Genomic DNA, 288,358 nt, shown 5'->3' on the forward strand with positions numbered 1-288,358 from the left:
TTTTATATATATTTCTTTTTCACTCTGAACTTACAGAGAAAAAGAAAATCTTTCGGTTTAATGTCAGCAGTATATTAACTTCATAAATTCTTCCATTACAATATGATGCACTTTGGAAGTGAAAACTGAATGTTAGTAAAAATCCTAAAAAACCCAGAGTATTTTTATGAAAACCTGGACTTAAATGCAAATAAAGCAACATGTGAAACACTTGTCCATCACCAGAGAGCATTTGTTGACATGGGCAAGCCTCTGTTTAATTTTGGTTGAAATAATATGGTGTGATTGACAACCTTTGATTAAAAGCAGCAACCATAAAATTGAATGTCTGTCATCTTCCAGTGCCACAGGTGAATCCTCAAGAGTAATGTAATATCTGCTGCAAAATTTGGAGTTATCCATTACCTATGACCACTTTCAGATTAGTCTAGTTTTCTCAGTCATCAGCATCTCCAATACATTTTGATGGACTCAGCAGTTGTTTAGTTTCATGTTGGCAGAGTTTGAGTTCACTTGAGTCGGTTTATGAGTGTAGAGATAATGGGCAGGATTAGGTTACTTCTGATTTACCCCAGGAAGTCACACCTAAAAAGTATGACACTTCTGTAGATAAAGATATGAAAATACACAAATCTCATTGTGTGCAATTTTTCCCACACATACGTGTGAAAAGGGAGAAAACATGTCTCTCCACATGGTGGACTAAATGCGTAGAAATATGCATAAAATGCAAGTTAGAAATAAAAACACCTGCACTGCACATACACTTTTTATTGTTCTGTCAGATGTCACATAAGAGTTGCAGCTATTGTGACCTCAAAAAAGAAAGAAACCTCAATGTGGTTTCAAAGTTTTCATCCTTGATTATGACACACAGAATGGGGACCTGAAGCTGTGGTGTGCTTCCTACTGAGCAGCAGCACACCACTTAGTAGTGCAAGTCTGTAGCATTAGTGGCATTGTGAAAGAAGTTAAATTATTATATATTAACATACCATATAGTAGTACATATTGTACTATAGGTACTGTTACTGTATACTTATGACTTACTATATTATTATTCTACACTCCTCTACAAGTAACTCACTGGAGAAACAATATGTTCTGTTGGCTTGACTGTAGCTTGTGGCTCACAGGAGATGCCTGTCCTCTCCGACGCTCCAAGCTGATAGAAAGTACACTCCCAGTATGTCCCTGCTCACCAGTGGGAATATCTGAAAGCATCATAAGTAATGTACAACATTAGCCTGGAAAGAGGCATCTGAACTGCTCTTACAACATTCCAGATAAGGTTCATATTCTCATTTTTCACAAGTATGTCATAGCTTTTTTAAAAAATATCTGTTGTTGTTAGTGGTAAGAGAGGTTTAAAAAAATGAGGATTATTGGTTGTATTTATCTGCAGCAGGTTTAAGCATTTTGGTTCAGCTTTAGACCTCATAGTGGTGTTCTTTTAGAGAAGAACTTTGACCTCTGGAATGAAATAGATATTTTACTGGAAAATATCAAGCATAATTAATGCTGTAGTTATAAATTTGTATTTCCTCTCTAGTCTACTCTGAGTTTCTATCCAGATGATGTGTGAAGTCAATTAACATGGCATAAAGTATATTCAAGTTACTCTAATGATCCCTGGGACACTTCTTTTATTTTCTATACAACTTTAAATAATACCCAAGCCCCAAAAGACTATTGGCATAAATTGCCTAGAAAATGGATGAAAATAATTTTTTTTAGTAATGTGCTTTTGCTATTTGAACATCTATTCAAGGTATTTTAATAGCTTTTGAAATTTATAGGATAGGTTTGAAATGCAACATATTTTTAATTCCTTCTGTGGACAGCAGGCTGTACAAAATTACTTTTAATATATTTGTAAAATTTCCAGTGTTTATCTTTATAAATGGTTTGGAATAAAAAAAATACTATTTTTTTGAGGACAAAGTAAGTGTTTTATACAAAAAAGAACAGCAAAGTAGAAAAAAGACAAATGTCTGATTATGTTTTTGTTAAGGGAACATTTCATAAGGATCTAGTAGGTCATAAATGAAATCTATTTTTGAGAAGAATTAATAAAAATAAGGAAGTGTCATTCACGTTTTCTATCAAGGTGAGAAAAAGCCATTTTCCAACAAATTCCAAACATTTCTAGATCTGAGAAAAAGAAAATACCTTTTGATCTTTGGAATCAAAGAGATAGATCTCAGCTAAACAGCAGGTAAATCTGTAAGTGCGGAACAGTTATTTCATCTGTTTCTTTCGTGTCTCAGCTGCACTGAGATACAGATTCATGTACTTATGTGCGCTCCCAGTAAGACAGAAAGTCGTATTTCAAATCTGTTTAGCATGAGTGAGACCAAACTGAAGTAATGCGTCCTGTCTGGGGCACAGCACTTGAAGAAGCACACGTACTTGTGGCCCGTTTGAAGCAAGCCACTAAGACAGCTTCAAAAGATATCAGAACATATCTTTTGAATAAAAAAAATAAATGAATTAAGGTTGTTTTGCCTAAGGGAAAGAACACTAAAACCAGGGCAGTTTTAGTTTTATTATTCAAAAACTGTTATTGTAAAAGAGTAGGTATATGTTATCCATTATGTCCATCATGGAGAGGATAAAAATAATGGGATTAATAAGCACAGCTTAGGTTAGATATAATGGGAGAAAATACTCTAATGGCTGGGTAGGCTATCACTAGAATAGAATGCCTGAGGAGGTTACAGAGACTCCAAATTTAGGAATAGTTTAGAGCAGAGTTGACAAGTACCTACTGGAAATGAGATAACTGTGGTTTCTTTGGGGAGATAGAAGAGGATTACTATATGTCTTGAGGTCCTATCCAGCCTCCTTTCCCCCCCCCCCCCCCCCCCTTAATTCTATGAATTCTGATTTTGTTCCCAGCACTACATGTCTCTTTTGACTGAAGAACAAAAAACGCCTTTCAGAGAAAAGAGGAATGAAATAGGAACCTATCTGTATCTCTTTTATTTATTTAAAAATTCTATCCACCAATGTTATAAGGCACATTTTGCAAGTAGCCTGTCTAACTTGAACACAGGTTTAGCTTACATTTTCCATAATTGATGGAATTATTATTGTTGTTGTTATTGTTACAGAAATCTATTTTAAAAAAATAATTAAACTATTCTGGAGTCCTGTTGAAATGGATTGTATAATCTCTTAGATGGTGTAGGAGCATGTCTACAATTAACAAACAACCCCATTGTGCTCTTCTAAACATCACAATCTTCAAAACTATTTATTGTTTAGCCAAGGTTTTTCCACAAACATATTACTTTTGTATTTCACAAATAACTTCTCCAGAGATATGGGAAAGGTTTACACAGAATGAGGCAATGGCGAGACTGAAATACCACTGCAGCTGAGCTAATGTGACAGTTCCTTCTTTGGGCAAGAAAGCGTCTACTTGTTCATGATGTAATGAAAAAATAACATATTCTGTTATTCAAAACCCTAGACAAAATCCAGCTGAGAATTTTGGACATGTCTTCCTCGGACAAAGTGGGACTGTTTTCCTATGACATTATTTAATTTTTGCAGACATCTGCAAGGTAACTGTATCACACCTAGTTTCAGGCAGAATGAAATTGGGTTTTATTAGTATGTATTTATCTTCAAACAGTATGGAAGGGTTTTTACACCTTTCTTCATGGACTGAGGAAATAGATCCTTAGCTTTTCACTATGGTGTATGGAAAACGGTGAGGCACAGTTTCTCAAACAGGAAGAGTGACTGAATTTAAATGCACCTTGCATCCTTCTCTTACTAATATTTGCATTACTTGAAAAAAAAAGTTTCACTTTAGCTATGACACAATGATTTGGCCAACTATTTCAGCATATCTGAATTAAAATGTTGAAAGAACAGTCTGGCTACTTTATGGAAATATGAAGAGCCAAATGGCAACAGCTCCTTATGCTACCATTCCTTATACAGCAGGTATTTTCATTTAAGAAATGAGATGGCTACAAACTCATTTCTCATTCAAGGGACATTTCTTGAATCAATTTACTTATATGACTATTGAGGTCAATGGGGACATCTGTTCTCAGGAGGCCTGAACTAGGTGAAAAGACATAGATTTTATGAATGTTATATCAGCCAGCACTGAGAATTCCTCAGTGCCGCTCTATGTTGATACTTGACTGCAATATCCCCTAGCACCCTCTGTTCACAGGGCAGCTAGTAGTCCTAGGGTTTGGCCTTGTGGGTTATGATGTTAGTATTGTTTTCCTGCATTTTTTTTTTTCACTGAGGACATGGATTTTTTCAGAGCTAACCCAAAAAGCCCAGGGTAGCATGGAAAATGTAGCTAGAACAATTAATCTGCTTGAAGGCTTGGGAAAGAGAGAAGGGAGAGAAATCCACAGCTGAATATCTGTGCAGCCAGAAAAATAAAAAGATCCATACCCTAGGATAAGGCATTGTAGCTACTGCTGCTCTTGTAACAAAATGAAAACTGATGGCGAGGGTGATGGAGTTCCTACTGGTTTTAGTTTTATAGGACACTTGATAATAAAAGATGCAGGTTATAGTTAGTTATGGTTTTTAATGAGGTCAGACCATGACCCTGCATTTGATTTTACTTTCTATTCTGGAGCATTCAGATGTCAAGTTTTGCTGCTCATCTTGTGGGCAGAGAATTCACAGTAAATGACTGTTTAATTCACTAATATTTTGAGATTACAGTCCTGTGAGCCTGCTTTATTAAACTGGCATATTGTGTTTCATAATTCGGTTGGAAAAATTGGCTTACATTTAAAACGTGCAATATACTATGCAAAGACTTAATTATTCCACTAGGGTTCTTATAGTAATTGTGGATATTCAGGTTTCTAGTTTAAAAGTATATCACTGTAAATAAATAATTGAAATAGATATTTGTTTCTTGCTTTTAATTCTGAGATTTTGGAGGGTGGAGAGGTCTTGCCATATTATGTATTCACCTAATAATCTGAATTTATAGCTATATGCACATTTTAATGAACAGTCAGAACGTGCTGCCTTTGTAATACAGTGAAAGAAATACTTGAAGCTTGATGTTATTCATAAAATATTGGATTTTAATTAATAACCATGTGGAACAGCTGTTCAGATAACAATACTACTTTTTCAAATCAAATAAATAAAATAAAGTACATTGTGTGACACAAAGACTTCCTCCTGGACTATGCAAGATAAATATTCATTAGTTAAGATCAACAGTTGCAAGAAGGTAAGTATTATCTGTATGGGAAGCTCTTTGTGATAAAGAAGAGCTGTTCTGGTGGCTTGATGTGACAACTTAAAGTACAGTCCTACTGTAAGGAATGACTGTACCAGATCAGTTCCCCAGATGGATTCAATTCTCTTTGCCTTCATTTATCATGAAGCTAAAAAATTGTATTTTGCTGCTGTTAATTCTGCAGAAGCCAGATAGCTCTGGAAGATGGACCAAGAGTTCTCTTCTGACTCACCTTATTAATGCAATGGCTAATGAAGTTCTACTCACAGAACAACGTTGTGCCCTCTCTTATCCCCCATCATCAGCAAAGTTTCAGTGATATGACTGAGAATGTTTGTTGTAGCTGTGGGATTATGTGAGAATAGCTCATGAAATATTTGCCAAGGAATCGACAAGAAGTAGACTTATTTGGGAGTAACATTTACAGGATCAGAGGAAGAGTTTGGATGTGGATCTGAATACTGAAATATGTACTTTTTTCCCCCTAGATCTCAAGGTAAGAAGTAATGATTTTTTTACCTATTAAATAATAGGAATAATATCAGAAAGAAGCAAAAACTTTCCCTTCCGAGGTTTCACCCATATTGTTCAGGCAGCAACAAATGTGGAAGGTAGCAATTAGGACTTTTTAATTTCTCATTTCTCTGCAGAGCCATACTACAGGATGAACCAAGGTCAGGTAATACCCTGATATAATACAGGTACACACCCACGCTCAGATAGATGGAGAATCTGAGGTACTATTTTAGCGTTTAAGTGTATCTCATTAAATGCAAGGGGAATTAACTATTGTACTGATCATTCATTCAAAACAGTAGGCACAAAGACAGCATTACACTATTCTTCATTTATATAAAGTTATCGTACGTTTTTAGTAGGTAAATTCAGACTCCAAGGACCAAAAATAAGATATTGGTTAGGATATCAGGTTTTCTACCAATTTAATTAATTGATATCTTTGACCTTAAATGCAAATGAGAAGAAAGGCAGGTGCCTCATATCATGTACAAACTTGCCACGTTCCTTCACTAATTACATCATTTCAGAGTAACTAAATCTTCTATTATTAAATCTATTCTTTATCTGGAGTTTCTCATCATAACATATCACTCTAGTAAAGTGATTACACCCTGTTCCATATTACAGTTCCTGATATGCAGTGTATAGGACAACTTATACTTAATTTGAATTAATTTCTTTAGCAAATGTGTAAGCCATTTTATCTCATTTCTGTCAATGCTTTGCTGAGTTCTTTGTCAAAAGGCCTCAAAGAATGAAGGCATGTAGAATGTATTTGATTTTATTTCCAACTTTTCTTCACGATTCCTTACCTTTCTGATGATAGGGTGGAACAGATGTCCTTGAAGGGATAGAAGGACTGTGATCTGTGGAAAAAAATATGGTTACAAGGGGCAGTTGCTGTAGAGGGGATGCAGTAAACTGCTGGTTGGACACTAAAGGGGATGGAAAAAGCCTCCTATGGACCGGAGAGGATTGAATTTGCTGCGGTTCAGATAGGTCTTGATTGCAAGCAACCCTGAAGCTGATGACATGCCTCCAAGGACACAGCAGTGGGAAGGGTTATGTTTGTTCTCTCTTCATTCTCTATTTTGAGTTTATTTCAAAATACTCTGGTTTTCTTATTTTATTAAACTGAGCGTTCAGGTGTAAAAGCTTTCTAGTTTCTTTGGGGAGGAGTGGGTCAGGATGGGTCTAGAATATCTTATTCAATGCTGTGGTGACTCAGATCCCATCATTGTATGTAAAATGTGTTCTTTTTATCTTTTATATTATTTTATTTACTTAGTTAGTTAGTTAGTTACTGTTTGGGACATGTTAATGTTGTCAAATTAGAGTTAAAGTGCGTACATCATTACAGTGCATTTTCCTTACACTGGAGAAATTTCCTGTAAAAAGGCTGTTATGAAACTCAAAGCTGGGATCTCCATCAAATGCAATTTAAAAATTAGTTTTAAGTACACTTCACATCAGTTCACTCATATTGAGAAATATTTATTTGGTTTTACACTGCTGGAAAAAGCAAAATGGACAGGGTATTCATTTATATGCCAAAAATTACCATGTATGTGAAACGGGCTTAACCTGAAGCTATGGTTGCATTTGCCATTAGTGATTCTTTCCTTATTAGTTGGAAATATAGAAATTCAACCTGTGTTTTCCAGAAGAATAGAACAGTATGTACAATGACAAGCAAAACCTTTTCTCACCTTCCTAAATTGGATCAGCAGATGTCTTTGGCAGGTATTTCACCTTTTAAGCTCATTTAAAATTATTTTAAGGGAAGACTTTAATAAATACATTGTACAATTTGAATAATGCTCTTCTGAAACTGTGTCTTCATATCCATGTGGTGAAGATGTGAATTCTACATGCTTGAGATTTAACATTGTATGGGTTATTCACACTGGCTGACTTGAGTAAAATGCTTATTTAAAAAAATACAGGCTCGCAGAATAGTTGGTGAGGAGCGGTAATCTCCCCTAGACAGCAAATCATGAGTATGTCTCCAATGGAAGTTTTTGTTCCTATTTTATGCACCTAAATTATGTGTCCAGGATTACATGAGATGACTGGTCTTCTTCAGAAACTGTTTAAAAAAGATTCTTCTGCGACTGGGAGGGAATGAGGGTCTGCAAAGGAAAACCTTGCATAAATTACCTCAGGTTAATAAAGAACGCTTTATGGTTATTTCAGCTTTCTGATTGTCATCAAAACATATTGAAAATTAATTATGAGATGAAATAGAAAATATTATTTTTGGGGTGCAGGACCTTGAAATGACATTCTGATAAACTTCCATAGTTTCAGAAAATGTTTTTATGGAAGAAGATTTTCCTTAAAAAAAATATGATAACTTCAAAGTTTCATGAGTTCGGTTTGTTGAAAACATTGAATTACATGTGAGAAATTATCTCCAAATAATATTTTAAGGACTTAGCAGGAAAAGATATTCAGAAAAATAAATAATTAAAAATAGTAACCAAATCCCAAAAAATAATTATTTAATATAAGATCAAGGTAAAATCAAAGAAGGAGCAAAGCCTAATTATGTATTTTTTAAAAAGTAGACTTAGATATAGAATTAGTTCTTTTTAAACTGGGGAAATTGAGTAATAGAATTATAAGGGGGAGGACTGATTTAACCAAAAACTTTCAGAAGCATATGAAAAGTTTTACAAGGTCAAGACTGATTTTTTTTATTATTTTTTAATTTTGGCTTAATTTTATTTATTTGTGATTGTGTTAAATATGTATAAGAATGATGGTGTTTGCTCTAAATTAACAAAATCCATCATAAGATGGTTGCTACTTTTAAATAAAAACATCCTTTAAAAGATTCTACATTAAAAGCAAAAAAAACCTAGGGATATTTATTGGAATCAGGCAAATAAAGCAAGAAGTTTTTTGGGGGTTTTTGCTTTTTTAAAATTGCATAACTCCACGTAATTATGCTCCATTTGCCTTGAACACAGTTTCTCTTGAAGGCAAGCAAAGATGGAATTTCTTATAAAAGATTACATCTGGTGGCTTCTGGTTTAAAAAAAAAAAAAAAATCAGTGCTAAAGGCTAAAAGGCTTTATTGAAATTCTAAAGAAGAAATCTGCAAAAGCTTGGTGCTTCAGGCTTGTTATCAGGTACCTGCATTTGGGCATCCTGACACTCTATAATTGAAATTCATTGTTCAACCTTTAGTCTATAAAAATGGTATGCTGTCATTAGCACTGACTGCTTGCTGTATGCTCTTGTCACTCCTTAGGCCAGCTTAAACCATCTCAGATGAAATAGCCTATTTCATGAGACCCCTGAGTTTGCCATTGTTAAAGTAGAAGGTGAATGCAATGTTTAGCAATGCACTGAAGTATAATATAATGGAATTGCTAGGAAAGAAGGTAAGTTTCCCTGTTATACCTCCCTTTTTCCTTTCTGATTTTGAAGTGGTTTTCAGGTTCTTCATTAAGAATCCCACACCAGAGCTAACATTTTTTAAATTAAATTTAATTTAGCCTTCTAATGTACCTAATGCACTTGAAGTAATTTGTTTTCTCCCCCACTCCTACTCCTACAGCAACAAGAGATGGCAGGATTATAATTCTTGGCACCTCCTGTACTGAAAACAAGAGCAAGGGTTCTGTCCACTTGCCACATTTGGATGAATTAGCAGATCTGTCTAAGCTGACATGTGAAAATTGGATTAATGTTTTCTCCTAAAATATAGACAGGATTGAACCTGCATTGAGGCAGCGTTCTTCCCCTTCCTTCCCTCATTGTCTCTATCCTGTTCTTTTTACCTGAGGAGGAAAAACATTTTTGGTCAGAACCACTTTGAGATTAAAAAAAACCAAAACCATCAGCCATTTATGACAGAAAGCATAGCAGGAGAATCTCCACTGTGAATATAGTCTCTTCAGCTACATGGAGATCATAGAAATTTAAAGGAGTGACAACACGCAAATAAATAAAAGGCTTATAAACTGCATGTATTAGATTTTTATCCTTAAATTTGACTCTGTCTGGGTCTGGCTGGGACCCTAAATCCAAAACTGTTTTACGGTCCATTTGCAAAAAGAGAAGTTTGCAGAAATTGGCAGAAATTTGTGAGAATACCCAACTTCCCACAAGATTTCTGACATTCAATTTGGATGATGTATTACAAGATCAATTGCTTTCTAACTTCATTTTTCCATTATTTGGAGCAGAAATGTTATTAGATATGGATTTAAGTAATGTGATTACCAGTGAGTGGTGATTTTGAAGTATCTATATAGGAACTGCTTGAGGAATTATTGCACTACTGAAATCAAAATGGGATTCAGATTTAAACCTAATCTTACCCTAAGCTATCCTGAATATTATCAGCACCTTTCCATCCCTTCTTAAACTAAATGGAGTGGTAAAATATTTTAAGTAATGGTATGTTTCCTATGTTATGTGTCCTGAGAAACTAAAACAATAAAATTAAAATTTTTATATTTACAAAAAAAGGAATCAAAACTTTCTATGCATTTTGAAGAAGTATAAAAAAAGGCTATTGATCAAAATTTGGGAACTATACTGGGTATAGTGGACAAGTTTTAGTTAATATTCTGAATAATATGTAACAGAGGAGTGTGGGGAGTATAGATCAGCTTTGTATTCCTTCTGTCCATCCTCTGAGGTGGTGCAGCACCCTGTTGCCTTCTGAACTGCTGCTGTTTTGAGATGACTGACTGAGCTGATGGTTTTAATGATTTTTTCTATGGTAAACATTTGAGTTTGCTTTTGGTTGCTATGCTGGTGATTTGTTGCATTTAACTGTGCCCTCTAATAGTTGCTAAACAACATTTTATTTAGGGTTCAATTGAGAAATTCACCCACGAGCTCACAGTGAGTTGATCTGTAAGAACAGCGAACCCCCAGCAAGGCAAACTCTGATGCACTTTAGATCTTTCACTGACAGGCAGTAAAGAGTTTCCAGACCACTGATCACTATGATCACTGGTTGCTTTCTCTTCTGTTCTTAGTGTTTTGGGTTTTGCCTGGTTTATTACCTCAATTGCTCCTAAAATGCCTGCAGCTGCCATCCTCTTTCTGTTACTGTCAGCATGAGTTTGCATTGTTCTATCTTTGGTGAGATTTGTGTCGTGTTCAGGAGACCTAGTATTTATTCAGTTTCCTCATCTGCTTGCAGTTCTGGGATTATACCCGAATCCCTCCGTCACCTCCCCCACAGCTGCCCTACATGGGGCACACCAGGGGTCTGTGTCCCTGTGGATCATGCTTGCTGTGTCACTAGCCCAGGGATGAGGGGACTAGGAGCAATGCAATGCTGTGAAATTTAAACATTGAGTCATCATTTCAGTATTTGCCTTCATTTATCTCTGGTGTCTGACCTTCTACTAGGACCCATGGGTTGGAATTCATGGTGCTGGCTGCTCCTCTTCCTGGAAATGTTGATAATTTTCTGCAACGCCAAGTTTCTCCTTCCTTCAAATCTTCCTTGGGTTGCTATTGCTCACTGCATTGTTAGAATTGGTCACAAAAATGAGCCTTTTTGGGGGAGAGATCTGTAATAGTTTTCTTGGCTTTTTTGTCCTTTGTGGAAATTTTGTGGAAAATTGTGGAAAATTTCCTTAGCTAATGTCAGATTTTTGCTGTCTTTCTAAGTGTAGTCAGACATCCAGCTGACAGTAGAAAACTTCTGTAACATCTGCATCAACACAGACATATCTCAAAAACATTCTTGTTTCAACATTCAGTAAATTCTCTTCAAATATAGAACAAATTGAAAGAGCCAAAATCTCTGCAGTCATTGCTTTCTGAAAAGGAACTTGAAAGCCTTCATACTTTTGTCATAGCTTCTAACAAATAAAAAAAATCATTTTTAGTTTTTTCAGCTGACAGACTTTGGAAGGTAACAGTACTGTGTTAATGTTTCAGGTTTCCTGTTAACATACATATATTTTAGTAGCAGAGTGATAATTGGTGTTTAGGCGTGCTTCAGCATCACATCTGGAGCACTTGAACACTACCTAGTGATAAATGTTAGATGATAATGAGCGGATAACTGAGTTTATAAATATGCTGCTGTACAATGTATCTACTGGGGGTTTGTAACTAATGAGTAAAGTAAGGAATGAAATCATAAAACATTTTGATTACTTGCATGTTTGGTTGGTTTTTGTTTTTGTTTTTTTTTTGTTTTTTTGTCGTGGTGATGGTGGGGGTTTTTTTAAATCTATAGCTTGAAAATTAGTTTTAAAAGAACAGAAATTGAGGGAGAGTTTGTGATCATGGGAATATATTTGCTCTTAAGTCATCTAAAAAACATTATAACTGTTTTATTTCAACAGTTTCATAGAAAACTGCAGAGCCATAGAGAAAAGCCCTGATATATGCTGTTCCAGAACAATCTGTAAAGGTTGGCTATTGTGGTCTTTTGCGGGGTTTTGGTTGTTTGGGGGTTTTTTATTTGTTTAAATATAACAGGTTTTTTCTACAATACTAGATTCTGATCTGCTACTTGCTGGAACACTTTGACAAACTTTAAAGTTCCTACATAAATGGTACAAAAACAGACTGATGAAAAAATTATTTGGAAGATGGGACTGGCTGTGATACTTTTGCTGTGATTCACAAGCTGAGAACACTCGTGTCTGATCTTGGCTCTGAGATAATTTGGGTGGAGCAGATTATCATCAGCTATCAGCAAGGATGGAAAGACTTGCAGTTCAGGTGATGTTCCCAAAAAATCTGCCACAACCTGTCAAGTCCTGATTCATTCCAGGGAAAAAAATATTCCAAAGTTGGTGTAGTCCTTCAACTACCGCATGAGCAAGGCAGTATTTAAAAACTGGGGGGAAAAAAAACTTGAAACTGTAGCCTTTCTGTGCTTCAGCTGTATGCGGGGATAGCAGTACCACCTTTCTGGCTGAGATCATTTCAATTGTAAAAATTATAAATATTATATTAACATGAGCCATCAAAACACTTGAGCTAGAAGTATTGAAATCACAATCATGCAAAAATATTAAAAAATATGTTCTGATGTGTATCTGCATGATGAAACGAGTGTTATTCCCAGCAGCCATGTAAACCTGCATGGGAAGAATATAATCTAAAATGCTGAAAGAAGGGGGACAGCATGGCAACCTGCTGTTAAATAAAAAAGTTTAATATCAAATGGTATATTTTTAAATAGTAACAGCTCTGTGCTACCTTGGGCTTCCATTTACTACTATTTCCAGTCAAAGTCCTGAGGGTGAGCTTTTAATTTAATGCTTTACATTAAAGATCTATTCTCATATAGCACATTTGCCTTCTAGCCTCTGCAAATAAATAACAAGTGTGCTATACATCATGGTCAAGTCAGTTCCACTGCCAAATGGATAAAACCGCCTAGACCAGTTTTTGTAGTACTGGAAGAGAAAACATTTGTTACATCCATTATAGACAGCAAAGTGATTTAAGAGCCAAAGAAGTGTCACGTATGGAATCATATAGAATCATAGAACAGTTTGGGTTGGAAGGGACCTTAAAGACCATCTGGTTCCAGCCCCCCTGCCATGGGCAGGGACACCTTCCACTAGTCCGGGTTGCTCCAAGCCCCATCCAGCCTGGCCTTGAGCACTGCCAGGGATGGGGCATCCACAGCTCCTCTGGGCAACCTGTGCCAGTGTCTGAACACCTTGACAGTGAAGGATTTCTTCCTAATACCTAATCTAAATCTGCCCTCTTTCAGCTGAAAGGCATTATCCCTAGCCCTATTGCTACAAGCCCTATTTAAAAGTCCCTCTCCAGCTGCCTTGTTAGCCCTTTTAGGTACTGGAAGCTGCTCTAAGGTCCCCTTGGAGCCTTCTCTTCCCCAGGCTGAACAACCCCAACTCTCTCAGCCTGTCTGCACAGGAGAGCTGCTCCAGCCCTCTGGTCATCTTTGTGGCCCTCCTCTGGACTCACTGCAACAGGTCCATGTCCTTCTTATGCTGGGGGCCCCAGAGCTGAATGTAATACTTCAGGCAGGGTCTCACAAAAACAGAGTAGAGAGGGAGAATCACCTCCCTCAACCTGCTGGTCACAATTCTTTTGACGCAACCCAGGATACAGTTGGCTTTCTGGGCTGCAAGCTCACCTTGCTGGGTCATGTTTATCTTCTTGTGCACCCATACCCCCGAGCCTTTCTCCTCAGGGTTGCTCACAAATTTCTCTTAACTCTGAGAAATAAAATAAGCATGGATCCAAACTGGCTCTGCGTTTATACTGCTACCCAACAAAACTGACATTGCTATAAACCTAGATTCACCTGGAGCTGAATTTTACAGCTAGATATTTCTACACTGTCTTGTTGCCTGACTTCAATATCCTCAAATTTTATGCTGTTTGAAGCACAAATATAGACAAAATTTCTTTTCTTGCACCTTCATTCTTTTAGAAATTAAACAGCCTTTGATAGTTGCAGAAAACTGTTCACTATATCACTGCAAAATTGTTTCAGAAATGATAACACTGATTAATTGACCATAGCTGCTTCAGTGCGCATTCATCGTTGTATCAGACACGTTGCTGCATGCATGCTGCTTTCTGTCCATGCTCGTGCTGATGCTAAAGAACATGCTCTAACGTATAAGCAAAGATGTATTACTAACAGTGCTCATTCTTCTGTTGTCATAGCATCAGTGTGATCTGGTCTTTCAACTGTGTGCTCTAGAGAGAAAGCCTCAGATAGTTAACTTTAAAACAAGAGATAACTGATAGAAATAAACGTTCCAAATGGTACAGTTTTCTGATAAGCACTTGGGAGACCAGTCTTGGAAGAAGACTGGAACTGAGGTTAGGCTGGAACAGAGATTACAGAGAAGAATGGGGAATAATTACTAAAAGCATTGGTGTATTTTCTCAATGTACTCGTACATCATCAGAGTTATAGGAAAAATTTTTGAATTGCATGCCTTGTGGATATTTGGTAGAAATCAACAAGTGATATTGTGGCGTTACACAAATCAGAAATAGATTTTTATTTTCTTTCACAGAGTCATTTAGAGTGATACCTGCTTCATTGCAAAGTATAAAGTCAGAAATCTTACCATGAACTGCTTCATGGTTTTTAATGTTGTTGCTTTTCACTTCAAATTTCACTGTAGTTTTAGAAAATTACATCCTATTCTTTGTTTGCTCTGTACAGGGGCCTGTTAAATCTCTGAATACAAGAAACTTGCTGAATTTCCCTGGGGCTGTTGATCTTATTACTTGCTATTCGTTGAATTAATCCTTTTGGGAACCATTTAATTTTTTTAGCCCTTAAAACTTTCAGACCTTCATATTATTATGAAAGGTTTAACTGAGCTGAAGTTGTTAGGACAGGGTTTAATTTTGCAGACCCTGTCTTTAGTGCCTCATGAGGCCATCTGTTTGCCCTCCAGTGCATAAAATTTGAGAGTCTGAAATGTACATCTGCCAAAACCCCACTTTTTAAAATATGGGAGGGGAATTGCATATCATCAGTATGTGAATCAATGCTTCAGAATATTCAGGTGTGTCAATTAACACCTCTTCCTCCTTACAGGTTGCATTATCTCTTCCCAAACTCCTTTCAAAGGATCACAGGATCATGCTTTAACCCCGTGATGGTTATATTCCACTTCTCAACAGTAATTGCCTCAGTCTTTGTCCTGCAGCTAGAACAGGATCCCTTTCTGCTCCTGGATGCATTCCTGGTTAGGGAGGAAGCGATTCTTTCCCATTGCCAAGTGGCATCTCTCATCTGCAGCTTGCTGCTTCATAAACCTGTGGTGTTTTTATTGTGATGGAGAAATTGGGCTTAATCCCCCTTGCCCTGTCACAATGGCTCCTCCTCTCAATCGCAGCAGAGATGCCTGTGTGGCAGCGCAGGACCTACAGCATAAATGGACAGTGCTCACAGGACATTCCTTCATGGCTGGTTAGTCACTCTAGAGATACTTTGCACAAAGCTGTCTTTATGCAGGGAAGAATCTGGGCTGTTTGGTGGGCTCTGCGTGCATTAATAGTACTGCCAAGGTGTAAATCAGATCAAGACAATTGACTTAACTGGGAGATTTGATAGAGTGAAGAATGAAAGCTCAGACTCTAAACAGAATAGTGTGTGTCTTTTGCATATTCAGAACTTTATCTCAAAATGTACCTACTCTGACACTGAATTTTAGTGTAAGGTATACAATATATCTCTGCCACATTAGAAGTCTATTTCTAATATTGACTTGGAATGTAGATTAATAACATACTCAATATAGATTTCTCTGTACATATATTATGCATCTCTTAATTTTCATTTCTGCAGTAATAGAAATCTCTCCCATATTCCAGCTCAAGGAAGATGACAGGACTCAGAAAAGCTAACTTTCTGGGTGCTGCACTTGCAGAGCATTCCTCCCTTCCAAAACCAAACCCAAGAACAACAAAAAATGCTAAAGGAATAACTATTAAATACATCCTTTTCACTGTTCAAAATTTTCAGGGATAGCATTTGTCATTCAGGTTTGATCTCTAGTCACTCAGTGAATATGCTTGTCCTGCAAATGCTCTTGTAAGTTGTACTTTAACCTTAGCAGGAATCTAAAAAATATTCCCAGTAAAGGACATAATGGATCACATTAGTTATTAGATTGAAATAACTTTTTATTTTCAAAATACATAGGGATTCTCCTACATTGTCCCATTTGCATGGTTCTGCTCTTTTCAGTCATAGTTTTAACTCGAGTGCATGCTTTTAAAATTTTGTGCATGATGTCTAAGACAATAAAGTGTGCATTGCTTTTTAGATCATCTGCCATCCTGCACATACAGACCTTTCCTCTATTGTACCTCTGCTGTTGTCTCTTTGATCTACTTCAAAATATGAAAAACAACTCTCTTGAGAAGATGGCTCAGAGCTAAATACTTTTTTTTTTTTTTTTTTTTAAGCTTTTCTTCATTAATATTGAAACCGGTGTGACTGATGCAGAGGTTTCTGGGCAATCTGGACAGGGGAAGACATGGATCAGCTGAATTTGCTGAAGCCAAATTTGTGGTATTGCGCTAGAACCCACTGGTACCCTCTGTTACTGTCAGCCCAGTGGGTGCTGTTGTCATCAGCACCTGGAGCCCTCTCAGACCTCAGCTCTCTGAAGCCTGTGATATGCTGAGCTGAATTTTAGTGTGTGGCTGGCAGAGTTATGATTTTGTACTGTTGTTGTATAGACTTGTGATCCTTAAGGCCCATATCTGTCTGCTCTGATGTGTTGTCCAACTTAGAATGCTTTGAAAAATATATTTTGGCTGTTGAAGTCAATAGAAAAGGCATCATTTTTATTCAGAAAATACCCGTGTGCTGAAGGGGATGCAAATGTAAGTTTTGGTAGTTAAATATTTGACCTGGAATCATTATTTCCTAGTCACTGAAGAACTGAATTCTGTCATTCATTTAGGTGAAATATTGTTTTTCTGATATATTCTAGAGCTATTGATAATCTGTCTTTACATATCAGATGAAAAGCTATAGACTATTCAAAATACAGCTTCAGATTTAAAGCAGATAAAAGGAACAACCTTTTCCACAGCATGTTGTTAAGTTGCAAAATTGATTTCTGTCAGAGACTGTGGAGATTGAAAGTATAAATGGGTTCCAAAAAGGGGGTTAGCTAAATCTGTTGGTTACGGCTAAACAGGACAGTCTACAAGCAAGCGCCAGCTCAGAGTTCATAAACTTGCCTGAGGGATATGCTGTGGAAGAACTGGTTTCTTGGGGTGGTAAGAAGGAAAGTGTCTCTTTATACAGAGACATTCCATAAACAGGTCTCATGTAGTGGGTTTTACTTGGCTGTGACAAGAACTGACTAGAACTCTATGTGTGATAGTAGTATAACACGAGTAGTAAAGCCTCATTCCTAAGGTAGTCCCATGGAAAGGGAAGCCATTTCATTTTTACCAAAGCAGTTTTACAAGCATTTACTTTTTTTATAAGTAATGGCAATAATATGTTAGGAGAACACATTGTAAGGGGAGTTGTTTCCTACATGATGCGACTGTCATGTGAGTACAACCATATCATGAGGCAGAGGTCAAGGGATAAATATTACTCCCTATGGCACATTTTTGCAAATCGAATCAATATCTTTCTTGGTTAACAGCAATTGCTTAATTGTTCAGCTACACAGGGGCGACATTGTGCAGCATACAGGGTAGCTGGGAAAAGTGCGATAGGAATGTTACCTGCTGCTGGTGAAAACTGATCTTTGCATCTTGACTGCTTTGAGGGCTTTAAATTCTGCCCAAACAGGATTTCTAAGGAGAAAAGGAGAATAAAACTCATACTTTTGGTAGCCCTTAGAGAAAAGAACTGGATAAATCAGAAGCACTGCTAGGGACCATGAGAGGCTGTCTGCTAGGGAGCTGACATTGTTCCTGCCATTCCTGAGGCAGAGACAAATAGTTTTTTGGACTAAAAGAAAATAATTCTGGTCTTTATAAAAGGATAAAGTGAACTCTCAACAATTTTTAATAAAATGACAAACAGCAGTATCACATTAGCTAATAAATTCACCAAGAATTTAGGGAATTTAATCCATTAAGCTTAAATCTCTGCATAGACAGGAAGTCATTGAGATAATGAGTCACCTGAGGCAATAAGATTCACTAGAAATCAAGCAGCTAATTTTTGTCTGTGCCTGTGAATATTTCTTTCAGGAATCCTGCCTCTTTCTCTTGAGAGAAGTATTATTAGCACCTTCTGCACTCCTTTCGTGCCAGAATGCTTGAGGAACCACGTCCAGGGCTGGGACTCTGTGCTCTTGCAGGCATTCATGTATTTTTTTGATGGTAATTCATGAAGAGCATTTGCTCATCGAAACATGTCAAACAAACATGCACTCTAAATTTGGCTATTTGTTTTTAATATTTATAATCTTCAACAATTTGAAACGTGTTTCTCTGTGCATTTGTAAACTGTGGACTTGGAATGTATTTTATTTTTAAGCAATCCTTTGTTCAAAGGACTTGTTACCCCACAGATTTTACTGGTTTAGTTCCCAGGTGTTGCTGAGCAAATTTGTGGATGTTTTCTTTATCTGCTTCCAGTAATGCTTTTCCCATTGAAAGAAACACCTAATTCTTCCACTTTTTTTCAGTCTGGTCTTAAAATAATTGCACCAAATACAGCTTCTTTTTCTCTTATCATACTTGGGGTTTGAATTTTCAGGTTCTACACAATAGCTTGGAACCAAATGACTAAAAGATGGTGTATCAGAGCGTGCGTGTGTATGTGTGGTGGGTGATATGGTGGAATTCAGGTATAGCAGCAGGGAAAAAATCAATGTTTATCATGATCTTTTCTCAGTGTGAAATGGACTGAGAAAGGATGTTATGTAGCATGAAATCATGTAGAATGACCTTGAAAGAATTTAGAAGGTAATCAGGAGCATTCTGTCTGAGCCTGCAGATTTATTATAGCACAAAGATGCTGTGAGTTCACCTATTATACTACTAAGCAAACAGAGGATTTATAATGGACATCTGTGTGATTAAAAGCTCCATCCCCAGAGAGTGGTGAACACCTCATAATTTACAAATAGAAAAACCATGACTGAGATGTTAAAGGCAGGCCTCATGCTTGGAATTAATTTCATATTGAGGGAGTTTAGAATGTGGCCTCTTTCTCAATGATGTAGGGAATGATTAAACCCTTTTAAAACCTATTGTATGTTTTTATTTATTTTTACATTCCGCTTCTGAGTGCATGTAAGCAATTATCCTGGAAGCTTTGCATGCAAAAGAGACTTAGTAAGGAGTCCTGCCATTTCACAGGGGCTATGTGGTCATTTATTCTGCGTTCAGCCACCACAGGACAAACGTCTATCCCTCAGTTATCCTCATTCTGGTCACAATTCCAACATCTCCTTAAATTCCATGCTATACCTCTGTTCGAGATAGATAGTATTTCTGAAAGATTCAATGGGAAGATAAAGTGTATCACTGCTAAATAAACTTAGGCTGAGCACGTAGGATACTTACATGTGGATGAAATTAATTTTGAAAAATATTCTTATAATAAGCTGGCTATGTTCATAATGATAGTACAGAGCAGTATGTCAAAATCCATTCCATTCTGGAATATTGTCAGATGCCTTGGAAAACTGCAGTTGACTGATACTACCTGATGTTTTAAAATATCTGAACATGCTATATACAAGGTTCTTCTGTATTTGAAAGAACTGAAAAATCTATTCTTGCTCTTTTCGTTAGTTAAAAATAATTTGCTCTAGAAGCACTTCTGCTTCTGTAGGTTCATTTCCCTGTCACTTAAGTTTTGTTATATTTTCATTAATCAGCATTAGTCTGATGATTTTCAGCTGCCATCATGCTCTCATCTGCCTACATGGCCTACTCTGCAAGTCTTTACTTAATGTTAATTTTTTATGTGATTCTTAATGCCCTCTACTTATCAAAAAATCAACGGCTCAATGGACAAATTAGTATGATGGGTGATGCACTGGTTTCTGACATTTTCATAATGCTCATAAATGGTAATTAACCCATGGTTCTTTAAAGGAATGCTAAGAATATCATGTAGCATTTTTGTCTGTATTTTCATAACCAAAAACTGCCTCAAAATGTCATTCTTTCTTGTCATCGTTCACCATTGACTCTCAGGAACTACAGACTATTGTATGAGTTGAAACAGATTTAGAGTAGATAACTTTCTTTTCAACAGAAACGTATCGGAAATATTTCATGTATTTCAAAAATCTGATAAATACTAAGACCACTTTCAAGGTACACACTTGAAATTGAAGCATTAAGAACATCAGGTAGCAGTGGTAAATCTTAATTTCTGATTCTGCAAGAATTGCAGATTCTTCTTTTTCTCTATCAGCTGTAATAGCTATACATGTGTATTAAGGAAAGTGTATTATTTTGTGTTGAATTGTGTAAGTCAGAATAGATTTCTCTCTTCTTGTTAAAGAATATTTTGGCTAATTTTCTTAGGCAATGCTGTAGTATTAGGGCTATGGAAAAGGTTTAGCTTTCAAATTTTTTTTTCCACACTAGGAAACTTTAAAATGATTTCTTTATTTTTTAAGCTGAGTGCTTTGCCTGCACATGCATTGCAGAAAAGTGTAAGAATGAAATTTCATTCCTTGCACCTGTCATAGGTGAACATTTTATAGCTGTGCTACACTGCAGTAATAGGAAAAAAATAATGGCTTACGTTTATCTGTAGGAAGACAATGTTTTCAGATATTAGCTTTGAAGAAGCCCGCATTGAGTCATCCAGACTACTTTTTTATGACCACCTACCTTGACGTACTGCACTTGAAAATACTTCAGTAAGTAGCCTGAAGTGGTAGAGGTCAAAATTATTGGACATTTCTGAAAAATTGTGCCTAAACATCCACTACAATGTCTAAGAAGGTTCATTCACAGCAGTTTCTTGTACAGAGTGTATAAATGGCAGCTGACTTAACTGTATGCTCAGTCAGAGGAGGACATGAAGTTCACAGTCATAAGGATCAACCCCTGAACAAAAGTCATCTTCCTAAGCAATTGCTTTCTCTATCATTAGATTAACTATGGAACCATTAACTTTTAGGACTAAATGCAAATATCTCTCCTTTTCTTCTCTAGTGACATGGTGTGATTCACACCTGTGTCTGGCTGCGTGTTTTCTCCTTTTCATTCTGGCTGTTCTGCATGGCAGAATTATGACATTTCCATTATATTACCTATCTTCTTCAGCCCCATGATTTCAGTTTAAGTGATTTAATTTTCCAAGTCATAAAGATACAGCACTATGCAGCTTTTATGCAGGTGAAATTTGCATTACCCATAAGCATCTCCAGTCAAAATTCCTCATAAAGTACACATTTCAATTAATGTTTCTGATTCCTGCTCATAAGAATGTAAAAAGTTTTATATTCTGAATTTGTGTGGAATGGCCAACAAGTAATTCTACTACAGCTCCATTATACTTTTAAAAATTACCTGCCCTCTGTTGTGACACAACTCCCACAGTACTGCAGCATAGACATATAAATAACTATCTTCTAAACTTTCTATGGATGAATATTGTTTTCTGTCATCACAATTGCACCATGAAATATGAAAGTTCAATTTCCTCTTCATTTCCTTTTAATAAAACTTCTGTTCATTTCATTTTTGAAAAGAGATTGGATCTAAATTACTTTGACTTCTTCTGGCCTAACTTTGGTGAATGTTTCGAAAGAGAATCTGAAACCCTTTTAAAACCCACCAAGGAGATTAAGGGCCTTATTCTAGGGGTTTTGTACTTACATTCTCTTCTTTCCTTCAATACAAGTCTTTTGCATTTAGAAATGACAGTATTGATTCCAGGACACTGTTACAAGAAGTATAAATATTGTGCCCACTGCTGTAGCTGCTGCTTAAAATGTAACATTTCCAAACAGCAATCTTTTGTTCATACAATAGGCGAGGGAGTCAACTGCAGAAGTAAATTTGCCAGATTATTTTTCAGCAAAAGCCATGTTTCTTTATGGTACGTATGTAGCCTTTCCCAGCTTGGACAAATAGCATTCACAGGGTTGGGAACTGTATGATCTTTCCCATTGTACCTATCAGCAGGCTATTAATGATGAAGTTAATGGAATTAAACCAAGAGAAAAAATAAATTGACTAAATCAAATGCAGATTTCACAGGCTGGCTCTCCATGCAAGTTATATCTTTTTTCTTTCAGTTTTCTTGGATATAACATGGAAGTTTTTTTCCTAAAATTACAGCCTTGACTCTCAGAATAAGCTCTGTTTATATATTAATAGCTTAGGCTTGTAGGTCATTGTATCTGTCCACTGAAGTTAGAGAATTCTGGGCTGAATAACATCTTCCAACACAACAGGTTAAAATACCAGCCATTCTCATGACACTGAATGTTTCATTTTGTTCATTCACTTCAGCTAACAGTAAAGTGCATGCTGAAAGCTGTGGAATTGATGGAATTTCTGCTTAAGCCTCTCTGACACAACTATAGTATTCCCAAGCATTTCAGAAAATGTATTGTGACTGTTAGAGGCATAAATACTAGCTGATGTTTCAGTGTGCATAACTTCATGCACATGTGCATCTGCAATATTGGTGGAATATACATACTCAGAAAAGACTTTTTTCAGCCTTTTTGTTGTGAGAGCAGTAAACAGTGTGATGCAAGCACTGAATGTCCCTGCCATTCTAGAAGTGATTTTTCATCAGCTGGGATTGCATGGTATGGCTGATAATGATTCTCTGTTCATAATTGCTCTTTGGGCAAATTGCAGTTCTCTAATATTTTGTGATGTATAAATCCAGGTAGGAGAAATGGTATTGTCTGTACAGAAGCTCAGTATCTGCAGTGCCAGCTTTTGTGTGTGCATCAAGGAGCACTGTCACTGGAGACCACAGATTCTTTTGAATTGCTTCAGAATGTGGAGCTAAGATTGATATTTTGTGAATGAACCTACCTCTGTGGGCCAATGAGGCTGCCTCTGAAACAAAAAATTTCTTTACTGCAGTCAATCCATCTACATTTACAATGATGCACTGCATAACATGTATAGAATTAATATTCCAATGTGGAGATATGAACACAAGATTTTGATATTGTCTCACATTCCCTCCACTGAATTGATGATGAGTTTGAATTCTGAAGATATCATGTAAGACAATATGTTGGCTCCACAACAATGTAATTATAGTTGTGTTAAACTATTCCAACAACTCTCTTGTGCACATGAAATCAAACAAGTTTGGAACAATATTTCATCTAATTTCCAATGTGTAATTGAGAAATGAGCTCTTAATTTTCTTTGTTCTTTGTTGGAAAAAAAAAATACAAAAAAACCCTTCACCTGACAGTCTTGGGCTGGTTGGGGGAGAAAAGAAAAGAAAAGCAGGACCTCAGACCTCAATTTCACTTATTATAATAAATCAATTTCATACTCATTTGTGTTTAATCTCCATTGGAAATTTACATTATCCAATCAGAACTGAACAAGTCCCTCAGGGGAGATCAAGTGTCACATAAAAATTCAACAGGAAATTCACGCAATAAATCAGTAAAAGTACAACTCATACATGGAGATTTTAAACCCATCTAAATTCTATTAAAAACCTCTAAATCCTATTTTAGACAGAACAAGAAGGAAGCCTGGGAACTGTAACATCCCTAAGAGGCCCCTCAAAGTGCACATACTAATATTTAATCATTTATAATTTTTGTATGTCCAAATTAAGTAGTTTAACTAAAGCAAGTATAGCTTTCATTTGTACTTTTTCTTCTGACAAGGAGTAGTTTATAGAGACAACATTATATCATCATAATCTTCAAATATTTAGCTGGTTAAAAATATATTCTGTGCAGTATATGTGATAGGAGAAGGGCTTACGTGATTTACAGTGGATCTAGACATTACTTCATGAGATTTGAATATGGGTATATGTCCTCTGAAAACCAGAGAAGCAGCACGAGAGATGAAAAAGGGAGGGGAAAGCAGACAAATGACAATGGAAAAAGCAAAATCCGCCTGCAGTGGATGAATTAGTAAATTCAATTTAATGGGCTCTACATTTTCTACCTTGAAATGAAAAAATATGTGAAGTAATGGTGGATTGCTTCCTGTTCAGCAGCAGTCAAAAAGGAATGCAGAACACTAAAACCAATTAGGCCTAGCAGGTTTATAAAATCTAGAGTTTATGAAGAAGCAGGAAGCAGTGAGATATCTGCAGTCCTATCCAGCTCCAGCTCAGAGGGACAACCTCTCTGATGCAATTGACTGTCCTAACTGCTGCTTTTTAACTTCTGCACTTCTAGGATGTTTCTTGTCTGGTGAAATAAGTCACACTGAAACAAAAGGCAGAAGTCTGGAATTTTTGTTTAATCTAAACAAGTAATGCTAGAAAAACTGGAATAAGAAAATAGTCTTCTGGGACATTTGAAACATTGTGTGTGCTTCACATTTACAGTCTTGGTCTGAATTCAGGATAGCTTCCCCACCTTCGAGTAATATGTCTGTAGTTGGCATCCATGATAAAGCTATACTTTAAAGCTCTATGTATGGTGTAGAAACATGGCAGCATAAACAAGTAACCCATTGTATCAAAATGATTGCATCTAAATATAATTTGGCTTAAAAATATTTTAAAACTCAAAATATGTATATATTTTGGAAAGTGAGAGCTAAAATTTAAAAGTACATCAGAAGAAAGATTTTTGGTTAAAACATGTTATTTGGACTAATTTGAACTAGTTTTGTTTGAACAAGATTGCAAGTGTAATTAACCTCTTGGTCTCTACATATCTGTATCCCTGAGTTTAAAAAACTGTGAATGAGTTTCATTTTCACTTAGAAAGTTGGTATAGGGAAGACTCATTGTAACTGACACATTGCTATTGCCCACATTTCTCTGTTATTTCCTCAAAATATGAATCACACACAGTCAGAATACTCAAGGTATCTTTATTACCTTTGGGTTGCTTTAGGGAAAGCAACAGATGGTGGTATTTAAGTTGTCCACATACAGAAAATATAGGCTTGCACCACCAGTCTATCTGTGCATCTTGCTTGCCTTTTTACAGACATAATTCAAAATAATTAGGCAAGTTATTTAAGTTCCTACTTACATATGAAAGTGGATTAGCAATATATGCTTGAAGTTATGCATCTGGTCGAGGCTTTCTGAAATCAACACCTGTATAGAGAAACCCTTATATTTTTGACACAAGACTCTTCTCTTCTGCATCTGTTTAAATCCTTATGCATTAAGCACCAGGCAGGACTAACATTTTGCTTATTTAAGGATGGAAATTTAAGCTTTTGGAAGTTCTACCCTGAGGAAATTAGAGCTGTCTAATTCTCATCTATACACTTCACATTTCTTTCTTTGTCTCTTATTGCTCTTATTTCCTCTTAAAAATTTTACGTTTTTCAGGAAAAAACCCAACAGACAGATATCCTTCTTGTTAAAGTAGTAAAACCTGTGCTGAATCTAACATTCTTGTTCTCAGGGAAGCTACAATTCTTGGCTGATAGAGAGTGCTTGTATTAATCAGATCTGTTATACAATATGGGGGTGTAGAGGCATGTAGAAATTAGATCTAAATTCTACTTTATTTTTATGTAGATTAATTGGAGCAAAACAGAAATAGTAAAGGAATACAAACTAATACTTCATTTGTATTGTACCATCTTTTTAACAAATAGCACAATAAAGAGTTATTTACAGTCTACTCATTTTTTAACTTGGCAATAGAATAAATAAAATTAAGGGAGTCAGTTAATATAAACCACAGTTTGAAACACTTATAGCTTCTTTTTTCTTAATCTCGTGCTGTGAATGAAACTCTGCCAACAGTGATAAGAAAGTTCTGTTCATCTGAACCTGTTGACATAGTGTTTTAAAAAAGTATAGCAGCTGAATAGGAGTCCTGGGAGTTTTGATTCAGTGCCAGTTATATTTCATACAAATAAATAATCTGTAATGGTATTTTAGCATTAATAAAATATTCATTTCTTAATAAAAAATGCTTTTTAATCTACAAAAATAGCGTTTGGTATGTACATATAGATTTGCACTGGGAGAAAATACAAAATGCACAGCTCACTAAGAATGCCTGTGTAATATCTTTTCAGTGTTTGTTGGCTTTTTAAGTCCTTTAAGAAATTACAAATTAATTTAATCATACTCCATAACTACATACTCTTGAAGGAATAAGGCTTTAGATTCAGACCATATCATACTTAAAAAAAAATGATGTTGTGTATCAGATAGACCAATGAAACTGTACACTGGCAATAAATTAATGGTCCTAAGGCTGCCAACAGTAATAAATAAAGAGTAGATGCTTATGACCAAGTATGCATTTTATTCGAAACTGAGAAATTTAATTTGACTGCAGCACACAGAGAAGTTAAATGGTGACTTTCTTTTCTGACTGGTTGAAACAAATGTGTTTTGAAATTTTATCATCACCAAAATTAACTAATTCAGGATTCACTTTTTAATTCCAGTAGATAAAAGCAATAAAACAAAATGTTCTAAGTCTTGATGCTTCAACACAATTCTGTTGCGCTTGGAGACTACCATGGAGTATTATGGTGTATTGCTTATTTGTATGGCTTTACCAGCCCAGAGCCCTGGTGTTGTCTCACGATAACAGTGCAGTGAATGTTTATTAACACAATGCATGAAGCAAACTAGATCAAAACTGATACTTGTTTGTTTGACTTACTCTTTAGAATCATTAACAGGCATTCTACTGTGAAATACTTGATCAGGATGGGATCTTCTTCTATAGCTATTGTTAGACTTTGAGTTACTTTCCAACCACCTGAGCTGGAAGAAATTAAAAGCAAAAGAACTTTTTTAGTGGAATGTTAACATTGGCCATCTTTTTACCTAAGAAAGCAAGGCATATATCCATCTTACCAAGTGTTTTCAAATTGATTCATTAGAAGGACAGGCTTTAATTAATTTAAAAGGTGTATTAGATATTTGCTTAGCTATTAAATCCTAGCTCTTCTGAAGGATGTTGGAAAATGCCCACTTAAAACTAAAATTAGGTTGCATCACTCTTTGTTCCATCTGTGTTCTATTTTACTGCTAGAGTGGGGGAAAAATAAAGATGGAAGGTTAGCAATGAAAGTATTTATAAAAGACAGTAATTATTAAACTTGGTGGTATGTCAACAGGATGTTCAGCTGCTACTGAGAAGAACCGAATGTTTGGAAAGGTCTTCAGTCCACCTACTGTCAGAGACTGCATATCTGACGGCCTTCTGACTGCTCCAAGCTATGCTGTTCACACATCAGGTTGGTGATCGCGATGTAAGCACCTCAGCAGAGTGGTGTCAGTATTCCTTCAAATATTATTTAATTGTGCTGCCTTCTGAGAACTCCTTTTGTGCCTGTTTTGCAGACTGCACTCTGATGAAAGCGATCTGCAGTGGGAATAAATGTCTTGACATTGCTTATTCTTTGAGCTTCTTGAAAGTGGCTATGTGACCTTAAATGTTCTAAAAACTATAGTTAAGCACATGCTGTCCAGTGCTTGTTAAGTGGTTTGAAGGCCAGGCTGTCAGGTATACCTCCGGAAGAGCTCTTCCATGCATTTTGCACTGTGAGAAGACATACTGTGTACACCATTACTCGGGTGCACCTTCTGGGCACAGAAATTACTGTTGCCACAGTATTGCCAAATTTTTTCTTCAACAAAAAAGAAAGGATTTATGATATTGCTTTGTATTTCTTCATAGGTATATGACATATATATATATCTATCTATAAAAAGTTTACCTAATTGCATACAAATCAGCATTCATTTTTCATTTACACTCTAAAGGAAATAAAATAGATTAAGGCCAGTCTCCTTTAATGCTGTTTCCTATTTAAGCTGGAATTTGTTTTGCAATAGATAGAATAACATATTTATAATTTAATAGTGTTGAATTTGGAGTTGAGCTAACTTTATTCTCAGTCTTAAAGCTTTTCTTCTGCTTTGCTAATTTGGACACATTCCTCATCATGCCTTATATCTAGGATGTAATCCCATTGCTCATCAGCTTTGATCTAACATAGTTCAAGTTGAGCACAGTCCAGGGTCTAGAGAACTGTCTGCTGTATCCTTAGTGTTCATGTCTTTAGCAAGCCTGACCTACCCAAAATCTCCATATCCCCTCTCTTACACACTATGTAAATTTGATTGACTACAGAACGCTTCAGACAAAGTTGTTTACAGGTAGTCGTAACCATTTCCCACAGCATTGCATTCTGTTTGATTTTTTTAGCAATAGGAAGAAGTGATACTAAAGCTGTCCATGCTTTGCTTCTTCCTTTGGACTACTGTTCTCTCAGAAATGAAGTTTATAGACTTTTTGTGTCTTTTTTTCTGGGGTTTTATTTGTGTGGGGTTTTTTATTATTATTATTATTATTATTGTTCACAGGAATAAGGAAAAGGTTTTGTTTGGAAACCAGCGCTGGAGGGCTGCTGGTGGAAGATCTGTGGCTGGAACTACAGTCCCAGTAAGCTGCAGGGGAGATTTCTCAGGAAAAGTTTATCCTCATACCCAAAAGATCAGGGAAGCTGGGTTGCCATAAAGCATTTATATGTGTTTTTACAGTAAACAGATGAGGGCTTTAGGGTGGCTTTAAGCTATAAAGTTGATGAGGTTCACTGACTCAGGAAAGGAGGCAATCAGCATGTTAAAGCTTTCTTCTGCTTTGCTAATTCCTACACATTCCTCATACCACGACTTGTCACAGAAAGTGGCTTCATTTCAACATTTGACTTTCCAGGTCTTGATAAATATATTCATATTTAAAGTGTTCATTATATTCATTACACGTTAATATACGTTATATTCTTTTTCTTTGAGGAATAAAGCAGGAAAGCATCCTGCCTTGCTTTTCTTGGCTTGGGATCACAAAAATGCTGTAAACGCTAATCTGAGCAGTGTTCATTTTTTTCCCATTCACATCAATGTGTATAATTGGAGAAAACAGGTTAAAGATAAATTTAGCATTCTCAAGGAAATTATTATGCTAAGCCTCTCTAGAAATGTATTACTTTGTTTGCTCTCATTTTAGATGAATATAAGAGCATATTAAAGACATTATTCATACGCATTCTTAAGGCATATGAAATTTATGTTTCTCCATTACATTGCATTCTGCTTCAATTTTTACCTCAAGGGTCTCTGTTATAATGGTGTGTTTAATTTCTAACATTGGTAATTTCAGTTGGCTTGATAATCTAATGCATTATATCATCAAATTTCTCTGATCTCTGATGCCTATTAAATATGAACTTGGGTGAGTGAAGAATATTATCTCAGATGATATCATTATCCAGGTACATACCAGCCATACTGATACAAAATATAACATTCATTGTGGAAAATATCAAAGAAATAGCTGTGGGCTGGAAAACTTTTTCTTCCTATTTCTGATAATTGTAAAGAAATATGATAAAGTGCAAGACCAACACATGAAAATATTTGAAGGGCCATAGTTCTTTATTGCTTTTTTCTTAGTTGGTATATTTTTGCTCCAAGCCTGTGTGGTGGTTCTTGCAGCAAATTACAGCCTGATATCTTGAATTATATACTAATTTACACATCAAATGAAATTCAGACAATACTATGTCTTTTTCATTAAATATTCCGCTACTTGAAGTTGGAGAGCTTTCCAGAATTAACCTCCTAAAAGACTTCTGTTTGTATTTAAAATACACTAAAACTGTACATTACCATACTCCAAGTGTTATTTAGATCTTAAGTTTACACATACACTTACTTTTTGTTTAGGTGCAGATTAAATTAAAGTACTTGGTCACTTTTCTTTTTGGTTCCTTGCGTGACTTCACTGCATAGGTAATTTGTATACCACAATGAAGCATTACAATCAGATTTAGTTCATAGAAAAGATTAAAAAAATATATACAAGGGGGAAAATCAAGTAGGAAAAGGGAGACTGGATGGTAAATGATGCAAAAGAGCAATGCAAAATAAAAAGGTGGAAGAGCAATGCATATTCCATCACTCTGGTATTTCAGGATGCATCTTTTTTCCAGTCTAACTGTTGAATGCTCCTCCTAAGTATTGCAACTTCTGCCTTTGCCCCTGGGGTACTATTTTGCAATCTAACTCTACTTTCAAAAAGATGTATTTCTCCCTGTGAAGCTTTTTCCCTATGGAACTTTTCATATTCTAGTAAAAAACCCTCTTGAAGGTTGTCTTAAGAGAAGTTGATCAGAATGCTTCTTTTTCTGTCCATGGTTGTCAAAAGAATAATTCATTAAGAATCTCTAAGTACAGCAATTTAAGTAAGAAAGCGCTTTATAAAATTTTGGAAAAAATGAAAAAAAAATAGAAAAATGAAATTTTGACATGTCTCATTTTGAAAAAGATTCTTTCCCAAATATGTATTTTGCCTTAATTTGTAATTCTGTATTCGCAACATACATATAAAATTGGTTTTTAGCAATACAAGGAAGTACTTTTGATATCAAAAAATAGATTTAGGTAGTAAAATCTGCGCTGATTTTTGTAAAACAATTTAAAAATCCTAATCTGTTGTGCCTATGATGGCATTGATATTTTGATATAAAATTTAGTATGAATGGATTTTCCTCACTGACTGTATTACAGAAGATTGGTGAATGTATCAGGGTGAATTAATTTTTTTCCCAAAAAACATCAAAACTTCCATCAAAATGCAAAATCTTTACTTTAACCAACCCTTCTCTTCAGTAGTCTCTCAACAGTATATTGTTTTTGTAGTCCTTTTAATGTGATTGACCACCTTTACTTTATGGGTAGGATAATTCAGTGATTAAAGCTTTTGAGTGTGACCTTAATCCAGTTCTTGACTGAATTAGAGTCTGTCATTGGAAAAGTCCGATAAACACAACCCTTATTCTGTAATCATCGTCCCTATTTACTGACTCAGTTGAAAGTATAAACCCATTCATTAACGAGTGATGAGTGTAGGTTATTCAAATAGTGTCAGCAGCACAAATAATTTTCCAGATATAAATCTGGAAGCAAATGTATAACATAAAAATATGAAGAAATATATTGTACTTATGCTTACATTTTCATTTAGGCAACAGGTCTCTCAGCTGTCAGAGGGATCTTGCTTTTAAGAGTATGGAGTTTGTTCTGCTCTTGGGGAAGTTTGAGACAACGGTATATACATGTAAGTGCCTACTTTTTATGATAAAAATACAGGCTCTAGGAATCTTACGTTTGTTAAGTATAGTTTAGTATGTCATGCTTAATCAATATTGCTGCTGGCAAAACCCTGAACTTCTTCACAGATACTGGGAAATAGGAAGGGAAAAGGAGAATGGAATGCAGTGGCTCTTTACCCACACTGTCTCTCTGTATTTTTGTCACCCTGTAATGGCAGGGTGATGTTGCCACAGTTGTGTCCAGCACAGCAGCCTCCTGCGTGGGGACGGAGCTGGTTTCCCTCAAGTGCAGCACCGCGGGTGGTGCCTGGCAATGAAGGAAGCAGAGTTCAGGGCTCCACAGGAACGCATTTGCTTTCTGTCCCACAAAGCAACTTTATCTCCAGAAGAAAAAGCTGACTTCATAAAAGGAAGCTCTCATTAAAGCAGAAAAATAGGGTGGGGAAGTGGTGGTGATTGGGAAAGCTGACTGCATGTTACATTCGTATTTGTTGAAATAGCTTTCTTTTAAGCTCATTCCAGAGGCATGCTGTGAATTTTATTTCAACTAGGTGTCGTCTGTGAAAAAAATCAGACGCATTCTGTGAAGGTGGTAAAGGGTCCGCTTGTTTTCAGGATAAAAGTTTCCTCTCTGTAGCATAGTTCCCTCAGTAACATGGGCCTTAATGGAGGTCGCAGGCTCTGTGCTAAACGCTTTGTGAAAGGAGAAAAAAGAAACCAGTGCAAGTCCCTGAAGAGTTACAAAAATGATCTTTTAGACAGGCACGTGAAGTCAGGAGGGTCCCAAATCTTTTTCTAGAGGTGTATAGCCGGGTTGGTAGGCTGGAACTGGGCTGGGGCCTCCCTCTCCCTGCTGGCTGGGGCCTCCAGCCTTTTGGCCACGCTGCCGGGGGAGTTTCCCTCAGAGCAGCTTGGGAAGCGGGAGAGCTGTGCACCTATATTAAAAGTCAGACTGTACAAGGGGGCATGAGGCAGGTTTGACTGGCTTTTTTAATATCAGATCACAGAAACTAAAAATGTCAGCGAGAAGAATTTCAGAGGAAGTGAATGAAAATAACAAGAGATCAAAAAGAGAAGCAGTTGGACAAGCAAGATACAGTGGAAGGAAATTAACACAGGCCTGGAAAATATCTCTACGGTCAGCCCAGTTTCCAGTGCTCGTGGGGGAGTTGAGATTAAAATGTCTAAAACAGAAACAGAATTTTCAGTTTATGATACAGAAACCACAGGCTGGAGCAAGCAGACCAGAACGCACCTTTTGTAAGTTAAATTCAAGGCATAGCTCCAGAACATTCTGGGATAGCCTGTAGATTTCTATAAAGTAACAGTTTTTTAATAGTTCTTTTGACATTGCATGAGGGATTGAAGGAATAGGATTGCAACCAAAACCTTTTTTAAAAGATTCTTAGAAATCCAGGAAAAGTGTTACAAGGTTTAACTCTTTGGTAGTTCAGATGCTAGGGGTGACAAGTAAAGAATGGTATCGCTAAGCATCTGGACATACAGGGTTTATGCTAATAAAATCTACCATGAAATGCAGTCATATGTAGTTTGGGTATATTAGAAAGACTTCTGAAATTATGAGACAGTGCCAGACCTAAGGATTCATGCTTGCTGAAGACTGCATGTAGAAGGAGGTGTTCATCTTTAATCTTCAACTGACCAATATGAAAGCTGAAAATTGTGATCAAAAGCTGACTAAAAATGTTTAGATGTATATATTACACACAATTCTGTGTCTGAGACACATGCAAAGAAATTAAAAGAAATGTGATAGCCTATACCATAGCTTGAGACAGAGAGTGAAGTCCTTCATAGGACAGAAAGGATTTTAAACATCTTTGTGTTTGTACATGAGACTGTCTGTGAAAAAAATCTGAATTTCTAAGAGCTAAAAAGTTCACCTGATGAGGTCTTTTGAGATGTCTCAAAATTAAATACAAAGAAGTTAAGACTGCCATTAAAGCAGTCATGAATTACATGTAAGTTACATGCATACCTAAAACCCATCTTGGGCAAACTGATGATTTATTTTTTAATAATTCTTCTGTTAAGTCATGCAGCCAGTACTTGCCAGGTATTGGCATGAGGCAATTATATTTCTGTTTCTGCTAATGTAATTAGGGTTTATTTGAACTCCTGTCTCCAAAGATATGACTAATAGATGTGTACATGTAGTCCTCAAAAAGATTGTTCTCAAAAGGCAGGTGATGATAGGCCAAGTATTTTAAAAATCCACATGAGTGATCGTAGGTAACTGAAGATAAAGGTGAGTATGGCACAGGCTTGGGCTTGTATTCTTACATCTACTGTGGCCTGCACTGAGAGGTTTTCTTTTTTTTCCCTTAAAAGTCTCCATATATTCTAATGCTAAACAACAAATGGATTCCTGTTCTTTTTCCTGTGTTGGAATTCAGTAGGCTCATATGTAGAATAAAATTAAGGTGCTGATACCTGTTTATCCTCGTAATACATTTAAAGTATACGTAAAATGTAAAATTCCTTTCTATGTACTGACAGCACATTTGGGGTAATGTATTCACATCTTAACTTGTAGCCAGATCTGCTGTTTTAAATGATTAAATGTTAAATCTGGTATTTACTCTTAGACTGTGCAAAAGTCAAAGGGAACAATTTGTCAGCTCATTCATATTTTGCTTCTGAAGCCAGTTAACTAATCAGTCTTACAGACAAAGAAGTAAGATAAATGGAGGCCATTCTGTTATGTAGAAAAGTGTACATGAAGATAAATTTTTCACATTTTGCTTCATTTCATCTGCAGTTATCACTGTTGTAATTGCTTCTGAACACTCAAGGTGCTCTTCATATTGCTTCTATGACATGAATGGTTTCAGCTATTTTGGTAGACTACTAGCTTGCAACACTGAAACTTCAGTATTCTTTTTTCTGTATTCTACTTTAGAAAAAAAAAAATCCTCTGCCTCTTTATATAAACGTGAATTTGCCAAATAAATGATAGAGTCAAGACCTGTGTAAGCTACCAAATTCTGCTAGAAACAAGCTTGCATATAGGAAATCCTGAGCAAACAAAATCATGTTACCATTGCTAGTATAGTTCCCATTAGTTTATATTAAAAATATGTGATAATCTAGGCTCAAACAGCTTGCATTAATTTCTTGTCCTGCCATGACTTCTATTGATTTAAGGAGTAACAAGGTCATCTCCTTTGCCTCATCTAAAACCTGCAAGAAGACTATCACCATTTTCAGTTCATGATTAGTCATCAGGTGTTTCTCATTTCAATTTCATGAACTAAATTATGATTTGAAAAACCCTAAAAACTATAGACTACTGTGTTAAAAATCTTATTATTTTTTTAAAAGGGAATAAAGAATAGTCTGTGCAAAATAGGATCTTGACCATTTTTATATTGCTGCATCATAGTATGTTTCTTTATTGAGAGCTCTTTAAAGCCTGAGGAGAGTGCCAGGATTTATAAAAGAGTCTTTTCCTCTGTTAACACATAATGGTTTTCTGACTAAATTAATTTTAATGGCATAGTTAGCCACATATGTAGAATTCTCATCAGGGTTTCTAATCTGATTCTGTGCAGTGTGATTTTATGATGGATAAGCATCTGAACAAATAAGTAGACCCAAGGTAGTTGTATTAAAATTTCTGTAAAAGGTATACTAGTTTTCTCAGTTACCTAGATTTCTGCGGTGGTAGACTGAGGGATTCTTAAATAGGCACACTTATTTTGGCACCCTGTGCACTTTAAAAAGAATCTCATTATAAAAACCCCTCAGCTTTGTGCCAAAGAAATACAGGAGTGGGACTGGATTTCTTTCTTTTACGGTTTATCAGAAATTTAATGTAGTTTTATTGCATTAAATTTTCAACTGCTCCAGCTGCTGTAGGAAATATATAGCTAAACAATAAGCTCAGAGAGGTAAATGCATGCATTATGTTCTTAAAATACTAATGCAAACTGGGCTTAGTTCAATTTCCAAACCCACATAATTTTCAGTTTTTAATGGTCTGTGGGCCTTTTTAAAAAACCCTACAAGTTTAAAACAATATATTCTACTGGCAGTAGAGTTTATGTTATTAGCCAAAAATCTGTGGGTCATCAAATACTTTTATAGCCACATAGTGAATGTAATTAATCATATATTATAAACATAAGATTTTTTCTTAACTAAAAATTTTAATTCAGATACCAGGAGTTTCATTCTCCTTTTCATACAGTAACTTTCAGCTTTCTCTCAAGTGTTTTGTTTGGGTTTTTTTTCCAAGAAATCCAACTTGGATTCTGCCATCTTGTCCTTTCTATTGATTTAATTACGATACTCAGTCAGAAGTATTCTTGTGAGAAGTTTTACAAGTTAATGAGAGCAGTTTTCATGGAAAATATTATGTGATTTACAGTTCTTGCTTCTGGACATTCACATGCTCCACAACATTGGTGTAAGTATCACCACAGATGTCTAATGGAAGGTCACACTTACAAAGTATTCCTGGATTCCAGCTTTACTTTTCTTCCAGCTTTTTCTCATTATTTTACCATAACAGTTTTTTCCTTGTTTGTACTGAAAAAAAAAAAAAAAAAAAAAAAAAGGAAAATGTTAGCTTTTCCTATCCATAGTTCATTTTGTGGGAGTGTTGCTCCTTTTCCTTGCCTTGATGGCAAACAGAAATCAATGCTTTTCTAATATTAATTTTGAAATTAATAGCCACTTCTGCTGAAGACTTTTAGAAGATTAAAAATAATGCATATGCAATGGCAATCAGAAGAATCTTTATAACTGATTTGACCCTACAAATTATATCAAACTGATCTTCTGTCTTTTGCATATTAAATATTTATACATAATATATCTGACATGCTTTCAAAAGCAGTTTGCTTTCTGAACTGACATCTTAACCTTGCAAAACACATCCCAATGATGCTGATACATTTGGACTTGTGTTCCTATAGGATGTAGCTGTTACTGGACTCCAGATTTCAACAACTGGTCTAGTGAATTGTCATTTATTGCCTGAGTTCAATAAATACAACAGTGTGTGAATACAGAGAAACTGTACAAACTTTTCCATTTTAACTGCTTTACACATGCAAAGTACTATTAAATTGATTACAACACATAAGTATGTACTACCTCTAGGAAAATTAAAAAAATTAAATAGGGGAATTTGCTTTCTCAGAGTTGAGAAATGCTGGCAAATATGGTCTGCTTTTCATTTCCCAAGAAATACAGTCTTTTTCAAATAAGTTACATTTTTCTTTTGTGTCCTTTAGCCTACCCCAAGTGGCTTGCAGTATTTATCAACTTTAATCAACATGACTGACAGGAAACCTGATAATAGAGAATAGCTGTCTCCACTGGTGGGGCAAAATCTTCTGAAATGTCAGTAGTGAATACACTGTATTTACATTTCTTTGGGACTCTCGCTTTTAAAAGATTTTAATATTTTACACTGGAGGGATGAAAGTAAAGGTTATTTAACTATACATCAGAAATTGTATCTGATGACAGTGTGACACAATATTTCTGCTTTCAGAAGTGCAGAATGCCTACCTCTCATCTCTGGTGCTGTTTCACTGATGTAGCAAGTTCATAGCTAGTATTTGTCCTCTAATATTGGAAGCTGTTCATCATCCAATTAATGACAGTCCTGGAGCTTTCTTTTCTAAATTTATTTTGGGTTTGGCCAGCACATCAGTTCTTTACAGAGATTTATAGTATATTAAATATAAACAATTAAAATTAATAATTAATTTCTTTTGGACTGTCATCAGGCACATTGCTTTGGCCATAGGCAGGGCTCTCTGTGAAAAAGGCTGAGTTGTCTGGTTGTACTAGGTCACAGGAGGCTTGGCCAGAAGTGCTTAAGAGAAAAAACATGTTAACAGCCATGCTGATCCCATTTGGTTTCAGTCTATGAAGTCTGAAAGTTTGGAAAACTTTGTCTTAGTGTTGCCTGTAATGACCAGTGAATTGATCTGGGCTGTAGCCAGCAGTTCCTGTCTTTCATGTCCTCTGTTCTGAGTGTAGTGCTGCTAAACCTGGGGCTTGTGGGCTTGTGGCTCAGCTAACTGCAGCAGTTACTGGGTCTTCTGGACATTCCCTTTCCTGAGCATCGCTCTGGGGCAGAGCTCCTGATTCTCTGTCTCTGCATGCACTCAATTTTATGTTGGACATAACTGCTCAGGAAGCTAAACTTCCAAATGCAAGAACTTCTAGTTTTATCATACTAAACAATTGAGAGGAGTACCTAGTAAGCTTTCAAAAAACAACATTCTGTTTTCTGGTGTTTTCTATCTCTGCACTTCTTTTGTATTCTACTTTGTGCTTCCATTGCATTAAATTCCTTTTAGATATTAAGAAATGTCAGATTTTCAGCTGTAATTATGCTAGCTTCAGAAGGTTTTAGAAGAAAAAAAGTCTGCATAAAGAAAAAACTGAAACCAAGAAGAATAGCTGGAAGTAGCTTGTTTCTCAGTGAAAAGAGGTTTCCTGATCTCTGCAGGTCCCTTTTGATGACTCCATTATCCTAGAGAGCTACTGACTTCCTCATAGAAAGATTTCCGCTAGCATTTCATAATTCAGAAACTGTTTTCATTTTAAACTCAAAATATAGATAATTTTACTTTTGACTACAATTATTAAGGTATGGGTAAAGAAAAGATTTTTAAATTATTTTGGAAAAAAATCTGTAAAAATTTTCAGAAAAATTGTATTTTAATGTTAAAAATGTTTTAAAAAAGACCTGAGAAATTTCCAAAATATTTCTCCAGGAGAAAGTTCATTTTCTCTGGCTTCTTTGTGCTTCACACATTGTAACTTTTTTTAATGAAGAAAAATCACAATAACCTTAACAGGAGAGCAATTAAGCTGTAGAATCCCATCAAGGCAAACCAACTTTTACTTTTAGGAACATGGAACAGCTAGAAATGCCACAGGGTACCTACAACTAACCAATAATGTATTTTTCCCCTTTTTCCTTTATCCAATATATTAGTTTCAGATGGATGTCCTGCACCCAGTACTGTGCCCAGAAGCAAAGTTACCAAGGCTGACGCATCTATCTGCTGCCAATCTGAGCAGTGCCTGGAGACAGCAGGCACAGGAGACATGAAGCATCTTTCAGTTGCTGCTGAGATTGTCCCACCAGCAGCATGGGGCAGCTGAGAGATGGCTGAAGGGCACCGAGGGTCTGCAGGGATGAACCCTGAGCATATCCAATAAATGACAGCTACTGCCACAGCTCAGGCTGAAGGGGAAACAAAGGTAGGGAGTGCGCTTTCGCTAAAAACATTTCTCTGGGTTTGTTGCGACAAATGCCTTTGTGCCTTGTAAGTACGCAAAGTCTGTCTCTTGCTTCCTTATGTATCATCATACCTTCACTTTCTTTAAGACAAACTGGATTCAATCAACCCCCCAGCATTTGTGTGAAAAGCCTCCCATGTCCAAGATCTGCTCTGCTCCTTAAAGTGTACTTAACTGCTTCAGGAGAGAAAGCAGGCCCTCGAACAAGAATTAATGAGAGATGATTCATTAGGGAAAGGAAAGGAATGTGCGTTTGCAGCATGGCAAGAAGAATGTGACCCCTCAGCTGCTCTGCAAGAAGCAATTTGGAGTCTTGCAGTGAAGGGGAATAGCTGCCCTGGTTGTGTAAACCAGCAACAAGAAGATTTAGCATCTCCAAAGTTGCTGCACAGAGTTAGCTCTATTCCCTTTAATCTTCATCAGTGCTTCTGTTTTCCACCATATCTTGCAACACATTCAACAAAAAAAAAACCCTGCACATAAGTAAGTAATTCTCAATAATTTATTATTATTATTATTATTAAGCAGATTTCCTACTGAAACATTTTAAACTAGAGCATTCAGGTATGCTGGGATTATTGTATTTTCATGTGTGCCACTCACACCTCTGAAAGCTCTCAGCATCTAAAAGTACCAGTACTCCAAAAGAAGTACCTAGACGACCTCTGCACAATAAAAGACAGAAAAAGACTATTGCAATAATATAAAAAACTGGAACAAGGAGGCATGCGCTTGCTCATAACTACATGAATGTGTATCCTGTGCTGCTGCTGAATGGCATTTTACTGATAACCCAGGGATTAGATACACGTAAATACAGTAAATGGCCTGTCAAGTTGCTACAGTGAATTATCTAACTGTAGTTGAATGTACTTTCTCACTGAGCAGTCAGAACTACTCTTATTTGTAGCCCTGATTTACTTTTGTTTTAATCCTTCACCCTGTGAAGTGCTCTCTGACTACTGCCCTTTGTCTTTCTTCTGAAGAATATGACAATACATATTCAGGTGATGAAAAAGAGAGAAATGTGCTACTTATTTTAAAGTGGATTTTAGGAGTGGTGTTTGATCTACAAATAAGGCAAGCATTCCCTTACAGAAGAGCATATAAATTCCCAAGGAATTATCTTTGGTTGAAGAAGCAAATATTATAAAAAAAAAAAAAATATATATAGTTCAGGAAGGAGTTAAAAGGAATGTCAGAAAGCACAGCATTAGGGACATTTTTGTTTACTTTATAATTTACTGACCTAAATTTGCCAATGACACAGAATTGGGAAAGGAGGATAAAGTAAATACAGAGGAACAGAGCAAATAAAATCTGGATAGATTCAGCTTAGAGGCTGGATAAGTAGCTTATTCAGCTCAGTTGTACAGAAGTGTGAAGTAATAAGATTAAGAACTAAAAATAATCAGAAAGGATAGAGCCAAAAAGAAAATACAACAAATAACACAATCCCAGAAGAAGAGTAGACTAAGTACTTTTCTCTGTTTGTGGAGGAGAAAATATGACTTGCTGTCAGGCAGAGCACAGGGGACTTTGCCAGCCCTGGTGTGGGCACAGGGAGATGTGCCTCCACGGACTGACAGAACCATGCAGGAGCAGCTGTCTGCAGGAATGCACACTCCTGTGGGCAGAGGGATCACACCCTGGGGAGCAGCACATCCGTCCACGGAGCTGCACTCGTGAGGGAAAAGAAATGGACAAATTGCAGACTGATTGAATTTAATAATTCAATATATATCTGGCAACAATACCAGTTGGTCAACTGGGACTTAATGGTGCAGGGCACATGTACCAGTTTGGCAGTCTTGCCCCAAATTGTTTTCAAGTGACATAGTGTTTTTATTCTCATTCCAATTCAAATGTTTGGTGCTTTTTTTTTTTTCCTCCACACCATATTTTGTTGCTTAAATCACTGTGATCAGTGCATACAAATAAAATTTTATGAGTTATCTATTAACTAGACCTGTGATAATTATCCATTTTGCCTTAGAGAATTAAAAAAGGGTCGTCTTAAAACTGAGACTTGAGAAAGACAATGCTAATGTATTTTTTCTTAAACAGACTTTATTTTACCCTCACACAGTTAGAAAACTGAACCAATAAAACTATTGAAGAATACCACAAAGTCATTGATAACTTTTCTTTAAATCACCAATGATCCTCTACCAAATAATTAAAGACACTATTAGCAGCCATCTTTTGTTCAAAGTCAGGTTACTACTTTTTCTTTAAGAGGTACTTTTATTATTTTGGAGAAATTATACTGGGTATTCTTTGAACTAGCAAAATAACTGCATAATTGGATTTGTTCAGAGTAATGATAACAAGATTTAAAACACAGCTGCAACACAGGAAAACTTAGTGTAAAAGGACTATTCTGTGTCTTCAGCTGTCAACTAAAAGTATATTGAATTTTGCAGAGCAAATTCAAATAAAAGTGTTGAGATTAAAAGTGATAAAGCAGCAACAGTGAGATCAGAATCCCTCCAAAAATTAGATTAAATCCCTCTCAGGACCATAAAAACTTTATTATCTTGACATGACTAGATCAATCATTGCAAGACAATTATCTTAACAAGTTAAAGTTGCTTTGATACAGGAATTTTATACTGTTGGGTTTTTTTCTTCTCCTTGGTATGAAAATAGACTGTGTATGGTCCAGGCATTCCTGAGCAGAAACTGAGACAGACACATCTAGGCTCTCATGGTGACAAATAAGCCATAAAGCCTATCTGTAAACATCAATAAAGTCCTCCTTTAAGCAAAAAAATCTTACATTATATCGAACTTTGAAACAGAACAACACTAAATCTTGACATTATATAGTTTATTGACTTTAGTATGAACTTACTAAACATTGTTTTTGTCTCTTCACTTCCAAAGCAGTTCTTGTAGCAGGAATATTGTCTTGCATTTCCACTGGGCCTATTATCAGAAAGCTCATGTGCTATGTCTTGGAAATTAATGCTTATACCATAGCTCTGAAGATGACTAGTGCTGTTATTGATAAATGTAGAACTGAAGACTTATGCAAGAGTAGTTACACAATAATCAGTGCCAGAGCCAAAAAAGAGGGGATCCCATGCCCCACTAAAGACAGAAGCAGGACTTCAGTCTGGTCAGGAAGATTATCTGTATTCAAAGAGAAAAAAATACAGTGCTGATAGAACAGGGTTTCTTCAACCATCTTTGAACCTTTTTGTTCCCATTTTTATTTGGGAATTTCACGTTCCTTTACTGTTTCTGCTAGAATATTGTAAGTGTATTTTGTCTGCATTTCATTACTGTACAACAGTTTTGTGGGCATTCATGTTACTTTGGAGTGTCATTGACTGGGCTTTGGATTCAAACCTTGCTCACTGCCTACAGATTTAATTCTAAGGCAAATCAATATGGTTCTGTGTCAGAGAATGTGGCAAACACAGGCTTTTACTTCAGATTGCAAAAGATCTTGCTGTAATTTTAAACAGTGAGTGCTTTAAATTCTTCCCAAATAAAACCTGTAATTTTTATTTTGCAGAAGTTGCATCTTCTGAAAGGTATATTAAATCAAGATTTACTTTTTAAAATATATTTTTTGCTTGCAAATTTTAGAAATAATTGCCTATTGAATGCACTTTCAGTAAGAAGCATCTCTTAAAAATGATGGTATAGTGTGGAACCAGTACAAAAAGTGGTTCTAAATGTTTCTCACAATGTAGAAGCTAATTATGACTCCAAATGCACAAAGCAATTCCTTTGCAGTATAAATGAATTATCTACAGGTGAGCACTAAGGCAAAGAAGCTATTTTATTAAATGTATATTATAATGCAAATGAAGACCGGTTCATGTTTTATGAAAACATTTTTTTTATCAAATATGATAGAAAAATTATACCTACTTTGCAATATTATAATATATTTTAAAATATTTTCATCTGAGAGAGTTCATAATACAAATTATACATTTCTAAAAATTAGAGTTTTATACATTTGAACTACTTAACAATAGTGGTAGAAGAGGCAATCCTGAAATAAACAGCTTCATAGATCCATGAAGGACAATTCATATCAGATAGCCTTACATAAACAGTAAGTTTAACATTCCATACTAGTTTTAACTCCCACACAGTTTTTCAAGTTCTATTAACCCAGGCAACACATAATAATTATGATAAACAGACATTGCCATCAAAAATCAGCAGAAATTTTATAAGATTAAGTACAATGCAGTACATCTTCCTTGCTCACAGAGTCTGTATAATAAATTGCTCCTAGGCTTCAGAATGAGGCATTCTATAATTGAGCAAAACAGATCAATTTTTAAGGATGCTTATTTAAATGCAAAACAGACTTTTTGAGAATGGTAAACTCGATTAAAATCCCTCTTTAAGTGCAAATCACAAACAACAATATCTAATACTCACAGGGCATAACCATCCCATTAATAAGACAATTTATTGTTCAGATATAATTGTAAGGTCTTAAAGATGTGGCAGCTGTAATCTACTTTAAAAATTAGAAACTATGAACTCCACAGTCTTCTAATATGGCTGAAATACGCACAATGGCTGAGTAACATGTATCTGGTTACTGAAATACGCTGCATCAGATTAAATGATCAGGCTTTGGGTGTTTGTCACACACAATTTTCCCCATCTTTAATGGTGTGTTCTATAAATTCTACTATTTCTGTTATTGTGTAGATATTAAAATCAGATCCAGAAATTACTGAATAGGAATTTAGCCATCTGAGTCCTAAATACTTTTAAAATTGGTTCAATCTTCACATGCTGCCAATACTAATTCTTTTATTATTTTTTGTAAAACTTCCTGGATAGTTATGCTTTTGCATAGCAGACTTGAGATGTCTGGACAGGCTATGACTATCTCATACTCTAAGCAAAAATGAATTTAAAAAACCTGGTCATTCCAACTTAACTTTCAATAAGGGACTGATTCAAATAATAATTTTTGGCAATCACATGCCATAGTCGTGTAAAACAGAGCTCTTCAGTGAAAGCAGTGTTCTTTAGAGGCATGAGAGGGGTTACAGCTCCTTCTCCTCTCACACCTTTACACTGTCATCCTTTTTGCACCATTGGCACAGGATTAGTACTCACCTTCTAATTATGCATTTAGGTTCCTTTTTCAAAGGTTTGTTTGTATGTGATTGTATGTTTGTTGAATCACATGAGTGTCAGTACTCTTGAGAGGGAGCTGAATCAGAGTCCCACATGTCCTAGGTACTCTAATGCTCCGTTATTATATACGTATACATACTTATGAAAAGATAGCAGTGACTTGTCTTCATAAGTGGAAAAATACTTTTATGCTTATAGTTGCCCTGCGTTTCCAAAGCCCATGATTTGGGAAGGCAAAATTCCACTCAATGTATAGCTGAAACTTGTGTGTTCATCTTATTTTATTTTCAGAGAGTCCCAGAACTGGACAACAGAATAACTTCCCAAAGAGAAAGAAGTGAAAGCTCTTTACTTTTGGTTACAGATTTGCCATCAGCATTCATCATCTTTTTTTACTTCATCCCTGTATCAAACTCTGACAATAACAAAGATTCTGCTCAGAGAACAAACAACTTTCCACCAAAATCCCTTTATGTTGTAACAGTGGGCTGCAGAAGGAGGCATATGATCTTTGAAAGAGTCTCAAACTTCAGTGAGACACAAGCATTGTGAGATATTTATTACTCTAATAATATCTATCTATGACTGCCAATTTTAAATGACCAATGAACTACTTAGTAGCTCTATGACTGTACAGTTGAATTATGAAAGAATGAGTTTTGAGTTTGCCATTTTAATGTAGTTTATGTTCCTGCATATGTAAACCAAGTTTGGAAGTCACAATATTTTCACTCCAAGTTATCTCGGTCTCTTCTGAAAGTCTTGAAAATAGTCAGTCTATCATTTATTACAGTCTTTGCAGCACAAAACAAAACTTTCTGTGTGTTTTAAATGTTTCCATGGGTTTGGAGTCTGTTTCACTGAAAGTGAGAGTATTCCAGGAAATAGGACCAAGTCTAACCTGCTTTGTTCACTGACAGGCATGGAGCAGCGGTGGCTTCCAGCTCCCTGCTCCAGTGCTCATCCTGCACTGCTTCAGGGCTGGCTGCAGGCTGGCTCACACAGCTCTGCTCCTTCACTGTGAAGAAGGCTGAAGCCAGCTTTAGCAAAAATAGAAATTCAGCTTCTGGCTATTACAGGAAAAGTGGATTGACAAATTCCGCAAGCTAAGTGGTCTGACAAATTCTGTTTTGCAGCTCTATTACAGGATTGGCAACCTCATCTAGGGGGTGGGACACTGTGTGAGAAAAGGACAATAGTTTAGCAAATTTAGTAACTTTTTAGCCTTGTGGTTTAATGATTGTACATCATCGCACTTGAGCACACAAAAGCTTTTCCTCTGTTCTGGAAGTACGGCCTTTAACTTGCATCTTCATCTTTCTCTCTGTCACTGACGTCTCCCCTTGCCACATGTCCTGTTTTATTCTGCATAGCATTGGACAGTGATGGCAATAATGAAAGTAATTTATTAGCTTACCTAGATGAAATTAACGTGAATCCAAACAGTGTCTCAAACACTGCTGAAGAAACAAAAGGCTAGAATTTAAAAAGCAAGTCATCAAGCTCTCTGCTTCATATTTTGCTTCCACAGTCCATGTATTTTCATACATTAAAGCTGATCACTACAGAGAAATGTCAGATAGCTCAGTTATTAATAGGTAAATCAATTCTATCTACATCAGTATGTTGCTTCATCACAAACAATTCTGTTGAGCTAACAATGCATCTCCTTGGAAGTGCTCTAAATGGCCTGCTGATTCCTATCTTGGATAAATGTGAATCAGAGACTGTTATCCTATAATTCCATACAGCAGGATTCTCAATAACCTGTCATATGAGGCTATCCAATTGTCTGTGCTTTTCTAAGTATGAAATGTCTGTGTGTATGCATGTACACATGCAACATACAATATTTTGTATGGTGTTTCAATGTTTTTCTAGTATGTGTTCAGCTTGATGGAGAGACAGCCATTTGAAAACGCTATGAAAAGTCATTTTGCTGTAAGTGTTTGCTGAATCAATGAATCATTCTGTTTTACAGTAGCACCTAAAATGTGTTTGGCAACATCCAATAAATCCTGATGTTTGCAGTCTAGAAATAAAAGGAGAGGAGCTGAATAAAATGTCACCTATATTTCAAAGTTTTTATATTGGCTGTATTGGAGAGAAACTTAGAGGAACAGAAACTAACCAATTTCATGCAGCTGACTCGGTGTACCAAGAAGTTATACAAACGAAAAAATAAATGAGAAGAGTTGAAGCTGGGAACAGATCTGATTTTGAAATTAGAAGAGGCAGAAAACGTAAGTAGCAAGGTGCAAATTTATGAAGATTGCTAAGGAAAGAACTGTAATTTTTACTTTGATAAGGTAGAAAGGAGATATCCAGCATCTCAGGTACCACAGTCAGATAATGTGCAATTTTGCAACCATGTTTTTTATATGAGACAAAGATATATGTGAGAATGCTGGAAAGGCTAGAGAAAAGGAATTTAAAACGTTCAATGTATGAGATCCCTGATGAAATATTTTGGTTAAAATTTCATTAAAAATAAATTTAATTTCATGCAGATCAGAGGATTGCTTTCTAATTTAGGAAGTAACATCATTGCATACTGGAGTGTATAGTCCACTGCTCTGAGCCTGTAAGCTGCTATTAACAGAGCAAGTAATTAAAATATTTAGATTAGTGTCAGACAGGGATTACAATAGGAAACTTTAAACTAGGACTAACTTTGACAGTTAAGTGAAGGTTTATTAATTTTTTTGAGAACTTGAGGGTGACTTCAGTTTCCAGTATGGTTTGTCTCGTGTAAGGTTCAAGGTGGAAATCAAAATAAGTAATGTTATCACTCAATGTTTTAATATACAATGAAATTTTGCACCCAGACCTGAAACTGCAAATAAAAGCAAAACCAGAAAACATATATGTATATGTGCAGTTAATTTCTAGTGTACATGTGTTTATGTAATACTTCATGCTGAATCTGGCTTACCTGACTGTCATAAAGTGTGTCAATCTAAACATTTGCCACAACAGTTTTGGCCTTGGCTGTCTAGGATGTTACCTTTATGATTGTAACCCATTTTCTCTAAAACATCCTTTATGCTACTCACTATATGCAAAACACCAATACTGAAGCATAATCTAAGCAATGTTTTTCTTTCTATTTTTTCTTTAACATAAATTTCTATTTTATTCCCACTATTTTAGTGAGAAATACTCAGTTCAAGAGATTGTTCTTAAAATATTATGGGAAAAATAAATGTATTTGTGCACTCTGATGAATTGCATTTTGAAGGAAATGCAACACCAAAAGCTACATTTAGGTAATATGGTTCATTACGCTTCTAAAAACAGAGACTTGAAATTTCAAAATTAATGCGGGAAGCCATATAAAGAATGACTTGTCATATTTCATTTAGGTTTTTAAGGCCATTCTTTGAGTTAGAACTTTAATATCTTGCATATGAATATATGGCTTATATTTCATTCCATTTGTAATTTCCATTAAAGGATGTAATTAATTCAGTTTAAAAAAAATCTCTGTGGATTATGTATAGACGTACTTGGGTTTGGTTAAATTTGTACTACATTCTCCTATGTTTACAAATTGCAGGTTTAGATATATTGTTAGTATGTGAATGAGATGTATTAGCTATTCCTTCTGATGATACATGAGCATAACTCTGAACAGAATATTTTCCTTGTGCACAGTATATTAAATAACAAGTTATGTAAACCAAATATTTAGGTTCACTAATTTGAAGCAGTGTAGTTTTACTAAGTATATTTTTATTCTGAAAGTAGTGTTATGATTAGAAGCATTATGTACTCTGTTCTCACTGTTTAATAGTTCATGAGTAGTAGATCAAACATAACCACATATAAAAGTGATTGCAGATTTCTCGTTTATTGATCCAGTCTCAAAACACATGTCAGGTGAGTGTGACATAATGAAACATATTGGGTCTGCACCAGTGTTAGCCAGGGCCACGTCTTTATGAGGTCCTTTTCTGGCTAGCCAGCAAATGTGATGGAGATACCTCTAGAGATAAAACCTGCTTTAAGATACAACTCTAAATTTTGCCTAGGAGGAGGGCTACAATGAGGGCTAGAATTCCTGATCAGAAATGTTGGCCATTTGGAATGAAACTGAAATGGAGGCTGTGTGGACACTGTAGCTGATCTTCAGCTCCAGACTGGGACCATCACCACGGGCAAACACAGCTTTACAGCAGTGCACCTCTACCCTGAATCTCCTACGTTATGGGTAAAGATGAGGAGTCCCTATTTTTGGCTTGCAGTATTTATTCTCTGTTAGGGCTTGCTGTTTTGTGTTTGCTGGGTTGGTGGCCATGTACCTTATAGCCAGTGTTCTGTCGATGCTATTCCTTGGGTCAACCCTCCCTGCCATGCTGGGAGCAGGCGGCCATCTGGGGACTGAGGGTGCCGGTGCTGTGCAACCCCTTTCCGTGCTTCTGGGCTGCCCCACTCGTCTGGGTCTGGCTCAAGCATCCCTGCAGAGTCCCCATCTTGGCAGGTCACCAGAGAGTGTGCATGAGGTTGCTCAGCCACACGCTCCAGCTTGTTCTCAATAACTATGTCATGAGACTTCTTCAGAGGAATATAAACGAGAATGAAATTCAGACTAGCATATACAAGAGAACCTTACATCCCAAAACACCTTGCTGGATTTCATATCACTGTTTATAAGAACTGAGGGTTTCTTGTCAAAGTATTGACAACTGTGAGGCCTGCTCTGGATGATTAATTTCTAACACCTAATTGGCTTTTAAAAGAAAAAGGCACTGCCTTGTTAAATTGTATGGAACTTACACAAGAAAAACTGAAGCGAGAAAAAAGGCCGGTGACATAGAAATGTGATATCCACAAAAAGTGCTTAATTACAAGCAGGTTAGCCTGAGAAATGGCCAAGCTAAACAACTACATACATTGTTGGGGTTGCCTAAGGGCTAAGCTGGCAGCAGCTCTGTTTGAAATATGGCAGTATTAGGTAGCTGTTAGCATCCTCCTGCTTTTCTTAGATCAGCTATTTTGCTGGGTTTGTTCTTACTTTTTTTTTCTTCTTTTTTTTTTTTTTTTTAATGGACTGAACATTATCTATACATTTCCCTTTCCATTTTCTATAGGAAGTTAAGTGGATAAAAAGCCTTTGTGGGCTCCTGAAACCCTGAGGTTTCTAGATTACTTTCTTTGGAGTGTGATACAAGAGACTGACCTTGTCAGTCAGTAATGTGCTCTTGATAGACACAAGAAATGCTGACAAGAAGCACCTAAATAAATAAAATGGATACAAAACATCATAACTTCAGCAAAGGTGCAAAATACTCATTTCGTAGCCTAAATCTGGGCTTTCAGGTTGGTGATCTCAGGCAGAGCAGAGCATAGATGGGTGCATACACCAGCTTTTACACCCTCTTCGTGCTGCAAAACTTGCTGAGAGGCAGCTACTGACTCAGACTTAGCGGTTCACTCAACATCAGCTAGATGTCACAGCTGGTTTGGGGTCAGACCTCAAGCAGAGAATGATTATTATAAGTTTAGGTTAGACACTGATTTCATACTTGTCACTTCCTTCAAAGCAGATGTGGGGAAGAAAAGCTTGTGATACTTGAGAAAATCATGACCCAAATCCATTCAAAAAGACTGTAGTTATTCACTGTAGAGCTGTGGTTGACTGATACCTGCTCCATTCCAACATCAGTGGATTTGCTTCTTATTTATTTACTAAAATAAATTATGATTTCACCATGTGTCTCCCTATAGACTCTCACAAGAAGTCAGCACCACAACCCAAGGAAAAGCTAACACTGCCCAGTAGTCCTCGCACGGAGGGGATCCCCACCAGCTAAAAAATGTTACAGCCTCCAACCGAGCAGCCACTTTATTAGCTTTGCTGTGCAATATGCACCGATAGCACAAAGGTTAGGGAACTGTAATTGTTGGAATAAACTGACCAGATTCCCTCTTAACTGAACTTCTGAGTTCCCCTATTTTTCTTGTAACTTAGGGAATGTATCAGTAAGAAATAGTTACATTGACCACTCATAAAATCCTGCTGTTTGCTTTCCATGAAAAAACATTGTAGTACTGAGAATACTGAAAATACTGTGGTATTCTCTTTTATCAACCTGCTACAATTTGTGGAGTTTGAAGAATGTTCGCTCTTACAGAAAATATTCTATACTATGTACCTATGCATGCAATGGTGGTATTGCTGTTACATTCATGTACTACCTTGAATGACTCACAATCCTCATTTCCTTGTTTTTTGTAGCAACAGCAAACTGCCTAACACTGGTAACATAGCACTTGATCCCATTTCTGCTTACTTCGGTGTTCTCTAATTTTTGCACTTTGCTGGAAGTATGAAAACAAAATTCTTAAGCATTCACTTAGCACATAGACAGCTAACTAACAGTCTTTATCAATGTCACAAATTATGAATTTCATTTTTTCTGTATAATGATTTTGCATATTATATGACCATTTTTTTAAATTAAAAATAAATATGTGAAGATGCTACTTGAAAGTGAGCAAAAGAGAAATCAACTCCTCCTCCCTCATTAGCTGAAACCTAGTTTAATGTACTTACGTTGCAAGTATTTTAGAAAGTCACTTTTGTTTCAGTCATCCTACACCCTATAAGAAAAGCATTGCTTATGCTCCTTCAGTGAGTTGGTTTTCCAGTAAGTTGTCCAAATCTCATTTCATTTGGATAGAGTTGTGTGAACTGTGGATGGTAGCATCGTGTCCTTTACTTATTTTGAAGGTCTTGAAAACTTTTTAATATTGACATAAGGTATTCACTTGCATATCCCATAACTGCTGTTAATTGTTTTTTTGCTTTAGCTAGTGGCAAAAATGTTCTGTGTAAAGGGGACTAATAAGAACATTGGCACAATATTTATTAATTACAATTTTAATTGGTAATTACTCACTTTTTCAGGTTACTTTTCTCTTGTATCCTGGAAATGTAGTGACTACTTGAAACAAGACTCCATCTTGGTAGTTATAGCCCATCCTTGTCTATTAGCCATGTCATCTCCAAAACTTTGTACAAGAATATGTGTACTACTGGGGTTTAATTAGTTGATATGATTTGCATGAAAAGTCATTAAAATTCAACCCTATACATAACTGTTGTCAACCACCTTATTTTTTAAACAAGCAATTGGTAATAAATCCTAGAATCCTTATTATATGTGAAGCTTGCCTTCTACTGGATTTAGTTGCTCCAAGTATTGTAGGAGAAAATAAAAATTTAGTGATTAATTATTCAAATATAGGATATTGATCTTTTATGCTTTTATCTTACTTGAATACTAGTGACTAAACGAAATCAGATTAAAGGAGGAATGTTTGCCTCTTATTCCTTAGACTTGCTGAAATCTGGGCTTATCTGCTAAGTGTCAGCTATATTTGTGCTTCAAAATCCAAACATCTGTTTTCAGGCAGTGTTTTCCTTTTTTATTAACCCCCATCACAGCCCAGCATCTGTGCAGTAATTCTGTATCAGAATTCTAAAGATTTTAAAATACAACATATGACAGAGATCTAATCGCAAGGTTGTGTGGTCAACTGAATATGAAGGGGAAAACCAGACAAAGCATGGCTTAGTGCAAAATTCAGCTCTGTTCCCTTTTATTTCCCTGCAGGCTCTTTCATTTCTAGTGGAAACTTGTCCTTCTGACATCTTCATGAGAAATTGTGGATGCATCATCATGGTACCATGCACATTCAAACAATTTTTATTTAAAAACAGTAAGTCACAGTAATTCAGGTGAGCATGAAATGATAGAGTCTTATACTACGCTATTCCACAGGGGCAAATACTAACAGTAAAAACAAATTTAATTTTTGTGACTTTGTAATATTTATTTCTGAAGGAGAAGACAGTGATGTCAAAAACATAAACCAAAGCAGACAGTGTTGTTTACCTGAATTAACTGGATTTGAAATACAACCAACATTGAAGCTGAAGTAAAGTTTGTAAGTTTATCCTGTATGGCAGTAATACATAGAATAAATGCTTGCTTTGTTTACCTACTTAATATTTTGCTCAAAAAAACCCCTTAACTTTCTGCAGATTAATTATGAGCATTTATTAATAATATTTTTTAAAAAAGGAAATTTTATTTCAAATTAGAATAATGAATACCTCTATGAGCTCTTCCTTCTTAGTATTTAAAAGAAATATTTTAAAAACCCTCACAATATTATGCAAAACTAGCTTCTTTAATTGCTTGTAGTGTTCAGGATGCCCTTTGCATGTTTGCTGCTGGTTACAATGTTAGTAAAATTAAGCCCAGTACTTTGCAGCTGTTGCAACAGTGTTTATAAATGGCTTCACAGTATGATGCCAGTATTTTCAGTGTGGGTTTCCAGTTCAGAGAAAACATAAGTATCTTTTCAAAAATTCAGACATGCCACTGACTTTTGTGGTCAGATCCATATTTAGGCAACCATTGTAATCATCTGTACAATTAAATGTTTATCATGAAAATCTCTCATGGATTTAGGTGTCAGGCTTCTTTGACTACTGAATGGCACTCCTAGTGATCAACTACCTTTTTCATGAAAAGTTATAAACTCCGAATATTAGTCCTGGACATTCTATTTGTTACCTGAGTATATAGGGGGGGGGGGGGGGGGGGGGGGGGGGAAAGAAAAAAAGAAAAAAAAAATATCCACAAACTAAACTGAGCAAAATCTGAATTAGGTTTTTAATTTAGCTAGGTAAAAAAAAAACCTCCAACCCTCTTCAACTGATCTGTTGGGGTTTTTTGCATTGCATTGTGCGTACTAGACCAGAAAATCTCCAACTGATGTCCCTTGGTGACCCACGGCCATTTAACTTATTGAATGCTATTGGCCAGTTCTCTTGTTTCAAGGAATTAGATCAAAGAAAGACTGGGCCATTCATGTTCTTTTGAATTCTGCACAAGTAAATAAAAAAAACCCAAAAAGGTATTCTATACCTATATGGTGCTAACATGCAAAACACTATCCATTTTCTTGATGCATTTTGAAATAATGTAGTTAAAGCCAAGAATCTTTTATATAAAAACCATACATCCCTGTTATAAACTAGAGACTTTTACCCAGGTTTATTTCTTCATATGGTTTAGCAAACTACATGCAGGTGTAATGAAATCCCGTTAGCAGTGTTAGTATCGTTTCCCTGTCCATTGCTGGTAGCAGGACTTTGAAACGTTTGTGGTGGGATTGGGGTGTTTTTCAGATGCTTAAGAACTACCTGTAAATCAGCAAAGGACACCCACATCCCTAAATTCTTAAATGCTTTAGAGGATGCCCTGTATCTCTAAAAGTGCTTGAACAATGCAACCAGAAATGGCTACTGTGATCACTGCAGCTCTAGGCAGCTTTATACTGCAATTTTCAAAAATGCCTAAGAATTTAATTTCTAATTAACATCTTGCCATATAGTATACCTGAATGAAGGCAATATTTTGGTATAGTTTGACATGACTTGCTGAAGAGAACAATTGTGACAAAGATTTTGAAGCCTTTCTCTCCTAAGCCTCTCCTCTGCACCAAGAGCCCTGGGAATCCCCCCCTTCCTGTACCAGCAGATATTGTGTTTCTATTGCTCGCACAGCTCTGGTCTAAACAAGCTGCCTCGGATTCCTAGAGGGAACACAAGCTTTATTTGGGGGGAGGACATGCCACTGTTGCCTCTGCTGCTGTCTGAATTGAAAGAGGATTTATTTTGTTCATTGGTGCCAGTGTGCATGAAAACACTTCAGTATGAAGCAACTGAGGATAATCTTTACAAAAGATATGTGACTGCTTATCCAGCAGATACAAACACCTGTGTGCTAGATCTCCACAGTTGTGGTCAAGACTGACTGAAGTGCTGCTTGTGTGCACATTGTACCATACATCAGTGATGTTATTACAGGAGGGATATAGTAAAGGAAAAGAGAATAAAATACTTGTTGTGGTTTTTTTTTTCTTTACATGTTGCATAACTTTTTGCTACTTGCTTTTTATTATTTTGCTTCAATTCTACTAAAAATGGGTGAGATAATGATCTGCATCACTCCACCCAGCACTTCAAATAAACTTTGTTCTGGTATTCATGGGCCAAAAATATATCTTGTACATAAGCTAGCACAGTTATAACATGCACCAGCATGTGAAGTTTACGTAAGCAAGTCTTCACTTGAATTCATTCACAAAAAATTGTCAACATTATGATCTTGGCTTCCTTGGCTGGCAAAATTTCACCTCAGTGATAACTAATGTGCATAAAATGACCCTTCAATGTGATGCATCCTGCTGTATTAGCTAAAGAGCATAGTTATTTGACAGGATTAATTTAAAGGCATGAGTGCTTTACTTTTAAAATTCAGGCAATGCATTTATTTTGAGTGGTATTAGAGTGGAGTAATGTATTTTTCTGTTTCATGCTTGTTTAAATAAATATCTGAAGAAAAGTCAAACATTTCAATTGATATATGTGGGTGGAAGTTTTTTAGAATGTTTTCATTTGTTTAGATCCTCAGTGTGGTTTCAAAAGTACTCCAATAATTTCTGTGGTGTTTAGCTAGTGGTGCTTCTGGCAAACTAATACCCATTGCACACAGTACTTCAGCCTTCAGGTAGCAGCAAATAGCAGTGTTTTATGGGTAATTTCTTACTTCTACCTGCTGTTACCAAAATGATCCTTTTATTTAAAGCTGAAGTCACATCAGACGGTACTGTGTTCACACTCCGTTATTTCATCGCACTCAGTGACAAGTCACCCACTGGAATATGACAGCCATGCTGTAATGACAGGAACCCCACACTACGTTTCTAACCACATGTGAAATTGCACAAAGGGTGATATCTCTGCTACCTGTAGGTGAGTACAGAGAACAGTTCTGAAAAAGCACAACATATTTTCCAAGCAGAGTAAGATTATTGCATAACTTTTGCATTAAAGGAAGTGGTTTCTGACATTTTTATGCCATATGAGACCTGAAGTCCATGGAACAACTTGCACTGGACGTTAATTCTTGTTATATAAGGTTAGAAGAGTATTAACCTGAAAGCACGTTTTTACTGTCTTTACACATACCAATAGTTGTACATTGTCCCTGGAACTGGGGAAACACATTAGGGGAATTGAAACCTATGCTATCTGTCTAAACCAGCAAGAGCAAAGCATGTCTGTGTAAAGGTGCCCAGTGAATAGGGCATGTGTACCTTGAAAGAGTTGAGGAACAACATACTTAATTACAGAGGTCCCACACAGAGTTACTATAGCAGCAAATGCATAACTAAGGAGCCCGTGGTTACCTGTGGTGAGAGTATTGCTGCAGTCCTCTTACAGCAGTGAGATCAGAAAAGCATCTAATCTCTACGCTCAGGAAGTGGTACAGAAAACTAGCTCAAATGCAAGCATCATTTCATACGTGCACAAAATTTTATTCCTTTTATTTAGGGGAAGCTGATGTTATTGAGGATGCAGATGAATGGTTTAACTACAAACCATTACTACTGACAACATCTCTGGCAAATGCCTCTCATTCCCTCCTTTGTCCTCTGTCCCTCCAGGCAAGCACACAGGTGATTATTTTTTCAGCAACAATTATATGGTTTGCAAAATGAAGTCAAACCTCTGAAAGGTTTGGCCATAGGAAAAACTGTCTTCAGACTGTTTAGCAGAAATCTGAAGCAATGAAGCAATATCCGAGACCAGTCTATATATTGGCTAATCTATGGTATATTTGCTTTTTAATCTCTTTTCAAAATAATGGCATTATTTATAAAAAGAGAGAAAGATTTGACCCCCAGCACCATAAAACTTTGAACCACTGTAAAAAAAGGAAAAAGTGATAAAGAAAATTGGAAATTTTAAGAGAAGTTATGAAAGGAGAAAATTTTACATTTTAATATGAAAATCATACAGGAGACATTTTATTCTGCTGAATATTGTCTACAGTAACTTTCATTACTGCTATCCAGCATCCAATTTGTCACCTCTAATCAGGCATCTTTATTGTATATTTTTTGCATGCTCAATAACCTTTCAAATTACTCTCACTAGATGAAGAATGTCATGCACTTTAAGACACTTTTCTTATTTGGAGAAGAACAACTCCTCAAGCAAGTTTTCCAAAATTGTGAAAGCCTCCTGATAGCAGTAATTTTAAAGAATGACATTATAGGTGGAATATTCCTGTCTTTTTTCATTTCTTTTTAGCCATGTGTTATATAATGTCTTTGTATTATATTTGAATCTTTCATTTTTGAAACTAACTGCACATGAAATCCTAGGCTTCTCAAGCTACTTCTGCCATTTAGGCTCAAAGCAAAGCAATTTTTCCTGCATCATTTCTCCTTTGTTATCTTGTCTTTCTATCAGATTCTCCATTAGCTCAATTATAGGACTGCTATGATTTTTACTGCTACTATTATGTATGGACTATTAAATCATTTACTATTCTCCAAAACATATTTGTGTATAAAGGTCTAATTTTGAAAGGTTGAAAACTCATCTCAGCATTATCACACTGGTAATCAAAAAAGTAATTGCACGAAATAATCCAGAATAAGATGCACAGTAATTCAGCTTCAGGGATGTAATCTATTTGCGGTTATAAAAGATAATATTTGTTTATATGGTGGGTTATTTTTTTTCCTGTAATTACCTTGAGATTTTTCAATGTGGAAATAAAGAGAACTCATAGCATAATATGAAACACTGCTGTAAAACTCACATCATATTGGGCATCCAGTAATTTAAGTGATATGTTTTAATAAATTGTATATTGGCTAAATGATGACTATTTAAGCTGTGCACCAATGTGTTTGACACAGCCTGTTGCTTAGTCCACAGGGTAGTACTAAATGAGTAACCATTGCAAACGTATCCCTAAGCAGAATGGACTGGACTCAGGGCGGATTCAGGAGACCACTCTTCCCTCCTAGCCACAGCACTCTTGCAGATGTCTGCAAGGAATCAATGGAGATTTGAATTTCTTCAGCTTAACCTTTTCTGTCCCATCTGTTGCAGTGCAGAGAATTCCTAGTCAGTGTTTACTGCCAAAATCTATCAGGTGTTGCAGGCTTTGCAAAAGGCTTTGTGTAAACAATGGGGTATGTCATTATCACATGAATGTTAATTGCTCTGTTGTGGTAAAAATACAGTGCTATTGACTTTTTTGCTCTTCCAATGAAGACATGAAGTGGGTGGAATTAACTGTTTGTAAGCAGAAAAGCTCCCAATGAGGTCAAAATTTCTTAAACTAAAGAGTATGACAGTTATGAAATAAGTTTGATGATCAAACTGATGTATGGAAAGAGTGATTCCAGTTATACTCTGCAAGTGAAATATATTAAACTTACACCCATCAAGCTTGCATAGTGTATGAATAATTGTATAATTGAGTATAATGTAGTTGGGGATTTGCATGATTTAGACCATATTAATTATAAACAGTATGTATGTTTCTCTGACGAATTGGCTTATTTTATTCTTTTTCAGTTCGTAAGTGTCCAGCAGAACATAGCCAAATCGTAATCTGATGCTCAGATTTCATTCATGCACTTCAGGTAAAAAGAATGTTTACCTTTAATGGGCACATTCCTGTCTGCTTCAAGGGCAGCAAAGAGCAGAGTTATTGCAGTTCAGAAGCTAATACCTTGTAACACTCTGAAAATTAAAAAAAAATAGACTTTAATGGAATATAAACATTGTCCATAATATAGGATAAGATATAACGTATTGCATTATACTAAGCTGTTAAGTATAATTCATAGTAATAAATCTTTAGCTATAAGAGATTGTTTAGACTTATTACATCTAACAAATAAAGGAGCTCTGTCAACCAGTGTATGTTGGCTTAACGGCTTGTAAATGTTCTACTTCAATCAATCAGTAAAGTAAAAGACAAGCTATTATGACTTTTATACATGGGGAAGAAAACTTTACTTGTTTTTTCTATATCTTTGCAGAGCAATGTGCCCCAACTGCTCAAGTGCACACTGTTTCAGAAATGATTGGGCCCTAAATCTACAAGATGCTTATATGTTGAAATTTTACCATTTTTAAGTTAGACAAATAGTTTCCTTGAAGAAATTCTTCTACTTCAATTTTAGAATTAAACACTTTGCAATGTTGTTCTTGTGTTTATAAAAGGCACAGACAATTTTTTCATAGGTAAAAACTGTGTAAAACATGGTCAAGTTCTGCTTTTGGATGTCTATACATTTTTACTTTCTATCGGTGAAAGTAGTGTGGAAAGGGTACAAATGTCATCAGAGCCTCTGGGAAATACACTGAAGTCATAGGCGTAGGGTCAGTCAAAAATGATCAAAAATAGCCGCTAGGGTGTTAATGTATTTGTCAGGTTAAAATATAAATGCAGTTCCACTGCTTACAAACCTGCAGGTGTGGCAATCTCGTATTGCCTAATCTTGAATCCATATTTCAAGGATGAAAATCTGTCCTTTATGCCATTGATTTCCATGGGCTTGTAGTTTCTCCAAAGACCAATAATGTTGGAACAAAATAGTGATGTTAAGCAGCAAGGTGTCATCACTAAGAGGGTTTGCTCATAAAGGTCAGATAAGAATGTGTCACCCCTCTTTGATTAATAGTCCATGGTGTTAGTAGATATTGATTACATTTAAGAGCCTGTGGGTAATAGGCAATTTAAATTATCTTCCAGCAACCATATAAGAAATAAGATTTATTTGAAAGTAGATACTAACAGGTGCCATTGTTGTGAATCCAGTTTAAGGAAGAAGGGATAGAAGAGATTTACTTATTTGGTAGAAACTGATTGTAAGCATTGGTGGAGGTATCGTGAAGAAGATAGTTGCCTACCATCTGCTCTACTCTGCCTGTGGTATCAATTACAGCAGTGTAACTATCCAGCATTTTTCTGTTTTACCACCCAAATTCAAATCAGAGGGTGGTCCTCACCTTTTGACATCTGAGTGAATGATACTCTCGCTCCAAGTACTGTAAGAAAAAATCAGAATGCTCACACCACCCTATCAAATGCTTTTTCAAAGCCCTTTAGGCAATTAATCACTACTTTATGTTTTATTTTTGGTAATCAAAATTTATCATTCTGGAGTTGATGTACAATAATGATCTGCACTCAGATTTTGTGTTGCTCATTTAACTGTATCATTTTCAAATTTAGGGATTTATTTGTGTAAGGTTTACAGATGTTTTGCAAATATCATATAGCATAATTGAGTAGGGAAACCCTGAAACTTTTTTTTTTTTTTTTTTTAATAGAAGGCAAAGCTGTGCTGTTAAAACTGTGGTGAAATATTGCCTCCCCATTCTAACAATCTATATTTGCAATTCCATGCTAATAAGTATTTAACTCAAGGGAAAAGCTATTTTTGTCCAGATTGCATAGTGGGAAAGTCTTGTGCACTTTTAAGGCTTACTTCTATTTACAGAGAGTCATTTAAAATCTTCTGCTGTTCTGTCAATATAGAGAGATCTGCTGTTTCTAAAGTAGTTGTATACATCATGTTAAGCTCATAATTCTTTTTTAATGAAGGTATGCATTTTTCAATGTTTATTTCCATTAAGAATCAAACATAGCCTGTACCATTAAAATTTTTGAAAGCAAACTCTTGCAGTCTTTCTGTTATATAACCTCATGGTATTTCACAACTACAGGACTGCTGTATTGGGCATTACTGTTTGGAAGTTGTTAAAAAAATAAACAAACTTGCATGGAGACGAAATACAGAGTTGCCTGAATGGGAAGAGCAGTATGTGAACACGGTCCGTGGGCAGGCCACCTATGGGCTTGCACAGGGGATCTGAAACTCCCCAGACATGTCCCATTCATACGCATATGACACTTCTCATATATGCATGTAATTATATGGTAGCACTGTTTCTTATTATTAAGCATATTAAAAGGGAGCTTTTATGCCAGTAATGCCATCTTTGTGGTCATAATCAGCTTATTTAATTAGCTTCAGTTCTCCCACTCCAAAACAATAATTCACATGAGCAGAAGTAGTAAGTTTTTATGCTTTTCTGAGTAAAGAACTTAGCCTGGGTGGTAAAACTTTTAATGTTATTTTGAAGATTACTTCTGATATTTTGGAGCTATGAATCTTTGTATGCAGATGCCAGTTCTTTGATATGTTAAAATAATATTTGAGAAAGGAAATCATGCTATGCATCTTCAATAATAAATTCTATATCTCATTTAGAGTTCCTCCATGACTAAAACTGTACCCTGTAAATTGATTTTGCAGCAATAAGTTTAGTGCAAACAGCACTATGAAAGCTTTTCAGTACTATATAGTTTATTGTTTCACTGTAACAGTTGAATTCATATTCAGTTTTCTCAAATACATCAATCAGTAACTGTCCACACACAAAAAGTCCTTTAATAAGGCAGCAACTGGTTATATTTGGGTTTTTTTATTTGTTCTATGAATAAAATACAAATGTGTCCACACACAAGGTAAACACAGGGATGTACATACAATTTTTCCTCAGTGCAGCTCAGTAATATTTTTTAGAATGAACAATAGAGCATTGGTTGGAAAACCAGCACCTTTTTGAAATATTCATATTAATAACACAAAACAAATGGCAGACAGCTTGAAAGTGCAACCATATTCTTATGCCTTCAAAAAAAGTACAAACTCATGAATTATTTTGTGTATTATCTCTTTTAAATATTCCCTGAATCTAGCTGAGACAGTGACTCACAGCAATAATATGATGACATTGAATTTCTATTAATTAGTAAAACTATTTTGTGCATTTGTCTCATGAATTAAGCGTTTTTACTTAGATTCTGATTATTTTTCCACCATTCATTACTAATGTAGTATCAAATCATTCTCAAAAAAAGCAAGTGATAAACATTTAGCATCAAGAAGGTGTATTTATTTATGATTTTTCAGAGCATAAAAGTAATGAGAGTACTGAAAATTTTCATGTTTTATGGACAAGTTACTTTGAATTCAGAATATACAAGTACTTATAACAACAGTTTACTCCAAAGTGTTTTGGCATACTGTTGTGGTTTAACTCCAGCCAGCAACTAAGTACCATGGAGCTGCTTGCTCCCTCCACCCAACCCCACAGTGGGATAGGGAGGAGAATTAGGAAAAAAGGTAATACTTGTGTGTTGAGAAAACAATGTCATAATTAAAATAAAATAGCAACAAACAGCAATTGTAATTAAATGGAAAGAGAAGGAGAGAGGAATAAAATCCAAAAGGAAGGAAACCAGGTGATGCACTGATGCCCAGCCAGTCCCCTGACCACTGATCACCCCTGGCCAATTCCTCAGTTTATATACTGAGCATGATGTCCATGGTATGGAATATCCCTTTGGCCAGCTCTGTCCTGGCTGCTCCCTCCCAGCTCCTTGTGTACCTGCTTACAGCAGAGCATGCGAAACTTGAAAGGTCCTTGATTTAGACTAAGCACTACTTAGCAACAGCTAAAACGTCAGTGTGTTACCAACATTACTCTCATACTAAATCCAAAACACAGCTCTGTACCAGCTACTAGGAAGAAAATTAACTCTATCCCAGTTGAAACCAGGACATACGCCAAAGAAAAATGAATCGTGTGTAAGTATTGATAAAGTTTCTGATCTGTCAGTTCTCTATTATTTGCTGCTCCAGTGATTTAAGTTGGGATAGCTTGGATTTGTTTTAATTTTTAAGTATTTCCTTTGAAGTAATGAATCACATCCACAGGTACCACTACCTATTCACATGCTGTAATCAAAGGTGATACACTGAGCTACCTGATCTAGTTGAAGATGTTGCTGCACATTGCGGGGGGGGCTGGACTAGATGATCTTTTGAGGTCCCTTCCAACCCAAAATAGTCTATGATTCTATAGCGTATCACATAATAGAAGTCTTGCAGTGATATTCACCTAAGGATACCTTAATAGAGAATGGTAGATTTTCTTTTTCACATCCATTAACAAAAAGGCTGCAAATGTGCTATGCAGTTTTAATGTAGGTCCTAAATCAGCAGGTTTTCCCATGCCATACTTCTGCCTGATATATTTCGTGATTAGGAGATGATGGTGATGATTTTCTCATCAAATACAGTTTGTTCATTAAATATTATCCTGTAATCACACAGAAAAAATGTGTAAATGTCAACAAAATTATAATTCATTATTATTATTATTATTAATAGAAACCAGATTAATTCCATTGGGAAGAGATGAAAATGAGGCTTTTTTTTTTCTTTTTTTGCATGTAAGTCACTTAAGAGAATAATTCAGAAGTTTCTTACAAAAGATCATTCCACTTAAGCTGCTGAATGAGCCAGAAGGATGGTATACTTTATACTGAAGGATAATTAGACATTTCACACAAGAAAATTAGTATTGCAAAGCACAGAATAACACAGTAGATGGCAAGGCAACTGGAATTTGTTTGAGTCACTTAATAGAGCTGGATATACATTTCTGGATGTCTTACATTGCAGAATTTTGCAATATGCCAGAAGTTTTATTGGTTCACCATCCACTGTTATAGATATTAAACATTCAGGAAATTATTACTATTAATGTAAAGTGTGAATATTCTTCTGACAGTGAGTGGTGTTTGATTACCTCTGTTTCATGGTGATTTTCTCTAAATATGACTGAAGCAAGTCTTACTTGGAAAATGCTTTGTTACATGATATGTTTTGGCAATGTGGGATAGTCTCTGCAGAGGAAAGGCACATCAGGTGGCACAAGCAAGAGGGCAATGAAATGGGAAATGATTGGATATTAAATATAAGAATTTGTATAGCCCTTGTCCAGGTTGGTAGGTCAACTCAATATTCCAACTCTACTTACACTGTGAATAATAATGGAAAATAATGGGTAATGTTTTGGGGGGGTCCACAGTGAGGGAAAGATCCTGAATTCAAAAGAATTGTGGATTTTTCTTTTATTAATTATACCTCCTCTCCATCTACCCCCTAATAGAAGGTACTGTACAAAACTATCTTTTTCCATCTGTGCAGTGTTACAATTATGCTCCAGGCTCACTTTCTCCAAAGGAAGCAAAAGTTTATTGCACAAGATTAGCAACCTTGCCTACTGATGATTATTTATATTGCATGTAGTCACAGATGATGTTTAATGGTAACTATGTTATGAGCCACTTTTGATTTTAATCTTAAACTAGAAAAGTTCATAGAGGAAACAATTCTGATTTGTTCTCCACAGATGAAGGCCTTCAGTTCTCAGAAAGTGCCATGGGGCTTTGGGGAGATGCTGGCATAGAGGTGGGAGTTGTTTCAGCTGCCTCTTGTCTGTAGGTGGGGTATATTTCAAAAGCAATCCCTGTGATACTAAAAAAGTACAATTAGCTGATGGTAATTTTGCATCTCAATGCACACACAAAGATTCAGCTCCTAAGCAACAACCACAATTTCTAAACCTGCAAAGCTGATACAAATCTGAAGGATGGGAGATTAAACTTCAGCATGAGTAGTTTTTTTTCTTGTTATTTGTCTTTGCTATGAATTGCGCCTAAAGAAAGCAGTTTGGGGAGAAGATGTATCCCATCTGCAAACAGGTCCTGATGTATCAATTAGAGAAATGTGTATGGTACTATACCTAACAGTGTATTTATGATGTGAATTTGTTAGATTTAGTTTGTTTCTAGACATATCATAATACTCCAATAAGTGTAAATTACCATATTAGGATTGTAGACAACCCATTGCTATCTATTTCCAAACTTTCTTCCAAAAGTGTTTATTTCCTTGCTGTTTTATACTATCCCTCAAACGGTGTAGAATTTTCTGTTTCTAAATTCTAATTTTGTCTCCTTTCAATGTCACCTTCTGAAAGTTTTTTTTTTTTCTATTTCTGTTAAGCACAAGGTTAACAGTAGCTTTGATGTGTATATTCTAAGTCATCTTGTATGAAGACAGTCTGCCAGCAATATTTAAGGATGACAGTGTTTCATTACAAGGCCTTTGAAGTAGCAGAGGTACCACAAATGGCTGTTATTGAAAATTTTCCTTGATTATTATTTTTACTGCCAGACTTTTAAACCATACAATATCAGCTTTCTTTCGACTTTGCCTCTTAGTTCCTTTTATGGTAAAGCTTAATATGGTGAACATATGGAACAGCTGAAAGGATGCCAAAGGTTTAAATGACAAGGTTATAAATATAGAGAAGGAATGTTTCCCCCCCCCCCCCCCCCCCCTTAATGTATAGTCCTGTTGGTTTCAGCCAAAGCAGACCATAAATCAGAATGTATAATTTGTTTTGCCACTAACTTTATAGATTTATAACATGTAGAATGTAACCTAGTCTAGTAAAAAGAAATAGTCAGACAAAGTTTATGTAACTGTGAGGGAATGCTAAGCTAATTTCCACAGAGGTCATCTATGGTATTCAAAGAAAAAGTTAATGCTTTTTCAGTTTTGCTTGACAAAAAGTTCCTAACAAAACTCAGTGACTAGGGACATCCCTTCTTCCTCTCACTGTGGTCCTCAGCCACAGGTTATCCTCCTTCACCAGGTGCTTTGGGTGGAAAGGATCTGCCTTCTGCTTTGCCTCTTTTTCTGCAAGTGAGAAAGTCGCTCTGTGTGCCTGAAGTTAAAGCACCACTATGCCTTGTGCTTTCTTCTGAGCAGCCAGTCCCTCCTTGCTCTAGTCTGGTGTTCTACTGCAGCTATTGTTATTTTCCTATAGCACATGAGGAGACATGACTGGTATCTGTTGTGCCGCTTGGACATTCAAACATTTTGCTTTGGTAGGAATTAAATTGTTGTTCATGTGAGTGTTAGAGGAAGCAAAGCAGTGCAAGGTGCCTTTCATGTGGAGGGAAAGGGACACTTCTTATGAAAGCCATTTTTCTTTTGCAGTAATTCCAGTCAGGGATATTTAAAACTTAGAAAGCAAAAGCTTCTGCATACTAATATTCTGTGTGTGTTATCTGCACCTTTGCTCTCTTACTGCACTGTTATTTTTTGTTTTCCAAATTTTGTGGTTATGTTTAATAAGAAACTTGTGAATGTAAAGCTCTTGTATTTTACCAGCAGGATGCATTAGAATTTATATAAAGTTTTGTGTTTCTGTGGTCTACCAGAAGCAAATGCTTTTTCTCAGCCATCCACTTCTAGAAGAGAGTTACCCTACACCAGAAATATAGCTATGACAGAATCAGCACTCCTAAAAATAATAATTTGGATTATTTGCAAACAGATGGCTAGAAACACAAACACTTTATCTTACAATCATCACTTATCCCTTTGGCTGCCGATACTCTACTGCACATGTCTTTGTTGCTATATGCTAATAATATCAATTGAAAGGACTTGGAATGTCAGCCCCTACCTGCTGCACTCAGCAAACGAAGTGCCAGCTGGACTATTTGAGGAAAAAAGAATAGCTTTGCGGTTCAAGCATTTGGTTTGGGCTCTGGAGACTTGTGTTCGAACCAGGGTTCTGCCATAGATTTCCTGGGTGACCTTGAACAAATAACACTCTCATAATCTCAGCTGCCCATCTGTTAACATAGGAATGGTAATTACGATGGCAATGAATTTTGCTTTGTAACAGTTCTTAAGGTTGCAGACCCTTGATCAGAAGTGTAGCTCAAACTGTAGCCCTGAAGACAGGTTCCATCTGAGAACTGGTAGTGGAGGACAAAGTGATTTCCGTGCTGTGGTCCTCTCACTTCCATTGATTGCTGTGTAGTGATAGGAACATAGTAACCTTAAGGCTGAGCTCATTTTTCAAAAGTCCCACACCCAGCATCTCTGTTCTGTCTCTTGGCATGGTCATTGTACTGCTGCTTCCCTCTGGAGACCCAGTATTCCTTTTTCTTCAGTAAGTTCATCCCAGCTCAGGCTCTGGGATTTCTCTTGCAGAGAGTGCTATTACCTTCGCTCTTTCCTCTAGCTTTTCCTTGCTCTCTGGGTGTTTGTGAGGATTGCTGATTTCTATAGTTACAGCTGTTTACATCATAAAATGAACTTTTTTTAGCTGTTTAATGCATCTGAGTACTTTTGGGTGATGTGCAATATCTGACACAAGAGCTGCTGCTTCATGGGATCAAGAGGACCATGGGGGACAGAGCAAAGGTCACCAGGAATCATTGCCAAGATACAGCAAAACACAGCCTGTAAGCTATTAATCACACTGGTGATTCACACACCCACCTGCTAATTTGCCTGCATTGAACAGTCACTGGCCCAGATGTCCTCTGTGGTGGGAGACACAGACTGTCGACTGATGGGTGTCCCCCGCCTCTTCCCAACGTGAGTACTCTCTTCTATAGTATTAGTACTGTGCTGCTTATGTGTTAACTTTCATTAGCTTCTACATGCATGTGGTTAGTGCATCCTTGGCTTATCAGGCTACATAAAACTGGCAAGACACAGTGAAACCATCCTAGTTTCAAGTAATCTCTTTCCAGTTTCCTATGAAAGGCTTTCCTTATAAACATTAGTTTTGTTTTCTAAGGAGGGCTTTGGCAGCATTACAGCATTTTTGTCTGTGCTTATAGCTGAGGTATCACCATGGAAGTCATGGGTCTGGCAGCCAAGAGCATTATGTCCCTTACATAAGAATTCTTTGAAACTGAGTCATCTCAGAAAAACACAAGAAATGGAGATAGACAGTGCAGTGATTCTGGGCATGTTCTGGTTTTCAGAAGCAACCCACAGATGAAATCACGGCTTGTAGAGTTGTTCAAGGAGATTAAGCAACACCCTCTATCAAAGTGTATTGTATGGAGTACAGAGACTTTCTCATTGTTCTCTAAATGTACTTTTGTGCGGTTGGATGCTGTACCACCATTTTATCTTCCTTTTATGTGTGCAAGTCAATAAAAAATTGTTCTGAGCTAAGTGTTTGCCTGCCGGATTTTAAATAGACTGGAGTTCAATTGGGTTTTGGTTCACAAGTCAGTTAGCACTTCGGGGGAAGCTGTCTGCATATGTTTGCATCTCCTGAGTTTTGCTTAGAGTTTCAGTTTCAAACAAAATTGAAAGCTCAAAGGAGAACCCAGCTTGAACTGCCAGCATAGTCTGACTTGGGTTGGAGCTATGCAAAATCTCTATATTTAGTTTGGTTTCAAATAGCTGCCATAAATCCTTATATAGATCCCAGGAGGTGCTTTAAAGTTCACTCAGTACTTACCCCAAGTTCCCTTGAAATATTTGGTAATTTCAAAGTTTTCTATACTAGCTGCCAAAATCTTCAGTTTATAAGAAAACCCTGATATAAGCATATCTCCCTCTCTTTCTCCCCCCCGCTCCCGCCTCCACACCACTCTCCCCAGCACCCAAATCATTCCACTCAAGCAATACACAAAGAGCTAAAGCCCACTGTGAGTTGTATCTTTCTTTTGAAGAAAAACATGGAGTGAAACCCTGAGAAGCTGCTGCCACAGTTCCTCTTCCCACTCCTACACCAGTTCTCACCAATCTCAACAATATTTTTATAAGTACTAACTGGCTCTGACCTTGGCACATAGTCCTTTGCAAGCTTTTGTCTGGATTTCTTTACAGAATAGTCTGTGATGTGAATAACCATGGAATGTTTTTCTTGAGCTAGGCCTACCACATACAGAGCTATAGCAAGACACATACATTACTAAAAATAATAGCCTAAAACTATTTTGGTGTCATTTGGTCATTATTAAGTCTATTACCTCTGAAATGAGGCTGCAGTACTCAGTCCTTTCTTGTTCTGCGCCAAGCAATTTATTAATGGTCCTTTTGTTTAAGAAGGATGATACAGGGAGCTGAGCGGAAGACTTGAAGCTGCTTAGCAGCTATGAAGCAGCTACTAGGTACTGTTTAATATCTTAAATGACTCCATGCCCATAAATCAGCCAGCTGGAAATTATGTTTAATGCTGAAAAATAACCACCAACCAAACAGATCTTTAACCTGTAAATGTTAATTCTCTTTGTTAATACTCAGTGGCTCCAGCAGTGCTCTGAGGCTACACAAGTTATTATTCATTTTGACTCCGCTCCAGCCCTTTTCAGAAGAGCCTCTGCAGGATCTTCCTAAAAATGGGAGTTACTGTGAGATACCCACCATCAAGCAGAAGAACTGAGGGAATGGTACAGTCAGAAATTCAGTTCATACTTCTACTGTCCAAGACACTGTACCATGGAAGCCCTGGAAGGTGTAGGAATGGGGCAGTTCACATCCTAGAAGAAATATTAGATGGAAGCTGAATTAGAGCTAACCCTCTGCTTGAGCTGCCCACTGTGGGATGACTTTGCAGATGCTCGGCCCGATGATACAGCAGCTACGCTCCCAGAGCAAGACAAGCCGGCTCAGGTGACTGTGCTGCACCGCCATGTGCACCATCATCCTGCCTGCAGTGCTGACCACTTGTGGGAAGGGGTTGGGAGGGTCATACCTGCACTTGTGGGTGCCCTGAAGTGGAAAGGATACAATTTCAGACTGAAAGGAGAAGGTTTACTCAAAACCTTCTTTGTTTCATTTAAGCTCAGCTCTATGTCCTGTCTCCTCCCCCCTCTTCCTGTGCACTGACTGTACCTAGCGATCCATACAGCTACAAAACCCCAACATTTTATTTATTTTTGGCTTTGTGAGAAATGAGTTAATTTTCCTTTATATCAATGACAAAATTTTACTCACCCTAGGGTGGATGTAGGAAAGGACTCTCGACTACAGGGTGGAGACAGAGGCAGGGAAGAGCAGAATAGTCCTGTCGGGAAGTCAGCTGCATTTAATGTGTGACTAGATGCTACTCTGCTTTGGTGATTGTCCTGGCTTCAGCTGGGATAGAGTTAATTTTCTTCCTAGTAGCTGGTACAGAGCTGTGTTTTGGATTTAGTATGAGAGTAATGTTGATAACACACTGACGTTTTAGTTGTTGCTAAGTAGTGCTTACCCTAAGCCAAGGACTTTTCAAGCTTCCCATGCTCTGCCAGCGAGCAGGTGCACAAGGAGCTGGGAGGGAGCAGCCAGGACAGCTGCCCCGAGCTGGCCAAAGCGATATTCCATACCATGGACGTCGTGCTCGGTATATAAACTGGGGGGAGTTGGCTGGGGCTGATGGCTGTTCAGGGATGGGATGGGCATCAGTCAGCGGGTGCTGAGGAACTGTGTTGTGCATCACTTGATTTTCTTTTTATTTCTCTCTCCGTTATCTTCCTTTTTGTTACATTCAGTACTAGTAGCCATCGTAGTACTAGTATGTTTTACTTTATTTAAATTATTAAAATGTTCTTCTCTCAACCCACGGGTTTTACCTTTTTTCCTGATTCTCCTCCCACGGTGGTGCTTTGTTGCCGTCTGAGTTAAACCCCAACAGTGATGTACTAATTGTTCTGTGAATCAAATACTATACATCTGATGCTCATTTAAATGCTTCATTTTTATTTAAGTCAGTGAGATTGGATGATTCAAAAACTTCAAGCGCATATTATTTGGTGTCTATTTACCTTCAAAAGTCTACTATTGAAATCCTTAATCTGTATGGTCCATAATACTTTCCACTTCCAACTCTGCCTGTTGAAATCACTCTCTCCTTGAATAAAAATAATTCTTGCTGTGAATCCTGGCTTTCTTTGATCTTTCTAGGCAATATGAAAATCAAAGTGTTTATAATGTGAAATGATTTTGTACATTAGTAAACCAGCTGGACACTAAATCTATTTTGCATTTGATTAAATTTTATCATTTTGTCCCTGCGTTTCACTAAGTATAAACGTTTGGAAATGAATATAGTTAATAGATGGTAAAAATCTGTTGGAATGGGTAGTAAACTTTGTAGTTAAGTATTTTATCCATATTTGAAAAAAATTACAAACAGTTGCTAATTCTGCATGTATGTGGGTGTGTGCACCCTTTATGCTGGTAAAGCACCACTGCCTTGGGGGAACACTCTTACCTACTTCTTCACTGGCGATTAGCAACAGGTCTCAACGATGAAGCTGAGGTTTGTCCCTTGTTTAGCTGTAAACTCTATTATCTATACACTCTCTTATTCAGTCTGATTTTATTTGTGACCAAAATTGATGCTATATATGAACTAAAGGAGGCATTTTAATTCTGGAAGTTGAAATATTTATGTTAAAAAGAGATTTATCAGTACAGTTACATTTCATTATGTAAGCTAAAATGATGTTGAAGTAAATATTGACCTTGATCTAAGCTGCTGTCCTGCAACAACAAAAACATATTCACATCTCACTTTTCTAAAAATATGGTTGTTCAAACAATAACACAGCAGAAGGAATAATACAGAAACTGGGCAGACAAAATGTAAGTGGGAAACAAATGTTAACATTCTACTTATCAAGCTCTTACAAGCAGAAGAGAGCATGTAGAATGGTAATTAACACCCACTCATCACATTCTTCTAGAAGATTAAAGAACAGGTCCTAGCCTCAGTACTTACCTTTGCAAATATAATCTCATCAATTAATCTAATTCGGAAGAGAATGAGGTTTCTATTTAAGCTCACTTAGCCAGGTTTTCTTCTCATTAGACTGTTTTTACCACACAAGAATCATTTACCACACAAGAATCAGTAACTCACTTAAAGGTGAAAATTCCTTGACCTTTAAATGCATTCAGTTATGTCTTTACAAAAATAGATGAAATATCACAGATGTAGGAATTATGAGAACAGGGTTTACGACATATGATAAAGCTGATTTTTAGCTCCCACAGAAACGTGTTAGTTGCATACAAAAAGTCTAACCATGGAAAAAAAGCTTTCTATTTTAGGCCCAGGGTGCCACATATCTACATTGCTAATAGTGCTTAGCATAGATCAATAGCTGTTTTCATTGAAAGACCACAACTTGATCTCCCCCTTCTTACGAAAATGTCATGTGGCATTGTTTATCACTCAAATCACTAAAAATCTCTATCTAATTAGTTTTTCAAAATGCATTAGTTACCTAATTGATGAGAAGTTACTTGCACCACCAGCAGATAAATGTAGATTAAAGTTTTTTCTGTGTATATGTAAAAAGAGGATGCATGTACTTTAGGCTGTAAGAATATAAAAAATTATCCTAAAGAAAAGCCCTTACTAGTTTTAATATTTTTTTTATTATTATTTTTGTTTTCCAAGCAGACTTCAGGTCTGGTGATTTATGTTATGCTCTGAGACTTTATAATGTAACTGGTTTTATTAGCTGGGGAATCACATTCCTTTAATATACAGTTAATTTACATCTGGCAGCATCTTTCCCTGCAAGCATCCTCTCAGTCATGAACTTTTTCTCAGTGTTATCATGCAAATATTTCCATGCACTACCTTCCTGAGACTTTAGCAGATGCGGATATTGTGGTTTGGTTTTCAAATATTTTATAAATGGAGCTGAAATATGCCTTCCTTGTAAGTTGGGTAGTAAAAACATCTTAGTAAATCTACTTTGAACTGGAATTGCTCATTCTTGGCCAGGAGGTATTAGTTGAGCACTGGTAGAAGCAGATGTAACAAGGCAATGAAGGTGATCATTAATGATATTATATACATTTGCTGGAGCAAAAATGAAAATTTCAATTTCCACACCATTAGGAGCCTGAAGAAGTATAAAAATGCATTTTGCAATCTTCACTCAGATAAATGATTGCTGCTCTCAAACCCTGGAATAGTTTTAACAAATGATTACTGGTTAGATTCCACTTTTGGACCGTAGCTTCAAAAAAACCTGAATGCATAAACATGGACTGTTAATGAAACCATTCTCTATATCCCTTCCACAATTCCTGGTAGAAAACGTTTAGTTGAATATGACTGGAAAATTGAACTTGTACCAAGGTTCTCTAATCTTTCTGTTCTGTTGAATTTATAGATGTACTCATGTTGATTTATTATTGAAATTTCTTTTCGTAAAAGAAATGGTATCATGGAGCTAGAATGACACATGAAATGTAGTCCAAGGTAAATTAAAGTACTTAAACTCAGTAGTTATCATCTCATTATAACTAAGTACTTTAGACAGCTCAGTATCCTTGCAAACACTTAATATATTAAGATGATCAGTCATCAGCACAGTTCTTTTCATCTTGCCGCTATTATGAAGCACTTTTACAAGAAATGATCTCTTGGTTTTTATCTAGGTAGGGAGAGGAAAAAAAAAAAAAAGGAATAGTCAGTGCAGTTATACGAATACACCTATTGTTTTATTTCCTCACTGAATGGGTATTTACTTCAATAACGTGCAATAATGAAGCTTTAATGTGACCATTGTGAATTTAAGTGCGGACATAGACACCTGTAACAAATAGTAGGGAAATACCGCATCTCCAGTTTGAAAATTACATTAACTGTCAGCTGCACGCACAAAAATTTCTTTCTGTTCCTGTCAGAAAGAATGAAAATCTGGTTCATGATCAAATGGTAAGACAGCAGGACATATCTGATCTTAAAGGAGTAAAACCACGTTTGTATTGTATTGTAAACACCAATCCATGCAAGCATCTGGTACCAAAAAACAGTAGAGAAACTTCCTAGAAACATACCAGTTCCTGTGCCTTCCAATACTGTCCATTAAACACAGCTATAGTTATTTGGTTTCCAAATCTACAAATTCCAGAAAGCAGCAAAGAGAAAAAGCAAAAAAATATTGTAATAACAAAACACATCTTCAGAAACTTCATAAGCTGTAGTTTGAACTGATCTGATGCCACTCAGAGAGGTTTTGTACTTCCTGAACTTTTCAAAAGACAGGACAGTAGACTGGGAACTTCTAGTTTGTTGCTGAAATTCCAAGGTTCGTGCCATTTATTGCAATAAAGTTTTGTATGCTTTAGAATATCAGAAAAGACTAAGTCATCAGGGTTCATTTCTTTTATCCACAGCTTCATTTTTAGCAGCTGAAGGACAGATTTTCTTCTTGGTCTACATTTATCTGAGGTACAGCACAGCCATCATAAATGTTTAAAATAATATTATAATGCACTGGAAAATTAAGAATGAGGGAGGAGAGACCTAAAGGGCATAAAATTGAACGTGGATTCTGAAAATACTTAACATTAAGAACAGCATAGTATTGCAGATACCTTGGAAGCAACAGAGAAACTAAGAAAATGTCATTCACCATATAAAACCCTTTCAATTTTATATTCTGGAATGACAATTCTAAGAAAGAAACAAGACCCTACCTCTCAGAAAATATAGACTAGAGGTGAAACAAGTATAGACCAAGGAATTTTTTGTATCAAAATCTTGTTTGCACTGACCAGTGCTGTACTACCAGTATTACTTGCCTGAAGGGTGCCTAGGAAGCTCCTAACGGTGCGGGCTGTGCTGAGCATCCTCACTGCCACAGCCTATTCAGCCTGTTCTGAACTCAGAGCTCAAAGCTGAGTCATGGCTGCATCGTAGCATATAGCATATGTGTCCTTTAAATGAATGTGCTCTTTGTTCAGATCGTTATTCTCTTCTGTGTTTTCTCAGGGGTTAAGTACAGGCTAGGGGCACAGGAAGAAAAAGTTTTCTGTTCTTCCACAGCACATTTTTACAGTGTCACAATAATTGACTGGGCTGCATTCAAGGTTGCTAAAGAGGCGCAATTATCACATCGCAAACAACGTGCCTGATATGCCAAATCAGCAAAACATTGGAATTTTTGTTCAACACGAACCACATAAATAATACTGTGCCTATTCATAAAATACATAAACATATTTTCATAAAATACATAACCTGATTGAAGTAGAACCAAAACTGAACCATTCTCTACAAATGAACGTGAAGTATTGGTGTTGGTTACTCCTTGTCAGAGAAGCGATGTAAGTACCTTGTGTTAGGAGTTAAGGCAGTGTCCTGCCATAGCTTGCCTTGCAGGAAGAAAATTCTCTCTCTCTCTTTCTCAATGTGTTTGAATAATATTTCTGTTCTGGGATGGAGATGTATTTGGTACAAGGTGACATATTTTGTAATTCACTATTTACACTGTAGTTTACTTTTGATTAAATTAATCCTTTAATGTTTGCTCTTGTTTTTGTTTTGTTTTGTTTTTAAATAAAGTTCAATAGCAAGTGTATTTCTTATATGTACTTAATTATTATTTTAGACTATGGACAGGAGTTGTTGGTTGCGAAGCAGAAAAGACTGTGTATTCTGTGCCAGGAACAGAATTCTTCTAGTTTTACAAAAACTTTACTTTCCTTATTGATAATTTATCACAGATAAACCTAACTGGTATTACAATTCGATATTGCAGAAATATACCTAGCCTCCTTTGGCTTCTGAGAAGCAAAGACTCAATAAGAGAGCCATCAGAAAACCTCAAAAAGTAAGTTGGGTTTGCAAGACACAACAGTATGTTTACAAGTCTGTTATCAATAATTTAAGCCTACCTTGTCAGAACAGAGGATGGATATGTATGCCGTTGTGCATTTTCCTTATGTATTCCGTTTGCTAATCCACCACCAGTCTGCCAAACAGATTTAAAAGGTATTTCCATTTCTGAAGGAAAGTTGCCTCAAACTTTCAAGGTCCAAAGATTTTGTGAATTTGTTGGTGTTAATTTATGCTGAATAGCACACTAATAAAGACACTAAAATGTTCCTTGTTTGTCAGTGGCTACAATAGGCTCCATTGTTTTCCTGCTGGCTGGAAGCACCTGGGAATAGACAAAAATGAATCTGTTGCAGTGAGTGCTCTCCCTGTACTGTTTAATCTGTCTGACGTTGGAGAATGCTTGTAGGAAAAGTTCTCTGCAGGCTGCTTTTGAGCTCTGCATCCTTTTTGAGCTAATTCCAATGAAAGCGTTTTGTTAAGAAAATTCTAAGGGGGATGTGTTGCAGTAGTTCTGTACATAGAAATGAAATTATGTGAGTCAAAGGTGATGTGTCTGTCAAATCCATAGGTAGGGCACACACTACTGCAAAAGCAGCAGTTTAGTCTGGATGGCTGTGTAAAGAATGAAGGGAGAAATTTCAGAAGGTGTGTTTTAAGGCAATATTTTCAAGGAATAAAGGGTATGCAAATGAAATTCCTGCTCCCAGATGTGTACTGATGTCTCATCCAAAGGGACTGCACAACTGGAAATTACCACAGCTCTATCCACATGTCTGCAGTGCCCAGTACTATACCCAGCATACTTATTTCTACTTTTAAGTCAATAATAATTGATTTTAACTGTTACTTTCCCTTATTACAGGGGAGGGAAATCATTCTAATGACAATCTCAGTAGGTGTTACCGTCCTTGATACTGAAGACTCCAGGAAATCAGTGTGTTGTGGGGGACATGGTATTTATTTTTTTTTTTGGGGGGGGGGGGGTGTATCGCCTCCTTACATCTGGCAAGGAAAGAAAAAGTAGAGGGATCAAGAGGTCACCCTCTGACTTACGCACTTGACCCAGTAATGGTTTAGGATAGGGAGTTTAGAGTGGCTACAAGTGTTAGCTGTGCGGACAGCTGCACGGGCAGTCTCAGCTTCCTTCTCTCTCTCACACTCCAAGTGTGCTCTGTGCATTTCCAGGCTGTGGCAACCATTCGGTTTTATCATCAAGCAAAAAACACATACTGCAAGCTCCTGCTTTTTTTTTTTTTTTTTTTTTTTTTTCCAAAACTGAGTAGACTGCTTATACCTGACAAGGCTCACAGGTAATCCATGACTGGGATGTGCCGTTGTTCCTCACTGAGAAACAACCAACCTTTATTCCCATGTCCCAGGGGCATAAGGGCAAGAGTCGCAAGATCTGAATAGAGGCAGCATCAGCACACAGCTGATGTGGTGAGGGCAGAGCAATGTGCACACTCTTCCTTACCATCACTTTTTTCCCAGGGAGCAGCTCTGTGTCCGGGTCAGGCAGATCTCTTGTAATTTACAGATCCCTCTGTCCTAGGTTTGACCCTTTCTTTGAATGGTTGAAGATGAACATTAATTGTCCAAATGACTACAAGCTAGGAACATCAAACGAATTCAAGCAGTCAGCCATCCGACAAAGAGATTTTCATCAATATTCACAGTACTTAGAGTGCAACAGAGCAGATATGCAGTGTGGTACCGATCTTATTCTGGCAAAGATGAGCACTCACACTTTTAGAAGAGAGGACTCTTCACACCAACCATGCTTTATGTCTCAGGGTAAGGGTGTACGTGCTGATGCACAGCCTAACTGTAGTAAGGTTGTAAACAGTTGTTAAATATCGTTTTCTATGGGAGGTGGAAAGATAAAGGATTTTCTGAGTTGGTGACTGTCATTTTGAAGGAATGTCTTTTGCATGTCTGAATTTGCTCAGTAAATTAAAAGGTAAAAGAAAATCATAAAGCCAAGACAAAAGCTTTATTATTGAATAATGTTATGTCTTTTTAACCCTTAGGCTATTAGAGAGGTCTTCTTTCAAGAAGATATTGATGGAGTAGACTGTGTAAAGAAGAAATCAAATAACGATCGACTGAGCATTGAAAATCAAATGTCATGAACAAAAAAAAAAAAATGCAGCCAGTCTTCTTGTACCTGCCACAGATCAACACATCTCAGTAAATCTCCATTACTTGGCAAGTCAACAAAAAAATTAATCCGGTAAGGATAGTTGGTAATATTTACTTTGTTTTGCCTCATAATTTAAATATTCAAAACTCTTTTGTGTTTGTATTGCTTTATGTTTGGACCCCGTTGCAAAGCTGACACCATTTCTACTAAGAAAGAGGCAAGTTTCCAGATTGTTTGATGGTCCTTAGGTGGATTTCTCTAAGATGTAACATACTTACTGGTGTTCTCAAGCGAGCCTTCAGTAGATCTGAATCATTTAAAGGTTCACCCTTATCTAGTTAAAAATCAGTGTTTGAATATCTATCAGTATGCAAAACATTCATTTGCTACTAGAGTTAGAGCTCCTTATTATACCAGGAAGAATTTAAGTTTTAATTAGCATTTCCTCTGGTGTACTAAATCCACTGAGATTACTACACTTAGTAAAATTTAATTAACTTGACAAAAGATCCTAATTGTTTTCATGCCACTAGTCCTTAGTGGGACTAAAAATAATACCCTTCAAATTAAGTGTCTAGAACCAACCTTCCTTTTGGTTGTCCTATATACGTAAAATGTGTTGGCCTACATATAATTATAGTTGGTAGAAAGTCTTGCCCAATATGGAATCAAGATTATTTGCTCCAAGATGAAAAATTTATGGTAATGCATAACAATAAAAACTTATTAGTCAAAAACCTCAGCTAACATGAATTCTTCCCACTAACCTCTTAACTTTTGCAATGGGAGGTTTACTAATTTTTCTAGGTGTACAGAGTAATGAACGAGATATAGTATTCATTTAAATCAATACAGTAACATAATACTGTCAAGAAAAAAGAAAGATAAAGGTGTCAATAATGTAACTATGATAAAGAATATACATCTATATCAAGTGTAGCATAACTAGGAGAAAATTGGAATTAAAATAAAAATGCTGCTTGTTCAAGACACTTGTATCCTTCCTTTTTTCTCAAATAGAACTGCTCACATAATGCCAAGGCTTTATTCACTTTGAGACACTCATCTTGAAAGAAATATGAGTGTGGAAAGTATTGGTGCGCACAGTTTAAAGAGTATTGGGGACATCTTTCAGCTCAAGAGATTTGTTACAGAAATTTATATGCAGTACATAAGTACTAGAGTCCAGAATTTTTTTTTTGGCTCTGGATGTCTAAAGAAGAGATTTTAAGGAGAAGGGATCAAGGAAAAATACCTAAGCTCTTTTGCCAAGGCTGGGATTTCATTGCTCACATCCTCACATTACAGGGATCAGATATGTTTGCCTAATTATTATCTCCATAATTTAAGGCATGAAACCGTTTATCATCCTAAGAAATCAAATCAATCACTTGTTATTCCTGTACTGAGCTTTGTTTGGCCTGAATATCTCTGATGTGCTTAGAAATTACTGCTAATACAGATTTGGTTTTGGCAACTTGAACCATTATGTGGATGCTTTTATCTGAAGAAGCCGTGTCTTTGGTAAGGCTTAAACTCCATCCCCTCCTGAAATAACACAGTTCAGACTGAGGCTTTACCATTGAGAATGCGAGAGAGTATTAACTATATGCATTGTGAGGTCCCTATAGCACTGGGAAAGAAAAAACCCGCTGTAAATCTCTCTGCATCTAGAATCTTCAGCTTCTCTTTCTGCCCAAACATCTGGCTGCTTTATAACATTTGAATACTAAGAAGATTATCTTGGCTGATGATCCATCCAGACTGGCTGTTAAACACCTCTTTCTGCTTTCCTTGCCAAGTTCCTTCTTTGCCTCCTTCCCTCTCAATTTGAACCAATTTGAAAAAGGGGCTCTTACAGGCTTCAATCTCCATCAAGATTTCTTGATGTAAGTTCAAGATATTCATCTATTTTAGTTAGATTATTAGAATCTTCTGAATAGATGTAAACAAAATAGTTTTAATGAACAACCCCACAGGGTTCATACTGATCACTTTTGCCCTAATAGAACCTTTATGATAAGCCTTTTTCTCAAAACCACTGTGTGTGTGTTTGATGTAGAGAAATATTTAAAATTACACTCCTATTAACTTTTCTCTGCATATATAAAATAGTTAACTCTGAAGAGTTGTCAAAGGTTTAAGTTTCATGTGTAAAAAATCAAAGCAAGCCAGGTATACAGTTGATAAAATGGAGACAACGGGAAAAGCAATCCACAAAAGGCTCGCTATAGAAGACACTAAGCATTTGGAAGAAGTTCCTGTTTCTAAGAAAATGGAAATAACTGTTCATCTTTGTTCCTGTTGAGAATATATTTAGACTATAAAGTCTTAAGTAAACTGTTGTACCTCTTGCCATCTCTGCCTTTAATTTTTTTTTTGCTTCGTATGACTAATGAATTATTGGCAACATTAGATAAAACATAGGATAAAAAATCTCTTGTTTTAACTGTGAATAGCAGCCTGGAATACTCTCGCATTCTCATCATCACTTATTAGAATCCATTAACTTTTAAAAAGACTGTTTTCAGCAGTTTTTCATGACCTTACCTACTGTTCACCTCAAGTATTTAGACACTTAATATCTATAATGAAAAAAGGTATTTTATAAAACAATTAATTATGTGATACAATTTTCTGATCCAGCATTTTTACACACACCTTTGGAGTTTTACATTATACCATAACAATTTATGCATTTAGAAAATTGAAGCGTAATTGAACATTATAATGTGTAAAAGCAGTTCTGATTAACATAACGTAGAGGCATGTAATAGGAATGTTAAAGACTCAAGAAAGAAAATAAGGTGTTTCAAGCCTCTGAAGTTGTAAGTCTCTACACAGAATATAAGCCATCAATAACAGAATGATTACTGGGAATGTTGAGAACATTTACAAAATCATCTCATTATCTTTCCTAGAGAACACTGGTAATTTCATTTGGATCTAGTCTTCCTCTATTCTAATAGTCTTTCTTTATTATGTACATCCTTTTTTTAATGGTGTAGTTTTAATATTTTATTTTAAAATTACTTTCAAATTTTAATGGAAAAATAGGTCCTCAAAGCAACTAGTAGTAGCTTCAGAATGGTTCTTTTGGAAGAAATCCTTTGAAAAGAGAATGGATGCTCAATTTTAAATGAATCTGAGTGTTCTTAAGTATACTACAGTTTCTACTTTTCTGTTGCAAATTTAAGGCTTGACTCTGTCTGACTCAAGCAAAAGAATAATCCATCATAGAGTAGTTTATCAGAATTTTTCTTTTTTTTGGCTGCCAATAGCTGATGAAGAATATGTCTAGTACAGTTCCCCTAAATAAGTGGAGAAGAGAACAGTGACAGAAAAATCTGAGGTTTGGTTTGGGGCTGGATTTTTAGGGAGGTAAAAAGAAATGTTGTGATGAATCTCTGATATTTGTCCATGAGAAGATTTTGTATAAGATGCTCTTACCCAATTTTAAATGTCAGTATCATGAATATTCATCTCCTGCTGCTTACAACAAAAGCATTTTCAAGAAAAACCTGAAGAAGGTAAAGCCTTAGTGAACATTAACATCTCTCTTGAAATCAGTTGAGCTATGCTGATTTGTATCACTTGAGGTCTAAAACACAAAAATCATGTGTTTTTTGAAAGAAAACCAGCTTAATCTTTCTTTAACTATCAAATTACTTAGGAATTCTACAGTGACAGATTTTTCTGGGAATGAAACATAGCATCAGGCTGGAAGAACATAGGTGCCATGAGGAAAGAATAGCTATTTCATAAAGTTTTACCAGCCATAAGCATTACATACAAGACTGAAAAGACAAGTTAATATTTTCTTAGGAAAAATCCCAAACTGATGGAAAAACATCTGCTCCATTTAAAAACTAATGGAAAATATCAGTGCAATAAAAAGAAATAGTGCAATTAAAAGAAAGGAAAATGCTGAGGGAAGGTAATTTGTGGAAAATGTTCATCAGCTTTGCACATCTATTGAGGATTGCTTAGGCACTTCTCTCCAATCAACAGAAATCCAAATAATGTTACAGTATATGCAAACAAACTGTGTGATTTCTAAAGAAGCTCTACAAACTCAACCAAGTTAACCTTAAGTCATAGCAAATGTTACAGCTATAGTGTTATTGTACTGTTCGTCTTGGATTTTTCAGTAAGTAGACAGACTATAAATTTATGGGAGCATATTGTTCTTTTCCAATGAAGTATCTTAGCATTCTCTGTACCTAAAAAAGTAATAATAATTTGGCTTTATATTATAGCAACACCTATGAAGCTTTGATACTTTCTTACTACAGTGGCCAGAATTGCAGGATTCTCTTCCAGACGTTGTAGAATTCAGCAAGTTCTGTGTGCATGCAGTCTCGTTTTAGTTACAGTGTGATATAGGACTGAAGAGAACTCATTCTACTCATGACTGTATTACTTTCTATACAACTATAACTCCAAAGACTTCATGTAACTGTACTTGTAACAGTGCTGTAATATAAAAATGAACTGAGGAAAAGCCATTTAGAAATTTCTCTGATTATTAACCACAAGTTAGCTATAATTAGATTGGAAGTCAAAGCTGATAGCAGAGGATTAAGGCTGCTTTTCATCTCCCTGTCTTCTTTCAGAGGTTGGAAGTCCTGAAGACTTTGATAATTTGGTGATCTAAGCCCAACGTTGCTCTTGATTCCATGATGGGACCACACCACTTGCCTCTCTGGACTGAACCACCCAGCTTCTGATTTATGACGCACAGTGAGGATCAAAACTTTCAACCACAGCTTGATATACAGCTTGGTATTCTTAGTAAACATGTAGGCCTAAATCCAGAACAACTTAATTCCCACTGGTTTAAACCTACTTGACTTGTTTCCAGTCCCTAGTCAGTGATGAGAGTCACCGTTTCTGACACTAACTAGTTCAAAGCAGGGCTTGAAAATCAGCTGCAGAAGTTATTGAAATACCCTTAATCTAAACTCTAATTAGGTTTCATAAGAAATCTTGAGAACAGAAAAGCAGAATTTTCTAATAGACATAATATGCTTAACCTATCGGAATTTATGAATACTGTAGTAAATATCTAAATATTTTGATAATGACAATACTGTGTGAGAATAAAGTATAGTTTTTGTATATTTTAACCTGTGGGGAAAGCTTTAGATAATAATTTTTTCTAAATTAATGTGACATCAGATGTCCTATTCAAACCTCTAATTGCACTAGATAAGCATATTAATTAAAATTTCTGATGCAAGATCTTTCTTATTTAGCAATGTATTCTTTTATTTCTAAGACCTGATTAGATTTCAATATTAACACCCGATCACTGCAAATCAGAAAATCTCTGATGTATGTTCATACATTTATTTTGGTCTTGGTTTTGCGCAAAAAAATTCTCCATGGCAGGAGCAGAGGAGGAGACTCACACTGAGATCACATACACTGAGGCTTTTTTTGTAACTGTCACTAGTGAGTAAAAGCTTTGTGTTATCTGTTGTTTTAAGCTAATACCTTCAAGGCACAAAATGCCTACACACCAACTCAAATGTAATTGGTGAGGAGAGAGGAAAAATTGTTTGTAGTAGGAAATAGCAAAAAAACATATTGTACCTGGAGAGGAAATTTTAGTGTTTTTTTTCTCATTGTTTTAGTGTGTTTCTACAGAGCTTACAGTGTTACCAGAGAGATATGTCAGAAGTCTGGCTTCTTCATGTCAGTGCCTTGTGTCAGATGTTTCCTAGAGAATATCTTCTTCCATCGTCATTCCACACATGAAATTGTCAGAAGTTCCTGATCAACAGACTAAACAAGATTTTCCATATTATTTTCTTCTACTCTGCTTTTCCACCTCTTTCCCATGGCATTGAACTGCAACGATAAAAACCTTTGAAAGACCTGTATGCATGCAGTGGGCACATGCTGACCATCCTGAAACACTGATTCAGAAATGCTGAGACCTATAGATCTCGGCACAGATATTAACATGACTCAATAAACAGGAGCATTAAAGATATACGCAACCTGAATAAATACTATAATAGAACGTACATGCAGGATGTAGGAGCCCAAGTTTTTGTCCTGTCCTTTCTTGTCACCTGATGGTATTCACCTTATTGACATCTCTTTGGACCTCAGTATTCCTAAACCAGTCAGAAAGTTCTGCTTTCCATCCTGTCTCCTTTTTACTCTGGTCTTACTAGCTCTGAAAATTGGTTTGTTTGTCGATCTGATTGATCCCTCAACCAGACACAAGAGGATTGTCTGACTCCTGGCATTCGGTTTCTAGGGCGTGGTGGCTCAGCATTCTCTAGTTGCCCAGGACCCAGGCCCATAAAACAATTAGACATGATGCTTACTGCCGTTCCAGTTTTAAATGCCTTGCTGAAAGACTGAATATGGAACCTAACTCTGTTCACATGAAGATAAAACTGTGCCTGCTCTCTTTGTTACAGCCTTGCTATCAGGCTCTCTATCTGCATGTATTAAAACCAGACTTCCCTGGTGGAATGCTGAAGTTAAAAACCGAGCTCACCAAAGTCAGGAAAAACACAGATAATGTTCCGCTTTACTCATCACAGTCTAAGCTGAAGCTACTGTTTGCCATTCCTTAAAAGATACGGATCTCACAAGGAGCTGTTGTTGATGCCAGATGGGCAGATCTTTCTCTGTAGATAAGTGGGTGCTGGAAGCCTTCTGCCAAAATAATGTCTGGAATGTTGGAAAAGTAGAGCTCCACATTGACTGGGAATTAGACCCAGCAGGGGCTGCAGGGCCATTGGAGCTGCAGAGCTCGCTCAGAATTGCAAAATCTCTTGATCATCCAGAAAGCCTGTTCTAAATTCTTTTATGAGAAGATCAAATATTGTGGTGGGAAATGCAGTTTGACCAAAATAGAAGGGAGTGTGCTATGTTCAAATCAATGACGCTTTCAACTGAGGATGCCTTAGTTTATGGCTTAGTTGTACATCTCACTTTCAGAGATTCCAGAAAGCCATGGGATGTCATCAGGCCTCAGCTCAGACTCTGGTGTTTTGTTTCCTGGATTTGTTTTTGTTTAAGTTTAATGACAGATCAAGGAAGAGGTGGGCAAGAAATTTAATGATACCTCTGGAAGCAATTAGTTCCTACAGTTGGTATTTTGTGTCGAAATTCATAATTCTAGGTGAAATCAGCCTTTCTGAAGAGCTGCCCAGAACATTTATGTAGGGCACAGACTTTATGCTGGCCTGCACAGAAAAAAAATCTTATATTCAATAGTGTTTCTCTGTTTGGTTTATGTAGACCATGTAGCCAAATACTTTGTATTTTTAGCTGACATGAAAAGACATTCTCAGTACAATGTGGTTTAGAAAAATCCATTCAGTCAGGAAAAAGGTTGTGATGACCCATTAAGGAAACATTTCTTAAAACCCAGCAGTTTAATTTAAAAATGTCTTGTTTCTTCAGTCTGTTAATCCTAAACAAGCCCTGGACATTTTTGAACTATGCAACTAATCCTGAGAATGCTCACTTATGCAAATTGTTGCTCAGAATGGGAATAAAAGATTAGGCTGTCAGGCTTCATATCTAGAATATGTAGGACTTCATATTTTATATTATAGAAATGTCACTACTCTTCTGGGGTAATGAAACATACTTTAACCTTGCACAAGTACTGCTTTACTATCATTAAGATCAATAGAATGAATAAGAATAGTAGTATTTGGGCTGTTTAGGATGGAAGGCAGCATCTATACCAAAATGCAGCTCATAAAACTGAAAAAAATCCTTCAAGTGTATTATCTATGAAGAGCTCATGGGATTTTTTAAAAGGCATGAGGCTAAAGCTTCCTCCAGCATGTTCGACATTTGCATGAGTAGAGGATGCCTTGGATTGATTTGGTAATAGAAGTTTCTCTGTTGCTTCTGCCTCTGTATCTGTGGGTCTTCCAGCCATAAGCTGTCAGACACGGTGGGTATACATTCCTTGTAGGAAGAGGAGGAGAGAGTGAGATCATAGCCCTAGATGATATGGTCATAGTAAATTATTCATTATTGTGATGTATATATAGCATCTGCCTTAAGTGGTATTTCAGCAACATGAAACATGACAGGTTGTTTCTTTGTTTCTAATGGTTAAATAGACAAAAAGCCTGAGACAGCTTCTTTCTCGTATCTCACATGTTTGTGTTTTTTTCTCTTCCTTTAACTTCATGAACATGTGCTTTATATGAAAGAATATGACAAAAGAATGAAGATGGCATTTATGGCAGGACAGAACTCCTTTTCCAACCCACTGTATGTAAAGTATCTTACATGCATTGACATTACTTCTCTCATATAAATTTAAAATATGTATTTCAAAACTTTCCCATGCTTCTAAACCATAAATATTTAATTGTTAGTATTATCATCAATCAGGTTAGATGATCTATGAAAGATATTGGTGGTAAAAGCTTCTTGCGCTGTTTGCTATAGACCTCCAAAAGCACTCCAGGTTCACCGAGAGCTTCTAAGGAGCTGATGGCAGAGGGGGGCTGTTGATTAATGGCTCCCTGGGACACTCTGACACCTCTGCCTGGATCAGAGACAGCTGGAGTCTGCCTGAGAGCAGTGCTTTGTACAAGCGAGGCAAAGGTTAGCAGCATGGAGGAATTCCTGCAAGAAACGTGAGGTACACAGCTTCCTCTGGGGCAGGATAATGGTCTGCAAAGGGGAGTAATAGAGTGAAGGATCGTTTTGTACTACTCAAGCGAAAACAAGAGACAAGACAGATGATGTTAAAGGGTTAGAATAAAAGCAAGAATAAGAGTCCATGGAGAAATGAAGCTTAAAGTATGTCAAGTTTTGTTGTGGTTGTTTTTTTTGAAGTATAGTTGAATTTATCATCCATAACCAAGAGTTTTTGTTATGAGGGTTTTGTTTATTCATTCTTTCATATCATAATTTACCATGCTAAACAAAGTGCACTTCTCCATTGCGGAAGGAGTATCACTAATACCCCTAACAGCACCATCCTTATTTAGTTAAAACAATGCTGACATTATAATGGTGCAAGGAAAATTCAGACGGATTGGTTAGAGTTCTTTCATCTGCAAATCTGTGTTATTTGTGATAATTGGCACAGAAAAACCCTATTGTAACAAGGCAGTTTCCATGACCCTAGAACATTGCTAGCATTTCCTCCATGTAAAATAAAATGGAATGCAGGAATCTGCAATGCTTAATCATTCATTTATCCCAGCACTGTGCCTTTGGAAGTGTCCAGAATCACGTGCTTCACAAGAAAATACACTCACTGTATTTTAGGTTCATTTTACCTTCTCCCCAGCCTGTGCTTAGAATTCCTAGTACAAAACAACTAGTCTTGTAATCAGTTTCCTCTTGAAGTCATTGAAATATTTTTATTGTGTAAAATGTTATCACATAGGTTGCATTTCTGACCAAGCTTTGTCATTTACAGATCTAACTATTAGTAAATGCCATGCATGGAAATAAAGGTGGCTCTAAACTTTGCAAATGTCGTTTGCAGAGAAAGGCACAAGACCGCCTTGGGAGAATTCTGTAAACAGGGTTTGATTCAGAGAACCTGGGAATCATTAGAGGGAAAAAATAATTTGGCTTTAATGAGCTTTGACTTAGTATTCAAAGTAGGAACTTTTGACGCATTTGGGAGTACTTTGCATTAACACAAATGAGCCAGGAGCACAAATCCTTGGAATGGGAACTACTTCAAAATTATTGTAGACTGACATCACTGACTGGGTTTAACTGTGTCCTTTTCAGTGGGAGAGGTAAGAGGGAAAGGTCCATCAGTGCATGACAGTATAAACTTGTGTTTGGCATGGAGTCTGAAAAGGACAAACAACTACAGCATCTCCCAGACATGGGTGGGCAAAGCCCAGAAACAGTAATTAGAAGCTCCTAATCCCATGGATGCTCTGTTACACAGTGAAGTGCATTAACTGGTGGCCTCAGACAAAGACCTGCAGGTGGAAAAGGCAAAACGTCAGGTATATACTGCTTGGCATGGAGGTATGTACATAAATGAAAATCACCTACAGGAACTCAAGAAAAAGTGTTTCTTTGGGCCAAGAAAGAGGATTTAGAAAGCTGCTCAAAGCACTTTTATCAGAGGATTCATTTGGAGAGACATTTTGAGACTACAAGGATGCATCTCTTAATTACATCAAGTGCATTACTTGTAAGAGATCACATGCAACCCACATGTGCCACACTCATTTTCAAAATGCAACAGGACAGCAACAAAACATAAACTTAGAAAACAATCTAGTTTCATGTAGAGTCGATCTTTCAAGAACAGCAGAGGATTAGTAAATGTCATTTTATGGAGACAAATCTTGAAGCAGCAAAAATAAAAATATTACATTCTATCACTAAAAGCAAAGAATTTTTTTAACACTGTTGTCATTACTGTAACCAGGCAGAATGGCCAGAGGGTACTCTAAGCAAAGGTCTTACATGCTACATGGCATAACTGCAATCAATGACAGCCTGAATGCTTACTTGCTTTCCTACACTGGCTCTGAGATGCATCACTATAATACAAAGGCACGAGATTTTTAAAAAGGAATTTAAGAAACATTTGGTTTTAATACAAATGAGCATCTAGTGGAATTCTGTTGCCTTTAATTATCTTTAAAAAGCCCACCAGATACACCACAGGAGTGAAATAGCTGAAGAAATAGTGGTTGTAATTCCTTAAGTTGTCAAGGGCCTCTTCTTCTTTCCCAGGTCTGTGAGATGTTGACCATGACTTTCTAACGGCCTTAGGCCTTTAATGTCAAGGTTGCTACAACTGAAAAGCAAATTTGTGAGAGGAGTTTTGCTACTTTAAAATATTAAAAGTACAGTCTCACTAGGGAGAAAGGTTTGGAAATAAAGGGATAAGCTAATTATTTATAATTAGGTCAGACTGGGTAGGCTGATTGCCATAATTAACATTGCCTAATGACTGTCCTCAGGGATTTTACATGGATATACCAGGTGAAATCTGGTAAGGGTGGGTATCTCTTGTGCTTTTCTGGTGCACGAGAGCATTTGTAGCTCCAGACCAGAGCAGATGTGTGAGCAGGGATGCACGTGGGAGGCCGGGAGCGCTGCAGGTGAGCACGCGGCGCGGGCGGAGAGCACCAGGGAGATGTAGGTTAGTGTGCTGGGAGGCCGAGCTGGCTGCGCTCCGGGAGGGAAGCGTGTGTGGGCTGGGGAAACGCTCCCGAGCTAGCGGTGAGGGAGCTGGGTGAAGCTTAGAAGTAGTTAGAGATCTGTGCATCAAAGCAAACGGCAGCTTTTCTTAATTGAAAAGGGATCTCTAGAAAATAGAGGAGGAGTATTCATGTGGCTCAAATAGCTAGGGGGACTTCTTACAGACTGAGTTAACCAGAGGTACGCAGACGGTGCATGTAAATATTTCACACAGTAATAATGAGTCATGAACATTTCCCTTCTTACAGCCTCTTTCAGGACAAATTCAGACAAAATCCTGTGGGATTCTGTACTGAGTCTGTGCAAGCCTGACTGTGCAACGTTCGCCTACAGCACAGCGCTTTCCTAACTGCTTTTGTCTCACCGTAGGAACACTTCCTTCCTTCGGCCCAGCTGCATTAATCCTCTCTCTGACACATCTAAAATGAAGCTAAATAATAGCCAAATGGACTCAAGAAATAATTAATGGCAAAGAGGACAGAAAAGCACCAGAGTCTGCATTACTTCAAGCCCACTTAGGAAGAGCACCATACACACCTTGAGAGGCAGCCAGAGTGAGCAAAACCCCTGCCATTGCCCTCGTGCAGCTTTCCATCTGGGTTTTCCAAATTTCAGGAGACATCCAAGCCTTGGCCTTCGCAAGTAGTATCATGCCAGCAGCCCTCATTTGTACCTCAGGGGAACACTAGCTCAAGTGTTTTGTTGAGCACATGGTAGCTGCCTGACAAGGAATGAGAAGGTATAAAAATGACCGGTACAAATCATTTAGTCCATAATAGCAGACAAGACAATTTCTTCATAGAGAGACTGACAGGCGGATGGCAGAGGCTGATTGGTGTTACTCAGTTTTTAATAACATGTGTAGCTCAACATAAAAAACGGCTTTTCCCTCTCCATCGACCTCAGGCTCAAATGCTTTTAAGAAGGCCTGCAGGTCTTCCATAGGTATTCAGTGGTATGGTGAGGGCAAGTAAATACACCCAGCTGCATTTCTCTGATTTAAGCTATATTGATGCCTCTCTACTGCCTCTTGGGGAAATGTGACTGAGTTTGGGGTTCTTTATTCAGAGTTTAAAGTGGCTGTCTGAGGTAACAAAACGGTGACATGATAGACAAGTCCCACAGCTATCAAGGTGTACAACCAAAAGACAGACTATTACTAGAACTGTGTGAAAAATGCAGACACTTGATATCAATATGTATTTTCAAATCACGTATTGCTTTCATTGAAATTTTTGTGCCCCCCAAAAAACAAACACAAAACTTTACAAAAATCAAAATCTTTAGTTTCCAGAGATTTTAAACACATCTCTCTGTTTCCATTTGCATTAGTTCTTATTTGCAAGTTTATTTCAAATTTATGTAAACGTTCCCTCTGAAAGGTGTTCTTAAAATACTGAAATCCAAAAGGAGGTGTTCGTTGCAGATCAAAGGAAATGTTTCGTTCTCTAGTAAGCCTTTAATCTACTCCTGTTCCCCCCAAAACGTTAAGAACATTGTTCTGACAAATCTATCAATTTCTTCAATTAAAAAAAACCAAAAAAACAAACAGCCAGCCACTTAATTTGGATGCAACATGGGCAGCGTCCTGATCAAACACAGCCAGATGCTCATGGTGCCACAAGCTCATATGGGTGTCTAACGGAAGAGCGACTGTTAAAAATGACCTTTATATTGCAAATTTGGGTAATCAACAACTTCAGCTAGGCACTTGGAGGGCTTTTTTATCTCTTGCTTCCCTGATGGTTACTCTCCACATGTTACCATCAGTCTCACCCATACGTTTTTAGAAGTCTTTGAGGACCTGTCTCAGTTAGCCTCATTTTGCCTCCCACCTGTGTTAAACATTCCTGTTCCTGTTACCTTCTTGCAGGAGAGGACCGCTGTGGTGCAGAGTTTGAATTACGATGCTGGAAAGCACATTGCCCTCGACCCAGTGAAAACCAACACGCCATTGTCATAGAATTACAGAGTGTTTCAAAGCGGCTCATTGTAAGTCTGCAGTTCGCAGGTACGGCTGTCAGCTGGGAAATCCCACGCTGACGCCAAGGGGTATGCAGCAGCCACCGGAGGAACTGTGAACTAAATGAATGAGTTCCTTTGAAACTGATGCTAAATGAAAAGACTCATGCACTCTTAACCAGCACAAGATTGTTCATTATATATATATATATATATATATATATATATATATAAAAGTACCTCCACATTTTAAACTAATGATGACTTTTAGGCATGGTGTAATTATAGCACCATTGGGAAGCCATATGTCACCGAACTTTCAAATGTAAAGGTTGTGCCTACAAAATGAAGCCATATATTCCCATTAATTGAAGCAGTTGATTTCCAGTTACACAATATTAGTTTTAATGGTGAGACTATTAGAAAGTCTATGAATTTCTTTTTGCTATTGATCTGTAGTGTGAAGGTGGCACACTTTAAACTGATCAAAGTTGGTAAGAGAGTGACGTTTGTGCCAGCAAAGTTATAAATATAAGTGACTCTTAGAGTTGTCGCCTGTAAGTTAGCATTAGAATAACCTTGGAGGAATGGTAGTTTTGTGCTGTCAGCACAGCCGGCACAGCTAGAGCATAAAGGATTAGCAACAGAAATTTTGATGAGGGTATTTACTACTAATGACTGCCTTCAAAATTGCCTTTTATCTACAGCTTTTAAAGGCATTTTCCATTCATTAAGCCTTATAAAACCTTTGTAAAATTGGTAGAAGATATAGAAATGCAGATAACTTTGTGCCAAAACACACAGTAACACTTTGACAGAAAAGGGCAGCAGTACACACTAAACATTATTTAAAATAGGAATTGCACAAAAAAAGTGATGCTATCACTTTGTTAATTAGAGTTTGACCAGAACAGGGGAACAGTCTTGCTCTTAAGAAAAATGGTGTGGAATAATGGGCAAATAATGCTCATGGCTTCTGGCTTGTGTTGTAGCAGCAAGACAGATGTATGTTATGCAGTGATATATATATATATAAAAAAAAAAAAAAAAAAAAAAAAGAGAGTTAAGTATATGAATGGCACCTGTTCTTTTATTGTAACGAAATCTGCTTCCCCAACTGCCAACCCCAAGAGATCAAAAGCAGTGAGTCAGGCCTACTAAACTGATGAGCTGAAAACCCTGAGATTTAAAAAAATAATAAATGTAGGGGGTTTGGGGTGTGGGGTTTTTTTGAGGTCTTTTGAGCCTTTAGAGTTGGATTTCTGTTCTTCTGCAGCCACAAGGAATAGAAAAGCAGGCAAGAGAGCACTGAAGGCACATCTGTAGAGATGTTTGGTCTAGTGGTGTACAAGAGATGTCAGAACCCCACGTCATGAAGCTGCTCTAGAACACAAGAGGTGGGAAACCAGGCTTAGGCTGATGCTATTACTGGGTTGCAGTGGGTGAGGACGAGTTCAACCTGGCTGCCTTAGCTGTACCTCAAGCATGCAGACAGCCACATTTTTTAAGAGAAATTAGTAAAGAACAACATATGGACCAGAAGCAAAACCAGTGGCTACACAGCATGCTGCCCAGCAATGCAGGAGCAAGCTCTGATGGCACCAGTATGGGACTTCTTACATTGCTTTTAATTTGGGCAGCTCCAGGGTGGTTTACACCTTCATTAATGACCTGGGTGCTGGGACCAGCCACACCCTCAACCTGCAGGTGACATGAAAGTGAGAGGAGGAGCTGATACATCACATGGGTGTGCTGCCTGTTTAAGGGGGGCTGTGGCAGGTTGGAGAAATTGGAATTTGAAGACTGTTATGGCAGAGTTGTGAAGTATAAAGCTTTAGGTGTGGGATTTTTTTTGGTAAGTCTTTTCCTTTCTTTTTAACTACGCTAGTTATTACTGTTTAATAATGGGTTAAGTATCAATGTTGCTGTTTAAATTTCTGGTTACTTGAAGCACCTCAAAATTTTGCAGTTGCTATAGGAATGATGTCTAAGGGCTATCAATACAATTAGTCAGTTCTGTAAAAACACAAGTGACTTAATAACGTGTAACTGAAGGCTGCCAAAATATACAGTAATCTGTTGAAAATGTGAAGTTATATGCACATGTGTCAGCGTGAGTCAATGAGCGATATGTGCATTTAAAAAAAAAAAAAAAGTAGAAACACATTTTTACTTAAAAATTACTTGTGGAACAAGCTTTGCAGTATCCCTGAATATTTTTAGAAGGAAAGATGTATAAGATAATACACAGGATGACTTGCAGAATCAGCCATGCAGTGTTCAAAAGGCTACCGGAATTTTTTGCATCAGTAAGTGATAGTACCTCCCTGCAGTGATCAGAGGACTTGGTAACAGTGAAGGGTCTTCGTCACAGTGAGTAAAAGGTTGCATCCCATTTGGGTGGCTTCCAGGAATTTTTGTTATTTAGTTAGTTTTCTTATTGCTTTATCATTTTAGCTCATTAAACCAGACAGAATTTAACTCAATTTAAGAAAAAAATAAAAATATTCCTACCAGTTAAATGGCATAGAAGGATGGATGGGCACCAGAAACGGCACATTGAGAGTGTGTGGGAGCAGCAAGAGGGTGCAAGAAGGCTCTTTACAGCTCCTCCCATAATTTACCTAATAGCTTGTAGAGGGAACCTATGGAAATTTGCTCTTTAATTTTTGTTGGGTGTGAAAATTAAAATCCCCACTAATGTACTATAAAGGCCTAATCATGTCAATAATGGTTATAATAAGGTTGTTATAAAAACTAAATTAAGTGTTTTATAGGTAACTTGGCTTTTATGTACTTGGGGGGGGTGGGTGTTGTTTCTTAAGGCTGTAAAGTTGTTGATTAAGGATTCGCTTGTTTGGTGAGAAGAAGCACTCTCATTGCTGCATGTAGTACAGCAAGCTAGATTTCAGTTTGAAGTGGTCAGGCTGGTAAAATATTCCCATTCTGCAGTGTTAATCTATTCTTTAATAGCCTGGGTCTGGCCATTGAAATCCACTGTAGGATTTTTTTCTTTCCCACCCGGTTTGATTCACAGCATTTTCAATTATTTAGGTAGGAAACAAACAAACAGGCAAAGAATAAAATTGCTTAGTTCCACAAGGAGATGAAAACTTTCAAATAGGTTCATAGAGCACAAATCCTTTTACAAGGAGGATCTCTGGAAATGCTTTGAAAAAAAAAAAAAAAAAAAGACACTTCAGATTTAGGGTTTTTTTGAAGCCCACACTAGGCATCAACAGAGCTTTGAAGTCTTTTAAATGATTCTTTTATATAAAATTGGCACACAGCTCAGTTAAAACACTGAGCTAATTTTTTTATCAGATATATGAAAAAGCATAGAATAAGCATGTGGATTTCTTTTATAAAGCTTGATGGTTATTGGAGTACCGCTGAAAAAAGGCAGTTAGTTTCAGTGCTTAATGCGACTGTAATAACTGCAAGGCCACAAACCATTAGGTTCTTCATCTGATAGGTGATTAATTTCCAGGGAATATATGCTAAGAGAATAACATATTTCCCCAGACCTCTTCCCCAAAAGTTCTCACAAAGCAATGCCAGTGTATTTACTGACAGAGAAATAAGGAGGGGAAAAAAAAAAAAAAAAAAGGTTTAAAAAATTGTTCCAGCAAAACTAGTTGTGGTGTTTTGGTCACTACAAGGGAAAACAAGCATTATTACAATTTCTGGAGAGATGTGTAAAGTAATACAGTGGTCATTAGGAAAAGATGGTTGCGACTGACTTACTATGAGCATTGAAGGTATTGTAGCTGTTCCCTGACTTTTGAAACTGGTAATGCGGGTTTAAAAAATGACTATAGTTTCTTAAGAAAAGAAAACTTATTTGAACTCCTTTAGAATAAACAGAATTGTCATTATTTTGACCCCTCCCACATCCTGTTTTAATGGCAGCTCAGTGCTCAAGCTTGTCTGGGGGGAGCTGGTGCTGAGCCTGGGGAGGGCAAGGAGAGGGTTGGAAAAAATTCTGCCCAGACTCTCTAGAGAATTTAGCTGCCAAGTAATAATAGGTCTTCACTGACCATCTGCAAACTGTTTTATTTTATTGTTGTTGTTTTTTTCCCCTCTGAAGCTTATACATTTTCTACATTTGGATGGGTTTTCTTAGGGAGAGCTAAGTGGAGATCAGGGATGACATGATTATCCTCCTGCCAGTTTCCACATCCCAGTTCTAAATCTTAGCAATGCTGAAATTTCATGACAAAAACAGTTGTCAGGATTCTTTTAATCTTAGCTCTCAACATTTTCACAGAAACTTTTCACCTACTCTGTTCCTCCAAAAACTTGACTTGTTTTTAAGCTAGTTCAGGGGGGAAATGAGTCTAAATACTTTCTATTTGACAGTTTATGAGTGTGTGTCCGTCCGTGTCCATCCAGGGTGGATGTCATACTGTGAAGTTACGGTACTGTCTACAGTGTTATTATGTAAGAACATGTCAACAGGGCTTTCAAGTGTGTCTTGTGTCAATGCAAATGTTTGAAAAATACTGAACAATTAAATCTGTCTTTCAAACTCCCTATTTATTGTGCAAGATTTCAACATATGGACTTAAATATCAGTAGTGAAGTCATCTATTTCACCTGTCTTATTACAGAAGTATATGTAACTGTTAGAAGAATATAAGGGTTACATAAAATTATATCCACTATTTATGTATTATTGTATCCAACACATATGTCCTTTCCATATGGGATGTTCTCACTGTACAGAACATGGTCGGTTCCAAGTATAACTCAACAGAAGCATTCAACCTTTGATTTTAAAACTGTTATCATCTCCACTTCAACAACCCACATTGAAAGGAAATTCCAGATTGTGGGGGGGAAATGGCTGCCAATCTGAATGAGGAGGAACATCGTCAGATGGCAGGGAAGTATTTGTACTAGTTGTATTAACAGAAGCAATGACCTTTACACACTCCAAAACAAGCCATATGGGCCTTGGATCACAGCAACCGTTTGTCAAGCAAAACTCCTGACTCACTTCAAACAGTGTTCAAACACAGGCGTAAGAAGCCTGAACACAAAACGCTCTTCTAAAATGCGTCTCGGAAAGAGGGGCGATGTACCAGATTTTGAGGTAACTGCTATTTAAACCTTCGAATCCTAGAGCAAAATTTTTTTGCATAAATTTTGGTCTCTCCATTGTTGGGAATGGAAAACAGATGGGCTGCGGTTTAGCATTGCAGCAAGAATCCAAATTCAATTCTCTGGCTTGTTCTTAGGAGAGCTAATGAAAGTTGAATAATATGCACTGGCAGTGCCTAAAACCCTCTGTGTTTTTCTTTCTCTTTTCTTTGGCAGGGTGAGACTATTCTACATTAAATTTGCATATGGCCACCTTTCTCCCTAGCATAACCCTAGTGATTCCTCTGACCTTATTTGTGATTAATATGGGCCCTAAACTTTACAAACTGCCCTTATTGCTTAGGCAATATCTGTGCTCCTTGTAGCCTCTGCAAGTGAACCAGAAGGACCTGTGGAAGTGAGCAATGAATTAGTATTCACCCTATTTATTCATTAAACTGACCAGAGTGATATTCTGCTCCTCCATGGCAACACCGATCTTTAACTGAAATCATCCCTAAATTTTCTTGACGGAGAGTAATACACTGAGTTCTGGATGCTTGTGGCAAGGATATTAATAGAGTACTCAGGGTGGCAAGCAGAACACGTTTTAAATGTACTCTAAATAATATCAAGAAAGAAAACAACAACAAAAACCAGACGCCAAATCGAGCATGTAGTCTTCCCTGTGAGTAGCAGGAATAGAGTAAAACAAGCGTGCTGAAGTGTGCTTGGAGAAACCTCAAGGAAAGGAGTTCATGTGTCAGAAATCAGGTCTAATAAAGCAATGCAAACAATGAAGTCTTCTGACTTTAAATGATGATGTGATTTGAAATGACAGACAATGACTAATTCTGAATTTTCTGAGAAAGCAACAGAGGCTCTTTGGCAGATAAATAACTCTTAGTTTGGCCCATTAAGTGCAGTAGCCTTGTACTTGCTGGACACCCTGCTTCACTGCTGTTCAGCTGTGAAGAAGGAAGCTTTGGTGAGCGGAGCACTTAAAGGCTATCCCGTGCTTCGCAGCAATGTTCTGCTCTGACTCCCTCAGCACTATGACAGTGGAGATGTACTAACCCAACAGGGGATTCCCAGAACGTGATGTGATGCTAAAGCGACCCAGCAGAGAACAGATGAAAGTTTTCTAGGGGTCTGTCACTATTCTTAAAGATCAATGGGGTTATGAGAGAAAGTGATTTAAGAGCTGCAGGGTTATGTTTGATGTCAGTAGTGATCTTTTTTCTTTAAAAAGTTGCACCCCCAACAGATCTGCAGGGCATCGGAGCAGCCCTATTCCTACTAGCACAGAAGCAAACTTGTTGCCTGCATTGATTTGTCTTCCCTGTCCATGCTTCGGTGTCAGACCTCCGTCAGGGCAATGCAACCAAAGTGCTGGCTGGGGAATGGGGGCTGAGGAGAGAATTGAGAACCGAATCCCTTTTACACCTTCGTTCATGCTCAGATTATCTTGCCTGTCTTGTAGACTTCTGTTTCTCTCCCTATGTGACGTTTTACCAATCAGCCGCAAAATAGTTTGCTTGAATCTTTTCCCACTCTTCCCTGAAATGGTTTTCAAGACAGATAGTGAAGGAAGCACAGGGGGGCCAGGATGGTTGAAGGTGAACCTCCTCCTCCCCCTGCTGCCTCTGCTTCAGCCCCTCTGCTGCTGCCCGGCCTTTGCATACAGGCAGTGTTCCTGGAAATGCTTCTCTTCAGCTGTTTCCTGACTCCCCAAAATGGAAAGTGTTTTCCTAGCCACGGGGGTGGTGGGTTTTGATGGTTTGGTCACAGTGCATTGTTCTCCTGGCAGATGCATCTCTGCCGCTGGCACACCTACGCTGCTCCCAGGACAGCCTGGGTGCCCCGGCGCTGGGCAGTGAGCCCTGAATTCCCCCTCCATCAGTGACTATTCCAGCTTGTGACTCCCGGGAATAGCTCATAAATTTTGCCCTTAGACTTTGCAGCCAACATAAATTGGTAGCAAAGAATGATAACGCCTGAGGCTTGTGAGGGAGGTCACAAGAAAGGACGCAGTCCAGGCTCTTGGAGACAGGTTTTTGCAGTCACCTGTGTGGTGCCAAGTAAACAGAAGAGCTGACTGCTGAAATCTGGCTCACCTCGGGCGTGCGTGATGGGAAGAGGCCGTTCTGCAGTGAATTGCCAGCACGTGGCTTCATGTACAGCACTGGAAGGGTTAGTTTGGGTTCTGAATTTTATAGGTGCAGTGGGAGTCTAATGCACTTTCATTAGCACAACTCCATACTGACCTCTGGACTAAAAAAAGCAGGGACTTTCATATCATCTCATAATCCACCAAGGGCGAATAAACATTCAGAAATTCTAGTCATTCTTTTTTCCCCAGCTCTCATTAAAACTCTGGTCTCTGTTAGTATCATGCAGACATTTTGCACTAGCTTTTTATTACAGTCAAGTACAGATGCCCTCTTTATTTTCTAGCAGAGTTAATAGCAAAGCTTTTTTGCTAAAGTTTCTGATTATCCGCTATGGCTGAGAGCAGTTTACCAGCAATAGTCTCCTTGGAATATTCAGGGTTATGCACAGCTTTTAATTCTTTAAAGAGTCTGGTGATAAATAGCTTGTTTATACTGTGATCTCACTTGAAAAGCAGCCAGCAGATTTCTGAATGTACTTGTCCACTTCTACCGGGCTGCTGGGCCAGCATCAGAAGCATGAAGATGGTAGTGCAAAAGCCATGCCATGTATCTACGAATCGATCCAGTTAGTATTAAGTGATTTTACAGTGCACCATTGGGCACATATAAAAAATCCAAACATAAAAAAAAACCACAACAAACCACAAAAACAACAGCAACAACAACAACAAAAAAAAAAAACACAACAAACCCAAACAGATGAAATGCCTCTGATCTGTGTTCTGGGTGCTGGTGTGGTGGTGTGTTCAGTAAGGTGGCTTCTGACCTTGCATCATCTCCGCACTTGGAGAAAGTTTAGTTTTGTGAGTAAGACGGGAAAGGGGAGGAGGGGACAGCAAGGAAGACAGACTTCGATTTTGATCTATGTGTTATAGTGGCTCAATAGTAGGTGCTGACCTGGCTGGTGATTTATAGTATCTCTCAATACAATGAATTCCTGCTGTTGTCTTCTTGCTTTCTCAGAACGTTTTAAAGGAAGTCCTATGGCTTTATTTACTTTTGTCTTCTATATTTTTTCCTTTACTACAGTTGCATATTATTACTTACATGAATGAAACATACAATCAGTTCTCTTTGGGTGGCCATGACAAAAAAAAATGCCATTTTAGTGATTCTTAGTGGGATGCTTACGTGTTATTGGAGGATTTTTTCTTCATGAAAGGAATTTTACATGACACCCAGCACTTCAGAGTAGTCTGCAGTGGAGTAGCAGTATGTGTAGGCATATAAAGTGTTCATATTCTTTCATTTAACGATGTTTCAACACAGTGAGAGACACTAGCTTCCAGTAGTGTGGGATCACTTAGATTACAGTAGTGTTACCACATTATACTTACTATTATGTGTGCTACTATTTATTCACAGTAATAAACATTGTCAACGTGCTAAATAGTAAGTGTATACAAGATCTAGGCTTTAGAAAATAATACAATTCTGAGTACTGAGCCATCTTAAGAGATTGTGTTTAGTGAAAAGCATTTGCTGGACCATTTTGTAAAGCCACAGGAATAGGCAGTGCTCAGCTGTCAGAAACCTTTCCCTTTTGAATTTTATAATTATTTTCCCCAGAAAGAATTCTGAAAGAAATTAAATGTCTGAGCTTAAATATGATTCATTAGCGACCAAAATTGCAGAAGCTAGGGCAGTCAGCCATTCTGTCTTTGACCTCGTCTGAGACTGTTAGCAAGGGTGATAGATGGTTGGATGATGACAGTTTTTGAAGTGTAGATTTCTGCTAAATCAATGGACAAGATATGTCAAATTTCTAGTAATTTCCAAAAGCTTCTGCCAGACCCCCACAAATAGCTACTTTTTCATTCACTATTGTAATGTCCTAGAGCCACATAAATTAACATGGGTGAAAATGATGTTCTGTGAGTTTTTACAGTTTAAAGCATCCAACTTTCCATTTTAGAAAGCAAAGAACATAAACAACAGTTTTGCTTATATGTCTTGATAAGGTACAACAGCTCCATAATCAATAATAGAAAATGTTACTGAAAGGCCCAATAGACCTCAAAGAGATAATGTGAATCGGCCATTAACAGTAAGTCATTATAGAACTTATTAAGTGAAGCCTTGGGGCTGTCATAGAGCCTAAAGGTTGACATAAATTTTTCATACACATTGAACTTTGCTAAATGTGCTTGCATTTGATTAATGATGACTTTCTTCAGTGTGCTAATAAGAAGGAAAATATGAGCTCAGGCTGCAGCAGGGAGAATAGTCTCCTGGAAAGAAGGCCATCTTTGGCGACAGAGGAACAATGGAGCTTTCCAAAGACACCCTGCCAAGTATGAGGGAGTATATTACTCCCTGAAAAATTGCTCCTTACCACCCAGAGATAGGGCAATGAGCACAGCGTGCAAGCATGGAAAAGCAATTTTATAGTCGTGAAAGTGAAAGCATTACAGCTCCAAAACAAACAAAAAAAAGCCACACACACTCCTGGGCCCCTTAAGACCTCCATATATCATAAAGAACAATACAGAAGTGCTTCATATTTATAAAGCAGCTTTGTGAGTGGAGTGGTATGTCTGCAAGGCCTGCTGGTGCTAGAGCTGGAGGAAATTTGCCTTGGCAGCCAAAGTAATGAGTCATGGATTCGTGGAATCGTTTAGGTTGGAAAAGAAGACAACAACAACAAAATAAACCCTTCACTTGCAAAAAGGCCTGGAGAACAGCATATGGATTTGGTCAATAAAAAAAAGTGAAAACCATATTTAATTTTAAAAAAAGGAAAGCAGTCAGTAACTTCAGTCCAAAGCAGTCACAAAGTTTAAGTCTCTTTCACTAACCACCAAAAATGTTAGGCATGTTTTAAAATTTGGGGATAGCTTTAAAAGTCTTTTAAAATCTTTTTTTTTTCTTTCTAGTTTTTAAAATATTAAGCTTTTCTCTTTCTTTTAAAAGAGCATCCCTACAATGAAGAGCCTAACCAACAGCCCTAGCCAAGAGGACTCAAGATAAACCAGACGTCTTCTCCTAGACTTAGAAAGGTAAGTAATTACATATCTGTCCTGATTTTATAAACATAAAAAGAAATGCAGCAAATGACAGATGTGTTTACTCCTTCTCACCTCCTGGCAGTGTGGTTTAGCAGATGATGTTTTACTCCCCATCCATACCAGCTATGAATTTGTCACTCCAAAGCAGCTTCCCCTGCCCCAGCCATGGAGTGCTTTGCCCATCAGCCTGGCTGGTGCTTCGGCTGGTTTTTGATGCAGTTATAAGCAACCACAAATGGATTAAACAAGTACAACTTAAAATAGAAAATATAAATCAGTTTTTGAGTTTGGCAGTTAGAGCCCTCACAAGGACTTTGATAATCTCAGGTTCAATTCCCCTCCCCATTTAACATTTAATTATTTATAGAATGCAAATTCCAACAGAAAGTCTGAAAGACTCTTGAAAAGGGCACTTCTCTGACCTGGGAAGAGGTCTTTGTAAAGCCACACACAGTCCAAGCAGGTCTCCCCCTCTTTGGGCATATGTGTTTTCTTTCTTTCCATGGAGAAACCTGAAATGCTCCATGTACCCTGCAGAAACCCCTACATGTGTAAACACTTGCCCCTGTTATGCACAGCCACCACCTCTGCCCAGGAGGTAGGAGGTCTTGGATGTACTTCTCATGTACATCCAATGTACAATGGGCAACAACCAGTGTGTGTATGCACATGTGAAGTTACGGTGTCATATGTGCAAAGCCGCTATCTGTGCGTCAGGTTGCAGCTTCCGTGCTCCCTCTGCTGTGAGAAGGCATGAGACCTAATCTGGGAAACAGTTTGCAGTTACTAAGGGAGGGAGCAACAAATACTGAGCTAAAGCTGGTGTGCAGGCAAGGCCCAGGTCGTTGTATGGAGCTACAAGCAGCATGATTTTCAAATGACTATGAATCTACAAATCAGGGTTGGTGAAAATTGTTCTGTTTGTGACTTGGGTATTCATAGTCAACCCAGCCTGGTCAGTCAAGGATTTGAAACAGCCTTCCTTATTGAATGCTGAGATTAGTGATATTAAATAATGGAAAACTTTATTCACTAGCCTGCCTGGTCCAGTTCACTGACCTGGAACTGGGTCAAACCTGTTGATCTCCAGTCTCAGCCCAAATTAGTGAAAGCAATAGCAAACCTCCAGAGACTGGCATCTAACTAATTCTGACAAGCTCATGCATTACTGCACAAGCCATTCTTTTTTACTCTCTTTCTCTCTCCCTTCTGCTCTCTCTCTTTTTAAAAATATGGTTCGGGTGCTGATTGTTCAGCTTTTCAGTAGCTCAGTGCCTTGATCAGCCACCAAAGTGGAAGCCTGCACAGAGCCTACCTCGATTGTTTGTTATTGAGGTACTCAATGAGAATGTGGAGTTCTGAGAATTCTGCTGGGTGGGGAAGACATAAAAGTATTCCAGGCTTTTGGTTCCCATAAAGCTAAGGCTGCCTCTTTGTGAGCCTGATTTAAATTCTTATTCTTCGCTGCTTCTGCAAGCTTATCAGCTCCAACATGGTAAAATTCAGCATTTTATTTTGTCAGTCAGTCAATGATATGGAGCCAAGAAAACATGCAAATTACTTAGATGTTCTCATCTGTGGTCGTATCAGTTTCTGAGGCGTGATCTCGCACAGGATTACCTAAATGTTGGTGGCAAGCTTGTACCCCTTGACATGGTATCAAAAACCGCTTGACATAATGGCAAGAACATGACAGGGGCAATCTAAAATATCCCAAACAAACCCTCTTCTTCCATATCAATGTAAGTTTTGAGAGTTCCCTTAGCAACCAGCACTGAACTTGCATACCTAATTGCTTCTTGCCGGTGATGAGAGGAATTGTGTACAAACGCATGGTGGATATACGTGAGACGGGGAGCGTGTCAGATGCAAATGCTCCTGGTAATAAGCAGCTAGACAAGGAGCTCTGTGTTTTTGCCAACAGGAGCACATGCATGTGCTCAGTTCGCAGAACAAACATCACTTCTGGTAGTGTCACACTGCCTGTTACTGAGGGTATTTGGGGGGGTTTTGTGTCCCCCTGCCAAATGATGCCTCAGGCAGGATTCACAAGAAGGAAAGGAGAGGCCAAAACATCACCTGCACTTGCTTCTGTCCCTTACCTACCTGGCTCACTCATAACAATCCTCCTTTTAATTAGGGTTTCTCTCCAAACCCACTGAAGTTGTAATTAATCTTTCCGTTGCCTTCCATGGACACGAGGCTTGGTCCTTCCCTGAGCTCAGTCGGGAAGAGTGCGAGCGCCTGTGCTAAAGTAATTCAGGCAAGTAAATCCCATCTCAGGCTGCTCAGATCCCTGGGATCACCGCAAGGAACTACAGCCCCAGCCCACAGTCCTTTCTGATTTGTGTCAGGGACTAACCCAGCGCTGCTGGGCTGGTTTTTACGCTCTCAGATTATAAGCCTGAGACTCCGGTGACCACTGCTGTGAAGTTTAACACAAATAAATGTCCTGTTGTGGTGCCAAAACACGCTGTTCATTTGGGGTGTTGCAGATGATACGTAATGAGTATAATTCCCAGCATTTCAGCGGTAGTGTTGGCTGAGATTAGCAAGACTAACTTAATAAAGCAGTATGATAATTGCATAGTCACTGGGAAGGGGAAAAATAATCAAATGAAAAAGGACAAAACCAGCAGGGAAAGAAAATTTATTTCCAAGCATCTATGAGAGTGCTACAAACAATAGAGACTAAAACTCAAAGCATTTAAAACTATTAAAAAATGTAGTCGACAATGTCCTTCTTAAAAATTAAACATAAAAATGTAGAAAATGCAGTTATTAATGCTAAAACTTGCTCAAAAGTGAAATAAACCCAGATAGCATCAATGAGGATGGAGTCCTACAAATGGCTTTTTTAACTTTATTTCAATCTGTTAATTTGTAAATTGATACTCGTTTCATTTTTTAATGTTTATTTAAATTTATAATGGAGAAATGTGCAAATCTAGCAAAATATTCTTTGGATTATAAACAGAGAAAAATCAACAACCAAAGAAATTTGAACCAAGTTAATAATAAACTATAGAATTATATAGAATGCATACAGCTATAATAAGGTGAAATATTACAATAAACATCGTAGAGCAAATCTGCTGATTTAGCAAACTCTGCCTTATAAAACATAGGGATATAATGGGACAAGTGAATATGTTATGAATATAGAGCTGAAACATCATTCATAATTTTAACAAGTTAAATTTTAATCTAACTACATATATGGGGGGTCTTCAGAAAAGCAATACACCAACAGACCAGATTTCCTCTCAGATCGAGCAGTTTGGTATCTGACTGCAAAAGAAGGACAGGGTCTGTAAAATGAACGGTAGAAAAATGTGTATCATTTCTATTTATTGCCTCTTCCCATATTGCAGCTGCTGATCTCTGACCCTAAACAGCAAACTATATTAAATTTAGCAGAAGTACAGCTGTACACAGCTGCTGAAAATGTTGATGCGCAGAACATATTCCAATCCCTTGCTCATTCTGAACTAATATAAAAAGTTATAGATCATTTTTCGATTAAAAACATACATTACAAAGAACAACTCTGAAAGCACTCTGTATTTCTGCCATCACAAATTAAAATGCCTTCCTATCAGTAGACGATGCTATTCTACTGCAGTAAATGGAAAAAAAAAAATCAAAAGGAAAAAAAAAAAAGTGCCAGAATCTTAATTACTACTCAGGTAAGGTAATTGTCAGGTAGAATAATCTTTAGGGAACTTATAGCTAAACTGGGTCAGATTTAAGTCTCTAGAACCCGCAGAAGCTTAGCACAGATATGGAAATTCACAAGCCTGGAGTAAATTGTAAGTACAGAATACTCCTGTCCACTTACAAAGTCATTTCTGAAACCTCTGGAATTTCTAAGATATAAGATAAATGCATATTACATGGGAAATACTGAAAAGTGTTACACTTAATTTTATCCAGAAAACACAGTAGTATTATATGCAGATTATTACTGTGTTCTGGGAGCAGCCACAAGCTGTAGATAGAGGGTACAAAATGTTCACCAGACATTACATTTTTTTTAATCTAAAAAACATTTGTAAAATGTACTTGATTTTTAAATAATCACTTAACAAGGCAACAAACCAACTACAAACACATAATAAATAAGGCTATTAAAAGGTCACAATTGTAGTAAATTAGTCAGAACTATAAATGGGACATTAGAAACACTATGTTTTTCCTTATATGCTTAATAACCAGAACAAGAATTAAAAAAGGATCAGTTTATTTCAAAGTCTGCTTCTTATATTGAAGCACATATTAAAGCAACAGTACAATGTTCATAAAATATAAGTGTGATGTTGTAACATTTCTTACATGTCAGAATACTGATATTTGTATGTATACTAAAATAAGAATTTTAAAATTGTACAAATAGATACATTAAAAATGACATAGAAATAGGGCGCCTCCCACCGCAACAAGACAGAGTTTTTATATCTGGCACGTATTAGTTCAAGATGAAAGTATAAGCAAAAAGATTTACAAGAATCAGCAGTAACAAGTTTGATGCTCAAGAGACATAATAATTGTACATTGTACTGTACATACATCATATGGGTTTAAGCTGGCTGAATATTATATATTTCAAGTTTAAAAATGCACTACCATATAGAGTGTCCATAGTTTAAGGCGAAATTACAGCTCAGAACTGTTATCTTTTCTAATTTGTGGAAGCTTCTTTGACATAAAAGATTTAGATGTTCACAATACATAAAAGATTTCCCTTATTTGTAGGTTCACGTTTAGCATTTTCCTTCATTTAAATATTTTGTATTTCTTAAGTGGGTTTTTTCCTTTAGTGAAGTTGGCAGCCAACTTCTATATTTGCCTTTTGTAGGAAAAGGTACTTCACAGTATTTACCACTTCTATGTCCTTTTTTATCAAAGGAATCCTCTCTGTCAAACTTAAATGTTTAAATGAGATTTTTCTTGATTTTTAAAAAAATACCTGCTTACATTTCTTCTGGATTCTTCAGAACATTGGACACAGTTCTTAAGGCCAAATCTTAAACTTTATTGTTAAGAATCATCATCGAAAGTGTCTTTGGAGCCATACAAGTCTGCAAGTTTCTTAAATCGAGGTCCCCAATTTTGTAGATAGTCGTAGTCCAAATCAGAATCTGTTGTTGCTGACTCTAAGGAGCTAAGTGAACCAGCCACTGAGCCTCTTCCTTCATAGCCATAGATCTGAATAGAGTCATAAGGAGGAGCAGTCGGATCATTATCAGCCTCTTGTATTCGGGTGTTGATGAAATCATCAACATCAACACTATTAGGAGCTGGCCGAAGCCCTGGTCTTGGCATATACTGATACTCGGGTTTTATGTCTTTACGAGGAATAAATCCATTGATGCCATCAGGGTTCTGCAACGTAGCTATGTCAAAAGCTTCAGTATCTTCTTCTCCTCCACCTTCGTCGTCATAAGTAATAATGTTCTCTCGGACATCTTCTTCTTCGAAAACAATCAGAGGTTCTTTTTTCTGCCTTTTCAGTGTTACAAACAACACTACAATAACTACAGGGGGAAAAAAAGCAAGTTAGACTGCACTCTCAGACAGTAGCTCCTTTATAAACAGCTTATCGCATTCACTGAAACCTCAGCTTTTGTGCTGTGCTTCATCATGTGTTTTTGCAAACATCTGCATTTTTAGCATACCTAGCCAGGTAAAAGCACTGGTGTTTGTACGTGGAACTGAACATACAGATTTGGAGGTTTCTATTTGGGCTGAATACCATCGCTCTTACTAATTGCTCATTATTGCAAGACTAATTCAACAAAAGCATTTGTGGGCCCCCAGCGCTGCATGAACACTATGACACTGCCTTTGGGCAGCCCAGTCATGTGTATATCTGCAACAAAACAAAGATGAAACTTTATTCTCTCTTGTACGCTCAAAGCTTAACTCTAATTCTATGTCTCATTTCCACAAAAACGGAATTTTTCTTCAGCAACCTCAAAACAGATGTCTTTGTTGCTGTGTTCCTTCTCATTTCAAATTTCTATAAAATAACTTTAAAATACATAAGAAAAGAAAGACTATAAATTCCTATGGGCAAAATAAAACATTTTGTGTATTTTCAAATAATCAGCAAATGCTTTACAGCACTTTCTTAAAAGCCAGTCTTTAGAGCCAATCATTTGTCCTCAACACAAGAGGAGTCAGAGGGAAATAGCTGGTAGGAGCCGTTAATCCTGGCTGACCTCAATAAGGAACTTGTCATCCAGGGAAGATCACAAAACTTAAAACTCTGTGTCACGACCTCCTTTAAACAGTGTCCCTGATTAACTGATATTAGGCCACAAAAGGACATTCTCTGAGCACACCTAGACAAATTCATTGGTGTCTGCTATTGCAGTTATCACATACTGCATTTCAGCTAGGCAGATTAGTAACTCCTATAAAAATAAAAGCTAAGGAATTAAGATTTGCTTCTCCATCTTGGAGCCAAAGGCAAGGTTAATTTTTTTTAAACACAAACAAGTACAGAAAAGTAATGAGTAAAGAACTTTCTTACCTAACAAAATCACAATGCAAGCAAGGATGGCAATTAAAGCTCCGGTGCTTAATCCAGCATTGAGGATGTAGGCTTCTGCATTGCAGGAGAGCAAGGAGCCATTGCTGTCACAGGCACAGACCCGAATGGTGAGGGTGTTGGTGCTGCTCATAGGGGGGACTCCACCATCGCTTATTACAATAGGAAGAAGGTATAAATCTTGCTTTTGGCGACTAAATCCTTCACGTCTAACAAGAACGCTTGCTGTGTTATCTGTTTAAAGAGAGACAGTCTTCATTATTTTTTCCGCAAAGTCATCCTCTTATTAAACATATATATAAAAAAATCTATCTTGCTGCAACAGCTCTGGATTTTCAGATGCCTTAGCATTATTTGTATAATGGAGCAGTACAAAGTATCACCTTCCCAATGACCCCAGAGCAATCACAGTATAGCCTTTCATTCATATAGTACCACGCTCAACTTTAATTATTTTAGGGTGATCAGGGCAACACAAGGAACACAACATTTCTCTGTTAGTACCTCCTTCTGGCACTCCAGTAACTTTCTGGGAAACTCAAAAGATTCATCAACTACCATCATGACTTAGCCTTGGTGTTGCTCTTTGGGCTGGTTCTAGTCTTTTTCCAAAATTAAAGCCTTCAGTGGAGGGAAAAAAAACCAACAACTCTCTCTGATTTATAGTTCGTGGTGTCAGACCCACAGGAATGGCAGGCAGAAATCTGTACAAAAATGGTCTGTGTTAGCAAGACTCCCACCCAAATGAAGCCAACATTTGCTGTGTATTAGCAGATCTGAGCCTCAGTGTCGACCTCTTTCTGTAACGCTAACATAAGCAGTATTTTATCAGACCCTGTGTTACTCAGAAAGCTCGATCGTGCAGGCACAGCGTGTCTGGGCACGTTTTGAGCTGTGTGGAGGGAGGAAGGGCTGCAGTGTTGCTCCATCCCAGCGGTGGTCTGCCATGGGCCTCCTGGGGCAGGTGGGAGCCCAGCTGCTGCCTAGCCACGGGGGGGTTGTTTCGGAGGGTCCTTCACACCTCCTGGGGCACAAGCATTTGAAAGGGAACGTGTGACATGAAAGGCTGGGATGAGACAGCCAGTGCTTCCTGCTCCTGGCCGCACCGGACACAGGCTAGGATAGACGGACAGCGTTTCGTTATTGTGCTCTTTGTTTCTCAGTTCTCACACTGAACCAAAGTTTATAAAATTGTAAACATCCTGAAGTAAATAAAATGAAACAATCATATCTGTGGCTTTCAGACCTTCAAAAACTATTTTAGGATGAGGATTTACTTCGCACAACCTTTTCTGTTTTGCTGTGCTCTTTATTTTTCACTATATAACAGACAGGAAAAAAATAAAAGAATGGTTCTTTTATCTACTAAGGGAGGGCTAATTCACCTCCGATGGTACCCATTTTACTATTGCCTCAGGATACTGCAGAAGATTAATCATTTTGCTGTTGAAGAGTCAGCATAAATTCCAGAATTTAATAATGCAAATCATAAAACCTCTCTTAATGATCTAATCACTGCTATTTCCATGAAAGTTTGTGAATAAATTATACCAAAAGAGAAGTATTCTTGCTTTATACTAACCAGCCTTGCAGGCAGTACCCCTGATGGAGGACAAGATCTGAAACCGTCCCCAGATTTTTGTGGACAGGGGTCAATTTATGGAATAAGAAGGATGTTTGCACTAGGACCCTGCTTATCTGACTCTCCCACTAATAACTTCTACCAGAAAGGATGAAATTTTTGTAGGACTGTCCTAGATCAGATCTGTTTGTTACATGCCAGATTAATTCATCTCCCCATATCTACACCTCTCCTTCCAGGGCCACCACACCTGATGCCCAGCACAGTTACCTCGGTGTGACAGAACCGTAGTCCTTCTGATACTGAAGTCTCACAAAAAATGTCTGGATAGAAAACAGCTTGTTAACTTCTCCTTTACAGGATGGTCGCGTTTGCTAAGGACAGAGAAGCTGATAAAGATCTGATAGGTTATTACTTTTAGGTTTTGGAGGTGCCCTTCATCTCTTTTCAGTCTTTCTAACCTCCTAAATGTTTACATGCGACATTTGCCCAGCTAGGCTTTGTAGCACAAATTTTTAAAGGACTTTAGTGATATCAGTGTCTGTGTGATAGGACTCTTATTTTAGGACTTTAAATTAATGGACTTATAACAATTTGGTATAAATAGATATGTAACATCTAATACCTATTAACCTATCAAGTAATACTTGAACCAAAATATATTGATATAGAATAAAACTACTCCACAGAGTTCTCTAAAATTCATTTAATAATTCATTTCCTCAATATGAGAACAAAGATCTGCTCTGTTAAATAAAAGATTGCAATAGGACAGATTATTCTTGTAGCAAAAAAGTATGAGCATTAGTAGTGGGCTGAGATACAACTGCCTAGAGGCTGCAAAGGCAATATGGAAGGAAAAACAGGTATTATCATATATTAATATATTTAGTCTGCTGTCTATGTGTATTATGTTATGTTGTATTATGTTATATCACGTCACATCATGTCATATTTTTCTTAAATTTTGGCAGCTTAAATAGTATTCCTAACTAGAAATAAGAAAAAGAATAGCATATTATTCATTTATACAGACTGGCCAATTCCACTGCAGTCAATTACGTTACACTAAGGCTCAATTTGATCCAATGGTTGATTTATCTGGTTTAACTTGCAGTCATTTCTATTTTAACATTTTTTAAAAAGAAAAATCTAATCAACATGCCTGGCTAAACTTTACAAAGGACTAGCATATATCAACTCTAAAAGGTCATTTTTAAAAGTTTTTTTTGTTTGTTTATGTTCACTTCTCACATTTAGAAGAAACAAAATATCTGTAAGAGGAAAAAAAAAACAACCTCTTTTACCTAGATAAAAGATAATATATAATCCAAGCTAATATTCTCATTCTTGCTTTTTCATTATTTCCAAGTCCCAGGAGTTTAACTATAATCCAGGTATAATGGCATTTTTTAAGCCAAGAAACAGAAGTTAAATGTCAATACCAGCTTAAAACTACTACTTAACACGTATGGGAGCCACTTGACTGACAGTCTTAACAAACACATTGGGGGTTAACACCAGACAGAAGGAAGAAAACAGCCATCTCAACACCATCCGGAAAAATACACTCTCATTTTCCAGCTATTATTGTCTGGGATATCCAATATCCAACACTATTGTAAGTGAAGATTACCTATACTCTCCATGAAATCTTCACAATTAGAAGTTAAAATTGCATGACTTCGTGGTGATCTTTAGAGTGATCTTCCTGACCTTTGATTTTCATCTTTATCTCTGGTGATCTTCTTGAGAGTTTTCCAATTTTTTTCCTTTACATACAGGCAAATGTAGCTTAGCTTTTGGAGCTTGTTAGCATATATATTGTGTAAGGAGGCTTCTAGATTTAAGCAGCTGACTGTAGTGTGAACATTACCACCTATATCAGAATGTGAGTGCTGATTCAGCAGGAAACTTAAGCAATTTCAGGGGTCCAACTCTCTAAAATCATTACCCAGCAGTAGCAATTGCTGTGGCTAATCCATGGCAAAATCCCGTAACTTTCTTGTACATATGTTTCAAAATGTCTTGATTACGAAGGTCTGAAATTGAGAGCCAGAGGACTTGTTTCTATTAAAACAAAGTGGATTTTAGTCACTGATTTTAGGGGACTCACAAATTTAATTTCAGTCTTTGTAAAGCACTATGCTGTGGATTTGGGAACACGGCTACACCCAGCCTTTGCCACTGAGGTGTAACTCGTCCTCGTGCAGCACGGTAAAGCAAGGTGGCTGCAACCCTTCCAGCAACGCTGGCTGTGTGCCAGGCCTCCACACAAGGTGAGCCAAGCCGAGTCAAGGGCGTTTCAGTTTAGGACACAGCAGGATTAAAAGCAGGAAACCCACTTGCTGAAAATCCATCTCTTTACTGTGAAGTGCCATGAACCTCCACCACTCTTTTGAAGCTCTGACTTCAATGGGAGTAAAATTGAACAGGGCCTGGGCAAACACAGTGCTGTTTATTTATGTGGTATAATGTAAGTAAACAGTGCAAAAGTAATTCAGTGTTTTATCACAGCATGTGATAAGCCATTATCTCATGTTTTCTATGGAAGTATGGAAGATAGTCTCAGCTGAAAAACTTGGTAACACAGTAGGCTATTAATAGGATGTAGAATGTGATTACATTTTTTGGATTACTGCAATATGTGATTACTTTTAGGAGTTGGTAGAAAGAAACTCTATTAAATGATAATTATGGATTGTATTCACTTTAAAGTTCTGTAATAGACCCAAACATTGGAGTTTTCATTAACTGTTCTCCACAGTAAATAAGGCTGTTTTTCTTTGAAACTAGCAATTCCCTCTGAAAGCGGTGGCCTGGTATATAGACTACTTGGATTTATAACTGAGAAAAAAAAAATTCAAATAGTCATGTAAATTATTTGACTTGCAGATGGTAACACACTCTCTCCAAGAAGTTTGGTTGGGGTTTGTTTTTTTTTTGTTTGTTTGTTTTTTTGTATGGAAGTATATAGAACTTTAACTTTTTTTAATTTGCTCTCTACCATAACTTACTTTAAAACACCCCACAGAAATAGTTAAATTAACAACATGACTGCACTGAAGACTGTACAAAAATGAGGGACAGACAGGATGAAAATGGATGGATTTCATTACATTATTAATTTCCCAAACACTAAACTATGAGAGAAGATTAGATCCTTAAATAGCGTCTTGTTGAAATAACCTTTTGCAGTATTGTCAGGTACAATCACTGCATTCAACTGACATCATCATTTCAATTACAAAACATTTTTTCCTGGGCTAACTTTTTTATTGGAAAAAAAAAAAAAAAAAAAAAAAGAATTTGCTGGATATGGAAATGAAAGATTAGTGGAATTGGCTGGAGTCAGAAACCATAACAGCATTTGCCTGCAGCTGTATCAGAACGTCTCAATTCTGACCTATGCTTCCTCTGTTAGATTATAAAACCTAATTCATCTTCAGTTTGATATGGCGACCATAAAACATCTTTTAAAGAGAAACTTGCCCTCAAGGTCTCAGGCAAAGAATACATTTTTATTTACTTTCCTCTAAAAATATATTCATCAGTTTTTCAAAAATTGTGGTTTACTACTTTAAAGAGAATAAATATATCCCCTCCACTGGATCTGTTACGAATTGCTTATGTATGTACAAGTGTCAAGCACTAGGCAACAGTATTACTTTGACCCTTCAAGAATAACAGAAATTTTGTTTGGGGACTCTGATGATAATTGCCCTCACTTCAGATGCTGACAGAGATATACAGTATGCCACAACATAATACTTGAGAAAAAGAAGTTTTTACTGAAATCATGCATCTGGATTATGTTGCCTTTTGTACTTCTGGCAATCTAGAAGAAATATTTTGGATTTGTTATTTAAACCAGTTCTACTTTTCTGAAAACAGTCAAGTTTCTTTCAAACATTAAAGCTTGCTAATTAAAACCAATTTCTTAGAAGCTGAAGCAGTTTTTTTCCCCATACAGGAAAATAGCAAATGAACATTGAATGACAATATCCTACTGATTATCATTAAATAAATAGAATAAATATGTATAACGGCAGACCTGTCTTTTTTCCATTTACGCCCTTCTGCCTTCCTCAACAAGTTAGGTTCGCTGATGATTTTATGTTAGATGATCAAATAAATTTTGACACTCCCCTATGCCTGGACTTTTCCCCACAAATTTCTTATATCTTAACGTCAATCTGAACGCAAGACTTATACTATATTTCATGGATAGAAAATTGGCAAAGGAATCAGGATACCCGTCCTGAGATACACCCAATGTGGGTATGTTTCACAACAAAAATCCAAATTTGTATTTCCTACGAAAGGTTAGCATGGCAGTGATTTTATTCCATTAGGAATCTAGTCCACATCTCACATGATCCATAATTTACAAAAAAAAGCAAGCAGAGTAAAGTGAACAAATACAAGCAACCTAACAATTTTGGCTTAGCAAGTACGTTTTCTCTAAATCGAGGTGATTTGCCAATTATATTTAGTGAAAGTTTTTGTCATTGTTTTTCACCCTCTTCCAGGAAGATAAAATGGCAGTGGATTCTTCATGCAGGGTATTATTATGTAATTTTTAAAATGTATTCAAGAAAATGAAAGCGAGTTAACAAGTATCACATTATTCCAAGAACATCCTTGTATTTCAGCTGTATGTTTTCTGCCTTCCTCCCCTAAATCTCTGGAAAACAGACACTCTGTCCAAGTTAATGAAAATGCTGTTGCATAACATTATGTTGGCCATTAGTTTTACTTTGTCATTTCTTTGGACTCTAGTATACAGGGAATCTTCACACAAACCTCTGTTGTCTCTGAGTGTAAAATTTGGATTATGAATAATTTCAGGTGGTAAAGTGAAGATAAATCTTGGTCCATTGGCCGAGTCATCCTTGTCATCAGCACTAATTGTAATAAATTGCTGTAAAAGAAAAGTACTCTGTAAACAAACAGCTCCTTCTCTGGATACATCACATATAGACAGCATTCTGAGAAATCTCTTGAGTACAAAAAAAAAGGGCAGAGCCCCCCTACATGCCTGAAAAGTGTCTGCAGTTATAAACATAGAGCAGACTCAAACCTAGAACAAGCAATCTTTATTTACTATTATATTTAACCAATGGAGAATTAAAGATGTAACAGTATATAGTCTTATATACAAATATGTGTAAATGTTAACTAAATAAAATTCCGCATAAAATTCAGCAGTTCAGAGAGAGGTAGCACAACATTGTTTTCAAACTGCTACACTACATGCAGAAGTGCAGATATCATGTAGGGCCGTATTTCTCTGTGGTACTCACCCCTCTTCCTCACAGACTGTTCAAGGATAAACCTGCAGGCTAAGCTCTACGAGCACTGTACTGTGATTCTTCCCAGGAGGGACTGAGTATTTTTGTAATATCCGAAACAGGCTCACAAATGGGGAAGCTGCTCCCAGCCCACTTTGTTGCCCATGGGATGGTGGATACTCACACTCAACATCAGTCACCTTCAGCGCACAAAGCACTGTATCTATAACTGTTGATAGCAGTTCAAAATAAAAACACAGGAAAGTGCCTTTCTGTGTGCTTTGGGGTATTTGGGCCAAAATTTCAAAATAAACATTTGTTTACTACCCCTTATTTGAGCTGCTGACACAAAACTGGGCTAACACCCTGAAGAAAGCAGTCCGTGCGCAGGGAAGGTGGTGGGCACAGGCATACCTGATTGCTTCTAGCATTCTCACAAACAAACGCTTCATAGGCTGCTGCAAATTTTGGAGCATTATCGTTGACATCGATGACCTTAATTGCAACTGGAACTTTGGCTTCCTGGTGTTGTTTGTCTATAAGAATAAGCAAACCCAAAATGAAACAGAAGCAGGAAAACTCCTCAAAACAAACAAAATCCCAGCAGTATCCAGGGGAAAATGGAATAGGCTGAAGCATTTCTACTGGGATTTTTCACAGCTTGTCAAACTGAGACAATTAGAAGACTACAGAATTTATATCATTGATTATAAAATACCTCAGTGAAATACTTACGGACTTCAACTGCAAAGACAGAGATATTATGCCAAGCAATTTCTTCCCTATCCAAAGCTTTTATTGTCTTGATATTGCCATCCTCTGCATTAATAATAAAATATCTTTCAAGGTCAGTGTGACGATCAATTGAATATCTAAAGCAGATTGAAAGTCAGTAATTAGATGGAAGGACTTATTTTCATGCATGCAAATTTGTTCTATATTGTTATTATTTTTAAATAATTCTTAGTACACTTATTGTTACCCTTAATATCATTGTCAAAGGGGTGATATGTGCTCTTTTAAAAGGAGATTCACCTGGTTGGTGTCTACATTTAGAAAAAATATTACATCACAATGTTTATAGTAAGTGAAAACTGTTGTTCTTTGAAGTCTCCATTAAAGCCCCAAAATACTCTTCATTTTCCTCTCTTATAAAACATGATAAAAGTATCTACTGAGATATTTATGTTTTCTTCTGTTTCATGTAAATCATTAAGATCTTTTAAGTCTTCTGATCTTTGGATTACTCAGAATTTTAATTGATTATACCAGATTAATAAATATTACCCATTATCTACACATTCATACAGCTCCGGTTTTCCTATCTTTACCTTGCAATTCTTTGAATTTTCAACTATACCCACAAACCAAGAGTTTCATAATTTAAGTTACATGGAGAATATAATAAACAAAAATAAACAAAAAGAAAACTATCCAATGTAACAGTGGAAAGTAGGGGTATGTGTATTTGTACATTAGCAATTAATATTTAACAATTACCCAACATAATCTCTAATCTACTGTGTAGACTTGTATCTTTTGAGAAAGAAAAAAAATCTGTGATATTTTATAGAAAATGTAATTTAGAATAGAGCCCAACACAGATGTCCTATTTTAATTAGACATAGCTTTGGTACCACTTGCTTAGTGATATAGGCTTTGAGAAGCTAGTAGCTTATGGAACAACTCATTAAAAACAATGCTATATGGTTAAATTTATTAACATCCTGGGTGAATGTAGAATATTACTGTGCTAGATCTATCGCACTATCTTAATAACTTGCATAACAATTCTAAAAGCTAATGCTTAGAAAGAAACAGCTTGCTCTGATGAAGCATACCTTATAGCACTGTTTGCAGCATCAGGGTCTTTGGCATGCACTTTTCCAACCACAGTACCAGATGCTGCATTTTCTTGTACTTCAAAAACATAACTTGGCTTTAAAAATACAGGTGGCTCATCGGCATCTTCCACTGATATCTTCACTGTTACTGTGTCCTTGAATGGCCCATTACTGATGAACTTAGGGTCAATATGTACATTGGCTGCCTCTACCTTCAGACTGTAGGACTTTTTGGTTTCAAAATCTAAGAGCTGTGAGAAATAAGACAACACGTACCACAGTTAGGAGAACTAGAGTGTAAAAGCAGTAAGCAGTCCCCTAGTATTCAATGACATAAAACAAATGTGAGCATCTGTCAACAAGCTTAGACTGAAATGTGTGTATTTAAAAACATCAAGACTCAAATGGAAGGAGCTACATTCTATGTATGGAGCAGCATAGGAAGGCGCTCAAGATGTCACGACACGGTCCTTGTCTTGCTCTTTGCTTGCTGTATCACTCAGGAGACCATCATTATTGGGAAAATTAACCTTTTCTTCATACAGCCTCCCATGTAACACAAAACAGCAATGGATAGGAAAGGGGTTCCCACAATATGCCAGCATTGGCCTATCCCAAGCTGGCATGTGTTCCTTTAGAGATATGGATGTGGCTTGAACTGGGAGCATCGTGAGAAGTTAAATTATGGACCCAGAGAAGTTAAATTATTTAAGTAGTAGGGAAAATGTGGAGATGCTTTGCAGTGCTTTCATTTCTGTCAGTCTTTCAATCCATAGATCTCGGAGCACTTTACAATGGGGAGGTGAAATAATGCCCCATGAGGTAAGTCCTTTTGGGAGGCTGGGAAAAGCCACAGCACACCTGCGTTGTCAGTAACATGGCATGGCCGCAGCGTTGCAGCACTGGGAACCTCAAAATGATCATGCAGGTGCCAACCACAAGTCACAGTCTGCTAACACCATAGACTAGTGGTGTGACAGTTCCACCTGCATTGTAAAACACACAAATAACACACTCCCACCTCTACAACAGAGAGAGTAATTGAACCACAGCAGAGTTTTGACCAGAGGAGACCTCTGGGTGTCTTTCTGCGAGACCATCCCAATGTGCAAGGTAGGGCTAACTTTCACATTAAATTGCCCAGGCCTTCTCCTTTCAGTTTTGGTTATCTCCAGGACAGATTAATAGCTATAAAGACACAAAGGGCAAAATAATAATGCTGAAATAATGAATAAGATTTATGATTTATCATTTGTAATTTAAAATTCATTTAGTAACACTTTTAAAGAGCATGCTGATGGATTGTATCCGAGATCACCTCCGTATTTTTGCTGCTTTTCTCATAGCCTGTGACTCCTTCAGAACAATATTGTGGACAATGCACAGTTGAAGAATTCAAACTATAGGGCATGAGGCTATTCAGACCGAACATAAAGCAACAGTGAATGTGTGCTACTTATCAGCACTAGGCAAAACTTCATTAACAATGAAGCTGATGGCATTGTATTTTACCGTGACGTTTTATTATGAATTCATTTAGTTTGTGCAATTTATCCACTGTACAGTATTTATGTAACTCTTCTGGGTTATTTTCTTCCATTCCAATTCAGCTAATGGGGAAATGGAATATTAAGAGTTAATCACAGCTCTAGAAACAAATTAAGTGAAATTGCATTTACTGATATTTGATCTTAGGTGCTAATCCATTATTACCAAATCTTCTGTCAACAACAAAGAATGCTACACATTGGTAGGTAATACTCACCTTCTTAAGCTTTACAACACCTTCCTGAGTCTCGTAATCTGTTGTAATTTCAAACATATCCATGCCATCTCCGTCAATGATGCTGTAAGCTACTAAGCCATTTTCCCCAATGTCTGGATCTTTGGCCTTCACTCTTCCTACTTCCTCTCCTGGAACAGCTGCTTCCGACACTGACATCTGGTACACACCTGGTGGAAGGAAAAAAGGCATCTGCCTTAAGTATGCAGTCTGCTCTCCAGTTGTGTGTTTACTAGTTTAACTTGTAAGTTCCAAATAAACACAGTAATTTTTTACATTTTCAAATCCCCTGAAGGAATGTTACATTATAAAGAGCTCTGAGAAGCAAGTCAGTTGTGAAATCTTGAAGCACATTGTTAATCTATGTAACATTACCTCCCTACTGATGTTTTACAACACATCTGTGTATCTCTCTGTTCAGGGTAGGGTTAAAAAGACAACCAATTATTCCAAATGCAGAAATTGTTGTAACATCAAGGTTATCATTCATATAAGAAACATTATTACAAAAAAGGAAGGAAAACTCTCTTTCATACGACTCATAGTATGACCTTCAAGTCTCTAGAGTCCAGAAGCATTTCTGCCCATTCATTCAGGAGCCATAAATTTTATACAACAAATTGGATAAGACCTCTCTGCTGTGCTGGCTAAAGAATAGATCAGTTGCTTTCTATGGCTTAAATTTGGAGGGTGAACGTACAGTAGCAATGACGCTTAAAATTCAACACAACAGAGAATACATACCAATTTGTGTGGCATTCCATATCAAACAGAAAACAGCTTTCCTTCATCAAACTCCAGCAGGAAAACCATCCCCAAACATCCCATAGATGTGTTGCCATACAGTTTTTCCCTTGTGTATTCAGGGGCACCAGAGGAGAGCATTACTGTTCCTGGATAGATCTCTCTCCAACAGTTGTCCTTTAGGCAGCATTGATTTCACAACCTTCCCAACCCACTCCACAGTTTGGATAACATAACCTGATCCTAAATGTACAAATCTATAAATCTATGTAAGCATTTTCTGCTACTTCATCAGCACATCAGCATTAATGAGTTGGGGGGGGGGGGGGAAGCATAATAAAATAAAATAATCTAATTTATCCTCCACTCCATAATTGCTCTTTGTCACTACACGAGCACCCTAGGAACATCAGGAGACTTACACCAGGCAGGGACTTGGCTCATTACCCATAAAAACAATTGGCACATGTCATTGGAATAGGTCATTAACTCCAGTCACAAAGAACCCAAAATGTAAGCACATAACTCATTAAGTGCTTGAGCAATGAACAACAACAACAACAAAAAAAGAACAAGATGAAATAAAATAATAAAAAAATCAATCATTTGAATGTCTATATGAACAGGCCAAACCTGTTTCTGAGATACAAAGCATTCCAAATTAAGGTTTTAAGTTGGCGTTAGATGATTAAGTTTAGTAACTGCTATTTAACATTTCTGATAATTTTAAATATTTTCCCAAAATACTCAGTAAAGTGGCTGGAATTTCTAGAGAAAAATCCATCACTTGATGGAATTAATTAACAAAATACCATGTACTGGGGTTCCAGGTTATGATTTGAGTGAAAAGGTATGTTTGTGAGCTATGTAAAACCTGACATTTTTAGGATTTAATACTTTCCTATTAGAATGGTAGAAAATGCTGACATAGATTTTTACATTTAGGGACTGGCTATGAAATTTAAACTCTTGCATGAGGGTCCAGGAAGCTGCAACATCGGAAGAAGAGCTGTTAGAGAGATGGTCATATCCAGGGTGTATCAGTGTCATACCAGTTGCTCAGAGGAGAAACAGGCTGGGCTGGGCTGGGCTGGTGTGTGCACTCCAAAAAAACCCAACAGAAACCCATGCAGAGATAAGCTGCAGAACAGATGTGTGGGTCCACTAATGTACTTCCACCCAACTGTGAAGACTGAATCTGTTAATGTCAGTCCTGATTAATTTTATATGTGAAAAATAAATAGCACAGGTATAAAAAATTGCTTTGTTTGACCACCAGCAATACACTTCAACCATCAATTTAGAAATGTAATTGTACTAAATTTAGCTTGTACTGTCATGGTAAATATAAGTCTTGAGGAATATCCAGTCTTAACCTTTATTCTTATGGACATTCGCCATCCACAGAGTGTTTAGAGAAGTAAAGGATAAAGCATCAACACTTAAAATGAAAGGCTATGTGAAATAAAAAATGATGCTCACTCGCTTGAAGGTCTGTCAAAGACCTGAAAGGGCATAATCAGGAGCCATTAATAGATTGTACAACACTTTCATCAAGGGCCAAAAAAAGCAAGAGACTTCAAACCTGAGAAATACAGCTTTAAGAACATAACGTAGATCTTTTCTTTATTCATCTTCATCAAAAATCAAAGTGGATTTGTTCCTTGAAAATGACTACCATAACTATGCTTGCAAATAGCTATGAACTTGGAGTACTGAAAGGCATGACACGAAGCCACTTGGAGACTTCTTTCAAATGCTGTCAGTCTAATTGGAGAGATTTCTGCCGTGATTTTTTGTTTTAACCTCCTATTTCCCTGCAATGATTTCTAAAAGTTCTTGTGGTCTGAGCAGAGTAATGAATGCTACTCGCTTTTTTATAGTGTCTTTCACCATCCACAGCAGAATTATGAAAAAGGGAAAAAAGGTAAACCAGCTAATCCAGCACTGCTGCAGGGCAGGTACATTTTCTAGTATTCTTGACCAATTTGATTTAACACACAAGATGGCCCTCAAGAAATAGGGCTTCTTTGTCCACTAACAGAAAAGTCCACACTATGTCTCCCTGGTCATACCATAGGTATATTTCTAATATAACATGATCCAGTGGTTTAAAAAATGAACTGTAGGGTTAGGAATCCTTCTAATGTAATCTTAACCTTAAAAAGCATCTCACTTTGCAACACAAAGGAAATAATCCAGATTCTAAGGCTCTGTATTTTACTAGCAGTATGTAATATTTATCTATTCACATGTGTGCTGTGATAATCCATCAGTTACTGCTTTTTGAATAGATCTGATAGTATACAAATACAGGTACTGGTAGTAAATAAGTTGTTACTTACTCTGTGGGAACTTTGGTGGGTTGTCATTGACATCTGTAAGTGTAATTGTCACTTTGGTTGTCCCTGAGAGGCCTCCCATGTGTCCTCCCATATCTTTTGCCTGTATTACAACATGATACTCTTCCTTAGCTTCTCTATCCATATTTGGAAGGGCAGTTCGGATAATTCCTATAAATACAAAAAAAATATGGCACATACAAATTTTCATATGTTCACATCAGGAGAAATTGGACACTGCATTTTTAGCTTGCATTAAAACACAGCAATACTTGCAGTGTTGGTGCAGATTCTGTTTTCCCTACACTGTGCATCATGCTATGCAAGGAAAGTAGCCGAAATATTCAACACAGCTGAACACAGAACAACCCTGGAAGAACTACAGTTCAGTGTTGAAACTGCCATTTTTATCATATCATATCATATATCATATATCATATCATACCACAAAAGAAACAGCATCATCGCTCTAGTGTAGTGTAACCAGAAGCTCTATTGAATACCAGGGGACCAGCCAGCAAAAAAGCTTAGCTGGAATCGAGAGAGAATGAAGGAAGCTTTGCACAGACACATCAGTAGATATATCCAACTGTACTGCCTCAGTCAATATACTTAGTTCTTCATTTTAATGTATTCCAGTTATGAGGTCCTACTCAAATAAACTGCTCAATAATACCTGTTTGAGCTTCCACCGAGAAGTACGGCTGACCTTCAAGAATACTGTAAACCAATTTGGCACTGTTCCCATAGGTAGGATCATCAGCATCTGAAGCTGTTACCTGAATAACTGATGTACCTAAAAGTGGAAAGCAAACACAGAAGGAATACAGTCAAAGCAAATGTGTCTGTAAGAAGCATGCGGATGCTTTCAGTCATACAGCATAACTATTTCTTAACTTTTTCCCAGATTCGGTAAATGAAAAAGAAATGTACTTGGCCATTTATATACGACAAAATAGACTTGTACGATCCAAAAAGATTTGTCATCGGCTGTGATGTGGATTCGTGTTCTAAACACTGAATATATAGAAGCCAGCAGTCACTCTGTACCAGTATAGTTTTTTCCCTCGGTAGTTTAAGCCTTAGATTGTTTTTGTCATTAGCCAAACAATAGTTTTCTGTTTACATTTTCCTCAGTAAGCTGCAGAGAAATCTTTCCTACAGAAATCTCTGAGATAGACAGAAGCTTAAACAGAAGACGAAAATGGAATAGATAGTGTGGCAGTAACTCCTTAGCTTTGTTATGCAGCTCTGCCAAAGGAATGATGATGTTTACCCCAGAGGATTCACACCCCATAAATTCCAGGGGACACTCACATTCCTTCCTAGAAGGAAACAGTCCTGTTCTAGGAAACCTCTAGAGACACTTCAATCGTGACAGCTAGTAGCTGTGCAGGGTTTGATTTGGTCAGCAAAGTAAGACAAATTGACTGAGTCACTGGCTGAGCATGAAGTAAATTTTACTTCCCAATAAGAAATAAAGCCATGATGTACTGACAATGCAACATCTTCCATAGGGCCAGGAGCTGAAGCGCATTTACAAGTACTTACCTACATTTGATCTCTCTGGCACATTGGCATGGTAGTTTTCATGAAGAAACTCAGGCGGGTTGTCATTTATATCTTGAACTTTAACAATGAATTCAGAAGGTGGTTCCAAAGGTCTGTTAGTGTTCCTGTCTACAGCTTGTGCTGTCAGAGTGTACTGAGCTCTCTCCTCCCGGTCCAGTGTCTTTGTTGCATGGATGTTCCCTGATTTGTCATCAATAACAAAAATGATTCCTGCTCCTTCACCTGAGAGAATGTATTTAATGTTTCCATCTCCAGAATCAATATCTGAATGAAGCTACAAAACGAGAAACAGACACACCTTAACAAGACGGTATACTTGTTATATATGCATTTATGAATGCATACATATGCATTTATGAAAGAAAAAAGTTCAGGAAATATTATCATTTCATAGTTATCAAAAATCTTGTCTTACATCAGGTGATAATCCGTATGCAGGCACACGCTGTGAACACATCTGCCCTGCGCTCAGAGAAGCTGCCTGCGCAGACTTGCATGCTACCGCATGTAGTGTGCTACTGAGACCCAAGCTTTAAGATTTAAGGTTTAAGATTTAAGGAAGAGAATGCATGAGAAGATATTTAGAAAAGGTTCTTTTTTCAAATGAGGTTGGAAGGAAGAGTCACTTTTACAAAGATTTTGTACCCTACTTACTAATGTATGTAAAAAGCTGTTAAGTGACAAACGGGATGTGACGAATGAGCCAATCGGTGATTGCCAACAAGTTTTTAATTACAACCTCTTCATTGTAAAGGAAGTAACAAAACCTTACATTCTTATTTTCACAACCATGTATTTATATTTATGTATTTATATTCTGTTTGTGTTAGACACTAACAGAATAAAATATTAGTCCAGGATGCGTGTACATAGATATATATCTTCCTCTACACATAGCCTTCATATATTTAGTTTTACTGATAACATAAAATTAAAGAAATTAAGAGATACCTACAGAGCAGTACACTTTTACTGAGCTGCTGGGTTAAGGCATTACATTTTAATGACCGTTTTTAAAGACCCAAGGATGATACCAGATATTCTTGATGCATATTGTTGCTCAAGTGTTTGCTGTGGTTCTTGCTGTCGTGTTAGATAACAGCTTGTACCCCTTCATTCAAAGACTGTTGAGGTCAATGGAAAAGTCTGTATTGACTTAGGTAGTATATTGCTTAAGACCTTAATTGAGCTACAATAGAACGATTAATTCTTAGGTGAATCAGGCAGCTGCTGAAGAAGCAACTAATACAACAGAAAAGCAATGGCAAGGAAAGAAAGCAACTCACAAAAACAATAACATAAATTAATAAAATTAATTCAAGAATGAAAACCAAATTCTTTCTTACCCTTCCTACCAGTACAGGATCTGGTCCTGTATACTCTTCTATAACAAAGAACTGATTCCACACCCAGCCTCTTTTTGAACGATGCAGAACTTGTCCTTCTTTTCCCTTTTCATGGTGACCATGAAGTGATGGCCTTGCGTGGTTCAGTTTGTCTGTAGTTACGGCATGGCTGTAATACAGCACACCCAGGCAGATAAGAGCGGCATGTAAACAATTGTCCTCCTTCATTTTTGGTTATTTTGTAGGCACAGGAGTATCCAAGAATCTACCCCTTCCACCTTGGAAGTCAAGAAGTTTGGGGCTACTGAAAAGTTTCAGATAAAATGTTCTGCACATAGGATGCCACCACACATTAAACACATCACCTTAATGCTCTGTAGCTTCCCAACTTAATTCCTGAAAGAAAAAAAAAAAATGGAGAAGATGGTTTTGTTATGTCTTTGAGGTGCAATTCTCTTTTATTAAGAAAATAAAACTAGGACTGCCTTGGGAAATGTCAAGATAATAAGAAGATTAAAATATATTCATAATTATTAATACTGAGTAATGAGTATATTTGGTGTTTTGTTACATGTACCTGCCACCTTGTAAAATCTCCTGACTTGCTTGTTAGGGCCCTCATTTGGAAGTTGAAAGATAGAGAATCATATTCTCTCATGATTCTTCCGAATGGATTTAGCCCAAGATGCAAGGTAGCTATAGAAACACCTAATTTATATCGACGCCCTCTTTGGAGCTTAGATACAAACCTTAGATCCAAGCTGTTAAGCCATAGGTTTAGATGTAAGATAGATACCAAGATACTTGCTTATGGACTATTTCTACACATGCCTTTTCATGACCAACAGACTTTCATGTTGAAAATAACTACCTATGTTTTCCTAGGCAGGAGCAGCGGCTGACAGAACTCCAAGGACCTACATTTTGGATTTAGACCCTTGAAGTAGCCCTTCTGCCTCCCTCTGAGGATCAAGTTGTCAAAGCAGAGAAGCAGCACTGATTGCCAATTCGGCTGCCTTTGTGCTGGTGATGACAAATGCTACAAACCAATAAAAACATATTCCGGTACCTTTGATAATATAACAATTGATTTGGCTATTTGTTCCTACTTTCCCTGTGATTTAAATTACCAGAATGATATTGATTTCTTACTTTCTAATAATTCTTAAAACACTAGATCAGAATTAATATTTGAAGCAAAAATTGCGAAATACAGTGAAAACTGAACTGAGGTCTATACCTCCAGCAGCTAACAATCCATCAAAAAGGCCACTTTCACCTACCCATGGGGTTTCCAACACATAGTACTCCAATCTCTACAGAACAGCCAAGTTTTACAAGGTCCCTACGATGTTTGGTTTAGCTTTCAGTGTAATTCACTTTACTCTTCTGCAAGATAGTAATAAAACATTCAAAGTTATATTCATACAGGCATGTGTATAAAGATATGCTACCACCTTCTTTAAAACAGCATGACTTTTTAAATGAGAAATAAGGAGATCTTAACACAGTATCTGTGGCGGAGAAAATATGAATATAGGGAAACGCTTGAACGTATATCAAATTCTATAACTCCAGAAACAGATAAACATCTCACTAGCAGCCTTTGCACAGCTACAGGAAAATACACACCCAATATTGACAGACAGGGGTTTATAAATAAGTAATTCATAATTAAGGAATGAAATATTTGGGTTTGTTTCCTCAAAAAAATGATGTTTTTCTTTTTATTTTGTTGAAAACTGAAATCATGTCAATTACACCACCACAATGGCTCCAGCATAATGAATTAAACGAAAGTCACACGTATAGATGCAAATATAACCTGGCTTTCCTAAGCATACTTATTAAGTACATTTGGTGTATCCATTTAATTTTTTACTGTTGTTGTATGATGTCACATTACAGATGACTCATACCAGCATGGAAGACATGAAAAAGAAAACAATATTAATTTGGTCAGAAAAATGCTTTCATTCTGATACAATATAAGCGTGTGAAGTGTGGAGCATTAGGTCTGTGGTGGAAGTGGCTTAAATATGAAAAGCCCTTCAACACTAGTTATCATAGTGCATTCATATGATAATAGCTACTCCTAAAAAGAAAGGACACTTCTTTTACCCCCCAGTTTGGCACAGAAAAAATAAAGTTGAACCCCTTAATATGCAACATTTACTTACTAAGTTTCCGTATCATTTAACTTTACTAAACAATAGTAAGTCTTCTTAAATATAAGCCATCAAATTCTCTACTAATCCCACAGCTGTAAAATTAGTTATTCTGTCCTGTTTAGTAAACACCTCTGGGTTTACATCCTTGTGCCAGGTGTAAATTTAACACCACAGCAAGCAGGCTGTGAGGTCACCTCTTTTGGCTGCTTTGTCTACAGAAATTTATGGATGCAACCAAATTCTACGTATTAAGGCCAGTTCAGTCTGCTTCATAATCGCCTTCAGTTAACCAACGATACTGCTGTCTGAGATGTAGTGTGGTATGGAGTCTCCTTTGAGCCAAATGGTCTTCAGTGCCATGCACAGGATACCTAATTACGCTGGGCAAGTACAATTGCTATAGGGATCTATAGCATGAATAATATGCTCCAAGCTGAAATGAAATAGGAAGGTATGCTTAGGCAGCTGTGCATTGTTAAACCTGCTGTGGAAAAAAAAAAAAAAACCAAAACAAACAAACAAACAAACAAACAAACAAAAAACCCCAAAACTGCTTGCATTAATAGATTTTGGATGCACTCGAAAATTAAATTCACTGATAATTATTCATCATTAACATCACATAATGATCTCAATGATGAAAATAAGTAAATAAATATGACCATTATTCCCAAACTTCTCGATACTGTTATGTAAATCAGTAAACACTTTATAAAGATACTTACTTAACAATAATGGAAGAGCCAAGCTGATACATAAGCTGCTTATTATCAGCTATTCAAGAGTGAAGTGCTGGAAACAAAATCGTAATCACACAACCATGCTTAATTTACTAATAAGTATTTAAAGCAAAAACTGTTTGGTACCTTTTGTTTTATCCTCTGCATATAAATGTACAGAGAGGAAGCCACAAGGCTAACATGTCTTCAAGATAATAAAAATATCTCTCATCCACTACTTGGGCTAAAAAGAAATCACTAAGTCTCTTTACGGTAATTGCTTCTGTTTTGAGTTATAATGTGAAAGGACTCCATGCAAGTCATACCGGGTTGGCTCTTTAGTAAGTGACCTACTGCTCGATAGGCTGCAATTAAGCTAGAGCTGCAGGCAGTGTGTCTCCCTGGCTTCCCTGTGCCCCTCTCGCCTTCTCCCTTCCTGAAGTTCACAGTCTCTGTCCAGTTACACAGCGGCTGCCACAGCAGTGAGCCCTCCAACTCCCATCGGCACAAGAAGAGCCAACAGAATAAATGAACAGGGTTCCGCTGAACTTTATGAAATTACTTACATTCAAAACCACTACAATTTGGCTTTTTATAAACTATATTCCTCCTAAAAGGAAAGGTGCAGAAGACACTCTTAAAAAGTTAAAGCTAAAATAAACTTAATTAAAAGCCAAAGCAGTATTATTAACAACAACAAAGCCGTCTTCTATCTTCTTTTTTTTTCCCCAAATAATCTACTTAAACCCTTTCAAACATTTTAACATCAACTTGGCTGCTGAAAGCCTACAGTTTCCTACTTCTTCAAGCTGAAAATATGGAAAAACTGTTAAAGAACTTATAAAGAAATTCCTTTTCTCTTGTGGAAAAATACCTCATAGCCCTGTACCAGTGGAATACGGATCTGAAGACATCAGCTGCCGCAGCTGCCAGGACCGCTGCTCTGGTAAGCGTCCGCAAATTCTGTGTGCAGCACTTCTACCCAGGCACTGCACAACACTACACAGATAGCGAACTGTCAGAATCATTTGCTGTGGATGTTTCTCGTCTTTTCACAAAATCAGTCTTGCAACTATCCTCAACATTATTGTTATTTCTGCACATGGATTATATTCCTCAATGACAGCAAAGCCATCTCCGTGGGCAATTGGCCAAACTGCAACATCCTGATTTTTTCCATTGTTGTCTAGAATTGCACAACATTTAATTTTGAAATCCTGTTTTCCTAAGAAATCTGTAAAAAATCTGCTTCCCACTTCCTTAAATGTAGTGGATGCCAGGTTTGAACTAAGATGGACTTTTTCTTATAAGGAAGAATTCCATTAACATATTTTAACTGCATACAAGCAAATGTTGGCAATTTTGGTACTGAATAATAGCTCTGCAGGGATAAAGGGAAAAAAGACTTAAGTAGCCACCACACAAGGTCAAATCACATCAGAAAGGCACATGAATGCAATAAGATTCCCAAATGTTGTCCGTGTAAGTTGATCAGTTGAGGTATGCAGGACTGAGAAATGTTAAAACAGCGTCTAGTCACATACATGGTGAGGCGTATACACAGAATGTTCAGATGTAAGGAAAGATCTCTCTAAATAATTGCGAGAGCATGCTTTCAGGGCACTTGTACCTACATAGATGGTATGTCTATGTTTCACACTTGCAGTTGTTACTGAATTCTGGAAACGAAAAGCCAGCAAGTTTCAATTTTAACCTAAGTCTGTTCTTCTGCTGTTAGAAAATAAAATTCATCAATATTCCTAAAGAAGGTATGCTAGTCAACTAATTCAGAACACATCTGTCATCAATTTGAAAAACTGTATAACCATGCCCACAGACTATGGCACGGAGTAGAGCCAGGGTCTTGACTCCTCCAACACATCGCCTCCGCTGCCCTTGCCCTGAGACCGCAGAGCTCCCAACGCGCAGCACAGCCCAGCAGAGGTGGTGCGACAGGCTTACCCCTGCTCTGACAGGCTAAGCTAAAATGTCAGTCTGCTCTACAAAACTTCACGCACAAATCTGAATGACTGTTCACGGATGACTAATAGATAAAACTAAAGAGCCAGCAAACACTGTTCTAATGACAAGACCAGTCGCGGAAGTGAAGTCTAGCCAATTTTAAATTTCTTTCATCATATTTATAGCAAAAATAATCCCAAACAATCATGATGACTTCCTGTGGGCTATTAAATGACCATATGCCAAATTACAATAGACTAAACAATTTTTCTGATTTGTCTAGGCCATAACTTCTGGATGATACATTAAAATAGCAATTGTTCTCAGGAATACACTTGGCAGAAAGCAGTCAAGAGCACAGCGTAGCAATATAATAATGGATGATTATGTTCTGAAATGTTTTGCAAAAGTATCAAGTAAATATAGTAAACTCCCAGTCCAAATGAGATTTTAGCTGTAATTAGAATTAGCTGAAAAGATGAATGATCTATTTTACAATAATTTTATCATCAGACAAGGAAATGAATAGTTTTTTAATGACAGAATAAATATTGTATCATATTAGTTCTGGAGTTAAGAGTGCCTGAGATTTGGGCATAAGAACGGAGAGGTGGGCACAGCTGGCTGAGCCCCCGGTGCCCGTGGAGGGAGAGACCCGCTGCGGCCAGGCAATGCCCCCAGCCCTGCAGGGGCCCTCCTCCCTGTAATCAGGCATAGCAAAACTAACAAGAATCTGGGCATTTTTGTGCTTTTGGGATAGGGCTGTTCTGAGCAGCCTCAGGGCTCATACTCCTGGTTTAACTTAAATGGTTAGCTAAAAGTCTCTTTCTTCCTTGAATACTGTAATTGAGGTCATGAAAAATAAGCAGTTCACATGGAAAGAAGGTAGGAAAAAGATTTCCAGATCAAATAATCAGTCGAGTCCCACTGAGCCCATACTGGTCAATCTTCAGGGTGTCTAATGAATTTAACTACTTCGGGAGTTTTTAGTAACGTACATGAATTGAGGGATGTGGAATAGTTTTGTGCACAACTGTTTCATTACTCGTGCATTGGTGAACATATGCATAGCAGTGTAAAAGCAGAAGTTCAGTCTAGCAGGTATTTTTATCCTCTTGTACACTGCTGCATTCAAAATACCTGATGCCCAAGTATTTTCAAGAAATACATACAAATTAATATAAAAATGTTTTTTAAGGATCCTAGTTCTTGCTGCAGAAAGCTATTCAGCCCTAACCAATTTAGTTTCACACATCTCGATAACCTAACATTTGGGTTTAATTTTTTTTCCCCTGTTTAACAAACTTTGTTCTCTTCCCTTGACTCATTTCAAGAAAACAGTACATAAAGGTAAACAAATAGCCTGGTCCCTTTTGTTTATGAAACAAGATAAAATAAGAACGAGTATCTTCCACATTTAAAATTAAATTAAGTTATTCCCTTAATTACTTTTTGATTTTAAACTGTTCTGCATTATCAGATCAATCTCTGAATACTTCTTAGCTTAAACTCACTATACAATATACTTGTGGAAAGGAAAGGATCTCATTTTATTTACATGAAATAAAATTATGCAACACATCAAGATCTGCTATACAACACGTCTAGTTTCCATGACACATATAGCAAAGCCAGTTCTTAAAATAAATCCTTTAGTCCTGAAAAATGCCAAGCTTTCTGTGAGATACCCTATATCTGGACAAAACTGGAATTAGGATTATTGCATTTTTCCACTGGAACTAGAGTATGCCTGATTTTTCCTTGACAGAGCTACTTACACGATACGCAGAATTGAGAGAGGTACAACACTGGTGTATCATCATTTGCAAGGTCTACTTTAAATGGAATGAGGCAACGTCAGCTTTTTTAACTTTCAGCTGCACCCCAGCTGTTAAGGGCTTTCTGCATGTCTTTTCAGTCAGGAAATCAGCCCATTAGGAGATGGAGTTCTGTTTCTCCAAACGAACCACTTATCCCAGGACAGCACTGGGACATAGAGATCTATTCATACACCAGCAGAGCTCCCTCCCAAAGTACCAGGACCGTGGCCCTTACCCATCACATACAAAAGAGGAAAATTAAAAACGAAAGGACTTAATATATAGCAAACTGACTTTATGAATATGACTAACCCCATGAGACTAGTCATGTATATATGTATCTACTGGGAATCAAGCATTAAAGGCCCATATGCAGTAGCCTAATGTAAAACATTTTGTTTAAATGACAAGAGCTCTGATTTCTGATACAGGAAAAGATTTTCATGCTGTGTAAGTAACTGGTAAATCTCATTCTTCCCAATGTGCAATTCTAAAACAGACCGCCAGAAACTAACACCCCGTGAGCCCTTCCGAAACACTGAATCTCTCTTCTTGCTGAAGCATATTTCAGGTCTCACTGGAGTGAACAGCAAACAACCCTCATCTGAATGCAAATTGATATAAAGTCTTTTGTGTCATTCACAAAATATAATTAGCCTTATGAGACAGAAGTGTTTAGTCAAGAAAAGGAAATTTTTCATATTTAAAGATACTTGGGAAAAAAAGTCTTTTAGTTATTCCACTGAATACTGAGAACCTTATACTCCCCCAGTTCATACTCTGCTGTTTTGCACAGGAACACAATGCAATTGTAAAGGATTATAAGCAGAGGCTGCAGTTCTGCAAAGTATATATATATAACTTTATATATGGTGTGCAAACAGCCAAGGTACTAGGGGTATCCCACTACAGAGGGATTCTAGGTCATGGCAAGATTTGTATGTACTAAATACATAAATAAAATCTTTGCAGAACTGGTGATTCTCATCTTTAGCAATAGAAGTTGCTTAAAAAATGCTAAGTTTTGTAGAATCCTATTCTGAGTTCTGTAGAATCCTATGAAAGGAAATCTTAATCCTTTGCATTTTTAAATTATGTTTTATAGCACTGTATTGGATTACTGAGATGTTTAAAGCCAATAATCCCCAGCTGCTCCAAACAATAGGTTTTGAAATGTAGCCATATTTTCCTGTAGCAGCTTTGAGATTCAGTATTAGGAAGCCATAGACAAAATCATAAAATGATGCCTCTCTGAAAATAGAAGTCATTTTGCAGGGAAGAGGAAGAAAAATAACCTCCTGACTAATATGATGCGATATATCCTTCAGTATCCACCTCTGAAATCATCATGGAAGGAAAGTATTTTCATCAGGCTTTGATTTAATTTGTGCTCATTCAAGATGACTGAAATTGCTGTTTGGTGTACTTCATACAAAGCAGTAGAAAGTAGGAAGACAACTTCGTACATTATGAAGTGAATGACATAGAAATAAGCCTGAGAGAGTGATATTAAAAGGCTTGGGAAATGAAAAATGGCTGTAAACAGAGTTTTACATTTACTTGCTGCCCTGGGGAGATCCACTTAAGATAAATGTGACAGAGGCTGTCTGTTTTTAAGCATAAACTCTACGGGAAAACAACTAGCACAAGAAAGGTAGTCTTATTAAAGAACGTGGTGATTGATAGAGTCATTTAAAGTAATGACTAAGCTCTTGGTAGAGTTTATTTTAAATAGTAATTGTGTTCTTGTGCATCTCAGACAAAGTGGAATTCTCATAATTTCCTGTATACTCAAAGGCCAATATAGCCACAGCCTACGTCCATGCTAGTTTCAATATAGTTTGCTATTATTTAAGTGGCTATAAGTGACACCCTGAGGAAGAAATAAAGGACAACTAAAGTCACCTTACATCCAACTACTAATGCTGTACTTACATGCTAAGCCAACCTTAAATATATTTTTTTCTTTAAGAATTTATACTTTCGAATAGCTAAATACCACTTGTGCTGTGACTGACAGTCTTTTTGGTTTATGCCAAAAGCAAGACAGAAAGTCACAATTAAACAGTGATAACTGAAAACCTATCAAAAGCTAATGACTACAGCCAGGCCTCAATCTGTGGTGCTGTACTTACAGCTTCATTTCTAGAGGCAGCTTCAGCAGTGCTGCTGAAATTCCCAACTATTATAAGCATCTTGTGTGGTCTTTATATGACTAGTGTCTTCCTCTACAAAACATTTTTCCACTTTGAATATAATTCTACTAGACTACTCGACCTGCCAGTCCCTTTCAATTTGGTCTCCCTCAAGTAGGAAAGCTTCTGATAAAAGATTGCCACTTCGGAAGCACATGCAAACCACCCTGAAGCAGTTTGTTTAAGGCTAGTAACCATTGTGACTCTCATTTAGAGAGGTTCACATAATTAGATTCTCTATAACACTTATCTTTATAAAACTTGACAAGTTAGTGAATTACGAAGAGTCTCTTTTTCAAATAAATTTGCTAGAGAAAGAAAGGTGAGAGCTACATTTCTAATCAAAGAGCCTTCTCCTTTTCTCAGTTTTCTTGGAGCTGCAGAGGGAAGAGTTCAGATCCTTCAGCCATGAACATGTAAGGTTCTTTTTGATGGTTTGCTCAATTGTTCCAGTTTAGTGCAAATTTCTTCCATAAAGAGCATAAAAGCCACTTTGAGATTTTCTGAATGAAAAACTGAATCAATAATTAATTTTTTCATAGGCAGAGATTGTCTGTGAAGAGACCTATTTTGGCTCAATAGCATGAAATAGTAACATCAGAATACTCAAACACATTCTTAATACAGTGTCAGTAGCTCTAATAAAGGAGACCACCACTGTTTAAGTACCTAATGGGAGGCTACAGCTGAAAGGACCAAAACTGCAACTTTAAATTATTATCTACAATCCAGTAAATCACAAGATTGTAATTCAAACAATATTTGCATAAGTATCATCTGAGATGTCTGGTTGTAAGCAGTCACCATAGAATATTTCCATTAAACTTAAAAAACAAACACAAAGAAAACACCACCTTCACTAGACACAACCTTCCCTCTGGCTTCCTGTGCAGCCTGACCTGCTTCGACTACTAATCAGAGAAACTATGCATTTTCAGTGTTCCAAAGCTATAAGGACTAAGACATAATTCCCAGTATTATGCAAAATAATGCATTATCCCAGAAACGCAACAAGAGGTGCTAAGGTGATGCAATTAGATGCTAAGCGTATAAATAGCACAAAAAGATAGGCTTGTCAGCTTGCAATTAAAATTTGTTTTTCATGCAAATGATACATTTGCAGAAAAGGGCAAATGGTTCAGCATATTTTGCATGAACGTAACTCATTGTGAGTTAAACCTGTTCATTACATACCTCTAACTGATCATATGAAACACTAATACATACCAGAGATCATGGATCGGTGCTATTTCTGACCTGTAAACAGAGATACTGCAACAAAACACTTCATTTCTGTTCTTCTTCTGATAGAAGCCATTAACAACAGCAGCTTTAAGGCAATGCCTTCCGACAGTAGGAACAATGTCTGGCACCATGAAATCATGCAGTAGGGGCAAAATTCAAATACCTCAAACCTATAGCTGCTCTTGCACAAAAGCTCTAGTTTCAGAAAATGATGTTCCACAGAAAGCCGGTCATAGGAAATTGGCAAAAATATACATTTGTTTAATTAGATTAATGTTACTCATAGCTGAATCCAAGGATCAGCTGGAATCAGATGTATCCTGGAAGTGCATTGTATGGTTTGGAGATACAAATACCCTAACTTTTGCCACCATTTCCCTGATGTCAAGGGTAAGTCTTGACCTTAAGAGCACAATAATCAGGACTTGTAGCATATATCTGCACCTTAGATCACCAACACCTTTTTTAACAGGACAGTATAAAAGCACTTGAGCGTGAATGAACATGTGTGTGCAGTCAGGTAAAGCTTTAACTTCCAAATCAATAACGGATAGTTTTCTCCCTAATTAAGACCAATTAAATGTTACTTAAAAATGAGCTTGTGAAAGAGGAAAACCACCTGACACTTGGTAGAACTGTTGGATTGAAAACAGTCTATTTCTTGGATGGAATGACCTTAATATGAGACAAATACAGGGGAAGGGATTTATATTCGTAGGAGAAAAACAGAGGCCAGTAACAATAATAAAAACAATTAACACACATGAATATATATATATATTCACACACACACACACATATATAAAAAGACTGAAATCTTTGGTCGAAAGTATAGGATTAGGCATTTTTTTCCCATTAAATATACCCTTACATTCAGCAATATTTCCTACCAAAATGCTCTTTTCAAAAAGTTGCCAGGGTGATATCACTATTTCAATCCAACCAATTTCCTTTGAAGTCTCCCATAATGGTAATGAAATAAATTGCTCTTGCAGTAATTACGTTTTTTCTGGAAAGGGAACTATTAGGGTGAAGAGAGAGATGAGAGTCTGTCACCAAACATATTCTTTCTAAATACATTGGTACTTGTTACACTTACTGGAAGAAGAATGGAATACTTAGAAACTTTGGACCTCTCCAGTTTTTGTAAAGGAAATGTCAACTTCACAGTTGAAGTAAGAAACAAACTAAAATCACTGCTGACAGTCCTGGGAGTGCATAGAGAAAGAAAATGGAAGTTGTGTCAATAGAAAGCTTTTAAAGACCATATGTGTTAAGCCCAAGAGAGCTAGCGTGAGCTAGGAGCCCAAATTATACGTTGAAGCAAGTAGCTGGTGGACAAGTTGAAGGTGACTGAAAGCCCAAGACTAATGAGCGAGTGTATTGTATAAAATGGCACTCTCCATGCGAGCACAAATACATCATGCTTGCAAGAGCACGAGGCTTTGGAGACCAGGTTACTATAGTTCTGTTAAGAACATTCTGTGTATGGCAATTCGTCAGATCAAATACCTCTCATCTCTGTGAATTTTATCATCTTTGATAGAGAGAAATGAGGCTTTCACAGTTCCAAGTAGTTTCAAATTACATAACTTTATGTTTCATCTGTACTTTTCCTCTTGTTTACAAATCAGGCTAAAATCATTAGTTGCAGTGTGTTGAGTGTACCAGGAGGTTTTTTTATGTTTTTTCCTCACTTTGCTCTCCCTGTCATTTGTTGAAAATTGCCATATACTTGCCAAGCAACCTGTAGCATCCACTGATTTAACCATCAGAACAGGTGCCATAAGCCTCTACCTTGTTCTTCAGTCTAGCCTGATATCTCAGACTTCACAGAATTTATATTGTACTTTATATACAGTATTATATAATACTGATGCTCGCTGATTTTGTTCACATTACAAAGAATCTGGAGTTTTTCAATTAAAAACCTATACAAAACTTCATTTCTTTGTGTATAATAATAGAATACTTTGCTTATTTCTTTGCATATAATGCTGAACACTTCCATCTTCCTTTTTCCTTCAAATCACTTTGGTAAATAACATAAGGTTACATAAGACTAACCCATACAGATTAGTATTTGAATTTCTTTATGGAATCTTTACAGCATCACATCCAAGGATAGTGATACAGTGCTCTTCTACAATGCTAACCCTATATTTTCTTGCCACTCCAAAGACCAAAAGACAGTGTTTTCAACTTAAAAACTCACAAGAGTGAGCAAAAGGAAAAGGAATGATTTGGTACTACTTGTACTTCACCTACAATCAAAAATAGCTTCCTGGAAATGCAGTGGTCAGAGAGAATAAAGCACCAGACAGGCACCAGCTGGAGAAACTGGATCTGGGGATTCATCCAAGAACTGGGAACACATCTTTCTGAACAGACAGGCATGTTACTTGTTCAAATGTAATGGCTGTCAGGGTAAACACTGCCTTAAAAAAACTTAACATGTTTTGTTGTTTTTTCTAAAACTTTTTGTGCCAATTTTGTGGACACCTTCTGGCTTAAGCTTCAGTGAGTGAGCCTAACCCAAAGGATGATAAATACATATTATAAGCAGGGAGAACTCATCATGAAGGTCATAGGCAGGCACTTATGCTATGCTATTTGTAAACACAGCTATAACTAAACCCAACTATAATATGTAACACGAGTGATTATGTAAGAATAAGACTGCCAATATGAATGTTTAGTAAATGCATATTTAATAATAGAATTTAATTAAACAGCATAAAAGTAATTTTCCGTACGCAAGATGAAATCGATAAAATTTCAGAGATTTGCCAGCCAGTAAAAGTGTTGCCATCGTTTACAACATGGCAAGGGCTGCTTGTGAAGCTGACAGCACAGGCGTTAGGACTCGTTCGTTAGGCTTCATGGGGACTTGTTCCAGCCTGCCTGGGGCTTGGGCTTAGTTAACTTACGTGGCTGTAACAGGTTATCTAGGGACTAGGTGACTACTGCCTGATTTGTTTTAGCTTTTTGCTTAGCTTTAGGTGGCTGTGTGTTGTAATGCAGTTGGTTAATGTATATGGAGCTTCAAGCACCCTGTACTAGTGGCAGCTGTCCCTGCCCATGGCAGGGGGGTTGGAACTGGACAATCTTTAAGGTCCCTTCCAACCCAAACTGTTCTGTGATTCTATGATATGTATTGTAATGAACAGATAACAATTCACTATTCCATATAGAACGCAGTACCTATGACCCCTGAATAAAATGCAGCATAGATACAGACATGGGATGATATAAGGAGATTTGAAAGCCCAGGTACAAGAGGATAGTGGAGGCCCTAGGGCTGTAAACTGCTCACCAGGGGTCAGCTACTGGCTATTAAAGAAAGCAACCTTGGAAGCTGCACAAAACCAGGTTTAGAGATAACACAGAGAACAAAGGACAATATTCAATATACGTAAAAACACACCATTGACAGTAAAACTGGATGTAACGCGGAACTACAGACCAAGGAAGAACATGCACGGTGTGGAGATGTGGAGCATAATGTAACAAAAATTACTCCAGGTGGGTATCAGAGCGAGGAGGAAGAAGGAACCATCATTGTATTGCTCTGGGATGCAAAGGTCCTGCATCCCCATCCCTGCCTGAAGATGTCTGCCTGAGAGGCAGTGACATGTGACACCTGTGAAAGGGTAGATACTAGAAAGTTTCTGTATATCACTTTTCACTGTACGTAACTTGTATAAGAGCTCAACATGGATGAACTAATAATTCTTTGGTTAGACTGTTAAGACTTTACAGTGCATTCTTGGCTTTACATATACATTTCATTCCTTTGGCCTAAACAAGCTCCACAAGCTGTAGCGTAATAAACTGATGGAGACTTCAAGCAATGTAGTCTGAAACCTGGATGCAGCACACCAGTAACTGCTCACAGGCAAAGTATTTCAGTCTAGCAAAAGACAATGTTGTCAAACGTGTGAGCAAGCTCACATTAGAGAAAATGGAGTTTCTGCTGAAAGGAGGTAACAACATGTGGGGAGCAGAAGTAACCTGGATAAATGACTGGGCCAACGGAACATCAAAGTCTGCTTAGGAAAGCTGGTTTTGACAGTCATTAAAAAAAGCCATTATAATTCTAGCCTTTGCTGGGAAGTTTTCCCACTTAAACATTTAATTGGTCTTTGCATTTGTTAAATGAAAACACTCTTTAAGCAAATCAAATAATTACAGATCTACAGGGAAAAAAAGGTCATTCCATTTGATGCAAGATTTCTTGAATACACAACTATCATATTATTCTGTTTATCCTGCAAGCAGCAAAGTAGCAGTAACCACTGGGTCACTAGCTTTACTGTGAAACAGCACAACACAGCCTTTGTTGAGCTTTCCTTGGGGTGAGTCATTGTGACTGGCTGAAAGCGTATTCCCTGGGATGGGGCTGTTTTCCCCTGTGTCTTACGCAGGGCAGAGAGGGAGAGAAGATGGAAGCGGTACCTTTGGACATGTAACCAGAAGAACATGGCAGTGAAGTTTGCAGTTAGTACCTAGTCTTGAAATAAACAGCTCATTAGTGAGTGCTAAATGTTCATGCAAACACATTCCCTTTAAAAACTAAGAGAAATATTCTTCTCTCAAACATGCTGCAACTCATAGATGTAGCCCACAGTGAAAGTACGAAAACAGCTCAAGAGGTCAAGGAAGAGCCTTTTGGTTGGTTGGTTATTTTTGCTTCAGTGCAGCCTTGGTTCACAGAATAGCTTATAGCATGAAATTCAGCCAAGATAGCTGGGAGGCCTCTGAGTGACTAGACAGTGGAGCTTAAGTTATCTGTTTTTCTGTTTTCGGGGGACAGAAGGGAGAATGGAAGGCCGAGTACCCAAGTTCAGTTGCAAATGCAGGTATAAAATTTTAAAAGTACAAGGGAATCAGATCCCAGAACCATGACTTTTCAGTATTTTAGGCTGTTCTTTCTAAAAGAAGATCATGTTCATAAACAAAACCAGAGAATACCCTGGAGGGTCAGTCCTGTATTTGATTCCAAACATTATATTGGCTCAGACTACCCTTTTTCTGGCCTCTCCTGTTATGCCATTGAATTCATTAGTTTGTGGCTACCGGCCAAAAAAAATGGTTAATGCATCCCAGAGCCCATATTCTTTGAAATATCTTCTGAGACAGGAATTTATAGCATTGCTATAATAAAACTCAGATTTCAACATTAAAGTATAAGTCTGTGTACTTGCCACACATACCAGAATTGTACAGAAAATTTGAACCATGAAACCCTGAGGAAATTAGGAAAATATGCAGCAACATCTAGAAAGAGGCAATTAGGGCTTGGTTACACCTTTAGGAACAACCTTAAGCAAGAGATAAATCACACATGATGTTACACAGGTAGTGGCAATAGACCTAAAAGAAATGCCACTGAATCACAAATACTCCACTTTTGGCACACCTAAGCATAGCAATTTTACACTGGTCTAGAGCAGTTACTACCTTTGGTAAGAAAAGACTGGACTGAGTCCTGATCCTGCACTCGCTTTGCCCCTCCATGCCTCTGTCCAGCTCTGAGAAGTTTGGTTTTTTGCTTTGATGTGGCTGTTCAGTATGTTCTAGTCTATTCTCTTTTATATTATGTCTGTTATTATGCATTGAAAGTTTATTAAATATGTGCTTTCCATCCCAAAAGAGTACATATCAATCTTCTTCAGGCATTAAAACGTATTGCTTTTATAGACAAGAAACTGTACAGCTTTTTCCTGTACAGGAATAGAAGTATAGACTGCCTAAAACCTTGGAACAAACCTTCATTTATGAGACAAGGGAATCATTTTTATTCCACTACATGAATTCAGTGGGCTGCCACAGGCCAGTCATAATCTGTTATTGTTTCCCTGCAACCTTGTACTATTAATTTTTCTTTTTAATGAACTGTCCAGTCTAGTTTAGCTATGGGAACTATGATGGAGCTGCAATATAAATGGTTTATGTCATGCCTTTGTCAAAAGGCTTTCCCCTTCAGCACTAGAATGTAATTGAAAAGCCATTTTAAAATAAAGTAACTGAATGGTTGCAAATGCAGGTTGTCAGGAATAAAGTGGGAAAATCCTTTGCATTACATGAGATTTTACCAATCACAACTTGTGTGACTTTATTAGTGTTTATATAGATTAGTAAAGCCACATAAATTGCATATGTTTGCATGGTTATACTAGCAAGTATTCCTGAAAGACATTGAAGCCATTTTTGAGAAGTTTTTCTTCAACTGTGACTAACAATGCAGTAATTGGATTGATTAAATACCTTAAAAAATTAAATACACTAATTTTTTTTTTTTTATTATTTAATAGGGTACAAATATGTCCACATTTGAGATGGCAAACGAGCTTCTGAGTAGAATTCAAGACAGTTTTTGTTGCATATGAAACCTTGAATGGCTGAGTGCAGTTATCTTTTTATATATAATATAGATGTGCAAGACACAGTTTATTTTTCTGTGATGTTTATTTTTCTAGCCCTGAATGTGTGTGTGTGTTCTTGGAGGCATGATGGTGTATGTTTTAATATATGCTATTACCATCATCACCATAATTATTATTAAAGCTCAAAGACAGCAACTATAGAGAGCATTTATAGTTATAGCTGAACACATTTTTCTCAATAAATTCCCATCAAAATTGTTTCTGAAAGACTTTGATTTAGCTTTTGGCTTATAGGTCTCACTTTTAGATTAACTGGAAATTTTGTCAGAAATTTTATCAGAACACATATTTCACAACTATTTGAAGTTGGTTTGACTTGCAAACTGGATTTTTGGTGAGTTTTTTAGACAACGTATCAATCTTTTAATGCCTTTTTCTCCTCTTATGACCCATCTCTGCAGTTTGTGCAGTGCAGTCTCTCCTTTGCTTAGGTAAATCTCACCCCTTGGGAGAACCTCAGGAGTTTCCCGTGACTCAGCCCAGCCAGGCTGCTCCAGCCCCAGGGCAGAGCACACTACAGGGCTGGGATTCCCCAGAAGGCTGGAATGACCCAGAGATAAGAGGTGACTCAGTTGTCTCAGCATTTGAGCTGAAAAACAAACTTTTTGTCACTGAGAGCTGAATTTCAGTTCAGGTACCACTTAGTTGTTTCCAACAACAGAAGATACATTTCAGAACACTCAAGATTCTTTCAAGGCAACAGCACTTCATAGAAATAATTTTCTATTAAAAAGCAGATAGGAAAATCTAAAATGTTCATATTACAAGGTATTGAGATTATAAAAGGACAGGAAATATATTTCCCCGCTGGATAACTTTTAGAAGTCTTTGTAATTTCTAAGAAAATAATAATTCCTCTTTGGTATCTGTTTGACCAGGATATGTCTCATAATTATAATATACATAATTACAATAATTCCAACAATATCTCCAAAAGTGTTTTAGCTCAAGCAAGTCTTGAAGAGCTCTAACAAAGCAGATGTAACAAATTCAGACTCCATCTCATTACACAGACTATGTGAGATGAGACTGACACAAGCAGATTACTCTTAACATTTCATACTCAGGCCTTACTATAAGAAGAACCTAAGGATTCAATGTATTTTGGAGAGTTGTCCTACTAAAATCAAAGCTTTTGCCCTCACATATATGAGCCTATTTCATTTGGACTACTAATATCCATCCAAAAATATATGTAATAAACTAATCCTGCAGATATATTAGGTGTTTGTTCTGTGTTGTAGTCCTGTGGGTTGAAGTTGAGAATTCAAAAATTCAGGTCTTAAAACCTATATAAATGGCTACTTGCATAGAAGCCAAGTGAGACACGTAATACAGAATAATGCAGGCAACAGGAGACATCACCTTTTCTGTTTAGATACGTGGGCCTCGTTACATGTGTTAGCACTGTAATAAGACAGGGTGATTGTAACTAACTAAAAATTAATTTTCTTCCTACATGCTATTTGTGCAGAAACAAAACTGTACAGCAATTTCCTTCCAAGATCTACTTTGTATGTCAGGAATGTTTTCCCCATTGTAGTCTAGGCTTACTATGTGAGAATTAAAAACAAATAGTAAAAATGTTAGATATGAAAGAGGCAAAGTATACATTACAAAAGACTGATTCATATATTTAGCATATGAACCTAAGTTTCTCACCCTATATGAGAAGGAATTTTAGATATGGCAGTATTCTTTCTTGGGTGTCCTGTGGACTTTTTATTCATATAAAATGCTTTGTAGAATAATATAACTGAGAAGAAATTTACCTGTTGTGCCTACTCTCACTCCCTCTAAAACTTCAGTATAGAGAATCCAAGCAGTATAGGAAGGGTCTCTCTAGTCAGGATAGGCCCAAGTAAGGAAGCCACTGGCCATCTTCTTGTATGACTGTGTAGCCAAGTCTGTGTTTTAGCTCCAGATGAGCCTTTCCATCCGCCTTCTTGTCCTTTGTTCCACTAACAATAGGTAAACATGAATATTTTACCTTCTTAACTGTTTGATTATCTAGATACTATAAAAGGAAATTTGCATTCCTGAACAGGAACATCTGGAGACCATTTACAAAAGGTCCTTTAACAGAAGAGAAGTGAATTTAAGAAGAATATGGATGTCCAGGTTTACATGATAATCAACAAAAGCCATTCCTTTTCCTCCTCTTTTGCAGGGAGGCACTTCACACTCTAGCCAGAGGGAACATCCCACAGTCACTCTGCAGGAAGCTTTCCTTCACAAGTTATTTGCTTGAACTCTGAAATGTTTAAAAGTCTATGAAAACAGACACAGTTTCTCAGGTAAGACATGAAAAAAACTTGAGTAGGGACCCTACTTGTTAAATTAACTTATCTCATACACTAGTGAGAGTGATGGGCCTTCCAGTTTTCCCTTCCAGTTATTCCTCACAGTCCTTTAATTTATAAAAATTAAATCTATTTGGAAGTCAAACTCTAAAGTCAAGAACAAGGAGACTAGAAAGATGCCTGAACTAAACCTTGAACTGAGATATAAGAAAATGCCAGAAAAAGCGAACTGAAACAGTGGTGAGAAAATGCACATAACTGTGCATGGAGGGGAGACTCAGAGAAACTGAACACGTAACTCATTTAAGATATTTTTGCTATGCCTTCTTGATACCCACATATGAATTTGAAACCTAGACAGGAAGCCTTCAGCCAAACCGAACTGGTTTTAACTGCATTCTACTGAAAAGCTGTATCTGAACAAGAACCAAGCATTGGTTGCAACATTTGGCCCTTGTGTTTATGGAATGACAACACAAGAATCTGATGTGCTGAGGTACAGGCCTTCCTGAGAAGCAAAGGAGCTTACACATCTCCCACCTAAATTAAATTGAATACTGTTGGTATCACTGTCAAATGTGCTCTGTTTCAGCCTGATATTAATTGCTGCAGTCTACCTTAACAAGTCGGTGGATAGCATGAACACATATCCGATATAGCTGCTCACAAGGAAGTATATGGCCCATTTGGCTGCCAGAAATAAGATTATCGCTATTCAAGGACATTTCCACAGAAACGAAGCGTCTGTCAAGCAGGACTTGAGTGCATTGAATATAAAAACTGTGAATAAGTCAGGTAGACAAAGAGCTTTAATATCCTGGCTTTGTACTCTTTGTCCTAGACAAATCAGATGGGTTCATACCTTTGACTATGTAAAAACGGTAGCATTTACATATTTATTATCTATTACATTTAATCTGCTTCTGTGTTAATTTTAGAAAAGCATGGATACTCCTGTAAGCAGACAGTTCCTACCTCTTTGGAAACACTGGTTTAAGTAATAACACAACCGAAAGTCACAGAGGATATGAAAAATTAAAGGCATCAGAGTAGTGGATATAACTATTTTTAAGTCTAGGGTTTCCCATACTGCTCTATTTCCACAACCACCTTCTCTGAAGCCTAAGGGTCACCACCAAATCCTTTTTCTAACCCAGGTCTGAGCAGTTACATTAAGCTCAGTGGTATGGCCCAAAATACCAGAGAAATACACCGAATATGGAATTAATCACTCAGTAGGCCTAGAATAAGAAAAGTGTGAATCTTTTTGAGTGATAAAATCAAGTTGGAAAGCTAAATAGTTAAAAATGCCTTACGTTTCTGCTCTTCAGTGCTGCATTGTTGAATTTTTAACAGGTTTTCTGATGTTTTAAACAAGAAACTAAACAAATGTGATCCAAAAATTACACCTTATCAAACCATGTTTTTCAGACATAGAAGGATGGTCGGCGTCCTACAGCATCAGCTTCCCTGAATGACAGTCAAGACCAGTGAATAAACTCTATGATGCATGAGAAAAACTGGTTGCCAGCACACATCAAGCGAGGGATTACTCACTGAAGATGTGTTCCCTATATTGCACAGATACTGTAGACACTACAGAAACAAGAGGCGAGCTATGCATATCTGACATCACTAAGAAGATCACACATTTGGATGTGCTACTTACCTTCACCCACTGGAAACTTGTTGCCAATTTATGTAGCATATTCCACACATTTGAAATGCCACTTAATGAGACTATGATGACAACGGAGATGTAGGTTTTCTGCTGTCACTTATCCAGACCTTCAGCTCTGGCTGCAAAGAATGAAAAAGTTCATTTAAAATCCAATGAAATGTTGGCACCATAATAAAAGAAAACATAGGTCTACCCTATAAACTATCACAGTAGCCTAAAGAGAGTTTAAAAACTAGCAATTAAATAATACTTATAATTCCAAGGAGAAAATTAATAAATAGCTTTTACCTTAACAGACTTACTATTGCAAGAACATTCCCATAACTAAAATGCTGGAGGCCATATCAAAATTCCTTCACATCTTTTTTGTTAACTCCTGAAAAAACAGAGTTCTATGGAAAAATCTGCTCTGGGAACATTATCCAATACAAGACACACTGTAGGGAAAAAAAGTAACAGCTGCAGATACCATTAGCCAACAAGATGTGCTGTGAACATTTCTAAGTGCTCTAAAGGCATATCAGAAAATTAGTATTTTTGCCATCATGATGGAGAAGGAAGTAGATTATTTTGGTAAGTAGAACTACCACTACAGTAGGGAAAAGACATCTAGGATAAAAAGAAACCAGCTGAATAATTTCTTATGAGGCGAGGTAAGTCTTTCTTCAATTTAAATTAGTAAGTTACACTTACTTCCTAGACAGTGAATTTTGCCAAGGTAAGCTCTCTGAAGTAAGGTATGCTTTGGTGTGATGACCAAGTCACTAATATATAAAGAACTTGGTTTATAAAAATACTCTACACATGCAACATATTTATGCAATTTGCTGTGAAGTACATATGGTATTTTAAAATATGTTCATTTTGCAAGCAAATGTTTGGGTTTTTTTTTCATAGAGAAATCTTTTCAATTAATTCACAATTCATATGAAGGAATGAAAAGAGACTAAAACTGAATAAACTTTCTCATTTTGATAATCTGTTCAACATCTTTGCACATGACAACATCTCTACAAAGGCAGCTCAAGCCTCCTTTTTGCCCGAGACATTTAAGTTGCTTAGGTAAGTATTTCTCAAACTATAGTCTTACTTTAGCCCTATGGTCTAATTTTTTATTGAAATCAGCTTTTGCTTTTAAAAGTAGCAAATAGTTGATAATAGATACTACCAGTCTTCAGCCTGACCTGCCACATTATTAAGCTTTTTCCTGTGTATACGCCTGACCACCAGTGAAGTGCCCATGTACATAATAATTTAACTGCCAAGTAAAGGCTCCATTTTCCAGTTACACCTCACTTAAGCAGACATCAGAGGTTACAATTTTTTTTTTTTGGTAGGACTAATAATTATTTGAAGCAAATAAACCTTCATACTAATATCAAGCAAAAAGAAACTCTTCCATATATCAATTTTCATGAAAAACATGGTTTAAGACTGCTGAATGATTTCCATCATCACTACAGCACAAGAAAAGTTTAGCTGATTGATGCATCGATACCAGATACTACTTTTACTACAAATTATGTTTTCATTTTCTTATTTTCTGCTGTAGTTAAATAAGGCTTCAACAGGAAGGTTCTACTAACTCTATAACCCTTACAAAAGGGAGACAAGCCAAAAGAAAAACAACTGCTGTATTTACAGAAGGCTGTTTCAAAGTCCAATTATAATTACAAAAAAAACTCCAAAAAGCATCCATTAAACAGATCCAATGCTCCAAATAGATTTGACACAGTGGCACTTTAAATCAAATCTCCCAAGAAGGTTGTTTTTTTACTTTTTTTTAAATAAGCTGTGGCTTCAGAGCTGGTTTATACAAAGTGACAACTTGAACAATTTTGAAATGTTGCTGGTTAGAGGGAGGGGGGGAACCCCCAAACCCATTGTCACTATGGTAATTATTTCACAATGCCTGATGTTAAATGGGCAGTCCTGTGGCCTAAGAAGCAGCTGAATCCTGCATTGTCCTTGCATGATAAAAAGATTTGAAAGTCTGAAAAGCAGAGGAACGGAATCTCACAGCTTCTTAGACTTTGCTCTGAAAGGGCCATTGTAACATCATCATAAATCCTGGGCTCCCCAGGCACTTGACAACTAAAGCAGTGGACAATAGAATTCTTGTATTGAACAAAACAGTCCTTGTCTGCCAAAGGGCTTATCTGCTTCATTTACAAATGTCTTTCATTGTACCAAAATAATTCCCTATTAGAAAAACTATTAGGAACAGAACTAAATAAATATTCACAGCCTTGTGGTCTGTTTGGCAGAATGAATAAACTAATACAATCAAGGAGCATGCAAAATATAAGATTTAAATCAAGGAAATCCAAACCAACCCCAAACTTCTATTTATTTTCCTCTCTTCGTTTTCAGTTTTCCTGATTGCAGGAAATTACACTGAATGCACAATTGTCTCTGTAAAAAAGACCTAGGTATGTTACGCTCACTAGAAGGGATGAAAAATATTAGAAATCTGCAAAGATCTCAGATTGGAGCAAAATTGCATCCAACATGCTTTTAAATCTAAGTATTTCCAGAAAAGCAATTACAGAAATAATAAAAAACATATCTGAGAGTTTAATGACATAGAGACAAAATACTTATAATCATAAAAGGATTTGAACTGTGGATTTATAACTACATATGTTTAGGTCCTTGTTACTGAGAGATATAAAGGCATTAGGGATCAGTTTCTGAAATGAAATGGTTGCCAGATTATTGCAACTTTTTTCAAGCCTAATAAAAATTCAGGCAGCTATCACAGGAAAGAGTGAAAGGGACTAAAATATTCCAATTTCAAAGAGCATTTCTAACATAGTCAGAATTCCATTGCATCAGGCTTCCACATAAACAGTTATTTGATAACAATTTACTAGAAAAGTGCTTATGGAAAGACAATTTACCCCATACGCAATTATTAAGGAAACACCCGACCAATCTAAAGTATCGCTCAAGCAAACAGCATGACCACATTCAATCAAAATGGCAGAGTAATCTCTACTGCTGAATGGAAACCTGAAGTAGTTGAAACTTCTTGGCTGAATTATTCATCATAAACTACTTATTCAAATCCGATACCACAATGTTTTTACACAACCCAGGCAAACGGGCTGAGGGGCTGAATAGTTTTCTCTTCCCGTGTCGAATTATTACAAGCCTACTAAACATATAAATATTTCTAACCTTCATATTAAACAGATATTTAAGTGGGAAAATGAAGTATTTAGAACAGCAATACCGTTAAGATGCAAAAGAGTCTTAAGAACATTTAACATAAAAGTAACAGAGGTTTAATCTCACAATCACCAGGCAGAACCCAAGACTTAGCAACACGTGAGGTTTACATGCTTCTACCATGACCTTGCAGTCTGACCCTACCACGCACCACTTAACCTTGGAGCCGTTTCTAAAAGTGAACAAAGGCACTGTAAAACGTTTCACCTATGAAAAATGTACTAATCAGTATAAAAATCAGAGGGAAAAGGCCTGAATTCAGACCTCCCACATGCCAGCTGAGCATCTCTACCATTTGGGTGCAGGGCTTCACCATTTTTTCTCTCACCTTCTCTTCCTCAGTGAATAATTGACTGTTCTAAAGGTATAGGTATAAGTTCTGATTCCACATAAAGTTTAAACTTGGCTTCTTGTATACTAATTTTAATGTTTGCTATTCTATGCTACACATTGCCCAAAGTCCCCTCCCTCTTGAAGCTGGATCATCTGTATAAATATAATTTGTATAATTTTATTCTGATCATTTAGGCAATTCACAATTCAGGAATATGTCTTCAACAAAATCTGTTTCCTGCCAGCTCTCATAATTTTATTCTAGTCCCTACTACATGACACACAACCACACCATATTTTTATATAGTCAGCAGTCTCTGTTTAAGTATAAAAAAATGGATCTGCACTGAAGTTTAAGTCTCTTGGAGCAAAACTGGCATTTAACCCTGCTAGAGAATATATATCTGGGTGCCTTGACTAGGAGGGTAGTGTCCTTGACTAAATATAAATTGCTCCTGCAAGCTATTATCTTAGGATCTAAATAAGCTTATGCTTGGAATCACCTTCCAGGAGAATCTATCTTTTTCCACTTACTACAGGCAGATAAGTCAAGTAATGTGAATCCCCACAGGCAGCAACCAAGATAGCAATATAGCATCCTCGAATAATTTAGGTGGGAAGGGACCTCTGGAGGTCATCTGGTCCAACTCCACCACTGAAAGCAACACCAATTTCAAAGTTAACTTTAGGTTATTAAGGCTGTCACTTCATTAATGTTAATAGCTGAAATTAGCAGCATGACCAAGGTGTCTCTGTGTGGACACCAACGCTTTAAGGGCTTACCATCTTATGCTGAAAGACAGCCACGTGAAAACCAATAGAACAGAACAAAGGGCAGGAATTGCATCAGAAAGAATAAAAAAGCAATCTTGTATAATCTGCCTTATAAATACCTACATATGCAATTACAGGGTCTATTGGCAGGTCAGGGCCAACGACTGATGGCTGACCACATTTCAGAGTCTGGGGGAGGCTTGCAGGGCTCTGTGTGTGCTCCTGAGCACCCAGAGCGCCCGCAGCAGACCTCAGGTATACCCCATGCTGAGCAGCAGTGATGGAGGAGCACACATTTCCTGTTTCTGTCTTTCACCACCACAATACTTGAACACTTCAGATTTGTTTTATTACCTCCTGGTTCTGAGGTAGGAAAGTGTTAATATCTGTATTCCACAGCACAGAGTTCAGTCCTGGGGGAGGTAGGTTTTCAACCCATGGTTTCCATACGCAGCCTGTCATAAAATGAGGCTTGAAAACAGATTTTGAACTAAACAGTTGTACCACCCTGTAGCTTCCTCCAGAAGGAAAGAAAGACCTTGCCACCCAGGGGTGATGCCTTCTGGAAGGCAGGACACGTGTGAAAGGCAGGACACGCAAGAAAAGGCCAAAACCCAGGAGCTGCAGAGGAGGTTTCACAGAAACAAGATTCTGTTCAAAGCAGGCAGACAGGCTGTTTCTCTGTCTTATGAACTATTCTGATTTTACATTATAGTCTACCAAAATATCGTCCCTCGGTGTTCCCATGCCGTCACCATGCTGTTGAGTGCTGACCAATATTCTGCAGGTTGCAATACCACAAGCAGGGAACCAGTGAGACGGACTGCTTCCAATTACCATGCATTGAAAAGTAGTCAACTGTCCTGAATGCTAAGCTGTTAGATGTGAAGGCCACGAATAATGTCAGAAATTAAGACACTGAAAAGCAGAATAGACCTATGCTCCCATGAGAGACAAAAATATATATCTTAACACTTTTTAGAATATTAACAACTGTGGACTAAAGCCCAAAATCTCTTCTGTCCAAGGCCAAACGAAATAGCTATAAGAGAAAAGGTTCATGTGGGCTCACAAGGAACAAATTGGTCACCCTCAAAAAAACTCTTTACAGATCACATGAGTGCCCAGGCCCTGTGCTCACCCAATAGAATATGACTTTATCAGGGTTTTTTCCTTGCTTTTGGGTCACAAGTGCCTGAAGGTAGACAACAGGCCCTTGAGGATAAAGTCTGTATTAATTAGCTTCATGCTGCTCCAGTCCCATCCTATCCAGGTACTAAGAATACAAGTGGGTTGGGAGGCCTGAAGGCAGGTATGTTCTGTCATTTTAAATATCATAAATCAAGCCCACCATTTCAATGCTTCCAACTTCTCTGAGTTTCTTCCAAAACCTAAATTTGTAAGAAGAGGATCCACAGCAACTAGATACATACTTTTTATACATACACGCCTATACAGAAACATAAGCAAGTAAATAAGTCAAATTATTTTTTGCAACTTTTTATGCATAAACAAATATTTTAGTGTACCACACTGTATATAATTTGAATTCTCTGCACTCAGAAAAAGTCTTTATTTGCCCACTAAAAGCTTGGTATTTACATTTGTTAACAGACTAATTTAAATGTACGTTCTTGAACCACCACCAGTAAAATGCTCACATATATTCTCTCTTGAAAAAAAAAATTACACATACAAAGCATACAAAATCAGTTACTACTATTGCAAGAGGCATACAGAATTGCTCTAATGCATTCTAAGTCATGCTGGAACACAGCTTTCACTGGCAGCAGATGTCAGAGACTACTCATTAGAGTGGGATCATGGCAATATTTTTATGGCCAATTTTCCCTGCAGATTTTTTTTTCTTGTTTGTTTCCTGCCCTTGCCATTTTCATACTCCTGTTCTTTGGAGCTTTTCTTCCACTAAACACAAATGGCCAGATCCTTCCTCTACAGCAAAACTGTAGCAAAGACTGTCTTCACTAGCATTTGGCACATTTTGTCTTTCTCTTCTGCTGCCAATTTCAGTAGGCTGTTCTCTATTTCTTTCCTCTAGCTTTCTTCTGCTTTCTTTTATCAACCTCTTCTAGTGACCTGAAAAGAAAAACTAAAAATTGAGAGCCACTGAAGTATATGCTGAATGCCCCTATTAGTTAAGCTGTAGGGGACACTCAGCACAGTAAAAAAATTCAACTATCCTTTCAAAAAATCTTTATATAAATGTTCTACAAAATCATCCTGCTGGTTCCAGGTCCACTGGAGACGCCCAAGAAAGAATAATTCAGAGATACCATAAAGGAGAATAGCTCAGAATTCATCCAAGAGGCTCAAGAGAGACAGAGTTCTTTGGTCTTAGGGACATTTTTTTCCTACCTTCTCCCTTTCATTAATAAATAAAGAAAAGAGGAGTTGTTCAAAGTCACTACAGAGATCTGATGTTCCTGTATTCCTGTGTGCCTTATTCAACTCTGAATATCTCTGTCATCCCAGGAAGATACACAATTCATTCTCGGAAGCCTATTGCAAACCCAGCAATACTCTTCAAAGGTTTGTAAAGCTTTTTTACAATGTTTAATTCAGCCTTATTTCTGGACTGAATACACCTCTTTCCCTATTCCCTCCCATCCTCCTCCCAAACTCCCATGGGTCATAGCTTGTCTAGATCTACAGAGAGTGGAAGGAAGGGAAAACGGATAGTAAACTCATTTTAGGTCAACCAAAAGGCATTCAGTGTCTGTCTTTCCTAGTCGTCTTTTCCTCATTTCCTTTTGTGTTTTCTCAAAGGACATTACACGGTTGGCTTCTCAATCAAGGACAAGGCAGTGTCAAACACATTAATTTGTCCATGAAACACTCTTTAAGTGTTGACAAAAGAAAGCTTGAAAAATGAAGACAGACAAACTAAACATTACTGATTCCAAAGACCAAGCCTCTAAAGAATACACTTCAGTTTTCAGGACTGAACAGTACTGATCAGCTGATGTTTTGATACCATCCTCAAGAGTATATAATTTTTAAGAAATAGTAATTAAACGTATAGCAAAATACCAATGAGTAAGTATAGAACTTGGAAGATGTGCAAGCACTAAGAGTACTTCATGGTGCCTGGTATGCAGTTTCTACTCACAACTAATACACCTTTCCAGGATTTCAGTGCTGTTTATAGCCAGGATGATACGATTTTCCACCACATATCATTTCAGGATATTCCACTCCAGAAATTACAACATATTTCTATTTTTTATGGAGTTACTTTGTTATTTAGTAACATGCCTACCTACCTGTTCTTGGGAGTTGAAACACAAACACAGATTTGCATTTCGGCTGAATCATGTAATGAAGTGCTCGTAACACTGACGTTCACAGTCAAAATTAACCAGAATACTTGACAACATTAATATTTAACATTTGTCTGCTATTCATTATGCCTCCCAAATACCATCAAGACTTTAATTTTCTGTAGTGTAATTATTATAAGCTATGAGCAAGTGTATTATGAGCTTTCTTCAAAACAATTATTGTGAAATAGAAATATGCATAACCAAATAATAACAGAGCAAGTGCTCTGCATATTCGGATGAAACCACATAATTAGGAAAGAATTTCTACTGATATTGAAGGGAGTTTTGCCTGATGGAGATAGTCTTAGGTGCTATGAAGGCATTTGCTTTAAATAACAATAAATAAGCTCCAGAGAACTATACCATCTAGCAATCATCTAGTAAACTTATACTCAACCAACCAACAAGATCTATTTATGAAATAATAAGGACAATAAAAAAGTTTTTTTTTAAAAAAACACCAAAACAAAAAACCTCTAGTTGGCTGAACGCTGAGAACCTATCTCCACTATCTTAAAATATTTCAGAATTGCAGCTACTCTATAATTCAGTTGCTTTCTTTTGGGACTCAGCCAGGAGCGTCCAATGTTAATACAACTAGACAAAAAGATAGACTGCGTATGGAAATAACCTAATGCCTAATAAAAAAGAAAGATATCTTTATAACAATGAAAGAAGTCACTGCCAACTGTGCAGAAATGTGACTTTCCAGCAAAAGCATGGAAAGGTCTATTTGCCAAAAGCTTATCTAAAAACATACAAGTGGAATAATTTTTTGTACAGAAGTAACTTCTTTCCTTTCAACTGACTTGGACAGGGATGGAAGAATATTCCACGCCATGACTTAAGTCTCTTGGGTGGCTTTGGACAGATTTGCTGGGAGTATCTACGTAGTATACTGCTGGCAGATGTGAGCTTTTCCTGCCCAAGTTCCAAGCTGAGTTGAAGCCGAATAAATGTGGTTAGCACAGCACGTTGTGCCCAACCCACCAAGTCCTACTGTGAACCGAGGCATACGAGCTTGTGATCAGACCTGCTAATTCAGATTTGGCACTGTGATAAGCATGTTTGTGTAGCTCCGGTGGGCTGAGGTTCTGCCTGCCAACAATGGACTCTGTCAACATGCCTTCTGCTCCTCAGTTCCATCACTAAACTGGAAATAATAATTAACACCTGTATCTGAAAATGGTATTGTGAAGGTAAGTTAATTTACCCTTGCAGAGAACGTTAAGATGCTCTCAAACTAGAATCATATAGCCGTATAGTTATTACTTAAGGGAGTAAACCTTTTTCTGCATGTAAGCTATGGAACTGAGCCAAAATAAGACTATATACATAATTAACGTTCCATTTGCTGAGCTCTCCATTCAGATAATATAAAATGATCGTCATGTCTTTGGTATTATCTTCAGGTTTGTAAGACTTATCAGTATTTGACAACTCCATGTATCTAAACAAACCTGTTATTTTGTTTTCAAAAAAGCATCAACCTAAGTGAGTTATATGGAAACAAGTCACCTAGTAAGTTTACCTAAGAGAGTGAACAACTTTGCTTCAACACCTTGCTGATTCTCAAGTCACAGCAATTGTAATTATAATGTAGTCTTTTTTTAACAGACAGCATTCTGCATGCTAAATTATGGCTGAATGCTTCAGAAAATTCATTTGAGAAGTTTCAAATGACAATAATTAGCTTCCCCACTCCCCTTTTAAAAAGAAAGCTAATTATTAATTCTGTCAAACTCATGCAAAATGTTCATGTTTTTTACATTATTGTTTACTTATTACTGTAAGTAACTGTAGTGCATGGAGAAAGAGAGAGGATGAGGAATAAACCACAGAAACTTCACTAAACATTGGATTTGTCCTTTTATATTTTGTACTTTATGTGCTTGTTTTATGCTTTTATTTTTCAGGGCACATGAACTTCCCCAACCACATTTGAGAAAATAAACTTCAACAATCCCCCACATCAGGACAGTATAATTTTATGAGCGGTTACATAAATTATCCCCCAAAATACTTTGTGAAGAAATATCTTGTGGTATTGAGAAATACACAATGCTGTAACTCAAAAGGTCAAGATCTCATGGTCTAGAGCACTGCACATCCACAATTATGGTACGATAGACAAAATTGACCAAAAGAAAGTTACAAGTTTCAGAGCACAATCCTGTGTGGCATCAAACAGATAAATTTAGGTGACAGTGAAGAAGCCTGCACATCTGCCCACATCAGGGAAAACCACCTTTTCGTAATGCACAGTAGGGTTCCCCCCACACCCGTACTGGCGCACTGCGTAACCGAGCCAAGCGCAGTCACACACTGCTCTCCTCTCCTCTTGGCTCATTTAGCCAAGCTTGCATGGCACAGGCATGGCCTGTACAGCCTCTGGAAAGCCATAAACCTGCAAAACTGTACTTCGTGCTACACAGATATTAGTAAGTACCTTAGAAACAGGTAGTAAAATTGCATATCAGAAATATGAAACATGGACAGTTGGAAATGGAGTTGTTGAGCTGTACTTTTCCCCTATTGATTTCTTTGTGCCCTGAGTTTCCAGTACTAAAGTTACCTTATTCCAGCACCGAAATATTTCAATTAATTAAAAATAACACTTGCAGGAAAAGATACTTACAGAGAAGAAAAAAAACACCAAAGCATCAAAAAGATTTAGGAATATATATTCTATTGATAGTTTTAAGTTTTCAGATGATTAAATCACATTGACTTTGTAAAACCTTGTGATCATGTGCATTTGAAGATCTTCCCCCATAACAGCAAACTCAAACCTCATAGTTAAATGCAATAAACCCACATTTGCAATGAAACTTAAGTGCAAGTGTTCAGTACCTTTCAGCATATGTAATTTATTTTAATTTCCAAAGTCAGAGCCAGCATTAGGTCGGTGCTCTAAAGACTGTACTTTCCTAGAAACTTCCAGGTAGGGAGGAGATTGCTGTCTGAGCTCTTGTACGTACAGGGTGAATGACTGTCCAAAGATACTTCAGGGATACACCAAGGTCAGGAGCAGTCTCAAGGGACACCGCATCGCACTGTACCTGTGTTTACCAATCTGCCACCTCTAGGAACAGACGTGCCTGCTCCCCCATAGCAGGCTGGGGGCCGTGCAGGACCCCAGGCTTGCTAAACTCGGCTCGGAGTAGAACAGAGCAACTTGTGAAATAGAAAGACAAGTTTAGCTGTCTTGAGAAAAAAAAGCTGGGGCGGGGAAGGGAGGGAGCCTTAAGAATGAAGCCAGCAAGCTTTGAAGAGCCAGCAGGCTCCCATGTTAGCCATATGCCTTCATATGTCTGTTCTGTGGGAGTGTTACAGCTCCTGCTGTTCCATTCTTCACTTTTTAAAGAAAATGTTACAAGGCCACAAGGACTCACAAACATTTGTTGACATTTCTTCTGGGTCAGCCTTAGGAGGCCTGCAAGAATTTAAACATATGGCAGTATTTAGTTGCATAAGGGAATGGGTTGTTTCAGAGAAAAGCAGTATTTAGTCGCAAAACAGTTTAATCCACCATAAAGGTTTTAATTTTTTTGGCCAAAATCCAAGTTTTTCTGATTATGTTTTTCACATTATCTTTTTAAAGCAACAGCAGCTTATCAGTTGAACTGGTATTATGAAATATTTCACAATAATTTCTACTGTCTTCCACACAAATAATACCTTGATCTGGGGTTCCACATCAAACAATTGATGTGTGTTTAGATTTGAAAAGGGGAAAGAAAGAAGACACCAATTGACTACTGAAATGAAGGTGGTTTCCCAAACCTGTCAAAGGACACAGAACCGTTGCTATTTTGAACCACAAGGTTACTGAAATTGGGTTCTCAATATGTTTTAGTAGCAGTACATATGCATTTGCAAAGCAGAAAAATGGGTTTTCCAAGGCTTTACCTTGTTATCCAGATAATATTGTTCTAAGTCAGTTGCTAGTAAACACACAAGAGCTCACTTGCTGGCATTCTTTATACCTTGCCGTTAAAAAAATATAGTAATAATACATTGCACACAAAGATCTGAGCTGAGGTTTCTCTTAAGCCATGAATAAAGGGCAGCCCAATGTTAAACTTACTTAAAAGCACACTGGGAACACACCTGATACAGCTATACTGACTGAGCTGCAGCGTCAGGTGTGGACCAGAGCAACCTACCTCACAAGGAAAGATAAAAGCCCTGTGAGGACTCTTTTTTTTCTTCAGTGCTTATTTCCTTCAGTATCACAGCCCAGTAACACAGAGGTCCTGACACACTCTTCCCTTCTATGCTATTAAATAGGCTACAATATTGTGTATTGATTGTATAGGACAGTATTTAAAATTTGTATTTTAAGCAATTGAAACGGAAGGTCTTGCATGGGAAACAAGAATACGAGAACCGTTCTCTGCCAAAAAAAATACGATTTTTTCAAAACTACACAACATGGTTTTTAAAAGGTAGACCTGGCCCAGAAATTTTTTTTACTAAAATGTTCTGTTAACTAATATCCAATCTAACACACTAACTAATATGAACCAGAAGTTGTCAAACAAGTAAGTTCTTGCAAGCAGCCACAGGCATCAGGAGTACTCACGCGTGTCCGTGCACCCGTCCTTTCCTGCGTGGCAGAGGCAGAGCCACGTCCTGCACCACGCAGGGACAGGAAAGCAGGGGAGGGCTGTCTGGGGGCACCACAGCTGCCTCTGGGGTGGCAAAGGGGTTGCCCCAGCAGATAGCACATTTAAAGCTAATATCGAGGAGACCATGGATCTTGGTAGGGTTTCTATGCAAGAAAACATGCTGCAGAATTTTGAAACAATACTGTTTAGCAAACTCATCTAGTTTCCATCAACATTTTGAAACCTAAAAAGAAACCCAAGATTATTTTGGTGAAAACAATTGTAAGAAATTAATTTATAAATGACTGAGATGGATTTTTTAGAAGACATTTTTTAGAAACTGTAGGGAAAAGCAAGGTTGTCTGATTTTAACAAGTCTATTGCACAAATAAATGAAACATCTGGATGAGGCAGTTTAAAAGACAGAGATAGTAAACTTTTAGTATGCACTTTCTTGGGAGTTTATTAGCTGGTAGCAGGCAGGGTCAGGTGCATTATCTGTGTTGTTAAGCCAGATGAATGAAAGTTGCATGTATGTGTTATTTTAAACCAATTATAGAATGGAAAATCATCAAACAGTCTGAAATTTAAAATGAGTCAGAGGACAAAATTTAGTTATTAACAGCTGTGTGGACATATAAACGATGTGATTAAAATTTCAAGGTCAAGTTACTTTGATCTAACTTTCATACTCTCAAAACTATCATCCAAATTTGGTTAGCAAGATAACTATCTAAAATGTTGTGAACTTTGCAGTCCTTAAGAAATAGAGCACGTTACATCTCATAAAGCTTTGCAAAAATAAGTTTTTATAATCTTGCTAAAATTAATTTGACATTTCCTGAAAGTTACCCACCTACATTTAACCTTTATCCAAAATTACCTTTTATTCTAGTAATAATTTTCAGCAATAAACTGCATGAGGCATTCTGATATTAACAGAAGGTAAAAATGGATTTTCAGAATCCAACTATCAGCAATGATCACAACCAGGTAAACAAAAATTACTACGAGTAAGAACCAGTAACTTCAGAGGAAACAGTAAATCAAACAAGTATTGATTGTCAGTTACCACGTAACAAATCCTGATGACTTAGGGATGGGAAGATTTGTGCTCAAAGGCTGAATATGGCCATGATTGAAGGTCCTGACTGTATGGAAGACATGTAGCACAGTATGAAGAAACTAGCATCCTCGATGGAAATCAGGTGCAAAGATTTTAGTCAAATGCACATTTGAAGTAGGAAATAAAAATTAGTAGTTGAAAACAAACAGTCTGACACTGTAGTGCCCAACTTTGCGGCTGAATTCAGAGCTTGAGTATGTGAGCCAGATGGATCAAATGATATATCAGCAGAATAGGAAAAATAAAATAACAATTAATAAAAGGGACTGTATGACTCATCCAAAAGTCAGTAAGAAAATGGCATCGGAAAGCTGAAGCCATCAGCTTGTAATAATAACCAAAAGATTAAAAATGCTTTATGTATTCAAAGAGTGGCAGGAAGACTTAACTGCAAAATTTTTGTTGCCTTCAATGGCAAGGCCGTAAAGCAATTAAAGCTGGGAATTGTCAAGAAATTTTTATAATGAAATTTTTATACAAGCACTTGGCATTAAATTCACATTCTTGCCAACGTTATGATAGAAGGCAAGACACATAAGTCCATTTTTATCTTTGAGTAAGGCAAACAATGGAAATATTTTAAGTACCCCAGCGTGAGATTAAAAAGGAAAGTTACATTCTTGAGTGTAAAAAAAGATGACATTTTGTAAGAAAAATTAAAAAAAAAAAAAAAAGATTGCATTCTGCATCTGGACAGAATGTAAATAGATGTAAAAGTAACAGCATGCAGTATGGAAGAACAGGGCTGCAATGAGCAGGGAGATCCTGCAGGAGTGACAATTTCTTGTAGGATGCTGGTGGTATACTAAGGATTTTCTCAAACATTTTGGTTCAGAGCAGTGTGCAGCGCAACGCCTGGGTGGGCAGGCTGCTGCAGGGAGCCAGAGAAACTGCTCTGCACCAGCACAACAGTCTGCCTCATGCTGTACTGCAGAACCAGTGCTATTTATCACAAGTCTTTGTCTTACAAAGACAACCAGTTGTGATTTGGACTCTTGGATAAAACTTTAGCTATCCATTGTATTGAGGAGAATCTGATTCCAATTATCGGAAAGCAGAGAAGAGTTTGTTTCTCTGTTTAGCTACTTACCCCCATCTAAAATTCACTTCTCTTCTGCATGATAAGAAATCAAAGATACTCTGATACATCCATGAGCAATTATAAAAGCTATGCAAATATTAGCAATGTATCTATAAATATTCATTTCATATTAAATCTTTTCTATCAGATTCACACACTTTCAGATTCTATTTCTGCAAACATTTCCCTAAATTCAGATTATCAAGTATGTTTGCTGAAACAGCATCTTTTAAATAAGTATTCACAGCAGACTTTCAACTTGTAATTGCTAATATTCGTGTCAGAAACCTAACTCAAAGACCTTCACATTCATTTAGGAAACTGAAGGTTATCATATTACTGGTACCTCCCATCAACACAGCTCACAATGAATCAAATGGCTCAAAAAAACCTTACCAGAATAAAATACAATTATGCTAACAATGCATGTTAGCGACCTTGTGCAAGCAGTTTACTGAGATGAGGAAAGCCGATGACTTACACAACTGTTTACTGAATATTTTGCTGAAAATAACTAATTTTCAATGAACAGATTATGTATCTATTGCATGAACATACTGCAAATAGAAAAGCAAGATGACCCTCATTTAATGAATTCTGTTACAAATTAACTACCCTCCTATAAAAATAATCTTTAAAATCTAACTATATGTACACAAAATGTTTCTACATTAAAAGGATTCATAATGCTTTATTAAAAGATACAATACTAGAATAAACAACTGAAAATTGGAGTCAATATGGTTTAATATTGTTCTGGGTAGATCCGACATACCTCTGGCTGAAATCAATGCAAGCCAGTTAAATAAATGCTTTTGGCAGATACTTGCTGGTGCCTTAACATATTAGCCATTCTTTTGATGAAATCAATAGTTATTAATGATTTTTTTTTTTTCACTTTTAGAACACTGCAACTGTTTCTGAAAGTCACCAAATGTACACTGTCTTCTCTGCAAACAATGTAGGAAAAAAATATCAAAAAACTATCAAGTTCATAGTTAAAACACATCAACTCATTTTCAACTCCTACACTTCTATATTATTCTTTGGTCAATATTTGTATTCCTTTGCCGGCTCAGCATGAGACAGTGCTTCAGCTACTTGTAGAGACTCCCATCCAGCAAAGGTACCTTTGAGGCAGCATTTGCTCTTACTGTTTTGTTTTCTTAATATAACCCATTCAGCTGAACATGCTTCCATACTCCATTAACACAGCCATTACAAATCTAAAATTTCAGAAAGAGTTGTACTGCGTCTAGTCATATATTTCATTTATATGAAGGGTTATGGAACATAAAAAGGCCTAGCTAATATTAGATCGTTGTAAAACTTCCTCAGCTGTCTGTTTTCATTTCAACCATTTGTAACAAACATCCCAAGTTTTTTTTTTTAAAATCTCTTGGTAGCACAATACCTGCTAGCTTATGCTTCAACCTTTCATACCATGGCCAATATATGCTGTGACCCAGATACCATGGAGATATACAGCTATTGAGAAAAAAATGTAAAGCTCTGTCACATGTGAGATTAAATGTTACATCCATTTGTTTAATTTTAAGTTATATAGTCTGAGTATAGGAAAATATGTGATCATGGAAAATCAGGAGCATCTGTTAGGATAAACAGTTATAATCACAGTTAGGAATTCTCATTATCTATGTCCAGTTGAAAGCCCAACACTTCTGTTGTCAAATCTAAACAAACTGCAGCTCAATCTTAAGCTACAATTAGCAAACTTGATGGCTGTTTCAATCAAAAACATCAGAAGTGAGGTTTTGTAATTCCCTCCATTTGGGCTGAAATACAGATTTGGTCAAGATAATTTCCATTAATACAAAACCCAATAAAATATATCAGCTCAAGCAACCATTATTATTATCCAACAATATAAATGGCTTTGCTGCACTGAAACAACAAACATGATGACAGCCATTCAGGCAACATCTGATTTATATTCAAAATTTAGTCCCACACAATTAGGAAAAAGTAGGTAAGCCAAGCACAAGTTTAGCTCACTACTAGAGTTTTTAAGAGGTCAAGCCATCCTGACATATTACCAGCACTACTCTGTAATCCTTGCAAGATACTTGCAGAAGCTCAGTTTGATGCCTGTAGTCTTGTTAGGAGCATCTCCACAGTATTTAGGAAGTGCTTCATTACCATTTAGTACAATCCCAAATAAACTGCATAGTTCAAGAATAAATTCTTCCTGCTCTTGGAAAGGAAGGACTCCAATAAATATATATTAAATTTTTTACTGTCTTCATTAAAGACTACTAAGTTTTCAGTAACAGTTGCAGTTCAGATTTTTCTCAGGTACTTTTTTGCTGGAAATAAACCATCTTCTAACTGCTATGTGTTTAACAAGAGCTAAGGATTAACCAGCTTCGGCTGGAAGGCAGGCAAGATGAAGCTGACTGTGTCTTTAAGAAGAGCACAACTTTTTTCTGGATGGCCAAAATGCCATTGCTAGAATCTCTTCAGTGTAGCCACTGTGCCAGTATGTCACCCTCCTTTCATCCCAAGCTAAGCTAGTTTTACGTGCTTTAAAATTTACATGTCTTTTGATTTGTCATTTTCACCACCTTAGGTATCTTTCTAGGATCTGTGTTGGTCATTCTATTCTTTTTTTGGCCTAACTCATCATCTTATTCCTAAATTCCGAAAGCAAAGAACATGTTTTTTCCCATAATTCACAGGATTTTTGTATGTTGAAAAGGTGACAAAATATAAAATTCATAGCAGTCTATTAAATACAGAGCAGTTACAAAAATATGGAACATACAAAATTCAGTCAGAACCCTGTCACATACACGCAAAGGAAAAAAACATCTCTGTGCCCTATTTTCATTACATCTAATTTTTGGAGTAAGAACAACAACAAAAGAACAAGAAATCATTCTAAAGGACAATGCTACCAAAAAGAATGTGTTTGCAGAAAAATGAAGCTGGGTTAATTATCATTGATAACATACAGCTGTGGGCTGGCTTCAGGGGCAGTGGGTTGGCCGATGTAGACAAGGTGCAGCTGTGGCTGGTTCTGGAAAGGGGTTGGGCAGCCAAGGAAGAGAGGGAGGAAGAAGCAGAGAGAACACATGCCCTGGAACAGAAGAGCCGAGGAGAAGGCAGCAGAGGGGCTGGCATGAAAAGTATGCTGGTATGAGATGGTAAAACACCTTGTTGCAGCTGGCTAGTTTTGAGCACTGCGACATTTGTCCAGCACTTTTCTCATCCTACCGGCAAAGAGAGTATCTAGTGTCAGCTGATTCTCACTCTCTGTATTTAATTTCGATTTGCATTAAATTCCCATAGTATAAACTCACAGATGCATTGCACGTAAACCAACAACAGTGAAGAGGAAATAAACACACAAAAGCTCCCATAGAAAGGAATGCTCCCAATATTTGTATCTCATGTCACTTGCCTATTTTCTGTATTTGAACGTCTTCCTTGGTGTCTTATTCCTGCTTAGCAGCTCTAGCACATCTTAACCCAAGACATCCATAACCTGGGACACCTCCGGACTAGAGAAATACTAACCAGCTGATCTCAAAAGAATGAGAACCTGGCATTGATAGTTTCTCAGTTACCAGCAATAAAGAAACGCTTTCTGCACAGCAGAAAAATGCTAGAGTGCCGTGTGTGCTGCAGTAATACCAGCTTTCTTGGTGGGCAAGAAGCAAAAAAGGTGTACTGATTGAGCAGTTTTATCCTCACGTAACTGCTATTGACATACCCAAAGACTGATCTATAACAAAGAGTTTGAGAGGTTTTTTACTTATCCTTTTGTCCTGCCTCTCCTTTAAACAACCATCCTTCAGACACAGACAAAGCAAAGCACCCCTGGATGTTTTACGCTTAAAACCTTATACACAGAAGAATGGAAAATGATGCTTAACCGTGAGTACTATGGATTGTATCACACTGCATATGAATGATGCGTATGTTCCACCTGCAAACTATTAGTGACATTTCCAAGCAAAGCAGTGCTTAATTTTGACAATTTAATGTTGATGTGTGTAGTTAACTAAAACTCGTTCTGCAGGTTCTGAACTGAAGGCCACTGCTGGCCATATTCAGTTGCACTCAAGCAGTTACAGCCATGGGTTTTTAGTCTCCTGCACAAAGCTTTTATGTAAAAAAACCTTCAGACATTTTATATTACTTAATTGGAAATTATTCCTGATTTGACAGTGGTACCTATTTCCCTAAAGGCTCTTGATTTCTAAAACCATGTGCAAACATATTACGAGAGACGGCCACAGCCATCTGGGAAGGTGTAAAGAGACGAATGACCTGAATAAAGTCCATAAAGCAAGTCATTAAAAGAATCCACAATGGTAGGAGAAGAACCCACATTTTTTTACCAAGATCCCTCTAGATTAGAAAATGTGACATTAACCCATATACTCCAACAATTTTTTTTGTTGGTTTTTACAGGATCTTAAATCCCTCTTCATTAATAACTTTTTTCTGTTGGTGAGATCAGTTTTTCATTAAAAAATTGTGACTTTATAAATATTTTTTTTAAAAACCAGAAACTTTCGAGACATGTAAATTAGTAATGTCTCACTTCCTCTGGCATCCTGAAAATATGGGTCGAGCCTACGTCAGAGATGTATGGTTTCAGCCCCTCCTCGCTGACAACGGTGTAAGACAAAAACCTGAGAATGGAAATATTTCAGTTGGTAAAGACGAGCCCTTTCTGCTATATGAGTTTTATTCATGAGCTGATAAAAGCATTCCTTTGCCAACACATGCTGTGCTTAAAATAAGGATTGCTACCAATATAGATATCCTGGCATAACTATATTAGCAAACACTTGCTACCACAGAACAAGACCAAAAACATATAATCTTCACTAGAATTATTTTTTTAAGATTCAAACCACAAAAAACTTTAAACTTGGAGCAGAAGGTTTGAAGAGAGTTAATGTCTTTAAAACGTAACGTGTTTTACTTTTGAAGCAAATTTTGTTTTCTGCCCCTGTCCTGACCTAAAACTAATTTAAAAAACTAATCTGAAAAAAAGGAGTCATTTCAGACATCTTACCTGTAATGACCACCTCTATATTCTGTAGCTCCATGAGTCTAATCTAGTGGACTTTCCCTGTTCTCATTATGCTGAACAAAACCAGCTACTACGATGTTACACAAAACAGAAGTCTCCCACTAACTGTAGGTACATATGTATACATATGTCTTCCAATATATCCACATATTCTGCCCTATGAAGAAACAAGAGGCAGACAAAGAAATACATTTGGAAACTAGTTTCAGTTGAGTCGAACTGACAGAATGTGGGAGCTAACAATTCCTCTTAAGTTCAATCTTTTATCTTACCAAAAGAAAGATTTGCTAATGACTTTGAAAACAATTACATGAGTCATTTGGTAAGAATACTAAAGGATGGAACTAATTTTCCTCTGAATTAAAAATTTCAGATTTTTTTTTTTTATTCCTGGAAATAACTATCTAAAAATCACAGCAAATCTGTAGAGCTTTATGATTTTTGCCTATTTTATCATGAGAAATAATAGCGTCAAGGTGGTAAATGCTTTTAATTTCTGCATAAAGAATTGTAACTATTTGGCCTATGAGTGTAACAGAAACTTGGTAACATTACAGTTTGTTATATGTTAGAGACGTATAACATATGAGAGACATAATCAAGACAGAGAAAATAGCAACAGGTCAAGAACAAGGGAAAAAAAAATCTATTGAAATTCTATATAATAACATCTGGAGAAAATACTTGGAAGAAATTATTAGCCCGTATTGATTTAATGTTGTTTCTTTTTAAAACCCTACCAGTTCCTTGGGAGACTATTACAGACAGATTTATCTGAATTTTGTCTCATTCTGTGGTACCCTCACACCTCCTTGAGGAACAGTTTGTTGCAGAAATAAAATATTTACATTTCCTCCATTTAAAAGTCTAAGGAAAAAAATAATCAGAGCTGAATTTAGTGGTACTGAACTTCTTGAAAAAAAAAAAAATAATGGAAAAGAGCAAACAAAATGCAGGGAACATCTTGTGATCTGATATACTCTAAAGGATTTTCACAAAATTTACTTTTCAATGGTAAGAATAAGACTATGGATCTCAATAGAGGTCAGTTAATCAAATACATGTCCCTTGGTTTTCTCAGATTCTGTGACAATACAACAAACACGAAATTTAATTAATTCAAAAATTTAACTCGAAAAAGCACAAGAGTTATTCTATACAGAAAAAACACTGAAAATAGAAGTCATCTTCTCTGAGCTGAAAGATGTCAAATAAATCTGAGAAGGATAATTGTAACAAACAAATTTTACTCTTTATTTTCTTATTAACAGAATCTTTTAAGAAAAATGTTGGTGTTCCCTTGCTTAAAGATCCCTCTTCCAATAGTGTTTCTTCCAACTGACTTCAGAAGCAACAACTGACACCAGGATGCCATTGGGGGTAAGTAATTTAATGACTGTAGTTCAGAAGAACCAGACAGATTTAGTGGGTTCAGTCCAGGTTGAGGTAATTAAAGCTTGTACAGCTGAATGAATTGGAAGGACTGTAGCTGCTTTGTCTTGATCATTCAACAGGAGAAACTCTCGTAACAACCATTTAGGCTCAACGCCATGTAAATATTCTGGCATAAGTAATCCAGTCCTCCTCACTCAGTTTCCTTGCAGCTATCTATGGCCTATTCAAAAGACTTCTAATACTGTTTGTTTCTGAGGATGATAAGATGCATATGATCTGCCTGTTTTAGTATTTTGCGGATCATTTAGTACTCCCAAAATTCTGAAGTACATAATTATACTTGAAATAATTAGAATCCCAGTTTAAACAAAAATCAACAACAACAAACACGGGGCGGGGGGTGGGGAATGGAAAGAAGGAAGAAAAAAAGGGGGTTCCCTGTAGTAAGTGTGCTGGAAAATTTGATAGTAAGTGTGCTGGAAAATTTGAATTGAGTTTGGGAAGCCACCATAAGGCACTCTGAACACTTAGACCTGACCCATTAAAGTTCAGCAGTAAAAATCTCAATGAGTTCAAGCAGTTCAAGAATGTGGAAAGGGAATCTGTAGTATTAGGATATTTAAAAACAGGCAATAGAGACATAGATTAAAAGAAGTATCCAGGCACTAAAAAGATCAAAGACTAAGCAATATGGTGGTAAAAAGTCAAGAATAAGAATGCATTTTATCTCTGCCTTTAATTCAAGAGGAATAAAAATAAATTTTATTTGACAAAGTGCATATGGAGCAAAGAAAATCCATGTTCTTCTCGGTTCTGGCACTTACTGGCTTACTCCATCTTTTATTTCAGCTCTCACGATGGGAACCCATAAACATAGCTTGCTGCAGAATAAAACTTCATATCAAACACAAAGTTTAAGTACAACACCTCCACGATCTTTCCCTAGGCCTATATTCAAGCATAGTAATCAATCCTCAAAAGTACTGATGGCTGCCACACAAATATGTGTTAAGGTTGCTTTGATATCCAAGAATATATAAAGCTGCTTATCATCCTCTATCACAATGCTATACCCTGCCCAAAATTCACCAACAGCACTTCAGAAAGGAGGAACCAAGAAAGTGATGTCAGTAATACCCCTGCTTTAATCACATTTGGAGTCAAGGGTCCCTTTCCCCACAAACACTTAGAAATTATAGTTTCAGAGATAAATTCTTTGGAAATTTCTTGAAGGAGCACTGATGCATGTTCTGTATTCAGTGACATAAAGCAAAGCTGAGAGATAATTATCCTGTGAGCATGGAGTCAGTGCAGTGTAAAAAAAAGGTGCCAAAAATTCCAGTGCTGTCATTAACTGCTGCTGGCTGCTTGTCATCTAAGAGTGGAGGACAGCCCATCAGCCTGTACTGGTAGATGGGAAGATGAGAACATACCTGTACACAGTAGGATATTTATAAAATCTAATCATGCAAGGAAAAAAAAACCCACAAATTGCCTCACCGAGAGTTGTAGCACTTATTTCAGTTACATGACATTTCATTTTTCCTTTAGAGCCAGCAATGTCATATTGCTGATCTTTCCCTGATTTAAAACTAAGTTTCCAAAAACCTATTAAATACTGAAATTTTGTATAGTCCCTGGATCAAAACAAGATCAAGGAGAGAAAGAACTAAATTAGTGGAATATTTTGTCTATTTGTAGCTGATACATCTCCTTTGAAAGCTGTCAACATTTATATTTTTAACTTTTTTTCAAAGTACCCTCTAAATGTTAGCACTTAAAACAAGGGACTTCTGCTCTGGCTTCTGTGTTACCAGGCAAATAAGCAAAGAAATTGTCTCTATGCAAAGGGTGTTGTACTAATAAATAAAAAAGAAGAGGGGAACTATACATTTGTAGTCTCTGAGTCCAGCCACCTCAGGCAGGCAAAGCAAAAGTACTTTAGACAGGTGCATCCACTCAAAAGCATGATCTTACGTATGTAGCATATAGGTTTCAATGCATGCTATAGTAAACCTAAGACATGCAATACCAGAGCAAAAATGTAAATGTATAATGCACTATAAGAAAAGAGTTTGAGAAATCAAAAGGTTTCACCACTGGCGTAGGTCCTGGAAGAGGAACAGGTTTGTTATATAAAAGCCCCACATGATACTATTAAAAAAATCATATTCTATGTTACAGAAGAAGAAAAGTACAATTTGAAAAATTGTAAGTCCTCTAAGTCCAAACTGAGCTTGCCTAAGTTCTGCCCAATCTGCAACATCTAAGAGCAAGGTAAACCATTCCCTTGTTCTCTTGCCTGGGTGCCAAACTGTCCTTCAGGAGGTTGGAAAGGAAGTGCTGCTGTTGCTGTTGGTCTTTTAATTACCATAATCTTAGGCATTTCTCTAACTGGATTAGCCACAGCTTTTTCAAACAAAGACAAGTTATGAGTTGATAGCAAAACTATTTTGGTTTGCAGAAAAAAAATCCTGTTTATCTGTAGCATCACAGTATTTATAATCAAGATCCTAATCTGCTGTTAATGTACATTTTATTTTATTTTACTGGCTGGCCAAGTTCTGTAGCTGTTTCAAGAGACAACTTACTAAACTTCTAAAGCATTTTAAACTATTTGATTTCTCTTTCATCTCTCACATTGAGTTTTAAAACACGTATTTCTTACAAAAATTGCCACAAACAGATTTCAGCTGAAGTCTGATCTAGATGACAGCTGCTGAAGCCATGGACAAGGAATACTATATATCAAGTTGAATGAAGCGGAGCATAAACAATAGCACCTTCAGTAGCAGGTGCATTGCTGAACATTGCTTCAGCAGAGCTGGTTGAGATACTTTGCTTTGGCTATTCTGTTTTATTCTCGTGGCAATAGCAGTTTAGGTGTACTTCTGCTTAGACTTCAGCAGGTCTTATTCTCCTAGAAAGCTCACAGCAGCAGGACTAAGCCAACTCTGGGGTGAGAGCCTAAAGTGAAATTTCCCAAACTGAACTCAGTAGCTTAAATCATCTGTGTTAGACGTAAACATAGAGCTTCACTTGGTTCAATTAACGTCCAGGTGCAATTCCCCAGAGAGCACATATCCTCAGATGGTCTGAACTGGCATTACACATAACTATTCATATATTTCCACCCTTCCACTTTTCTTCTTGGGCTTTCAGGAACATCCATTCTCTCCTACGCAGGCAGGCAGGCTCCCCCCAGATGGCCAGGAGGAGCTCTAACGAAGAGCTTTGGTGACATTTCCAACTGGCATTTTTTCAGCTGATGCTTAATCAACAGCAAGATGTGCTGATGCTTGGGAACATCAGAGTCCAAAACCAGGTGCAGTTCAAACGAGATTTCAATTTGACAAGAATATTCTGCAAAGCTCACAAAATCAGTTTTGGGGTTCATACAGCTGTCACACACTGCGGATATAAAGGAAGTCTTTTAAAACACGTAGCACATTCCCTCACCCCCTGTTCTACAGCTCATACAATCAGAGTGGGTCCACTACAAGAGCATGAATACTGAGCATAGATGTTGTTTATCGCTGGGAATATACTGGGCAAAGAGACAACCAATACGATATTACTTGCCCTTGCTACATGCCTCTATCTGTAAACCGACCCCTGTTGATAGTTCCTTGCAAATTTTTAAACAATTTTCAATGGATGTGGAAAAATGGTAGGAAAATAGTTAAGGAAGAAAAAAGATGGAAGGTAGGCAAAACAGTCCTTGTCAGAGGAGCTTGAGAGCAGAATGAGATGGCATTTTCAAGTACTGTGCAGCACACACAGCAACCTCTGTGAAAAGTTGAAAAACAAAAAAATCGGCCACGGTTAGTGCTTCACAATCACTTTAACAGGCCCTTTTGTTGCTGAGTTCACTTGCAAAATGACTCTCCCCTTTCCTTGGATTCTCTCTGTCTCTCAAAGGTCTTTTGCACCTCTCTCAACCTACTGAACATAATCTGACTATCTATTAATCTTGAAATTTTAGTAATGTGAACTTAGTTACAGTGTTCACTCCTGTTTTATGTACACAGCCGTTGCACCTACATTGACATAACACTGTTTAGAAGCATTTTGGCACAAGTAGGATGTTAACAGTTACTTAAACCGAAGTTCCATTCTGATTTCATACAGAAATTGAAATATTCACAAATGTCAGATTTGTGTCTGTTCTGTACTTATATAACTTGAAAATACAAGTCATCATGTATGTAATACACCCACACACCCTTTTCTTAGCACGGATTAAAATGTAATTCAAATACAATACAGTATGATGGTTTTAAAGTCAACATCAGATTAGGGATTCAGCTATGTATTAATAAAATTATGCGTATGAATGTTTCGGTAGAGGACTGAAGCACCTGTCCAGATAACCTCTTACTAGAAGTATAACTGTCAACATCTAAATATATTCTGCACTTCTGTTAAGAGGTTCTACAGAGATCAAAGGTAGATAAATCTCGTACTACTTTGAATCTCTGTACACACTAGAACATAGAATATACTTGTTTATACTGTTGCATTAGAAGATAGTGTGATATAATAAAAATAAATATGTTCTCCTGCATTTTAGTCTGAATATCCTTACTCGGGCAGCAAAAGGAAAGGGAACTGTCTGATACATACCACATATAAAATTCAGTAATTCAAAGTTCTAAATGATAAATCTTATGATATGGTAGCTCTGTGACACTCTGTACAGGACCTGTGCATCAAAACCAATGGATGCATTATCTTCCTCATTTAGATAATACTTTTAGCTGCTACAAATGATTTCAAAATTCTCTACTTTTCCCTCTATTTACTAAAATATAATAATTTCCTACAAAAATGTCTTGTTAAGCACTTTTATTTTCATAAAGCAAATATGTTGTTTTAGCAGGCAACAATCAATGATGGAGGTTTACGTTTATAGCACCTTAATTTCTTAAGTGCTTTTTAGTTTCTAACTTAGTTTTGAAAGTTTTCATTGAACAGATTCTATACAGTAACTGCAACTAAATTCACAGAAAGGTACCTTTCCATTCAATCTGTGAATGATTGCCTTTGGTATACAGCAATAGCAGACACCGCAGTGGTTTTATACCAGCTTTCTCCTGAAATCAGGAAACACGCTCCAGTTGTCAATGCTTTCCTTTAGCACTTCTCATCTTTCAGTATGACATTTTATCTACTTACTTATTTTTAAAAGGATACTTCTCCCTAAAAAGTGTTCTATGGAACTCAAAAGCTTTTGTAATTGAATTAACAAGTTTATAGAAAATAAGTTATAGCCAAAATTGCAAAGGTGGTCATGGGGAAGGAAGGAATATTTCAGCAAGATGCAGCCTATTATGCAAATTTGTCACCACATGCCATACATAATGAATAAACCTTGTGCTCTTAACACTTTGATTATAGACTATACAGACAATGCAAATTAAAATTCCTGCTGCTCTATAAACGCAATGAGAGGAAATTATGTAAATTTTAACACATTAGATTGATTTGGTTGAAATGAAACCTGTTCCACTTGATGTTTTAGGGGAAGAGCCACAATTACAATGATTGAGAAAGTGCAGTGTTAATGAAGTGTGTTATTGCTAATCAATTCCTCCTCCTCTGGTAATGGCACAGGCATGTGCACTGTCACTACATCATTCACTGGCAAATGTAACCACTCGCACCACCACGTAGTTTATATGGCAGAAATTAAGGCTTCCATAAATTGATGTGTATGGTCCTGTTTAATATCAGTGATTTCACAGTAAAACTATGACAGACATTCAGGAAAGGTGTGTGTTCTCATGTGTATGTATACACATGTGCACAGAAAACATATGTGTGTGTGTAAAACTTTTTGGCAATACTGCCTGGGTGACTATGATACTGCTGTCTTGAACGCTACTGTAGATTTTGGTATGACATCAACCAAGTAACTTCACTTTCAGGGAAATAATCACCTTTCTAATTGCTGATCTCTTGGAAAACGTGGAATGAGATTATCACATGGTAATAATTTAAATGTGCTTAGTTAATTGAAATGAAAATCAAGGTCTTTCAAGCTTAAAAGAAAGTTTTCTGTCTAAATCAAAGAAACAGAAAAATCTGACTCGGTGGTTTCAAAGGTTTCACACAAAAAATGTCTTCTTCCGATAACTGAGTTATCTGGGCTTTGTGGCAGGAATTAGAAATGTCTTTACTACTGAGTAGAGTTGTTTTCATTCTGTAATGTTATTGTAAGGAACTGCAGCATGCATAGCTGACAGAGTTCTACAGTTAGCCAATGTGTGAAGTAGATCATACCTTCTTTTTCATGAAGCAGAGGAGCATGGCTCTCCAAGCATTATGTCACCATTTCAAACAAAATGCTTTGCAGAGCTCAAAAGCATGACAATGAATTCCAGAATACTGCATTGTTATATTGTCTTGATTATTTACTGTTTTATATGAGATAATTAAACAGACTTTTTATGAGAATTTTGTAGTCCTTTTGTTTTATAAAAAATTACATGGTATTTTTAAAGAACAATTTTCATTTGCAAAAGGATCTGCTGAACTACATATGTGTGGCACTTGTTATTTCACAGGTAAATATGAGAGGGTGGGATGAGCCAACCCATTTTATTTTCTATCTATTTATATAACTTCTATATTATTCTTGGAAACATATAGTGCCTGCACTTGTTTCCTGTCTCTACTGACTTGTCTCCCACTAATTTATTTCTGTTCCTGCTAAGACATAAGGAAGTACTCTGCACAGAGACATCTCCCTGGTTTCAATAGCAGTTTGACACACAGGATTGTTGCAAGTCATGAATATAACACATACAAAATCATGATGACACAGGCAACAAGACAGCTTTTATGCAGAAATGGCATAGCAGATAAACATACAACACACACACACACACTAAGAGCAGCACTTACCATAATAAATTTTAGTCTATTATGTTTGGTCCATGAACACAGAAAAAAGAGGGGTCGGGCCCCAGCTGTGAAAGGAAATCTGCCAGACCAAAAGAAGAAAATGTAAAAATAACAGGGAAAGATACACAGGAATTAATCTTTCCTAGAAATAGTGACACTTACTTTTGCAGGCTGAAAATCTATCTTGTAATCAGCATGCACATTTCTGCTATGTTTAGGGTTTAAAAAACGCCAACCAATTTTTGCTTCACTAATCCTGAACTAACGTGACTGCCACCGATGGTGAGAAGCGCTTGGGACTGAGCACTGTTCTTTCAGACCATGGGCTTCTCTCACCACCCTAAATTTGTTCTGACTTTTGACTGGGCTGCTGGAGGAATCAGCTTTGAACTCTCTCCTCTGCATTAGGGTGCACAGTCTACATTAAACTCTGCTAATTAGAATCTCAAAGCATGATGTGGTCAAAGAGCCACTTAGAGCTCGGCAAACAGAGATTTGCAAAACAAAATATGAAAAAATCACATAAAATTGAATAACTGGGAAAACAACATCAAGTGAACTTACAGGAAGAGTAGGAGCTAAGCATTTCAGTTTGCAAGATTTGGTACAGATGTTTAGTTATATAAAACAAACACAAAGATTCACAGTGGTAAATATCTCACCCCACAGGAATCAGCTTAATTTCCAGCTCACAAAGATCCTAGAAAACTGAAGCTCTCCACACCAGCTTTTGCTTGAATTCTTTGAATTCAGACTGCTTTGTTTATAGGAAAAAGATCCCTTTGATGTTGGAATATTAGAAGGAGTGAAACAATAAATTTCCTATATTCTAATATCCAGACATCCTGAGCTTGTTCAAGGACCCCTTGATTCATGAAGGCAAATAATTAAATTACCTGAGCTTTGATCAAGGACTTGCTGCAGTCCCTTTTTGATGTAGAATATGGCTTTTTGAAGCTCCAGACAGATAACTAGCCCATATGTTTTTTAACCCTTTTGTTACTAGCAGCAGATTTTATGCAATAGTCTGGCATTTTAAAGTGAGCACCACAATATCATTTGGGGATGCTGCTCCAATAGGAGTACAGTAGGTCCAATAGAATCCATACACCACAGGCTTGATGGGATGTTTATTGAAAGGCTGAACCTTCCCCTCATAAACAAGCTGAAATTCTTTTTCAGTCAAGTTATCTCACCTTAATATGCTTTGGAAGCTGCTCTTTGGATGGCATGCCACTGAGACACACAGAAACACTCCTGAGAAGCAAGGGGTTTGCCTTTGCAATACAAGAGTTTTCATCATGTTCCATGCTTTTCAACTATTTCCCCCAAAAGAAATGTGAGTGGGCACACACTCATCTAGTCAGGTGAAAGAACAGTCTTAAAATAGGAAAAACAGAGAGATAGATTTTGGCTTTTCATTCTTCCCTGTCCTCAAAAGCAAGCACCTGGATGAAGTCATCTTTGCCATTAACAAGTCAAAGTCCTAGCCATGCTGCCTGCAAAACAGAACAGAAACTAGAGTCAATACAGATGCTGTCCTCTCAGCTCATTTGTAATTTTGAATACGATTACTGAAAGAACTCCTCTCCACAAATGAGGAATTATGCTCCTCTTCATTCATTCTAGGATTCTTTTGGGACATGAGGAGGTTACTAAAAGGGAATAATTAGAAGGCATAATTAATGTATAGGGATCTCTTACTCGGTTCCCTATACAGCTTCAACAGAACCATGTATGTGTATGTACATACCCCTAATTTTAGAAGCAGTTCCATGTATTATGGAAATGACCTCACTAGACTACTGAAAAGCAGGGAAAAGCAGTTTTGCAACACAACTTTTTCTGGTACCATTCATGGTAGAAAGGCATCTGTCCTTCAAGGCACAGCTGTGGAAAGGATTCATGTCATCCACACTGACATCTCGATTCACAAGGATACAGGCTTAAGAAAGCATGATGAATATGTCTGGCTTACTACAGATAACAGACGTTATTTTGGAGCAGAGGATGTAGACAGACATTCATGTCTTTATATTTAAAACACTTGATATGTTATTAAAAAGTTGGCATGTTTCTAATTTTTTGGAAAATAAAACTTGGGGGCCTATATAAAGCCCAAAGGGGAAATGTGTATAATCAATTGGTAAGAATGAGAAAGGAATTTAACGTGTATACAGTTTTATCTTTTTCCTGTTAAGTCACAGGAGCTGCATATATAACTAACATATGAAAGAGGAAATCACTGTATTTGAGTGATTCAAAATACTCCTTGTAACATTATTGAAAAGCATGAAAGAAGGAGATGCTGATCTCATATTCCAGAAACAATTAGCATCAATTCAATGAAAGTAATAAATTGCCCAAGGCATTTATGGGTTAAAAATAGTGTATTTTTAAGCACATGGAAACAGTTAAAACACAAGCTTTTCTACAGTTTATTTTGAATTATTTCATTTCTAGTAAAAATGGATTGAACTTCCAGATGGGGTATACCTCTAGGCAAAAACATTCTTCTTGTCTCCTCCAGTAGGCAAAATGATTTAATACAGAAAAGTCTTTTGTACACATTATTAATTCCATTTAAATTACTTTTTTTTCTTAATAAAGTATCAATGACCTTCTGTAAATTTTTTGGAAAAAATAAATAAAAGTTTTAAAAGTCTCATTTTTGGTAGCTCTCACATTATGCACAGCTTTCAAGAAATAACTTGCTAATCATTCATTTTTGAAGGGAAATATCATAAAAGCTAAATCGTTCCACAGACTGTGTATGGTGACAGAAACAGGATTTAACCCTTACGAGAACGAAATACAGATTTGCACCCAGTTCATCAGTAATCTGATACACGTACACAAGCTGGTTCAAGTCTGCTGCAGAGGATGGCCTACAGAATCTTACAAAGGCAGTAATTACAGCTAGCGTGCTTTCTGACCTCTAGCTTGTCATAAAAAAAGCCAAGGTCACAACAACGAGCAACTGTCAAATCTTGGTAAGTATCAGAGCTGGCACTTTCTCTATAGACTCGATTGTTTCAGCCAAACTCATTTCTTGTTTAATTTGATTGGATAATTAAACAAGTATTAGTGCAATTTCTTACATATGGTGGTGTACTGATAGCGTTCCTAATGTTAGTAGGACTAAAAACTGCCTTAACCCTGAAATGCACACCTCCGTGTACTCTGTTTAAAAACATGAGTTAACGTAATTGCCAAAACTACTTTAAATTTCCATATCAAGGATGTTCAATAATACTAATGTCAATTGAATAACCCCATGGACTCCAATAAGGTTACACTGTTTTATATCAGGTTGACCAGACAGAATTTTAACCAGTAAAGTGCAAATGTCAGATAGTTTAAATTTGCCTGCTCACAGAAGCATTTAAAAAAGCCTGATAACAACAATAAAAAAATTCTAAGCGTATACTAAGCAAAGTGAACTTTTCCCTAGCCTTCTAAATGTACAAATACATACTGAAGGCCTTAGAGATCTCACTAAGGTGGAACTCAATGTCAACTCAATGTCATTAAAAAAATACATAAATTAGACTTTTGTAATATGACTTTTGGTTGTTGTCATGCATTTTGGCTTCTTTAAAACCCAGGCCAGCAGCCACTTATTAATTTGTGATGCTATAGAAGCACAGCACATCACTGTAGCATGGAGTAAATCTTCACGTTACTTTTTTCAATGGAGTTCATCACGTCCTAGTTATATAGGCTATCTGCATATTGCAAATAAACGGTCTAATGCAGCAGTGAGGCTTGTTTCTATTTCCTTTTTCATGAGATTGCTTGAGTGTTTCCAGGTCACTCTAATGCCACCTTATTTAAATGTGAAGTTTTCTTTGTTATGAAGTAAATATATAGGAAGTGATTGAACATACTGAGAACTAGTTTTTTTCAAATCTAACTGCTCCCACCAGTTTGACATATACCTAGCCAAACACAAAGAAAGTAAGACTTCTGGTTATAGATCCAAAAAGCTAAGTAATATGTGCAGAAGACAACTGGACATTGCTAACTACAAGACTGTAGTAAGGGGTAGGGTTACATAGCAGCCTAGGAATGGGAAGGCCTTGTTTAGTTCAGATAGAAGTAATAGACAAAGGAGAAGGCAAGTGTTGAATTAGCGTGACCCAATCAATCACAGAACAATGCTTCTACATTTGAGGATAAGTGGTGGTGGCTGAATAAAGCAGAAATATGAAAATAAAAAGGAAGGCTAGAAGAGCCCACTATACCTGATAAAAAAGGAGGTTATGGGAGGGCAGAGCAAAGTCTGTATTGGAAAGTGGGAAACTTTGAAGGTGAAAAGTTCACTGGATATTAGATTCTGTGCTGTAGAGGGGGAGCAGACGCTAATAAACTGCACAAGAAATATCATCTAAACATAAGCAAGTTCAGTGACCTCAAGTTGATGACGATGCAGGAACCTGAGAAACCACGCCTGGGAGCACAGGCTATGCTATGTACCAAGGGCGTATAGAGTTACCTTACCCAGACCACGCAGATACCCCAATGAGCTCCAAAGTCTCCAAATCAACTTTCTTTGTACAGATCAGTGGACTGCGAACTGCAGTGCAGGACTGGGAATCCTTGAGGAAGGGATCATCTTAAAGTAGCTTCACTACAAAGGTATAGTCAAAGACTGCACCATAGATAACCACATACTAGACATCTCTAAAAGGACTGTTAAGTTTAGTGACTACATATTCATAGTTTATTAACTTTTTTTTTTCATATAACTATTGCAAAATTCACAATTTTAAGGACAGAAAGAACTATAATGACCGTCCTAAGTCTGACTTACTGTCACTTGTATTGCTACCTAATCAGCCCTTTTGTATGTAAATGATAAATTGTTTGTATGTAAATGCCAATGCCTACTATGTTTTTTTCTTGCTTTAGAAACAGAAATGCTATGTAAATTGCCACCGTGCTAAAAAGAATTGAAATGCATACTAATCAGTTGTATTCTCTGAGCTACACCAGCTATAGCTGGAATGGTAACAAATAGAAAGGCAACAATCAGTGGTAGATAAAATTCTCGATTTGAATCAGAGCCCCAAGTAAAATTATTATTCAACTGCTTTTCAAAATTTTGGAACCTCTTATGTCTGGAGAAATTGGGTTTGAAACCGTGAATGAACAGTAACTTTCACTAAAGTGAAATACTGAAGATCTTCACTGGAATTTCAATTGCAAGGAAAATATGCTGAAAGAGAATATGAAGGAGACATTATCTTTAAAAATATCTGTTCACTGTGTGCACTGAATAAATGTTTGAGTGCTTCTTCAGTTACATCAGCTTGGTAATCTCTGTGGTTAAATAATGATGGTTACATGCAATATGAAACTGGAGGTTTTGATCGCTGCACTGTACATATTGAACTAACCTGGCAGCGTTCAACTGTTTTAATACTGGCCATTCCTCAGAAGAAGTTTACAATCATTTCTGCCCTGACCATAAAGCTCTCTGTAATGAAGAAATGCACTAAAATCTTGCCTTGAATGGTGATCTAAAATGAACTGATACTTAGATATACCTAACTGCATCAATACATGGTCTAGTTTGCTGAAAGGGAGGACTGCCTGTTGGAAGCACTGCTCTGAAAAGGACAAGATTTAATCCTAAAATTTCAAGTGTGTTTTCTAGTGCTAATGAGACCATTTTTTTACTTTGTAAATTCAAAGTCCTGTGTTTACCTCAGGATTTTCCTCAGATAAAATTAAATCATTTCCAAAAACTACGTATAAACTTTTTGAATGTAAATTTTCTCAAATAATTTATAGGTTGCATTTTTTACCTGTTGCTTCAATAAAAATTTTCTAGTAACAAACAAAAAATTATTTTAACTATATAAATGAAAATATACTTAAATGTGCACAAAGTACACATAAGATGCAGGCAGGTACATGATGTTATATGACTCTAAAAAGGTCTGAGAATCCTTGTCCAAGGGCTGGTATAGCTGCAGGTATTCTGCTCTGGGTAATGAAAATACTTTTAGTTTTGGTTCAAATTCCAGCCAGCTTTGCACAAACTCTGTTTCTTTTGTTTGCCTTATAATGTTCACGTGCAAAAAAATAGTTTAAAAATTAGTTGATAAAAGATGAAAGGTGTAATGCAGTTATTCATTCAGCAGCCAAGATCTTTGAGATAATTACTTTAAATCAAGAAGGGACAGACCATTTAAATTTATGACTTAATGCCGACACACGCATGTATTAATAAAACAGTTAGCATTAATGGAAATGGGGTTTAGTCTCCTGATTCAAATAGAGCTATCATTTCTAGTTTATACTGAACTAATGACTTATCCTTGGCAGAATGATATGTATGCATGTATTTAACTATTTAACTTAACCACTGAGACCAATTAATATGTTTCTGAAGTTTTATTTTATTTTAAAATATATATCAGCAGCCTCACTGGGATAAAAATTATGTTGAACCAGAGTTTCTATGGCACCAGTTTAACCTTAAACGTAGTACTTTCACATGGAATATCTGATGATCACACTGTATGAAATGAAGAGCATGAAATGCAGAAGAAACAACTCTTCAATGGGATCTACATCAAGTTAAGGACCTTTTCTTTTTTTTTGCTTACCAAGCCAGCATAGACTCTGTGTGATTAGGAGCTCATATAAAAAGAAACGGTGGCTGCAAGACAGTACACCATAAATTCAACCTCTACCCCACATGCTAGTGTGAGGATAGAAGCAAGGAACAAACCTGTGCACAGCCATCCAAGCCAGGCTGTTTCCAGACTATGGAGTAGTCCTGATACACACTGGTAGGGCAAGAAAACCTGCACGAGTTGCACCATACAAGGATAAGGGAGCTAAACGCATGGTGCTGTGAAGCTCACAAACATGGAAATTCTGTGAATTGTGTTTTAAAGGGTTATTGAATACAAGTCCTTCTGCTCATCGCCTGTGTGGGCCTGTGTCTCCACAGCATCATTGAGAGTTCATTGGAATAGTGTCAGACTGCACCAACACAATTAAATAAAAGCCTAAGTGTAATTACTGTCTAGGTAGGTACTCCTACAGCTTACATTCATGTATCAAAGTTCTGTTCAATTTTGTCTAGTCTATAATACTTCACGATCCACAATTGCATTTTACGTTAGTTCGACTATAACATGGCTACAGTCTATTTGTTGATGAACTATTAAATCATCATTATAATAACAAATTATATTTGGAAACCTATTGCTGCGTTCTTCAGCAATCACTCTGGAAAATCCTGGCTCCTCTTTTACATTCAGTTACTTGGTCCTTTTCTTTTAATCCATTTACATTGATTTCTACTACTCCAACTGCCTGCCATTGCATTACAATTAAGAATTCTGATGAACTCTGGCTGATTCAGAAGGGAGAGGGCTCTTACTCATTGCCAAACTTTGGAGGAAAAAAAACAACACAAAAACCCCTTAGAATTTGCTTCAGCCAGCACTTTAAATTTGAAGAGCTAAATTATGGCTCATGGAGCCAGCAGAGCTCAGTGGGACTGGGATGCCTGAAAGCCACCACACCACCCAAGCAGTTATGGAAGAAGGCCTTATGCCTTTGTCAGGCAAAATTAACCATAATGTCACCTTCCCCACAGGCACTGCTCAGCAGCAGGGCCGGCTGCTCCAGATATTTGTCTCTGAATTCCAGCTAGCCTGCAAGGCACTGCTAATGTCCCAGCCATGCATAATGTTCTCTGAAGGGCCTTGAACATGACTGGCAGCTCTAGCTTTTCCACCCACCCTGAGCACATCTAACAGCTTAAGGGACATTCCCTGTCTTGGAGGACAGAGGATGGGCAGTTAACCCTTTGCAAACTTCTCTTGGCAGCACAGTGCTCCTCAGCAAAGCGGCATTCATTTTCCAGTGTACTAGTTACTAACTCTTGCACCAAGAGTTGTTACTTTAAGGTACCTCTTAACTGATTCCCAAAGCAGGTGACTGACAGAAAACTCTACAGATAGTATGGTATTATGGTGCCCATTTTTGGCATCAAAGTTGTAGACAGAAATTTCTATTAGACACATTAGCTTCTCTGGCTGCATATCTGCCCAAGTGGATATAATACATATTATAAAATTCTGCACTCTGGAACTTATGGTATGTTTCTTATACACAGAAATTTGGTTAGTCTATCAGTCAAATCAGAGATCAGTGCAGTCCAGCACTTGCCTTTAGCAATACCACAAAGTGGATGTCTAGGGAAGACCATCAGAACAGGGGAGGTAGAAATGAGACTTTTTCCAATCCTGCAGCCGTTTCAAATCTATACCGTCATGTATGTCCTTCTTGGTCAGCGCTTGCAGCGATGGGCTACAAACATCCTTTATGTTCCAAGGTGCTATGGAATATACAGAAATTATTCAGACCAATCTACTTTTCTCTGTTCTTCAGTTGTAAGCTCCACTGACTTAGATGTGTACAGGTAAAATTAGACCAGTTTGGCCTAATATGTCTTTTTTCTACCAAGGACGTCTTAATAAGATCTCTCAAGCATGACAATATTTCTGAAAGAGATATTTTTTTGTTTCACCGGATCATTTTTTTCTGTCTTTAAACTCTTTTACTGGGCATAGCAGGAACTGACACCGTCTTTGAAAAGGCAGAGATAGCAAACCCCTTAAAAGCCACAGCCACTGAGAGGGCTGGGCTGTTTGTTTTACACCTAGACTCCAGCTGTGGCACTCTTCAGACGAGCTGAAGTTACAGCATTCCAAAACTTCGTAGCAAGCGCCGAGGCGGTAACGCCACGCCGAAGGTAACGCGATCCACTGACTAGAAAGATGCTAATCCTGACAAACTGCCTGAGCATTAGCCCGAACCGCAGCGAGATTGAATCCCGCCTCCCCAGAGAGGGCCAGCAATGCCGGTGGTAACAAAACGGCTTTTCATAGCGCCCTGGCAGCGGGCGGCGGCGGGCGGCAGCGAAGAGCATCAGCGCCCTCTAGTGCCCGCCCCGCTGCCCGCCGCCGACCTGTTGAGCAAGGCGGAGCGGCAGCAAGCCTCAGCACCCGCCGAACGGCTTCCACAAATCCCGGCTCCTGGCGTCAAAATCTCTCCTCCGGGAGCATCCCGCGCAAATTTGCTACCCTTCGGTAATATTTAAATGACTTTAAAGTCCTTACTTACACAGGAGAAGGAAATGAATGGGTTTAATAATTCGGCATACGCGGGCTTGCACTTAAATGAATCAAGAATTTCACAGTCTAACAGCATCCTAGTCTTCAGTATCAAAAACTAAACACAGGACTACATTTTCTCCTAAAACACTGCAAAAGAGTTTTAGAAGTATATGACTACAATATTCCTTAACTGATAAGAGATGCAGTAAAAAATATACAGAGATATGGCATAAAATGGCAATACTCAAGTGTGAAGTAAGTCGTCTTGATTCCTAGGGACAAAGTGCCTGATCCAAACTACGTTTAAATCAACGGCCATCTTTCCACTTATTTCCCTAAGCTTTGGGTTGGCCCCAGCAGAGAGACAATGAAAACTGAAATGCCATTACACAAAAAGAAAAAAAAAAAAAAAAAAAAAGGAAAAAAAAAAAAAAGGGTGGGGGTGTGGGTTATAGCATAGAAAATTATACACAGATTTTTTAGCTTAAAAGGCTAGTAGAAAAACTCAGACAAAAAAAAAAAAAGTCTAGAAAGTATGTTGCTAAACTGTTTCAATTTAATTGATTCCAGATGAGACCTCTGTTTCTCACACACTGAAGACAGTTCGCTAAACATCCAGCTCACAAAATGGATTCACAATTGGTTCAGGGGGTTCACCAAAAAAAGGAAATGCTAGCTTTAAGTTTGAAATTACATTTTTATGATGTCTGAGCTAGAAATAACTTCTATTGTGGAAATCTCAGCAATAAAACATTTGTTTCTCAAGTTACACTTTGTTTAGTTACAGCATTTACAGAAAAAAAAAATGTTAGTCTGCTGGAACTCTGAACTTCACGTATGTTTCTTACACTAAATTAAATCAAACATGTCAAAAGTTGTCAGAATAGCATGTTAATCGAAGCTGAAATTACATGATATATTTAAAAACATTTTATCAAACAAATCACAGAAATCATTCCAGTCTTTGTAGTTTCCCCATATTGTTATGCAAAAGAAAAATTAATTTAGCTGTCCTGTCTCTCAATCAACCAGTTCCATACATATTTCCTTCTGAAACTGCTGACAATAAATCGCAATGACTTATCTCATTTCTTGACATACCCTAGTGTAGCAGCATTTCTGGTAATGAAGTAATCTAGTTCTAGTGATTTTTTTGGACAGGCAACACTTAAAATTTTAGCAAAGTTAAAGCTGATGTGGAGAAGTCTATTAACAGCATTCTCTGTCCATGCTCATTCTCTGATGCTGAGGTGAGGAAAAAAAGATAAATATTCAGTTCCAGGGCCTAAGAACAAGAGCCTGCAGAAGAAAGATGTCTTTAAGGCAATTTCCTTAAAGAATTTCTGAATATTTTATGGAAGATCTTATTCTTAGTTCTGTAACTTTAGTTTCCTCTTTTCCTGCAAAAGGAAGGAGAACTGCTTTACAAGCACAGCCAGAACCTTCTGTTTTCTAGAGTGTAGTAGACTAAGAATACACTAGAAGAATGTTTTGTGCGTGAAGGTATGAAGCTCAAACCAGACCTTCTGCTCTCTAGTCTCCCTACTGTTCTTACTGCCCATCTCCCAGCAACATGAATTGAGCCGCTCTGCTATGAAAATGCTGTTCATAAGCAAACATCTGCAATTCCACTTCCATACTTCCATATATCTCTTCATATAAAAACATCCAAAGGATTGAGTACAACCATCGGTTTATGTTCCAAATCTCAGTGGACAGACCTGAGCCAGATGTCAGATTAATTGTTGCAGAACTTCTACACTGAAAGCAAATTTATTTATTGGTATGTGTTAGCCAGTGTAGAAAAGGAGAACAAAGTATTTAACTGAAGAATCACATAGGCTTTGGAAACATTGAAGCAAGCATAAGAGCCAGGGAGGGGAAAAAGAGATGGGCATTCAGTAGTCTGAGTCCATGCCTCCCTGCTTTTGAATCTGCAAGTGCTTTTCTCATTCAACAGTTTCATTATTAAATAATTAAAAATATTTAATTTCTTAATAGAGGGGTGCAGAGTCTGTGGCATTCTCATTGTATCACCATCAGAAATCAACAGGAAGAAAAGTCTTTCCCAGGGAGTTACTAGTCAATGGAACATGGAAAAGAAATGAGCATTCTCCTTATAGAGGGCTAATTTCTGAATTAGTGACCTCATTTGCTAAAGAGGTTACTTTGTCACAGATATCTTAGTAGGTAAATACTGTGTTACACAGCTACACTGTCCTTTGTAGCAATGGTACAAAGATCTCCTAGCATATACTGGTTCTCTCCCCACCAAATGAATATTTAAAAGAGTAGACAATAAAGGGGGACTTCTATAGAAGGTAAAGGCATTTGTATCATGATGTCAGACTGCTATATGTGCTCCCCAAGGACTGCACAGGAAGCACTTTTATTCTAAAAGTTAATGGTATTTATGGGGACCCGCAGCCTGATTTATTTTACCTTTCTTGGGAATGTGGTTATGCATGTATCACCCAGGAGTCTAATGCTTTTTGGACTAGCCCATATTAAAGACAGATACCATTTTGGTATCTTGTGAATAGTAATGCATTTGAAACCAGCAAGCAAAATAAACTAAAAAAAAAAAAAAAAAAAAAAAAAAAAAAAAAAAAAAAAAAAAACCTGAAAAAAAAAAAGAGAGAGAGAGTAGGAGGAGAGGAAGATATAAATCAAAGTCTTTCCCTTTTTTTTATTCTGGATAGAGTATTCATCATTTCGTGCACTCAGAATTTCTGCATATCCATTTCATGCCTAGGAGCTACAGTACAAGTAAGAGATTTTCAGTTCGGGGCTTTCAATATGCGCTTATCCGGAGGAACATTTTAAAACGGACAAATGCTCGCTCTCCCCCAACCCTGCCGCCGCCCCCCCCGAGCAAGAACTGGAGGAATTAAAAATAAATAAATAAATAAATAAATAAATAAAATACCGCTTGCCACAGCGTTTCCTTTCTCCCTCCGGAGAGGCTATCTGGCCCCTGCGGGGAGCCGGCCGGCCGCCTCCGCGGAGCTGCCGCCGGGCGCCGCGCACCTCGCCCGGCGCTGCCCGGCCCCCCGCTCCCGCTCCCGGCGCCCGCACCTGCCTGGCCCCCGCACGCCGCAGCCCCAGCCGCGCTGCTGCTGTCAAGTTTCTGGTGCGCACGCAGGCATCCTGCCGCCCGGTCCTCCGGCTCGCAGCGACGGGAGGCGACCATTGCCCCAGCCGCCCCCGCTCCTTCCCCCTCGCCCGGCAGCCCCGCCGCCCCGCTCGCCCGCGGCAACTCCGGCGCCGGCGTGCCCCGCTGCCCCCCGCGGCTCCGGCCGCCGCTTACCTGCGGGTCCGGCGGGGCTGGCTCCTTCCCTCGGCCACCTCCGGAGGTGGGAGAGGAGGCAAGTCCCATTCACAACTAGACACCGAGCAGGCACGGCAGCATCTTCAGCCTATTACACTCCACCGGCAGCGGCTGCTGAATGAGGCTCCGAGCTAGCGGCAGGAATTAGAAAGAGGGAGGGAGGGGAAAGGGGAGAGGAAAGGGGAGAGGGAGGGAGAGGGAGCAAGGGGGAGTGAAGCAAGATTAGAGGAAGGGAAAAGCTGGAGGCTGTTGCTTCTCTGTTTTCTTCTCCCTTCCCCCCACCCCACGAGGAACGCAGACCCCCGAGCCTGCCCTCCTGCCGGCCCCGCGTCCTGGGTGCCCTCTGACGCCCGCAGGGGAGAAGTTGGGGCTGGAAGGGGAAAGGAGGGGGGTAAGGAGCCCCGGCACCCTCTCCCTCCGCCTAGGCGGCCCCGGGGGTGGGCAGGGTGCGCTCTCCCCGCGCCAGGGGTGGGTTCCGCACCCCCTCAGCCAGGCAGGCACCCGCAAGCACGTCTGCGAGGGGCACCGGGACACCCATCCTGCTGTGCTGGCAGGCTGCGGGGAGGGATGCCCTGTCCCTTCCCTGTCGCCACTCCTCTGCAGGCAGCCCAGGACCACCCCACGGCGGCAGGCGGCACCGCGGGTGGGCTGTAACCCACGCCAGAGCCCCGGGCACGGCCAGCTGCGGCCAGACTCCGGCTTGGGGGGCTGCCCCAACCTCGCAGCACGGATGGGGAAAGCGTCTGAGCTGGACACGCAGCAGGAGTATTTTATGCTGAACCCAGTCATGTTTCCTGTCATGATCAGACATTTGCCCCAGGAAAAAAAATAAATTATAAAGTTCCCCAAGCATTTCTGGATGTGGAAAACCCTGGTCGGTGGTAGCTGGCAGCCGGAGGCTGAGGCCAGGCCTCTGCCCAGGCAGGCTGCTCTCCCTTGGGGGGTGGAATGGGTGACCCCGCTCAAACACACCTGATCCAGGGGCTGCCGCTCACGCTCTCCGGTTTTGTTACCAAAAGTGAAACCCCCAGGTACGACTCCTGGGTGGGGCTGAGCTCTGTGAGCCCACCGAGAAGTGCCCTGAGTCAATGCAAACCCAGAGGCAGCATGCAGCCCCTTCTCCTGTCATGCCCACCCAGGCACACGTGAGCCTGCATGTCCCCTCTCACCCATCAGGGAGGCCAGGACCTGTGTGCTCTGAGGTGGCTGTCAGCACAGTCAGTGCCATCTGTGTAGCTGTGGAGCAGCACAGAGCAGAGCCAGGAAGGATGCAATGCGCAGCCCCTCAAGAATAAGGATTGCATTCGCTGCTGGAAATAACTAGGTACCTCTTTGTGAAGATAATCTGCCCATCCTCAGGCAACCCATCCAACCGTTCATCCCCCACGCCACAAGGCAGCACTCACGCTGCTCTGTGACCACCCCACTTGGCCCCAAAGAACAAGGCTTTTATATTCTGTGGTTAATTAGCTCTGCCAATAACTCCGGGCAAAGAGAAAAAAAAATTGGCACAAAAGCTGCCACTGTATAAACAAAGAATTTGGAAGGAGGAAAGCTGATAAACAATGCATCCTAAGGAGGCTGAGGGACAATAAACTTAGCACAGCAGAGAAGCAAGTCATACAATCATGGAATCATTTAGGTTGGAAAAGACCTTTAAGCAAGTCCAACTGTTAACCCAGGATTGCCAAGTCCATCACTAAACCACGTCCCTGAGCACCACATCTACACCTCTTTTAAACACCTGCAAGCATGGTGACTCAGCGCCTCCTCTCCTGGGCAGCCTGTTCCAATGCCTCACCACCCTTTCATGAAGAAATTTTTTCTAATATCCAGTCTAAACCTCCCTTGGCACAACTTGAGGCCATTTCCTCTTGTCCTATTACTTGTTATCAGGGAGAAGAGACCGACCCCCACCTGTCAGGTGGTTGTACAGAGCAACAAGGTCCCCCTGAGCCTCCTCCTCTCCAGGCCAAACACCGAGTCCTGCCTGATGTCAGCCTCAGGGGAAAAGCAGGAGCCGCCCGACTGCGGAGCTGGGGCCTTTGGAGAATTAAGGCTAAAAATGGCTTCAGAGAGCCGTTGAGAGTTCACGGTCCCGCTCACAGGCACCCAGGAAAGGCCCGCAGCGGGTGGGAGCACGAGGCTGGAGGGCTCCGAGGCGGCCTGGGGCAGGGATGCAGCCCCGGCCTGGAGAGCCCAGAGGGCTTGGGACAGACTGGGAAATGGGGAACAAACCCCGAAACACCCTGGGCTGGGCTGAAAGCATCAGGGAACAATACAGCTAATTAACTGGTACTGAAGTACTGAGGGCTTTACTTTGATAGGAATAGGGCGGTGGTGCTACGAAAACTAGTTTTAGGAGTGGGTTTTGGTAGAAAATTCAAGGAGTAATACGTTTCTATCTAGAAATAAAAGATGTAAAAGATCACTCCAGAATTTTTTTGGGGAGACGTAGCTGAGAAAGGAGGCTCGTGCACATTAATTTGGAACAGTTTTGTCAAGAAATTGGTTTTGGACAGAAAATATGAGAGGAAGGGAAATATGTCTCAAAATAGTTCCATATAGTCCCAGTCCAAACCTATTGCCTTTAATGGATACCATCAATCTCCTGTGATGATAGTGTGAGAATTACCATTTGTTTTCTTTATGGATACCCTGTAGTGAGTACTACTCAGTGCAGCTCTGCCAAAATTGTCACTAAGCTGAAGCCCAGAGCTGGGCAGTTGGCTGAGGATTTTTTCCTTTTTCCCTTCTCTTGCTGGCTTTAGCAGCACAGCGGAGGGGATGACTTTTGTAATTCTCTTTTTTTGAATTGCTGAGATCAGATTTTTTGTAATATATAAAGGAAATGTGAACGCAATTTCAACCTAATTAAACATATATAATAGGTACCCATAATATTCTCTAGTCAAAGAGCATATTGATCTATAACGAAAGGTTTCATTAATTCCATTCAAGGAAGCACGTTAACAAACGAGCATAGTAACGTCTGATCTGGTGAGTGGCTTGTTTCCTCCCTTCCTTCTGCACTGAAATCTCGGTGTAAACTAATCAGATTCTGCTATTATTTTCTCCCATTTGTTCATCTTCCTATAGGATCTATAGATAGATCGTCCTTATCTGCAAACAAAATTAAAGCAAAATTGCTGCTGAAATCTATGTGTTTGCACCTCTGGCTAAGTCCCAAGTCTGATTACAGTCATAACCACTGTGGAATTAATTTCACCTACTTAAGCCTTTTTAAAATTGAGTATCTAACATGCTATCTATAGTAAATGTTCATTTAATGTCAACAAAAAAGAAGTCCCTCTCATCAGGACAGGCCACCAGCTGCAGATGCTTCTCTATATACCAAAGTGTTCTTAACAACTTGCTCAGACTACAAACCTACCTACAACCATCTAAAAGTCAGATGAGTCCTACTTTTTATGTTAGATACAGAGCATAAGAAGTAGTGAAACGAAAATCAGTATGTGATGCTGATAAATGAAGACATTTGGTATATTCCCTTTAGCCTTTACAGTTTACATTCAGGCAGTTCCAAACTGTGCTGCCATCATTTCAGGATAAGAAATGCAGGGAGGAAGGGTACCCTAGAACATCAGCAGAGCTGCTCCACTGGATGGCAACCAGTTCTTGTGTGCATTCACAGCACACTAGATGGGAGATTTTCACAGCTTGCTCAAGTCAGACCTTGCTATTCCTACCATACAAAGTCAAGGAAAAGAGGATATGCTACTGCAAATTTTGGCCTTCGCAGACTGTTTCTACTGGTTGGTGACTCTTCATCTGTGAAGCCTTTGGCTAGATGGTAATTTCATGAATGGCACGCAGAAGCCTATGTAAATTCAATGTGGACAGTATCAGATTAACTAGTGGGAAATCTTTCTAAATACAGTTGCCTCCTCTCTTCACAAAATCTTAGATGCAAACCAAAAAAGCAGGCTTTAACTATTCTGCTGCCTTGGAAGTCATGGCAGAGCAGCAGGGGAGTACAGTGAGGTCTGGAGTTAGCATTTACAGCTGCTTCAAACCTGGTGTCAGAATGAAATCAATGTCAGACATAAATAAAGGAAGTTTATACATATTTTAAACAGTATTTGTTTTTGCATATCCATATATTTAGGTTAAGAACATCTGTGATAACAAATCTGCAAAACCTAAAAAAAGATTTCTACTGCGGGCTTACAGAATCTAAAGTTTGTTAAAATTCTACTCATTGCTTGGTAAGTTAACCCATTTATCATTTGAAAATATGCTGGCTGATTTGTTTTCTAAGCATCTGAAGGGGTACATGCACTTCTGCTAACTGAACCATTGTTCTAGGAAACATTGCAGCTTAATGAAAAAAGCAGAAAATATAATACAGGTTTAAGCTGGACATTTGTATTAGGGTGCACGAAAAAGCCTGAACTGTGAACTTTGGATACTGAATTCCTAAAAGCCTTTTGCAATTCAAAAGAATTTATGAATGTCCCATTTACTCAGTAGCTCAGGCACATCTACGAAGCAAGTACAAAAGAAGAAACTTCTTTCCATCTTTTGACCCTGCTTTCTCCAGGCCCTACAGACTTTTCCCACTTGGCTTCCAACAGACTCTCTTCCTTCTCAGCTACCTTTAACAGACCTGCAATTTCCTTCACTTTTCTTCTCACCTGGAAAATACTAGGGATTTAAAAGACACGTGAACATCATATTGCTATCTGCAGGAGCTGGGAGTTTAGGAAGAAGCAGCAGAGACAGTGAAAGAGAAGAAGAGTTTTATAATAACATATCTTCCACATAGTCTGAACAAAGTTTTTTTCCAAAATGTCCTTCAATGTCAGTGTCATTTTGCTACTAAAACAAAGCAAAATTTGACTACTATGTGAAAATGTGAAAGGTGAGCAGGATTGAAGGAGAGAAAAATATTGTTCTTCATGATTCAAAAAAATTGGAAGACTAATTAAACCCACAGTACCAGCACAGTAAGAAGCGTGTAAGAAGAGTATAGCTTAACAAACATGTGCATCTTGTGTCAAGGAAACAGGGCTTTTACACAATGAAGAATGGATAGATCAAAGCAGCTGGTACCTAAAGATGGGGGGGTGTTTCCCAATAACAAATGTCTTCCCTGTAGAAATATAAGAATATAACAACATGCACTTACTTGAGAAAGGTTAAAACAAAGGCAAAAATTCAACACAAAACAGCTGATCCAGAAACTATATCCACAAGTTAGCACTGAAAAAATCTTTCTTTGGCTATACCAGTGGGTTATACTTGAAGCATTAAAACCTGGAGAGAAAAGGAAATTTTGAAATGGGAGGAGGGTTACAATAAAACCCAAACTGAACTACAGAAATACTACAATCTTATCAACAGTGCTATGCAGGGTTTTAGTTGTGGTTTGGTTTGTTGTTTTTTTTTAAAATTTGAGATGTGCATACAGAGCTTTTTGTAAGCACACTGATAAATCATCAGCTTGAACCAGCCATTCCAAGTGATACCTAGGGTGATACTTTCAAATACAAGGCTGATATGCCTGGTATATCAAGGATGAACCCATATTGTGGGCTTGGTTATTTCCTTTCCCTGTTCATTACAGGAAGGAAAGGTCTCATTCCTATACCAGACTGAAGCAAAGTTCTTCTCATTAATCTGCTGATGGAGTCTGGCCTTGATGGCATTTCACATTGTAATTCATTTTTATAATGATGATGAAAATCCTTATCTTCAGTCAAACCCAAGTGGCCAGACTCTGGCCACAGAATAAGCATCTTCCTACTCATAAAATGCAACAGAATTGAGTCCTATTTCATTTAGGCTGCAGTAGAATAGTCAAGTTTATTTTTTCCAGGTTTCAGAGACCTTTTAAAGCTAGGTCTGTTTGCAGTAAGACTTTCATGAGGGGAACTACTTTTTTTTCCAAAATCTAAATAGTTTGGCACATAATGAGTATGGATGATTAGCTATTTCTGTCACTGAGCTTTGAGACCATCTTACCCTGACACAGTCCTCAGAATGTTTTGAGGCTATTTTATTCAGTTTTAAAAACCGTTGGGATAAGCCAGGATATAGCAGCATCCTGGACATCATCTCACTTCCTCAGCTTTATTGTGATTTACTGAAGACCAGGTAGGACAAGACTAGTCAGCTTTCATGTCCTGAAGGGTTTCCTCAAGCCTGGGAGATCTCCAGAGGCACTGAGACAGCCTTTTGGTTGCCTTGGGTTACAGATTAGACCCAGTCAAGGATCAAGGCCCAGCTGGGTCGTTTCTACAATACTGAAGTAGATTACTAGAGAACAGTATTCATAAGGACGTTAATTGAAAAATGCTGTATGCAAAAGGTCTGCTGAGCAATGTAGATTTGCAACTGTAAACTCTATTTATAGTCCCAACCTAGTATCCAAAAATTACAGTGCAAAAGGATTCAGGGGGGAAAAAAGGACTAAATGGTTAGTCAGACCAACCTCATAAACTTTTTAATGTATCAATGTCTTTTGCTAATGGGTTTTTAGAAATACAGATCAGAAAATTAAATTTCTCATTTAGACAAGGTATTATTTAGTTAGTAACCTGATACTCATTTATTTCTGACACTGTGCATTAAAAGAAAGTAATGCATTTTTATATGTATGTGTACACGCACACATTTAGGTGTGTGCACCGTCTGCATATGCTGTCAAGCAGGATGAGGCCTCCAAATATAGTCCTCTAATGCATTCAACTTATACCTTATATATTTTATTAGAAAAGAAGTTTGAAAAAAGCCACAGCATCTTACTAGAGAGTATGCGTGGCTTGTATTATCACTCAATAGTAAGATATAGCATAGCTAAATAGCTGGTAATAATTACGGCTTTTAATTCCATTTCTGAGTGTCACTTATTTTGTGCAGTATGTGCTGTACAATTAATGATTAAGCTTCTTCCAAAGCCTAAGAAAAAAATACACTGTCCTCACAATTTTTTTCTGTTTTCCTGTGTTTTGTTTAAAGAATACACATTTATTAGAATGTACTTCTGCTCTGCTACAAATACTCTTTACATGTATATTGGGTATATCTAACATCACATTGCAAATAGCCCAAACTGTGCCCAAGAAGATTTAAAGGAGAATGATGTTCCTGTAATCTCAGCTGCTAACCCTTCTGTACTGATGAACACCAGGCAGTCATGCTTATCTAGCACAAAGATCTTTCTTCATTTAATGCCCACAGCTTGAGATAGTCAATCTTGCCCAGCATGCACCTGAAGTATTTCAGATTGTTATTTGTGATTTTTGTTTATGTCCCCATGCTATTCCAGGTACTATGAGTTGGTAGCTACTTATCTGTCTATACAAGGCCATAATCAAAGGCATTTTTACATCAGTATATGAACAACCATGTTGCACAGATCCAGGAAATCAATCACTATCATGATTGCAAGAGTTTGATAAACAATTATAAATTGAGCTGTTTCATATAGGCTTGCAAAATAATGACACAATTATAAACCTTTAGCCATAAATTCTAGTTTAAGCCATACATAATACTGAACCCAGGGATATGCTATTGCTGCATTAACATCCATCTGCTACTGAAAAAAACACTAAGTGACTTTTCTCTAATGAGCTGGAGTAAAAAAGTTGTTAAAAGAAATATAGGTTTGCTTGACTATTTAAAGTACACAAGATTATAATTCTTTTATACCTCTTTTATCACAAGATAAAAATATAACAGAATTTAGAGTTTGTCAGATGAGTCATAACTAAAAACATTAGATGATTCACACAATCATCAATCACAAAACATGAAAACAATCTCAGTTATTAAACCTGTTGAAAAATAAAATGGCATTGCTTTACTATAAATCTGCCACGTGGTTAAAAATTTCGTTGATCACTAAAATACTTTTTTTTAAATCCTACATATAATAAGGTATCACTTTGCTTGAGTCCAGATAATCATTTAAAGAGTACTATGTTGGTTTTTTTCTGTATTTCCCAGTAGCATAAAACCAGTATTGCGTAACATTTTTAGTTCCACGTACAAGTAGGTCAAGGATTATAAATCACACTCAGAGAGGTGATTGAAGGCATGCTTGAAAATGGTAGGCTTTACTTCAGGAAGTTCAGGTATATATTTACCTTTAATTTGTGTCTAGATGGGTAATCTAACAAGTTTCTACCAAAAGAAAAAAAAAAAAAAAAAAGTGTCCTTTAGGTATTTATTAGAAATCTGTACAAACATTAAGGCTCTACTTCTGAAGGAACGTGAGATTCAAAGTGATTTCAACAGGGCACTTCCAATGACTATTTAAGTTGGGGAAGGCTTCACATTGGCTTCTGTAAGCTTTAGATCAGGCCTTATAGGTTTGCAGTACCCACACATGGGAGAGGGCTGAATGAGCTCCTTTTGTCTTTTGACCAACTAATAAGTGCTCATGAGAAGACCTGTGTCGGCTGGTCAGTCTTCAACCGCACAGCTGAACTCATCACACAGGCACGCTGTGTATCTTTACAGTCAAACAGCCACTACAGATATACTACCACTGTTGTAAGAATAATGTCACAGCACCAGTCATGTAAACTAATGTGAACAATTCTTATGTGACTTACATTTTAGATGCCAGTTTAATTTTTTATATTTCCCTATTTAAAAAAAAATAAGATTTCAGTCCCCACTGTATTTTATGACACCAGCGAGAAATACAGCTTCTTATAATACATTTCTGTCACTTGGCCATTTGAGGCTTTTGGTTATTTGTTCTGTATATTTGGTGATGTTTCTTGGTTTTTGAGAAAAAAAAACCACAAATCTTCTGCTGATTCAATAGCTGAGATGTGTTACCGTTTGCCTTCCATTTTTCAAAATCAGAAGGTAGATTAACACAGATGCTTAATGCATCAAACAATGTCAGGGTTTTTTCCCCAGTGAAATATTGTGGGTGCTAACAAATTGTGGAAAACATGCTCAAACTATGCTGCCACACTGCCAAATACAACTAGAAGAAAAACATATTCCACGTGAAAACCCAATATACCCTCCCCATTAATTTAATCAACAAAGGAAGAAAAATTACCTATTTAAAAAAAGGAACTAATGTGAATTCCCACATGGGCTAGGCCTCTTCAGCTTATGTTCAGGTTATACAACATAAAGAAATGCTTCACATAAGCATTTCATACAATTTAACACATCTGAATGGCTCTTTCCTAGGAGTATTGGAGAAAATTACATATGTTCTGGATCTGCAGAGCCCTTAATCCATGGAAAATGGTTTCATTTCCATAAGACCTACTCAGAGAAAGCCTCATCTTTCTCCATTTTCCACCGCTGCAGTCTAGGAATGTGCAAGTAGCCCTCACTAAACTGTTTAGCATCTAGATGAACTCATTTCCATGGAAAGCAGTACCTGCAACCTTCTTCTGTGTAGTAACCCCTAAGAGGTTCTCTGTAGTTGCTTTCTGCTTTTAGGGATGTATTTATTACTCTGACTCTCAGCTTTTCTAAGCATCTTCTTGGAAAAGGGTTGTCTTCTGTGGCATTTCAGAAAGAAGCGTATATTCTCTTCTATTGCTGCCTACTCTGTATTCCACACCAGGCACTGAGATCTGTCCTGAATGGACCAAGACACGGGTCTAAAATTTCAAGAGCATACCTACAAGATGTTAAAACAAGCCACTTAATAGATTCCTGATTTTAAAATTCAGTTATTTCAATGGAGACTCATCTAGCCTTCTGCGAATAAAGTCATGGACCTCGTTGATTTGGACAAGCTGATTTTTATGGCATCATCCATAAAGCACATGATAATATATTGTAGGTCTAGGCATTTTCTTCTTCAGTTTGATAATGTAGTTTAACATTGTTTGGAAGTTTTAATTGGATCGCAGTGCTTGTGGTAGATCATAGTATTTGAAAATTTTTACTCAAGAATACCAGAAAGAGAGAATTTAAGAACAGAATTGACAAATAACACCCTTATGTTCCCAAGAGTTACACATGCTCGCACATTTAAAAAAAAAAGACCGGATCCTTTTAGCTTTTTAATTGTAATACTAAAATTGATAGTAGTGATGGCTATAGGTGTCCAACAAAACCAAGATTAAAAAGTATGCCTAAATGTTTGAAGTTTCTGATCATGCAAGGAAAAGGGAGATATTTTTTTCTTTTATTGCAGTGATTCAGGCCATTAAATTAATACTGTTCCTGTACCATTTTAGTATCTGTTCTGCTGAAAAGCTAACAGAGAAAGACTGTGTAGAAGAACTGCAAAATGAAGAGGCAAACAGGTGATGTAAAGAAACTAGAGAACATAATTGATTAATTATTAATGTAATTAGTCTTCAGATCAAGCTCAAATAAAGGAAATAAACCTTTTGGCTAGTAAAGATGAAGTAGGAAAAGTACATGATTCAGAAACTTTTACACTTGCTATTTCAATGAGCTAAAACATAAGGATGCTATGCCAGATTCTGTTCTCATGCCATAAATCCAAAATAACACCATTGGCTTACTTAGATTTTACATTGACTTCAAGAGAGTTACTTTGAATTTACATCACTGTAAGATCAGGATCAAACTGCTGAGAGGATATTAAAAGGAGATTAAACATGATCTTAAACAGTGATATCCCAGGAGATCCAAGGATTTTCAATTTGCAAGATTTTACAACTGTCTGAGAGTTGGATACATTTCAAATGCAGTTGCTGATAAGAGCATTTGCAGCTGCCAAAAGAACCTGTTTTACGGACCTGGAAGCTGGCAGAGAAACTGAACATCGTGGAAGAGTGTAACAGACCAAGCAAGGCTGCAAGTAAGTGGAAGGGAACTCCAAGGGCATTTTTAACAGCTTACCTACGTTACTGGATTCATTTAACTTCAGTTATTGGACAGGATTATTCTATTCTTCTAGATATTTATTCAGTAAAACTTTGAGTATAGGATTAAAGCACAGATGTATGTATTTTGATATCAATGTCCACATTCTGTTACTTAATTCCTGTTCATGATAGACTCATACTGAAATCAACCCAGAAGACATTTCAATATCTTGGTCCAAGTTATTTTGCTTTTTTTCTGGGCACAAGAATGATTCAGCACTTCTGTGTCTGAATATTGATTCCAATTATGATGCCTCATCTTGCTTTCCCTCATTTATTAAACAGTGTTCCTATAGAATGTAATGGAAAAAAATATTTTTCTCTGTAGGCCTGTGTTCTTAGACCTTTGTAGCTGTTATTTTCAGGATACTCTACGAGCATCAGTGAGATAAGTGCAACAATCTAATATAATTCTTGAGCAGAGGATGATTTTCATTTCATTCAAATTAATTTCTCATCTGGCATAAGAGGACACAATATCCATCTTCTGATACTCTGCAAGTCACAGACTCAGTTGATAAATTTTCCTGAATAAATGAGAATCCCAAAGAACTGATTAACAAACAGTGAACTCTGTTTTGGTGCTGATCTATAAGCAAGAGATATTGAGAAGACATTAATGCTACATTCCCAAACCACGTGTGTGATTTTGAGTATGTGTGTCCTTTCAATTTCCTTATGCACACATGTACAAAATGACTAGTTATGAAGTTGAGTAGATACATGTATATGATTTCTGAGTACAACTATAATGGTTCTTCACACCACAATATTGAATAAATCCCACACAAACGAGACATACACTTTTTTTGCACCTTTAACCCTGAAAATAAAGCACTGTAAATCATCCTCTTCAGGGATGTGCTGTAGTAACTGAAGTATTCAGATTTTAAAGATACCAAGAGAACAATTTTAAATAGTGTAAACTACATATAAGCATTATACATTAAACATGAAACATTCTGTAATGGGCTGATTTGAAGAAGCCTCCAAATTCTACTGCCTTTAAATTTAAAGAGAACATCTTCTCTAATTCAGCAGTGATTTTTTTTTTATTATTATTTGAATTATATGATGCAACAGTGCTCTAGTTCACATTTCATAAAATTATGTAGCACTTTTTCTGAAGTAAAATGGAACCAAAATGCACACACATTGTGAAATAGTTTGGTTTTATTGGCCAGAGCCATTATGGCCTGCAATCAGACATAAAGGCTGCAGAGCCTGATCTAAAAGGCCAAAGAAAATATTTGCATTTCTGTATAACTTTAATCTCGCAAATACAAAGTTGTCACTAGGAAAAATAAACTGGTATTTTTAATTCATTATACTATAAAAACCCCAAAAAGTATATACCATGTACTGAAGCATGTCCTACATGATGTTCCTGAGTAGTCCATTAAATAAAATTATTTCTGCAGTACAGTATTCCTAGTCTGTGCAGCCTGAAGTTATATCCATGTCTCCATGCATTTAACCTCTCTGTCCTAAATCAAATAGCCCTCATGGCACTCAATTTCTCACCTTTCAAAGCATTTGCCACTTTAGCTTTTGTTAAAGTCCAATTAAAATCCCGATTAACAAAAAGAATATTTCTTTTCAGCACAAAATATTCAGTGCCTTGTTTAATTTGCGCCTTAATTTGCATGCCCTTTTATCAGCCACAGTTTAGAATGGTCATTTCTATAACAGATTTACATGTAGTTTTATTTGTTGTTATTCAAAATATTAAACTGAAGTTTTAAGAACAACCTATTGGTACATTGACATTAAATCCAATGTGCAGGTTTGACTGAGAGGACCGGGGGAAGCGAAACATTTTAGAGAAGTCAAAACATCTTTTCAAGTATTTTAAACAAAATGTATGAAAATGTTTTTTACAAATGTAAACCAAAATGAAATGTAGGCAATATTAAATTTTCAAATCTAAATGTTTAAAACCTAGCTGCAACACCCTCTTTGAGCAGGATACAGCATTTAGGTTCAACTGTAAAAGTATTTTGAGAGTTTCATTTCAGTGAGAAAAAAATAAATGTTTAAATTGTTTCATTCAGCTAAAAAAATGTGAAAAATTAGTTCTCTACCCAGTTTAAATAAGTTTATGAGAACACCTATGAGTGTTTGTATCAAGTAATGTGATAAGGATGTGCACAGAAATATTCTGCTGAACTTTCAATTTATGAAGTTCACTGGTTTGATAATAAAGTATTTCTATGACTTTGCTCCCCAGGAGCTTATTGATGGGTTCTCATGCTAATGTATCCAATACAAATATATAATTTACATATTGCCAGAAAAAAAGAACAACCCATTTTTATCAATCTTCATACATATTAGATATGTAGAAGGCAATGAAATGTGAAAAGGCAGCAGCTAAAATGTGTAAAAACAAACATTTATAATGATATAATCAAAACTAAGCGCAAATGTCAGCTTATTCATGGTGCAGATTACATGACATCTGATGAGTGATGAAGATGGTTAAGTAGAGTTCTATTAAAAGCAGTGCAATATGGGAGATAACGAGGTTATCATGCCATTATGCATTTCCTGGATGGAATTAACAGGTAAGCCTCATTGACCATCAAAATACTGTATTGTAATCAAAGTCCTTGAAAGCATATATTTGAAAACCTGTGTATCTAAATGACAAGGAGAGAGGATTAGATAATCCATTGTCTTAAATGGTTATATAACTACAAAATTATGGAAATGCAGAAAAATAAGAGGAAAATATGTCTATTAAGCGTTGCTCATAGCTACACAATATGGTTCTTCCACAGAAAACAAAAGTGCTGTATTGTTTTCTAATCTTCAAAAGGTGTATTCAGGAAACAAAATAAAAAGATTTGACCCATACATAAAAAAATAGACCTTTGTTCCAATTACAGAGCTAGGTATGCAATACACAGCAAAACCATTAAATACACTGGTGACCCATGTTTTGTGCTACCAGATCAAACTGGGGAAAAAAAATAAATCAAAGTGCTTCTGGTGGTGGCTAAAATCTGGGAAGAAACTTCATCTCAGTGCATAGAAGAGTTACATGTGGCTTCTTTCTAAAGATGAAGGCCTTGTGTTCAAAGTAAGAAGTTTCCAATGATTTTTTTTTTTTAAAGTATGTTGAAATACTAGCAGTGGCAAATGAAAAGAAAGCAAAAATGGCAAATTTAATCAGATTCCTAGCCATACTAATATACAGAAAGATGATCCACACCAAGAACAGAGAAGAATAAGTTAAAATGAAATGCTATCTAAAGAATCTATGGACTTGCCAATATCTTAAAAACTTATGTACTGCCTTCTCAACAAACAAAATACCTTTCCTCCATTAAGCATAAATGCTAAAAATCTGTCTCCATAACAAAGCAATTATAATGAGACTTGTCATTCATCTCCTTTACAAGGGTGTTGTGAGGCATGATTCATTATGTTTGTAAAGCACTTTGAAATCCTGAGATGAAAGATGCCGAAGACATGCAAAGTATTAGCATCATAATACAAAGTAGTATTATCACTGTCATCAAACAAAGTGCCTTAGGAAAGGGCACTTTTACACATGAATTAATTTATGATTTTAACAGCTCACTTATTCCAACATAAAGCTTCTGTTACTATTAGATACAAACCTGAATCCAGGGAGTGAAACTATCAGGACTATATTCTTGCATTCCCAGCCCCAAGATGTCATTGCTATACAGAGAATTGCATCTGAATTACAGCTTAGCACAGTGCAGGCACATTTAGTCTATGTCTGTAATTCAGCATCTACCTCAGCAAGCGGCTGCTGCAGCTCAGGAGCACCATTCCTCCAGGACACTGTGCATATTAATTGGCTTGTCTGAGTTCATGCAAGTGCTGTTCTATAGAGTGTTGCGGAGCACCAAAGTAAAAATATATGCGTATGCAGAAAATAAAAACGTGAAAATGACTTTTTTTTTTTTTTTAGTGACCCTTTTACTCTGTATTTTAACATTCCCACCCAACTCTGCAAGTAGTTTAACTTCACAAATACATTGAATTCCTCCAAAATGTCTTGATTATTAGCTGAAAACTGATTTTTTTTTTATTTTTTTTTTATTTTTTTTGTGGAGCAACACAGACTCACTTTGAGTTCTATGTCCTTAAAGTAATGGGGCCGTGCTACTTCTGTTGAAGGAGAGAGTCTAGTTCCATATATCAGCACCAGCTCCTCTACTGTGATACAGCAGCAGAATTGCTACAGTCAGCACCTGTATGCAGACACAGTTGTGGGAAGAACTGCAGATGCTCCCCACCAGCGACAGAGATCTAACAAATCCCTTTGCCAGGCACACTTGTGGCTGACTTATGGCTTTTGCTACAGATGCTTCCTACTGATTCAATATTAATGATTCTTTCCAAGGTTCAGCTATACCACGCTGGTAATCTGTCACTCTACTCACTTGTCTAAAAGTAAGCAAATGATATCAAAGTTTAAAAGGTTACATTTTTTAATTGATCTTAAACCATGATCTGACAGGTATTACTTTCTTCCCATAGGTGCTGGTTTTGGCAACATTCCTCACTGAATAGCACTGGAATGAAATCCCGCTTTGGTTCATTAGAATATTCACCAAGTTAATACATTTATAAATCATAATTAACTACTCTTTTTGGTTTCGTTTCTCTCCTGAATTGTTTTGCATTTGTTTGTTTCTGTTTTGGAGCAGAGAGAAAGCATGCAAAATAATGATTTTGGACCTCTCCTGGATAAAAGTAACTTTTATTGATTGCGGCTGATGTAATTTGTTTCTGCTTGGGGAGGATCAAGCTCTCTCATTATTTTCCTCCAGATAAATTTAAACCAGTCTCCTAACTTCAACAGTGCTGTCCAGTCTTCACATACTGGGCCTGTCACAACCTGCACCTACAGCTGTTAAATCCTGTTATTAATTCACAAAACTGTTGTGAAGTCAATGGAGTTGTGCCAGATTTCATATACAGAATGTTTGGCACATTATTTCTGACATCACAGAAGTATAGAAAATCTTTACCAGGCTCCTTGGTTTTTATCAAGAAACAGTTTATTTAAATCAAGCGTATTGTATTGTACAACGCTTTAGAAAAGGCTTAAAAAGCCAAGGGAGTATAAAGAGTAGATTACTGTATTACTTACAATATGGGGGTGGAATAACTTCATTTTTATGTAAATTCCTCTAAGGAATGATGGGTTCATTTTGCCTTGATAATGTTCAAGGTAACACTAATTCTTTGTGGAAACATCATATCAGATATACAGAAAAGGTATCCGTTAGCTTACACTGGAAAGAACATGCTTGTTACTTTTAACAGAATAATAGATGTATTAGTTGGAAGCAGTTTCTTCTGCTTTTACTTTTTCTGATGGTTTGGAAAATAATCATCAGCATTCTCAGCTCTCAGCACAGAATGGTTTGGGGTAATTAAAGGACACACATGCCATGTACAAAGGGTGAAAAGCAGATGACATGGCTATTCATTCTGACCCTAACCAGCCATCAGAGCAAATTGGACAAACATGCTCATCGTTCAGAGGAATGATTAGCACAGTGCTAATCCTGTCTGCTAAATGGTGATCATAGTGCTAATCCTGCAGACTGAGGAAATCTAGGATTTTGTTCCTGGGGTGGTTCAGTATCACATCTCCACACCATAAACACGCATCTGTCAAACACAGTCTGGCCTCGACCTGTTTGCTTAGTAAAGTATCTTTTTACAGAACAGTATCTGACTAATGCTCAAAACACTATTTCCAAAGACAAATACAAAAATTTAAAAACTTGTAACATCAGTCTGTGCTCTCCCTTCCTCATACCAGGACAAATAAGGGAACAGATAAATCTCCATGCTCTGCAGCCATACAAACTTTATTCCCCTCTAACAAGACCAGTGCAGAGCACATAGGACATTCTATGGCTCAGAAGTCAGAGGAGACCAAACCACCCAAATTCTGGGATGTTCTGACTGAGATGCCAACTCAACAACTGCTTGTAGTTCCCACCTTCTTAGCTAAAACCAGTATATATATATATATATATATGTTAAGAATATATACACATCTTAAATATAAGCAACCAGCAGCTCCCTGGTTCTTGGCTTACAGACTACCAGGTCTTTATGGAAAAGGCCACAGAGTACACAGGGAAGTTAATGTTGCTTGAAGTACCATTTGTTCTCCATAACTACTTTCTGGATCTTTCCTCTGTTTCAGAATACAATTTCTCTTCTTATGTTGCTATTCTTCAGGTCACCACTACACTCATTTACATTTATGCCACTGACAAAAAGAAATACTCTGCTGCTTTACTTATATTTCGATCTTTGTCCGTCTCCATTTCACAACATTATTATTAGAAATAATTGTTGCTCCTCCAATAAAACTTAGAGACATACGAAACACTGTTCAGGAAGCCAAATAAAACAATATAAAGTGAAGGGAAAGGTACAGAAGGAAACTACATATTGCTGCTTCTGTTCAAAACAGAGACTGTCTGAAAGAATCCAGTATGAATATAACATTGAAATGACCTACAAAAATCATAAACACTTGATGTCTGAATCACAAGACAGAAAAAAACTAGGCAAGACATCAAATGTAGTATAAAACAGTGAGGATAATAGCTACAAGGCAATGTACAAAGGTGAAAGAAAAGATATTACAAAAATCCTAAAATAAAAAGGTGTTAATTGCCATTCTGTAACTAGTCATATTCTTCCTGTCAGCACGGAAGAATAACATTTCAGGTGGAACGCTCCAAATACAAAGCCAAAAAAAAAAAATGCAAATAAGAAAAAAAAAACCCAGAATCCTCTAAGTAAATTACACTTAAACCCATTGGATTTGTAGAAACAAAACATTAGAACCTAGTACACGGTCTTTAATCATTACACCATCATTTGTCAGTAACGTCTTAGTGAGTAGGTTAATATGATTTGTATCGTTTAGCACAACCATCTGGAGATGCATGAAATAGTATTTTAAGAATCCTTGGACTTATTCCTTTATAATGCTTGTCATAGTTTTGCTTAAACTATCACTTTAAAAAAGAAAATGTTTGCTTTTTAACCAACTCTTATATTTACTGTTAAACACATCAGAATGCACTTTCTTCTTGATTTTTCGGTATCATGCTCACTTAGTCAACAGAAATTTGTAGGAAAATATACTCTCAGCTGCACAGGTTCCAGTCAAGGAAGTACGAAGCATATGGAAGGTCAGAGCTCTTTTGATACACTTAGAGCCCTAACTGAGTGGCTGAAAATTTCTTAGTCTCAGAAAACACTAGTTAGAGTTCTTTCTTAGTAGCTCTTTTGGGAACTAGTCAGACCCTACACTGCAGTCCTGTCACTATGGAGTAGGAGTGCCTACAGCCAACCACGCTTTTTCAAAGTGTTCATACACTTCAGTGTCTTCTGACAGGAGAATTAGCTCTGTTTTCCTCCACTAATGCTTTAAATGTGGTAAGATGTCCATTATGATAATGTTTAAAGTGAAACATTCCAAAAGATCAAGAACAATAAAATTCATTACCTATATTAGTAAACCCTAAATCACATTTCTATGTTTTTTTCTCCATGTAGGTTAAAAATACTATGGTACGTAATGCAGAAATAAACACAACCTCCTTCTATTGCTTTTTCTCAGTCAGTGTTTCACAGATTTGGGGATAAAAACTTACCGTTCTCAGTTCTTACACCTGCATGAAAGGTGAGGTATACCTGACTGTCTTGCTTTTCATGACCTGATCTACATGAAATCTTCCTGTTTCAGGGACACCAAAGGAATTTCTCTTCACCTTGAAATGTCCATCCCATTTCAGTGAAAATATTTATTTTCAGCTTTAGTCACTCATCCAGGGTTACAAAATTTCATTTTTCCTCAACCCTTTTGGTACAGGCCATTTTAGGACCTGAGTTATATGTAATGTACGTAACTAGAAAAGCTGTACCATGGCCAGTTTCCTCCTCTGAACTTTCCTGTATAGAATGACTCCATTTATTTGTATGAGAAAAAAAAGCATATGCCCCACAAGTCATGATTAAAACCTTCTATATCGTCATGAGAGTTTGTAGTCTTAAAAGTCTCAGCATTTACAGATTCCCTAGAGGAAGCCAAAGAAACCCTCAGACTTTGACAGCGCTAAGGGATTTATATAAACTGAAATATCCACCAGAACATAATAAAACATCCAGTGAAGAAATGTTTGGTTTAGACATTCTTATTAAAATCTCTTGTTAGTCTAACTCCATCTGTGACCTGTTGATATTGACTTTCTCACTACAATATAGCAGTATCAACTAACCCTATCCAAAACCATCTACGTGTTACTAGTCTTGGACTACTGCTATAGCGAGCAGTGCTTCCATCCAGGAAAATTCACTGGGGAAAACGGCAATGGAAATTTTATGAAAAAAATGCAACACTGCCTCCATTTGAAAAGCATTTTGTTATGCCTTGAATGAAGAATACAACATAAAAATAAATTGGATTCTACATTGTAGATGCAGAACTGTCTGGCTGCTATAAGAGAGAAAACACTATTGCGGCAGTAGGAGATAATTATGGATGATGATAGAACATCTCGTAAAGTCTCCTGGGAAAAAAAAATAATTGATCCAGGCTATCAATAAGATAATTCCACTCTACTTTTCAATCTGTTTCTCTGCTTCTTTTTCTTCCTTCTACTTTACTACTACTCTTATTTAACCTTCAGCTAACCATTTAAGTAACCTCTGAACAACAGTAATAATTGTATTAAATCAATAGTGTGGCATATAATCTTGCTTTTTGCATTGATGTCAGGAGGTAGTCTTCTTTTTAACATCACTTTCTTAATGTTTCCAGTATGATAAGAATGTATTTTCTATTTTTTGCAGTGCTTTCAATTGTTACTGCAACTGTACTTATTATTTTCCAAAATCTGAAAAATGCTTCAGTGACAGGAACTAAGATCCTTAGCTTAATTTCATCTTCCTGCCAATGATTTATTCTGGATCCGTGCAGAACTCTAGATCTGGCTGTATGACAGCAGAGACTCAACCCATTGTATCCTTCAACATTTAAATAAGAATTACTTAGAAGTCCTTGGAATTCTCACTGATAAGGTGACAGGAAGGTACTAGAATACTGCTGCTGATGTAGCCCAGCCAATAAAGGGAAGAAGTACAAGCTTAAAGAAAAAAACCCCAACACTTACTTCCCAGCTTTGTTGTAATTCTGGATATACTGCTATATTACCTATTAACAGGGACTTTTATGAATTCAGTTCTGCAGAGTATAAACACCTTAAGAGAATTAATAGCTATAGGTATTATGGCTACTAAGAAAGTACTAGCAAAAAATGTTGTAAAGCATTAAAAATATTAACATTAACGCTTTAAACAAACTGCATATAAGCAAAACAGTGAAATTAAATAAGATTCTTTCTGCTGGGTCTTCAATTTAAGGAAATACTTGAGTTGCACTCACAAAAATACTACTAGAAAATTAACTTAAGCTGACCATGCATGCCAAAACCAGCATGGTGTTCAGATGAGAGAGCAGAGAGGTGACTTAGGAAACATTATTCTAACCAGACTCCCTGCACAAAGACACTGAATTGCACAAGCAAGACCAGATTTAAGAGTTTGATTTGTAGCTAGAACTGCACCAACAAACTGTTACTTTGTCTCAGTAATGTCACAGTGACAATGGGAACTTTCATGACAAATGGAGGACATGCACGACCAAACACTATTTTTTTACAGAATAGTATTAAATTCTTCAATGAATACAGTGAACTTAACAGACAGCAAACTTAGCTAGGGAAATTCTAAACGCACCCGACGCAAAACATGCTGAAATCAGACAATTCCAAACTGGGCACATATCTGTAACGGGCAATTGAACACAGTAATAATTATGGAAGGATGGTGCCTTCATCCTTTCCCATCTAGATGCTTTTCTTGTTAAAATGCTGCTGCCTCAATTGCATTATGGAGTTCAGTAAAGTAAAAAGGCAAGATTTATTGGCTTTTATTATTATTAAGGTCAAAGCAGGTAATCTAATGGTTGCATCCAATCCTGAAATTAAAAACATTTTTTGATTATTTACCCTCTAAACTCCTTACACATGCATGTCTTCATAAATGCCTGCAATACAGAAGAAATTTCCTTTATAGTATTCCTAATTTACTAGCAGTTGCTATTAATTTCCATGTTGGTGGTTGTTGTTTTTTTTTTAATGAGGAAGAAACAGGGTAACAAAAGAGGTCTATTAACTTTTTGTTTTGTTTTGTTTAAATACAGTTTATATGACTAGTCCTGTTATGGCTTTATGGCTGATACTTTCAACATTAATATTCCTCACCAACAAAGCGTGTGAAGCATAGAATCATGGAATGGGTTGGGTTGGAAGGGACCTTAAAGATTAGTTCCAGCCCTGCCTGCCATGGGCAGGGACACCTTCCACTGGAGCAGGTTGCTCCGAGCCCCATCCAGCCTGGCCTTGGACACTGCCAGGGATGGGGCACCCATAGCTCCTCTAGTGAATGTTCTACATCCTGATGAATGTATGCAACAGGCAGTCAAAGGCTATTCACACTGAAAAAAATGAATGTTGCTTAAATGAAAAGTTTAAATTATTTTTTTTTTTTTCTTATGAAAAATATCCCATTTAAACTTTTGTAATAAAAAAAAAAAAATTTCTGAATAAAAGAATGTACCAGGATGCATTCAAGATATATTCTTAGAATTAATAAAAGTAGGATTTAAGCACTGTCTACAAAAATATCCAAGATTTGTCTCATCAAGTTGAGTTAAACATGACATAAATGTAAAAGGAAGAGAAAATTTACATAATTTGGTAAAAAAAAAAAAAAAAGGATGAAACAAAAAAAATCCAAACCCACAACAAGTCACCACCGAACTACCAAATCTAATTTTTAGATATCTTTCTACAGTAGAAAAATACATGAAACAGTTGATGGGTCCCTTCCATCTCAATTTTTATGACTGGGAAACTGACAGAAAGGAGTACGGAAAGGGCAATATTCCCTGCATAAATCTATGGAAACTAAATTCACCAATACTATTTTTATGTTAAAAAAAAATTGTGTTTTTATAGTGTATTTCAGCCTTTTTGTAGATCTCCATCCAAGCACATGCTGAAAGAATGTCAATTTGAGGGAAATAAAAATGTGTTCTGGATTAGAATTGCATATAATGAAGAAAGAATTCCAGTCAAAATAAAGCAAATCTCACATTACTTTCTTGTGTTGAAGAATCAGATACATTGTTTCCCCTTTCAACTTATGAATTTGAAAAATGTTTCCTTGTTGGGATATAATCATGAACATGTGTGAGAAAGATCTAAACTGATGATACTTTCACAAAGCAATGGAAGAAAAAGATTTTCAGATAGGAGTCTGATTTTGTAATGTATATATGTAATTGCAACTATGAAGGTGAAAGCACAAATTGCTACAAACACCTGTACTCAATCTAGTTTAAAAAGGAAACAGAGCAGTTCTAAAATTCCATATTTAACCCCTAAAATATTTAAGTAAAATCCTGCAGAAAAAAAACCACCCTTAAAATATACCTGTGTCTAAATATATTTTTCTATTTCTATTTTTCTATTATCTTTATTTATAATATCTTGATTTAAAAAAAAAAAAAAACCAAAAACACCCAACCAAACAAAAAACCCACCCGAAAAAATCTCCATTGGTCTATGATTTGACAGAAACATAATTTAAGGATCTTATTACTCATCCACTTTAAAATTTAATTTGCATGTTTTTCACCAACCATGTATTTTGTTCTTCTATCTATCAGTGGTGAGAAATCTCCCAGAGCACACAGACTTAGTATTTGTGTTGGGTACAACATCCAAATAATATTTGATATTTTCTGGCAAGGTTTCATTTTGCAAGTTTTCAAACAAACCTCTATTGAGAGACATGGACATCAGACACGGACATCAGACATAGGCAGGATAAATTATCTGCCACATAGTCCCTGGAACCCTGAGCGGAGCAGGAGAAATAACATCACGTAAGTGACTCAGAAGACAAGAAACCAAGGAGCAGAGGTAAAGTAACTCAATTCATTTCTGTTCATATTCACCTTCATCCCCTTATTAAGCCATATTTTAAGGCCAAATATGAACATCCAGAAGCTTCTTGAGGGAGCTGAGGTCAGAGAACAAAGTTGTGCAAGCACATGCTTTCTAAAGTACAAACTACCAAAATTTTCTTCGAGTTCTTATCTGGAACGAAGAAATTCACATACTGGCCATTATTCTCCCTCTTTCATGCACTTATTAGCTATCAGGATAAAAAACTTTAGTTTCCCTTCTTCTCCTCATTCTTTCCAAGCAAACTTTGAGTTTTTAAACAAGTAAAGCAGATGTGATAAAAATATGGATTTTGGGGAAACTTGGATTTAACTAACTACACTGAGGACAGGATTTTCCACCCTTCAATTTTTTAGGGGATATGTATGACATAAAGCACAAAACCACAATCATGCATCAGGTAAAGCTTAAGAAGGAAAAAAACCCAAACCAAACTGGCTTCAAAGCTGTTGATACTAAGAATGCTGATACTTTGTTTCTCTTCTTGGCCCAAATATTTCTGGAAATTTTCTGAACATAGGTAAGATTCTGTTATGGTGCGACTGGAAGTCAGTAAATATGAGCTAGCTTTCCTCAGCAGATGTGCCCTTATAAGACAAACTTGAAAAATCATATAAAACCGAACACAGTATGAAGGATGAACCATAATTCCAAAAGTAACTATACTGATTTAAAAACAAACAATAGTTCTGTTAGAAACTGGCCGCATTCCCAATAATAATATTTAACACAGAAAGACAGAATACAATGGGCACAGGCATACTCCAACTGTCTTTAAATGACATATTACTGTATACTTTATGAGAAAAGTTCAACCAGATCTGTCAAATAACTCAAGGTCTAGCTATTCAAATGCTCGCTGCACAGAAAAATTGCCTCTTTTTTTGAGAGCTGACTTTCTGCATAGTTATTAAAAATGCACTCAGAAGCTCCCATCTGAGGGCTACCCTCTTGAGAGCAGCAGGAACATCATGCAAATTTTCTTGCAACAGGAAGGGTTTTAAGTGACCAATACAGCGTACTATTAAGACCTGGCTTACACACTGAGCAGGCTGTGGACAAGCCAATTCCTGTCTGCTTATCTCCAGGTATTTTGCTGTTCAGGGAGCAAATTTTGCTTTCCCTAGAACAAAACATCTGCTCTGGTGAAAAGTCTCTGCAAGACTGCTCAAGGACCTCGAAGCTGCCTGGGAAGCTGCTAAAGACTCAGAACAGTTTCTGCCAATGAAAACTTCCCCAGCACAAGGTCTGTTAGATTTAACTGCCTGACACCATTTGGGCCCCAACTCATGGCATAATTGGAAATTTTTAGGCTGACACATATTTGTAGGGTCTGTCTGATACTTGAAGACGTACAAGAGTTATGGCTCCACACTAGGCTTTTGGAAGATTTCTTTATCAGCAAATAACAAAGTGAAACCCATCAGTACAGACCCATGGATGAGATTAGATACGTTTTTAGGTCGCAAGCTAAAAGCTTGCTAATGCTTACAGGCATTCCTTGTCTAGGAATGTTTGTTAATTTGAACTCCCCTCCCTTGCTGTGTTTCTTTAATCTCCCAACCAGCTGTCTCCCATAAAAAGATATTTCTGTTTTTAGTTACAAATCTGTTTAGAGATAAAACTTGCTCGTAAATACACAACTGCATCCATGGTCTTTTTTTTTGCTGACAGTAGAAAACCAACTCCAGATGAAAAATATTAAACTTTATTTAGGAACAGAAAATGTATTCTACTTGCTTGAAGCATGGGGCACGTGTTACAGATGCTCTGGGTTTTAGGTCTTAGCATGACACTGTGAAAGAACTCACTGAAACAGCCGTTTTGGTCACCTTTTCAGATTTAGAGCTCCTGAGACGGGATAAACTGAAGCACTCTCAGCACCTGGTAGCATTTTTACCTGCAGAACACCTGAACATATGAAATTAACTCAGTGTAAACAACAAAACTCTCCCCCAAACTCCACAACCTTTGCTTTTCTAATAACAGCAAAACAGCATGTAATTTCTAACTTGTTTTCCCTTCACTTGATTTCTAAATTTTAACTCAATAAATTGCACTTATTTCTTTGTTGTATATTCACTATAGTTAGATCAATCCAGAGTTCAAAATTATTTGGAACAATAATTTTGATTACAATTAAGGACTGTAGTGCAGAACCTCTAATTAAAATACACACACATTAAGGTGGGTTTTAAGCACTGTCACCAGAATATGTTAAGAGTTCTTCAATTTACCTCTGCCCATACCACAATGCTCTTAAAGTAACCTCTATCTTCTGAACAGTTCTGGCTTCCACTAAAATTATTATTAGGTATGTTATTAGAGAGACCTTGAAATACCTCTCCCTGTAATTCAAGCTAAGTGTAAAAGAGTGACAGATTTCTGACGCTGAATTTTACTGCTGCAGAAAGTAGCATTTCAGTGATACCCAAACAACATTCTGCAAAATTCTTCTACCCATCATCCCTCGTACCTGCAGGAAAACACATACTGTCCGAAATCTATCATTCCTCTATTTGTCATCTGCTACTTGAGGCTCTAGAAACTCATCTTGCAGCATTTCTTCAGAATTTAGCCAAGTATATTTTTGTATATATAATCCTCTGGTATTGCCCGTATATCTTCATTATTAAAAGATTATATCGAATGTATTTTCATTAATATTTGCTTTACTGCTGCTGCAGTTCAGCATATAGTTCTGTGGAAAACTGATTAAAAACACAGATGCATGAAAATCAAATTCTCCTAGTCTCAAAATACCAAGATTTTATAGACAATGTGCCAAAACTCTGTGTTATACCACAGAGTATAAATATTTATAATTGAGTTTATATATTAGTAGTTAGATGTTGTGGGATGTATTCATTCTCCCAGGTGAATTCACATCTGAAGAGACTCTGCAGTCTGTCAGTCAGTTATTCCACGTAGTTATTTTGTCTAAACCGCCTTCCACAGGACGCCTGTGCCATTTAGATCCAGAAGCAATAGGTGCCTTATAAACACCCGAGATAGATAAAGGTGACTGACAGGAGCTAAAAGGAAGCAGCAAACTACTTCAAGATGAAGAAATTCTTCCTTGGTCTTCACCTCAGGAAAATACTTTTCAGACACAGAAACTGCCTTTTGCTTCTGCCAAGGCTCATTCATCAGGTTTTCTAACATACCTATGTTTCCACTTATTTGTTTCCATGCAATGGGTACACGGTTTCAAGGGCCCAAGCCAGGAACAAGGAACTTCTGCTCTGGACTAGGTGTAAAATTAACTGAACTTGGAAGGTTTGGGGCAAACAGCAATCTCCTTGCAGTCTAGCTTCACACAAGTCATATGCTAACCCTGGGATTCCTGCCCCTCTGAGAAGCATATTGACTACTACCATTCATCTGGTCGTGTTGTGCTCATACTTACACCAGAGCAGAACCATACAACTCTCAGTTACTACATGATCATAACAAGATTACTCAGTGCAGAATGCACCCTTTAATAAAAAAAAAAAACAACAAACCCTGACAAAATGAAAACTTATCTAAAACGTACTTTAAAGACAATGATAATAATAGTAGGTAGCAAAACAGAGATCCTAAGTGCCCCATCTATAAATTAATTAAACAACTTGTTAGGGGGAGAATAAATATCACACAAAGGCCTGTGTGGCACAGCTGAAAAATGATCTGACAAACATGATGCCTCTAGAGGAATGAGCTAGCAGTTAAACAAGACAGGTTAATACCCTACTTACAGCCACAAGACATTCACAATGCTCCCTTGTAACTGCTGTGACTTGAGACTAAAAGCTTTAACCAATAAAACACATTAAACCTAGGCAATAAAACAATGCCAACCACAAAAGACCATGTGACTATGGATCAATACATAGTATTTCCTTTAGAAATCATGTCATAAGTTTTTCAGTCTGAAATTTGTTTTTCCTGCTTTAAAAATGCAGAGAGAAAAAGAAAATTTGGTCATGTCTAAGTTTAGAGAACTAAAACCAGAGAGCAACAAACAGAAGAGATTCATGACATCATCACTCCCAAAATGATAAAAACGAAACACGGACAATTCACAACACTTGTTCTCACAGGTCTGTCTTTGTAGGGCCAATGGACCCATATATTCATCCACAGCTACACTTAGTCTTTAAGAAGATATATATACATATATTAAATAACAGTCCACCAGATATTCTATAGGTCTTCTTCAACTTTTATCTAACATATAGTAGCAGGACTAATACTAATGAGAGCTGGTGTCACATAATTACTTTCCAGGTTTCAGGCACTGCATACAAAGATTCACTAGGCCAGTACTCTGCTACCTAGTAAGGCAAAACTACCTTGACATTAAGCAAGATTTCTCCTAGGAATTAGGCCTTTTGGTTTTATACCACTTGAGCTCTCGGCACAAGGCAGGGGATCCAGTCAGAGCTTCCTCAGCACACACGCTCCTCCATGCCTATGAACAGTTGATTAGAGAGAGGCGTCCTTATCCTTCACCAGATCCTCATCACTGTGGTGACTTCTATGTTTTCCAATACATTCTTTAGCATATTCATGAAGTATTCTTTGTATTTATGTACTATTTCAGTATCGGGCAATATTGCCCAACAAAGGAGAGTGAGCTCAAGACAGAGGTCAAATAATATCCACAGAAGTTTGCATAATTTTCTGTCAAACTCCCTTCCCCTTCTCACCCTTTTGCAATGTCTCTGATAAAAGCAAAGACTCCTAACTTGACTCTCTACATTTGAAGAAAATTGAGGATGAACTTGCCACACAAATCTTCTGTATCATACTTCAGGAGGACTTCTAAGCCAGCTTCCAACTCTGCCAGGCTACTTCTGTGTCTTCAGGTAAAATGCACATACTGCCTTTTAGCTCCTGAGAATCACTCTGTTGTTCAGTTTCCCCTTCTGTAAGAGGAAGATGATCTGTACTTAACTCTGAAAGCTGTTGCAAAGCTTCATTTATGAAGTCTGACAGAGATGGGAAGATAACACAGATCCCTGGACACTCCAGACCTGCGATTTTCCAGCTCTACAATCCTTCCTATCCATGTTATTGCTAACGGCATGGAGATGTTATATCTACACAGTCAGTACATTTATCTTACCCAAATGCTTGAGTCCAGCTAGGGCAACACCACATTTTGTTTCTTTACAGAAAAAGAACCGGAAAATGATATGAAACCATGATGAAACCTTAATTCTTAACTGAATGACTTATTTGACATCAAATTACTCTGATATTTCAATTTCTTGTGCCTTAAGAGGGTAGCAGCTTTCTCTGTCTCAGTGTTAAAGGCCTTGGGAAGTTAGATCAGCAATCAAAGTAATAGAAAAAGCAATACAGAACTTACATAAACTGAGCCGAATATCCTCAAATGTTTTCTCAGCATGTCAGCTCTTACAAGATCAGGCACCTGGATAGCAAATTACTGGAGTCTGATTTGTGTAACAGGTATTTTGTGTGTGGTTACCACATTAGCAGAAACAATCCAAAAGTTCCCCATAGTTACTGGCACCCATGTTTTGGTTTTGAAATGTCAATGCAAGTTTACTTGGGAAGGAGCTTTGAAGGGCAGCTTTCCAGAAACAACTTAAATACATCTTCATGGGTCAATTTCTGAAGAATATTATTGTTTCTATTCTGAATTGTTTGACCTTCATGTTATGAAAATCAAAGTCATGCAAAGCCTTTTTTATATAAACTGAAATTAGGAAAATGTCACTTCTTCCATTGGTAAGAAAGATTCAGAAGCATGCACACACACATATACACACTGCATTTCAACTCGTAGCCAATTTTCTATTTCAGTAAATAGAGAAAAAAGGAAGATTTATGGCAAGAATAGTTTCCATTTCTTTCTCCATGATTTGATTTCCCTCCCCTGTTATCCATGTATTAGAGAGAATACAATCAAGTAGAGTAACAACACAAAGTAAGTTAAAACTTTATCAGATATAGGAACAAATCTTCTGGACATCCTCCTTGTTTGGTTTTTTTTTTGTAGATAATACATGATTGGGGTTGGGGACAGGTATTAGAGCACTCATTTTGGGCAAGCAGGAAAAAGTAAGGAGAGGATTTTCTCCTGCTGAGAGAAAGCATCAGGTCAGAAAGAAGAATCCTCCTCCATGCTACCTCACCTCCCTGTAATGTCTGAAAGATTTTCTTCCATGATTCGAAGTCAAGAGATGCAAGAATATAATAACTAGTTTAACTTAATGAGTAATAAGAGACTTGCCTTGTTTTTTCCTGTCACTAACAAGTCCTAAAAATTCTTCTCGCTTTAGTATAATTTCCCTTCCTCTTTCACTGCTTATCTTCCAGGGTAACTGAAGTTCATCTTTATTAAAGTGTGCTTCTGCCTGTTTCTAGTTTGATAATTGGAAGTCAGCTAACATTAAAAATTTCTACTACTACTGGTTGTTCTAGAACTACAGTCAAGGACAGGTCAAATAAAAAGGCATGGAAAGACAGAGAGAGAGAGAGAGAGAGAGCGAGCGAGAGAGCAAGCGCAGGAATAACACCGAGGAAACCAAAGATGAATATAGGAAGCTACTTCCTAATAGCTCAAGTACGTCACAGTGGTTACTCCCCTAGAAAACCTTGATTTTGCACTTTTGACTATCATTAGTACAAGTCAAATGATGCACAACTCCAGATCTCAGGGGTTTTGGGGTTGTTTTGTTGGTTTGGTGGGTTTTTGTTTGGTTTTTTTTGTTTGTTTGTTTGTTTTTTTAAGATATGTAATTGTTTATTGATTTGTAAAGACAGCATGACTTGAAGCTGTACTGACCTTGGAAAGGTTGAGAAAGCAGTCATTTAAACATTTTTACAAAATGACCTCCAGCAGCTACAAGGAGTGTTAGTTACATCACTGACATTAAACACCGGGGAGAGCCTGTGCAGCACACTCTCACATTTCCAACTTTTGATCACTCTTGGGATACAACAACAAACTCAACTAATCTGGAATTGCAGTGTCCAGATGCTGAAAGTTTGGAAGGGATGTGCAAATGATACATCTACAGAGAAGGTAAAAAAGCATTTTGTGGCAGAGAAGAGGAAGAGGGAAGGTGAATGAAAAAATGTTGGTTCTTCTAAGGAAGTTTTTGTTTCAGTTGGCTAGATTAATGGCTGAAGCTGAGATATGGGAGTTTAAAAGCACTCAAAAAGCACACACACACACACACGCTTCCAGACTGCAAAATCAGGAGTGAGAAATGCAGAAAATTCCGAACAGGTGTTGGTAAGACTTTTGTACCCTGAACCATCTCATATATTCTGTCAAAAAAGTATTTATTGAAAGATAAAAATCAGTTTTAAAATACATTATTGAAACTGTTTATTTAGCCTGTGCCCATAAGCTCAAGTTTTACAGTGAGTGCCAAGACTGAGGGCTCAGAGGAAGAGAAAAAATGTGAACCAATAAATCCCGCTTTGCTTTTGCAAGGCACCCCCTCCCAACCTTGTGCTGATAAAACCTTTATGCCACTCCATCGCATATTCTCTCTCTCCCTCAATTTTAATTTGAGTTTTCCCACATCATATGTAGCATATGCAGAATACATGATGCTGCTTGGTATAAAGGTTTCATTAGCACTCATTTGGGATGCAGCATAACTCCCTTATGATTTCACAACATGGAAGTGAGGGAGCCATTCCAAATACCTCCTGCTGAAACATTTATAATGCAACAAGCTATCACCCACTTTCTCTTTCACTCCACATCCACCCTCCGCCCACATACACTGCCTACCCCATTACAAACTGAATTTTGTTTAGTTTCTAAGACCCGAACAAACAGACCACTGCCATCTCATGTGCATCCAGTCCCTGTGTCTTGTTGTACATTAATTCATTTTAAATCCTCTATTTGTGTGGGGTTTTGGTGATGGATTGGAAAAAAATAACTAGAATGACTCTACCAAAGAAACTGATAAAACCCCCACCTTTATTGTAAGTGCCCTTTCAGTTTTTGCTTTTTGTCCATAGAAATACCATGGAAAGCTATTCCAAGAATTCAGTCAGCATTATATCTTTAAATACAATATACATTCTGAGGAATCTGCATAATTGAAAAGGTTCCCCAAAAAGCTGAAAAACATAACATTTCAGCAAGATGCAGTTGTGTGTCTTTGTATTGCTGGCCATGGAAATTAGAAGGAAATACGTATTTGGTTTAGCTAATCGGTAAGTAAGTCTCAGCAACTTGCCTTTGAATGTATCTGTCATTTTAAAGTTAGGTACTATACATAGTCTCTAATTGTACTAGGGGAAACTGTGTTGGTATGAAAAGCTATTAGGAAGAGAAACTTTTGGGTGGAATGCAGAGTTAATGAGAGCTCATTACTTTATTGCAAATTTTGACATACTGCATGTTTTTCTTACAATCTCAGCTCCCCAAGCAAAGTAAGTTTTATTTCTCTAAAAAGGTAAAATAGAAATATGTTTCCCCTCTGTCTCCAACAAACAATAAAAAAAAAAAAAAAAAAGCAGAATTAAAGGATATATAATTTAGATCACTATTACTTGAAACTACCCTAATTATTTTGGATAAAGCAATTTATGCCTTCCAAACAAATACAATTAGCAAAGTAAAGAATATTTAATATCTTCCAACATAGAAAACAGCAAGGAACTGCCTGTCAGGGGAAGTTGAATTTGGCACTCCCTGGCACTAGGCTGCAGCCCTTCTGGCACTGCTTCGCCAACCACAGCCACATGACTCATGTCTTCAGAGTTTACTTTCCAGCTTTACCTACTGCAGGAAACATGAGATCATTGCTTCTTCTGATTTCAAAACTAACAGTGATCTAAGAACTTAACGGTATTTTAATTCATTTTAGGCAGTTTCTTGATACACGATCTATAGAGGCTATTTTGAAATGTATAGAAAAATGTACAAAGACTTCTAGGTATAGATACACTGGCCCTGAGTAGTTTTTTAGTTATGTGTTTGCCAGAAGATGGGTCTTTCATACAAATTCAGTTTAAGCTGAAGCATCTTACAGGAAAAGTCTGAGTTTTCCTTCTTAACTTTTCCAATATTAAACAGTATTGGAGCAAATCCGATTTTCTCTTCCATTCAAATGCCTGACTGAATTTGCTGTATAATAAAGTGCAAAACTGTAAACAGAACAAAAACTATACCAGTACAAAATTTCCTCATTTACATTTTTATTTATTTTGAGCCCTTATAGTAAATAAATTAAAAAGGGGTGTGTGTGGGGGGGGGTGGGGGGGGTGGGGGGGAACGGACAATGGGGGGACATAGCATCTCTCCTAGGACACATCTTTACATTCTTTACATCAGACTGTGTTTCTCACTTTACTTTCAAATATGCATACTGCTTGCATGGGCAATGCTGTATTCCCATCACAGATTACAGGCAATTATGTCAGACTTTTTAGAGGAACACACATCCTTTCTGCATCTGCTGGGTAACTAACGGAAATGACCTCATTGTTACAGTGACATCACAGTGACACAGACAAGACTGTACCAATCTGATAAAAATTCTATTATTCCTTGTCTTACAGTTGGACAATAAATGAGATCAGAAATCAATTCCAGCTTACAATGGTATTTTTCTGCCTGTTTGTATCCTTTAGCATATTTTATAGTTTTTTTTCCCCAGAAAATTAAAAGCGATTTAGTCCATTTCTTTTTTCCTTCAATACTCAATTTAAGGCATTCTTGTGTGCATAACTCCAGCACAAGTTTGTTTTGAAAACTTAAATTCACCACTCCGTACATTCTAAATTTTGTCTAATTACTGTTGCTGTGTAGCAGATAATGCGTTACACAGAAAAATCCCAGCCCAGATCTATCTGTTCTTCTCTGCTCTGCAGAGGTGAGCACAACAGTGCAAATACTGCATTACATAGTTATGTATATTGTAAAGGAGGCCATACATTTTCCTGCATCCTCTGTGTTGCTTGGTATCCAGCCTGTCTGCCTACACCACGCAATGTACTTATAAAGGATATACAGCTGAGAAAAAGCTGTAAAATTTATTCTAGTTTATATAAGGTCTAATGCAAGTGGAGTCAATTCTAATTGGTCTTTTTGGACACTATCTAAACCCTATAAAGAACAGTAAGAGTGGCAAACCGCACTTGTTCCTATCAGTTTTTATTCCTATTATTTATTTCTTGTGCCCTTCACCGAAAAGATAAAAAAATATTTTTGCTAGTAAATGAAGTTTGGTTTGTATTGCAAATCGTTAGGACAGAAGCTCTGGTTGACATTTCTAAATTGAAATTTCTTCATTCTGGGGGACCTGGGTGGTGATATGACTCAGAATCCCCTCGGGATACAGAGGTTTTCCACTTAGATGTAGGAACTGCTAATGCAACCAAGAAAAAACAAATCCCCAAACCAAAACCAAGAGAAGTCCCCATAAAATGCTTTGAATAAATGAGTTTTCAAAATGTGTAACAAGTATTGTCTTGTTAAGACACTCTTTAAAGTGATGTGACTGGGTTGACATCAGGGAGTTTCCTTCAATGACTCCTACAGGCCTGAGGAGGCATCACAGATTTTACCACCTGTGCTCCAAACACAAGGCACACTCCCGTCCAAGATAAACAGTTTGTGTATAAAGCAAATCAAATGACAAACCCTACCAAAATAAAATGCTCCTCTGCACATACCATTCTCCCTTAGGGAGAGGATCAGAGAACAAAACACACGAGACATGTAAGTCATGTTGCTTAATGCACTCCTGGAAGGCACTCGTAAAAAGCCTATTTTAAAAACAGAGTAATTTCCTGTTCCTACTCCTTTTTATCTACACCATGACAATAACAACTCATTTTGAAATTGAGGATAAAGTTTAGTGCAATTATGCTAGGCTCATCCCATGCAGAAAAAGAACCCAGTATTTCCTAAAAGGGTCAAAAAAAATTCAGGTCAACCAAGCCTGTGACAAGCTGCAATAGGTACACGAGGTCTGGTGTTACTAGGAGCAAACGTGAGGCCTCTAATACCTCACACATCACATTCTGTTAGAGGAAGATAAATTAATTTGAAGGAAATATTTTGATTATGTTTCTGCACAAACACAGCAAAGCTCTTATTTGCATAGCCTTAAGTATACACTAACACCCATTTACTTAAATAAATATTACTTTTTACAACGATTTTTTTCCTTATTTTTTTCTCTCACTAATAAGCAGAGATGACAGCAAAATAAGTGATTAATTTGACTTCAATGAAGCCCATTAGCTTAAATGATAAAATACACTGATGTAAGCATTACCTAGTTTCACCTATGGCTAATATACTTTAAAAATATAAGTACCTTTGGGAACTATGAAAGCCATTCACCATTACTACGTATTTGTTCATAGATAATCAAATAATGTTTTGGAAACAATATAGCAAATCTAAAAATCTCGGGCTTTTTTCAGACTTACAGTTAGATTTATAGCCCTGCAGGCTGGTATGGCCAGGGATTGAATCCCCATTCTGCCCTTTTATCACACATCAAATTGGTTTTGAGAACATCTACCTGACATGGGATGAAAACCCAGGTGTGAATTGCCATACTGAAAGACTGCAGTGTGGTACAGTCATAATCTGCCCTCATTTTCAGTACAAGTTACCTACATTTAGCTCCCAATCTCCACATTAATAATGAAGCCTTCCATTAAGAGCAGATTTCAGAGGAACTCCTACATACCGACTGATGCATGTTACAGAATTTCAGCCTAAAAAGGGAAAGCATGGAGAGAAAAAAACAGCCTAGAATAAAAACAATATATCAATCGGCAAAGTTTCTGTTGCTAATTTAACTGGTAGTATACATTACTGTATGCCAAGCTTCAAAATACTGCCTGCAAACATACATGATTATTGAAAGTATCACATGGGAGCCAGAAATCATCATTCTTGGCAGTGTGTTTGGGCCAGGGGTGGGGCAAAAAGAAAACACAGTCCATGAAGATTCCCTGTCTTTTACCAGCACAATTAGCATGAACTATTTCTCCAGGGTATGGGTTGCACAATCACTGAATCTGATCCAGAAAATTGTACATTTATTCAAACTGCATTAGTCAATACCAGCTACAGTAAACATTAACATGCTGCATAACGTGCAAAACAAATTATGTGTTCTACTATCACAGTCAGTATTATTATGCTTCATCTGTACAAAAAGCTTAAGAGTCTTTCCTAATTTGTATTGCAGGCAGGCATGGCATTGTGTTAAACAATTCTTGACTTAGGGATTAAAAGTCATCTGGACAGGAATGTGGAAATTTCTTCTGCAAAGCATTCTGTTTTTCTAAATAAATTCACATGGTTTTATTGCCTTCAGAGAAGAAGTCACAGAAATGGGTGTAAAATGTTGGCATGTTTCTGAAAGCATAAATTGACCAAACTTCATAAAAATTAGCATTTTTAAGATGCAGATGACTGTTGCATTGGTATTGTTCAGGGCTTTGTCAAACCCCCACATTTTTACTTTCCCTGTGGCCACCCTCTGGGTAACCTGGCTTTAACTTAATCATTAAACAGATGACTTGCAGATTGCATCCCTTTCTCTCTCACATGTCTATTCTGTTCTTTTTTATCAAAATTTTTATTTACCAAAAGTAAACTTCCATGTCATGCTGTATTCATAAAAAAATATAATTATTTACAATGGAACCACAGATCTGTATTTAAATATAACCAGTTGAAGGCATGTCATGCTGTATTCATAAAAAAATATAATTATTTACAATGGAACCACAGATCTGTATTTAAATATAACCAGTTGAAGGCTGTTATTTTTTCCACTGGAAGATGTAGATTTCTTGGGATACAGGATTATGAAGAAAAGATTTGATTCCAGAACACTTACAGAGTAGTTCCTGAAAGCTCATTAATATACCTGATTGTTTGCTCTCCTCAAGTGATCAACAATTTCAGATTTCTTTAGCCAGATGTGTCATAGGCTTCTGTCTTGCTCAGCTGCTGAAGAGGAAAATCTCAGGCCATGGAAACAAGACAACGTGGAACAAACTAAAACTGGCTCTGGAAGACCCAAATCCAAGTTTTCAGCAGAAAACAATCCCTAAACCCCAATTTTCAGACTAGAAAACAGAATGAAACAAAAAATGAAACCATTTGAACATTTTCAGAAAGACCCCACTTTAATTTCATAGGTACTAGGAGGATTAGTGACACAAAGACTGCTTTGGAGAAGGCCTCTGCTATAAGACCTCATTAAAATGGGCAGACAGATCCAATTGTCTGTCATTGTTATCAGGGATCATGTCACCAACTGAAAGCGTTAGTTACAGCACTATCAAAAAGGTAAAGACATCCTTAATCTGTCAATTATAATAAAGAAAGTCTCTCCAGCTGTGGTTCTTAAAAACTCGCCAGTCTCTGCCTTACACCCAAACTATTTTAGATCACATTAGACATCTACCGAACACACCGACTCCATTAAAAGTAGAAAGCCCTGTCCTCAGTTACAGCAGACCTTTGCAGCTTCTATGCAGTCCAGAAAATGACAGACACCCTCAATCCCACTGAAAATTCAAGAGTCCAAAATGCTCAACACTTTGCCTAACCAGGCCATTTGTCATCCAAATGACTGCTTTACCCGAGGAGCAGCACTAAGCGACATGCAACGGGATAATGTGCATACCTTTCAAAGGCTATTTTAGGCTCACAAGACTCGACTGTCTTAGCAAGCTCTGCCTCTGGGTCATTCAAACCATTTTACCAGGCTGAGGTTTTTATATTGGCTTTATAAATGTCTTAAGGGATAGAAAAATATCTTGCACGAGCTAGAGATTCACTGAATATGCTATGATGCTATATAGTACACTTAGGCCCAGCCTAAAATAAAAGAGCTATAATTGGTCTCTTGTCCATATTCAAGTGCCTAGCTCAGATCACTCATAGTGAATATAGAAAGTGCTGAACAGTTTTGAAAATGAAGACAAACACTTTTTTCAGCCTAAATATGAATCAGGATCTAACCCGAGGCTGCAGTTCTCCAAAAAATCCTACTGCCCTATATTTGTTTTTTACTTCTCTTCTGTTTTCACACCCATACACAAGGAAAGAGTCTTCCCTTTCTGATCTCCATCCTGCTCTTTGCCAATTTCTGTCATAGTGGAAACTGAAGATAAATGAGTCAGCCTCCCAAAGCCATGAAGTTGAGTAACTACACAAAACCAGTTCACCCTTTACTAGTTAAAATGCGGACATGATTTTTGCAGGAAAAGCCATGATGAAAACATACACATCCAACAGTTACAGTTCAAAATTTAATTACTTAATATTCCACTGGGAAGCACATCCTATTCCCACTGCCCCACATTTGTTATTTACTGCTAAAAGAAAGGATTAATATCCACAATAAAAAATCAGTAACACTATAGTTTTTACATATTTCCATCCTGTATTTAAAGCAGCACCATTCACCAAGGAGTCTGAATGGCTGCTTAAAGTCTTCCAAGATGGGAGTTTCAGAAACTTAACTTTTCAATTAATAATTTCAGCTGAACAGGCACAATAAGTGAGAAGTCTACAGCTTTTTAAGCTTGCCTGACTATAATGACTTTATAATTGCTAGAAATAAAGATTCATCTACGTGGCAGATGAATCTGCAGCATTCCTGTGTTTCATAAACTGTCAACATCTTTTATATAATCTCCTAAGGACCTTTAAATGCACAGCTTGAGGGAAAGTACGGCTCTGGAAGCTGTCTGTGTACATAGTAGATTCACCTCTACTTTCAAATAAAAGATGAAAATTGAACCAGAAATTTCCCTTTGCCACTTCTCGGAACACAAATCTTTGTCTTACAGTATTTATCAGAATTGCCCTTAGTTATCAGTGTCTGTACAATTTCTCCACAAACCAAAGAACACAATTACTAACTTCTATTCTCTTAGAGAGACAGAATATCTGGCACATATAATTGTGCTACATTACTGTCACCATGGTAGGGCACAGAAGCACTTGGCAGTAGGCATGACCTTATCCTTCTAATACTGGTTAGACAAGGCACATTTCTTCACACTAAATCTCGAATTTGCAATGTTATATAAGCTCATTCCTTTTATATTTTCTTCAGCATCTGATGTTGCATCTTAAAAGGTCAGCTTTTTATGTTTGCTTACATAAAATCCATGCTCCTATTTAGGTTGAATTAAGAAAGCAAAAGATTACACATGCACCTTGCTGGTTAGAAATAATGTAGGTTCACATTTTCTGATATGAGTTTCCTTCCCAGTGTTGAGCCAAACATTATAAGTACCCAGGGATTCAAAACAGAATGGAAATGACATTGGACTGAAGTGAAATGGCACTTTAAATGACAGAAGAATTAAATCAAATTATTTCATATCTGAAAATACAGCAACTTAACATCAAGTTGGTAGAAATTTGGAAGTTTTGTCCCACACAAAACTATCATTTTTCAGCCCCTCCCCAAGTGGTATAAAGAAGGTTAAATATGAAGTAATTATGGAATAAAATATCGATAATGAAATGCCAATTCTAGTATGGAACCAGATGTTCTAAAAATCACTAATATAAGGGGTGCTCCCCTGAACTGCAGGAGTTTGGATTAGGCTCCGTTTACAAACCTCTGAATGTCTTTTACCGAGCTACGCTTACATATCACCAAGAATCACTCTGGTAACAGAGTCAGTTAGGCAAATCACATGAGTGTCCTGGACAATTACAAACCTTGAAGCGTAAAAGGTTTAAAAAGAAAACACAAATGTTGTACAGCCCTTAAGCAAACTTGTAATTCTATGGTTTTTCACTAAGCTCAAGACATGTATAATTACCTTTAAACATTTCTAAATTTGAAGTGATGAGCATTGTTGAATACAGACTAGCCAAGCATAAATTGCTCTTAAAAAAATAATAATTCTACCATTATAATGAATTGTCCCTAATTACAATAAGAACATTACAGATATTACATTTGGGAAATAATTAGAACTATTGAGGCAGGTTTACCTCGCTATGAAATTGAGTTTATAAAAGACTCAGTAATGTTCCTAATATTTTGAGGTCTTGGGGAAACTAAAAGAACATGGGATTGTATTTAATACAGTAATAGAAACTAGCATTTATAAAACAACAAGTGTATATGTAAACCTACATTAATTCCCACTAAACTACTTACTTGGCAACTAAATATTTTTGTGAGTTGAAGTTACGTGATCCAAAATTCTAAAGATTTTTAAACACCCTTGCTGCTTAATTCACTTGTTGATCTCTACCAGAGCCTGTACATTGCAATTAAAAAAAATATTGATCTAATAACTATTGAAGTCAATAATATTCAGTGGGATTTAGGTTTAAAATGCCAGGTAAGATTCTGAGGGGGTTCACAGGGGAAAGGAGGAAGGAAAGTTATACAACAACAGCTGATAAGACAATGTTAAAGCTAGAGACAAGTGAACTTCACCAGGCTCAGAGTTTGACTTCAGGTCTGATAAGCATTCAGAAGTCCAGGGTCTTATCTGGGCTTATCAGAAATAGCTAGATCCTCTGCATCTGCAAAGCTGAGCTGTAAATCTTCTAAGAGATCTCAGTTTCTGGTTGGAAACACTTCACAGATAGATTATTTCATTGCATTTTAATTATCACTCTGATTTGGACTCGGTAGGCATATCAAAGTGAAAAGAAACATGACCATGCCATTTTTAGAATTTCTGTAAAGATTCCTCAATCAAAGTTCAAATTTTCTAAAAAACACCCCACCTTCAAATTTGGGATTGGACCTGAGATGAAATGCAGGTTTTTGTTTGCTTGTTTGTTTTTTTATAACTCTATTTATTATCCAGACCTAGTCAAACTAATGAACCATGAAAAACGATATTAATTTTAGAACTCACCTGGCATTGTTCTGGGATCTGCTGAAAATACCATCAATAGTAGAAAATATATCTAGCGTGAAGGCAGCTTGTCAACAAGATGACTGAGTCCTGCACTCTTAAATTGGTTATTTTAGCTCATATAAAATGTTATTGACATGGATATATCTGAAACAATCCCCTCAGACATAGTCATGAGGTTTAGCAAGGTCTAAAGCCAAGATAAACTATTGAGCCACACATTTCCAGAAGTCAATATTATTTATTCCCTTCAAGAAAGGAGATGGTGATGAACTTGCTGAAATTTGTGTCCTGAACATATCACACAATCTATACAATAAGACAGTTTTTTATTTAGCACATCCAATATTTTGGTCAGAAATTTTAGTTGCTATTTGTTAACACTTCAGTCTGTTATTGAAGGGATTTCTCAAGGATGAAGATAAACAGGGTTTCTAAATCACACCACCTGCTTTTTAAGACGATTGCTTTTGAAACCCCTCAGAAGCTCTGCTTAAGCAGAGCCACTGGTTTGACATCCCCTGCTTCATCAAACCCCGTTAAGAGATACGGACCTGACCTCTCGCTATCTGCCAGCACTGCCTGTTGCAAGACTATTCTGTCAAGACAGACATACTGATATTACTGGAAGTTGGAAAGCCCCACTGTTGCTACTGCTTATTTTGAAGTTCTTTCACCAGAAACTATTGCTGTTTTCTTTCTTCTAAAAGCTCTTCACCAGGCTTTACTTCCCGGCGAACAGCAATGTATAGCTTTTGCACCTATCCTGCCTTTCCCATCTACTTCCTTCTCCCTGCAAGAAGAAAGTATAAACACTGTGGGTTCAAGGTGAGATTTCATTTAAGCAGCTGTTTCAATATGTACTGAGGCCAACAAAAAGTTCCGGTTGACCTCAGCATACTTTGATTTTATTTTTTTTATTCTGCCATGTAACAAAGTTTTATAAGGAACATTAGAAGACTCTCTTTTTTGCTATTAGTCTTTTTAAAGACACAGAAAAGACTGAGGTGTTACCATTAATTTATATCTCTGGTATATCTTGTAATGTCTTACATAGTCTGCTATCTACAAATAAAAGCATGTTTGCAAAAATCTGCATCTCACCCACCACTAACTTTAACCGGCTTCATGCAAACATCTTCAGGTGTCTCAACAAGCATTATGCAGACTGGATGGATCTCAGGAATTACAGTACCTACTCCAAGCCTTGGATGGTGGAATTCTTGGGGAAGGGGCTATTCTACTCATAACACACCAAATAGTTTAAATGCAAAAATAATATTCTTATTGCTGTATAACACCAACCACTCTTGGGATCATACAGATAAGAAGCAAAGCTAAAATAATTTTTAAACACGAGGGAATATATTTAGACACCAGCACTGCCATGAACATCTTGGTACTAGTACCCCATTGACCAAGCCTAAACTACAAAATTCACACCTGATTTCAGACCACGGCACCAATTACTACGTTCAGAAAGTTATGACACTGTCACTTTTGAATACAATAGAAACCACTGAGCTGTCTCTGCATTCATAAACAGGTGTTTAAATGTTCCCTCTTTCAGCATTTTACTGCCAACAAACCTTAGCTAGGACTCAGAGGTCATTCTGGCATGTGAAGATAATTCACATAAAATTATCATTACTCATTTGAAGGAAGATAAATGATTGTACAGACTGTGCTTTTCATAGGAATCCAAAAGGCACAGAATATGAGCTGAAATGTCCAATTCCAAGTTACTTATTTCTAATTCTATTCAATTTTCAAGATAAAAAAGATATATTAAGTTAAAATATCAAAACCAGTGTGTTTTAGGTGTGGGAACTGTGAATATTTGCAAACAGCACATTAGTATTAGCTGTAGATTTCTTTTTATTAAAATAAAGTTCTTAAAGTGATGTTAGAATGACATTAGACGTTTGCTTTCCAGTCATAGCCAGGTGGTGTTTTCCCCTATGTGAGCCAATAGTGGGGGGAGTATTTTTAATTTTTTAAAATGTATCTGTATATACACACGCATATATACATACATATACCCACTTATTTATGCATACATAATTATACTTACAAATAGATACATAAGAATAAATGCAATGTATAAAAATCATTTACCTTGAAAGCCCAAGCACTGAAAACTAGAAGTTGTCTATTGAACATAAGCTACACAGAGAGTGTGAGTAGGCACAATACTGACTGCCTTGTAGCATTCCAGTAAAGGCTGACCTGTAGACACTCTTCTGTATGAGTGGGAGGTACATCTGCTTCTATGTTAACTTAATCTTTGGCCTTTCTCAAACAGACACTGTGATTGCTTTGCTGTGCTGCATTTTTTTTACATTTAATATCTTCACAGGAAGAATACTGTTCCAGAAGGACCAAGCCTAAACCACCAAATAGATTTCACACTGGACTGGACCACCAATTAGATGGAAACTTCAGTCCCAGGGGCACAAGTTTAGTGCTTTATTCATTCTTCTGTATCTATTATTTATCAGCAAGGAGATACTGAAGAAGAAATGGAGAGAAAGCAAGATCTTGCAGTTTAATGCAAAGTCTTAATCTTTCAGATATCAGAGTAAAAAAATAAGCTGAAATGAGTGATTTAAATGTGGTCAGTCATTTCATTACAGTCCTCACTGGACAGCAGCGTGACATCAGCCTGTTTTTCCCTTCCAAGGATCACTTAACTGGAGGGACATGAAAAATTAATCAGTCCCTTCTCAGTGGAGCATGGGTTGCAAGGACACAGCCCAGACCCACTGAAAAAAATGGTATTGGCAAAACTGAACTTTAAAAGACTTGTTAGACAGAAAATTAATCTTGTCTTGTTTTACCTTGTCTTAACAAAGATCTTCTGAAAGAATAAGCAGAAATGGTTTAGTTTAAAAGCTTTCTCAACTGGAAGGATAAGCAGGTCAGAAAGGAAGAAGCATAACTTTCAAGCACACCTGCTGAAGGAAGAGTACAGCTCATGTGCAGAGCTGACGACACCTTGCTATTAGTATTCAAAGCTGTATTAAAGGGCTAAGATTCCAATAAAAAACCCAGGGTCCCATTACCTGCATCTATTCCTCCCGCTCTCTACAGAAACAGATTGGCTGGAAGAGTGAAATTATTTCACTAGCTGGAGTGAAACTTGCTGCAACTGTTCCCTGATAACTAATCAATTGAACTCCCATGATGGCCACAAAGTATCCTTCAGATATCCGGTCATGCTCTTTATGAACACCCTGAATTATACATGGAAGCAAATGGAAACACATCACAGTTCTCCAGCTGATACAGTATATTCACATCAAACTAATGCTACCAAACATATTGGCAGTCTTACTTTGCATCAAGTGAACTTCAAGTAGATTTCCATGTAGAGTGCAGAAAGGTAATTGGACTTGTCCCAACTAAGCCATAGATCCATATGCAGAGGCGAAGATTTAATGGAGGGACTTGTAATTACCTAGCTGCATGCAAATTATAGTACATTTCTCCCCAGGCTACTGTTGCTGGCTATCTAATCTCAGCCACAGGGCAGATCCATAAATTCTGCAGTTCCCTGGTCTCTCTCTGTGAGAGGAATCTAACCTTTTTTTCACTCCCTTAGCGTAGACTCTCTTCAAGTAAATCTAGTCCAACAGTTGGACTTTTAGAGTTATCACAAACTATAATAGGCAAACATCTCTGGATCTGACATTAATTCCAACTCCTACCCAACACTTCACCAGCTCAGTCCTTCCACCCCCAAGAGAGTTTATTATCCTCCCCATTTGGCTCTGAAAACAGAAAACAAGCTGATTCATCTCCAAGAAAAAGTTTTCAGTGATATCTCAGCAACATAAGGAATCCTGGAAACCAAAGTTCTTCTGGATGTGGATGACAGGAATATGAATTTATAACCCAGAGAGAGACCTACCTCTACACTGACTACCTGCACAGAACCTGCATCCATGTTTATATAACTGTTATCAAGGTCAATAGGAATAACAGCAAACCAGGCAGTTACCATGTCTTAATGCATGGTAATCTATATATTTAATTTGACAAGACAGTTAACATACCCTGTTCTGTTTCTATTCTTACTTTGAATGCATAGTTACTCTTCAACTCACACTTTCCACAAGTCCCTAGGACAGTTTGCCGCTTCATGTTAATATTAATAGTCATCCCTACCTCCTAGGATTTATTGTGCAGACTTTAAGATTCTGTCTTTGGAGTAACGTCTTCACACATAAAAGCCTTGTTCTTCAGCTGCATGAGCACTTCTACTGTGTTTCAGTTCTTCTCACGTGATTTAATCAAAAGCACCCTAACTTTATCACTTCTGAAAGAATAACCAATTGCAACTTTTGCTGTTCTGCTACCTGCAGGCTGCTGCCGCCTCTGAGGTGAAACATCATGGCAGAGCATCACAACAGGAGAAACTTGCAGTTCCCTGCAAGAAAACTTTGTCTTTCAAACACATCATTCATCTTTGCCTTTTCTGAATCTGGTGGCAGCCATTTAATTGTTCACCTATAAGCCATTCAGACCTCAGATGAATGATTTCCAGCCTGGTTGAATGCACAATCCCTTTCACTTTTTTTAGCCTGGGGGTGAATCGAAGCCCTAATGACCACAGAGACTGGAGGACGCACAAGTGCTTGGGACAGACAATGTTCTACCCAAATATCATAAAAGAAAGTTACTTGTTATTTTCTTTAGAACAGATCCAGAAGGCATATTCCTTGAGCCCTGTGACATCAAGTCAACTAACCGGAGCAGTTTAGCACATAAATATGTGGCTATCAAAGAACACAGTAAACTGTCACATATTTGGTCCCCTGGCTTTCAAAAAAATTAAATCACCGTTGTTATTACGAATTGCAGTGTTGTATTTACGATGGGATATTGATCTCAATTTTCTCTCCTTCACACTGAAATAATGCAATTGCTTACTTCACTATGGGAAATCAGGGGACTTTAAATCCTTTTGAAGAATAGCTGTGAAATCTTCAGTTTTACATAGTATTAATCAGGCCTGAAGTCAAGTGACAGAAAACCAATAGCGGTGTTTTAGAGTGAGGTGGGAAAGCCTGAAAGTCTTACCATATTCTCTGCTGTAATATTACGGATACAGTTGCCCTCAGGTTCTGGACAGGGGCAGAGTATCTGGTAGAAAAGCCACTGGGAATGCACACAAAGCAAACACCATTCCCCATGGGCCCCATCTGCAGTAAATACATGCAGAAGGGTAGGAGGACAAACACTGTCCACAGCATCACTCACAGTGAAGACCAGTTTTTCTGCTCACAGTCTCATAGGAAATAATACAGAGAGAAGACCACTGCTCTGTTCTCTGAGACCACACCTGAAAGCAGCTGAAGGGAGCCTTATCCCAAGAGAATTGCAGCTGTGGAAGTTTCAGCTGGAAGGAAGGCAGGGTGAAGACATTTTTCACTGAATCACAGATTCATATGGCCTCAAAGACTTTAGTCCTGCAATTACGGTGGAGACTGTCCCTTGCATGCATTGTCATGCTCCATATCTGCCCAGCTTCTCAGAGCTCAACAGGCAAGACAAACCTATAAAGATGCATAGTTACATTCTTATCACCTAGCCCAGTGAGGTATTGTTCCAGAAGATAGTAAATGTACCAAATTTATTACTGCCATTAGCATTTTCACATTGCATTAGCAAACAGTGTTTGCAAGGAGCAGAAAAGTACATGGAATTCATTAAAACCTTCTGGGTTTGGAATACTGGGAAGTGGAAATAATAATAGATCCTGCAAGGAAGGGAACAAAATTTGTTACCTGAGACCCACAGAAATCTCAAACAGGGGGAGCAGGAGTGCTGATTTTTTTATAGAGACATTCAGCTATATTGAAGATCACAAGTAGCCTTTGAATTTTCAAACCAGCAATAAAACTCCAAGGAATTTTTTCTTATGATATGTAGCAGCTGCAGTAGAGGTTTTTCATGCCCTTTAACAAGCTTTCTGGAGGAAAGAATGAGCATGTGTGCTCTGATAGTGTGGTAAGAGAGCCACAGCATCATCAACAGCTGACGCTGCAGAACAGTTTTCATCATTTATTTAAACTGGCCTGAAAATATTTTGAAAGTGTATTTCCTTTTCATAGATCCAGCTGTGAAGATACTTATAGTATTCAACATACACTCATCTTTGGTCAGCTTCTTTCCACACATCCTTGGACCCATTCCTGCTTCTTCTCAGTGTTTACAGTCTTGAAATTTTTACAGATTGTTATCACATCTATTAAGCTATACAACACAGAACTGCAGGCAAGAAAAACACTAAGCTGACCTTACAGGGGCTGCATATGGCCTCCTGAATGACACAAAACCCACACAGGGTCAGGACAGTGAAAACGTTCAAGGGAGAGGAGTACAGGGAAACAACAGTTTAGATAACTGTGAACTGCTTACTGAGAAGAGAACTGTAAGATAGTCATTAATTTCATGGGTCTGGGGAAAGAGCAGAGAGAATCAGTGATCAAGACAAGAAGCAAGTACTAGAGTTTATGAATAAGGCATTCATTTTGATTCAAACACAGCAGCTAAACAACAGACCTACTGGATAGTTTCATCTTATAGCCTTACTTGCTAAGCCATATTAGATTTATACATGCATTTAAAACAAAATAGGATAATCAAATAAAGAAAGAAAACTCTGTAGAACAGAAATTTCCTGATTACCCTCATGAGACTTTTTAAAACTAAAGCTTTGCTTGTCCTTTTAGTCCTGCAAGCCCGAACACCAGAGATCCTGTACTTGGTGAAACTGAGCTTCTTCTCTGCAGCACAAAATCAACCAATATGGCTGGAGGGGAGCTCTACTGGTCAGCTAGTCAACCCTCCTGCCCAAGGCAGGATCAGCAATACCTACATAATTCCTGGCAGACATCTGCCTAATTCTTTCTGAAAACTGTTAGTGATAGAGGTTCCCCAAGGCAATGTATTCCAGTGCTTCACCCTCTTTGGCATTTGGGTGTCTTTCCTAACATCTAATCTAGTTCTTCCATGCTGCAGTTCATTAATGTCTACTGTTTCTTTTCCTAATCAAGAGCAAAACAGCTTCCTCCTTCCCTTACTGCAAACACCTTTAATAAACATCAAGACTCTGAATATCTGCTGCACAATCCAGAAGGAGATACTGTGCGACAATACTGATGCCACCTGCTCGTGTGCTGAGTGAACATGTGTTTAGGGACAGGCAGAATGAAACCTCTTTCAGCAAAAACTGTGCTGCTATTGAATTTTGCACTTTTCCAAGTGTGGGGAGATGGCAGGAAATTCCACAATAAAACACACTAAGCACTCATCAATTCCCAGACCTCCCAAAACACAAAGAATAAAACCTAACAGAAAAAACTTAACCAAGCATTAAGACAGAATATATAAATAGGGGTACTGATTGTTCCTTTTGTGGATTTTTCCAGTGCTGAGACAATATGAAAGTGATTTTTGAAATACAAAGTAAGGGGCAGGATTGTGCTTTGGGGATAAGGTTGAGATTTTGGGGTACATGTAGATATTAGGGACATTTTCTTCAGGATCTGTATACCCTGTGCGAACTACAAGTCTCAATATATCAAGTCTGCTGTGTCTAGGCATTTAGCTGTCTTGTAATTCCTATGCCAGGGAGTTTGCTAAGAATTGTGGCAGTGATTTTAATAAGTAGGTACCAAGCCCTTCATTAGTCTATGTTTGTTCCTTCTTACCTTCAGAAGCCTGGGTATGTGATGTGGGTCAGTCTGTAGCAGGATTTTCATTGCATTGTGTACAGCCCTTTCCTTCAATTTGCTGCATTTCTGCCCCCTATTTAATAACCCATGTAATTAAGAAATGTAGAGAAAGAGGGGTCTCTTGGGTGTGGAGTTAGCAAGAGCTGACTGCTTTGTTCATCTGAAATCAAGCTAAAAGCAACTGTTAGTGGAGAACTTCATATAGAAACACTCAAAGGAGCAGAGGCTATAATTCTTTAAAAGCAAAACCTTAAGAGCACTGGAAAAAAGAATTGTCATCATGACTAAAATAACAGGCCTTCAAATTCAGTATTGTGCTGCTACGAGTAGTTAGCTGAACATCAGCATGTTCACTCTCTCGGCACATTCATTCCTTATTGCAGAATAGTCATTCTAACATCATAACATTAGAATCTTATCAATATGTTAGTAAATAAGCTCAATCTCTGAACATTGCTGAAACCCTTAAGAGCCCAGAGCTTTCTCTATGAAGGAAGGACATTTGCATAGCACATATTTGAAGTCTTCTGTATTTTTTAAACTATTGTGTTCATTATAACACTCCTGTTGGTTTTATTTTTCTGCCTTATACTAAGCTGCATTTTTAACTCATGTTTCCATAAATGAAAGATTGAATAGTCTTACGTTATAAGGTTGATTCCCACTTGTTGCAAACAAGATGATGATGGCCCCATTTTCATATTGATCTTGTTTTAAATTGGATATACAGTGCTTCAACAAAACCTTAACTATGATTTTCATTCCCACTGTAAGCCACATGGAGTCTTCAGGCTCAGAATAAAGATAATGGAATAAAAAAATTGACTTCTTAAAATATCTACATCCTTCCATGTCTAAATGTGCTGATAATTTCCAGCCACATTTCTACCTGTAAAATTTATAATTACCGAGCACATCAGATAGGTTAGGGTTAAGCCACTTTATGGAGTGAAGAAAGAGTCCCAACTGCACAGAGATGACTTGCTCCTCTATTGGATAATTAAAATCAGAATAAGAGGTGGGATGATTTCTCGTCCTTTTCCCATTCCATTTCTCTCCCACTCCTCTGAAAAAGCTTCCAATTATATATTGAAAAGATTTGGCAATGTCAACTATGAGTTTTTGGACTATTTCCTACTTTCCCTGTGTGTCTCTAGCCCTGTTTTTTCCAATAATAGGCACATACGATCTTGCCTCCCCATAATTTTTATCCATTTACACTCCCACCTTCAAATATTAATCTCTTCTCTCCTGCCTGCCAAAAAGTATTATAGTCATACTCCCTTCTGATCAACAGACTACATATAGTTCACTATTGTTTCAAAAACTCTTTGGGTTGTTCATTGGTTGGTTTGGTTTTTGAATTACAAAGACTTTCTCCAGTTTGTGCCACCTCATATACGCATAAATATTTCACAGCTCCTGAGCACAGGAGATCCTCTGCCTTCCACAATGCCATCCTGCCCTTCTGCCTCTTCCACATTTCATCTGCCTCTTCCACATTTCATCCAGTTCTTCAATCATATTTTAAATATTCTCTACCCCAGCTCTTGTATCTCTAATGTCAGTCAGTCTTATAAAATAGCAGAGGTAGAATACAGAAGAGAATTAACAGCTCTACCCCACAGCTCTTCTGTCGCTCCCCACAGCTCTTCTGTCGCTATGAAGTGCAGGACCCATTCTAGCCACTAGTGCTACTTTTTCTCGTCCAAACTATGAATCAGGACAGAGACAGAAATGAGGACTGGACTGTGCATGCAGTGATTTGCATGTGCTGGTACAAGGAAGTCTGCCTGCGCCAACTGTGTGGTTCTGAGATTGCAGGATTTGGCTAAGCAGAGGATGCTGCACACTCAGAAAGCAGGACCCGGACATGTGAAAGTTAAAAGGGGAAAGAAGAAAGCATGTACAAGAAAGCAGAGACAGAGGCATGAATGCAAGCTCCTGCTACCAGAAAGTGGTACATGGTTCCCAAAGGAAGAGCCTGGTACTACGCTGGAGGAAGGAAGAGAAAAAATTCGGCTAGCTCAGTTAGCCCCTGGAGCCAGAGTGGAGCAAGGCAACAGAAAATGAGCTGCTGTAGGTGCTAACGAGAGTTAATGGAGGGCTGGACTTGTGCCACAGAAACAGGAAACACTTGGGGAAACAAAAAGCCTCATCCCTTGCTTTTGCCATGGATTGTATTCACATTTCTGTTACACGGTCTCAGACTTTCCAGCTTTTAGGGTGCATGTTTTGTTTATACTTTGCTCCATATCTGTACCACTAAGACACAGGCTTTTATTTTCAAACGTCATCTCTGGGACCTGGGGTTTTAAAGAACCCACCTTCCCATTGCAAGCAATAGAAGTCACCTAAGAGAATAATAAAATTATGAGAGCTGGCAGTAGGCCAGTACCATATGTTGACAGCACTACAGTGGCAATGCAGAGAACTGCTCTGGGAATTTGTCACCATGCATTCTTTGCTACAACTGCCACAAAGTAGTTTCCTTTGCATTTAAAGGCCACTTCTGTTAACTGTATTAAATACCAGTATTATGACACAGAAGCGATATAAATGACTAGCAGTACAAGTTCTCCACATGAACCCCACCTTTCCTATGGAGCTGTTTTATTAGCTGTGTATTATTTTTCAATGGTTGATGCAGCAGCTCTTGACAACAGTGATCACAATAATTTTCAACCTGCCTGAAAATACTGTAGCTTGCCCTGAATGTCCTCTGCTATCCGGATCCATTTGAGGAATGATTACTTCAGGGAAGCTTGGATCATTTCAATCGCCTCTCAGTGAAGTAGCTGGCCTTAACTGTTTTACAAATAGACATCCCAAACATTGATCTTTCTTGCTGCAATGGATCAGTCCAAGTAATAATGCATGCTTTGTGTCTGAGCACGATCTGTATGTTGAGCTAAATAGAGATTTCCACATTTTAGCATGTTTGCGCAGGTTTCAGCAGTTTCTTCACTGAAGTTGGCGAGAAATCTCAGTGTTTGTAAAGTTTCAGTTTTGCTATGAAATGAAAATTGACATTTCAGCACAACACTAAATTCCAACAATTAGGCTTAAAGTTAAGTTCTACTGTACTGCCTAGAACTTAGGTTTTCAAAACATAAAGGAAAGCAATATTATGCTAAATGGCAATTCTGTTCTCTGTCATGCAATAATCAGTTTGCAATCACGCCATTCATTCTAATGGCTTTGCATACATTTCTTGTTAGAACTGTCACATAAAAGGCTTACTTTGGAAACCAAGCAAGTTGGCTATTTCTCTCTAATTCCAAAGGTATTCAGAAACACTGGTATTAACTGAAATTTATTTTCAGGACTTGATGACACAGTAAATTTCATTACAATTGATCAAAGAATGAAATAGCACACACATAAATATAACATACACAGTTCGCTACTAAGGTTGCAACACTAAATGCTTAAAAGTTAGGAAGTGCCATTAAGATTACTGTGTAACTTGAATACCTGTCCATTGTGTCTATACATAAACATAACACATAAAGATAACACTTATAGTTATGCGATTTCATTTTCCCTACAAGACCCCTGCCATATTGCCACAGTGCAAGAGGCAGCACTTAATGAACAGCTATTTGATATTTTGTTTTCTCATCACTGCTCAATGCATGACCTAAATCTTATTTATTGCTCCCTGTTTAAACCTTGCTCCACAGACCATTATTCTTGAGCTTCCACTGTACCTGTCAGTACCGTATTTAGCACCTACTATGGAAATTTTCAGTCTGTGCAGTTAACATCTTGGCAAAAATATTAAGCAACAAACCCCAGTTATTAACAGAAAGCATCACTTGACTAACTGCAGACAGTGCTACTGGGGCATCTTCTAAAATGTGAACTCTTGAACCACACGTACGCATTTTTGTATGCATACCTCAATAGCTCAAGGAACATATACACTTTAAAGATGACCAAATTCTACTGTAGTTTTGCACAGATTTAACACTACACAAATTAGGAAAAATTAAATAGTGATCTATTCAACAAGAACCCATGACCACACTGTTATGCTTCACAGAAAACCAGAAATTGCCATATGTGTATCTGTGCACATGGAGGAATGCAACAGAGAACAAAAGGTGGAATCAAAAGAGGAGGGGAAAAGGTGACACAAAGTGTCTGCACGTCCTATAAAACACAGCGATTTTACAGCAGGGCCTCTCTGCATGCCTGTGCTGGGTGGGCTCAGCACCCCAGGAATGTCCTTTAGTCTTCCTTATTTTTCCAGGCAGACAACTAAAATATTCTGTGCAAACTTAAGAAGGCAAATGAGAAAAAGCAAGTCTCAAGAGTACTTGTGTTACTTAGCACACCAATAGCAAACTGCAGCCTTCCCATCTCCTCCCAGTCAAAAAACAAACCACAGCAGTATTATCTCATGTAATGTCTCAGTACCCAAACTGCAGCACCAGTATTAACATTTCACACAGGCAAGCTTTTTTATCCATGCTAAGAAATAAAATAGAATAGAGAAGTCCAATTCAACTCTCTCTCAGCATACAAAGTTTCCTTGGCTAGAAAAATGTTAATTTTTTTAGAAGGCAGGCTAGAGCACACCTGCCTTATTCTAAGTTATATTCCAACTCTCCACAGATTCTTTATTCAGGCACAGAATATTTCCAGACTTCTAGAGAGCTTTAGAGCTCAACAAGTCAAAATAGTAATTGCGTTTGGGTTTCTAGAGGCTAAAGATGATCCTACAGGTGAGGTCCTGCACTACAAGACTACTAAAGCTTTTACAATGACTTTACAATGCAGAATCTGCTGCAGCAAAGCAAAGATAAATAGTGGGATGTCTATTCTATATGAGCATGTATGTGAATGTATCCATCTATTCATCTACATGGACAAAGTACCAAATAAAATTTAGCTGCTTACCTATCATTATTACAAGGGTCAGAATCGTTTAAGAACAATGGTAAAAATCATACTGCAAACTGTTTTAACTGGAATGACCACCAATAAGAAGCTTGCTGAACAGAAGTACACAGAAGAAACTACAATTTTTGAAGCACAAGAAAGGTTTCTTAAAATACAGATAATCTGTACATTTATCAAACACATTAGACTTCTATATACTTTAGCTTAAAACATAAAAAGCTTAAAAAAAGTTTCTAAAAAGTTTTGCAGCTTCCTACAGTTATACATAGTTAAATAGGAATAATCTTATCTACTTTTTGGAAAGGATATTAGTCCATCTTGGAAACAATATTTGTAGAAGAATGTGTGTAAATGAATACAGTAACCTAATTCTCACGATAGCTGGATAGCATACCAAGAGGATGTTTTTACAATAAATATTAGGAATAAAGAGCAGAAGTTAATTGTTTCCTATGCTGCAAAGTGGAGATCTTAAAAATTAGTTCCATAACCAGCAAGATAATGGATAGAAAGGTTGCACTGATTACAGCATCTCTGGATTAACTTTGCAAAAATTCAGAACTTACAAAGGGTCAGAAATGGATTTCATCAGGTGAATCTAGATTCAGGCATCTGTATTTGGATAGCGAGAGACCAGTGGTAGTTCCATCTAAGTGTGTGAAAACACACAAAACAACAGCATGAAAGACAACACAACATACAGCCCCACTCTCTTTCCTGTATAAAAACTGCTTGGAAGGTGCAAGGCTGTCGTATTTATTTTTTCTTGCTGCATGCCTTGGGGCAAAAGGTGACACCATGTTTTCCTGTCTAGGTTCCACGTTTATTCAGAGGTTTTGGCTCCCTTCTGATCATGATTCACATAGTAGTTGTCTGACATCTTTTCTCTGTGCTGTCACTTACGCAGGAATGGGAAGAGCTTTGCTTTCCTTTGAAAAGTCAGTCAGTCAGCCACCACTATGGACTGACAATTCATAGCAACTTTCCAGGCATACTTTACACTGGTTAAATATAAATAAATATGACAACAGCAAATGATGTTGCTGGAAATATGCCCTCTCTCTCATATTAATGCATTCAGCTAATTTAGCATCTGGTATATAAATATAATTTCCTCTTTCCACGTAATCTGTATTTCCATACGATGATGAGTAGTACTGTAGGAAACTTTGTAAGAAAGGAATTTTCTACATTATGGGATCATGTGAAACAAAGAGTACTTTGTACTGCAAAGGGCCAGCTAAAGAATAGATCTTAAGAATTGCATTCCCCCGAATCTAAAAAGACAGCACTGTTGAAACTTGGAACCTTTTGTCTTTAGCACCGTGAAGTTTTTGTATTTTGCCTTTGGAAGGTATACATCCCCTCTGTTCCTCTGAATTCATCTTAGAGTCAGTCTGATGCGTAGCACAGAGAGAAGTCTTAGATGATGCATCAGTTTGCCTTCCTCAGATAGATTAAAAAGGCTACAGAGGGTGATGTGAGAACAGTGCTTATGGAACAAAGCAGCAAAGAAAGGGAAACACTTCCACAGTGAAAATTAAAGAGAAATGCCATTGTAACAGACAAATTAGAAATAATTAGGCAGTCAAAAAGACCAAGAAAGCAAAAGTCTGTTTCTACAATAAAATTGTGACCATATAAACCAGACCGACTAGATGTGACACACAAAGACAGCAGTGGATCGAACACGTCAAGGTTCATCCATCAGGAAAAGGCATTTGGCTAGTATCAGTCTTCCTTTGCTGAATCATTTTCCTTGCAAAGCACACTCATTTTTCTGATCATGTAAGTCCTTTTCTCTTCCTGTTGTTAGCTGCCTCTTCAAAAGATGCTAGCATTTAATTTCCACGGCAGTCTAGAAATATTTCATTGTACTACAGCAGCATTCTCTAGGAACTAGGAATACATGTGCCTCCCCTTTTCTCTTCCCTCCCCCCCCCCCCCCCCCCCCCCCATTGAGGAAGGCCCTGAAGCCATGTTCTCATGAAATCTTTATGGCTTTTTAAAATAGGAAGCTATTGTCCCATACACCTCCTTAATTATGCACCAATCAAAAAGTGTAAAAGAACAGCTCTGCCAGTGACAACTAGGAGGCAAGTGAAAGGAGAGAAACCTAACTTACAAAATACTGTTTAAGATTTTCCCTGTAAGACAGGAAGCTGTGTAAGCATGAGGATGGCTTAGCACAGGAAAGGGACTAAAGGCTACTGAAGGAAAAAGGTTCTATCTAAGAATCTATTTTTTTGTCAAATTTATATTCTTATTTAGGGGACATATAAGCTATTATTTACTGCTTCGGGTAGGTTTCATGATACTCATTAAACAAACAGATATTGAAAACAGACTTTTGAAAATCTCTTTAACTTCAAGTGTCCATTTTGAGACACCTGGGGCTCAAACATTAGAAGTGAGTCACTTTAGAAATAAAGCAGCATTAACTAGCTGCTGACAATTAGCTAAATTGTGACATGTGCTGCCTATGTGCATTGTTTTGACTTCAGTGACAGCTAGCGGTGCAAAAAACAAAAGAAGAAATAATATCAATAGTATAATCAGGAAAATTTCCCTGTCTACTTCCAAATCGGGTTTGTGTTGATCCACACATAAGATTTAAAAGCAACATTAGTGCTTCTCACAGGCTTTCCTAAAGCTTTTAGGCAAATTGTAGAAATCTCTAGAAGACTAGTTTTTTTCTACCACCTTCCACCACAGAAGGAGTTAACGCTGCTAACAGTCTCACAGGGTCCATTTTGACACAAGATGACACTGCAGGAGAAGTCAATGATCCAAGGTCTTAAGCCTGAGTGACAAAGATCAGGAAAAAAACACCTCATCTAGTTTAGATTTAGGTACTAAATATCAAGAGTTTAGGTTTAAGGCTTCTTAACTTGAAGTTTGAATGAAGGCTTATAATAAGGAAAATTTAAGTTATCTGTCCCACAAACTACGAAGCCACAACACAAACGGTACTAGCTACAGCCAGTTCTACAGCTCTGAAGTTGGACTGCCCAGAACTCAGTGCTGAGCTTATTGAAATAACACTTGTTTTCTGTGCAGCTATATTCAAATTATATGAAATTGCAGCCTGGAGCCTGAAGCTAAGATTCTCTAGGGATTAAATGCTTTTCTAAACCTAGATGATATTAGAAATAAATTAACGTAATTATTCAAAGTTACTTTTTCATTAAACCATTAGCATTTACACTCAAATTAATATCACTTTTTGTGCAATTTTACCTATTTAAATGACTGGAGGCACTGTATGAAGTGTTATCATTGACTATAGTAGTGCTGAACACAGACACTTTGTTACGTGTTCCAGTACCAAAAGGTGGTGAAAATGTGGACAGCAGCCCTGGGTATCTAATCAAGCACAGGGAGAAGAATGGCCAATCTTTGGTTCAGCTGCTAATCCAAGCTTTGGCCTTCTCCATCCTTAGTCATGCAACTCTTCCAGCAGTCACAGTGACAGATGTTTTGCATGGGTAATCCTTCATCCTTCTAATCCCGACTGAGGGTTAGAATTGATGGACACTGGGTACACATAAATTAAGAACTTAAAAATACATAACTTTGGGCTTGAATAAACAGTATTAAATAAACATATTAATAAAAATACAGGCTTTAGAGTAAGATTAGCTGTAGACACAATGTGGAGCAATACTAAATAAATAACCTGAAAGTGCACAGACAAGTGCTGTTAAATCAAAAAGGCTTTACACAAAGCAGCAAAAAAAAGGAAAAAAAGACACAAGGGAAGTGATGATATTTCCTCTTTTTTTAACTGTGTGAGAGAATTAAACAGCTGTAGTAGCTACAGGTGCAAAGTAGAACGGAAAGGATCAAATCAATTTATCTTTTCAAATGTTCACAACAAACTTTTTCTAGTATGAGACCTGAATAGACAGGGCAACTGGTTGGTTATACACAACCTCATAGTTCATAACTAAAATTGGATACCATTTCCCTTTGTGGCACAGAAATTACCTGTTTAGAAATGTCACATCAGAAATAGAGTATCTACCTTCTATTTTCTCTACGTGAATCAATGACGCTTACATCTGAACACGTGCTTAAGGTGCTCTAAATTTGTTGTCTAATGTTCCACTAAACTTGGTTGACTCAAAGTCAAGGCTTCAGTTACAGCTGGAAACATCAGGCAGGTCTGATTTTTGCCAAGTTTGGCTCCTAAAAAACAAATTACCTCCAAAGGAGTGCCAGCATCTAAAATCTATTCCAGTGACTTGTAATTCATGCAGCACACTGAAATGTGGGTTTATCCGAAATTTTTGCTCACAGACTGCAAAGAACAATTAGAATAATTTATGGGTGGACTGGAACAAAGAGTTGGGAAATGGTTGGTGCAGCAGGAGTATAACATATGTGATGGATACAAACATTTCAACTGGGTGGAAGGGCCTGATGGAGCCGTATGTTCCGAGAACTACTAAGTTTTTCTGCTTCAAATGAAAGAGACAGATGGATTATTTTGACCGTAGGGATTAACCAGTGTTCAGGTAAGTACTCAAAAACATCCAAACCAGAAAATTCACCCTGAATTGCAAAATGTGTTCTGTTGCAACAGCACTGAAAAAAAAGTAGTTGTACATGCTCAGCTAGGAAAGGAAGGACAGGAGGGTAACAATGGGAAGAAATTAGGAAGTTCTACTTTTTTTATTGCACTTTCTGTTCCTAATTTTGCTTTAACCAAGCATCTGCTACGTAATATAGTCTCCATATGCAACAGATACAGAATTCCATGCATTTAAAAGGACTAGTGCGGGGTTTCAGTGTCAGATCTCTGAGCAAAGCTTTTCACTATTTTCAAGGCACAGCCTGAGTTGTGAGCGAAACCTGACTACTAACTCCATAAAAATTACATATAAAGCTCTTAATTGCTTTGCAGTCCTTCAGCTTCACCTTTTCCATTGTTTACCAAGGCAAAAAAAGGGACAGAAAGAACACAGTGGTAAAATACCAAGTACTCTATCCTTTACACACTTTATGTTCTGACAAGCCAGGAAGATGATTGAGAGCCAGTGAAATTTCCCAGATTTAACTGAATATTCCAAGCATTCAGAGCAAAGCAAGGACTTTTTTTCTTCAGTGGTCCCACAAGGAATAATGAAATTAAGCCCTGGTTAATAAAATGTTTGGGTACTGTACAAACAGAATTGAGTAAACTTTCTTTCTCTGACAGATTTAGCCACAAGTAAATTGGAATCTTCTTACATCCCAAGAAATAGCTTTTATAGGCATATTTCAATTTTTCATCATGGAAATGTATTCTCTTTGACCTACAGGACAGAAAAACTGAGTTTCCTTAGATAATTCCAGTCAACTCAAAACTGACAACTTTCAAGGAAAGCCTGACGTATTTTAAAACGGGTCAGGCACAGTGTCCTGCTGTCACTCCTTATTGGTGATGTGGTCGTTGTCAGGGACTTGCAAAAACCTGGGACACCAGACCTCCATTCTATCCACAGGTATCCTCACTGAATTTGACTAAGGCACACAGTACCTCTGCATTTAAAAAAACATAGCTATAAAATGGAAATAAAAGTCCTTTCCGATTTCACAGGGATACTGTAGGAAGGAGATGTACAATAAGAATTTACCAGACTCTCATCTGTAGTCTTCACCCTACACATCTGAGACTGAGAAACTTCTGCCACGTTCTGATTTGGTTTAGCACATCCCTAAGAATACGCACCTATAAGGAAAACAGGAGCATAAAGTTTCCTCTGTTTTTGAGACCTCGGGGCAAAATAATTCTCATCCCACAAAAAAAAAAAAAAACAACCAAACCCAACACCTTCCTTTTGCAATGGGGTGGCATAACTTGCCTTCTGGTTTGACAGTCAGAACTAGGTCCAAATGTAATCCTCATTACACAGACTGAATTTTTCACAAACTGCCGAAACTTGTCATAAAAGAAAAAACACTTTAGTGCACCCACCACAGCTGGGGAAAAAGATAGTGGACTGCTTCCAGAGGAAAAACCATCAAATCCAGTAGTAAAAACTCTGCTGAACTGCAGTTACTGGAGGGATTAGGAGAACTAGACTCTGCTGAAGTATGAACCAGTATCATAGTATTTTTCTTATCAGAAACTATAATGCAAGGAATGAAGACTCTGAATTCCAGCAATGTAACAAAAATTGATGCAATTTCAGCTGTGTAAAGCACTGTGCACACCATCTCATTTAACTATTCATTTATGGCTCCAAAACCAATGGTAAAAAACACAATGAGATAGTGGGTCTGTGAGAGAATCTAATGGGATTTTTTTCCATACAGAAGTGATCTGCTGGTTTTCATGATCAAGTTCGGATTCGCAGACAAGGGAATGGAGCAGCTCTCTGCAGCAATGCTGTGTGGAGGGAGAACCACTTTTGCAAAGTGTAGATTTCTGTAATATTTGCATTCCAAACGGGTCACATAACTAACTACTAAATTACTCTTCCTATGTTCTCCAGGTCCTAATAGAACAAGTAAAAAAACATTGAATGAAAAAGAAACAATGCTTTTATGGAAGGTCTCAGAGTTCAGATCAGAGAATGGCAAAACTCCTTTCATCTGTGGTACAAATCCTCCCTGTTCTCATTGTCACTGATCTCCTGTCAACTGAGTACGTGGTGAAAAGTGAATTGTGGTCCCTAACTAGCTGTGATACTGCTTTCCTTAAGATACTAGCTTTTTGTACAAGTTTTTCACTAGCCCTGTACAAAGGTTATGGGCACAGCAGCAACAGCAGCAAAATATAGTGTACTCTAAATCTAGGATGCTTGATTAGTTGCCAGAGACCACTGAACGGAGAGTTTCCATGGCGTTTTGACTTCTCCCTCTGCAATTTTATTACTAACCTTACTTTGTCATCCAAGCTTTCAAAACAAGCAGAAGTACAAAACCCCTAAATGAGCCTAGCATTTCACATGATTACATTGTCAGGCACTACCCTTATGTAAGCACCTAAAAGTAAACCTTATAATCTAATTTTCCCACTTATTTGTTAAGCAGTAGTACTAATGATTTGATTGTGAAACACATGCATATGAATGACCTTTTATGTAAGACCTCATTTTAATTTAAAAAAAACCCTCAAACCTAATCTTACTAACTTCAGAGCTAGAAATAGGGAAAAATTCTGTGGCAATTGGGGCAGCAACAGTGCAATTAGTACCAGCTATTGAACAGTTTTATATTGCTGTAATTTTATTAATTCTTTAAGAAACCACAAAGAAATATACAATATCTGCCAGAGAAAAGATAAACTACATTGAGGTAAAGAGTGGGAAATCAGAGGTTACTTAGAAAAGGTGTTTCAAAGAAATTCATTCCAGGGAAAGAAAGATTTCTGGAGCAAATGGCAGGCTGCCTATAGCATGTGTAGGGTAAGGTCAAGACTGGAACAATAGAGGCACCAGGAGGACTTGAGACAGAGCTTGAAATGCTCGGAAAAAATGTCCAATAGCAACAAGAGGAAGTAATACATACAGATTATCAAAGTGGTTTCTCCTCTGCTGAAGTAAGCCAGCAGCAGGACACAAGTTGGATCTTCACCCCATAGACAACTGACGTTGACAGTTACTTTAGGGGAAAGAGATATGTCCTCATAAATATCTACACATTTAAAAAATTGAGGTTTAAATCAGGTTCCAGTTTGCTTACGTTATTACAAGATTCTTGATGCCAGTAACCTGCACTTTCTACTTCCTTCACTAAGGTGTAGTAGTACTTGGTTTCTAATGAACAAATTCAAACAAATATTTGAATACTTTTTCATAGTTTTTAGAAATGAACAAAATACGAACAGAAGTCAAACAACTCTATGTTGTCTGAAATTGTAGATCTCAATACTTAATGAGGCCAAATTAATAGTATATGTACCATTTCAAGCATTTAACTTTCCGTGTCTTTAGAGATTTAAGAGTTCTATAAAATTTCAGTTTAAGTTATTCCAGCCAGCAGACAATGGTAGTAAAGCAAAGCCTAGTCTCTTCATAAACATTCGAGCATTTGTTCACTATTTTCTATGCCTTTAGCCCCCTATCTGCCCCATGCTGCAGTTAGTTTTCCCATCCTTTCCTCAGAAGTGGCCATCAACTCAAATATCTGCAAAACTGCCCGTTTCTTTAACATGCTTAATCAGGTATAGTTGTACTGTTTCAAAAGATGAAAGCAGCACAAACACAACTTTTATTTATTGCACTGTAACCAAACTCCCTGTTTAAAGAACTCTTTTTTTTTAATTTCCCCACAGAGCAGGCTTGTGGCAATATCCTTCTCACAGGCAAAAAATACCATTGGGCTCCAGACTGTTAAGTACTGCTGTATTGCCTTCCAGCTTGTTTCTGTGTATATCACTAGAGATGTGATCCTTATCCAGTCCCATATTACTTTTATACCTTGATTCATGTTCCAAGTCCAGCAAGTTACTTAAGCGACTGCCTAGCAATATGAACGCAAGCACTCCCATTGGTGACTGAAACGGCAATGTAGTTTCTTTATTTATTTACATTTTCCTCTATGTCCATCACCGTGTTGGTCGATCAGCTCTGATCAATGCTAAGGTGTCAGTTCAGATGTAAACTCTTTAAAAAGCTGCACTTTGGGGCTTAACAATAATCGGGAGGTCTCCAACCAACATATTTATTGAGCTTGAAATCATCAGCCTCAGACCAAATGTGTTTGACCCTTAATTCATGTCATTGCAGCAGAACCTTAAGCAGCCTTTTGCACTAGAATACTCCTAAATGCAGTCCTTGGTAATTTCATTGTAATCTTCAGCTTTCAAGGTTTCCCTGCTTCCTTCTGTGCTGCAATTTAGGCTGCTATGTAAACTATAGGGACTCTAGAGACCATCCTTCGCCTCGCGCCAAAGAAAATCTCCAAACCAGAAACCCCATAAAAAATATTTTCATACAGTCCTTTAAAGCACACCTGCAAAAATTTATTTTCTTTAATGCTCTCTAGAGACTTTAATTAATCTCTTATCAGGTCATGAGACTGCAGAACATTACAAAAAACATTTTCCAGGTGCAGCGTTTTTAGCTGTTCTTTGGGCTTTCAGTGCAAGTCTTTACTGACACCACTTTGACCTAGAGTAGAACACATTTGATTCTACATAGGTGAAAATCTGTCATAAGCAGTGTTATAGCCTTTCTGAATACCGATTTTTGTAAAACAAGTTTTGTAAGTTTACTTTTCTATTTCTTTTAAGATGGAATCATAGATATTCATTGGGTACAATACGGTCTCACTGATATGAAAACACAAAAAAGAGATTGCAGGTGACTACTAAGAACCTCCACTAGATATCTCCTTTGCATTATACCAGTACCTGCACTGAAGAGAATTTGGCCACAGAGTGATGCAGAAATTCTACTCTAAATAAGCACTAAGTGTAACCCACCTTTGAAAGCATGCAGAGCAAATCAGTCATCTGTAAGCTCACATTTTGGCATGGGGAGAGGTAAAATGTTACATTGATTTCCCAAGTGTCTAAAAAGTAGATCAAGTAACACTAAAATAAAATTGTCAAACTGGAAAATGATTTTCACTGAGATAATCTTTATACTTTGGATATAAATATTGCAGATGATTCCTAGTGCAGTCCAACTCTGATGTACAATACCCCTTTACCAATTCTCCCCTGTTGTCACATACTCATTTCTCCCCCTTTTCTAGAGATTCTTGCAATCAGACCATAAAGTGATACTTTTTAGGGTCTGATGAGGATTTGAGATGGCAAGATTTATGGCAAGTGAACCAATGAACAGATGCAGAACGTTTTGCTCGACTCTACTGTCTTGATCTTTCCCTATATACTTCATCCTATCTTAAATCAAATTTCCACTGATGTTTATCACAAGATGTAGGAAGAGGCCACTCCAAAATGTATGTTGCTTCTCTGCTCCTTGTATCCTTCACGTTCATTTGCTCCAAGTTGTACAAGAACTACAAAATTAATACTAAAGTACTGTAAAACAAGCCTGATCTTTGTGTACTTAACTCCGTTAGGAAAACCTTCTGGAAGATTCTCCATTTGTATAAATGCAGTACTCTGACAATCTGCACTGTCAAACACCAGTTACCTAGTCCATTCCTGAACACAGAAAGCACGTTGTATCACAGTGAGAGAGATCTGGGCCATATGGGAAAGCTTGCAGCCCAGTACGCGTACATAGGAGCCCAGTGACACAAGATCTGCCCTTTGTGCCCTGGGTTTGGATGGTTATCTCTGAGATGTAAGCATTTTGTTCACTCTATTGTACCACTTAAGACACTGAAAAAGTAAGAATATATTTTTCTTCCTACCTCATGATACAGTGATATAGCATCAATGCAACGTCCTGGAATTTGACCAGTTGCAAATATGAATATCCCACTTGTGGATTTCCACTTCTGCATGTCTTACCTAGTACCTGCAATTTGGGAGATGCATTTGGACCCTGAGGGCATTAAAAATAGCATTACAATTTCAGAATGAACCACTGTAGCATCTTATCATTAAGGGAATATGGGGGGACTGACATTCCTAAAATTGTAACATCTGTGCTAAATAGACACTGGATATCACAATCTGAAAGCAAACATTATTTTTAAATCAAAGCTACCATATACTAAAAAGAAAACTCTCCCCTTGATTCTACAGTGTTTCTCCATACTTCTCACAGGATCTCACATGATAATTAGTGATGTTTCAGGTTACTGAAGCATTTCCTAGTCTCCCATTCTGCCACAAAGGGGAATGACAATCTGAATCACAAGATTAAAGAGAAGACAGAGAAAAGAACAGCTCTTCATTTCAACCTTCTTCCACTCCAGAACACATGCACATGCTGATCTAGAGACCGTACTGCTTTGTTCCATCTAGCTACATGATATTCCAACAAGAAAATACTTCATAGCATCATAGTCCATCTGCAGGGAAATTTTCAGTAGGACTGCTCAATGAACAAAGAAATTTACAGTCAATCTGTCGCTCTTATCCTCTTTGAATTCTTGCCAAGCTACTCAGGAGAAAGGTTTGGTGGGTTGTTTTTTGTGGTTTTTTTTTTAATATTCCACTGCATGAAATACTGTCCTGCTACTTAAACGACCACCTTACTGCTTTTAAATGCTAGCAGACAACAGCTACAGTGGCTCCAATTCTCAACTTCATGCCCACTTTGCCAAGGCCAAGTACATCTGAGCGCTTTTTCAGTTTTGTTCCACTTCTCTGCAGATCAGGCTGTAGCCACATCACCCCTCCATCTCACTGAGCATGGCTTGATCCCTAAGGAAACATCAGGGTTTAGGCTTCTGTAACCTAGGAACAATCAGGATGGTCATTGCAACATACAGCAAGGAAAGGAGATGGGGCAGCATTTTTGGTATCAGGTACACATTTTTATACTTGGCTACAATTTTCCACCTGTGGTGCTCTTGAGTCAGCACTAAAATAAGAGCTGCAGGGAGCAAAGGACCCTCAGTCCCTCAAAATCAGCAGATTAAAAAGTAGTTTCCTTTCCTCCCCCCACACCTCAAGTCCTGTGTCAGGAAAAGTTAACAGGAGAAGTTGAGGAGACAGGATGGGGACAAAGCAGTAAGCTGCTGAGAAATTGGAGGGTTTACTATGGAATGTGGTACACCAGCCAAGCTCTGTGGCACTGGTTCAGAAAATCAATTACAAACATTCCTAACTCCATCCCTCCTCAGGAAACGACTTAATAAGGTGCTCCTCTTTAAAACCTGTACTGTGCGCTGGGATGTATGTTTCCTGAACAGGGGGCTGCATCTGGAGATAAGATCCATGTGGAATAATGGGTCTCTCCCAGGTCTATAGAACAAAAAGTTCTTTTGGAAAGTTAAAAAAAAACCCAAAACATTAGTTAATATTTTTTTTTAATTATTCCTGGCAAAGGAACATAAGAACTGTGATACAAAGACACCAGAATAAGTAGCCTGCACAAGTGCTTTTCAAACACAGCCTTCAAAAAGTTGTCAAACACACACTCTGGTGTGAGCCTGCACTTTGGTCTGTGCTAGCATGCATGTATTGGAGAAGGTGGCCCCGAGCCTTTCTCCCTTTATTACACCCTCACTCTGAGGCCCATTTCAATCAGAAAGCAGAAAGGCGATGTATATGTTAATGCCTGAAAGCAGTCCCTGAAGCAGCCTGCCACACTGGTCCCGAGAGTGGGGCTGCGGCAGTGCGCTGGGAGCCATTTTGGAGCCAAGCACCTGGGTGATGGGCCTGTCAAGCTGAGCTGCGGGGTGGAGCCTCTTTAGATCTTTATAGTTTATGCATATGTAAATTCACTTCACATGGTACGGCCTGTAGTTCCATTAAGCTATATCTTGCTGTGACCACATCTGTAAAGGACACGGCAGTTCCTGGCCATTTTCATAACATTTCTATTATTTGCCTATTTAGCAACAGTATTACAAATAAGCTACAAAACAGTCCACACAATATCATCTGTGGGCCCATGCCGTGTTTTCAGAAGGCACTAGGACCATTGACATTGTCTGAGATACCAACATTATTTCTACCCGGCCTAGATATAGGCATAAACAGTCACAAACTGTTGCACAGACACTAAACCGCTGAGGAGCAGAGGGGCATGCAGAGAGGACCGGGGAGAGAAGCAAGGGAAGGGCTGGGGCACACGGTGCCCCGCAGGGCAGGTTCCTCAGATCTGCGGAGCCGGTCAGGCCTCAGGCCACAGCAGCCACCTCTAAAGAGGCCCAGTAACACCAGGCCCGCAGAGGCAGGCCCAGCAGGCCGCTCCCTCTCAGGGCCTGATTTTATTCCTGCTTTCATAGACAGTCCCTCTCCTTTATTCAACAAATTTCCTACCTCTTCCAGTACAAGCAGAAGCACAGAGAATTCCTGATGAGGAATGGCATAATGCTTAGGTCAGTTATTAGCAAACACCTACCAAAAATAAGGATGTGAAACAGCAAAGAAGGAAACAGCACTCAGACTTTAAGGGTCTAAGGGCCTAACTCCCACCAAAATAAATGAGAATAAGGCATCCAGACACTTTTGAAAGACCTCTGACCCTCATTTTCAGCTGCTTAAAGGAAAACACCTTGTAGGTTATTTACAGCACTGCACCTAAAAGCACTGTCACTCAGTGTTCCTTTGGTAGCTGAGGATTTTGGAAAAAGCTGATCCTGCTCCCTCAAATTTAAACATTGTTCCTCATTTTAATATGATGTGTATACAAAACTAGGATCAGGACTGAACCAGCAGAATATACATGAAAGCCGTTCAAGAATTTGCAGAGGCTACTGCTGTCTGTGTGGGTGGGGTGAGATATTTACGCCAGTCTGTTTTAGAGCACGCCAAAAAGAGAAAAAAAAAAAAAAAAAAAAGGCTGAGTACTGCAGTTCAGTGAACAGGCAGAGGCAACGGAAGCAGATTCAGTCAAAAATCAAAAACTCTTGAGAAGAATATAAAAGTTTCATCAGACAGGGTGCACTTTCATGAAACAGAACAGTAAAACAAGTATAAACATGCATTTTATAGTGTGCTTTTGCTTTTAACTGTAAAACTTCCGATCTGTCTTCTGCTCTGACACATTTCGAGAACAGGCAAATAAAAGGAGGAAGACGGAAGTCAAAATGAGAAAGAAGGCTGACTGCAGCCTGCAAACGGAGCGCTACAAGAGACGGATGTGGTGTGGGCACGAAGTCAAATTGCAGCAGAATAATGAGACAGGATTTTTGTCTGGATATAAACACTGAAGGAAGAATTGGTGGAAAAGAAAGAAAAGAAAAAGAAAGAAATTTTACAGAACAGTTAGACAATGACCGAGACATTCCTGTACAAGAAATATAAACCCTAATCTCTTTCTATATATTTATAAAGTAAGCAACACAAAAGCTAATCAGGAAAGTCCCAGTGTTGCATAAGGGAATATTCACACAGTTCCTATTAGCTGTATGTTTTCCCACACTACAGTCTTCAGGGGAATTAACACATTTCCTACTGAGAAAGACAAAAACAAGACAGTTCATTTATGTGAAGGAGTGCACACATATTATCACAGTATCTGAGCAAATCAAAGCCTCCAGGCACTACCAGTACTACCACCAAAAACTGTGGAGTGTCTGAGCAAACTTTTCACTCCCATATGTAAATTTAACAGTAAAAAAAAAAAATATGTCATGGCATCACTGTCCTTAGCAATGTTTTGCTGCAGTGCTGACACAGTCACAATGAATCTGGGCCACTGAATTAGGGTGATACTGTTACCATTAGAAGACAATGGACTATATAGTAAAATCTGAGAGTCCATACCTCCTGCTTAAACCTGTGCGACATACTGTCCTAAAAAAAGTGGTGATGCTTAAAATACCTGGGGTCCTGCTTGTCACTGTGCTTTTCCATCTGTTCTAATGGGCTGCATCTTGCCTGACAACTCTGAGCTGAAAGGGATGCCACAGCTTTTTATTTTCCACATACAGTTCGTGTGTGTGTGTGTGTATGTATAAATATAAACACTTTCAAAATTGTCTGGATTCTCAAGGAATCCTAGGCATGTCAAAGTCAATTTTTAGAATGAAATATAGCCTTCTCAATCACACAAGCACCTTCTAAAACATTATTCTGACCTTAACACTATGTCCATAAAAATTCTTTAAATAAACTTCATTTTGAATAAAAGCAAAAAATGCCCATAGGCTCACCTCCACAAAATGACAAAACAAGTTTTAGTTTATTCAATTAGCTGCATGTTTGAGAGATTAAAGCAGTTATCAAAATTGTTGATACTATAATACCTATAATGAACAGCAAGCTGGGAAGTTTGACTACCTTGAATATATCTGGAAGGTACACTCCAGCTCCTAGTATTTAAATATTATTTCAACTAAATAGGAACAGCAATAGTTAGTTAACCTCTCTGATACTTTGAAATCTGGAAACCCAGGGATTAAACCCGCAAAGTGCTAGCCATCTTCTGTTCTGAGTATAGTCAGGACAGAGTGCCAGAAACCCATTAGGTAAATTTGCAGTAATCTTCCGTAATTAATGGAAAAATCCCACAACTTTTTGACAGCAGGTGGGTTTATCAAAAAGACCTCATAACACCACCAGAAGCCAGATGAGAGATTACAAGTGCCATAATCTGCTGTAACACTCCTTCTTTAACTCCTGTGTGCTGAAATTCTAACCAGGGAATGAGATGGAGGTATGTCTTTTAAATTGTCATTTGATTAAAAGTAAGGAGCTGCGTCATCTGATACAATACAGTGCTCACGCTGGGAAGCCACTAATGTAAACTGCACTTTATTAAACCAGTTAGAAGCTGTTAAAATGCAGAATGCTGCTGGCACACCTTTTAGAGCAGACACTAAAATATCCATCACGTGGGCACCTTAAATGAGTCATTTTAAAAAAGATTTATTTTTCAATCATCCTATAAACAAGAATAAATCAAAAACAATTCAATCTTTCACCCCACTGAGATAAAGTAAATGCAAATACTGTTTCAAAGTTAATTTTCTCTGAGATACTTAAGTCTGGGAAAATAATTTTGAAGGACAGAACTTTTGCAGAACTTCTATATTTTTTTCTATATCCATCATATTCCTTTACATTTGTAGCTTATGAGGCATAGAAATATTTTTAATAGGTTAGCACAACTACATGCAAATGCTAGGAAATGTATTACTTCTCATATGAAATCAGGTTAATATTTGTCCTTATTCTATTGCAGAAATAAAATGCAGACACATGAATAAAAGGGAAATGTAAATGGTATAAACGTGGCTGGTGACAAAAATTAGAGCTTTGATCTACTGCAACTGAAATGGTTTTATCTAGGCTATTTTAGTTATGCTCGTGTGTACTGTAGGAGCAAAGTAGCAAAGCACGAACTAATCTGTCACCTTTGAAGCAAATTTTGTAGTACTGCTCATAGTGTATGACCTGGATTAATGTTGAACATTGATCCAAAACACACAATATAATGAACATCCTTCAAATAAGCTCCTGAAGGATGGCAGCTGGGGTGCAGTTTAGCTCCCCAACCACGCTGACAGGCACTGCTCCTGCTGTTTGGCCCTGCTCAGCACCTCACACTGGGAGGAGCCCGGTTCGCTCTCACAGGGCATTAAAGGGCCACCGAGGCCCTGTCTGGCACCAGCATGGGCACTGGGAAGGCAAACCTGCCACCTTGGACACTCAAAGTTCCCCAGGTCCCCCAAAAAGCACCCTGGCTGCTGAGCCCTGCAGCCCTGAACCTGTCTCAGCAGCCCTGCAGCTGGAGAGTGCTGCCCAGTGTGTGCAAAGGCTGACAGCAGCTGGCTCACGGAGAGCAATTTGCAGGGCTGTAGTTTACGCATTTAGTGCTCCAAAACGCAGAAAGTGCCTTGGACTCTTTGTTTGCTTAATAAGAGCAGACAGTGAGTGGCAGAGAAAATAAGGATAATTCTGCTGATATCTTTCTCTAAATTCTGTCACCTGCATTGCAATGAGCTGCAGACGTTTGTGGCAGCTCTTCCGGACAGCCCCGAGATTGTGCCTGTCTGCTCTGTCTCTGGTGGCGGAGACAGGTTTCTTGCCTTCCTCCTTATGCTAATTAGAAGCATGCATGCTCTGCTGACCAGACTATGATTGAATACAAATTCTGCCTACAACCCTTCTATCAATCCCTGCATGCTCTCTTTCTCTCCCTTTTTCCTTCTATCCCCAGTCACAAGATGCTTCAGGCAAAAGGCAAGAACATTGTAATAAAATGACATCTCCAAACACAGAGCTGTTTTTTTCCCAAGGCCCCTGGCTATCTCAGTTTCATTACATGTCTCAGGAGGGGGCATCACTCCCTGACAACTAACATCTGGCCCGAGAGACCTCCTAATTTAAAACAACAAACTAATTATTGTCACCTACTCTTTCCTGTAGCTTTTATCTTTATTTATTTTTTCCTGGAAGAAATATGTCAGCATATTTTTCATTTGAACTACTAATGCTCTGGGTTTTTTCCCCTTAAGTATGCTTAACTTTCTTCTAAGGGGAGGAAATCCATACTTTATCAATCAGTTTCAATTACCTACTGTACTTCAGCCTGTGTCGTTGAATTACAAGTTGGAAGAATGTCTTGATTAAAGACCTTACAAACATCAAGATACCAGAGCAACCAATCTTCCTGCCTGCACAACATGTTGTACGGAACACTGACATTATGTTAGATTTTGTTTATTATGATCTCTTTTTAAAGTTGGGACTATCGGTCTCTTTGTTACAATGTTGATATAAGCAATAAGGAGATAGAGGCATTTACTTAAAGAGTGATTTGTGGGGTATTTTTCTTTCTCTCAGAGTCCTGTGGAAGACACTAGAGGCCAGTTTAACATCTTTTCTGGTTAGGGAAGAGCTGTATTCTACTGGAACAAACACTACATTCATGACTTGGACATAAGAAATTGTAACCGCTCTCTTGCAACCAATTTTCCATGCCTCCTTGGTAAGTTATTTACCGGCGTTTGCTCTTCAGTTTTCCTGCCTTTAAATTGAGGTTCATAGGTCTAAACTTTCTGGATGCAATGTTCTTCAGTGCTTTTAATACTGAACAGTTTTAGAAAAACTAAGCATTTATTATGAGTGACAAATTCCATTACCACACATAATAAATATTCACCAAGATTTACCATATAGCTATGTCTGAGAAAATGTTTTTTGTTTTTTGGTTTTTTTTTTTTTTCAGGTTTGGTGGGAAAAAAGATCAGTGTAACCAGGATGTAACAATAGAAAGTGTAATCATAGCTCACTAAGTTAGTATATTTTTTTTAATTGATATCCATGGAGTCAGAATTTTCTTTTTGACCTAGTATAGAGCCATGATCCTGTCCCAATCTAATTTCTAGAATGCCACAGACACAACAGCAACTTATGCTGTTTGGTTGTTGGGTACATACTGTCTACCAAGAAAATCTCAAAAATAATTTGGCAGACTGATACTCTTCCCTCAGGAATCATCCATCCAACCCACAAAACACCAGATGGACACAGTTTTGGATTATGCTGAGAAAAATAACCAAATTTTTTTTTAAAAAAAATCTCTTTAAAGGAAAGAAAAAACTTGAAACAAGAAAAAAAAAAAAAAAAAAACCACCACCGAAACTGCCTTTTAATATAAGGATAATCACCATCATACATGACTTTTACAAGAAAGAGGAAAAACTGTTCTCCATGAAAATAAAACATTGATACTATGTGACAAAAGCAGGAAGCTTATGGAAAGAACAGGAAAAGAAGAAAACTAAACACTGGGTTTCTGAACTTAATGGGAAGAGAAAAGTGAGGTTGATCCAGTCTTTTGTGCTCCTGACTGTTGTCACCACAAGAGCTATTGATCAGCACCATTTGCATACACTAGTTTGGGGTAAGAGACAGGGAAGCCAACCCATCACCATCAGTGTTCATTAAGGCTGATTTATTTATTTATTATCACATACCAAAGTTCCTGCCCTTTGATGCAGACCAGAGCTGCTTCTCTAAGCAAATGTTTAAAGGGAGACAGAACTAGCAAATACCTAGCCTCACACTGCTCAGACCCAGTTAAGGTTGAAAAAAAATGTTACAAACTTCTCAGAAAGCAGTTGTATTTTACTATATACACTAATGCCTTATCACAGAGCAGGCTCCTTTCCACTGTATGTTTATAACTGAGAATATGAGGTTTTCAGTAGAAGGTGGTAGAATTTAAAACCGTCGTTTTAAAGCTATTTTTAACCTAAATATGTTGTTCTAAATAAAAGTAAATAAATTAAAAAAAATCCCTTCTGTTTACCTCCATATTTTCACTGCAGGAATGATAAAGAAAACTGCATGACTAAATTCTCTCTTTTAAAAAACCACAGAGTTTATTGAAAGTGAGCAAACTCCTTGCCTTGTGCTTTGCAGGAGAGCAATAAAGGGCTCATTTAAGTTTAAACTGGATATAGAAGTCTTTATTAATATTATTCTTCTTTATGAAGAGCAATTTTATCACCACATTTTTATTCTAGTATCAGACGACGTTACCTCAGGTGATTTTACATTCCTCAGTGAGGTTGTTTTCAGTTCCCACATGCCGACGGCACAGGGCTGAATTGCGTACTGCAGCCTGACTTTTATTCAGTATTTCTGCAACACTTTAGTAGAACATGCCATGTAAAGAAACCAGGATGGGGGTGAAATATTTTGGCAGATCATCAATCACTCTGAGGCCAGGGTGAGGGGGTGGTTTACAGCAAAATGAGTTTTGGATATGATGGGGGAGATAAAAAATGTTATTTTAGGCCCAGGAACTTCAGCTAGGGAGAATTCAATAGGAATTGGGGGTTGACCACATGGAAGCCAGATGACAGTAATTTAGCCAAGGCTTTCAGACTCCCCATGACTTCCATTTAGTAACAGAAGGAATGGCAATGCCTCCACATTCACTGTCTCCCCACCTTTTATGCTCATTGTCCAGAGTGAATTTTAGCACACACAAACCTAAGAGTTAATGTGGCCTTATTGCTAATTATTGTAATATGGTAGTGAGGAACTTCATTGTTCTAAGCACCGTAAGGACCTAGCAGGTCTCTGCCCAAACCTGCAGTTTAAATATCTTCTTTTTCTATTAACTAATTATGTAGTGTGTCCTGGTTTCAGCTGGGATAGAGTTAAGTTTCTTCTTAGTAGCTGGTACAGAGCTGTGTTTTGGATTTAGTATGAGAACAATGTTGATAACACACTGACATTTCAGTTGTTGCTAAGTAGTGCTTACAGTAATTCAAGGACTTTTCAAGCTTCCCATGCTCTGCCAGCGAGCAGGTGCACAAGGAGCTGGGAGGGAGCAGCCAGGACAGCTGCCCCGAGCTGGCCAAAGGGATATTCCATACCATGGACGTCGTGCTCGGTATATAAACTGGAGGAGTTGGCCAGGGCCAATGGCTGCTTGGGGACCAGCTGGGCATCGGGCAGTGGGTGGTGAGCAACAGTATTGTGCATCACTTGCTTTTTTTGTTTTTCCATTTGGGTTTTACTCCTCTCTCTCCTTTTCATTACAATAGTTATTCTTATTGTTATTTTATTTTATTACAGTTATTGTCTTATCTCAACCCATGAGTTTTACCAGTTCTCCTCCCCATCCCACTGTGGGGGGAGTAAGCAAGCAGCTGCATGGTACTTAGTTGACAACTGGGGTTAAACCATGACATAGTGACAAAGGCATAAGACTCCATTATCCTTCTTGTAACTTCATGCAGACCCTGGGTCCCAGAGAAAATAGCTCTGTGCTCCTGCCAAGGAACAATCCGGCACACTAGTGCACACTCAAAACTCCAATTCTGCTGGGTCTGATATCTGAGCACCCCAAGGACTATTTTAGGACAAGTGAACCAGATTTCCCTCATGTATATTTGAAGTCTAAGTTAACTGAGAGGCAAACTGAGAAAAGACATAATGCGGTTGTTTACTTAATATGTTTGAGTGTAGGAAGTTACTTTATCATGTCCTAGATGGTGACATTGAATTCCCCTGAGCTCCCAGCACGTTTGTCTTGCCTTTGGTCTGTGTGATTTGGATATAAGTTAGTTGTCATTTAAAACACACCCAGTTAGCTGGCACACTCCAAAACAATCTCTGACTTTTTTTTTTTTTTTTTCTCTCTCATGGGATTTGCTTTCAGCTCCTAACGGCACAACCTTGATGCAGTTCCAACAAACACATTTAAAATACTTAAAATACTTAATGGCATAAGTCTAAATCTATCATTACTATAACTATTGCAAGAGTACAATCAGACCAGTTCTTTTAGAAGGAGAATTGTCACACAGCTGTTTCAAACAGCTCTGAGCTTTGAAATACACTGAGATTCATGTTTATTTTATGCATATAGCTTAAATATTAAAGGTCAGACAATAGGAATAATATTTTAAATAAGTAACATCAGAAAATCTGGCTAATCAGAGCATTTGCACTCAAAACTAAGAGATGCTACTAAGGAAATTCCATAGGATCTGGGTTGCTGCTTGTTTTTACTTGAAAGGTGCATAGATACCAGAGTTATGAGAAGTCCTACAATGCAGAGGGAAAGGCAGAAATAACTGCTGAATATTCAAAGAACCCCACTTCCCTGTTTTCTATAATTTTCTGGGGTCAGATTCTGCAGGGTGCTTAGCAACCGCTCTTTTGGATGATATCCCCAATTTCAAGTTTTATTAAAGAGCCCTGAATAGAAATCATAGCACACAGCAATTATTTAATTAATATGGTTATCAATAAATATAGCATGAAAGCTTCAATAAGTGGCACCCTTATTTTTGCATATGTTTCAAAAGAAGGTGAGACACACTAGCTGGCATTTGAGAATACTGTTCCTTCCAGATTTACGTAGACTAGGCAAGAAATATACCACAGCAAATTGAAAAGAGATAGAAACAGCAAGAAAATGAGGGTGGGGGGGAAATCCACAAAATGGAAATCTATCACTTCTTACAGGTCCCCAAGTCACACACTTTCATTCACTGCTATATGTATCTACAGAATTCATATCATATACTATGTGATACTTCTCTCAGAACATACTAAAAAGATAGTTGAGAACTATGTTGAAGAAGAGAAATAACAAATTAAAATATTCTTTATCAAGGTTCTAACACTTCCCTTGGTGGCTTTAAAATGTTTTCCACAAATACTTAGAGAGATCCAAAACTTGACTGTGTTTGTTCAGTGAATACTAGGACAATACTACAGCATCAGGAGGCTAACAACCTCAGAGAGGTACAGAAATAATAGAAGGACAGGGTGAAATGACGATCCATGAACAAAGAGCTGTTTTGTTGGTCTCCCCATAGACAGGATAGTCAGGGGACATTTGCACAAAGAATTTCTGACTAATCACCTTGGCTAACATCTTGACCATTCATACCTTGCCTATTCAAAATTATCAACACTGCATTTTCTCTCACAACCCCTTGATCACATGAGCAAACTTCCATCTCAGGAGTAATCCCGCTGTTCTCAAGAAGTACTCACAAAGTACAAATCTTTGCATGGTGGGATCCTAAGTTGCAGAGAAATTCTCTCCACCATTTCAGACACAGGCTCCACTGCACTCCTTTCATGGGACTCTGACCTTTTGGGAGCAGAGCACCTCACCCCACTAAAATGAGCAGACGGATTTGTGGTAAGCATCCTATAGTATGTTTAAACAACGTCCCCTTATTCTCTAAGGACCCTCTAAAAATACTCTCTTCAGACTGACACATGGGGAAACTATTTTGAACTGTAGCTGATGTGGAAAAATCAGGTTTTGAAATTGTGTCATTCAAGAGATTACAGCTATTTAGGCATTAAATTTTACTAGCATAAAGGTACCTTAAAGTGAAAGGTGGGAAGATGATTGAAAAAATAAGCTAAGTAGGTCCTATGGATTCAGAACTACCTAAAAAAGTGGGTTATTTAAATCTGTCTGTTTACAAAGTTTCATCTTAAGGAATTTTTATAATCCTTTTGATTTCTGCTTGTCTCAGTATGTAATGGTTGCCACAGTCACAAATTACCATTTGAAGTGGATAGTGGCAGAGTGGCATGAGACTGTACATATCATCACCTGAAAAGTCCTGGCAGGGTACACCTGAACTCCTGTAAGCTGTCCTGGTCCGCCTCCTCTTCTTTGATTCGCTCTCTCCATCTTTTTCTCCCTCCTTGAAATTCTGACATTTTGAATCTATGATATTTATTTCAGCCCTGGCCAAAAATAGTAAGACATGCCTTCTCCCAACCCCTTTTTTTTCCCCTTTCACTACAGAGAACAAATGGAAAATAAGGTTATTCACTCCGTTCCCAGCCTTCTCTTCCCCACATGCAATTACAGCACTATACTTACCTGTGGGCTTCATATATGCCCCTTTAACAGCAGACCATTCAGCACAACAGACTTCTCAAAAATTTTTCAGCTGGTATTGAAGCTTACATCTCCAATTGTCAACTTGCACCCAGCCCCCTCCCATCTTTGCTAAATTTCTAGAGCTACACTTTTTTTTTGTTGTTTTCTCCTAATTTGCCCTTTTAAATGTAACTTCCTTATGTAACTTTCTCCCTTGCAGTAGTCAGTTTTGGTAGGAGATGATTACCTTGAGAGATCACTGTTTCTTATACTATTTGGTGTCTCTCAGCTTACTGACATTAGTCACCTGCCCTTGAATCTCCCAACTTGTGTGGTACCATTTGCTTTTTCAATGCAGTTATGAACTCCCTGGTGTCGAGACTACCAGGATATTGTACAACTTTTGAAGCCATCAAGTTCTGCCCCCAAATCCATATTCAACTTAAACGAAAAAAGGCCTATGACTGGCCAAGTTACAGTTTCAAGGCCATTCCTAAAACAGTTTTGGAAAATTGTCTGCTGCATGAGTTTTCAGGAATACATTTGTATTCTAGATACATTCTAGACTCTAGATACATTTGTAACAAAAAAAAAAAAAAAAAAAAAAAAACAAAAACACAACCAAAAAAACCCCAACCAACAATAAAACAAGACAAAAAAGTATTTTTACTGCAAAATTCCTCCAATTCCCCACTGACCTAAAATGGTCTAAACCCCTTTTAAATCACTCCATTAAAACAAAATAATATACAGGATATCTTTCATGTTGGAATGAGGCAACTAAATAGTAACCTGTCAGACATGCAACTCACCCTAGCTCGTTGAAAATGAAGAGCACTAAGAATGAACAGAATCAGGATCATAAGTGAATCTACACTTTCTCTGATGAAGAATTAAAGATGCAGGACCAATTAGAAGCTAAAACAGAAGAAAACTTGTGATTACCACAAATCAGTGTGGATTCACCCAAATCCCCTGTGCTTATCCATTCCTATATGTTTTAAGAGATAGTTTCTGCAAATCACAATACCCACTTTTTTTTGTCACTGAGTTATAGCCACAAATAGGAAGCCAAATGTTGAGTTTCTTCCTTGCTCTTTGCAGTAGCAAATTGCAATTTCCAAAAGGTTTTTTAAAACATTTGGTGTTAATTGGACTTAAAAATGTTAATCTCCTAAATCGCTGTGATCTTAAAGACACATGTAAATGATCTCAACATGTAAGAGAGCAAAAGTTCAGATTGCATTGAACTTCTCAAGATATAAGTTCTTTCAACGTACATCTAAAAGATATGAGGGTGATATACTGTTCTTGATCTTTCTTTCTTGTGTGAAAATTAACAAAGCAAGCATACACTATATTTAACACACATAGATAACAGTTTTAGATGTTGAAAACATAAAAATACGTATTTTTTAACCAAACTATAGAAAATCAATTTTTGCTTTCAGCCCCAGAGAATGATCTCCTTCATTTATCCAGAAAAAAGGTGGACACTTCCTGGTATAGAAGCTGCCCTCCTTTATGATATACTAGCTACATAAGTACCATATAGAATCATAGAATCATTTAGGATGGAAGATCATCAAATCCAGCTGTTAACATAGCCCTGACAAACCCACCACCAAGCCATGTCCCTAAGTACCACATCTACACCTCTTTTAAATACCCCAAGGGATGGTGATGCCACCATCTCCCTTGGGCAGCCTGTTCCAATGCTTGACCACCCTTTTGGTGAAGAAATTTCTCCTAATACTCAACCTAAGCCTCCCCTGGCACAACTTGAGGCTATTTCCTCTTGTTCTACCTCTTGATACTTGGGAGAAGAGATTTACCTTCACCTCACTACAACATCCTTCCAGGCAGTTAGAGAGAATGATAAGGTCCCCCCGAACATCCTTTTCTCCAGGCTAAACAACCTCAGTTCCCTCAGCTGCTCCTTGTAAGGCTTGTGCTCTAGACTCATCAGACTTGTGTTCCAGACCCTTCATCAGCTGCTTGCCCTTCTTTGGACACACTCCAGCACCTCAATGTCTATTTTGTAGTGAGGGGCCCAAAACACAACATAGTACTTGATATGTATATGCTTAACCATTAAGATACAATAAACACAACGTGGAGAAATCATTAGTGTTATAAGCATTTGGGGTTGATGTTCTCAAGAGTAAATGAGAATTACAATGGTTTGTTACATAGACTCTGTCCCCTTATGACCCACCAAGCCTACCTACAACCCAATTACCATGATTTCATTGCAGAGGAATAACATGGCTTATTTAGCTGTTTCTCCATTTTAATAGTTATGAAAATGAGATCAGGTTTTTTTCTTTTCCTTGAGAGAGTAGTGCATTCTCCATTTTTTGCTGATCTCTGCATAGGCATCCATTCTAGCAAAACTTTAACTGTTTTACCTATTGCTCTCAGTCTGTCCAATTTAATTTCACTAGCTCTTAATCAGCTTCCTCATTAAATATAACATATGCACCATCATTTCAGAGACCCACATATATCTTTTCATAGTTTCCTACAGTTTTTCACTTGCTATTTCACAGCTGTGCTCAAACATCAACATTTATTTTGCTATACTTCATCACAACCTTCCTTACCTTAGGTTCTTGTTACTGTTCCTAAATTTCATCTCCTCCTGTTTTGAAGCCAGCCTCAAAAAAAGCATGTTTCCAACAGACACTATTGCCTGGCTCTAAAGCTGTGTATGCTAGAAAAACAAACCAACCCAACTGCCCCCAAAAAAGGATATACTAAAAAATAGTTTGGCTTGGCATCAACCCATACTGTAGCCTACCCCATCAATCCATAGAAACCGCTGTTTAGTCTCACCCCTCACAGATCTGCCTGAATACAGACCTTGACTTTGCCATACTTATTGACACTGAGTTTAGCCCTATTTATTTCTGCATGGTGCAACTGAATTTACAGAACTGGTCTTTTACTTCTTCATGAAAAAGGTTCACAAGATTTGGTCATCTCTAAACTGCTATCTATGTTCACTTCAGTTAGTAGGATAATAGAAGTAATAATGACTTTAGGTTGCCAGAGCTAATAAAAAATACATTGAAGTTTCAAAATTAGAATCACATAAACTGCAGAAATGTAGAAACAACATCCAGTTCATTCTAGCAAGAAATCTTTCTTAGTCTATAAGAAGATAATACCTGAAAACATCATTAAGGTTTCTGCAAATTTCCAGAGTGGATGTATTAATGCAGAGCTTGGCAGATGAGAAAGTCTAAAATTCCTTTGAGATTCCGACTATCAGAGCTACAGTTTTCATAATGGAAAAATGAAAAATATATTTTATGCTGCAGATACATTTCAGATTAACTGTATTTAAATATATTTTTAAATATTATAAGTTAAACTCACTTTTTAATAGGATAAGTGAAAGAAAGGCTACTTCTTCAAGTGTTACTGGGTTATTCATATTTTCTTGTGAAACTACCACATATCTACCCCCTTGAATCAGTCTGTCTTCCTTGTTTTTGAGGGATTGAGATGTAAAGGCTGCTCTTCCAGGCTATTATGGTGTTCAGGGAATGTGAGTCAGCATTTTCAGGTACATAAAAGTAATGTTTAATTTAGTTGCAGAAACAAACCAGTTGTACCCAAAAGTCTGATAAAGACCAGACGGGGCAAACCACTCAGTGGCTGGCTTATCATGTTGGGTGCAAGTGCCTTGGTACCTACAATGCAGTGCCCAGTTCTGCTAGCCACAACGCTTTAAGAAAGATGATCAAGCATAAAGGCTTCAGAGGAGAAGCACAAGAATGGGTAAAAGACAAGTTATTGTAAGAGACCCAAGAGCACAAACTGTAACAGGGAGGCTAAAGCTTGATCTACTCAGAGGCTATAAGCACATACACATGAAAAACAGAAAACTGCAAAAGGAAAGGTCTTCTACTAGGTATATATAGCAAGAAAATTTCAAATTGAAATTAAGAAATACACATAACACCTATGTGTAGTTAACCACTGGAACAATTCACCAAAACCCACAGCAGATCATTGAAGAAGAAAAAAAACAAAACAAAGCAAAACAAACCAACAACTAAAACCTGCACATCTCAATTTGTGACCTCTAGCGTAAATTCAGGACTTCTGCCATATACAAAGCTATAATAGACAGTCCAGCCACCTTTCGTGGTTGTACAGTTTCTTCAACCTACAATATACTACACAGACAGATACAGAGACGACACCTGTTTATTTAGACTTTCCTATCTTATACCAGGTTGTTAAATTAAATTTAGATTAACTAGCAGTATCTTTACCACAAAGAAGATTATTTCAGTGTTACTTCAGGAATTTGATAAAAATAAGGCCACAAGATCAATCAGATTACTGGATTCAACACACATTATTAATTTTGATATAGTCAGCTATTGTTCAGACATATTGATCCTAGGACACTTTAAATCCATATGACGACAGTGCTATAAAATTACGCAAATCCGAAGACTTCACTTAAATGCATTGACCAGACTGAATACGGGGCATATGAAAAATTAAGCATATGCTACACAGGCAGAGATATTTTTGTGACTTCAGGCATTATAAGAAATAGTTTCAGAAAATAAAACTGGTGTTTTTAAGACCTTTGTATCAAAGACAACAAGCCCACATGCAGAAGTTAAGGAACAGGCAGCCTACTAATAAAAGCCTAAATATTATCCACTGAGAAAAAAAACTCAACAGCTATGAAAATGATGCATTTTTTCAACTATCCCATAGAGCATACTCAGATTTAATGCGGATACCTGACCTAATGTACTGTACAGTTATGCCAGGTTTAAAAAAAGTTGCTTTCTCTCTTTGTAAGATGCTACACTGGAGGAACTAAGTGAAGGAACCTTGTGCCCAAATCAAGGGCTTCTGAGGACATTATGAAAACCAGGAAAAAAAAGCAGCATCTATTTGTCACTTCATAAGAAACTCATTCCGTCTGTGCACTAACATATATCACCAATGTCCACTACCTAGTACATTCTAATAAACCAAAAATCTGCTATGAAAATAGTAGGTTTTATTTGACAGTGACAAGTTTGTCCTAAAGGATTAATCAATTTTCATTTACTTGTGAAGCTGGTTCCCATGGGTCAGTACCACATGCATGATGCAAACATTCAACCACACTTAGTCATCTGAGATACCAAATTCTGAACTAAAAAAAGCAAAGATATGAAAACTGTTCACAGGTTGCATAGTAAGTCTATGCCAAAATACTGCAGCAGGCTTTAGAGAAAAAGTCCCAGATTTCCAGAAGTGTGTTCAACCATTACTTGTATAAACAATTATTCCAGTTGTGTGGGTCCACTTAATGTAAATGTACCTTCAAGACTCCAGCTAAATACGTAATTGGTCTTTTGTACATACAATTACAGTGATGTGTACACTGAAGAAGCTCTCTAAAATACGGATAGTTAATACAAATTATAGGAGCAAATATTGTGCATTGGGGTTTAAAAATGTGAATCCCATTTTAGAAATCCAAATGCCAATATGACTGTTCAGATACAAAGCAGGTTTATAACCACGATACTCAGCTTTAATAAATAGAACTCATAGTACTACTTAAAGCAATAAAGCAGTCTTATAATCCATCAATATTTCCTGTTTTCATTTGTATTCTGCTCATTTGTGCAGGCCCATTTCATGTTGGCTTTTTTTCCATGCACATACCCATGCTAATATCTTCACGGATTTGTTTATAATAACCTTTAAATCCTTTCCTTGACATTATGCTGCATAGCTGTTCCATTGTATGTATACTCTTTACTTCGGTTCATTGCCTACACATTGATTATTTCACATTTGTCTATGTTAAACAGTGAACAGTATTTTCCATTTACTAGTCCAGTCATTTAAAAATACCCAAGCCATCTAAATAAAGATGGTTGCTTTCCTCTTAGTTATTAGTTACACATTTAATTTTGGCAGTATTAGCAAAACATCAAAGTGGGTCTTAGAGAATTTGGTATTCATCAAAGAAGTGATCACAAAACCAACCTTCTCCTTGAATACTATTATTTTCAGTAGTAACAGTCACAGAACAGTAATGCTCAAACTGCCGAGTTCTCCATGCTGACTTTAAAAGACATCTTGCATCCTGTAAGAAGTGAGACTATGAGGTATTAATATGAAGTACGAGATTGCAGAACATCAGCTACTCTGCAATAACTCTACATGCAACTCTTGTCCTAATGTACTTTAAAGCAAACAGGAGCTAGCTTTCTCCCTTTCATTCTTTAAACGGTATAGGGAGCTGGATTTTTTTCAATAATTGATTCTCTCTGCAATAGTTAAAATATTACTAATCTTACAATTCCAGGAATAGTACAACATGCCAAAAAACCCTTTTGGTCTCTGGTAGTTCAGTACATTATTTTTTGAGAATGCCGGGGCAAGCTGGATTGACTGGTGCATGGATAAAGCCTGGGCTAAGCTTATACCACTTTGCATATGAATTGAGTAATACTGGAGTACTGTATCTGTGATGTCTGAGCATGATACTAAGGTCCAACTGCCTTTCAACTTCCCATAGCTTTAACTTGCCAGTAGAAAACAGTATCTTTCTAATTTTTCTGCCCTTTTCATAATCCTGAAAGTAATGTGAATAAAGCCTGCTCAGCTGTTCTTGTTAAGTAATTGCTGCTACACTTAAGCTGCAACACCTTTTGAAACCAACGAGGTAGTTACCCTGGGTATAACATATTAACTACAATTTAAAGACCAATCTAACCATCTCTCATCTATTTTCTCCCAGGCTTTTGGTACCCACTGGCTGAATTTCACCTTTCACTGGTAATGTCACTAGCCACAGTATTTTTATAGTCTTCTTTCTCTACTCCCACTTTCAGCAATATCAAAGGCAAAAGGAGGGACTATGACAGAAACTAATTAAAGCCATCATAGCAACCTGAATTTCTGTGTTGGGCCCTGTTACTTGCTGGAGAAACAAGGCAATTTTTAGGACCAAGTGTCCTCTAAGCGTGCCACCCTCAGGTTTTCTATAATACCAGCCCCCATTTGCAGTTTTCCCAGTTACTGAGCAAAAACACCTGCTTTGCAAATATAATGGCCATAAACAATGCTTCATCCAAAAATACCAGTATCATCTCAAAATTCCAAGTTCCTTTTGTCCATTCTCAAAACTACTTCAACATTACCACACATGTCAAAATTAAGTAGCTTTTTCAGGTTTTTCCTTTCTCTTGTTTCTCTGTACTACTAACCACTATTCTTTCCACCTCAGCTGAGTAAGTAGAACTCAGGCAGTTCACTGAGGCAGTTTTACATCCCATCCTTTATCTGTTTGAAAGGCAAAACCCAACAAATGGAGCTGTGCTTTTATCAATCTTTAAAGAACTGATTTTTCTCTTCAATGAAGATAAGAATATGTGTGAAAAAAACCACAAAGTTAAGTAATACAGAAAATGTAATTCTAACATTAAAAAATTAATTTGTAAATTGCCTTTGGGCTGACTGTGTCTATATGAGGTGTAACCCAGTGCAATTTACAGTGATGGTTACAGATAAACCTTTGGAAACAGAGTCAGAATTGCTGCTGGAAGCAACACCATTTAGCAGTAGTATTGCTACGACAGGAGTTAATTTTGTTCAGTCTGTGTCATCAAACATATTCGTAACGCAGACCTGAAGTTTCTGGGGACTGAGTGAACAGATTAAAGCAGCCTAAAAAAAATAAACAACAACAACAAAAAAAAATCTTAAAAGCATTTTTTTTAAACCTTTTAAAGATCAGTTCTCTGCCCTCCATAATTATTTATTAAATTGCTTGTCTTCTCCACCCTTCTTCCTCTATTCAAGTCAAAGCCTATCTTAAAGAGCTGGCTGTTCTAGGTAATATGATCATTACAAAGCAATGCATTTACCTTGGACATAGTAAGAGTGAAAAAAATACAATGAAATTTAGGAATCAGTCATCTTGGAACACTGGCAATCACCACACCATACTCAGAAGCACTAAACTATCACAGATTTAGTCACTATGACAAAGATACAGAAAACCAGAAAATAGATAAAGTGAGAGAAACAAAAGTAATGAGACAATGCAGGTGATCTAGTGTTTATCATTTGCCTTCTGCTGTTTTTATTTCAGAGTCTTGACTGCTATTGCACCATGCAGTGTACCCCAGCTTCCCTATTTATGAAAAAACAAAAATATCATCGTTTTATACTATTTCTATTCTTGTGTTATCTTTCTGAATGTTCTCCACTGCTCTTTCAGCTCACAGGAAAACTTGAACCAGCCATCCACCATCATCCATACCATTTAGTACTTAATCTTTGGATTATTGGCTGACTACTCATTTGGAGCTTCACCACTCTGTATGCACTATGGTAACGTATGAATGAATGGGATTCAAAATCTGACAACACAAAGGGAAAAGCTGACTAAATTCCACCCAGCTAGTGTAGAACATAATTTCCAAATCAAGAATCATTTGTATTTTATTTATATTGCCAGCTAGAATGTTTACTGGGAACAGAGGTAGGAGGAAGGAATATTTTGCCAGTGATACAGAAAAATAGCAATTTATATTTTACAGTTCATGAATATTCACCCCTAGAGGTTATATGACAGTTGGGTGAGTTTTCTTTTAGGGAAAAATACAATCAAAAGACAATTCTGCAATCAAAAATATATTCCCACTGTGAATTACATTCACTTTGTAATACACAAGAGAAAGCATTTCATTTTTTAAATTAATCTGACCTTTATCAAGAGCTAGCATAGAAGAAACTCTCACAGAACTAAGTACTTGAAGTGAGAAGCATTGTGGATCTGTACAGAGTGTACTACACAAACTGATGCATAAAAGATATTGCTGTGTACACTGAGTAACCGTTTCCTATTTACAAAGGTGTACAGAGTCCTGGACCAAACTGACCAGAATCTTTGTGCCCAAAAGCAAATGAGATGCCTTCAAGAGCAAAGCAAGTGCTGAGAAAGGCCCGCCTTTGCTCCTCAAAGTCATATCTTTCCAGGCAGGACACTCTTAAGCCTCAGCACCAATTATTTTGTCCCACTGGTAGGGATCTGAATTACCAAAAGGTGTGCAGGAGCAAAGCCTGCTGTCACTCACACAGTGGAGCCCTGGCTGGGGAACCAGACTTCAAACTGTTTTCAAAAAAAGCACGTTCACTCAAAAGCCCTACCTAGAGCTACATGGACTAGAATGTCAATATTGTTTTTTTTTTTATTCCTTCCTAATAACAATCAAGAGTGAAAAAGGTAAGGGCCAAGACTGAAGGCCAATCGCTCTCACTAGCCAGAACCACTCTCTCAACAGAATTGGGGGGTATTTGGTTGAGAGGTGTGAAAATTAAAGGAAGCTCCAGACACAGAAAGGAGGATTACCAGACCACCACAAACTCAGAATTGCCTCAAGTTAAAATACAGCCTACAGTGTGTTCTGAGAACACAGTGATTGCTCTGAGAATAAAAGGAATAGTCCTGAGAAAAGTAAAAAGACTAGATACTGATTTTGCTGTAAATGACTCAACCTTGTGCTAACTCAGAGAACTTGGTCATTTTTTATTTAGCTATTTTCAAGTAAATCTTATATTCCCTCTCCCCCAGCATCACCACAACACATTTTTCTCTGGTCTGCTGATGCACAGCAACATGGATATCTTCCTCAGCCACCAAAATGTTCATCTTTTAGTTGAAAACCTTATTTCATTCCAAAAATACCATAAAGTCTTAAGTGTGAATTTTACATAACCCCACCTGTGTTACACTGGTAAAGACAAAAAGGTTGAGTTTAATTAGGCTGCTTTCCTTTAGGGCTGTTCTCTTAAAAAAGGGGCATATTTTCAGTTTCAGTCATTCCTTACTCTTTTAGGAATATCAGCTTTCAGTACTAAACAGTTTTGGAAAATTATGAGAACACAATGCCTGATAACATTCATTGAGGGTGTATACTCTGAAGTAACAGATCTTCCTTCCTCTCATAGGCTGAAATTATCAATCTGAAAGCCAATTTAAAAAAGTGAAATTGGAAAATGAAAAATCCCACTAGAAACTCAGATTATTTTTTGTTCTTCATTAATTCCTGACTGCAACTTGTGTAACTGATCGCAAAAAAGAGAATGCCTAGTAAAGGAGCAGAGATGTATTAGAATCAGGTATCTGCATCTGTAAGAAAGCTATTAAGCAACAGGTCATGCTGCATGCTTTTTGTGAGTTTATTACCTTCCGTTCAATCTTATATTATATTTACTTAACCATAAAGAGACTGCGGGATTCTGCAGGATCGACCCCTAACAGCAAATGTATAAAAGCATGTGCAAATGCTGTCAGTACCATAGTTGCCAAGTCTTTTTGGCTAGAAAGCCTAAATTGACTCATAAGTACTGCTATTCCCAGCCAAAAATAAGTGTGTATTGCCTTACATTTTCCTTTCCACATTTCTCATAGACATTTACATTTATATCAACACATAATGAGTAGAGGAAACACAAAGTCATTTGAACAGAGTTTGCTTTAGCTTGTCAAAAATGCCTTTTTCTCCCTTTTTTCTCCACATTAACATTAAATGGAGCTAGGCAAAAATCCTCACATTAATCGCAATAAAAGTAGCACTAATACACTAAATTTAATTAGCATCTAAACTAAAGATCCTACATCCCACAAGCAATTTTCACCCAGGAGACATTTTGTATGACAACCAAATGCAGCCAGTTCTGATGTGTCATGGGGCAGCTTTTCCAGATGAACAAGAATAAAAGGGAGAGGACACAAATTCAACCAGAGGGGCAAGGACCAGGTAAGTAGGTCACATTAAGCCTTAAATAGAACAGCGGGGCAAAACGTTGCCCTCCTTATGAAAGCAGCCTTCCTTATGAATAAAATGAAAACATTTGTCAAAGATAATTGAAATCATGTTTACTGCATAGATCCATAAATCTGAAATGTAGAGCTACACAGACACCATTCAAACCTGGTAGCATCATAATAAATCAAAAGACCGGTAACTTGAAAGTCTTTTATGCTTTTTAGAATAACCCAAAGACTTATTCACAGCATTTGTTTTTTTCTGGCTTCCTTTATTTTTCTGCTTTGTAGAAAGCGTGTTGCCATCTATATTTAACAGCAAATGCAAAATACAGACAAGTCTTATAGATCAGAAAGGCTAAAGTTTCTTCTTGTTCTTCTGTTCCCTTCAGCTCACTCCAATACCTCCACCCGCCTCCCTGGCTCTTGTTTTTCTCATCTCCATGCTGTTTCATTTATCCTCCCTTCCTCAGTCCCCGCAGTTCCCTGTTGTTCCTCTTTCTCGTCTTTCAGCTCCACCTCGTCTCTTTCCAGCTCTTGTCTTCTGATCTCCTGTTTTCAAAAATACCAGACAAGAAGGTACTAAAAAAATCAAAAGCTCTTGGTAAAGCTGCTGTTCTTTGAAGACCCAACTGGACATTGTGCTACTTTTATTTTAAGATTTTTTTTTTTAGGACAAACCCAAGCAGCTCTCCTTTTTCTTCTAATATGAAGATTTTTTTAATCTAAACATTGTCCAAGTGACAAAGCATTATTACTTTTTTTAAAAGATTATGGACGTTTGTAGCTCTGCTGATGGAATAAGACTGACTAATTCAACATAACACAAATTTATCAGTGATTCATAACTTTTCCAGTTAAGCGATGCCCATTAATCACATCTTTTTTTTTTTTTTTAATTTATTTCGTTTTATATATGTAATAGAACTATAGAGCTAATTTTGGCTCTGGGTCAAAAATGAACAGGCTTATTTTCCCAGGTCGCAGTTCAAGCCAGATCTCAGGCAAGTAATTCTTTTAAATGTGGTTCTGGTTCATTTATGCTCTTGGGTTGACTCAGCCTCCCATTCTAGTTCTTGATGAATGACCTCAGAATCACCTCTTTGGCTCTCTTGCTAAGAAATAGGGACAAAATATCCCATCATAAAAGATTTCAAATTAATTTAGCACTCAGTTGTCTATAAGAAATATGAGCACATTGGCATGCCTGGTTTGGAAATGTCCCATGTTGATTAAGGGAACTGACCCTACCACATACAAATCCCCAATTTGTGTATGCAGTGATGGTAACTGGATAGCTAACTTGCTTGAAAAACCTGGCTTAGCTTTTCCTGCACCTAAAAGCACATATTTTAAAGCACATCTGAGTATAAAGTTTCAATTATTCTCTTTTGATGGGTTTGAAGGGTATTTTTTTTTTCAGTTGTTCTTCCAGGGATACCTAAACAATTCTGTTGTCACTGATTAGCGTCACACAAGTGTTAACCTCCATAGCCACACTAAACCACTACTACCTAAGAAAAACTTTATTTCCTATTAATTTTTGATTACTTCAAATAATGGACCTTGAAGTGGTCAAAGTAGCGCAAGAGGGGAGATAAGAAATTATGTTTCAAAAATTCAAATATCCACAAAAATGGAGGAAAAATCTTTATAGTCTGCCCCAAGCTTTTTAGAGAGCTTGTGCATACCATAATAAATATGATTATGATATATATGATATACATCTACTTTTAAAAGGTACTAAACCAAAATAAGCAGCAGAACATGATTTCAGAATATTTTTAAATAGACATGGAAGTTTTCTTAGATACATTGTATAGAATAAGGTATTGGACTGTTTTTTTTCTCACCATCCTGAAGTGAAGGTTGTTTTTTCCTGGGAGGGGGTGCAGGGAGAAAGTATGTTAAGGATCATCTACAGCTGTAGCGTTGGCACTAGATACTGCGGCTCTTCGTGTACTGTCAGTTTGCTGTGACAACCGATATCTTGGATGAGGATGAACTGTGACATTGTCAGACAGCAAGGACCTGAGTTTGCACAGACTTCTGCCACTATTTGAGACTGATAAGATTAAAACTGTTGTGATTTTGCTATGATGGGAGCTACCGTACAAGCACACTGCATTGTCTTCAGGGCAGGGCTGTGCGTTCCTGGGTACAATGTGGGAGGAGAGGAGGCTGCATTGTGGTGCAAAGACACTGTTTTTCTAAAACTGAGCTCAGAAGCATTGAAGAGCTGGGGATATTGTGAATGTAGCAAATTTTAATGCATGATATTGCATACAATCCAGTGAAATTTCAAAGTAGCCAGGTGAATGGGCTAACCAGATAAAGAAAAGCATGGGTAATACAAAACATATGTAAATTAGGGTGTATATTCTCATAAGAGAACACAACATGAGAACATCAGAGCATAACAGGAAAGGAATGGTTGTTGTTGGCTGTGCAGAGAGCAGAGGATCTTCCAGGTTGTGCCAAGCTTAGCCAGAAGAGTCAAATACCACACCACCATGGGAATGTGGTTATCCTGTTCCTGGACATCCTGCAGTACCAGCTGGTTGCCTTCACATCATGCAGCCCATTAATTCACAGTCGTGATATCTGAGTGTTGACAATGCATACATATCATTATGACATATTGTATCTTATGGAAAGCACAGCAAGCAAACGGGGAGAGAAGAAAGCACTAACACTACTAAGCTCTGGTTAATCTTTCACTAACAGTTGCACTTGTCTTTTCTCAAAGAATCAGATCCAAAAGTTTGTGAAATGGCTAGAATAACTCCAGAGAAGTCAACAAGTCTTTGAATTAACTTACGATTACGTATACTGCGAAATGTAGAGCAAGCTTCTTGGGACCCGTAGGATTGGGCCAACTCCTGTTCCTTTAATGTTTCTCATTCCTTTAGCTAACACTGTACAATCTTCCCCTTATTTATCTTTTTCAAAATGGAAAGGAACACAGGACTGGAGGGGATTTCCTGAGTAACCAAGTGTAATCTCCTACCACCCACGGGAACAATAAGATAGCAAGCCTTTTATTCCCATTTAGTTCTTCAGAACAGGGACTGGCCCTTCTTTCTGAGGAAAACTCTGCAACTCAAAAATATACACAAATGCCAAAAAAAGCCAGAGCTGATAAACAAAGAAAAAGGAGGGAGATAAGTGGTACAGATGGTTCAGGCTGCCCACTCCAAACACGTTATGACCTATGCCACTTGCTTATAGATTACTTCATATCTTATCTCTGTCTTTGTGGCTAATGGCCTGGAATAAAAAATTCTCACGTTCAGGTATAAAGACAACAAGCAATCCTACAGAGAAAATTAGTAGTCATGTCTATAGCTTCTCCTCTGGACTTTCCTGTGTCGAGTCTGTAGGTTTTCTAGGTTCTTCTGTTGTTACAAGTGAATCCACTTGCAGCTGCCTAAGGAACAGCTGCTGTGATCCGGTCCAGCATTGTGGGAGCTCCTCCCAAGCGAAGCACCATCAGAAAGGCAGTGCTGTACGTCAGCGTCAGCTGCTGACCTGCAAAAATCACCGATTCTAGGGAACAATACATAAGGCTGTCTGAAGCTTCCTTTGGCACTTGCTGAATAGATAAATGTTAATTAGATCAGAAGCATTATTGCAGACCTCATAGTCACTAAACCAGGGCATTTGTAACAGGCTGGTTAAATGCCAACTCCCCCTAGCCTATGCAAAGATAGGATAACAATTAATACTGCTATCAATATTAGAAATAGTGCTGCTTGTTCAGGTGGTTGTAGCTGAGACGTATGGTTTAGTTCCTACATGTCTTAGGTTCTTCTCCTGCTAATGATTTATGACAGGCGTCTTTACATAGGCATAAAAATACTCACTATGACAGGAGATGTTCTAGATACAACTGCCCCAACTAAGGACCGTTACGGTGTCAGTAACATTTGTCTGAATAGTTTACAGAAATCTTTTTTACTGGTTGGTTATTTATTTATTAGCTCCCAATACTACATCAGTGCCTAAGAAAACAAACTCTACTGTGACTCTATATGGGTGAATTTTTGCTTGACATATGGTCTGCAGTTGTTAGAAAAACATGTTGATTTTTAAAGAATTGAGAAATTGGCTCTGGCAAACTGCAGTAAAAAATACAGTTTTCTCTGCGTTGATTTTTCAATATTTAGTGTGTATTCAGAATACAACTTCCATGTCATGCTATGCTCTATAGATGTGATGTATGATTATACAGCTGTGACTAAGAAATGATGTATGAAATAAAAATCCCTGAATGATGCATTGGGAATACAGAGTCTGTGAGCTACCGCATGTGCTGGTAGCTGCTATTTGTTGCACTTGGAAAGAAGAAGGGAGCCCGGTGTGTTTCAATAAGGATCCAAACACCAACTATATTAAAAACCTTTCAGAATATACAAATGTCCTCTTTAATGTGCATTATGCATCGTAAGATAAGGCTGAACAAGAGAATTATTTGGGATCTTTGTTCAACCTGGGAAGGCAGGATGCTGAGTATCTGTTCTAATCCCCTGTAAAGGGCCAAGCACCGGCGGCTCGATGCCAGCAGTGCTGCTAGGCCAAGCTCGGCCCCTCCAGCTTGTACCAGCATTTTTGCCCAGTTGCAGCAGTAATGAAACCAGAGTGACAATGCTTTACGTGCTTCTAGTATAAGCCTAAAATACAGAGCAACGAGAAATTAATTTCACTGACTGCTAGCACATTACTGCAAATTTTCAACTTAAGCTGTCAAAAAAAAAAGGGAGGGGGGGGCTGGGAGTGACGGGGTCAAAAAGAAACAACCCCTTATACCCTGGTCCCCGTCTTCCCAAAGCCTGAACTGAAGCTGGCATAGCAGAGCCTACTCTTTAGGTATCAAACCCACAGCTTCAACAACCAGCATCCAACTTGTTTCTCCCAACCGTAAGAAAGAAACTACTGCTCTTCTGAATTTTTTCATCTGATTTTAGTTGGAGTAATCAGATGAGACATCATTGAAGCTGCCTATGCAAGTTTTGATTTCCTTGAAAAGTTCCCTAAAAGTTGCTCTTCTGAGACTCACATACCTTCCCCTGCGCTGTCAGCAAAACACTGCCCAGACCTTGTGACTATGCTGTTGCCTTTGCATTATTTCTGTTTCTTTTACCAAATGCAGCAGCAATTTCTGCCTTCAGCTTTGGTTTATACATTTCTTGCTGCTGAGGAAACTTCTACTTGCTTCTGCATGCTTAGAACACCTGTGGAAATAGTGGAATATTTTCATTTCTGTGAAAGAAGCTGATCTTCCTGCCTCTGCTCTCCCACAGACCCCAAATGTCAAAGCCTTATTCCTCCGCCTCCCTCGGCACATACCCAGCTCCGCACAGAGCACAGCCCGACCGGTACTGACAGCACCCTGATGCCAGCAGGCCCACTGGCAGCCTGGGGGTGTCAGGCCCGATAAGGTGACAAGCTGGGTGGCAAGGTCAGTCAGGGAGCTCCAGGTGCTGGCCAGGGAGCAGGCTCAGGGTGCCCTGGGACAGCGGCTGCGTGGGGCAGGGAAGGACTCACAGTGCCCCGACAGCTACAATGGCACGTTCTCTCTATGTCGGGAAAGGAAGAAAATGCTAAAAACAACTATCTCCTAACAATAACAGACTTCAATTCTGATTCTAATTGTTCTATCAGCATTGTTTAATGTATGGGATTCTAAAGTTTAAACAAACATACCATTTGTTAGGTAGACTTACTGAACAGACAAGAAAGTACTTTTGCCTAACTGGGGCTGGAAGGGGAAAAGCAAATCCACAGTACTGCTGCACCGCCTTTATACGCTGTGGAAATATGGTTTGAAATTCAGTAGTGAAAAAAATACCAAACTTTATTAACACCCACTTTTATGAATGCAAAGTTGGCATATAACTGTTCACAAAAAACCCTAGTACCAGCAGACAGCATCGGAGAGGCTTGCAAAGGAGGATTAAATCAAGGGTCCAATCAGTGCATGGATATCAAACCAGATTCTCTAATAATCTGTTACGTATTGAATGCCACCATCATCCTTCACATGGTCCTGCTGGAAGAGCACTGTTTATCGTGTATATCCTCTTTAACAAAGGCTGCCTTCTGGAGATACTGCATCAGGTTCACACCATGGATGCACTACTACAATTCAGATAGTAAAATAATAATGACAGTGTGCATTTCTGATCCTATTGCTACCGTTTAATGAAAACTTCCCAGAATGCTATTAATAACTAAAATAATAGAATCATATCACATAGTCCTCCCAGCAGCTCTGCACTGGGTTCACTGCAGTAATGGCCCATAAGGGCACCGTGTAAAAAAAGCCCAGTACAAGGCAAGGGCAGTCACAGTATGGGTTCTGCTGTACTGCCCACACTCACCACTGCCCCTAATGCATTCACCCACATCACAGAGTGGAATAAAGCATTCCTAGCGCTTCAACAGACCACCACAGACTTGAATGGATTCAAACCTTTTGCCTGAAGACTGGCAGAGAAAACCAAAATAATTGTAAAGTTTTTGCCTTTTGCTAATAGCATTCTCTGAGCTCTTGTGTAGCTCAGCAAATGGCCAAGACTCTCAGCTTTCTTTCTCCATAAAAAACCAAATTAATTCAAAATCAGAGTAGACAATGGTAATTCTGTGATACCATATGAAGGGTGTTTGGCTAACCCTTCTCTTTACAGAGAAACTTATATTCTCTTTCCGTTCTTGTACCTTAGCAGGTCCAGGTCCTCTTGGCTATTCTCTTCAAGTTTCTGTAAAAGATTTGCATCATCTTTCTCTGAACTCTACCTGAATTTCTCACATCCACTTCCTCTCACAGTAAAGCACAGATCGTGCAGTGGCAGTATGTGGAATACATTTCTAATTTTGTCTTCAGATGAATACTGCTAAGCTGATGAGAACTTCTTAAGACACCGGCAGCTTCCACTGACGTCAACTGGAATTGCAAGTTTGCAGTCAATTTAGTCCACTGCAACTAAAAGCACCCTTGGGCCACTGATCTCTAATCTTCTTCCTTCCTTACCATTTTCCTTCTCCAATTGCACAGCGCATTCTGCATTTAGGGCACACTGACTCCATATGGTAATGTGATTCATATTACATGCCGACTGGCAAAATTTGTTTTTTAAACACTTGTCCATTACAAATTGTGACATTATAATGATAAATTACAAATATTGGTAAAAGGATTGGTAACAAAACAGTCATTGTTATTTAATTATTTTAATATCAATCAGAATTAGGCTTGCAAATTCTCATGAGTTATGGAATAATAGCCATTAGTTACCCCATTAGGAAGCTATTACTGCATGCCGGTGTTGCAGTCTAATTCCCTAAAAGCCCTAATACAGCGTCTGTACGCATGCAGACAGAGCAAGGGTATGTGAAAGTGCAGCACAGTAGTCAGAAGGAATACTAAATTAACACACAATGATGGGCACCTGTGTTTATGAACAGTGGCTTAGAATGTGAAACATCAAAAATCAAAATTCTTCTTTCGGTAGTATCAGGATGTAGATGACTGAAAAGTCCCAAATGAAACAACACATTAAAATAAAAAGAAAGATCAAGTAATTTGTGAAGTAAACTTGACCTTTTAATTTTCTGAGAAAATTTTGTGTACAATATATAGACTACATAAGAAGCGTAATGACACTCACAATCCAGAAATTATACAGCAAATATGATGCCACTGAGATGAGAAGGAAAATGATAATTCACCAGGAGATTTCAAAAGAAATAGAATGATATATATTTTTAATGAAACTCCACGAAACAGCTTGGCATTAAGACCATAAACTGCCATTCAGTGGAATGATAGAGAAATATAAAACAGAGAACTAATTCAAAATATGCATACAGTTTGGGAACAGGGCTTTGTGATGGGTATGATGTATGAGTGTCAGCCTCAGAAAAGAAATATGAGTAGCAGTAATGGGAGCTGAGGCTTAAGATTTCGCAGTATGTCCATTTTAGTTACAAAAGATTTTTATGCTTCATTTCAGTCATTATTTAAACATTGTTATTTCTGCAAACGTGCCACACTGAGATAAGGTTTCATGCTGTACCACATCAAAATGCAGATTGGTGCAGAACATCGGAAGAAAGTGCCTTTATTGAGGTAACTGTTTATTAAGCCGTAGAGAAACTGAAATTGCAAATTCTTAAAAGAAAAGGAGGCAGAGGGAGAGATATGTTACGTTCTCTTTAATCATGGGATTTGCACAACATCAGTACAGTTATGATCTAAATAAAGTTTCTCGAGTCATCAGGATATTATACTATAGCTGCTTCATTTAATCTAATGGTTCCCATTTAAGTAATTTTCATGCATTTTGATGTATTTAATAATTCACCTTCCCTTGGCTGATTTACTGTCTCTGAAAATATCTTGTACTTTATCTGCGAGATTTGGGATTCCAGGCAATGGTACACAGAGAAAGATCTAGAAAGTTTACTAGAGATGCTATTTTGCAACTTACTAAAGATGCTATTTTGCATCTTAAATTCCCATTAATCATGCTATTTACGAGTGTGCAAAAGCCCGAATATAATTTCAATCTGTAGAAAAACAATACTCAAGAGACTTACAGAGAATGAACTCTACCTAGATTTTGGATTATTTCACTCTAAGAGAAACGGATAAAATTTCAGACCCTGCCAGAACATGAAAATGAGCAGGAACTGCAATTCTACATTCAATATTTGGCAAATATGAACCCGTGCTTAGCTCCACAGCAGGCTGAAAGGAAGCCCATTCTCTGAATGTGCTTTGGCTCACCTACAGTTCTAGGTGTGGTAAGAACCAGTACACAGCTTACCATACCTACCATACCACGCTTGGCACACTGTCTCTGAGCTGCTGCTCAGCACAAACACATCTCTATCATACCAGCATAAGCAGTGCAGCCTTCTCACAACAGGTTGGAAATACCTTGGAGGCTCAACAAGGAGAAAACCTCTTCCTCAGCAGAGATCCTCCTTCCTCCCCCTAACATCACGCGATTCTGGATTGTCCAAACCCCGCAGGGCAGTATCCCCTAACCACCAAACACCAACCAGCTCTCCAAAACTCTTTTATCACTGTAACACACAAAAGTGTTGTCTGAATACACAAAGTGAGGGAATAGCATTGCACCAGACATTTGTAAGCTAATTAAAATGCAGAGTTGCTATGACTGCATGTGCAAATGAGGTCATTACAAATGCAAACTAATTACGTTCACCTGCTTGTGCAGTTACCCACTTCTTGTTGGGCAGTTGAAATAATTGTGTGTGCAAATTAGACACACAGCTGGATGCAGACTTTACACTGGTAATTATGCATTGAAAGTTGGGTGAGGATTCAAAGGGGTTTTGAGTTATGGTTTTAGTTTTGTATTTTAAAAATACCACCCTGGAATTTAATATGATGTAATTTCACAGGTACTTGAACAAAACCTCTGAGTAGTTCAGTAACCTGAAGGATCCAAGGAAGGAGTAGATACATGCTTTCATACACATGCTTTAGGAAAGGAAAAATTTTGCTAGAATTATGAATGGGAAAAAGAGAAAACGCCATCCAATTTTGACTGTCTGGATAGATTTAGCTAGTAGCAGATAATAAGTGAAATTCACACTATAAAATGTAAAAGCAAGGAAAAACCATGTCTGTCGTGTGTGACAAGGTGGTCAAAGGTTTGCTGGTTTGGTTTTCCTTGGGGGGGAGGGATGCCAAATTACATGCAAGGGTGTGCTTTTAGACATTTAGAAAGGGCAGTAGACATCGCAGTAACTGAAACCCTTGTTAAGCTTTGTGTTCAAACTGAATGTCCTTCTGGATGCTCTCTCTACTGCTTGTTCAGACATTGCAGTAGTTCCTACAAATTCTTTTCTTTATTCTAAACCCTTTAGGATTTATAGTTCTCATATGCTAATCTGTGGTTATTTTAAGTCCAGCTAATCATTCAGCATGCATGTATCACAAATATTTGCCACACTCTAGGTATAAAACCAACTACTCTTCAAGGCACATACGAAGTTCATGGTGAGGTTTTGATTATAATTGGAAATATTCAATCTGGCTCATTTCTGTATTATCAGTAACAAAATAGCTCCCTTGTTGAAAAAACACAAACATTTCTGTTTTCTTTTAGTTCCTGATGATATCCAGCCTCTGACAGCAACAGTAGCTACAGCACATTAACATTTTAATCTAATGTGTTTCAGAGAAGGAACTTAAAATAAATAATAATAAAAAAGAAGCATTAGATCTTTTTCCTTAGCCCAAAGCCTAGCATCAGCATATGGATGGCAACAGAAGTCAGAATCTCCTACTATCAGCCTCTAGCAGCCTCCCAACAGGAAAGTCAGTTAAAATGTACAATAGCATACACCCTAAATTAACAGAGAGAGAGAGTGAGCCAGCGCTGACGAAGAGCCTTCACAGAGAAACAACTAACAGAGTCCTTGAACAGGCAGCGGCAGAGCCACTGTCCACCCATACCACATCCCATTGGCAAGTCAGCAGGTTTTGCCATCAACAGCCTCAAAAATTGCTAGTTACATTGGCAGCTTCTTTAAAATAAGTATCTTGTTTCTTGATGAGAACACTATATTACACATACATATTTTAAAACAGGCTTGCAAGCTGGGATTTTGCTCAGCTCTAATGCTTGCTTCGTATTCTCTCTCACACATGCTCACCCGCCATCAAATATAATCCTTCTCCCTTGAAGATAAGGGGTACACTGCAGAAAATGGCCAAGGGCTGGCAGCACGGCCGTGTTCGTTACAGCCTGCGTGCAAACTATCAGAGCGCTGCCACAGCTCACATGGAATGTACAATGTACGTCGGATAGTAGCTACCAGCAGCTCACTTGTTTCAGAGATCGTCTCCGATGAAAATACAATCCCAGTACATGTTGCCAGGAAATTTTTATTCATTTGTTCATTTTTAAATCTTAATAAAAACAAGCTAAAGGGACTTGATTTATTTTTATCTTCATTGTATTAGAACATAACATTGATAAAATAATGCTGGGTGATTAGTCCTTTGGTAAGTACTTATTGGTAATTAAGCTACAAAACCAGATACAAAATTTTGGGTGAAAAAAGGATGTAATTATTCAGAAAATAATTCAACTCACTATCACTCAGAAAACTGGTTAGATTGAAAAATTTGGTTTGTCACCAGAACAGATTTATTCTGAGTTTATGAATTCTTAATAAGGATGTTTTTAAGAATAATTAATTTTAATTATCTTCTTACAGTTTAATAATTTACCTGAGTATTTCCTATCTATTAGATACCGTGACTATGCAAGAATATCTCTTGCAGTGAAGGCCTCCTAACTGTCTCTTAGTTTGCTGAAGCAAAGACACAGCAATTAATCTTGGAAATACTAAAAATTTTTTAAACCACTCTTGCAAGTCTGAAATACAAAAGAATGGACAATATTCCTTCACACCCTGCACCCTACTGAACAGTAACAATTAAAGAATGACAAGGAAAGGAACGTTTTCCAACAGAAGCCCAAGACTAGGTCCCTTGTATAAGTCCGTAGGAAGACAGAGGAATACACAATTAGCTACTTGGGAAAAGAATCCATGTGAGCAGCTCTCCCATGCATTCATCTCATTCCTGCTCCCTCTTCTCTTGTGCTGCAGCCCAAACTAACTGAAGAACTGTAGAAACAGGGAAAAGAAGAGTGCATGCTTAGAAGCTATTCTTTTTTTCCCACTAAAACCACCACTTCTGCTCACCAGCAACAGCAAAACTGCTCTCAGTAAGGAACAAGAATGACAACAACAAAAAAAGAACAATTCAAAATAAATTTATCACTGCCTTAATTCATTGCATCCAGATGTCCATCTCTTCCAAAAAGACACAATAATGTGATTAGTACGACCAATATCAGGCTAGTTATAGTTTATTTAGGAATATGGGACAGTATTTATTATACACAGCGCAACATAGTTTTCAGGTTTTGTTATCCCCAAGCAGGGCTGTTTTGGTTGTAAAGATAAGTTAAAAATATGTTCTACAGTTTCCCTTCTCTTTCCCAAAACACTTTTTTTTTTTTTTTTTTGGCATGTGACAGCACATTTTGCTGTAGGAAACAGGGATATGTTTTAATAGTGAAATGAGAGATGTATTTTCATGGAATAAACCATATTTTCAGTGTTTTTTTTTGCTCTCAGTCTTTGAAAGGCCTGGAGAACTATTTGATCTCTGCTCTTCCCTGAGTTTTGCAGTAGTTTTTTCAAAGTCCAGAAAAGCTGGAACTAGGAGATCTCTGATTTAAGGCAAATAATTTTCAAAGACAGCACTCTTATACTTACAGTGGTAACTCCCTGAGGAACTGTTCAAGAATAACAGGAATACAGTCATTCCTTTCCAAGATCAATCCTAAGATTCTTAATCATACATATTTCCTTATTTTAACTGTGATGTGTTGGACACACACTTCTTCACAGCTTGTATACATCAAAACCATACTGAAATTGCTAATGGAATTTGCACACAAAGTGAGCCAGTGGTATCAGACTATAAGCAAACGTGGTCAGAGCATTCAGATGAAGTATTTATCCAAGCTATTTGAGAATAAACTGAATGCTTAAGTTTGGGTAATCAAAAATATATAGTTGGGCTATTTAGGACAGGAATGCTTTAAAAATACCAATTACATCTAAAAGCAGAAAAAGATACTGTCCTTACAGAAAAGTATCCTTCCTAATAAAAAAAAAAAAAACAACCAAAAAAACCCAAAAAAACCCAAACACACTTTAACAGATTAGAAATACTTGAGCATTTTATTTTTTTAAAAATTGAGCTAATTTTCAAAGTCACTGGTTTCTCAAAAAAAAAAAATCTTTCAGAATAGTAAAGTGTTTTAATTTTACTTTTAAACTGACTGATGAATGCCAGAAAAGCAAGTCAGAGATGTGTGAGATTGCCTGCACGTATCTCAGAGAAAAAAAAAAAAAAGTAACTGTTAATAGTTTTTGCAGTACAATATGACTACATTTGTGAGACTTGCAAAAGGGATAAGTATCTGTAACTGTAACTATTAAACTAAAATTAAGCATGCTCAGTTTAACCTAAAATATAATGGCAAGAGCCTGGCCATGTTTTATTTTGGAGCATACTTCAAGTTGGATACAAATTAATTTAAAAGACAGCAAAATTGGAATAGCTCCTTTGGAAATATTTTCAGTAAGGAGAACAAAGAGATTATGTTTTATTCCTTACCCTTAGAAATTGTTAGCAGGTAGGTTAGATGATTTAACAAATACTGTTTTAATGAGACACCACTTTAATTCTTGCTGCTGCTAAGGTCATATATGTTCTGTGTGTCTAGTGCTCAGATTTCTTACCCGAGAAGATTCTTTACGTTTAATGAAGCAGCTGCATGAAACTGTCATTTTTTCCTTTCATAATTGTTCTCAACCATGGAAGACCCAAGGTACCTAATGATGTCGACTTAGCGTTTTTTGGAAGCAAACAGAACCAGCTAGACTATAGAACAAACTACATCCTCAAGTATGTTAATGTAAATCAGGGTGGGGGACACACCAAAAAACCCCAAAACAACCCCTAAGAGAGATTCTGGATTGCATTAATTCAAGTCAGATGAAGAAATATAGTCACACTACTGGACCAAGAGATGACATACCTTCATCTCACTCTGCATCAGAGGTGAACCAAAGTACCATCAAGAGCAGGAAGAATTCATCCCTGTCTGATTTAATATCATAGAAATCTCATGTTTCCCATGCTCAGCAGTGACACAGGAGGGTTTCCACACAGACAGAGGAACAAATGTGGGCCTTCTACAAATGAGAGTATGAGACTGAGGTTCTGGCAAACAGATGAAATGTAGCGGCCTGGAAGAAAGTATCTCCTTGACCTCAGTATAGTTTGGATCAGGTCCAGGTAGGGCAAAGAAAGGAAGAATGGCACAGCCAATGGAACAATAAATTCAGCACAAACTCCTGCCAGAGACTGGTTAGTTCTGATTGCTATGTGAAAATAAGAAAGTCTGCTCGTTTTCCACTTCTTTAGTATGAAAAAGGCTAAGTATAGCCCTCAAAAGCTTGAAGAAAGTCCTCGCTAGTCTTAAGATTTTGGAGCGTTGCAGTAATGAACATTACAGTAGAAAAGCCTCGCAGTAAGGAAGTGCTAACTGTCCAACCATATGCTAGATTTGCTCTTTTCTATTTCTTTCTCTCTCAAATATTACTTGTAAAAGATTATGCATATAACATCTTTTCAAAGTTCAGTGACTGTCCAGACATTCTGTTAAATGTCTTTCTCAAAATGGTTCTAGAAATCCCTTTGTCATATTGATTAGTGTTCAAAAGCACCTTTCCCATATCCTGAGTAATTGAAAGCATCCCTTCAAGCTTCACTTTTCAGAAATAAACACTCCAATCAACTTTAGCTCTTTCCCACATTTTTCCCAGGAACTGACTCTTTATGACAAGCAGGCATTTCCTTTTACTGAAGATCATTTGTCAGAACACAATGATACGCCGCAATACAGGTAATAAAACTGAAGAATTAAACCAAAAAAGAATCTATCATTCAAACTTAAGAAGGAGAAAAGAAAAAGTAGCACAAATCATTTCAGCACTACTAAAATAGTAGTTTATTTCAAGGGGTTGAACTACTTTCTTACATGAGATACTGGGCATCTTACCCATTTCAGCATCATTCCTCTAACATCTGTGCCCTTTAAGAACACATCAAGGACATACAGATGTAAATAAGCATCTTCAGAGACTCAAAGAAATTGGCACTGGTACAATTCTGCCACATTATTATGAATTCAGAAGGGCTGGGGCCCTCTTGCCCAAAGCCACATTGCCATACAGGTACAGCATTGCCAATACAGAGTTCTGAGAAGGCTCTTTAATCTCATTTTCTTGTGAGGTAAAGGCACAGGTTACTATACTGCACTGCTGACCCTTTTTTAAAAACCAAACTGGCTCTGCCACTGCTTCATCCCATTCCTGTTTAACTTCTCCAGAGCCCTAATTTAATTCTAAGCTTAGCCCGATTATATGCTTATCGCTTTGTTTCTTTATATTGATCTCACTTTTCTACATTCCTTCCTATTCAGCAGAGAGGAGCACGCCGGCATGTATTCTTTTGAGTCTGTGTTTAATATACAGACTATATATAGCCATGCATATAGGCATTTTGGAAAGCAGCCTGTTCCCTTAATGAGCATAACTGCTGAGCATTTGGAATAAATGTGACTGAGACCTGAGTGATCTTAGAGCACTGTAGTTAAACAGTTTTTCGCAGGACCAAGCATATACGCTCAGTACACATCTGGCTTAAATAATTGTTTAGCTGTTGAAAGGCTTCTTATGATAAAATATCAGAATGGCTCTCCAGGCAGCAGGGACTGTGGGAGAAGACTGAAGTAGTTAGCTCTACATTTATGTGAAATCAATTAATTTATAGCTACAAATAGATGAGTCACAGTTATCCAGTTACTTGCACTGCACTGTACAGGAAGCTTACCTTTCTGCAATGGTACTTTTATGAAAAATAACATATTCTTGTAGTCTACTAAAGCTCTGTTGTAACTACAGTCTATTGTCTTGATTTCACAACAACCCTTGATCAAGGGAAGCCCTAAAACAACTGCTCCATGCCTCTACAGGCTTAAGAAATGTACCGGAGCCTTGCCTTGTAAGCTCAATGTTGCTGTGTCCAGGGAAATCATTACTGTAAGTGCCGGAATACTAGTGGGCTCACTGATGCCACCGTTGTGCTCCTTCTTGTTCTGCTCTTCATTGGTAAAGGACCAATTACAAAAGAAATAAATCCTTTACAACAGTGACTTAAACCATCAAAAAAAACCTGTCTTGCTTTTTCAGTAATTCAAGTTGCAATAGCTAATGTGGAGACATGTTAACAGGCAGACTCTGGGCTTCTATACACCGAGATAATTGAAACATCTCACAACTAATTAGCAAGTCAAATTGCTTTTTTACAAGGTGACTTAATAATGCAGTCTGTCAACACAGCAATATGCGCCATTCCAATCTTTGGCACAAAATCAAAGTTGGTAAGACCACTGCCACGTATCATCGAACATCTTCTGTTGTTCTTCTCACTCTTACCTTCTTTGACTAAACTAACATGCCAACAGATACGAAAAGTGTTCAAACAATGTCACAGAACAAAATTCTGGCTAACGTTTAATTAAGTTACAGTTTATCATAGTTTATCATAAAGGTGCACAGTGCCTTTAAATACCACGATTATTGTGCTGGCTGAACTAATCTCAGCTTTTTAGTGTCAACATGAGTCTATAGCACGCATAACTCAAAGATAAAAGCACTGTACAATGCAAAGATACATCACCTGAACGAGAATAAGCAATACCCTGAGCTGAAAAATCTGTAGCAGCGTTCCCAGATGCAGGTTAGAATAACGACAAGGACAGAATGCAAAAAAAGGGAAAACTAATCTAAGTCTGGGTCAGGAGAATATGGGGTACTTTTTATCTCTTTAAACACATGGTTCCTTTTAAATAGTATATCTAACTTACAGTATTGAAAGCCGCCCTCAGAGACTGAGAGCAATAACTGAACAGATTGATGAAGAGTATCAAAAATACTCAAAGCAATCCCAAGAATCTGACAGACACCCAATAATTTGTGGTACCTGCAATAAGCATCCACTAACATAACAAAGTACATGTACACATTGATACTCCTCTAATTATCAGACACATCCTCTTCGAATTGCAGTTTAGAATACTTTGAACTCTAGGTGTTCTTTGTTATTTCAGAATATTAACCGTATCTATTTTTAAAATATATCAAATCAGTTCCTAAATATAAAGGAACAGTATATTCAGACTATTAGTCTTAACAAAATATGCATCCAAAATTATTACTGTCAGATCTGCAGAAACAGCAATAGCATAAATGATAAACCTAATGCTATTCCACAGTTAGTTTACCCTAACTTTTATTTTTATTTTCCTTTCTGAAGATATCAGAATTTTCATCAAAAGGTATAGTATATTTATACCACAGTAATAATATCCTTGGTATACAACTCCCAAATATATTTTAATGACATAGTGTGATTTATAAGAAATATATTGAATTCCCCATAAACCAGCCATATTTATGAATCTGTTTTCAATAGAGTATAAAGGGATTTGTCAAGAAACAGTTGCAATATCAGTGGTGCAGAAAAACTGCAGCGCTATTTGCTGAGCCAGTTCTATGACTAAGTTAAGGATATAGATACAATTTTTCCACCACATTGGCTATGACCATCTCAAACTTTACTTCTTTGCTCTCTCTCCAGCACACAGCTGTGGCTTTTTCCCCCACTGGTTACTAGTACTGTTACTGTTTTAATGTGAAAAAAGTGAGGAAGTACATGAGCTTTGTAACTGATTTAAAAATCTTAAAGCTGCCCTATCAGAATATAAGTGCTAAAGGGTGTTTTGAAAGGCTATGTGAAGTATAGAGCCAGATTAGACCATCTGATAGAGATTTAGATCACAGTATACAGCTAGCATCTGTGTTTCAATCTGCACGACAGTAACGGAAAAATTTCAACATATTTCATTGTAGAATCCCCTGAACAAACCAGAAGATCCAGCTAAATAAAGATTTAAATCCACTCAGTGCGTTCACAGCATACCGATATCATAGACATTTGAAAGAGGACAGGCAGGAAAAAAAAAATACATTGAACTCTCAAAATCTAGGAGTCTATTAATTCATCTCCATAATAAATCCAGGCCCTAATTCACCATACCCACATGTTAACCAATATTTTGAGTATTACTGACAGGTCTTGAAACAAATCTGCTAGTCACAAACAAGTAAAACTGATTACTCCTTGTACCAGCACAAACAGCACTGCATTCCTTTATTAGCTGAGTGAAACAATATTCCTTCAGAGTCTGTTTGCAATTGTCTCGTGAAACTGAACCTCCTCTCCATGCAAATACAGACACAGGCACACAGCACCACTTCTATCACCTCTCTGATGCAGACAGAGACTGGCTTTATTTCCTTCATCACCGAATATACCTTGACACACAATATACCTTGGCTAAAAACTGAATTATTTAACAACTCATGGTACAATGCTATGTGAAAAACGCACACGAGCCACACTCAGAATTTCTCTGACTAAAGCACTGTAGTTGGTTTCAATTTGTGCTCATTAATTCAACATTGAATCGCCATGTATGTTAACCACTCACAGCTAGTCCAACCTTTTGAAAGGAGCCAAAACTTTGATCTCCTTTAATAGAGGATCATATTGCATTCTGCAGGGTAGTGGAGAAAATTTAAGAAAATTCTAAAAAAGCTGTTTCATGTACTGATACTAGTCCATCTAAGGTAGGAAGAACAATTTGATTTCTTTGCAGGGAAAGTTGACTGTTTTTCCACATTTTAGCCTGAGAACACTAGGATAAAGGAGGCAAAAAAAATAATGAATAAGAAAAGATAAATAGGGAAGGACTGAAAATTAATTTGTCAGTGTGGTT

The 288,358-nt window shown here is 37.5% G+C and overlaps 1 protein-coding gene and 1 long non-coding RNA gene across 3 annotated transcripts; one reads left to right on the forward strand and one right to left on the reverse strand.

The window, feature by feature from the left end:
- The first annotated feature begins 76,239 nt into the window (after positions 1–76,239).
- Positions 76,240–89,615, forward strand: LOC308073243. Its single transcript, XR_013931958.1, has 2 exons — positions 76,240–76,335; positions 80,862–89,615. It is a non-coding gene; the product is annotated as an uncharacterized lncRNA (long non-coding RNA).
- Positions 89,616–102,300: 12,685 nt separating this feature from the next.
- Positions 102,301–184,407, reverse strand: CDH11 (cadherin 11). Of its 2 annotated transcripts, none has more exons than XM_080411180.1 (14): positions 184,117–184,407; positions 183,615–183,766; positions 143,264–143,394; positions 122,731–123,126; positions 121,364–121,658; positions 120,489–120,608; positions 119,816–119,983; positions 116,709–116,896; positions 114,941–115,194; positions 113,835–113,971; positions 113,514–113,635; positions 112,612–112,729; positions 106,206–106,457; positions 102,301–105,204 (listed from the first exon to the last, which is right to left on the reverse strand). In XM_080411180.1, the coding sequence occupies exons 4-14, from the start codon at positions 122,956–122,958 to the stop codon at positions 104,708–104,710; spliced, it is 2,379 nt and encodes a 792-aa protein (XP_080267306.1). In that variant the 5' UTR covers positions 122,959–123,126; positions 143,264–143,394; positions 183,615–183,766; positions 184,117–184,407; the 3' UTR covers positions 102,301–104,707. The 2 variants fall into 2 exon arrangements, with proteins under 2 accessions (XP_080267306.1, XP_080267307.1); XM_080411181.1 differs by adding an exon at positions 124,014–124,119 and having other exon boundaries at positions 183,615–184,407.
- Positions 184,408–288,358: the final 103,951 nt, after the last annotated feature.

Source organism: Falco punctatus, assembly GCF_963210335.1.
Source record: "Falco punctatus genome assembly, chromosome: 14".
NCBI classification, from domain to species: Eukaryota; Metazoa; Chordata; class Aves; order Falconiformes; family Falconidae; genus Falco; species Falco punctatus.

Bases quoted from the DNA above. Each gene is read 5' to 3' on its own strand.
- CDH11 (XM_080411180.1), bottom strand. From the start codon at position 122,958: ATGAAGGAGGACAATTGTTTACATGCCGCTCTTATCTGCCTGGGTGTG. The intron at 119,984-120,488 runs GTATTATTGAGC...TTGTATTTATAG, and splicing joins CTCGGTGGAAGCTCAAACAG to GAATTATCCGAACTGCCCTT. The intron at 115,195-116,708 runs GTGAGTATTACC...TATTTCTCACAG, and splicing joins GTGTTGTAAAGCTTAAGAAG to CTCTTAGATTTTGAAACCAA.